Below are 288,358 nucleotides of genomic sequence, written 5' to 3'. Positions count from 1 at the left end.
GGAACAGTAACAAAGCAGTTTAGTGCTTCGAATCAATGTTTTCTCGGTTTTAGCCTGTTTTCTCGTTTTAAGCCTGTTTTGGGACAAAATGGGTATAAGTATTGTCTAACCACCCCAAATTCAACCCGAACTTTTATGATTAGTCAAAATGCATTAGATTGTTACATATTTTGAACCTAGAAAGAGTAACAAAGCTTTTTACTGCTTCGAATAAATGTTTTCTCTTGGTTTTAGCCTGTTTTCTCGGTTTAAGCTTGTTTTGGGATAAAACGGGTTTAAGTGTTGTCTAAACTCTCCAAATTCATCCCGAACTCTAACAATTAGTCAAATGCATTGGATTGTCACACATTCTGACCCTAGGAACAGTAAAAAAGCTGTTTAGTGCTTCGAATCAATGTTTTCTCGGTTTTAGCCTGTTTTCTCGTTTTAAGCCTGTTTTGGGACAAAATGGGGATAAGTGTTGTCTAACCACTCCAAATTCAACCCGAACTCTTATAATTAGTCAAAATGCATTATATTGTTACATATTTTGACCCTAGAAAGAGTAACAAAGCTTTTTACTGCTTCGAATAAATGTTTTCTCTTGGTTTTAGCCTGTTTTCTCGGTTTAAGCTTGTTTTGGGATAAAACGGGTTTAATTGTTGTCTAAACACTCCAAATTCATCCCAAACTTTTACTATTAGTCAAATACATTGGATTGTCACACATTCTGACCCTATGAACAGTAACAAAGCTGTTTAGTGCTTCGAATCAATGTTTTCTCGGTTTTAGCTTGTTTCGGGACAAAATCGGTATATGTGGTGTATAAACACTCCAAATTCATTCCCAACTCTTCCAATAAGTCAAATGCATTGGATTGTCACACATTTTGACCCAAGAAACACAAACAGAGCTGTTTACTGCTTTGAATCAATGTTTTCTCGGTTTTAGCCTGTTTTCTCGTTTGAAGCCTGTTTTGGGACAAAATGGGTATAAGTGTTGTCTAAACACTCCAAATTCTACCCGAACTCTTATAACTAGTCAAATGCATTAGATTGTTACATATTTTGACCCTAGAAAGTGTAACATAGCTTTTTACTGCTTTGAATCAATGTTTTCTCGGTTTGAGCCTGTTTTGGGATGAAACGGGTTTAAGTGTTGTCTAAACTCTCCAAATTCATCCCGAACTCTTATGATTAGTCAAAATGCATTAGATTGTTACATATTTTGAACCTAGAAAGAGTAACAAAGCTTTTTACTGCTTCGAATAAATGTTTTCTCTTGGTTTTAGCCTGTTTTCTCGGTTTAAGCTTGTTTTGGGATAAAACGGGTTTAAGTGTTGTCTAAACTCTCCAAATTCATCCCGAACTCTAACAATTAGTCAAATGCATTGGATTGTCACACATTCTGACCCTAGGAACAGTAAAAAAGCTGTTTAGTGCTTCGAATCAATGTTTTCTCGGTTTTAGCCTGTTTTCTCGTTTTAAGCCTGTTTTGGGACAAAATGGGGATAAGTGTTGTCTAACCACTCCAAATTCAACCCGAACTCTTATAATTAGTCAAAATGCATTATATTGTTACATATTTTGACCCTAGAAAGAGTAACAAAGCTTTTTACTGCTTCGAATAAATGTTTTCTCTTGGTTTTAGCCTGTTTTCTCGGTTTAAGCTTGTTTTGGGATAAAACGGGTTTAATTGTTGTCTAAACACTCCAAATTCATCCCAAACTCTTACTATTAGTCAAATACATTGGATTGTCACACATTCTGACCCTATGAACAGTAACAAAGCTGTTTAGTGCTTCGAATCAATGTTTTCTCGGTTTTAGCTTGTTTCGGGACAAAATCGGTATATGTGGTGTATAAACACTCCAAATTCATTCCCAACTCTTCCAATAAGTCAAATGCATTGGATTGTCACACATTTTGACCCAAGAAACACAAACAGAGCTGTTTACTGCTTTGAATCAATGTTTTCTCGGTTTTAGCCTGTTTTCTCGTTTGAAGCCTGTTTTGGGACAAAATGGGTATAAGTGTTGTCTAAACACTCCAAATTCTACCCGAACTCTTATAACTAGTCAAATGCATTAGATTGTTACATATTTTGACCCTAGAAAGTGTAACATAGCTTTTTACTGCTTTGAATCAATGTTTTCTCGGTTTGAGCCTGTTTTGGGATGAAACGGGTTTAAGTGTTGTCTAAACTCTCCAAATTCATCCCGAACTCTTACAATTAGTCAAATGCATTGGATTGTCACATATTCTGACCCTAGGAACAGTAACAAAGCAGTTTAGTGCTTCGAATCAATGTTTTCTCGGTTTTAGCCTGTTTTCTCGTTTTAAGCCTGTTTTGGGACAAAATGGGTATAAGTATTGTCTAACCACTCCAAATTCAACCCGAACTCTTATGATTAGTCAAAATGCATTAGATTGTTACATATTTTGAACCTAGAAAGAGTAACGAAGCTTTTTACTGCTTCGAATAAATGTTTTCTCTTGGTTTTAGCCTGTTGTCTCGGTTTAAGCTTGTTATGGGATAAAACGGGTTTAAGTGTTGTCTAAACACTCCAAATTCATCCCAAACTCTTACTATTAGGCAAATACATTGGATTGTCACACATTCTGACCCTAGGAACAGTAACAAAGCTGTTTAGTGCTTCGAAACAATGTTTTCTCGGTTTTAGTCTGTTTTCTCGTTTTAAGCCTGTTTTGGGACAAAATGGGTATAAGTGTTGTCTAACCACTCCAAATTCAACCCGAACTCTTATGATTAGTCAAAATGCATTAGATTGTTACATATTTTGACCCTAGAAAGAGTAACAAAGCTTTTTACTGCTTCGAATAAATGTTTTCTCTTGGTTTTAGCCTGTTTTCTCGGTTTAAGCTTGTTTTGGGATAAAACGGGTTTAAGTGTTGTCTAAACACTCCAAATTCAACCCAAACTCTTACTATTAGTCAAATACATTGGATTGTCACACATTCTGACCCTAGGAACAGTAACAAAGCTTTTTAGTGCTTCGAATCAATGTTTTCTCGGTTTTAGCCTGTTTCGGGACAAAATCGGTATATGTGGTGTATAAACACTCCAAATTCATTCCGAACTCTTACAATAAGTCAAATGCATTGGATTGTCACACATTTTGACCCAAGAAACACAAACAAAGCTGTTTACTGCTTCGAATCAATGTTTTCTCGGTTTTAGCCTGTTTTCTCGTTTTAAGCCTGTTTTGGGACAAAATGGGTATAAGTGTTGTCTAAACACTCCAAATTCTACCCGAACTCTTATAACTAGTCAAATGCATTAGATTGTTACATATTTTGACCCTAGAAAGTGTAACATAGCTTTTTACTGCTTTGAATCAATGTTTTCGCGGTTTGAGCCTGTTTTGGGATGAAACGGGTTTAAGTGTTGTCTAAACTCTCCAAATTCATCCCGAACTCTTACAATTAGTCAAATGCATTGGATTGTCACATATTCTGACCCTAGGAACAGTAACAAAGCAGTTTAGTGCTTCGAATCAATGTTTTCTCGGTTTTAGCCTGTTTTCTCGTTTTAAGCCTGTTTTGGGACAAAATGGGTATAAGTATTGTCTAACCACTCCAAATTCAACCCGAACTCTTATGATTAGTCAAAATGCATTAGATTGTTACATATTTTGAACCTAGAAAGAGTAACAAAGCTTTTTACTGCTTCGAATAAATGTTTTCTCTTGGTGTTAGCCTGTTTTCTCGGTTTAAGCTTGTTATGGGATAAAACGGGTTTAAGTGTTGTCTAAACACTCCAAATTCATCCCAAACTCTTACTATTAGGCAAATACATTGGATTGTCACACATTCTGACCCTAGGAACAGTAACAAAGCTGTTTAGTGCTTCGAATCAATGTTTTCTCGGTTTTAGTCTGTTTTCTCGTTTTAAGCCTGTTTTGGGACAAAATGGGTATAAGTGTTGTCTAACCACTCCAAATTCAACCCGAACTCTTATGATTAGTCAAAATGCATTAGATTGTTACATATTTTGACCCTAGAAAGAGTAACAAAGCTTTTTACTGCTTCGAATAAATGTTTTCTCTTGGTTTTAGCCTGTTTTCTCGGTTTAAGCTTGTTTTGGGATAAAACGGGTTTAATTGTTGTCTAAACACTCCAAATTCATCCCAAACTCTTACTATTAGTCAAATACATTGGATTGTCACACATTCTGACCCTAGGAACAGTAACAAAGCTGTTTAGTGCTTCGAATCAATGTTTTCTCGGTTTTAGCTTGTTTCGCGACAAAATCGGTATATGTGGTGTATAAACACTCCAAATTCATTCCGAACTCTTCCAATAAGTCAAATGCATTGGATTGTCACACATTTTGACCCAAGAAACACAAACAGAGCTGTTTACTGCTTCGAATCAATGTTTTCTCGGTTTTAGCCTGTTTTCTCGTTTTAAGCCTGTTTTGGGACAAAATGGGTATAAGTGTTGTCTAAACACTCCAAATTCTACCCGAACTCTTATAACTAGTCAAATGCATTAGATTGTTACATATTTTGACCCTAGAAAGTGTAACATAGCTTTTTACTGCTTTGAATCAATGTTTTCTCGGTTTGAGCCCGTTTTGGGATGAAACGGGTTTAAGTGTTGTCTAAACTCTCCAAATTCATCCCGAACTCTTACAATTAGTCAAATGCATTGGATTGTCACATATTCTGACCCTAGGAACAGTAACAAAGCAGTTTAGTGCTTCGAATCAATGTTTTCTCGGTTTTAGCCTGTTTTCTCGTTTTAAGCCTGTTTTGGGACAAAATGGGTATAAGTATTGTCTAACCACTCCAAATTCAACCCGAACTCTTATGATTAGTCAAAATGCATTAGATTGTTACATATTTTGAACCTAGAAAGAGTAACAAAGCTTTTTACTGCTTCGAATAAATGTTTTCTCTTGGTGTTAGCCTGTTTTCTCGGTTTAAGCTTGTTATGGGATAAAACGGGTTTAAGTGTTGTCTAAACACTCCAAATTCATCCCAAACTCTTACTATTAGGCAAATACATTGGATTGTCACACATTCTGACCCTAGGAACAGTAACAAAGCTGTTTAGTGCTTCGAATCAATGTTTTCTCGGTCTTAGTCTGTTTTCTCGTTTTAAGCCTGTTTTGGGACAAAATGGGGATAAGTGTTGTCTAACCACTCCAAATTCAACCCGAACTCTTATAATTAGTCAAAATGCATTATATTGTTACATATTTTGACCCTAGAAAGAGTAACAAAGCTTTTTACTGCTTCGAATAAATGTTTTCTCTTGGTTTTAGCCTGTTTTCTCGGTTTAAGCCTGTTTTGGGATGAAACGGGTTTAAGTGTTGTCTGTACACTCCAAATTCATCCCAAACTCTTACTATTAGTCAAATACATTGGATTGTCACACATTCTGACCCTTTGAACAGTAACAAAGCTGTTTAGTGCTTCGAATCAATGTTTTCTCGGTTTTAGCTTGTTTCGGGACAAAATCGGTATATGTGGTGTATAAACACTCCAAATTCATTCCGAACTCTTCCAATAAGTCAAATGCATTGGATTGTCACACATTTTGACCCAAGAAACACAAACAGAGCTGTTTACTGCTTTGAATCAATGTTTTCTCGGTTTTAGCCTGTTTTCTCGTTTTAAGCCTGTTTTGGGACAAAATGGGTATAAGTGTTGTCTAAACACTCCAAATTCTACCCGAACTCTTATAACTAGTCAAATGCATTAGATTGTTACATATTTTGACCCTAGAAAGTGTAACATAGCTTTTTACTGCTTTGAATCAATGTTTTCTCGGTTTGAGCCTGTTTTGGGATGAAACGGGTTTAAGTGTTGTCTAAACTCTCCAAATTCATCCCGAACTCTTACAATTAGTCAAATGCATTGGATTGTCACATATTCTGACCCTAGGAACAGTAACAAAGCAGTTTAGTGCTTCGAATCAATGTTTTCTCGGTTTTAGCCTGTTTTCTCGTTTTAAGCCTGTTTTGGGACAAAATGGGTATAAGTATTGTCTAACCACTCCAAATTCAACCCGAACTCTTATGATTAGTCAAAATGCATTAGATTGTTACATATTTTGAACCTAGAAAGAGTAACAAAGCTTTTTACTGCTTCGAATAAATGTTTTCTCTTGGTTTTAGCCTGTTTTCTCGGTTTAAGCTTGTTTTGGGATAAAACGGGTTTAATTGTTGTCTAAACACTCCAAATTCATCCCAAACTCTTACTATTAGTCAAATACATTGGATTGTCACACATTCTGACCCTAGGAACAGTAACAAAGCTGTTTAGTGCTTCGAATCAATGTTTTCTCGGTTTTAGCTTGTTTCGCGACAAAATCGGTATATGTGGTGTATAAACACTCCAAATTCATTCCGAACTCTTCCAATAAGTCAAATTCATTGGATTGTCACACATTTTGACCCAAGAAACACAAACAGAGCTGTTTACTGCTTCGAATCAATGTTTTCTCGGTTTTAGCCTGTTTTCTCGTTTTAAGCCTGTTTTGGGACAAAATGGGTATAAGTGTTGTCTAAACACTCCAAATTCTACCCGAACTCTTATAACTAGTCAAATGCATTAGATTGTTACATATTTTGACCCTAGAAAGTGTAACATAGCTTTTTACTGCTTTGAATCAATGTTTTCTCGGTTTGAGCCCGTTTTGGGATGAAACGGGTTTAAGTGTTGTCTAAACTCTCCAAATTCATCCCGAACTCTTACAATTAGTCAAATGCATTGGATTGTCACATATTCTGACCCTAGGAACAGTAACAAAGCAGTTTAGTGCTTCGAATCAATGTTTTCTCGGTTTTAGCCTGTTTTCTCGTTTTAAGCCTGTTTTGGGACAAAATGGGTATAAGTATTGTCTAACCACTCCAAATTCAACCCGAACTCTTATGATTAGTCAAAATGCATTAGATTGTTACATTTTTTGAACCTAGAAAGAGTAACAAAGCTTTTTACTGCTTCGAATAAATGTTTTCTCTTGGTTTTAGCCTGTTTTCTCGGTTTAAGCTTGTTATGGGATAAAACGGGTTTAAGTGTTGTCTAAACACTCCAAATTCATCCCAAACTCTTACTATTAGGCAAATACATTGGATTGTCACACATTCTGACCCTAGGAACAGTAACAAAGCTGTTTAGTGCTTCGAATCAATGTTTTCTCGGTTTTAGTCTGTTTTCTCGTTTTAAGCCTGTTTTGGGACAAAATGGGTATAAGTGTTGTCTAACCACTCCAAATTCAACCCGAACTCTTATGATTAGTCAAAATGCATTAGATTGTTACATATTTTGACCCTAGAAAGAGTAACAAAGCTTTTTACTGCTTCGAATAAATGTTTTCTCTTGGTTTTAGCCTGTTTTCTCGGTTTAAGCTTGTTTTGGGATAAAACGGGTTTAAGTGTTGTCTAAACACTCCAAATTCATCCCAAACTCTTACTATTAGTCAAATACATTGGATTGTCACACATTCTGACCCTATGAACAGTAACAAAGCTGTTTAGTGCTTCGAATCAATGTTTTCTCGGTTTTAGCTTGTTTCGGGACAAAATCGGTATATGTGGTGTATAAACACTCCAAATTCATTCCGAACTCTTCCAATAAGTCAAATGCATTGGATTGTCACACATTTTGACCCAAGAAACACAAACCGTGCTGTTTACTGCTTTGAATCAATGTTTTCTCGGTTTTAGCCTGTTTTCTCGTTTTAAGCCTGTTTTGGGACAAAATGGGTATAAGTGTTGTCTAAACACTCCAAATTCTACCCGAACTCTTATAACTAGTCAAATGCATTAGATTGTTACATATTTTGACCCTAGAAAGTGTAACATAGCTTTTTACTGCTTTGAATCAATGTTTTCTCGGTTTGAGCCTGTTTTGGGATGAAACGGGTTTAAGTGTTGTCTAAACTCTCCAAATTCATCCCGAACTTTTACAATTAGTCAAATGCATTGGATTGTCACATATTCTGACCCTAGGAACAGTAACAAAGCAGTTTAGTGCTTCGAATCAATGTTTTCTCGGTTTTAGCCTGTTTTCTCGTTTTAAGCCTGTTTTGGGACAAAATGGGTATAAGTATTGTCTAACCACTCCAAATTCAACCCGAACTCTTATGATTAGTCAAAATGCATTAGATTGTTACATATTTTGAACCTAGAAAGAGTAACAAAGCTTTTTACTGCTTCGAATAAATGTTTTCTCTTGGTTTTAGCCTGTTTTCTCGGTTTAAGCTTGTTTTGGGATAAAACGGGTTTAATTGTTGTCTAAACACTCCAAATTCATCCCAAACTCTTACTATTAGTCAAATACATTGGATTGTCACACATTCTGACCCTAGGAACAGTAACAAAGCTGTTTAGTGCTTCGAATCAATGTTTTCTCGGTTTTAGCCTGTTTTCTCGTTTTAAGTCTGTTTTGGGACAAAATGGGGATAAGTGTTGTCTAACCACTCCAAATTCAACCCGAACTCTTATAATTAGTCAAAATGCATTATATTGTTACAGATTTTGACCCTAGAAAGAGTAACAAAGCTTTTTACTGCTTCGAATAAATGTTTTCTCTTGGTTTTACCCTATTTTGTCGGTTTAAGCCTGTTTTGGGATGAAACGGGTTTAAGTGTTGTCTGTACACTCCAAATTCATCCCAAACTCTTACTATTAGTCAAATACATTGGATTGTCACAGATTCTGACCCTAGGAACAGTAACAAAGCTTTTTAGTGCTTCGAATCAATGTTTTCTCGGTTTTAGCCTGTTTCGGGACAAAATCGGTATATGTGGTGTATAAACACTCCAAATTCATTCCGAACTCTTACAATAAGTCAAATGCATTGGATTGTCACACATTTTGACCCAAGAAACACAAACAAAGCTGTTTACTGCTTCGAATCAATGTTTTCTCGGTTTTAGCCTGTTTTCTCGTTTTAAGCCTGTTTTGGGACAAAATGGGTATAAGTGTTGTCTAAACACTCCAAATTCTACCCGAACTCTTATAACTAGTCAAATGCATTAGATTGTTACATATTTTGACCCTAGAAAGTGTAACATAGCTTTTTACTGCTTTGAATCAATGTTTTCTCGGTTTGAGCCTGTTTTGGGATGAAACGGGTTTAAGTGTTGTCTAAACTCTCCAAATTCATCCCGAACTCTTACAATTAGTCAAATGCATTGGATTGTCACATATTCTGACCCTAGGAACAGTAACAAAGCAGTTTAGTGCTTCGAATCAATGTTTTCTCGGTTTTAGCCTGTTTTCTCGTTTTAAGCCTGTTTTGGGACAAAATGGGTATAAGTATTGTCTAACCACTCCAAATTCAACCCGAACTCTTATAATTAGTCAAAATGCATTAGATTGTTACATATTTTGAACCTAGAAAGAGTAACAAAGCTTTTTACTGCTTCGAATAAATGTTTTCTCTTGGTTTTAGCCTGTTTTCTCGGTTTAAGCTTGTTTTGGGATAAAACGGGTTTAATTGTTGTCTAAACACTCCAAATTCATCCCAAATTCTTACTATTAGTCAAATACATTGGATTGTCACACATTCTGACCCTAGGAACAGTAACAAAGCTGTTTAGTGCTTCGAATCAATGTTTTCTCGGTTTTAGCTTGTTTCGGGACAAAATCGGTATATGTGGTGTATAAACACTCCAAATTCATTCCGAACTCTTCCAATAAGTCAAATGCATTGGATTGTCACACATTTTGACCCAAGAAACACAAACAGAGCTGTTTACTGCTTCGAATCAATGTTTTCTCGGTTTTAGCCTGTTTTCTCGTTTTAAGCCTGTTTTGGGACAAAATGGGTATAAGTGTTGTCTAAACACTCCAAATTCTACCCGAACTCTTATAACTAGTCAAATGCATTAGATTGTTACATATTTTGACCCTAGAAAGTGTAACATAGCTTTTTACTGCTTTGAATCAATGTTTTCTCGGTTTGAGCCTGTTTTGGGATGAAACGGGTTTAAGTGTTGTCTAAACTCTCCAAATTCATCCCGAACTCTTACAATTAGTCAAATGCATTGGATTGTCACATATTCTGACCCTAGGAACAGTAACAAAGCAGTTTAGTGCTTCGAATCAATGTTTTCTCGGTTTTAGCCTGTTTTCTCGTTTTAAGCCTGTTTTGGGACAAAATGGGTATAAGTATTGTCTAACCACTCCAAATTCAACCCGAACTCTTATGATTAGTCAAAATGCATTAGATTGTTACATATTTTGAACCTAGAAAGAGTAACGAAGCTTTTTACTGCTTCGAATAAATGTTTTCTCTTGGTTTTAGCCTGTTGTCTCGGTTTAAGCTTGTTATGGGATAAAACGGGTTTAAGTGTTGTCTAAACACTCCAAATTCATCCCAAACTCTTACTATTAGTCAAATACATTGGATTGTCACACATTCTGACCCTAGGAACAGTAACAAAGCTGTTTAGTGCTTCGAATCAATGTTTTCTCGGTTTTAGCCTGTTTTCTCGTTTTAAGTCTGTTTTGGGACAAAATGGGGATAAGTGTTGTCTAACCACTCCAAATTCAACCCGAACTCTTATAATTAGTCAAAATGCATTATATTGTTACATATTTTGACCCTAGAAAGAGTAACAAAGCTTTTTACTGCTTCGAATAAATGTTTTCTCTTGGTTTTACCCTATTTTGTCGGTTTAAGCCTGTTTTGGGATGAAACGGGTTTAAGTGTTGTCTGTACACTCCAAATTCATCCCAAACTCTTACTATTAGTCAAATACATTGGATTGTCACACATTCTGACCCTAGGAACAGTAACAAAGCTTTTTAGTGCTTCGAATCAATGTTTTCTCGGTTTTAGCCTGTTTCGGGACAAAATCGGTATATGTGGTGTATAAACACTCCAAATTCATTCCGAACTCTTACAATAAGTCAAATGCATTGGATTGTCACACATTTTGACCCAAGAAACACAAACAAAGCTGTTTACTGCTTCGAATCAATGTTTTCTCGGTTTTAGCCTGTTTTCTCGTTTTAAGCCTGTTTTGGGACAAAATGGGTATAAGTGTTGTCTAAACACTCCAAATTCTACCCGAACTCTTATAACTAGTCAAATGCATTAGATTGTTACATATTTTGACCCTAGAAAGTGTAACATAGCTTTTTACTGCTTTGAATCAATGTTTTCTCGGTTTGAGCCTGTTTTGGGATGAAACGGGTTTAAGTGTTGTCTAAACTCTCCAAATTCATCCCGAACTCTTACAATTAGTCAAATGCATTGGATTGTCACATATTCTGACCCTAGGAACAGTAACAAAGCAGTTTAGTGCTTCGAATCAATGTTTTCTCGGTTTTAGCCTGTTTTCTCGTTTTAAGCCTGTTTTGGGACAAAATGGGTATAAGTATTGTCTAACCACTCCAAATTCAACCCGAACTCTTATAATTAGTCAAAATGCATTAGATTGTTACATATTTTGAACCTAGAAAGAGTAACAAAGCTTTTTACTGCTTCGAATAAATGTTTTCTCTTGGTTTTAGCCTGTTTTCTCGGTTTAAGCTTGTTTTGGGATAAAACGGGTTTAATTGTTGTCTAAACACTCCAAATTCATCCCAAACTCTTACTATTAGTCAAATACATTGGATTGTCACACATTCTGACCCTAGGAACAGTAACAAAGCTGTTTAGTGCTTCGAATCAATGTTTTCTCGGTTTTAGCTTGTTTCGGGACAAAATCGGTATATGTGGTGTATAAACACTCCAAATTCATTCCGAACTCTTCCAATAAGTCAAATGCATTGGATTGTCACACATTTTGACCCAAGAAACACAAACAGAGCTGTTTACTGCTTCGAATCAATGTTTTCTCGGTTTTAGCCTGTTTTCTCGTTTTAAGCCTGTTTTGGGACAAAATGGGTATAAGTGTTGTCTAAACACTCCAAATTCTACCCGAACTCTTATAACTAGTCAAATGCATTAGATTGTTACATATTTTGACCCTAGAAAGTGTAACATAGCTTTTTACTGCTTTGAATCAATGTTTTCTCGGTTTGAGCCTGTTTTGGGATGAAACGGGTTTAAGTGTTGTCTAAACTCTCCAAATTCATCCCGAACTCTTACAATTAGTCAAATGCATTGGATTGTCACATATTCTGACCCTAGGAACAGTAACAAAGCAGTTTAGTGCTTCGAATCAATGTTTTCTCGGTTTTAGCCTGTTTTCTCGTTTTAAGCCTGTTTTGGGACAAAATGGGTATAAGTATTGTCTAACCACTCCAAATTCAACCCGAACTCTTATGATTAGTCAAAATGCATTAGATTGTTACATATTTTGAACCTAGAAAGAGTAACGAAGCTTTTTACTGCTTCGAATAAATGTTTTCTCTTGGTTTTAGCCTGTTGTCTCGGTTTAAGCTTGTTATGGGATAAAACGGGTTTAAGTGTTGTCTAAACACTCCAAATTCATCCCAAACTCTTACTATTAGTCAAATACATTGGATTGTCACACATTCTGACCCTAGGAACAGTAACAAAGCTGTTTAGTGCTTCGAATCAATGTTTTCTCGGTTTTAGCCTGTTTTCTCGTTTTAAGTCTGTTTTGGGACAAAATGGGGATAAGTGTTGTCTAACCACTCCAAATTCAACCCGAACTCTTATAATTAGTCAAAATGCATTATATTGTTACATATTTTGACCCTAGAAAGAGTAACAAAGCTTTTTACTGCTTCGAATAAATGTTTTCTCTTGGTTTTACCCTATTTTGTCGGTTTAAGCCTGTTTTGGGATGAAACGGGTTTAAGTGTTGTCTGTACACTCCAAATTCATCCCAAACTCTTACTATTAGTCAAATACATTGGATTGTCACACATTCTGACCCTAGGAACAGTAACAAAGCTTTTTAGTGCTTCGAATCAATGTTTTCTCGGTTTTAGCCTGTTTCGGGACAAAATCGGTATATGTGGTGTATAAACACTCCAAATTCATTCCGAACTCTTACAATAAGTCAAATGCATTGGATTGTCACACATTTTGACCCAAGAAACACAAACAAAGCTGTTTACTGCTTCGAATCAATGTTTTCTCGGTTTTAGCCTGTTTTCTCGTTTTAAGCCTGTTTTGGGACAAAATGGGTATAAGTGTTGTCTAAACACTCCAAATTCTACCCGAACTCTTATAACTAGTCAAATGCATTAGATTGTTACATATTTTGACCCTAGAAAGTGTAACATAGCTTTTTACTGCTTTGAATCAATGTTTTCTCGGTTTGAGCCTGTTTTGGGATGAAACGGGTTTAAGTGTTGTCTAAACTCTCCAAATTCATCCCGAACTCTTACAATTAGTCAAATGCATTGGATTGTCACATATTCTGACCCTAGGAACAGTAACAAAGCAGTTTAGTGCTTCGAATCAATGTTTTCTCGGTTTTAGCCTGTTTTCTCGTTTTAAGCCTGTTTTGGGACAAAATGGGTATAAGTATTGTCTAACCACTCCAAATTCAACCCGAACTCTTATAATTAGTCAAAATGCATTAGATTGTTACATATTTTGAACCTAGAAAGAGTAACAAAGCTTTTTACTGCTTCGAATAAATGTTTTCTCTTGGTTTTAGCCTGTTTTCTCGGTTTAAGCTTGTTTTGGGATAAAACGGGTTTAATTGTTGTCTAAACACTCCAAATTCATCCCAAACTCTTACTATTAGTCAAATACATTGGATTGTCACACATTCTGACCCTAGGAACAGTAACAAAGCTGTTTAGTGCTTCGAATCAATGTTTTCTCGGTTTTAGCTTGTTTCGGGACAAAATCGGTATATGTGGTGTATAAACACTCCAAATTCATTCCGAACTCTTCCAATAAGTCAAATGCATTGGATTGTCACACATTTTGACCCAAGAAACACAAACAGAGCTGTTTACTGCTTCGAATCAATGTTTTCTCGGTTTTAGCCTGTTTTCTCGTTTTAAGCCTGTTTTGGGACAAAATGGGTATAAGTGTTGTCTAAACACTCCAAATTCTACCCGAACTCTTATAACTAGTCAAATGCATTAGATTGTTACATATTTTGACCCTAGAAAGTGTAACATAGCTTTTTACTGCTTTGAATCAATGTTTTCTCGGTTTGAGCCTGTTTTGGGATGAAACGGGTTTAAGTGTTGTCTAAACTCTCCAAATTCATCCCGAACTCTTACAATTAGTCAAATGCATTGGATTGTCACATATTCTGACCCTAGGAACAGTAACAAAGCAGTTTAGTGCTTCGAATCAATGTTTTCTCGGTTTTAGCCTGTTTTCTCGTTTTAAGCCTGTTTTGGGACAAAATGGGTATAAGTATTGTCTAACCACTCCAAATTCAACCCGAACTCTTATGATTAGTCAAAATGCATTAGATTGTTACATATTTTGAACCTAGAAAGAGTAACGAAGCTTTTTACTGCTTCGAATAAATGTTTTCTCTTGGTTTTAGCCTGTTGTCTCGGTTTAAGCTTGTTATGGGATAAAACGGGTTTAAGTGTTGTCTAAACACTCCAAATTCATCCCAAACTCTTACTATTAGGCAAATACATTGGATTGTCACACATTCTGACCCTAGGAACAGTAACAAAGCTGTTTAGTGCTTCGAAACAATGTTTTCTCGGTTTTAGTCTGTTTTCTCGTTTTAAGCCTGTTTTGGGACAAAATGGGTATAAGTGTTGTCTAACCACTCCAAATTCAACCCGAACTCTTATGATTAGTCAAAATGCATTAGATTGTTACATATTTTGACCCTAGAAAGAGTAACAAAGCTTTTTACTGCTTCGAATAAATGTTTTCTCTTGGTTTTAGCCTGTTTTCTCGGTTTAAGCTTGTTTTGGGATAAAACGGGTTTAAGTGTTGTCTAAACACTCCAAATTCAACCCAAACTCTTACTATTAGTCAAATACATTGGATTGTCACACATTCTGACCCTAGGAACAGTAACAAAGCTTTTTAGTGCTTCGAATCAATGTTTTCTCGGTTTTAGCCTGTTTCGGGACAAAATCGGTATATGTGGTGTATAAACACTCCAAATTCATTCCGAACTCTTACAATAAGTCAAATGCATTGGATTGTCACACATTTTGACCCAAGAAACACAAACAAAGCTGTTTACTGCTTCGAATCAATGTTTTCTCGGTTTTAGCCTGTTTTCTCGTTTTAAGCCTGTTTTGGGACAAAATGGGTATAAGTGTTGTCTAAACACTCCAAATTCTACCCGAACTCTTATAACTAGTCAAATGCATTAGATTGTTACATATTTTGACCCTAGAAAGTGTAACATAGCTTTTTACTGCTTTGAATCAATGTTTTCGCGGTTTGAGCCTGTTTTGGGATGAAACGGGTTTAAGTGTTGTCTAAACTCTCCAAATTCATTCCGAACTCTTACAATTAGTCAAATGCATTGGATTGTCACATATTCTGACCCTAGGAACAGTAACAAAGCAGTTTAGTGCTTCGAATCAATGTTTTCTCGGTTTTAGCCTGTTTTCTCGTTTTAAGCCTGTTTTGGGACAAAATGGGTATAAGTATTGTCTAACCACTCCAAATTCAACCCGAACTCTTATAATTAGTCAAAATGCATTAGATTGTTACATATTTTGAACCTAGAAAGAGTAACAAAGCTTTTTACTGCTTCGAATAAATGTTTTCTCTTGGTTTTAGCCTGTTTTCTCGGTTTAAGCTTGTTTTGGGATAAAACGGGTTTAATTGTTGTCTAAACACTCCAAATTCATCCCAAACTCTTACTATTAGTCAAATACATTGGATTGTCACACATTCTGACCCTAGGAACAGTAACAAAGCTGTTTAGTGCTTCGAATCAATGTTTTCTCGGTTTTAGCTTGTTTCGGGACAAAATCGGTATATGTGGTGTATAAACACTCCAAATTCATTCCGAACTCTTCCAATAAGTCAAATGCATTGGATTGTCACACATTTTGACCCAAGAAACACAAACAGAGCTGTTTACTGCTTCGAATCAATGTTTTCTCGGTTTTAGCCTGTTTTCTCGTTTTAAGCCTGTTTTGGGACAAAATGGGTATAAGTATTGTCTAACCACTCCAAATTCAACCCGAACTCTTATGATTAGTCAAAATGCATTAGATTGTTACATATTTTGAACCTAGAAAGAGTAACGAAGCTTTTTACTGCTTCGAATAAATGTTTTCTCTTGGTTTTAGCCTGTTGTCTCGGTTTAAGCTTGTTATGGGATAAAACGGGTTTAAGTGTTGTCTAAACACTCCAAATTCATCCCAAACTCTTACTATTAGGCAAATACATTGGATTGTCACACATTCTGACCCTAGGAACAGTAATAAAGCTGTTTAGTGCTTCGAAACAATGTTTTCTCGGTTTTAGTCTGTTTTCTCGTTTTAAGCCTGTTTTGGGACAAAATGGGTATAAGTGTTGTCTAACCACTCCAAATTCAACCCGAACTCTTATGATTAGTCAAAATGCATTAGATTGTTACATATTTTGACCCTAGAAAGAGTAACAAAGCTTTTTACTGCTTCGAATAAATGTTTTCTCTTGGTTTTAGCCTGTTTTCTCGATTTAAGCTTGTTTTGGGATAAAACGGGTTTAAGTGTTGTCTAAACACTCCAAATTCAACCCAAACTCTTACTATTAGTCAAATACATTGGATTGTCACACATTCTGACCCTAGGAACAGTAACAAAGCTTTTTAGTGCTTCGAATCAATGTTTTCTCGGTTTTAGCCTGTTTCGGGACAAAATCGGTATATGTGGTGTATAAACACTCCAAATTCATTCCGAACTCTTACAATAAGTCAAATGCATTGGATTGTCACACATTTTGACCCAAGAAACACAAACAAAGCTGTTTACTGCTTCGAATCAATGTTTTCTCGGTTTTAGCCTGTTTTCTCGTTTTAAGCCTGTTTTGGGACAAAATGGGTATAAGTGTTGTCTAAACACTCCAAATTCTACCCGAACTCTTATAACTAGTCAAATGCATTAGATTGTTACATATTTTGACCCTAGAAAGTGTAACATAGCTTTTTACTGCTTTGAATCAATGTTTTCGCGGTTTGAGCCTGTTTTGGGATGAAACGGGTTTAAGTGTTGTCTAAACTCTCCAAATTCATCCCGAACTCTTACAATTAGTCAAATGCATTGGATTGTCACATATTCTGACCCTAGGAACAGTAACAAAGCAGTTTAGTGCTTCGAATCAATGTTTTCTCGGTTTTAGCCTGTTTTCTCGTTTTAAGCCTGTTTTGGGACAAAATGGGTATAAGTATTGTCTAACCACTCCAAATTCAACCCGAACTCTTATAATTAGTCAAAATGCATTAGATTGTTACATATTTTGAACCTAGAAAGAGTAACAAAGCTTTTTACTGCTTCGAATAAATGTTTTCTCTTGGTTTTAGCCTGTTTTCTCGGTTTAAGCTTGTTTTGGGATAAAACGGGTTTAATTGTTGTCTAAACACTCCAAATTCATCCCAAACTCTTACTATTAGTCAAATACATTGGATTGTCACACATTCTGACCCTAGGAACAGTAACAAAGCTGTTTAGTGCTTCGAATCAATGTTTTCTCGGTTTTAGCTTGTTTCGGGACAAAATCGGTATATGTGGTGTATAAACACTCCAAATTCATTCCGAACTCTTCCAATAAGTCAAATGCATTGGATTGTCACACATTTTGACCCAAGAAACACAAACAAAGCTGTTTACTGCTTCGAATCAATGTTTTCTCGGTTTTAGCCTGTTTTCTCGTTTTAAGCCTGTTTTGGGACAAAATGGGTATAAGTGTTGTCTAAACACTCCAAATTCTACCCGAACTCTTATAACTAGTCAAATGCATTAGATTGTTACATATTTTGACCCTAGAAAGTGTAACATAGCTTTTTACTGCTTTGAATCAATGTTTTCGCGGTTTGAGCCTGTTTTGGGATGAAACGGGTTTAAGTGTTGTCTAAACTCTCCAAATTCATCCCGAACTCTTACAATTAGTCAAATGCATTGGATTGTCACATATTCTGACCCTAGGAACAGTAACAAAGCAGTTTAGTGCTTCGAATCAATGTTTTCTCGGTTTTAGCCTGTTTTCTCGTTTTAAGCCTGTTTTGGGACAAAATGGGTATAAGTATTGTCTAACCACTCCAAATTCAACCCGAACTCTTATAATTAGTCAAAATGCATTAGATTGTTACATATTTTGAACCTAGAAAGAGTAACAAAGCTTTTTACTGCTTCGAATAAATGTTTTCTCTTGGTTTTAGCCTGTTTTCTCGGTTTAAGCTTGTTTTGGGATAAAACGGGTTTAATTGTTGTCTAAACACTCCAAATTCATCCCAAACTCTTACTATTAGTCAAATACATTGGATTGTCACACATTCTGACCCTAGGAACAGTAACAAAGCTGTTTAGTGCTTCGAATCAATGTTTTCTCGGTTTTAGCTTGTTTCGGGACAAAATCGGTATATGTGGTGTATAAACACTCCAAATTCATTCCGAACTCTTCCAATAAGTCAAATGCATTGGATTGTCACACATTTTGACCCAAGAAACACAAACAGAGCTGTTTACTGCTTCGAATCAATGTTTTCTCGGTTTTAGCCTGTTTTCTCGTTTTAAGCCTGTTTTGGGACAAAATGGGTATAAGTATTGTCTAACCACTCCAAATTCAACCCGAACTCTTATGATTAGTCAAAATGCATTAGATTGTTACATATTTTGAACCTAGAAAGAGTAACGAAGCTTTTTACTGCTTCGAATAAATGTTTTCTCTTGGTTTTAGCCTGTTGTCTCGGTTTAAGCTTGTTATGGGATAAAACGGGTTTAAGTGTTGTCTAAACACTCCAAATTCATCCCAAACTCTTACTATTAGGCAAATACATTGGATTGTCACACATTCTGACCCTAGGAACAGTAATAAAGCTGTTTAGTGCTTCGAAACAATGTTTTCTCGGTTTTAGTCTGTTTTCTCGTTTTAAGCCTGTTTTGGGACAAAATGGGTATAAGTGTTGTCTAACCACTCCAAATTCAACCCGAACTCTTATGATTAGTCAAAATGCATTAGATTGTTACATATTTTGACCCTAGAAAGAGTAACAAAGCTTTTTACTGCTTCGAATAAATGTTTTCTCTTGGTTTTAGCCTGTTTTCTCGGTTTAAGCTTGTTTTGGGATAAAACGGGTTTAAGTGTTGTCTAAACACTCCAAATTCAACCCAAACTCTTACTATTAGTCAAATACATTGGATTGTCACACATTCTGACCCTAGGAACAGTAACAAAGCTTTTTAGTGCTTCGAATCAATGTTTTCTCGGTTTTAGCCTGTTTCGGGACAAAATCGGTATATGTGGTGTATAAACACTCCAAATTCATTCCGAACTCTTACAATAAGTCAAATGCATTGGATTGTCACACATTTTGACCCAAGAAACACAAACAAAGCTGTTTACTGCTTCGAATCAATGTTTTCTCGGTTTTAGCCTGTTTTCTCGTTTTAAGCCTGTTTTGGGACAAAATGGGTATAAGTGTTGTCTAAACACTCCAAATTCTACCCGAACTCTTATAACTAGTCAAATGCATTAGATTGTTACATATTTTGACCCTAGAAAGTGTAACATAGCTTTTTACTGCTTTGAATCAATGTTTTCGCGGTTTGAGCCTGTTTTGGGATGAAACGGGTTTAAGTGTTGTCTAAACTCTCCAAATTCATCCCGAACTCTTACAATTAGTCAAATGCATTGGATTGTCACATATTCTGACCCTAGGAACAGTAACAAAGCAGTTTAGTGCTTCGAATCAATGTTTTCTCGGTTTTAGCCTGTTTTCTCGTTTTAAGCCTGTTTTGGGACAAAATGGGTATAAGTATTGTCTAACCACTCCAAATTCAACCCGAACTCTTATAATTAGTCAAAATGCATTAGATTGTTACATATTTTGAACCTAGAAAGAGTAACAAAGCTTTTTACTGCTTCGAATAAATGTTTTCTCTTGGTTTTAGCCTGTTTTCTCGGTTTAAGCTTGTTTTGGGATAAAACGGGTTTAATTGTTGTCTAAACACTCCAAATTCATCCCAAACTCTTACTATTAGTCAAATACATTGGATTGTCACACATTCTGACCCTAGGAACAGTAACAAAGCTGTTTAGTGCTTCGAATCAATGTTTTCTCGGTTTTAGCTTGTTTCGGGACAAAATCGGTATATGTGGTGTATAAACACTCCAAATTCATTCCGAACTCTTCCAATAAGTCAAATGCATTGGATTGTCACACATTTTGACCCAAGAAACACAAACAAAGCTGTTTACTGCTTCGAATCAATGTTTTCTCGGTTTTAGCCTGTTTTCTCGTTTTAAGCCTGTTTTGGGACAAAATGGGTATAAGTGTTGTCTAAACACTCCAAATTCTACCCGAACTCTTATAACTAGTCAAATGCATTAGATTGTTACATATTTTGACCCTAGAAAGTGTAACATAGCTTTTTACTGCTTTGAATCAATGTTTTCGCGGTTTGAGCCTGTTTTGGGATGAAACGGGTTTAAGTGTTGTCTAAACTCTCCAAATTCATCCCGAACTCTTACAATTAGTCAAATGCATTGGATTGTCACATATTCTGACCCTAGGAACAGTAACAAAGCAGTTTAGTGCTTCGAATCAATGTTTTCTCGGTTTTAGCCTGTTTTCTCGTTTTAAGCCTGTTTTGGGACAAAATGGGTATAAGTATTGTCTAACCACTCCAAATTCAACCCGAACTCTTATAATTAGTCAAAATGCATTAGATTGTTACATATTTTGAACCTAGAAAGAGTAACAAAGCTTTTTACTGCTTCGAATAAATGTTTTCTCTTGGTTTTAGCCTGTTTTCTCGGTTTAAGCTTGTTTTGGGATAAAACGGGTTTAATTGTTGTCTAAACACTCCAAATTCATCCCAAACTCTTACTATTAGTCAAATACATTGGATTGTCACACATTCTGACCCTAGGAACAGTAACAAAGCTGTTTAGTGCTTCGAATCAATGTTTTCTCGGTTTTAGCTTGTTTCGGGACAAAATCGGTATATGTGGTGTATAAACACTCCAAATTCATTCCGAACTCTTCCAATAAGTCAAATGCATTGGATTGTCACACATTTTGACCCAAGAAACACAAACAGAGCTGTTTACTGCTTCGAATCAATGTTTTCTCGGTTTTAGCCTGTTTTCTCGTTTTAAGCCTGTTTTGGGACAAAATGGGTATAAGTATTGTCTAACCACTCCAAATTCAACCCGAACTCTTATGATTAGTCAAAATGCATTAGATTGTTACATATTTTGAACCTAGAAAGAGTAACGAAGCTTTTTACTGCTTCGAATAAATGTTTTCTCTTGGTTTTAGCCTGTTGTCTCGGTTTAAGCTTGTTATGGGATAAAACGGGTTTAAGTGTTGTCTAAACACTCCAAATTCATCCCAAACTCTTACTATTAGGCAAATACATTGGATTGTCACACATTCTGACCCTAGGAACAGTAATAAAGCTGTTTAGTGCTTCGAAACAATGTTTTCTCGGTTTTAGTCTGTTTTCTCGTTTTAAGCCTGTTTTGGGACAAAATGGGTATAAGTGTTGTCTAACCACTCCAAATTCAACCCGAACTCTTATGATTAGTCAAAATGCATTAGATTGTTACATATTTTGACCCTAGAAAGAGTAACAAAGCTTTTTACTGCTTCGAATAAATGTTTTCTCTTGGTTTTAGCCTGTTTTCTCGGTTTAAGCTTGTTTTGGGATAAAACGGGTTTAAGTGTTGTCTAAACACTCCAAATTCAACCCAAACTCTTACTATTAGTCAAATACATTGGATTGTCACACATTCTGACCCTAGGAACAGTAACAAAGCTTTTTAGTGCTTCGAATCAATGTTTTCTCGGTTTTGGCCTGTTTCGGGACAAAATCGGTATATGTGGTGTATAAACACTCCAAATTCATTCCGAACTCTTACAATAAGTCAAATGCATTGGATTGTCACACATTTTGACCCAAGAAACACAAACAAAGCTGTTTACTGCTTCGAATCAATGTTTTCTCGGTTTTAGCCTGTTTTCTCGTTTTAAGCCTGTTTTGGGACAAAATGGGTATAAGTGTTGTCTAAACACTCCAAATTCTACCCGAACTCTTATAACTAGTCAAATGCATTAGATTGTTACATATTTTGACCCTAGAAAGTGTAACATAGCTTTTTACTGCTTTGAATCAATGTTTTCGCGGTTTGAGCCTGTTTTGGGATGAAACGGGTTTAAGTGTTGTCTAAACTCTCCAAATTCATCCCGAACTCTTACAATTAGTCAAATGCATTGGATTGTCACATATTCTGACCCTAGGAACAGTAACAAAGCAGTTTAGTGCTTCGAATCAATGTTTTCTCGGTTTTAGCCTGTTTTCTCGTTTTAAGCCTGTTTTGGGACAAAATGGGTATAAGTATTGTCTAACCACTCCAAATTCAACCCGAACTCTTATAATTAGTCAAAATGCATTAGATTGTTACATATTTTGAACCTAGAAAGAGTAACAAAGCTTTTTACTGCTTCGAATAAATGTTTTCTCTTGGTTTTAGCCTGTTTTCTCGGTTTAAGCTTGTTTTGGGATAAAACGGGTTTAATTGTTGTCTAAACACTCCAAATTCATCCCAAACTCTTACTATTAGTCAAATACATTGGATTGTCACACATTCTGACCCTAGGAACAGTAACAAAGCTGTTTAGTGCTTCGAATCAATGTTTTCTCGGTTTTAGCTTGTTTCGGGACAAAATCGGTATATGTGGTGTATAAACACTCCAAATTCATTCCGAACTCTTCCAATAAGTCAAATGCATTGGATTGTCACACATTTTGACCCAAGAAACACAAACAGAGCTGTTTACTGCTTCGAATCAATGTTTTCTCGGTTTTAGCCTGTTTTGGGACAAAATGGGTATAAGTGTTGTCTAAACACTCCAAATTCTACCCGAACTCTTATAACTAGTCAAATGCATTAGATTGTTACATATTTTGACCCTAGAAAGTGTAACATAGCTTTTTACTGCTTTGAATCAATGTTTTCGCGGTTTGAGCCTGTTTTGGGATGAAACGGGTTTAAGTGTTGTCTAAACTCTCCAAATTCATCCCGAACTCTTACAATTAGTCAAATGCATTGGATTGTCACATATTCTGACCCTAGGAACAGTAACAAAGCAGTTTAGTGCTTCGAATCAATGTTTTCTCGGTTTTAGCCTGTTTTCTCGTTTTAAGCCTGTTTTGGGACAAAATGGGTATAAGTATTGTCTAACCACTCCAAATTCAACCCGAACTCTTATGATTAGTCAAAATGCATTAGATTGTTACATATTTTGAACCTAGAAAGAGTAACAAAGCTTTTTACTGCTTCGAATAAATGTTTTCTCTTGGTTTTAGCCTGTTTTCTCGGTTTAAGCTTGTTTTGGGATAAAACGGGTTTAAGTGTTGTCTAAACACTCCAAATTCAACCCAAACTCTTACTATTAGTCAAATACATTGGATTGTCACACATTCTGACCCTAGGAACAGTAACAAAGCTTTTTAGTGCTTCGAATCAATGTTTTCTCGGTTTTGGCCTGTTTCGGGACAAAATCGGTATATGTGGTGTATAAACACTCCAAATTCATTCCGAACTCTTACAATAAGTCAAATGCATTGGATTGTCACACATTTTGACCCAAGAAACACAAACAAAGCTGTTTACTGCTTCGAATCAATGTTTTCTCGGTTTTAGCCTGTTTTCTCGTTTTAAGCCTGTTTTGGGACAAAATGGGTATAAGTGTTGTCTAAACACTCCAAATTCTACCCGAACTCTTATAACTAGTCAAATGCATTAGATTGTTACATATTTTGACCCTAGAAAGTGTAACATAGCTTTTTACTGCTTTGAATCAATGTTTTCGCGGTTTGAGCCTGTTTTGGGATGAAACGGGTTTAAGTGTTGTCTAAACTCTCCAAATTCATCCCGAACTCTTACAATTAGTCAAATGCATTGGATTGTCACATATTCTGACCCTAGGAACAGTAACAAAGCAGTTTAGTGCTTCGAATCAATGTTTTCTCGGTTTTAGCCTGTTTTCTCGTTTTAAGCCTGTTTTGGGACAAAATGGGTATAAGTATTGTCTAACCACTCCAAATTCAACCCGAACTCTTATAATTAGTCAAAATGCATTAGATTGTTACATATTTTGAACCTAGAAAGAGTAACAAAGCTTTTTACTGCTTCGAATAAATGTTTTCTCTTGGTTTTAGCCTGTTTTCTCGGTTTAAGCTTGTTTTGGGATAAAACGGGTTTAATTGTTGTCTAAACACTCCAAATTCATCCCAAACTCTTACTATTAGTCAAATACATTGGATTGTCACACATTCTGACCCTAGGAACAGTAACAAAGCTGTTTAGTGCTTCGAATCAATGTTTTCTCGGTTTTAGCTTGTTTCGGGACAAAATCGGTATATGTGGTGTATAAACACTCCAAATTCATTCCGAACTCTTCCAATAAGTCAAATGCATTGGATTGTCACACATTTTGACCCAAGAAACACAAACAGAGCTGTTTACTGCTTCGAATCAATGTTTTCTCGGTTTTAGCCTGTTTTGGGACAAAATGGGTATAAGTGTTGTCTAAACACTCCAAATTCTACCCGAACTCTTATAACTAGTCAAATGCATTAGATTGTTACATATTTTGACCCTAGAAAGTGTAACATAGCTTTTTACTGCTTTGAATCAATGTTTTCGCGGTTTGAGCCTGTTTTGGGATGAAACGGGTTTAAGTGTTGTCTAAACTCTCCAAATTCATCCCGAACTCTTACAATTAGTCAAATGCATTGGATTGTCACATATTCTGACCCTAGGAACAGTAACAAAGCAGTTTAGTGCTTCGAATCAATGTTTTCTCGGTTTTAGCCTGTTTTCTCGTTTTAAGCCTGTTTTGGGACAAAATGGGTATAAGTATTGTCTAACCACTCCAAATTCAACCCGAACTCTTATGATTAGTCAAAATGCATTAGATTGTTACATATTTTGAACCTAGAAAGAGTAACAAAGCTTTTTACTGCTTCGAATAAATGTTTTCTCTTGGTTTTAGCCTGTTGTCTCGGTTTAAGCTTGTTATGGGATAAAACGGGTTTAAGTGTTGTCTAAACACTCCAAATTCATCCCAAACTCTTACTATTAGGCAAATACATTGGATTGTCACACATTCTGACCCTAGGAACAGTAACAAAGCTGTTTAGTGCTTCGAAACAATGTTTTCTCGGTTTTAGTCTGTTTTCTCGTTTTAAGCCTGTTTTGGGACAAAATGGGTATAAGTGTTGTCTAACCACTCCAAATTCAACCCGAACTCTTATGATTAGTCAAAATGCATTAGATTGTTACATATTTTGACCCTAGAAAGAGTAACAAAGCTTTTTACTGCTTCGAATAAATGTTTTCTCTTGGTTTTAGCCTGTTTTCTCGGTTTAAGCTTGTTTTGGGATAAAACGGGTTTAAGTGTTGTCTAAACACTCCAAATTCAACCCAAACTCTTACTATTAGTCAAATACATTGGATTGTCACACATTCTGACCCTAGGAACAGTAACAAAGCTGTTTAGTGCTTCGAATCAATGTTTTCTCGGTTTTAGCTTGTTTCGGGACAAAATCGGTATATGTGGTGTATAAACACTCCAAATTCATTCCGAACTCTTCCAATAAGTCAAATGCATTGGATTGTCACACATTTTGACCCAAGAAACACAAACAGAGCTGTTTACTGCTTTGAATCAATGTTTTCTCGGTTTTAGCCTGTTTTCTCATTTTAAGCCTGTTTTGCGACAAAATGGGTATAAGTGTTGTCTAAACACTCCAAATTCTACCCGAACTCTTATAACTAGTCAAATGCATTAGATTGTTACATATTTTGACCCTAGAAAGTGTAACATAGCTTTTTACTGCTTTGAATCAATGTTTTCTCGGTTTTAGCCTGTTTTCTCATTTTAAGCCTGTTTTGGGACAAAATGGATATAAGTGTTGTCTAACCACTCCAAATTCAACCCGAACTCTTATGATTAGTCAAAATGCATTAGATTGTTACATATTTTGAACCTAGAAAGAGTAACAAAGCTTTTTACTGCTTCGAATAAATGTTTTCTCTTGGTTTTAGCCTGTTTTCTCGGTTTAAGCTTGTTTTGGGATAAAACGGGTTTAAGTGTTGTCTAAACACTCCAAATTCAACCCAAACTCTTACTATTAGTCAAATACATTGGATTGTCACACATTCTGACCCTATGAACAGTAACAAAGCTGTTTAGTGCTTCGAATCAATGTTTTCTCGGTTTTAGCTTGTTTCGGGACAAAATCGGTATATGTGGTGTATAAACACTCCAAATTCATTCCGAACTCTTCCAATAACTCAAATGCATTGGATTGTCACACATTTTGACCCAAGAAACACAAACAGAGCTGTTTACTGCTTTGAATCAATGTTTTCTCGGTTTTAGCCTGTTTTCTCGTTTTAAGCCTGTTTTGGGACAAAATGGGTATAAGTGTTGTCTAAACACTCCAAATTCTACCCGAACTCTTATAACTAGTCAAATGCATTAGATTGTTACATATTTTGACCCTAGAAAGTGTAACATAGCTTTTTACTGCTTTGAATCAATGTTTTCTCGGTTTTAGCCTGTTTTCTCATTTTAAGCCTGTTTTGGGACAAAATGGATATAAGTATTGTCTAACCACTCCAAATTCAACCCGAACTCTTATAATTAGTCAAAATGCATTAGATTGTTACATATTTTGAACCTAGAAAGAGTAACAAAGCTTTTTACTGCTTCGAATAAATGTTTTCTCTTGGTTTTAGCCTGTTTTCTCGGTTTAAGCTTGTTTTGGGATAAAACGGGTTTAATTGTTGTCTAAACACTCCAAATTCATCCCAAACTCTTACTATTAGTCAAATACATTGGATTGTCACACATTCTGACCCTAGGAACAGTAACAAAGCTGTTTAGTGCTTCGAATCAATGTTTTCTCGGTTTTAGCTTGTTTCGGGACAAAATCGGTATATGTGGTGTATAAACACTCCAAATTCATTCCGAACTCTTCCAATAAGTCAAATGCATTGGATTGTCACACATTTTGACCCAAGAAACACAAACAGAGCTGTTTACTGCTTCGAATCAATGTTTTCTCGGTTTTAGCCTGTTTTCTCGTTTTAAGCCTGTTTTGGGACAAAATGGGTATAAGTGTTGTCTAAACACTCCAAATTCTACCCGAACTCTTATAACTAGTCAAATGCATTAGATTGTTACATATTTTGACCCTAGAAAGTGTAACATAGCTTTTTACTGCTTTGAATCAATGTTTTCTCGGTTTGAGCCTGTTTTGGGATGAAACGGGTTTAAGTGTTGTCTAAACTCTCCAAATTCATCCCGAACTCTTACAATTAGTCAAATGCATTGGATTGTCACATATTCTGACCCTAGGAACAGTAACAAAGCAGTTTAGTGCTTCGAATCAATGTTTTCTCGGTTTTAGCCTGTTTTCTCGTTTTAAGCCTGTTTTGGGACAAAATGGGTATAAGTATTGTCTAACCACTCCAAATTCAACCCGAACTCTTATGATTAGTCAAAATGCATTAGATTGTTACATATTTTGAACCTAGAAAGAGTAACAAAGCTTTTTACTGCTTCGAATAAATGTTTTCTCTTGGTTTTAGCCTGTTTTCTCGGTTTAAGCTTGTTTTGGGATAAAACGGGTTTAAGTGTTGTCTAAACACTCCAAATTCATCCCAAACTCTTACTATTAGGCAAATACATTGGATTGTCACACATTCTGACCCTAGGAACAGTAACAAAGCTGTTTAGTGCTTCGAATCAATGTTTTCTCGGTTTTAGTCTGTTTTCTCGTTTTAAGCCTGTTTTGGGACAAAATGGGTATAAGTGTTGTCTAACCACTCCAAATTCAACCCGAACTCTTATGATTAGTCAAAATGCATTAGATTGTTACATATTTTGACCCTAGAAAGAGTAACAAAGCTTTTTACTGCTTCGAATAAATGTTTTCTCTTGGTTTTAGCCTGTTTTCTCGGTTTAAGCTTGTTTTGGGATAAAACGGGTTTAAGTGTTGTCTAAACACTCCAAATTCATCCCAAACTCTTACTATTAGTCAAATACATTGGATTGTAACACATTCTGACCCTAGGAACAGTAACAAAGGTATTTAGTGCTTCGAATCAATGTTTTCTCAGTTTTAGCTTGTTTCGGGACAAAATCGGTATATGTGGTGTATAAACACTCCAAATTCATTCCGAACTCTTACAATAAGTCAAATGCATTGGATTGTCACACATTTTGACCCAAGAAACACAAACAGAGCTGTTTACTGCTTCAAATCAATGTTTTCTCGGTTTTAGCCTGTTTTCTCGTTTTAGGCCTGTTTTGGGACAAAATGGGTATAAGTGTTGTCTAAACACTCCAAATTCTACCCGAACTCTTATAACTAGTCAAATGCATTAGATTGTTACATATTTTGACCCTAGAAAGTGTAACATAGCTTTTTACTGCTTTGAATCAATGTTTTCTCGGTTTAAGCCTGTTTTGGGATGAAACGGGTTTAAGTGTTGTCTAAACACTCCAAATTCATCCCGAACTCTTACACTTAGTCAAATGCATTGGATTGTCACACATTCTGAACCTAGTAACAGTAACAAAGCTGTTCAGTGCTTCGATTCAATGTTTTCTCGGTTTTAGCCTGTTTTGGGACAAAATCGGTATATGTGGTGTCTAAACTCTCCAAATTCATTCCGAACTCTTACAATAAGTCAAATGCATTGGATTGTCACACATTTTTACCCAAGAAACACAAACATAGCTGTTTACTGCTTCGAATAAAAGTTTTCTCGGTTTTAGCCTGTTTTTTCGTTTTAAGCCTGTTTTAGGACAAAATGGGTATATGTGTTGTCTAACCACTCCAAATTCAACCCGAAATCTTATAATTAGTCAAAATGCATTAGATTGTTACATATTCTGACCCTAGAAAGAGTAACAAAGCTTTTTACTGCTTCGAATAAATGTTTTCTCTTGGTTTTAGCCTGTTTTCTCGGTTTAAGCTTGTTTTGGGATAAAACGGGTTTAAGTGTTGTCTAAACACTCCAAATTCATCCCAAACTCTTACTATTAGTCAAATACATTGGATTGTAACACATTCTGACCCTAGGAACAGTAACAAAGGTGTTTAGTGCTTCGAATCAATGTTTTCTCAGTTTTAGCTTGTTTCGGGACAAAATCGGTATATGTGGTGTATAAACACTCCAAATTCATTCCGAACTCTTACAATAAGTCAAATGCATTGGATTGTCACACATTTTGACCCAAGAAACACAAACAGAGCTGTTTACTGCTTCGAATCAATGTTTTCTCGGTTTTAGCCTGTTTTCTCGTTTTAAGCCTGTTTTGGGACAAAATGGGTATAAGTGTTGTCTAAACACTCCAAATTCTACCCGAACTCTTATAACTAGTCAAATGCATTAGATTGTTACATATTTTGACCCTAGAAAGTGTAACATAGCTTTTTACTGCTTTGAATCAATGTTTTCTCGGTTTAAGCCTGTTTTGGGATGAAACGGGTTTAAGTGTTGTCTAAACACTCCAAATTCATCCCGAACTCTTACACTTAGTCAAATGCATTGGATTGTCACACATTCTGAACCTAGTAACAGTAACAAAGCTGTTCAGTGCTTCGATTCAATGTTTTCTCGGTTTTAGCCTGTTTTGGGACAAAATCGGTATATGTGGTGTCTAAACTCTCCAAATTCTACCCGAACTCTTACAATAAGTCAAATGCATTGGATTGTCACACATTTTTACCCAAGAAACACAAACATAGCTGTTTACTGCTTCGAATAAAAGTTTTCTCGGTTTTAGCCTGTTTTCTCGTTTTAAGCCTGTTTTAGGACAAAATGGGTATATGTGTTGTCTAACCACTCCAAATTCAACCCGAAATCTTATAATTAGTCAAAATGCATTAGATTGTTACATATTCTGACCCTAGAAAGAGTAACAAAGCTTTTTACTGCTTCGAATAAATGTTTTCTCTTGGTTTTAGCCTGTTTTCTCGGTTTAAGCTTGTTTTGGGATAAAACGGGTTTAAGTGTTGTCTAAACACTCCAAATTCATCCCAAACTCTTACTATTAGTCAAATACATTGGATTGTAACACATTCTGACCCTAGAAACAGTAACAAAGGTGTTTAGTGCTTCGAATCAATGTTTTCTCAGTTTTAGCTTGTTTCGGGACAAAATCGGTATATGTGGTGTATAAACACTCCAAATTCATTCCGAACTCTTACAATAAGTCAAATGCATTGGATTGTCACACATTTTGACCCAAGAAACACAAACAGAGCTGTTTACTGCTTCGAATCAATGTTTTCTCGGTTTTAGCCTGTTTTCTCGTTTTAAGCCTGTTTTGGGACAAAATGGGTATAAGTGTTGTCTAAACACTCCAAATTCTACCCGAACTCTTATAACTAGTCAAATGCATTAGATTGTTACATATTTTGACCCTAGAAAGTGTAACATAGCTTTTTACTGCTTTGAATCAATGTTTTCTCGGTTTAAGCCTGTTTTGGGATGAAACGGGTTTAAGTGTTGTCTAAACACTCCAAATTCATCCCGAACTCGTACACTTAGTCAAATGCATTGGATTGTCACACATTCTGAACCTAGTAACAGTAACAAAGCTGTTCAGTGCTTCGATTCAATGTTTTCTCGGTTTTAGCCTGTTTTGGGACAAAATCGGTATATGTGGTGTCTAAACTCTCCAAATTCATTCCGAACTCTTACAATAAGTCAAATGCATTGGATTGTCACACATTTTTACCCAAGAAACACAAACATAGCTGTTTACTGCTTCGAATAAAAGTTTTCTCGGTTTTAGCCTGTTTTCTCGTTTTAAGCCTGTTTTAGGACAAAATGGGTATATGTGTTGTCTAACCACTCCAAATTCAACCCGAAATCTTATAATTAGTCAAAATGCATTAGATTGTTACATATTCTGACCCTAGAAAGAGTAACAAAGCTTTTTACTGCTTCGAATAAATGTTTTCTCTTGGTTTTAGCCTGTTTTCTCGGTTTAAGCTTGTTTTGGGATAAAACGGGTTTAAGTGTTGTCTAAACACTCCAAATTCATCCCAAACTCTTACTATTAGTCAAATACATTGGATTGTAACACATTCTGACCCTAGGAACAGTAACAAAGGTGTTTAGTGCTTCGAATCAATGTTTTCTCAGTTTTAGCTTGTTTCGGGACAAAATCGGTATATGTGGTGTATAAACACTCCAAATTCATTCCGAACTCTTCCAATAAGTCAAATGCATTGGATTGTCACACATTTTGACCCAAGAAACACAAACAGAGCTGTTTACTGCTTCGAATCAATGTTTTCTCGGTTTTAGCCTGTTTTCTCGTTTTAAGCCTGTTTTGGGACAAAATGGGTATAAGTGTTGTCTAAACACTCCAAATTCTACCCGAACTCTTATAACTAGTCAAATGCATTAGATTGTTACATATTTTGACCCTAGAAAGTGTAACATAGCTTTTTACTGCTTTGAATCAATGTTTTTGCGGTTTGAGCCTGTTTTGGGATGAAACGGGTTTAAGTGTTGTCTAAACTCTCCAAATTCATCCCGAACTCTTACAATAAGTCAAATGCATTGGATTGTCACACATTTTTACCCAAGAAACACAAACATAGCTGTTTACTGCTTCGAATAAAAGTTTTCTCGGTTTTAGCCTGTTTTCTCGTTTTAAGCCTGTTTTAGGACAAAATGGGTATATGTGTTGTCTAACCACTCCAAATTCAACCCGAAATCTTATAATTAGTCAAAATGCATTAGATTGTTACATATTCTGACCCTAGAAAGAGTAACAAAGCTTTTTACTGCTTCGAATAAATGTTTTCTCTTGGTTTTAGCCTGTTTTCTCGGTTTAAGCTTGTTTTGGGATAAAACGGGTTTAAGTGTTGTCTAAACACTCCAAATTCATCCCAAACTCTTACTATTAGTCAAATACATTGGATTGTAACACATTCTGACCCTAGGAACAGTAACAAAGGTGTTTAGTGCTTCGAATCAATGTTTTCTCAGTTTTAGCTTGTTTCGGGACAAAATCGGTATATGTGGTGTATAAACACTCCAAATTCATTCCGAACTCTTCCAATAAGTCAAATGCATTGGATTGTCACACATTTTGACCCAAGAAACACAAACAGAGCTGTTTACTGCTTCGAATCAATGTTTTCTCGGTTTTAGCCTGTTTTCTCGTTTTAAGCCTGTTTTGGGACAAAATGGGTATAAGTGTTGTCTAAACACTCCAAATTCTACCCGAACTCTTATAACTAGTCAAATGCATTAGATTGTTACATATTTTGACCCTAGAAAGTGTAACATAGCTTTTTACTGCTTTGAATCAATGTTTTCGCGGTTTGAGCCTGTTTTGGGATGAAACGGGTTTAAGTGTTGTCTAAACTCTCCAAATTCATCCCGAACTCTTACAATTAGTCAAATGCATTGGATTGTCACATATTCTGACCCTAGGAACAGTAACAAAGCAGTTTAGTGCTTCGAATCAATGTTTTCTCGGTTTTAGCCTGTTTTCTCGTTTTAAGCCTGTTTTGGGACAAAATGGGTATAAGTATTGTCTAACCACTCCAAATTCAACCCGAACTCTTATGATTAGTCAAAATGCATTAGATTGTTACATATTTTGAACCTAGAAAGAGTAACAAAGCTTTTTACTGCTTCGAATAAATGTTTTCTCTTGGTTTTAGCCTGTTGTCTCGGTTTAAGCTTGTTATGGGATAAAACGGGTTTAAGTGTTGTCTAAACACTCCAAATTCATCCCAAACTCTTACTATTAGGCAAATACATTGGATTGTCACACATTCTGACCCTAGGAACAGTAACAAAGCTGTTTAGTGCTTCGAAACAATGTTTTCTCGGTTTTAGTCTGTTTTCTCGTTTTAAGCCTGTTTTGGGACAAAATGGGTATAAGTGTTGTCTAACCACTCCAAATTCAACCCGAACTCTTATGATTAGTCAAAATGCATTAGATTGTTACATATTTTGACCCTAGAAAGAGTAACAAAGCTTTTTACTGCTTCGAATAAATGTTTTCTCTTGGTTTTAGCCTGTTTTCTCGGTTTAAGCTTGTTTTGGGATAAAACGGGTTTAAGTGTTGTCTAAACACTCCAAATTCAACCCAAACTCTTACTATTAGTCAAATACATTGGATTGTCACACATTCTGACCCTATGAACAGTAACAAAGCTGTTTAGTGCTTCGAATCAATGTTTTCTCGGTTTTAGCTTGTTTCGGGACAAAATCGGTATATGTGGTGTATAAACACTCCAAATTCATTCCGAACTCTTCCAATAACTCAAATGCATTGGATTGTCACACATTTTGACCCAAGAAACACAAACAGAGCTGTTTACTGCTTTGAATCAATGTTTTCTCGGTTTTAGCCTGTTTTCTCGTTTTAAGCCTGTTTTGGGACAAAATGGGTATAAGTGTTGTCTAAACACTCCAAATTCTACCCGAACTCTTATAACTAGTCAAATGCATTAGATTGTTACATATTTTGACCCTAGAAAGTGTAACATAGCTTTTTACTGCTTTGAATCAATGTTTTCTCGGTTTTAGCCTGTTTTCTCATTTTAAGCCTGTTTTGGGACAAAATGGATATAAGTATTGTCTAACCACTCCAAATTCAACCCGAACTCTTATAATTAGTCAAAATGCATTAGATTGTTACATATTTTGAACCTAGAAAGAGTAACAAAGCTTTTTACTGCTTCGAATAAATGTTTTCTCTTGGTTTTAGCCTGTTTTCTCGGTTTAAGCTTGTTTTGGGATAAAACGGGTTTAAGTGTTGTCTAAACACTCCAAATTCATCCCAAACTCTTACTATTAGTCAAATACATTGGATTGTAACACATTCTGACCCTAGGAACAGTAACAAAGGTGTTTAGTGCTTCGAATAAATGTTTTCTCAGTTTTAGCTTGTTTCGGGACAAAATCGGTATATGTGGTGTATAAACACTCCAAATTCATTCCGAACTCTTACAATAAGTCAAATGCATTGGATTGTCACACATTTTGACCCAAGAAACACAAACAGAGCTGTTTACTGCTTCAAATCAATGTTTTCTCGGTTTTAGCCTGTTTTCTCGTTTTAGGCCTGTTTTGGGACAAAATGGGTATAAGTGTTGTCTAAACACTCCAAATTCTTCCCGAACTCTTATAACTAGTCAAATGCATTAGATTGTTACATATTTTGACCCTAGAAAGTGTAACATAGCTTTTTACTGCTTTGAATCAATGTTTTCTCGGTTTAAGCCTGTTTTGGGATGAAACGGGTTTAAGTGTTGTCTAAACACTCCAAATTCATCCCGAACTCTTACACTTAGTCAAATGCATTGGATTGTCACACATTCTGAACCTAGTAACAGTAACAAAGCTGTTCAGTGCTTCGATTCAATGTTTTCTCGGTTTTAGCCTGTTTTGGGACAAAATCGGTATATGTGGTGTCTAAACTCTCCAAATTCATTCCGAACTCTTACAATAAGTCAAATGCGTTGGATTGTCACACATTTTTACCCAAGAAACACAAACATAGCTGTTTACTGCTTCGAATAAAAGTTTTCTCGGTTTTAGCCTGTTTTCTCGTTTTAAGCCTGTTTTAGGACAAAATGGGTATATGTGTTGTCTAACCACTCCAAATTCAACCCGAAATCTTATAATTAGTCAAAATGCATTAGATTGTTACATATTCTGACCCTAGAAAGAGTAACAAAGCTTTTTACTGCTTCGAATAAATGTTTTCTCTTGGTTTTAGCCTGTTTTCTCGGTTTAAGCTTGTTTTGGGATAAAACGGGTTTAAGTGTTGTCTAAACACTCCAAATTCATCCCAAACTCTTACTATTAGTCAAATACATTGGATTGTAACACATTCTGACCCTAGGAACAGTAACAAAGGTGTTTAGTGCTTCGAATCAATGTTTTCTCAGTTTTAGCTTGTTTCGGGACAAAATCGGTATATGTGGTGTATAAACACTCCAAATTCATTCCGAACTCTTACAATAAGTCAAATGCATTGGATTGTCACACATTTTGACCCAAGAAACACAAACAGAGCTGTTTACTGCTTCGAATCAATGTTTTCTCGGTTTTAGCCTGTTTTCTCGTTTTAAGCCTGTTTTGGGACAAAATGGGTATAAGTGTTGTCTAAACACTCCAAATTCTACCCGAACTCTTATAACTAGTCAAATGCATTAGATTGTTACATATTTTGACCCTAGAAAGTGTAACATAGCTTTTTACTGCTTTGAATCAATGTTTTCTCGGTTTAAGCCTGTTTTGGGATGAAACGGGTTTAAGTGTTGTCTAAACACTCCAAATTCATCCCGAACTCTTACACTTAGTCAAATGCATTGGATTGTCACACATTCTGAACCTAGTAACAGTAACAAAGCTGTTCAGTGCTTCGATTCAATGTTTTCTTGGTTTTAGCCTGTTTTGGGACAAAATCGGTATATGTGGTGTCTAAACTCTCCAAATTCATTCCGAACTCTTACAATAAGTCAAATGCATTGGATTGTCACACATTTTTACCCAAGAAACACAAACATAGCTGTTTACTGCTTCGAATAAAAGTTTTCTCGGTTTTAGCCTGTTTTCTCGTTTTAAGCCTGTTTTAGGACAAAATGGGTATATGTGTTGTCTAACCACTCCAAATTCAACCCGAAATCTTATAATTAGTCAAAATGCATTAGATTGTTACATATTCTGACCCTAGAAAGAGTAACAAAGCTTTTTACTGCTTCGAATAAATGTTTTCTCTTGGTTTTAGCCTGTTTTCTCGGTTTAAGCTTGTTTTGGGATAAAACGGGTTTAAGTGTTGTCTAAACACTCCAAATTCATCCCAAACTCTTACTATTAGTCAAATACATTGGATTGTAACACATTCTGACCCTAGGAACAGTAACAAAGGTGTTTAGTGCTTCGAATCAATGTTTTCTCAGTTTTAGCTTGTTTCGGGACAAAATCGGTATATGTGGTGTATAAACACTCCAAATTCATTCCGAACTCTTCCAATAATTCAAATGCATTGGATTGTCACACATTTTGACCCAAGAAACACAAACAGAGCTGTTTACTGCTTCGAATCAATGTTTTCTCGGTTTTAGCCTGTTTTCTCGTTTTAAGCCTGTTTTGGGACAAAATGGGTATAAGTGTTGTCTAAACACTCCAAATTCTACCCGAACTCTTATAACTAGTCAAATGCATTAGATTGTTACATATTTTGACCCTAGAAAGTGTAACATAGCTTTTTACTGCTTTGAATCAATGTTTTCGCGGTTTGAGCCTGTTTTGGGATGAAACGGGTTTAAGTGTTGTCTAAACTCTCCAAATTCATCCCGAACTCTTACAATAAGTCAAATGCATTGGATTGTCACACATTTTTACCCAAGAAACACAAACATAGCTGTTTACTGCTTCGAATAAAAGTTTTCTCGGTTTTAGCCTGTTTTCTCGTTTTAAGCCTGTTTTAGGACAAAATGGGTATATGTGTTGTCTAACCACTCCAAATTCAACCCGAAATCTTATAATTAGTCAAAATGCATTAGATTGTTACATATTCTGACCCTAGAAAGAGTAACAAAGCTTTTTACTGCTTCGAATAAATGTTTTCTCTTGGTTTTAGCCTGTTTTCTCGGTTTAAGCTTGTTTTGGGATAAAACGGGTTTAAGTGTTGTCTAAACACTCCAAATTCATCCCAAACTCTTACTATTAGTCAAATACATTGGATTGTAACACATTCTGACCCTAGGAACAGTAACAAAGGTGTTTAGTGCTTCGAATCAATGTTTTCTCAGTTTTAGCTTGTTTCGGGACAAAATCGGTATATGTGGTGTATAAACACTCCAAATTCATTCCGAACTCTTCCAATAAGTCAAATGCATTGGATTGTCACACATTTTGACCCAAGAAACACAAACAGAGCTGTTTACTGCTTCGAATCAATGTTTTCTCGGTTTTAGCCTGTTTTCTCGTTTTAAGCCTGTTTTGGGACAAAATGGGTATAAGTGTTGTCTAAACACTCCAAATTCTACCCGAACTCTTATAACTAGTCAAATGCATTAGATTGTTACATATTTTGACCCTAGAAAGTGTAACATAGCTTTTTACTGCTTTGAATCAATGTTTTCGCGGTTTGAGCCTATTTTGGGATGAAACGGATTTAAGTGTTGTCTAAACTCTCCAAATTCATCCCGAACTCTTACAATTAGTCAAATGCATTGGATTGTCACATATTCTGACCCTAGGAACAGTAACAAAGCAGTTTAGTGCTTCGAATCAATGTTTTCTCGGTTTTAGTCTGTTTTCTCGTTTTAAGCCTGTTTTGGGACAAAATGGGTATAAGTGTTGTCTAACCACTCCAAATTCAACCCGAACTCTTATGATTAGTCAAAATGCATTAGATTGTTACATATTTTGACCCTAGAAAGAGTAACAAAGCTTTTTACTGCTTCGAATAAATGTTTTCTCTTGGTTTTAGCCTGTTTTCTCGGTTTAAGCTTGTTTTGGGATAAAACGGGTTTAAGTGTTGTCTAAACACTCCAAATTCAACCCAAACTCTTACTATTAGTCAAATACATTGGATTGTCACACATTCTGACCCTATGAACAGTAACAAAGCTGTTTAGTGCTTCGAATCAATGTTTTCTCGGTTTTAGCTTGTTTCGGGACAAAATCGGTATATGTGGTGTATAAACACTCCAAATTCATTCCGAACTCTTCCAATAAGTCAAATGCATTGGATTGTCACACATTTTGACCCAAGAAACACAAACAGAGCTGTTTACTGCTTTGAATCAATGTTTTCTCGGTTTTAGCCTGTTTTCTCGTTTTAAGCCTGTTTTGGGACAAAATGGGTATAAGTGTTGTCTAAACACTCCAAATTCTACCCGAACTCTTATAACTAGTCAAATGCATTAGATTGTTACATATTTTGACCCTAGAAAGTGTAACATAGCTTTTTACTGCTTTGAATCAATGTTTTCTCGGTTTTAGCCTGTTTTCTCATTTTAAGCCTGTTTTGGGACAAAATGGATATAAGTATTGTCTAACCACTCCAAATTCAACCCGAACTCTTATAATTAGTCAAAATGCATTAGATTGTTACATATTTTGAACCTAGAAAGAGTAACAAAGCTTTTTACTGCTTCGAATAAATGTTTTCTCTTGGTTTTAGCCTGTTTTCTCGGTTTAAGCTTGTTTTGGGATAAAACGGGTTTAATTGTTGTCTAAACACTCCAAATTCATCCCAAACTCTTACTATTAGTCAAATACATTGGATTGTCACACATTCTGACCCTAGGAACAGTAACAAAGCTGTTTAGTGCTTCGAATCAATGTTTTCTCGGTTTTAGCTTGTTTCGGGACAAAATCGGTATATGTGGTGTATAAACACTCCAAATTCATTCCGAACTCTTCCAATAAGTCAAATGCATTGGATTGTCACACATTTTGACCCAAGAAACACAAACAGAGCTGTTTACTGCTTCGAATCAATTTTTTCTCGGTTTTAGCCTGTTTTCTCGTTTTAAGCCTGTTTTGGGACAAAATGGGTATAAGTGTTGTCTAAACACTCTAAATTCTACCCGAACTCTTATAACTAGTCAAATGCATTAGATTGTTACATATTTTGACCCTAGAAAGTGTAACATAGCTTTTTACTGCTTTGAATCAATGTTTTCTCGGTTTGAGCCTGTTTTGGGATGAAACGGGTTTAAGTGTTGTCTAAACTCTCCAAATTCATCCCGAACTCTTACAATTAGTCAAATGCATTGGATTGTCACATATTCTGACCCTAGGAACAGTAACAAAGCAGTTTAGTGCTTCGAATCAATGTTTTCTCGGTTTTAGCCTGTTTTCTCGTTTTAAGCCTGTTTTGGGACAAAATGGGTATAAGTATTGTCTAACCACTCCAAATTCAACCCGAACTCTTATGATTAGTCAAAATGCATTAGATTGTTACATATTTTGAACCTAGAAAGAGTAACAAAGCTTTTTACTGCTTCGAATAAATGTTTTCTCTTGGTTTTAGCCTGTTTTCTCGGTTTAAGCTTGTTTTGGGATAAAACGGGTTTAAGTGTTGTCTAAACACTCCAAATTCATCCCAAACTCTTACTATTAGGCAAATACATTGGATTGTCACACATTCTGACCCTAGGAACAGTAACAAAGCTGTTTAGTGCTTCGAATCAATGTTTTCTCGGTTTTAGTCTGTTTTCTCGTTTTAAGCCTGTTTTGGGACAAAATGGGTATAAGTGTTGTCTAACCACTCCAAATTCAACCCGAACTCTTATGATTAGTAAAAATGCATTAGATTGTTACATATTTTGACCCTGGAAAGAGTAACAAAGCTTTTTACTGCTTCGAATAAATGTTTTCTCTTGGTTTTAGCCTGTTTTCTCGGTTTAAGCTTGTTTTGGGATAAAACGGGTTTAAGTGTTGTCTAAACACTCCAAATTCATCCCAAACTCTTACTATTAGTCAAATACATTGGATTGTAACACATTCTGACCCTAGGAACAGTAACAAAGGTGTTTAGTGCTTCGAATCAATGTTTTCTCAGTTTTAGCTTGTTTCGGGACAAAATCGGTATATGTGGTGTATAAACACTCCAAATTCATTCCGAACTCTTACAATAAGTCAAATGCATTGGATTGTCACACATTTTGACCCAAGAAACACAAACAGAGCTGTTTACTGCTTCAAATCAATGTTTTCTCGGTTTTAGCCTGTTTTCTCGTTTTAGGCCTGTTTTGGGACAAAATGGGTATAAGTGTTGTCTAAACACTCCAAATTCTACCCGAACTCTTATAACTAGTCAAATGCATTAGATTGTTACATATTTTGACCCTAGAAAGTGTAACATAGCTTTTTACTGCTTTGAATCAATGTTTTCTCGGTTTAAGCCTGTTTTGGGATGAAACGGGTTTAAGTGTTGTCTAAACACTCCAAATTCATCCCGAACTCTTACACTTAGTCAAATGCATTGGATTGTCACACATTCTGAACCTAGTAACAGTAACAAAGCTGTTCAGTGCTTCGATTCAATGTTTTCTCGGTTTTAGCCTGTTTTGGGACAAAATCGGTATATGTGGTGTCTAAACTCTCCAAATTCATTCCGAACTCTTACAATAAGTCAAATGCATTGGATTGTCACACATTTTTACCCAAGAAACACAAACATAGCTGTTTACTGCTTCGAATAAAAGTTTTCTCGGTTTTAGCCTGTTTTCTCGTTTTAAGCCTGTTTTAGGACAAAATGGGTATATGTGTTGTCTAACCACTCCAAATTCAACCCGAAATCTTATAATTAGTCAAAATGCATTAGATTGTTACATATTCTGACCCTAGAAAGAGTAACAAAGCTTTTTACTGCTTCGAATAAATGTTTTCTCTTGGTTTTAGCCTGTTTTCTCGGTTTAAGCTTGTTTTGGGATAAAACGGGTTTAAGTGTCGTCTAAACACTCCAAATTCATCCCAAACTCTTACTATTAGTCAAATACATTGGATTGTAACACATTCTGACCCTAGGAACAGTAACAAAGGTGTTTAGTGCTTCGAATCAATGTTTTCTCAGTTTTAGCTTGTTTCGGGACAAAATCGGTATATGTGGTGTATAAACACTCCAAATTCATTCCGAATATTAGAATGTACCAAGGAGGAGAGAGGAGAGGCCGGTAAGGCCGAGCCTTGGAAGAAGAGAAGAAAGGCCGGAAAGGCCATGTAAAGGCCGGTAAGGCCATGTCCGTGTCCGTGAGGGACCATGTACCGTGTCCGGTACCATGTACCGTGTCCGTGAACGGACCCATGTCCGGAGAGCGGCCAGTTAGGCCGTGAACACATTGAAGAGCAGGCCCGTCCGTACAGGCCCGTCCGTACAGGCCCGTCCGTACAGGCCCGTCCGTACAGGCCCGTCCGTACTATTAGTATATATGAAGGAGAAGAGAGAGTGAGGCCGGTGAGGCCGAGCTGCACAAGGAAGAAGAGAGTGGCCGGTAAGGCTGCTAGTACAAGAAGTGCGGCCAGTAAGGCCGTGAGCACAATAAGAGTGGCCAATAAGGCCATGTGGGCCGTGAGAACAATGAGAGTGGTCAGCAAGGCCATAAGAGCAATGTGAGAAGAATTGTGAAGTAAAGGCCTTATAAGAAGAAGAGGCCCAAGAAGAAGTTAAATGTCTCACAAAGGGAAAAGAAGGGAAGGAAGGAAGCATGTGAGACCTTGGTTGGTGAAGAATGAGACAACCAAGGGAAGGAGCTGTCCCTTTCACCATACACCCACTTGTGCACCAACGGCTATATGTCACTCTCACCTCTCATTTATCTCAAACGGCCATATACATTTGTTCTCCTATATTAAGCATTGTAATCTCTCATTTTGTAACACAACACAACATTATTCAATAGAAGAGAAACCGATTTCCTCTCTACTTGTGTTCTTGTTTCATATTAACAATGTAGAGAGTTTAGGACTAGCGGTTAGGGGCTGCCCTTAAGGCAGCCTATTCTCTTCTCAAATCCACCTAAACTCTTCTTATTTACTGCTTTACTTAGCCTAGATTACTGATTCTTAATCCTCCTTCTCCTAAGTACACAAACTCTAAGTGTTGTGATACTAGAAGAGGATAAGTCTCAAACTAGTGCTTCTCCTAGTTAGGATCCGCTTACTCTCTAGTATTTGGGTTCTATCTAGCTTGTTTATGGGGAGTTCATCACAAGTTGATGTTCTCTCCTCCCCCTTGAGAATGAGTTAGTTTGTTGTGGGTAAAGGGGGATTCATTCACCAAGTGTTTGTCTACCCTCTCTTGTGAGCTTTGTCTCATAAATCCCAACATGGTATCAGAGCAGGTTCTGTTCTTGGTGATTTAAACTCATTCTCAAAGTCGTTTTCTTAGGAGTTAGCTTAGTTAAAGTTTTAGACTTTGCTTAGGTGTTAAATCGCTTAGCTTAGTTTCTTTAAAGCTTTAATTTTGCCTTTGTTGATTAAATCGATTCTCTAGCAGCTCATTGTTGAGTAAGCTTGGTCTCTTGTCTTGTTAGAATTTGTAGACCAAGTGTGTGGAAAGAAATCGATTTTACAAGCCCCATCCTTAAGCTTTACCGATTTGGTAATAGCTTTGTTTATTTTGGGATGTGTGGGAAGTGATGAACCATTGAGCAAATTGTGTTGTTCATGGTGAGGATTCACGGTTCTTGTGTGCTTGTATGAGCCACGAAATTCTTAGGATTTAGCTCTCTTAGGATTTAGTTAATTTTCCTCTAAAGGTTTAATTTTGCTTTTGTTAAATTTCCTTTAAAGGCTTAATTACTAAATCGCTACTTCTTCTTCCCAATGTTGAGAAAGCTTTGTTTCTGGCCCTATGGTGTGTCCAGATTCAAGCTTGAAGAAGAGAGAGATCTTAATTTTCGCATCTCATGTCCGCTTGGTCAACTAGACTAAAGCTGTTCAAAGATGCATTCTTTTAACCGTTGGACAATAGGTTGTTCCAAAGGCTTTTGTTGTTTCTTCTTTGCTTGGGACCACGAAAAACATCTTCTATATGTTATCTTCGTGGATCTAAAGCCTTAATCTCTTGAAGAACACTTGTTTAAGTGATTCTACAAGGAGTTTTGTTGTTAAACCTTTGGAGAAACTAATTTTCCATAAGGTCCATTGTGTTTCAGCCATTAAAGCACCAAAAGAGATTGTCTTCTTGGATGTTCTTGGCTGTCAAAGCTTCTTTCAACTCAAGAAAACAGAGTTAAACTCTGTCCATAAGAACTCTTGAGCAGATTCTCTATTCTACTCTCCATTCATCTTATACTACCGCCAATACTCTCCCTTATACTCTCACTTTCTATTCTCCATATATACTCTTATTAATTCTCTAAATTCTCTATTTAATTTCAGTAATATTCTCTATACTCTAATCTCTAACAATCTCTTGTTTAGAATCTGTTCCATTGTTTTTTTTGGTTTCAGTTTCAGCATTGAAGATTGTGTGGAGCTCGCTCACTATCTCAAGGAGAAGAAGTGGCGAGGTTGAAGGCTACAAGATAGCCATGTAAGAGCGCAGCACAATGCCTGGAGTTAGAACCAAGGGCCACCAAGTCTTTGTTAAGCTGGTGGAAGGTGATGAATCAGTCCAAGAGCATGTGTGTTAGTGCCAAGTTGTTGATCGGATGTGCACAATGGTCTTTAGGAAAGGTGATGCACAAGGTTTCAACTGTTGATTGGATGTGCACAAGAACGGTGATGCACAAGGCTTCAACTGAGGTGATGAGGTTTCAGCCCATCATCAAGTAAAGGTTACGGGGGAGATCAAGTGACTTCAGACCGTACCTCACAGATTCTGCTCGGCCACAAGCAAAAGTCTTTACTTAAAGCTCAGCCGAAGCGTCTCAAAGATCGACTCGGACGAAACCCTTCCACTGCGATTCGGCTTCCGCGTTCTTCATTAAAGTTCGAGACCACAGAGTCATCTTGCCAGTGGAAGTGGAATCATACCAATCCGAGCAGCCGTTCGAAAGTTATGTCCGATTCAGTGGGCATGTATCAGTCTGACAGATAAAACTGGCCGGGTTTAAAAACCATGGTTAGAGAAGCGGTCTCAAGGAGGAATTCCAAACCGCATCAGTGATCAACTCTCTCCTTCCTATCCATCAAAACACCATAAAGGCTGTGCTCTAAACTCTTCTCTATTTTAATTCATAAATTCATTACCTTAGCTTCATTACTAGTCTTTAGTCTTTAATATGATTCTTCTTAAATTGTCACACTTTTAGAAATTTTCTTTGATATTCCTCATAGCAAACACTTATTCTTTTCTTCTTTATCACTTGTTTAAGGGTAAAGGAGACTATGAGAGCCTCAAAGGAATTCTAAAGGAACAAGGATGGAGATCATAAGGAATGTGCTAAAGGCAAGGAGGGCTAAGGAAGTGTAGCGGTTCAAAGGCTTAAAGAGAAAAAGAGCTGGTTCTTGACAAACCAAGATCAATGCGACATCAAGGACCGTGGAGACTACACTCTTTTTACTTAACAAAGTTTTCTCCCAAGTGGTTTTCTTTGTTAAGGTTTTTAATGAGGTAGTCCTCACGTGTCCACGCTTGATCTTTGGTCCCCATGGTGTCCCACCGATCAAGCGTGCGGGGGAGTATTAGAATGTACCAAGGAGGAGAGAGGAGAGGCCGGTAAGGCCGAGCCTTGGAAGAAGAGAAGAAAGGCCGGAAAGGCCATGTAAAGGCCGGTAAGGCCATGTCCGTGTCCGTGAGGGACCATGTACCGTGTCCGGTACCATGTACCGTGTCCGTGAACGGACCCATGTCCGGAGAGCGGCCAGTTAGGCCGTGAACACATTGAAGAGCAGGCCCGTCCGTACAGGCCCGTCCGTACAGGCCCGTCCGTACAGGCCCGTCCGTACAGGCCCGTCCGTACTATTAGTATATATGAAGGAGAAGAGAGAGTGAGGCCGGTGAGGCCGAGCTGCACAAGGAAGAAGAGAGTGGCCGGTAAGGCTGCTAGTACAAGAAGTGCGGCCAGTAAGGCCGTGAGCACAATAAGAGTGGCCAATAAGGCCATGTGGGCCGTGAGAACAATGAGAGTGGTCAGCAAGGCCATAAGAGCAATGTGAGAAGAATTGTGAAGTAAAGGCCTTATAAGAAGAAGAGGCCCAAGAAGAAGTTAAATGTCTCACAAAGGGAAAAGAAGGGAAGGAAGGAAGCATGTGAGACCTTGGTTGGTGAAGAATGAGACAACCAAGGGAAGGAGCTGTCCCTTTCACCATACACCCACTTGTGCACCAACGGCTATATGTCACTCTCACCTCTCATTTATCTCAAACGGCCATATACATTTGTTCTCCTATATTAAGCATTGTAATCTCTCATTTTGTAACACAACACAACATTATTCAATAGAAGAGAAACCGATTTCCTCTCTACTTGTGTTCTTGTTTCATATTAACAATGTAGAGAGTTTAGGACTAGCGGTTAGGGGCTGCCCTTAAGGCAGCCTATTCTCTTCTCAAATCCACCTAAACTCTTCTTATTTACTGCTTTACTTAGCCTAGATTACTGATTCTTAATCCTCCTTCTCCTAAGTACACAAACTCTAAGTGTTGTGATACTAGAAGAGGATAAGTCTCAAACTAGTGCTTCTCCTAGTTAGGATCCGCTTACTCTCTAGTATTTGGGTTCTATCTAGCTTGTTTATGGGGAGTTCATCACAAGTTGATGTTCTCTCCTCCCCCTTGAGAATGAGTTAGTTTGTTGTGGGTAAAGGGGGATTCATTCACCAAGTGTTTGTCTACCCTCTCTTGTGAGCTTTGTCTCATAAATCCCAACACCGAACTCTTACAATAAGTCAAATGCATTGGATTGTCACACATTTTGACCCAAGAAACACAAACAGAGCTGTTTACTGCTTCGAATCAATGTTTTCTCGGTTTTAGCCTGTTTTCTCGTTTTAAGCCTGTTTTGGGACAAAATGGGTATAAGTGTTGTCTAAACACTCCAAATTCTACCCGAACTCTTATAACTAGTCAAATGCATTAGATTGTTACATATTTTGACCCTAGAAAGTGTAACATAGCTTTTTACTGCTTTGAATCAATGTTTTCTCGGTTTAAGCCTGTTTTGGGATGAAACGGGTTTAAGTGTTGTCTAAACACTCCAAATTCATCCCGAACTCTTACACTTAGTCAAATGCATTGGATTGTCACACATTCTGAACCTAGTAACAGTAACAAAGCTGTTCAGTGCTTCGATTCAATGTTTTCTCGGTTTTAGCCTGTTTTGGGACAAAATCGGTATATGTGGTGTCTAAACTCTCCAAATTCATTCCGAACTCTTACAATAAGTCAAATGCATTGGATTGTCACACATTTTTACCCAAGAAACACAAACATAGCTGTTTACTGCTTCGAATAAAAGTTTTCTCGGTTTTAGCCTGTTTTCTCGTTTTAAGCCTATTTTAGGACAAAATGGGTATATGTGTTGTCTAACCACTCCAAATTCAACCCGAAATCTTATAATTAGTCAAAATGCATTAGATTGTTACATATTCTGACCCTAGAAAGAGTAACAAATCTTTTTACTGCTTCGAATAAATGTTTTCTCTTGGTTTTAGCATGTTTTCTCGGTTTAAGCTTGTTTTGGGATAAAACGGGTTTAAGTGTACACTCCAAATTCATCCCAACCTCTTACAATTAGTCAAATGCATTGGATTGTCACACATTCTGAACCTAGTAACAGTAACAAAGCTGTTCAGTGCTTCGATTCAATGTTTTCTCGGTTTTAGCCTGTTTCGGGACAAAATCGGTATATGTGGTGTCTAAACTCTCCAAATTCATTCCGAACTCTTACAATAAGTCAAATGCATTGGATTGTCACACATTTTTACCCAAGAAACACAAACAGAGCTGTTTACTGCTTCGAATAAATGTCTTCCCTTGGTTTTAGCCTGTTTTCTCGGTTTAAGCCTGTTTTGGGATGAAACGGGTTTAAGTGTTGTCTAAACTCTCCAAATTCATCCCGAACTCTTACAATTAGTCAAATGCATTGGATTGTCACATATTCTGACCCTAGGAACAGTAACAAAGCAGTTTAGTGCTTCGAATCAATGTTTTCTCGGTTTTAGCTTGTTTTCTCATTTTAAGCCTGTTTTGGGACAAAATGGGTATAAGTATTGTCTAACCACTCCAAATTCAACCCGAACTCTTATAATTAGTCAAAATGCATTAGATTGTTACATATTTTGAACCTAGAAAGAGTAACAAAGCTTTTTACTGCTTCGAATAAATGTTTTCTCTTGGTTTTAGCCTGTTTTCTCGGTTTAAGCTTGTTTTGGGATAAAACGGGTTTAATTGTTGTCTAAACACTCCAAATTCATCCCAAACTCTTACTATTAGTCAAATACATTGGATTGTCACACATTCTGACCCTAGGAACAGTAACAAAGCTGTTTAGTGCTTCGAATCAATGTTTTCTCGGTTTTAGCTTGTTTCGGGACAAAATCGGTATATGTGGTGTATAAACACTACAAATTCATTCCGAACTCTTCCAATAAGTCAAATGCATTGGATTGTCACACATTTTGACCCAAGAAACACAAACAGAGCTGTTTACTGCTTTGAATCAATGTTTTCTCGGTTTTAGCCTGTTTTCTCGTTTTAAGCCTGTTTTGGGACAAAATGGGTATAAGTGTTGTCTAAACACTCCAAATTCTACCCGAACTCTTATAACTAGTCAAATGCATTAGATTGTTACATATTTTGACCCTAGAAAGTGTAACATAGCTTTTTACTGCTTTGAATCAATGTTTTCTCGGTTTGAGCCTGTTTTGGGATGAAACGGGTTTAAGTGTTGTCTAAACTCTCCAAATTCATCCCGAACTCTTACAATTAGTCAAATGCATTGGATTGTCACATATTATGACCCTAGGAACAGTAACAAAGCAGTTTAGTGCTTCGAATCAATGTTTTCTCGGTTTTAGCCTGTTTTCTCGTTTTAAGCCTGTTTTGGGACAAAATGGGTATAAGTATTGTCTAACCACTCCAAATTCAACCCGAACTCTTATGATTAGTCAAAATGCATTAGATTGTTACATATTTTGAACCTAGAAAGAGTAACAAAGCTTTTTACTGCTTCGAATAAATGTTTTCTCTTGGTTTTAGCCTGTTTTCTCGGTTTAAGCTTGTTTTGGGATAAAACGGGTTTAAGTGTTGTCTAAACACTCCAAATTCATCCCAAACTCTTACTATTAGGCAAATACATTGGATTGTCACACATTCTGACCCTAGGAACAGTAACATAGCTGTTTAGTGCTTCGAATCAATGTTTTCTCGGTTTTAGTCTGTTTTCTCGTTTTAAGCCTGTTTTGGGACAAAATGGGTATAAGTGTTGTCTAACCACTCCAAATTCAACCCGAACTCTTATGATTAGTAAAAATGCATTAGATTGTTACATATTTTGACCCTAGAAAGAGTAACAAAGCTTTTTACTGCTTCGAATAAATGTTTTCTCTTGGTTTTAGCCTATTTTCTCGGTTTAAGCTTGTTTTGGGATAAAACGGGTTTAAGTGTTGTCTAAACACTCCAAATTCATCCCAAACTCTTACTATTAGTCAAATACATTGGATTGTAACACATTCTGACCCTAGGAACAGTAACAAAGGTGTTTAGTGCTTCGAATCAATGTTTTCTCAGTTTTAGCTTGTTTCGGGACAAAATCGGTATATGTGGTGTATAAACACTCCAAATTCATTCCGAACTCTTACAATAAGTCAAATGCATTGGATTGTCACACATTTTGACCCAAGAAACACAAACAGAGCTGTTTACTGCTTCAAATCAATGTTTTCTCGGTTTTAGCCTGTTTTCTCGTTTTAGGCCTGTTTTGGGACAAAATGGGTATAAGTGTTGTCTAAACACTCCAAATTCTACCCGAACTCTTATAACTAGTCAAATGCATTAGATTGTTACATATTTTGACCCTAGAAAGTGTAACATAGCTTTTTACTGCTTTGAATCAATGTTTTCTCGGTTTAAGCCTGTTTTGGGATGAAACGGGTTTAAGTGTTGTCTAAACACTCCAAATTCATCCCGAACTCTTACACTTAGTCAAATGCATTGGATTGTCACACATTCTGAACCTAGTAACAGTAACAAAGCTGTTCAGTGCTTCGATTCAATGTTTTCTCGGTTTTAGCCTGTTTTGGGACAAAATCGGTATATGTGGTGTCTACACTCTCCAAATTCATTCCGAACTCTTACAATAAGTCAAATGCATTGGATTGTCACACATTTTTACCCAAGAAACACAAACATAGCTGTTTACTGCTTCGAATAAAAGTTTTCTCGGTTTTAGCCTGTTTTCTCGTTTTAAGCCTGTTTTAGGACAAAATGGGTATATGTGTTGTCTAACCACTCCAAATTCAACCCGAAATCTTATAATTAGTCAAAATGCATTAGATTGTTACATATTCTGACCCTAGAAAGAGTAACAAAGCTTTTTACTGCTTCGAATAAATGTTTTCTCTTGGTTTTAGCCTGTTTTCTCGGTTTAAGCTTGTTTTGGGATAAAACGGGTTTAAGTGTTGTCTAAACACTCCAAATTCATCCCAAACTCTTACTATTAGTCAAATACATTGGATTGTAACACATTCTGACCCTAGGAACAGTAACAAAGGTGTTTAGTGCTTCGAATCAATGTTTTCTCAGTTTTAGCTTGTTTCGGGACAAAATCGGTATATGTGGTGTATAAACACTCCAAATTCATTCCGAACTCTTACAATAAGTCAAATGCATTGGATTGTCACACATTTTGACCCAAGAAACACAAACAGAGCTGTTTACTGCTTCAAATCAATGTTTTCTCGGTTTTAGCCTGTTTTCTCGTTTTAAGCCTGTTTTGGGACAAAATGGGTATAAGTGTTGTCTAAACACTCCAAATTCTACCCGAACTCTTATAACTAGTCAAATGCATTAGATTGTTACATATTTTGACCCTAGAAAGTGTAACATAGCTTTTTACTGCTTTGAATCAATGTTTTCTCGGTTTAAGCCTGTTTTGGGATGAAACGGGTTTAAGTGTTGTCTAAACACTCCAAATTCATCCCGAACTCTTACACTTAGTCAAATGCATTGGATTGTCACACATTCTGAACCTAGTAACAGTAACAAAGCTGTTCAGTGCTTCGATTCAATGTTTTCTCGGTTTTAGCCTGTTTTGGGACAAAATCGGTATATGTGGTGTCTAAACTCTCCAAATTCATTCCGAACTCTTACAATAAGTCAAATGCATTGGATTGTCACACATTTTTACCCAAGAAACACAAACATAGCTGTTTACTGCTTCGAATAAAAGTTTTCTCGGTTTTAGCCTGTTTTCTCGTTTTAAGCCTGTTTTAGGACAAAATGGGTATATGTGTTGTCTAACCACTCCAAATTCAACCCGAAATCTTATAATTAGTCAAAATGCATTAGATTGTTACATATTCTGAACCTAGAAAGAGTAACAAATCTTTTTACTGCTTCGAATAAATGTTTTCTCTTGGTTTTAGCATGTTTTCTCGGTTTAAGCTTGTTTTGGGATAAAACGGGTTTAAGTGTACACTCCAAATTCATCCCAAACTCTTACAATTAGTCAAATGCATTGGATTGTCACACATTCTGAACCTAGTAACAGTAACAAAGCTGTTCAGTGCTTCGATTCAATGTTTTCTCGGTTTTAGCCTGTTTCGGGACAAAATCGGTATATGTGGTGTCTAAACTCTCCAAATTCATTCCGAACTCTTACAATAAGTCAAATGCATTGGATTGTCACACATTTTTACCCAAGAAACACAAACATAGCTGTTTACTGCTTCGAATAAATGTCTTCCCTTTGTTTTAGCCTGTTTTCTCGGTTTAAGCCTGTTTTAGGATAAAACGGGTTTAAGAGTTTGTCTAAACACTCCAAATTCATCCTGAACTCTTACAATTATTCAGATACATTGGATTGTCACAAATTCTGACCCTAGATACAGTAACAAAGCTATTTACTGCTTCGAATCAATGTTTTCTTGGTTTTAGCCTGTTTCGGGACAAAATGGGTATAAGTGGTGTCTAAGCACTCCAAATTCATTCTGAACTCTTACAATAAGTCAAATACGTTGGATTGTCACACATTTTGACCCAAGAAACACAAAAAAAGCAGTTTACTGCTTCAAATTAATTTTTTCTCAGTTTTAACCTGTTTTCTCGTTTTAAGCCTGTTTTAGGACAAAATGGGTATAAGTGTTGTCTAACCACTCCAAATTCAACCTGAACTCTTATGATTAGTCAAAATGCATTAGATTGTTACATATTTTGACCCTAGAAAGAGTAACAAAGCTTTTTACTGCTTCGAATAAATGTTTTCTCTTGGTTTTAGCATGTTTTCTCGGTTTAAGCTTGTTTTGGTATAAAACGGGTTTAAGTGTACACTCCAAATTCATCCCAAACTCTTACTATTAGTCAAATACATTGGATTGTCACACATTCTGACCCTAGGAAAAGTAACAAATCTGTTTAGTGCTTCGAATCAATGTTTTCTTGGTTTTAGCCTGTTTCGGGACAAAATCGGTATATGTGGTGTATAAACACTCCAAATTCATTCCGAACTCTTACAATAAGTCAAATGCATTGGATTGTCACACATTTTGACCCAAGAAACACAAACAAAGCTGTTTACTGCTTCAAATCAATGTTTTCTCTTGGTTTTAGCCTGTTTTCTCGCTTTAAGCCTGTTTTGGGATGAAACGGGTTTAAGTGTTGTCTAAACTCTCCAAATTCATCCCGAACTCTAACAATTAGTCAAATGCATTGTATTGTCACACAATTTGATCCAAGAAACACAAAAAAAGCTGTTTACTGATTTGAATCAATGTTTTCTCGGTTTTAGCCTGTTTTCTCGTTTTAAGCTTGTTTTGGGACAAAATGGGTATAAGTGTTGTCTAAACACTCCAAATTCTACCCGAACTCTTATAACTAGTCAAATGCATTAGATTGTTACATATTTTGACCCTAGAAAGAGTAACATAGCTTTTTACTGCTTTGAATCAATGTTTTCTCGGTTTAAGCCGGTTTTGGGATGAAACGGGTTTAAGTGTTGTCTAAACAATCCAAATTCATCCCGAACTCTTACAATTAGTCAAATGCATTGGATTGTCACACATTCTGACCCTAGGAACAGTAACAAAGCTGTTTAGTGCTTCGAATCAATGTTTTCTCGGTTTTAGCCTGTTTCGGGAAAAAATCGGTATATGTGGTGTCTAAACACTCCAAATTCATTCCGAAGTCTTACAATAAGTCAAATGCATTGGATTGTCACACATTTTGACCCAAGAAACACAAACAAAGCTGTTTACTGCTTCGAATAAATGTTTTCTCTTGGTTTTAGCCTGTTTTCTCGGTTTAAGCCTGTTTTGGGATAAAACGGGTTTAAGTGTTGTCTAAACACTCCAAATTCATCCTGAACTCTTACAATTAGTCAAATACATTGGATTGTCACACATTCTGACCCTAGTAACAGTAACAAAGCTGTTTAGTGCTTCAAATCAATGTTTTCTCGGTTTTAGCCTTTTTCGGGACAAAATGGGTATAAGTGGTGTCTAAACACTCCAAATTCATTCTAAACTCTTAAAATAAGTCAAATACATTGGATTGTCACACATTTTGACCCAAGAAACAAAAATAAAGCAGTTTACTGCTTCAAATTAATGTTTTCTGAGTTTTAGCCAGTTTTCTCGTTTTGAGCCTGTTTTGGAACAAAATGGGTATAAGTGTTGTCTAACCACTCCAAATTCAACCCGAACTCTTATAATTAGTCAAAATGCATTAGATTGTTACATATTTTGACCCTAGAAAGAGTAACAAAGCTTTTTACTGCTTTGAATAAATGTTTTCTCTTGGTTTTAGCCTGTTTTTTCGGTTTAAGCTTGTTTGGGATAAAACGGGTTTAAGTGTTGTCTGTACACTCCAAATTCATCCCAAACTCTTACTATTAGTCAAATACATTGGATTGTCACACATTCTGACCCTATGAACAGTAAAAAAGCTGTTTAGTGCTTCGAATCAATGTTTTCTTGGTTTTAGCCTGTTTCGGGACAAAATCGGTATATGTGGTGTATAAACACTCCAAAATTATTCCGAACTCTTACAATAAGTCAAATGCATTTGATTGTCACACATTTTGACCCAAGAAACACAAACAAAGCTGTTTACTGCTTTGAATCAATGTTTTCTCGGTTTTAGCCTGTTTTCTCGTTTTAAGCCTGTTTTGGAACAAAATGGAGTGTTGTTTAACCACTCCAAATTCAACCCAAACTCTTATAACCAGTCAAATGCATTAGATTGTTACATATTTTGACCCTAGAAAGATTAACATAGCTTTTTATTGCTTTGAATCAATGTTTTCTCGGTTTAAGCCTGTTTTCTCGGTTTAAGCCTATTTTGGGATGAAACGGATTTAAGTGTTGTCTAAACACTCCAAATTCATCCCGAACTCTTACAATTACTCAAATACATTGGATTGTCACACATTCTCACCCTAGGAATAGTAACAAAGCTGTTTAGTGCTTCGAATCAATGTTTTTTCGGTTTTAGCCTGTTTCGGGACAAAATCGGTATATGTGGTGTATAAACACTCCAAATTCATTCCAAACTCTTACAATAAGTCAAATACATTGGATTGTCACACATTTTGACCCAAGAAACACAAACAAAGCTGTTTACTGCTTTAAATTAAGGTTTTCTCAGTTTTCGCCTGTTTTCTCGTTTTAAGCCTGTTTTGGGACAAAATGGGTATAAGTGTTGACTAACCACTCCAAATTCAACCCGAACTCTTATAATTAGTCAAAATGCATTAGATTGTTACATATTTTGACCCTAGAAAGAGTAACAAAGCTTTTTACTGCTTTGAATAAATGTTTTCTCTTGGTTTTAGCCTGTTTTCTCGGTTTAAGCTTGTTTTGGGATAAAACGGGTTTAAGTGTTGTCTAAACACTCCAAATTCATCCTGAACTCTTACAATTAGTCAAATACATTAGATTGTCGCACATTCTGACCCTAGGAACAGTAACAAAGCTGTTTAGTGCTTCGATTCAATGTTTTCTCGGTTTTAGCCTTTTTCGGGACAAAATGGGTATAAGTGGTGTCTAAACACTCCAAATTCATTCTGAACTCTTAAAATAAGTCAAATACATTGGATTGTCACACATTTTGACCCAAGAATCAAAAACAAAGCAGTTTACTGCTTCAAATTATTGTTTTCTCAGTTTTAGCCAGTTTTGTCGTTTTGAGCCGGTTTTGGAACAAAATGGGTATAAGTGTTGTCTAACCACTCCAAATTCAACCCGAACTCTTATAATTAGTCAAAATGCATTAGATTGTTACATATTTTGACCCTAGAAAGAGTAACAAAGCTTTTTACTACTTTGAATAAATGTTTTCTCTTGGTTTTAGCCTGTTTTCTCGGTTTAAGCTTGTTTGGGATAAAACGGGTTTAAGTGTTGTCTGTACACTCCAAATTCATCCTAAACTCTTACTATTAGTCAAATACATTGGATTGTCACACATTCTGACCCTATGAACAGTAAAAAGATGTTTAGTGCTTCGAATCAATGTTTTCTCGGTTTTAGCCTGTTTCGGGACAAAATCGGTATATGTGGTGTATAAACACTCCAAATTCATTCCGAACTCTTACAATAAGTCAAATGCATTGGATTGTCACACATTTTGACCCAAGAAACACAAACAGAGCTGTTTACTGCTTCAAATCAATGTTTTCTCGGTTTTAGCCTGTTTTCTCGTTTTAGGCCTGTTTTGGGACAAAATGGGTATAAGTGTTGTCTAAACACTCCAAATTCTACCCGAACTCTTATAACTAGTCAAATGCATTAGATTGTTACATATTTTGACCCTAGAAAGTGTAACATAGCTTTTTACTGCTTTGAATCAATGTTTTCTCGGTTTAAGCCGGTTTTGGGATGAAACGGGTTTAAGTGTTGTCTAAACAATCCAAATTCATCCCAAACTCTTACAATTAGTCAAATGCATTGGATTGTCACACATTCTGACCCTAGGAACAGTAACAAAGCTGTTTAGTGCTTCGAATCAATGTTTTCTCGGTTTTAGCCTGTTTCGGGAAAAAATCGGTATATGTGGTGTCTAAACACTCCAAATTCATTCCGAAGTCTTACAATAAGTCAAATGCATTGGATTGTCACACATTTTGACCCAAGAAACACAAACAAAGCTGTTTACTGCTTCGAATAAATGTTTTCTCTTGGTTTTAGCCTGTTTTCTCGGTTTAAGCCTGTTTTGGGATAAAACGGGTTTAAGTGTTGTCTAAACACTCCAAATTCATCCTGAACTCTTACAATTAGTCAAATACATTGGATTGTCACACATTCTGACCCTAGGAACAGTAACAAAGCTGTTTAGTGCTTCAAATCAATGTTTTCTCGGTTTTAGCCTTTTTCGGGACAAAATGGGTATAAGTGGTGTCTAAACACTCCAAATTCATTCTAAACTCTTAAAATAAGTCAAATACATTGGATTGTCACACATTTTGACCCAAGAAACAAAAATAAAGCAGTTTACTGCTTCAAATTAATGTTTTCTGAGTTTTAGCCAGTTTTCTCGTTTTGAGCCTGTTTTGGAACAAAATGGGTATAAGTGTTGTCTAACCACTCCAAATTCAACCCGAACTCTTATAATTAGTCAAAATGCATTAGATTGTTACATATTTTGACCCTAGAAAGAGTAACAAAGCTTTTTACTGCTTTGAATAAATGTTTTCTCTTGGTTTTAGCCTGTTTTTTCGGTTTAAGCTTGTTTGGGATAAAACGGGTTTAAGTGTTGTCTGTACACTCCAAATTCATCCCAAACTCTTACTATTAGTCAAATACATTGGATTGTCACACATTCTGACCCTATGAACAGTAAAAAAGCTGTTTAGTGCTTCGAATCAATGTTTTCTTGGTTTTAGCCTGTTTCGGGACAAAATCGGTATATGTGGTGTATAAACACTCCAAAATTATTCCGAACTCTTACAATAAGTCAAATGCATTTGATTGTCACACATTTTGACCCAAGAAACACAAACAAAGCTGTTTACTGCTTTGAATCAATGTTTTCTCGGTTTTAGCCTGTTTTCTCGTTTTAAGCCTGTTTTGGAACAAAATGGAGTGTTGTTTAACCACTCCAAATTCAACCCAAACTCTTATAACCAGTCAAATGCATTAGATTGTTACATATTTTGACCCTAGAAAGATTAACATAGCTTTTTATTGCTTTGAATCAATGTTTTCTCGGTTTAAGCCTGTTTTCTCGGTTTAAGCCTATTTTGGGATGAAACGGATTTAAGTGTTGTCTAAACACTCCAAATTCATCCCGAACTCTTACAATTACTCAAATACATTGGATTGTCACACATTCTCACCCTAGGAATAGTAACAAAGCTGTTTAGTGCTTCGAATCAATGTTTTTTCGGTTTTAGCCTGTTTCGGGACAAAATCGGTATATGTGGTGTATAAACACTCCAAATTCATTCCAAACTCTTACAATAAGTCAAATACATTGGATTGTCACACATTTTGACCCAAGAAACACAAACGAAGCTGTTTACTGCTTTAAATTAAGGTTTTCTCAGTTTTCGCCTGTTTTCTCGTTTTAAGCCTGTTTTGGGACAAAATGGGTATAAGTGTTGACTAACCACTCCAAATTCAACCCGAACTCTTATAATTAGTCAAAATGCATTAGATTGTTACATATTTTGACCCTAGAAAGAGTAACAAAGCTTTTTACTGCTTTGAATAAATGTTTTCTCTTGGTTTTAGCCTGTTTTCTCGGTTTAAGCTTGTTTTGGGATAAAACGGGTTTAAGTGTTGTCTAAACACTCCAAATTCATCCTGAACTCTTACAATTAGTCAAATACATTAGATTGTCGCACATTCTGACCCTAGGAACAGTAACAAAGCTGTTTAGTGCTTCGATTCAATGTTTTCTCGGTTTTAGCCTTTTTCGGGACAAAATGGGTATAAGTGGTGTCTAAACACTCCAAATTCATTCTGAACTCTTAAAATAAGTCAAATACATTGGATTGTCACACATTTTGACCCAAGAATCAAAAACAAAGCAGTTTACTGCTTCAAATTATTGTTTTCTCAGTTTTAGCCAGTTTTGTCGTTTTGAGCCGGTTTTGGAACAAAATGGGTATAAGTGTTGTCTAACCACTCCAAATTCAACCCGAACTCTTATAATTAGTCAAAATGCATTAGATTGTTACATATTTTGACCCTAGAAAGAGTAACAAAGCTTTTTACTACTTTGAATAAATGTTTTCTCTTGGTTTTAGCCTGTTTTCTCGGTTTAAGCTTGTTTGGGATAAAACGGGTTTAAGTGTTGTCTGTACACTCCAAATTCATCCTAAACTCTTACTATTAGTCAAATACATTGGATTGTCACACATTCTGACCCTATGAACAGTAAAAAGATGTTTAGTGCTTCGAATCAATGTTTTCTTGGTTTTAGCCTGTTTCGGGACAAAATCGGTATATGTGGTGTATAAACACTCCAAAATTATTCCGAACTCTTACAATAAGTCAAATGCATTTGATTGTCACACATTTTGACCCAAGAAACACAAACAAAGCTGTTTACTGCTTTGAATCAATGTTTTCTCGGTTTTAGCCTGTTTTCTCGTTTTAAGCCTGTTTTGGAACAAAATGGAGTGTTGTTTAACCACTCCAAATTCAACCCAAACTCTTATAACCAGTCAAATGCATTAGATTGTTACATATTTTGACCCTAGAAAGATTAACATAGCTTTTTATTGCTTTGAATCAATGTTTTCTCGGTTTAAGCCTGTTTTCTCGGTTTAAGCCTATTTTGGGATGAAACGGATTTAAGTGTTGTCTAAACACTCCAAATTCATCCCGAACTCTTACAATTACTCAAATACATTGGATTGTCACACATTCTCACCCTAGGAATAGTAACAAAGCTGTTTAGTGCTTCGAATCAATGTTTTTTCGGTTTTAGCCTGTTTCGGGACAAAATCGGTATATGTGGTGTATAAACACTCCAAATTCATTCCAAACTCTTACAATAAGTCAAATACATTGGATTGTCACACATTTTGACCCAAGAAACACAAACGAAGCTGTTTACTGCTTTAAATTAAGGTTTTCTCAGTTTTCGCCTGTTTTCTCGTTTTAAGCCTGTTTTGGGACAAAATGGGTATAAGTGTTGACTAACCACTCCAAATTCAACCCGAACTCTTATAATTAGTCAAAATGCATTAGATTGTTACATATTTTGACCCTAGAAAGAGTAACAAAGCTTTTTACTGCTTTGAATAAATGTTTTCTCTTGGTTTTAGCCTGTTTTCTCGGTTTAAGCTTGTTTTGGGATAAAACGGGTTTAAGTGTTGTCTAAACACTCCAAATTCATCCTGAACTCTTACAATTAGTCAAATACATTAGATTGTCGCACATTCTGACCCTAGGAACAGTAACAAAGCTGTTTAGTGCTTCGATTCAATGTTTTCTCGGTTTTAGCCTTTTTCGGGACAAAATGGGTATAAGTGGTGTCTAAACACTCCAAATTCATTCTGAACTCTTAAAATAAGTCAAATACATTGGATTGTCACACATTTTGACCCAAGAATCAAAAACAAAGCAGTTTACTGCTTCAAATTATTGTTTTCTCAGTTTTAGCCAGTTTTGTCGTTTTGAGCCGGTTTTGGAACAAAATGGGTATAAGTGTTGTCTAACCACTCCAAATTCAACCCGAACTCTTATAATTAGTCAAAATGCATTAGATTGTTACATATTTTGACCCTAGAAAGAGTAACAAAGCTTTTTACTACTTTGAATAAATGTTTTCTCTTGGTTTTAGCCTGTTTTCTCGGTTTAAGCTTGTTTGGGATAAAACGGGTTTAAGTGTTGTCTGTACACTCCAAATTCATCCTAAACTCTTACTATTAGTCAAATACATTGGATTGTCACACATTCTGACCCTATGAACAGTAAAAAGATGTTTAGTGCTTCGAATCAATGTTTTCTCGGTTTTAGCCTGTTTCGGGACAAAATCGGTATATGTGGTGTATAAACACTCCAAATTTATTCCGAACTCTTACAATAAGTCAAATGCATTGGATTGTCACACATTTTGACCCAAGAAACACAAAAAAAGCAGTTTACTGCTTCAAATTAAAATTTTCTCAGTTTTAACCTGTTTTCTCGTTTTAAGCCTCTTTTAGGACAAAATGGGTATAAGTGTTGTCTAACCACTCCAAATTCAACCCGAACTCTTATGATTAGTCAAAATGCATTAGATTGTTACATATTTTGACCCTAGAAAGAGTAACAAAGCTTTTTACTGCTTCGAATAAATGTTTTCTCTTGGTTTTAGCATGTTTTCTCGGTTTAAGCTTGTTTTGGTATAAAACGGGTTTAAGTGTACACTCCAAATTCATCCCAAACTCTTACTATTAGTCAAATACATTGGATTGTCACACATTCTGACCCTAGGAAAAGTAACAAATCTGTTTAGTGCTTCGAATCAATGTTTTCTTGGTTTTAGCCTGTTTCGGGACAAAATCGGTATATGTGGTGTATAAACACTCCAAATTCATTCCGAACTCTTACAATAAGTCAAATGCATTGGATTGTCACACATTTTGACCCAAGAAACACAAACAAAGCTGTTTACTGCTTCAAATCAATGTTTTCTCTTGGTTTTAGCCTGTTTTCTCGCTTTAAGCCTGTTTTAGGATGAAACGGGTTTAAGTGTTGTCTAAACTCTCCAAATTCATCCCGAACTCTAACAATTAGTCAAATGCATTGTATTGTCACACATTCTGATCCAAGAAACACAAAAAAAGCTGTTTACTGATTTGAATCAATGTTTTCTCGGTTTTAGCCTGTTTTCTCGTTTTAAGCTTGTTTTGGGACAAAATGGGTATAAGTGTTGTCTAAACACTCCAAATTCTACCCGAACTCTTATAACTAGTCAAATGCATTAGATTGTTACATATTTTGACCCTAGAAAGAGTAACATAGCTTTTTACTGCTTTGAATCAATGTTTTCTCGGTTTAAGCCGGTTTTGGGATGAAACGGGTTTAAGTGTTGTCTAAACAATCCAAATTCATCCCGAACTCTTACAATTAGTCAAATGCATTGGATTGTCACACATTCTGACCCTAGGAACAGTAACAAAGCTGTTTAGTGCTTCGAATCAATGTTTTCTCGGTTTTAGCCTGTTTCGGGAAAAAATCGGTATATGTGGTGTCTAAACACTCCAAATTCATTCCGAAGTCTTACAATAAGTCAAATGCTTTGGATTGTCACACATTTTGACCCAAGAAACACAAACAAAGCTGTTTACTGCTTCGAATAAATGTTTTCTCTTGGTTTTAGCCTGTTTTCTCGGTTTAAGCCTGTTTTGGGATAAAACGGGTTTAAGTGTTGTCTAAACACTCCAAATTCATCCTGAACTCTTACAATTAGTCAAATACATTGGATTGTCACACATTCTGACCCTAGGAACAGTAACAAAGCTGTTTAGTGCTTCAAATCAATGTTTTCTCGGTTTTAGCCTTTTTCGGGACAAAATGGGTATAAGTGGTGTCTAAACACTCCAAATTCATTCTAAACTCTTAAAATAAGTCAAATACATTGGATTGTCACACATTTTGACCCAAGAAACAAAAATAAAGCAGTTTACTGCTTCAAATTAATGTTTTCTGAGTTTTAGCCAGTTTTCTCGTTTTGAGCCTGTTTTGGAACAAAATGGGTATAAGTGTTGTCTAACCACTCCAAATTCAACCCGAACTCTTATAATTAGTCAAAATGCATTAGATTGTTACATATTTTGACCCTAGAAAGAGTAACAAAGCTTTTTACTGCTTTGAATAAATGTTTTCTCTTGGTTTTAGCCTGTTTTCTCGGTTTAAGCTTGTTTGGGATAAAACGGGTTTAAGTGTTGTCTGTACACTCCAAATTCATCCCAAACTCTTACTATTAGTCAAATACATTGGATTGTCACACATTCTGACCCTATGAACAGTAAAAAAGCTGTTTAGTGCTTCGAATCAATGTTTTCTTGGTTTTAGCCTGTTTCGGGACAAAATCGGTATATGTGGTGTATAAACACTCCAAAATTATTCCGAACTCTTACAATAAGTCAAATGCATTTGATTGTCACACATTTTGACCCAAGAAACACAAACAAAGCTGTTTACTGCTTTGAATCAATGTTTTCTCGGTTTTAGCCTGTTTTCTCGTTTTAAGCCTGTTTTGGAACAAAATGGAGTGTTGTTTAACCACTCCAAATTCAACCCAAACTCTTATAACCAGTCAAATGCATTAGATTGTTACATATTTTGACCCTAGAAAGATTAACATAGCTTTTTATTGCTTTGAATCAATGTTTTCTCGGTTTAAGCCTGTTTTCTCGGTTTAAGCCTATTTTGGGATGAAACGGATTTAAGTGTTGTCTAAACACTCCAAATTCATCCCGAACTCTTACAATTACTCAAATACATTGGATTGTCACACATTCTCACCCTAGGAATAGTAACAAAGCTGTTTAGTGCTTCGAATCAATGTTTTTTCGATTTTAGCCTGTTTCGGGACAAAATCGGTATATGTGGTGTATAAACACTCCAAATTCATTCCAAACTCTTACAATAAGTCAAATACATTGGATTGTCACACATTTTGACCCAAGAAACACAAACGAAGCTGTTTACTGCTTTAAATTAAGGTTTTCTCAGTTTTCGCCTGTTTTCTCGTTTTAAGCCTGTTTTGGGACAAAATGGGTATAAGTGTTGACTAACCACTCCAAATTCAACCCGAACTCTTATAATTAGTCAAAATGCATTAGATTGTTACATATTTTGACCCTAGAAAGAGTAACAAAGCTTTTTACTGCTTTGAATAAATGTTTTCTCTTGGTTTTAGCCTGTTTTCTCGGTTTAAGCTTGTTTTGGGATAAAACGGGTTTAAGTGTTGTCTAAACACTCCAAATTCATCCTGAACTCTTACAATTAGTCAAATACATTAGATTGTCGCACATTCTGACCCTAGGAACAGTAACAAAGCTGTTTAGTGCTTCGATTCAATGTTTTCTCGGTTTTAGCCTTTTTCGGGACAAAATGGGTATAAGTGGTGTCTAAACACTCCAAATTCATTCTGAACTCTTAAAATAAGTCAAATACATTGGATTGTCACACATTTTGACCCAAGAATCAAAAACAAAGCAGTTTACTGCTTCAAATTATTGTTTTCTCAGTTTTAGCCAGTTTTGTCGTTTTGAGCCGGTTTTGGAACAAAATGGGTATAAGTGTTGTCTAACCACTCCAAATTCAACCCGAACTCTTATAATTAGTCAAAATGCATTAGATTGTTACATATTTTGACCCTAGAAAGAGTAACAAAGCTTTTTACTACTTTGAATAAATGTTTTCTATTGGTTTTAGCCTGTTTTCTCGGTTTAAGCTTGTTTGGGATAAAACGGGTTTAAGTGTTGTCTGTACACTCCAAATTCATCCTAAACTCTTACTATTAGTCAAATACATTGGATTGTCACACATTCTGACCCTATGAACAGTAAAAAGATGTTTAGTGCTTCGAATCAATGTTTTCTCGGTTTTAGCCTGTTTCGGGACAAAATCGGTATATGTGGTGTATAAACACTCCAAATTTATTCCGAACTCTTACAATAAGTCAAATGCATTGGATTGTCACACATTTTGACCCAAGAAACACAAAAAAAGCAGTTTACTGCTTCAAATTAATTTTTTCTCAGTTTTAACCTGTTTTCTCGTTTTAAGCCTCTTTTAGGACAAAATGGGTATAAGTGTTGTCTAACCACTCCAAATTCAACCCGAACTCTTATAATTAGTCAAAATGCATTAGATTGTTACATATTTTGACCCTAGAAAGAGTAACAAAGCTTTTTACTGCTTTGAATAAATGTTTTCTCTTGGTTTTAGCCTGTTTTCTCGGTTTAAGCTTGTTTGGGATAAAACGGGTTTAAGTGTTGTCTGTACACTCCAAATTCATCCCAAACTCTTACTATTAGTCAAATACATTGGATTGTCACACATTCTGACCCTATGAACAGTAAAAAAGCTGTTTAGTGCTTCGAATCAATGTTTTCTTGGTTTTAGCCTGTTTCGGGACAAAATCGGTATATGTGGTGTATAAACACTCCAAAATTATTCCGAACTCTTACAATAAGTCAAATGCATTTGATTGTCACACATTTTGACCCAAGAAACACAAACAAAGCTGTTTACTGCTTTGAATCAATGTTTTCTCGGTTTTAGCCTGTTTTCTCGTTTTAAGCCTGTTTTGGAACAAAATGGAGTGTTGTTTAACCACTCCAAATTCAACCCAAACTCTTATAACCAGTCAAATGCATTAGATTGTTACATATTTTGACCCTAGAAAGATTAACATAGCTTTTTATTGCTTTGAATCAATGTTTTCTCGGTTTAAGCCTGTTTTCTCGGTTTAAGCCTATTTTGGGATGAAACGGATTTAAGTGTTGTCTAAACACTCCAAATTCATCCCGAACTCTTACAATTACTCAAATACATTGGATTGTCACACATTCTCACCCTAGGAATAGTAACAAAGCTGTTTAGTGCTTCGAATCAATGTTTTTTCGATTTTAGCCTGTTTCGGGACAAAATCGGTATATGTGGTGTATAAACACTCCAAATTCATTCCAAACTCTTACAATAAGTCAAATACATTGGATTGTCACACATTTTGACCCAAGAAACACAAACGAAGCTGTTTACTGCTTTAAATTAAGGTTTTCTCAGTTTTCGCCTGTTTTCTCGTTTTAAGCCTGTTTTGGGACAAAATGGGTATAAGTGTTGACTAACCACTCCAAATTCAACCCGAACTCTTATAATTAGTCAAAATGCATTAGATTGTTACATATTTTGACCCTAGAAAGAGTAACAAAGCTTTTTACTGCTTTGAATAAATGTTTTCTCTTGGTTTTAGCCTGTTTTCTCGGTTTAAGCTTGTTTTGGGATAAAACGGGTTTAAGTGTTGTCTAAACACTCCAAATTCATCCTGAACTCTTACAATTAGTCAAATACATTAGATTGTCGCACATTCTGACCCTAGGAACAGTAACAAAGCTGTTTAGTGCTTCGATTCAATGTTTTCTCGGTTTTAGCCTTTTTCGGGACAAAATGGGTATAAGTGGTGTCTAAACACTCCAAATTCATTCTGAACTCTTAAAATAAGTCAAATACATTGGATTGTCACACATTTTGACCCAAGAATCAAAAACAAAGCAGTTTACTGCTTCAAATTATTGTTTTCTCAGTTTTAGCCAGTTTTGTCGTTTTGAGCCGGTTTTGGAACAAAATGGGTATAAGTGTTGTCTAACCACTCCAAATTCAACCCGAACTCTTATAATTAGTCAAAATGCATTAGATTGTTACATATTTTGACCCTAGAAAGAGTAACAAAGCTTTTTACTACTTTGAATAAATGTTTTCTATTGGTTTTAGCCTGTTTTCTCGGTTTAAGCTTGTTTGGGATAAAACGGGTTTAAGTGTTGTCTGTACACTCCAAATTCATCCTAAACTCTTACTATTAGTCAAATACATTGGATTGTCACACATTCTGACCCTATGAACAGTAAAAAGATGTTTAGTGCTTCGAATCAATGTTTTCTCGGTTTTAGCCTGTTTCGGGACAAAATCGGTATATGTGGTGTATAAACACTCCAAATTTATTCCGAACTCTTACAATAAGTCAAATGCATTGGATTGTCACACATTTTGACCCAAGAAACACAAAAAAAGCAGTTTACTGCTTCAAATTAATTTTTTCTCAGTTTTAACCTGTTTTCTCGTTTTAAGCCTCTTTTAGGACAAAATGGGTATAAGTGTTGTCTAACCACTCCAAATTCAACCCGAACTCTTATAATTAGTCAAAATGCATTAGATTGTTACATATTTTGACCCTAGAAAGAGTAACAAAGCTTTTTACTGCTTTGAATAAATGTTTTCTCTTGGTTTTAGCCTGTTTTCTCGGTTTAAGCTTGTTTGGGATAAAACGGGTTTAAGTGTTGTCTGTACACTCCAAATTCATCCCAAACTCTTACTATTAGTCAAATACATTGGATTGTCACACATTCTGACCCTATGAACAGTAAAAAAGCTGTTTAGTGCTTCGAATCAATGTTTTCTTGGTTTTAGCCTGTTTCGGGACAAAATCGGTATATGTGGTGTATAAACACTCCAAAATTATTCCGAACTCTTACAATAAGTCAAATGCATTTGATTGTCACACATTTTGACCCAAGAAACACAAACAAAGCTGTTTACTGCTTTGAATCAATGTTTTCTCGGTTTTAGCCTGTTTTCTCGTTTTAAGCCTGTTTTGGAACAAAATGGAGTGTTGTTTAACCACTCCAAATTCAACCCAAACTCTTATAACCAGTCAAATGCATTAGATTGTTACATATTTTGACCCTAGAAAGATTAACATAGCTTTTTATTGCTTTGAATCAATGTTTTCTCGGTTTAAGCCTGTTTTCTCGGTTTAAGCCTATTTTGGGATGAAACGGATTTAAGTGTTGTCTAAACACTCCAAATTCATCCCGAACTCTTACAATTACTCAAATACATTGGATTGTCACACATTCTCACCCTAGGAATAGTAACAAAGCTGTTTAGTGCTTCGAATCAATGTTTTTTCGATTTTAGCCTGTTTCGGGACAAAATCGGTATATGTGGTGTATAAACACTCCAAATTCATTCCAAACTCTTACAATAAGTCAAATACATTGGATTGTCACACATTTTGACCCAAGAAACACAAACGAAGCTGTTTACTGCTTTAAATTAAGGTTTTCTCAGTTTTCGCCTGTTTTCTCGTTTTAAGCCTGTTTTGGGACAAAATGGGTATAAGTGTTGACTAACCACTCCAAATTCAACCCGAACTCTTATAATTAGTCAAAATGCATTAGATTGTTACATATTTTGACCCTAGAAAGAGTAACAAAGCTTTTTACTGCTTTGAATAAATGTTTTCTCTTGGTTTTAGCCTGTTTTCTCGGTTTAAGCTTGTTTTGGGATAAAACGGGTTTAAGTGTTGTCTAAACACTCCAAATTCATCCTGAACTCTTACAATTAGTCAAATACATTAGATTGTCGCACATTCTGACCCTAGGAACAGTAACAAAGCTGTTTAGTGCTTCGATTCAATGTTTTCTCGGTTTTAGCCTTTTTCGGGACAAAATGGGTATAAGTGGTGTCTAAACACTCCAAATTCATTCTGAACTCTTAAAATAAGTCAAATACATTGGATTGTCACACATTTTGACCCAAGAATCAAAAACAAAGCAGTTTACTGCTTCAAATTATTGTTTTCTCAGTTTTAGCCAGTTTTGTCGTTTTGAGCCGGTTTTGGAACAAAATGGGTATAAGTGTTGTCTAACCACTCCAAATTCAACCCGAACTCTTATAATTAGTCAAAATGCATTAGATTGTTACATATTTTGACCCTAGAAAGAGTAACAAAGCTTTTTACTACTTTGAATAAATGTTTTCTATTGGTTTTAGCCTGTTTTCTCGGTTTAAGCTTGTTTGGGATAAAACGGGTTTAAGTGTTGTCTGTACACTCCAAATTCATCCTAAACTCTTACTATTAGTCAAATACATTGGATTGTCACACATTCTGACCCTATGAACAGTAAAAAGATGTTTAGTGCTTCGAATCAATGTTTTCTCGGTTTTAGCCTGTTTCGGGACAAAATCGGTATATGTGGTGTATAAACACTCCAAATTTATTCCGAACTCTTACAATAAGTCAAATGCATTGGATTGTCACACATTTTGACCCAAGAAACACAAAAAAAAGCAGTTTACTGCTTCAAATTAATTTTTTCTCAGTTTTAACCTGTTTTCTCGTTTTAAGCCTCTTTTAGGACAAAATGGGTATAAGTGTTGTCTAACCACTCCAAATTCAACCCGAACTCTTATGACTAGTCAAAATGCATTAGATTGTTACATATTTTGACCCTAGAAAGAGTAACAAAGCTATATACTGCTACGAATCAATGTTTTCTCGGTTTTAGCCTGTTTCGGGACAAAATCGGTATATGTGGTGTATAAACACTCCAAATTTATTCCGAACTCTTACAATAAGTCAAATGCATTGGATTGTCACACATTTTGACCCAAGAAACACAAACAAAGCTGTTTACTGCTTCGAATCAATGTTTTCTCTGTTTTAGCCTGTTTTCTCCGTTTAAGCCTGTGTTGGAACAAAATGGAGTGTTGTTTAACCACTCCAAATTCAACCCGAACTCTTATAACCATTCAAATGCATTAGATTGTTACATATTTTGACCCTAGAAAGATTAACATAGCTTTTTATTGCTTTGAATCAATGTTTTCTCGGTTTAAGTTTTTTTTGGGATGAAACGGATTTAAGTGTTGTCTAAACACTCCAAATTCATCCCGAACTCTTATAATTACTCAAATACATTGGATTGTCACACATTCTCACCCTAGGAATAGTAACAAAGCTGTTTAGTGCTTCGAATCAATGTTTTCTCGGTTTTAGCCTGTTTCGGGACAAAATCGGTATATGTGGTGTATAAACACTCCAAATTCATTCCGAACTCTTACAATAAGTCAAATACATTGGATTGTCACACATTTTGACCCAAGAAACACAAACTAAGCTGTTTACTGCTTTAAATTAAGGTTTTCTCAGTTTTAGCCTGTTTTCTCGTTTTAAGCCTGTTTTGGGACAAAATGGGTATAAGTGTTGTCTAACCACTCCAAATTCAACTTGAACTCATATAACTAGTCAAATGCATTAGATTGTTACATATTTTGACCCTAGAAAGAGTAAAGAAGCTTTTTACTGCTTCAAATCAATGTTTTCTCTTGGTTTTAGCCTGTTTTCTCGGTTTAAGCTTGTTTTGGGATAAAACGGGTTTAAGTGTTGTCTAAACACTCCAAATTCATACTGAACTCTTACAATTAGTCAAATATATTTGATTGTCACACATTCTGACCCTGGATACAGTAATCAAGCTATTTACTGCTTGGAATCAATGTTTTCTCAGTTTTAGCCTGTTTCGGGTCAAAATGGGTATAAGTGGTGTCTAAACACTCCAAATTCATTCTGAACTCTTACAATAAGTCAAATACATTGGATTGTCACCCATTTTGACCCAAGAAACACAAACAAATCTGTTTACTGCTTCAAATTATTTTTTTCTCGGTTTTAGCCTGTTTTCTCGTTTTAAGCCTGTTTTGGGACAAAATGGGTATAAGTGTTGACTAACCACTCCAAATTCAACCCGAACTCTTATAATTAGTCAAATGCATTAGATTGTTATATATTTTGACCCTAGAAAGAGTAACAAAGCTTTGTACTGCTTCGAATAAATGTTTTCTCTTGGTTTTAGTCTGTTTTCTCGGTTTAAGCTTGTTTTGGGATAAAACGGGTTTAAGTGTTGTCTAAACACTCCAAATTCATCCCAAACTCTTACAATTAGTCAAATACATTGGATTGTCACACATTCTGACCCTAGATACAGTAACAAAGATATTTACTGCTTCGAATCAATGTTTTCTCGGTTTTAACCTGTTTCGGGACAAAATGGGTATAAGTGGTGTCTAAGCACTCCAAATTCATTCTGAACTCTTACAATAAGTCAAATACGTTGGATTGTCACACATTTTGACCCAAGAAACACAAACAAAGCAGTTTACTGCTTCAAATTATTTTTTTCTCAGTTTTAACCTGTTTTCTCGTTTTAAGCCTGTTTTGGGACAAAATGGGTATAAGTGTTGTCGAACAACTCCAAATTCAACCCGAACTCTTATAATTAGTCAAAATGCATTAGATTGTTACATATTTTGACCCTAAAAAGAGTAACAAAGCTTTTTACTGCTTCGAATAAATGTTTTCTCTTGGTTTTAGCATGTTTTCTCGGTTTAAGCTTGTTTTGGGATAAAACGGGTTTAAGTGTTGTCTGTACACTCCAAATTCATCCCAAACTCTTACTATTAGTCAAATACATTGGATTGTCACACATTCTGACCCTAGGAACAGTAACAAATCTGTTTAGTGCTTCAAATCAATGTTTTCTCGGTTTTAGCCTGTTTCGGGACAAAATCGGTATATGTGGTGTATAAACACTCCAAATTGATTCCGAACTCTTACAATAAGTCAAATGCATTGGATTGTCACCCATTTTGACCCAAGAAACACAAACAAAGCTGTTTACTGCTTTAAATTAAGGTTTTCTCAGTTTTAGCCTGTTTTCTCGTTTTAAGCCTGTTTTGGGACAAAATGGGTATAAGTGTTGTCTAACCACTCCAAATTCAACTTGAACTCATATAATTAGTCAAATGCATTAGATTGTTACATATTTTGACCCTAGAAAGAGTAAAGAAGCTTTTTACTGCTTCAAATCAATGTTTTCTCTTGGTTTTAGCCTGTTTTCTCGGTTTAAGCTTGTTTTGGGATAAAACGGGTTTAAGTGTTGTCTAAACACTCCAAATTCATACTGAACTCTTACAATTAGTCAAATATATTGGATTGTCACACATTCTGACCCTGGATACAGTAATCAAGCTATTTACTGCTTGGAATCAATATTTTCTCAGTTTTAGCCTGTTTCGGGTCAAAATGGGTATAAGTGGTGTCTAAACACTCCAAATTCATTCTGAACTCTTACAATAAGTCAAATACATTGGATTGTCACCCATTTTGACCCAAGAAACACAAACAAATCTGTTTACTGCTTCAAATTATTTTTTTCTCGGTTTTAGCCTGTTTTCTCGTTTTAAGCCTGTTTTGGGACAAAATGGGTATAAGTGTTGACTAACCACTCCAAATTCAATCCGAACTCTTATAATTAGTCAAATGCATTAGATTGTTATATATTTTGACCCTAGAAAGAGTAACAAAGCTTTGTACTGCTTCGAATAAATGTTTTCTCTTGGTTTTAGTCTGTTTTCTCGGTTTAAGCTTGTTTTGGGATAAAACGGGTTTAAGTGTTGTCTAAACACTCCAAATTCATCCCAAACTCTTACAATTAGTCAAATACATTGGATTGTCACACATTCTGACCCTAGCAACAGTAACAAAGCTGTTTAGTGCTTCGAATCAATGTTTTCTCGGTTTTAGCCTGTTTCGGGACAAAATCGGTATATGTGGTGTATAAACACTCCAAATTCATTCCGAACTCTTACAATAAGTCAAATACATTGGATTGTCACACATTTTGACCCAATAAACACAAACAAATCTGTTTACGGCTTCAAATTATTTTTTTCTTGGTTCTAGCCTGTTTTCTCGTTTTAAGCCTGTTTTGGGACAAAATGGGTATAAGTGTTGACTAACCACTCCAAATTCATCCCAAACTCTTACAATTAGTCAAATACATTGGATTGTCACACATTCTGACCCTAGGAACATTAACAATGCTGTTTAGTGCTTCGAATCAATGTTTTCTCGGTTTTAGCCTGTTTCGGGACAAAATCGGTATATGTTGTGTATAAACACTCCAAATTCATTCCGAACTCTTACAATAAGTCAAATACATTAGATTGTCACACATTTTGACCCAAGAAACACAAACAAAGCTGTTTACTGGTTCAAATTAAGGTTTTCTCAGTTTTAGCCTGTTTCTCGTTTTAAGCCTGTTTTGGGACAAAATGGGTATATAAGTGTTGTCTAACCACTCCAAATTCAACCTGAACTCATATAATTAGTCAAATGAATTAGATTGTTACATATTTTGACCCTAGAAAGAGTAAAGAAGCTTCTTACTGCTTCGAATCAATGTTTTCTCTTGGTTTTAGCCTGTTTTCTCGGTTTAAGCTTGTTTTGGGATAAAACGGGTTTAAGTGTTGTCTTAACACTCCAAATTCATACTGAACTCTTACAATTAGTCAAATATATTGGATTGTCACACATTCTGACCCTAGATACAGTAATCAAGCTATTTACTATTGATCGAGGACTTGATAATAAGGCCGTCCGTACGAACGTCCGTACAAGCGTCCGTACAGGCCAGATCGTTAGGCCATTAGGCCGTAAGTGAAATAAGAGTGGGATGAGCTGCAATGGCCTTATAAGAAAGAAGCCCATGAGTGAGAAGGACCTAGAAGGAATGAAATATCTCCCATGGATAGAGAATCACGTGTGTCTTTGGGTGGTGAAGCTTGGCGAGTCAAACAAGGGAATGGTATGTCGCTTTCACCATTAAGAATGATCACGACATGCCCAAGCAAGTGGCTAATCTCCTCCCTTTTGTATCTAACAGCTATGTTCTCTTTGTGTCTATATATTAGGCCATGTAACAACATAAAAATAATTCTAATTTAAGCATTCTATCCTTCATTCTCTCTCTTCTTATTCTCTAAATTCTATCTTAGTATTTCCGCAATTCTAACATGGTATCAGAGCTTGGTTTCTGTTCTTTACAAAACCAACTCCATTCTCTACATCTCTAAGTCTTGATTCTCCATTCTTGTTGTTCGCTTTCTATTCTCTCTCATATTACCCACCGGTCAAAAGCTTTACCCGGCGGTCAATAGCATACTACCATGGAGAACACCAAACCGCTTGTTCTTCCTACTGTCCTGAAGGGAGGAAACTACCTCCTGTGGTCAAGAACCACGAAAACCGCGTTGTGTGGCCGCGGACTTTGGAGCCACATCGAAGGAGGAAAAGCTCCAAAGAAAGTCACTCAAGACGATGGAAAAGAAACCATCAAAGAAGATGAAGAAGAGGCCAAGCTTCAAGAAGAGGCTAAGTGGTTTCAAGAAGACCAAACTGTCCTCTCCATACTTCAAAACTCTCTTGAGGCTCCCATATTAGAAGCCTATTCGTATTGTGAGACGGCTACCGAATTATGGGAGACACTTAAGAATGTTTTCGGCAATATCTCCAACCTCACCCGAGTCTTTGAAGTAAAGAAGTCTATCAATGACCTGAGTCAAGAGGATATGGAGTTTAACAAACTCTTTGGGAAGTTTAGGTCACTTTGGGCTGAGTTTGAGATGCTCCGACCCAACACCATGGACCCAGCCATACTCAACGAGCGAAAGGAACAAGACAAAGTCTTTGCCCTACTTCTCACCCTCAACCCTACCTTCAACGATCTCATAAAGCACATCCTAAGGTCAGACAAGCTCCCAAGCCTTGATGATGTGTGTGCACAGATACAAAAAGAACAACGCTCTCTCGGCTTGTTTAGCGGTAAAGGGGAGTTAGTCACGGCCAACAAAGGAGTCTTCAAGCAAGAGGATCGAAAGCCAAAGGGAGGATGTGAGCATTGTAAGAGGAAGAACCATACTAAGGAGAAATGTTGGTTTCTACACCCTCACTTACGTCCAAGTCACCATCACAAAGATCCGAGAGCCAACGTGACTCACACCAAGGACGAACAAGTACAGACCGGCAGTTCCTCGAAGAACGGTGAAGAGGCGGCTTCCGGAGACTATGTGAGGAAATCTGACTTGGAGGCCTTCTTCAAGTCCTTGGCTCTCAAGGAGTCAAGTGGTAAAACATTTTCTACCCTAAAGCTTAATAACTCCCTAGTAGTAGATTCGGGTGCCTCTCACCATATGATTAGTAACTCGAATCTGCTAAATAATATAGAACCGACTAAGGGAAATGTTGTTATTGCTAATGGTGATAAAATACCAATTCAAGGCATAGGAAACTTAAAATTGTTTAACAAAGAGTCTAAAGCGTTTTATATGCCTAAGTTTACTTCAAATCTTTTGTCGGTTAAGAGAGCTACCAATGATCTAAATTGCTATGCTATATTTGGGCCTAATGATGTTTACTTTCAGGATATTGAGACTGGAAAACTGATTGGTGAAGGTGGAACCAAAGATGACTTTTATATTCTTGAAGATAGTTCACCAAGTTCACCAAAATCTGTTTCTTTTAGTTCTTATCTTGGAATTTCTTTGAATGCAATGTGGCATGCTAGGCTAGGTCATCCTCATGCTAGGGCTCTTGAATTAATGATTCCTAATGTTTCTTTTGATCACTCTAGTTGTGAGGCTTGTATACTTGGAAAACATTGTAAAACTGTTTTCTCTAAGTCTACTACATGTTATGAAAAATGCTTTGACTTAGTTCATTCGGATGTTTGGACCTCTCCATGTGTTTCTAGGGATAATAACAAGTATTTTGTGACATTCATAGATGAAAAATCAAAATATACTTGGGTAACCTTACTTCCCTCCAAGGACCGTGTGATTGATGATTTTATAAACTTTCAAAACTATGTGACTAATCAGTTTAATGCTAAGATTAAAGTATTTAGAACAGACAATGGAGGCGAGTATACAAGCAATCGATTCAAAGAACACCTAGCAAAGCATGGCATTATCCATCAAACAAGTTGCCCCTACACTCCTCAACAAAATGGTGTAGCCGAAAGAAAGAACCGACACTTGATGGAAGTTGCGAGATCGATGATGTTCCATACTAATGTTCCAAGGAGATATTGGGGAGATGCAGTACTGACAGCCTGCTATCTAATCAACCGAACACCAACGAATATATTGGACGATAAATCGCCGGTTGAGGTACTAAACCAATTTAAACCATCACTTAATCACCTAAAAGTGTTTGGATGTGTCTGTTTTGTGTTAGTACCAGGTGAGCTAAGGAACAAACTGGAAGCAAAAAGCACCAAGTGTATGTTCCTTGGATACTCCATCACTCAAAAAGGCTACAAGTGTTTTGATCCGGTCAACAATCGCACCTTTGTCTCTTGCGATGTCAAGTTTCTTGAAGACCAAGGCTACTTTGACAAGAAGGATTGGGCCGGCTTGAGAGATTTGGCGACGCCTACGGATCAGTCAGCGGGTCTCAAGTTCCTCCTCGATCATCTTGGAGTCACCCCCACTCAGCCGTCTCAATTGTCCCAGGATTCTACACCTGACTCACGTACCGGCCTGTCATTGCCTCTATCGGAGCCTTTGCCCGAACGGTCCGACATACCGGTTGATGTTGTGGCCCCGGAGCCGGAGGGGGAGAACAGTAAGCTAGATGAACCTGCGGTGGAAGATGCTGCGTCTAGGGAACCAATATCGACTGAGCCAGCTCCAGAACCACAACCGGTCTCCCAGCCGCGTCGGAGCACACGCGTCCAGTCACATCCATCTACTTGTAAGGACAAACGCATCTACTACAACAACCAAGCTATGGCGCATCCCATACAAGCTGTCTGTTCTCTTGCGCACCTACCAGCTGATCATCAAGTGTTTCTTGGGAAACTAGACGCACAACCGATACCAAACACCTATGAGGAAGCGAAAGAAAGCAAAGAATGGCTTGGAGCGGTAGACGATGAAGTTGACGCCATGATACGTAATCACACGTGGGATGAAGCTGACCTACCATCAGGGAAAAAGGCAGTGAGCTCAAAGTGGGTTTTCACAATCAAACATCTCAGCAATGGAGACATCGAGAGATACAAGGCAAGGTTAGTGGCCCGTGGCTTCACACAAACATACGGCCAGGACTACAAAGACACGTTCGCACCGGTGGCGAAGCTTCATACGGTGAGAGTCGTCTTATCCTTAGCTACGAACCTATCTTGGGAGTTATGGCAGATGGATGTCAAAAACGCCTTCCTACAAGGAGAATTAAAGGAAGAGGTTTACATGACACCACCACCGGGTCTTGAAGACATGATCGCTCCCGGGAAGGTATTGAGACTAAGGAAAGCTATATACGGTTTAAAACAATCTCCGCGAGCATGGTATCACAAGTTGAGCACCACACTCATAGGATACGGCTTCAAGAAGTCCCACTCGGACCATTCTCTCTTTAGCCTTCAAAGCAACAAAGGTGTAGTGGTTGTACTCGTCTATGTGGATGATCTTATCATCTCAGGAGACAACCAGGAAGGTATAAAAGACATTAAAGCTCACTTAAACTCTGTTTTTGATATCAAAGATCTTGGTGAGCTTAAGTACTTTCTTGGGATTGAAGTGTGTCGTTCTCCGGAAGGCTTATTTCTTTCACAAAGGAAGTACACCATTGATTTGCTTTGTGAGACAGGAAAGCTAGGAGCCAAACCAGTCGACACTCCACTTCCTGATGGCTACCAAGTCGAACGAAAGGGGGAGAGGAATGATCCTCCATATGAAGATCCCTCTCGCTACCGCCTTCTTGTGGGTAAGTTGATCTATTTAACACTCACTCGACCTGATATCTGCTATGCTGTGAATCAGGTTAGCCAATACATGAAAGCTCCAACAACCTACCATTGGAGTATCTTGGAGAGAATCCTCCACTATCTCAAGAAGAGTCCAGGCCAAGGCATATGGATGGGGAAGAATGACAACACCGAGCTTGTAGGATATTGTGACGCAGATTGGGCGGGTGATAGGACAGACAGGCGGTCTACAACAGGTTACTGCACCTTCATAGGAGGCAACCTAGTGACGTGGAAGACCAAGAAACAAAAGGTGGTATCAATGTCTAGTGCCGAGTCCGAATATAGAGCGATACGGAAGCTGACCACGGAGCTCACATGGCTCAAGGCACTACTGGAAGAACTAGGCATCAAGTCATCAACACCAATTCCTATGCACTGTGACAATGAAGCTGCGATTCACATAGCCACAAACTCGGTGTTCCATGAACGAACTAAACACATCGAGTTGGATTGCCACAAGGTTCGAGAGAAGATCGAAGAAGGCGTTACACTACCATACCATACACCAAGCGTGGACCAACTCGCTGATGTCTTCACCAAATCTGCCAGTCGCAAAGTTTGTGATCACATTCACAACAAACTTGGAATGGTTGACTTGACTCATCCTTGATCAAGTCCCCTACTCGTGACCATCACACTCTTTTTCCCTCAAGGTAGTTTTTTCCCATGAGGTTTTCTACTTTGAGGTTTTTAATGAGGTGATGGCTTACGAGACTCCAAGCTTAACCACTTCACCAGGTTAAGCTTGAGGGGGAGTATTGATGGAGGACTTGATAATAAGGCCGTCCGTACGAACGTCCGTACAAACGTCCGTACAAGTGTCCGTACAGGCCAGATCGTTAGGCCATTCGGCCGTAAGGGAAATAAGAATGGGATGAGCTGCAATGGCCTTATAAGAAAGAAGCCCATGAGGGAGAAGGACCTAGAAGGAATGAAATATCTCCCATGGATAGAGAATCACGTGTGTCTTTGGGTGGTGAAGCTTGGCGAGTCAAACAAGGGAATGGTATGTCGCTTTCACCATTAAGAATGATCACGACATGCCCAAGCAAGTGGCTAATCTCCTCCCTTTTGTATCTAACAGCTATGTTCTCTTTGTGTCTATATATTAGGCCATGTAACAACATAAAAATAATTCTAATTTAAGCATTCTATCCTTCATTCTCTCTCTTCTTATTCTCTAAATTCTATCTTAGTATTTCCGCAATTCTAACATGGTATCAGAGCTTGGTTTCTGTTCTTTACAAAACCAACTCCATTCTCTACATCTCTAAGTCTTGATTCTCCATTCTTGTTGTTCGCTTTCTATTCTCTCTCATATTACCCACCGGTCAAAAGCTTTACCCGGCGGTCAATAGCATACTACCAACGGTCAATAGCTGTTTACTGCTTTAAATTAAGGTTTTCTCAGTTTTAGCCGGTTTTCTCGTTTTAAGCCTGTTTTGGGACAAAATGGGTATATAAGTGTTGTCTAACCACTCCAAATTCAACCTGAACTCATATAATTAGTCAAATGCATTAGATTGTTACATATTTTGACCCTAGAAAGAGTAAAGAATCTTTTTACTGCTTCAAATCAATGTTTTCTCTTGGTTATAGCCTGTTTTCTCGGTTTAAGCTTGTTTTGGGATAAAACGGGTTTAAGTGTTGTCTAAACACTCCAAATTCATACTGAACTCTTACAATTAGTCAAATATATTGGATTGTCACATATTCTGACCCTAGATACAGTAATCAAGCTATTTACTGCTTCGAATCAATGTTTTCTCGGTTTTAGCCTGTTTCGGGACAAAATGGGTATAAGTGGTGTCTAAACACTCCAAATTCATTCTGAACTCTTAAAATAAGTCAAATACATTGGATTGTCACACATTTTGACCCAAGAAACAAAAACAAAGCAGTTTACTGCTTCAAATTATTTTTTTCTCGGTTTTAGCCTGTTTTCTCGTTTTGAGCCTGTTTTGGAACAAAATAGGTATAAGTGTTGTCTAACCACTCCAAATTCAACCCGAACTCTTATAATTAGTCAAAATACATTAGATTGTTACATATTTTGACCCTAGAAAGAGTAACAAAGCTTTTTACTGCTTTGAATAAATGTTTTCACTTGGTTTTAGCCTGTTTTCTCGGTTTAAGCTTGTTTGGGATAAAACGGGTTTAAGTGTTGTCTGTACACCCCAAATTCATCCCAAACTCTTACTATTAGTCAAATACATTGGATTGTCACCCATTCTGACCCTATGAACAGTAACAAATGTGTTTAGTGCTTCGAATCAATGTTTTCTCGGTTTTAGCCTGTTTCGGGACAAAATCAGTATATGTGGTGTATAAACACTCCAAATTTATTCCGAACTCTTACAATAAGTCAAATGCATTGGATTGTCACACATTTTGACCCAAGAAACACAAACAAAGCTGTTTACTGCTTCGAATCAATGTTTTCTCGGTTTTAGCCTGTTTTCTCGTTTTAAGCCTGTTTTGGAACAAAATGGAGTGTTGTTTAACCACTCCAAATTCAACCCGAACTCTTATAACCAGTCAAATGCATTAGATTGTTACATATTTTGACCCTAGAAAGATTAACATAGCTTTTTATTGCTTTGAATCAATGTTTTCTCGGTTTAAGCCTGTTTTCTCGGTTTAAGCCTATTTTGGGATGAAACGGATTTAAGTGTTGTCTAAACACTCCAAATTCATCCCGAACTCTTACAATTAGCCAAATACATTGGATTGTCACACATTCTCACCCTAGGAATAGTAACAAAGCTGTTTAGTGCTTCGAATCAATGTTTTCTCGGTTTTAGCCTGTTTCGGGACAAAATCGGTATATGTGGTGTATAAACACTCCAAATTCATTCCGAACTCTTACAATAAGTAAAATACATTGGATTGTCACACATTTTGACCCAAGAAACACAAACGAAGCTGTTTACTGCTTTAAATTAAGGTTTTCTCAGTTTTAGCCTGTTTTCTCGTTTTAAGCCTGTTTTGGGACAAAATGGGTATATAAGTGTTGTCTAACCACTCCAAATTCAACCTGAACTCATATAATTAGTCAAATGCATTAGATTGTTACATATTTTGACCCTAGAAAGAGTAAAGAAGCTTTTTACTGCTTCAAATCAATGTTTTCTCTTGGTTTTAGCCTGTTTTCTCGGTTTAACCTTGTTTTGGGATAAAACGGGTTTAAGTGTTGTCTAAACACTCCAAATTCATACTGAACTCTTACAATTAGTCAAATAAATTGGATTGTCACACATTCTGACCCTAGATACAGTAATCAAGCTATTTACTGCTTCGAATCAATCTTTTCTCGGTTTTAGCCTGTTTCGGGACAAAATGGGTATAAGTGGTGTCTAAACACTCCAAATTCATTCTGAACTCTTACAATAAGTCAAATACATTGGATTGTCACACATTTTGACCCAAGAAACACAAACAAAGCTGTTTACTGCTTCAAATTATTTTTTTCTCGGTTTTAGCCTGTTTTCTTGTTTTAAGCCTGTTTTGGGACAAAATGGGTATAAGTGTTGACTAACCACTCCAAATTCAACACGAACTCTTATAATTAGTCAAATGCATTAGATTGTTATATATTTTGACCCTAGAAAGAGTAACAAAGCTTTGTACTGCTTCGAGTAAATGTTTTCTCTTGGTTTTAGTCTGTTTTCTCGGTTTAAGCTTGTTTTGGGATAAAACGGGTTTAAGTGTTGTCTAAACACTCCAAATTCATCCCAAACTCTTACAATTAGTCAAATACATTGGATTGTCACACATTCTGACCCTAGCAACAGTAACAAAGCTGTTTAGTGCTTCGAATCAATGTTTTCTTGGTTTTAGCCTGTTTCGGGACAAAATCGGTATATGTGGTGTATAAACACTCCAAATTCATTCCGAACTCTTACAATAAGTCAAATACATTGGATTGTCACACATTTTGACCCAATAAACACAAACAAATCTGTTTACGGCTTCAAATTATTTTTTTCTCGGTTCTAGCCTGTTTTCTCGTTTTAAGCCTGTTTTGGGACAAAATGGGTATAAGTGTTGACTAACCACTCCAAATTCAACCCGAACTCTTATAACCAGTCAAATGCATTAGATTGTTACATATTTTTACCCTAGAAAGAGTAACATAGCTTTTTATTGCTTTGAATCAATGTTTTCTCGGTTTAAGCCTGTTTTCTCGGTTTAAGCCTATTTTGGGATGAAACGGATTTAAGTGTTGTCTAAACACTCCAAATTCATCCCGAACTCTTACAATTAGTCAAATACATTGGATTGTCACACATTCTCACCCTAGGAATAGTAACAAAGCTGTTTAGTGCTTCGAATCAATGTTTTCTCGGTTTTAGCCTGTTTCGGGACAAAATCGGTATATGTGGTGTATAAACACTCCAAATTCATTCCGAACTCTTATAATAAGTCAAATACATTGGATTGTCACACATTTTGACCCAAGAAACACAAACGAAGCTGTTTACTGCTTTAAATTAAGGTTTTCTCAGTTTTAGCCTGTTTTCTCGTTTTAAGCCTGTTTTGGGACAAAATGGGTATATAAGTGTTGTCTAACCACTCCAAATTCAACCTGAACTCATATAATTAGTAAAATGCATTAGATTGTTACATATTTTGACCCTAGAAAGAGTAAAGAAGCTTTTTACTGCTTCAAATCAATGTTTTCTCTTGGTTTTAGCCTGTTTTCTCGGTTTAACCTTGTTTTGGGATAAAACGGGTTTAAGTGTTGTCTAAACACTCCAAATTCATACTGAACTCTTACAATTAGTCAAATAAATTAGATTGTCACACATTCTGACCCTAGATACAGTAATCAAGCTATTTACTGCTTCGAATCAATCTTTTCTCGGTTTTAGCCTGTTTCGGGACAAAATGGGTATAAGTGGTGTCTAAACACTCCAAATTCATTCTGAACTCTTACAATAAGTCAAATACATTGGATTGTCACACATTTTGACCCAAGAAACACAAACAAAGCTGTTTGCTGCTTCAAATTATTTTTTTCTCGGTTTTAGCCTGTTTTCTTGTTTTAAGCCTGTTTTGGGACAAAATGGGTATAAGTGTTGACTAACCACTCCAAATTCAACACGAACTCTTATAATTAGTCAAATGCATTAGATTGTTATATATTTTGACCCTAGAAAGAGTAACAAAGCTTTGTACTGCTTCGAATAAATGTTTTCTCTTGGTTTTAGTCTGTTTTCTCGGTTTAAGCTTGTTTTGGGATAAAACGGGTTTAAGTGTTGTCTAAACACTCCAAATTCATCCCAAACTCTTACAATTAGTCAAATACATTGGATTGTCACACATTCTGACCCTAGCAACAGTAACAAAGCTGTTTAGTGCTTCGAATCAATGTTTTCTCGGTTTTAGCCTGTTTCGGGACAAAATCGGTATATGTGGTGTATAAACACTCCAAATTCATTCCGAACTCTTACAATAAGTCAAATACATTGGATTGTCACACATTTTGACCCAATAAACACAAACAAATCTGTTTACGGCTTCAAATTATTTTTTTCTCGGTTCTAGCCTGTTTTCTCGTTTTAAGCCTGTTTTGGGACAAAATGGGTATAAGTGTTGACTAACCACTCCAAATTCAACCCGAACTGTTATAACCAGTCAAATGCATTAGATTGTTACATATTTTTACCCTAGAAAGAGTAACATAGCTTTTTATTGCTTTGAATCAATGTTTTCTCGGTTTAAGCCTGTTTTCTCGGTTTAAGCCTATTTTGGGATGAAACGGATTTAAGTGTTGTCTAAACACTCCAAATTCATCCCGAACTCTTACAATTAGTCAAATACATTGGATTGTCACACATTCTCACCCTAGGAATAGTAACAAAGCTGTTTAGTGCTTCGAATCAATGTTTTCTCGGTTTTAGCCTGTTTCGGGACAAAATCGGTATATGTGGTGTATAAACACTCCAAATTCATTCCGAACTCTTATAATAAGTCAAATACATTGGATTGTCACACATTTTGACCCAAGAAACACAAACGAAGCTGTTTACTGCTTTAAATTAAGGTTTTCTCAGTTTTAGCCTGTTTTCTCGTTTTAAGCCTGTTTTGGGACAAAATGGGTATATAAGTGTTGTCTAACCACTCCAAATTCAACCTGAACTCATATAATTAGTCAAATGCATTAGATTGTTACATATTTTGACCCTAGAAAGAGTAAAGAATCTTTTTACTGCTTCAAATCAATGTTTTCTCTTGGTTTTAGCCTGTTTTCTCGGTTTAAGCTTGTTTTGGGATAAAACGGGTTTAAGTGTTGTCTAAACACTCCAAATTCATACTGAACTCTTACAATTAGTCAAATATATTGGATTGTCACACATTCTGACCCTAGATACAGTAATCAAGCTATTTACTGCTTCGAATCAATGTTTTCTCGGTTTTAGCCTGTTTCGGGACAAAATGGGTATAAGTGGTGTCTAAACACTCCAAATTCATTCTGAACTCTTAAAATAAGTCAAATACATTGGATTGTCACACATTTTGACCCAAGAAACAAAAACAAAGCAGTTTACTGCTTCAAATTATTTTTTTCTCGGTTTTAGCCTGTTTTCTCGTTTTGAGCCTGTTTTGGAACAAAATAGGTATAAGTGTTGTCTAACCACTCCAAATTCAACCCGAACTCTTATAATTAGTCAAAATACATTAGATTGTTACATATTTTGACCCTAGAAAGAGTAACAAAGCTTTTTACTGCTTTGAATAAATGTTTTCCCTTGGTTTTAGCCTGTTTTCTCGGTTTAAGCTTGTTTGGGATAAAACGGGTTTAAGTGTTGTCTGTACACCCCAAATTCATCCCAAACTCTTACTATTAGTCAAATACATTGGATTGTCACCTATTCTGACCCTATGAACAGTAACAAATCTGTTTAGTGCTTCGAATCAATGTTTTCTCGGTTTTAGCCTGTTTCGGGACAAAATCAGTATATGTGGTGTATAAACACTCCAAATTTATTCCGAACTCTTACAATAAGTCAAATGCATTGGATTGTCACACATTTTGACCCAAGAAACACAAACAAAGCTGTTTACTGCTTCGAATCAATGTTTTCTCGGTTTTAGCCTGTTTTCTCGTTTTAAGCCTGTTTTGGAACAAAATGGAGTGTTGTTTAACCACTCCAAATTCAACCCGAACTCTTATAACCAGTCAAATGCATTAGATTGTTACATATTTTGACCCTAGAAAGATTAACATAGCTTTTTATTGCTTTGAATCAATGTTTTCTCGGTTTAAGCCTGTTTTCTCGGTTTAAGCCTATTTTGGGATGAAACGGATTTAAGTGTTGTCTAAACACTCCAAATTCATCCCGAACTCTTACAATTAGTCAAATACATTGGATTGTCACACATTCTCACCCTAGGAATAGTAACAAAGCTGTTTAGTGCTTCGAATCAATGTTTTCTCGGTTTTAGCCTGTTTCGGGACAAAATCGGTATATGTGGTGTATAAACACTCCAAATTCATTCCGAACTCTTACAATAAGTAAAATACATTGGATTGTCACACATTTTGACCCAAGAAACACAAACGAAGCTGTTTACTGCTTTAAATTAAGGTTTTCTCAGTTTTAGCCTGTTTTCTCGTTTTAAGCCTGTTTTGGGACAAAATGGGTATATAAGTGTTGTCTAACCACTCCAAATTCAACCTGAACTCATATAATTAGTCAAATGCATTAGATTGTTACATATTTTGACCCTAGAAAGAGTAAAGAAGCTTTTTACTGCTTCAAATCAATGTTTTCTCTTGGTTTTAGCCTGTTTTCTCGGTTTAACCTTGTTTTGGGATAAAACGGGTTTAAGTGTTGTCTAAACACTCCAAATTCATACTGAACTCTTACAATTAGTCAAATAAATTGGATTGTCACACATTCTGACCCTAGATACAGTAATCAAGCTATTTACTGCTTCGAATCAATCTTTTCTCGGTTTTAGCCTGTTTCGGGACAAAATGGGTATAAGTGGTGTCTAAACACTCCAAATTCATTCTGAACTCTTACAATAAGTCAAATACATTGGATTGTCACACATTTTGACCCAAGAAACACAAACAAAGCTGTTTACTGCTTCAAATTAATGTTTTCTCGGTTTTAGCCTGTTTTCTCGTTTTAAGCTTGTTTTGGGACAAAATGGGTATAAGTGTTGTTTAACCACTCCAAATTCAAGCCGAACTCTTATAACCAGTAAAATGCATTAGATTGTTACATATTTTGACCCTAGAAAGAGTAGCATAGCTTTTTATTGCTTTGAATCAATGTTTTCTCGGTTTAAGCCTGTTTTCTCGGTTTAAACCTATTTTGGGATGAAACGGATTTAAGTGTTGTCTAAACACTCAAAATTCATCCCGAACTCTTACAATTAGTCAAATACATTGGATTGTCACACATTCTGACCCTAGGAACATTAAAAATGCTGTTTAGTGCTTCGAATCAATGTATTCTCGGTTTTAGCCTGTTTCGGGACAAAAACGGTATATGTGGTGTATAAACACTCCAAATTCATTCCGAACTCTTACAATAAGTCAAATACACTGGATTGTCACACATTTTGACCCAAGAAACACAAGCGAAGCTGTTTACTGCTTTAAATTAAGGTTTTCTCAGTTTTAGCCTGTTTTCTCGTTTTAAGCCTGTTTTGGGACCAAATGGGTATATAATTGTTGTCTAACCACTCCAAATTCAACCTGAACTCTTATAATTAGTCAAATGCGTTAGATTGTTACATATTTTGACCCTAGAAAGAGTAAAGAAGCTTTTTACTGCTTCGAATCAATGTTTTCTCTTGGTTTTAGCCTGTTTTTTCGGTTTAAGCTTGTTTTGGGATGAAACGGATTTAAGTGTTGTCTAAACACTCAAAATTCATCCCGAACTCTTACAATTAGTCAAATACAATGGATTTTCATACATTCTGACCCTAGGAACATTAACAATGCTGTTTAGTGCTTCGAATCAATGTATTCTCGGTTTTAGCCTGTTTCGGGACAAAATCGGTATATGTGGTGTATAAACACTCCAAATTCATTCCGAACTCTTACAATAAGTCAAATACATTGGATTGTCACACATTTTGATCCAAGAAACACAAACAAAGCTGTTTACTGGTTCAAATTAAGGTTTTCTCAGTTTTAGCCTGTTTTCTCGTTTTAAGCCTGTTTTGGGACAAAATGGGTATATAAGTGTTGTCTAACCACTCCAAATTCAACCCGAACTCTTATAATTAGTCAAATGCATTAGATTGTTATATATTTTGACCCAAGAAAGAGTAACAAAGCTTTTTACTGCTTCGAATAAATGTTTTCTCTTGGTTTTAGCCTGTTTTCTTGGTTTAAGCTTGTTTTGGGATAAAACAGGTTTAAGTGTTGTCTAAACACTCCAAATTCATCCCAAACTCTTACAATTAGTCAAATACATTGGATTATCACACATTCTGACCCTAGATACAGTCACAAAGCTCTTTACTGCTTCGAATCAATATTTTCTTGGTTTTAGTCTGTTTCGGGACAAAATGGGTATATGTGGTGTCTAAACACTCCAAATTCATTCTGAACTGTTACAATAAGTCAAATACATTGGATTGTCACACATTTTGACCCAATAAACACAAACAAAGCTGTTTACTGCTTCAAATTAATGTTTTCTCGGTTTTAGCCTGTTTTCTCGTTTTAAGCTTGTTTTGGGACAAAATGGGTATAAGTGTTGTTTAACCACTCCAAATTCAACCCGAACTCTTATAACCAGTCAAATGCATTAGATTGTTACATATTTTGACCCTAGAAAGATTAACATAGCTTTTTATTGCTTTGAATCAATGTTTTCTCGGTTTAAGCCTGTTTTCTCGGTTTAAGCCTATTTTGGGATGAAACGGATTTAAGTGTTGTCTAAACACTCCAAATTCATCCCGAACTCTTACAATTAGTCAAATACATTGGATTGTCACACATTCTCACCCTAGGAATAGTAACAAAGCTGTTTAGTGCTTCGAATCAATGTTTTCTCGGTTTTAGCCTGTTTCGGGACAAAATCGGTATATGTGGTGTATAAACACTCCAAATTCATTCCGAACTCTTACAATAAGTCAAATACATTGGATTGTCACACATTTTGACCGAAGAAACACAAACGAAGCTGTTTACTGCTTTAAATTAAGGTTTTCTCAGTTTTAGCCTGTTTTCTCGTTTTAAGCCTGTTTTGGGACAAAATGGGTATATAAGTGTTGTCTAACCACTCCAAATTCAACCTGAACTCATATAATTAGTCAAATGCATTAGATTGTTACATATTTTGACCCTAGAAAGAGTAAAGAAGCTTTTTACTGCTTCAAATCAATGTTTTCTCTTGGTTTTAGCCTGTTTTCTCGGTTTAAGCTTGTTTTGGGATAAAACGGGTTTAAGTGTTGTCTAAACACTCCAAATTCATACTGAACTCTTACAATTAGTCAAATAAATTGGATTATCACACATTCTGACCCTAGATACAGTAATCAAGCTATTTACTGCTTCGAATCAATCTTTTCTTGGTTTTAGCCTGTTTCGGGACAAAATGGGTATATGTGGTGTCTAAACACTCCAAATTCATTCTGAACTGTTACAATAAGTCAAATACATTGGATTGTCACACATTTTGACCCAAGAAACACAAACAAAGCTGTTTACTGCTTCAAATTAATGTTTTCTCGGTTTTAGCCTGTTTTCTCGTTTTAAGCTTGTTTTGGGACAAAATGGGTATAAGTGTTGTTTAACCACTCCAAATTCAAGCCGAACTCTTATAACCAGTAAAATGCATTAGATTGTTACATATTTTGACCCTAGAAAGAGTAGCATAGCTTTTTATTGCTTTGAATCAATGTTTTCTCGGTTTAAGCCTGTTTTCTCGGTTTAAACCTATTTTGGGATGAAACGGATTTAAGTGTTGTCTAAACACTCAAAATTCATCCCGAACTCTTACAATTAGTCAAATACATTGGATTGTCACACATTCTGACCCTAGGAACATTAAAAATGCTGTTTAGTGCTTCGAATCAATGTATTCTCGGTTTTAGCCTGTTTCGGGACAAAAACGGTATATGTGGTGTATAAACACTCCAAATTCATTCCGAACTCTTACAATAAGTCAAATACACTGGATTGTCACACATTTTGACCCAAGAAACACAAGCGAAGCTGTTTACTGCTTTAAATTAAGGTTTTCTCAGTTTTAGCCTGTTTTCTCGTTTTAAGCCTGTTTTGGGACCAAATGGGTATATAAGTGTTGTCTAACCACTCCAAATTCAACCTGAACTCTTATAATTAGTCAAATGCGTTAGATTGTTACATATTTTGACCCTAGAAAGAGTAAAGAAGCTTTTTACTGCTTCGAATCAATGTTTTCTCTTGGTTTTAGCCTGTTTTTTCGGTTTAAGCTTGTTTTGGGATGAAACGGATTTAAGTGTTGTCTAAACACTCAAAATTCATCCCGAACTCTTACAATTAGTCAAATACAATGGATTTTCATACATTCTGACCCTAGGAACATTAACAATGCTGTTTAGTGCTTCAAATCAATGTATTCTCGGTTTTAGCCTGTTTCGGGACAAAATCGGTATATGTGGTGTATAAACACTCCAAATTCATTCCGAACTCTTACAATAAGTCAAATACATTGGATTGTCACACATTTTGATCCAAGAAACACAAACAAAGCTGTTTACTGGTTCAAATTAAGGTTTTCTCAGTTTTAGCCTGTTTTCTCGTTTTAAGCCTGTTTTGGGACAAAATGGGTATATAAGTGTTGTCTAACCACTCCAAATTCAACCCGAACTCTTATAATTAGTCAAATGCATTAGATTGTTATATATTTTGACCCAAGAAAGAGTAACAAAGCTTTTTACTGCTTCGAATAAATGTTTTCTCTTGGTTTTAGCCTGTTTTCTTCGTTTAAGCTTGTTTTGGGATAAAACAGGTTTAAGTGTTGTCTAAACACTCCAAATTCATCCCAAACTCTTACAATTAGTCAAATACATTGGATTATCACACATTCTGACCCTAGATACAGTCACAAAGCTCTTTACTGCTTCGAATCAATATTTTCTTGGTTTTAGTCTGTTTCGGGACAAAATGGGTATATGTGGTGTCTAAACACTCCAAATTCATTCTGAACTGTTACAATAAGTCAAATACATTGGATTGTCACACATTTTGACCCAATAAACACAAACAAAGCTGTTTACTGCTTCAAATTAATGTTTTCTCGGTTTTAGCCTGTTTTCTCGTTTTAAGCTTGTTTTGGGACAAAATGGGTATAAGTGTTGTTTAACCACTCCAAATTCAAGCCGAACTCTTATAACCAGTAAAATGCATTAGATTGTTACATATTTTGACCCTAGAAAGAGTAGCATAGCTTTTTATTGCTTTGAATCAATGTTTTCTCGGTTTAAGCCTGTTTTCTCGGTTTAAACCTATTTTGGGATGAAACGGATTTCAGTGTTGTCTAAACACTCAAAATTCATCCCGAACTCTTACAATTAGTCAAATACATTGGATTGTCACACATTCTGACCCTAGGAACATTAACAATGCTGTTTAGTGCTTCGAATCAATGTATTCTCGGTTTTAGCCTGTTTCGGGACAAAATCGGTATATGTGGTGTATAAACACTCCAAATTCATTCCGAACTCTTACAATAAGTCAAATACACTGGATTGTCACACATTTTGACCCAAGAAACACAAGCGAAGCTGTTTACTGCTTTAAATTAAGGTTTTCTCAGTTTTAGCCTGTTTTCTCGTTTTAAGCCTGTTTTGGGACAAAATGGGTATATAAGTGTTGTCTAACCACTCCAAATTCAACCTGAACTCTTATAATTAGTCAAATGCGTTAGATTGTTACATATTTTGACCCTAGAAAGAGTAAAGAAGCTTTTTACTGCTTTGAATCAATGTTTTCTCGGTTTAAGCCTGTTTTCTCGGTTTAAACCTATTTTGGGATGAAACGGATTTAAGTGTTGTCTAAACACTCAAAATTCATCCCGAACTCTTACAATTAGTCAAATACATTGGATTGTAACACATTCTGACCCTAGGAACATTAACAATGCTGTTTAGTGCTTCGAATCAATGTATTCTCGGTTTTAGCCTGTTTCGGGACAAAATCGGTATATGTGGTGTATAAACACTCCAAATTCAGTCCGAACTCTTACAATAAGTCAAATACACTGGATTGTCACACATTTGACCCAAGAAACACAAGCGAAGCTTTTTACTGCTTTAAATTAAGGTTTTCTCAGTTTTAGCCTGTTTTCTCGTTTTAAGCCTGTTTTGGGACAAAATGGGTATATAAGTGTTGTCTAACCACTCCAAATTCAACCTGAACTCTTATAATTAGTCAAATGCGTTAGATTGTTACATATTTTGACCCTAGAAAGAGTAAAGAAGCTTTTTACTGCTTCGAATCAATGTTTTCTCTTGGTTTTAGCCTGTTTTTTCGGTTTAAGCTTGTTTTGGGATGAAACGGATTTAAGTGTTGTCTAAACACTCAAAATTCATCCCGAACTCTTACAATTAGTCAAATACAATGGATTTTCATACATTCTGACCCTAGGAACATTAAAAATGCTGTTTAGTGCTTCGAATCAATGTATTCTCGGTTTTAGCCTGTTTCGGGACAAAATCGGTATATGTGGTGTATAAACACTCCAAATTCATTCCGAACTCTTACAATAAGTCAAATACATTGGATTGTCACACATTTTGACCCAAGAAACACAAACAAAGCTGTTTACTGGTTCAAATTAAGGTTTTCTCAGTTTTAGCCTGTTTTCTCGTTTTAAGCCTGTTTTGGGACAAAATGGGTATATAAGTGTTGTCTAACCACTCCAAATTCAACCCGAACTCTTATAATTAGTCAAATGCATTAGATTGTTATATATTTTGACCCAAGAAAGAGTAACAAAGCTTTTTACTGCTTCGAATAAATGTTTTCTCTTGGTTTTAGCCTGTTTTCTTGGTTTAAGCTTGTTTTGGGATAAAACGGGTTTAAGTGTTGTCTAAACACTCCAAATTCATCCCAAACTCTTACAATTAGTCAAATACATTGGATTATCACACATTCTGACCCTAGATACAGTCACAAAGCTCTTTACTGCTTCAAATCAATATTTTCTTGGTTTTAGCCTGTTTCGGGACAAAATGGGTATACGTGGTGTCTAAACACTCCAAATTCATTCTGAACTGTTACAATAAGTCAAATACATTGGATTGTCACACATTTTGACCCAATAAACACAAACAAAGCTGTTTACTGCTTCAAATTAATGTTTTCTCGGTTTTAGCATGTTTTCTCGTTTTAAGCTTGTTTTGGGACAAAATGGGTATAAGTGTTGTTTAACCACTCCAAATTCAAGCCGAACTCTTATAACCAGTAAAATGCATTAGATTGTTACATATTTTGACCCTAGAAAGAGTAGCATAGCTTTTTATTGCTTTGAATCAATGTTTTCTCGGTGTAAGCCTGTTTTCTCGGTTTAAACCTATTTTGGGATGAAACGGATTTAAGTGTTGTCTAAACACTCAAAATTCATCCCGAATTCTTACAATTAGTCAAATACATTGGATTGCAACACATTCTGACCCTAGGAACATTAACAATGCTGTTTAGTGCTTCGAATCAATGTATTCTCGGTTTTAGCATGTTTCGGGACAAAATCGGTATATGTGGTGTATAAACACTCCAAATTCATTCCGAACTCTTACAATAAGTCAAATACACTGGATTGTCACACATTTTGACCCAAGAAACACAAGCGAAGCTGTTTACTGCTTTAAATTAAGGTTTTCTTAGTTTTAGCCTGTTTTCTCGTTTTAAGCCTGTTTTGGGACAAAATGGGTATATAAGTGTTGTCTAACCACTCCAAATTCAACCTGAACTCTTATAATTAGTCAAATGCGTTAGATTGTTACATATTTTGACCCTAGAAAGAGTAAAGAAGCTTTTTACTGCTTCGAATCAATCTTTTCTCTTGGTTTTAGCCTGTTTTTTCGGTTTAAGCTTGTTTTGGGATGAAACGGATTTAAGTGTTGTCTAAACACTCAAAATTCATCCCGAACTCTTACAATTAGTCAAATACAATGGATTTTCATACATTCTGACCCTAGGAACATTAAAAATGCTGTTTAGTGCTTCGAATCAATGTATTCTCGGTTTTAGCCTGTTTCGGGACAAAATCGGTATATGTGGTGTATAAACACTCCAAATTCATTCCGAAGTCTTATAATAAGTCAAATACATTGGATTGTCACACATTTTGACCCAAGAAACACAAACAAAGCTGTTTACTGGTTCAAATTAAGGTTTTCTCAGTTTTAGCCTGTTTTCTCGTTTTAAGCCTGTTTTGGGACAAAATGGGTATATAAGTGTTGTCTAACCACTCCAAATTCAACCCGAACTCTTATAAATAGTCAAATGCATTAGATTGTTATATATTTTGACCCAAGAAAGAGTAACAAAGCTTTTTACTGCTTCGAATAAATGTTTTCTCTTGGTTTTAGCCTGTTTTCTTGGTTTAAGCTTGTTTTGGGATAAAACGGGTTTAAGTGTTGTCTAAACACTCCAAATTCATCCCAAACTCTTACAATTAGTCAAATACATTGGATTATCACACATTCTGACCCTAGATACAGTCACAAAGCTCTTTACTGCTTTGAATCAATATTTTCTTGGTTTTAGCCTGTTTCGGGACAAAATGGGTATACGTGGTGTCTAAACACTCCAAATTCATTCTGAACTGTTACAATAAGTCAAATACATTGGATTGTCACACATTTTGACCCAATAAACACAAACAAAGCTGTTTACTGCTTCAAATTAATGTTTTCTCGGTTTTAGCCTGTTTTCTCGTTTTAAGCTTGTTTTTGGACAAAATGGGTATAAGTGTTGTTTAACCACTCCAAATTCAAGCCGAACTCTTATAACCAGTAAAATGCATTAGATTGTTACATATTTTGACCCTAGAAAGAGTAGCATAGCTTTTTATTGCTTTGAATCAATGTTTTCTCGGTTTAAGCCTATTTTCTCGGTTTAAACCTATTTTGGGATGAAACAGATTTAAGTGTTGTCTAAACACTCAAAATTCATCCCGAACTCTTACAATTAGTCAAATACATTGGATTGTCACACATTCTGACCCTAGGAACATTAACAATGCTGTTTAGTGCTTCGAATCAATATTTTCTCGGTTTTAGCCTGTTTCGGGACAAAATCGGTATATGTGGTGTATAAACACTCCAAATTCATTCCGAACTCTTACAATAAGTCAAATACATTGTATTGTCACACATTTTGACCCAAGAAACACAAACGAAGCTGTTTACTGGTTCAAATTAAGGTTTTCTCAGTTTTAGCCTGTTTTCTTGTTTTAAGCCTGTTTTGGGACAAAATGGGTATATAAGTGTTGTCTAACCACTCCAAATTCAACCCGAACTCTTATAATTAGTCAAATGCATTAGATTGTTATATATTTTGATCCAAGAAAGAGTAACAAAGCTTTTTACTGCTTCGAATAAATGTTTTCTCTTGGTTTTAGCCTGTTTTCTTGGTTTAAGCTTGTTTTGGGATAAAACGGGTTTAAGTGTTGTCTAAACACTCCAAATTCATCCCAAACTCTTACAATTAGTCAAATACATTGGATTATCACACATTCTGACCCTAGATACAGTAACAAAGCTCTTTACTGCTTCAAATCAATCTTTTCTTGGTTTTAGCCTGTTTCGGGACAAAATGGGTATACGTGGTGTCTAAACACTCCAAATTCATTCTGAACTGTTACAATAAGTCAAATACATTGGATTGTCACACATTTTGACCCAATAAACACAAACAAAGCTGTTTACTGCTTCAAATTAATGTTTTCTCGGTTTTAGCCTGTTTTCTCGTTTTAAGCTTGTTTTGGGACAAAATGGGTATAAGTGTTGTTTAACCATTCCAAATTCAAGCCGAACTCTTATAACCAGTAAAATGCATTAGATTGTTACATATTTTGACCCTAGAAAGAGTAGCATAGCTTTTTATTGCTTTGAATCAATGTTTTCTCGGTTTAAGCCTGTTTTCTCGGTTTAAACCTATTTTGGGATAAAACGGGTTTAAGTGTTGTCTAAACACTCCAAATTCATCCTGAACTCTTACAATTAGTCAAATACATTGGATTGTCACACATTCTGACCCTAGATACAGTAACAAAGCTGTTTAGTGCTTCGAATAATTATTTTCTCGGTTTTAGCCTGTTTCGGAACAAAATCGTTATATTTGGTGTATAAACACTCCAAATTCAACCCGAACTCTTATAATTAGTCAAATACATTAGATTGTTATTTATTTTGACCCAAGAAAGAGTAACAAAGCTTTTTACTGCTTCGAATAAATGTTTTCTCTTGGTTTTAGTCTGTTTTCTTGGTTTAAGCTTGTTTTGGGATAAAACGGGTTTAAGTGTTGTCTAAACACTCCAAATTCATCCCAAACTCTTACAATTAGTCAAATACATTGGATTATCACACATTCTGACCCTAGATACAGTAACAAAGCTCTTTACTGCTTCGAATCAATATTTTCTTGGTTTTAGCCTGTTTCGAGACAAAATGGGTATACGTGGTGTCTAAACACTCCAAATTCATTCTGAACTTTTACAATAAGTCAAATACATTGGATTGTTACACATTTTGACCCAATAAACACAAACAAAGCTGTTTACTGCTTCAAATTAATGTTTTCTCGGTTTTAGCCTGTTTTCTCGTTTTAAGCTTGTTTTGGGACAAAATGGGTATAAGTGTTGTTTAACCACTCCAAATTCAAGCCGAACTCTTATAACCAGTAAAATGCATTAGATTGTTACATATTTTGACCCTAGAAAGAGTAGCATAGCTTTTTATTGCTTTGAATCAATGTTTTCTCGGTTTAAGCCTGTTTTCTCGGTTTAAACCTATTTTGGGATGAAACGGATTTAAGTGTTGTCTAAACACTCAAAATTCATCCCGAACTCTTACAATTAGTCAAATACATTGGATTGTAACACATTCTGACCCTAGGAACATTAACAATGCTGTTTAGTGCTTCGAATCAATGTATTCTCGGTTTTAGCATGTTTCGGGACAAAATCGGTATATGTGGTGTATAAACACTCCAAATTCATTCCGAACTCTTACAATAAGTCAAATACACTGGATTGTCACACATTTTGACCCAAGAAACACAAGTGAAGCTGTTTACTGCTTTAAATTAAGGTTTTCTTAGTTTTAGCCTGTTTTCTCGTTTTAAGCCTGTTTTGGGACAAAATGGGTATATAAGTGTTGTCTAACCACTCCAAATTCAACCTGAACTCTTATAATTAGTCAAATGCGTTAGATTGTTACATATTTTGACCCTAGAAAGAGTAAAGAAGCTTTTTACTGCTTCGAATCAATCTTTTCTCTTGGTTTTAGCCTGTTTTTTCGGTTTAAGCTTGTTTTGGGATGAAACGGATTTAAGTGTTGTCTAAACACTCAAAATTCATCCCGAACTCTTACAATTAGTCAAATACAATGGATTTTCATACATTCTGACCCTAGGAACATTAAAAATGCTGTTTAGTGCTTCGAATCAATGTATTCTCGGTTTTAGCCTGTTTCGGGACAAAATCGGTATATGTGGTGTATAAACACTCCAAATTCATTCCGAAGTCTTATAATAAGTCAAATACATTGGATTGTCACACATTTTGACCCAAGAAACACAAACAAAGCTGTTTACTGGTTCAAATTAAGGTTTTCTCAGTTTTAGCCTGTTTTCTCGTTTTAAGCCTGTTTTGGGACAAAATGGGTATATAAGTGTTGTCTAACCACTCCAAATTCAACCCGAACTCTTATAAATAGTCAAATGCATTAGATTGTTATATATTTTGACCCAAGAAAGAGTAACAAAGCTTTTTACTGCTTCGAATAAATGTTTTCTCTTGGTTTTAGCCTGTTTTCTTGGTTTAAGCTTGTTTTGGGATAAAACGGGTTTAAGTGTTGTCTAAACACTCCAAATTCATCCCAAACTCTTACAATTAGTCAAATACATTGGATTATCACACATTCTGACCCTAGATACAGTCACAAAGCTCTTTACTGCTTTGAATCAATATTTTCTTGGTTTTAGCCTGTTTCGGGACAAAATGGGTATACGTGGTGTCTAAACACTCCAAATTCATTCTGAACTGTTACAATAAGTCAAATACATTGGATTGTCACACATTTTGACCCAATAAACACAAACAAAGCTGTTTACTGCTTCAAATTAATGTTTTCTCGGTTTTAGCCTGTTTTCTCGTTTTAAGCTTGTTTTTGGACAAAATGGGTATAAGTGTTGTTTAACCACTCCAAATTCAAGCCGAACTCTTATAACCAGTAAAATGCATTAGATTGTTACATATTTTGACCCTAGAAAGAGTAGCATAGCTTTTTATTGCTTTGAATCAATGTTTTCTCGGTTTAAGCCTATTTTCTCGGTTTAAACCTATTTTGGGATGAAACAGATTTAAGTGTTGTCTAAACACTCAAAATTCATCCCGAACTCTTACAATTAGTCAAATACATTGGATTGTCACACATTCTGACCCTAGGAACATTAACAATGCTGTTTAGTGCTTCGAATCAATATTTTCTCGGTTTTAGCCTGTTTCGGGACAAAATCGGTATATGTGGTGTATAAACACTCCAAATTCATTCCGAACTCTTACAATAAGTCAAATACATTGTATTGTCACACATTTTGACCCAAGAAACACAAACGAAGCTGTTTACTGGTTCAAATTAAGGTTTTCTCAGTTTTAGCCTGTTTTCTTGTTTTAAGCCTGTTTTGGGACAAAATGGGTATATAAGTGTTGTCTAACCACTCCAAATTCAACCCGAACTCTTATAATTAGTCAAATGCATTAGATTGTTATATATTTTGATCCAAGAAAGAGTAACAAAGCTTTTTACTGCTTCGAATAAATGTTTTCTCTTGGTTTTAGCCTGTTTTCTTGGTTTAAGCTTGTTTTGGGATAAAACGGGTTTAAGTGTTGTCTAAACACTCCAAATTCATCCCAAACTCTTACAATTAGTCAAATACATTGGATTATCACACATTCTGACCCTAGATACAGTAACAAAGCTCTTTACTGCTTCAAATCAATCTTTTCTTGGTTTTAGCCTGTTTCGGGACAAAATGGGTATACGTGGTGTCTAAACACTCCAAATTCATTCTGAACTGTTACAATAAGTCAAATACATTGGATTGTCACACATTTTGACCCAATAAACACAAACAAAGCTGTTTACTGCTTCAAATTAATGTTTTCTCGGTTTTAGCCTGTTTTCTCGTTTTAAGCTTGTTTTGGGACAAAATGGGTATAAGTGTTGTTTAACCATTCCAAATTCAAGCCGAACTCTTATAACCAGTAAAATGCATTAGATTGTTACATATTTTGACCCTAGAAAGAGTAGCATAGCTTTTTATTGCTTTGAATCAATGTTTTCTCGGTTTAAGCCTGTTTTCTCGGTTTAAACCTATTTTGGGATAAAACGGGTTTAAGTGTTGTCTAAACACTCCAAATTCATCCTGAACTCTTACAATTAGTCAAATACATTGGATTGTCACACATTCTGACCCTAGATACAGTAACAAAGCTGTTTAGTGCTTCGAATAATTATTTTCTCGGTTTTAGCCTGTTTCGGAACAAAATCGTTATATTTGGTGTATAAACACTCCAAATTCAACCCGAACTCTTATAATTAGTCAAATACATTAGATTGTTATATATTTTGACCCAAGAAAGAGTAACAAAGCTTTTTACTGCTTCGAATAAATGTTTTCTCTTGGTTTTAGTCTGTTTTCTTGGTTTAAGCTTGTTTTGGGATAAAACGGGTTTAAGTGTTGTCTAAACACTCCAAATTCATCCCAAACTCTTACAATTAGTCAAATACATTGGATTATCACACATTCTGACCCTAGATACAGTAACAAAGCTCTTTACTGCTTCGAATCAATATTTTCTTGGTTTTAGCCTGTTTCGAGACAAAATGGGTATACGTGGTGTCTAAACACTCCAAATTCATTCTGAACTTTTACAATAAGTCAAATACATTGGATTGTTACACATTTTGACCCAATAAACACAAACAAAGCTGTTTACTGCTTCAAATTAATGTTTTCTCGGTTTTAGCCTGTTTTCTCGTTTTAAGCTTGTTTTGGGACAAAATGGGTATAAGTGTTGTTTAACCACTCCAAATTCAAGCCGAACTCTTATAACCAGTAAAATGCATTAGATTGTTACATATTTTGACCCTAGAAAGAGTAGCATAGCTTTTTATTGCTTTGAATCAATGTTTTCTCGGTTTAAGCCTGTTTTCTCGGTTTAAACCTATTTTGGGATGAAACGGATTTAAGTGTTGTCTAAACACTCAAAATTCATCCCGAACTCTTACAATTAGTCAAATACATTGGATTGTAACACATTCTGACCCTAGGAACATTAACAATGCTGTTTAGTGCTTCGAATCAATGTATTCTCGGTTTTAGCATGTTTCGGGACAAAATCGGTATATGTGGTGTATAAACACTCCAAATTCATTCCGAACTCTTACAATAAGTCAAATACACTGGATTGTCACACATTTTGACCCAAGAAACACAAGTGAAGCTGTTTACTGCTTTAAATTAAGGTTTTCTTAGTTTTAGCCTGTTTTCTCGTTTTAAGCCTGTTTTGGGACAAAATGGGTATATAAGTGTTGTCTAACCACTCCAAATTCAACCTGAACTCTTATAATTAGTCAAATGCGTTAGATTGTTACATATTTTGACCCTAGAAAGAGTAAAGAAGCTTTTTACTGCTTCGAATCAATCTTTTCTCTTGGTTTTAGCCTGTTTTTTCGGTTTAAGCTTGTTTTGGGATGAAACGGATTTAAGTGTTGTCTAAACACTCAAAATTCATCCCGAACTCTTACAATTAGTCAAATACAATGGATTTTCATACATTCTGACCCTAGGAACATTAAAAATGCTGTTTAGTGCTTCGAATCAATGTATTCTCGGTTTTAGCCTGTTTCGGGACAAAATCGGTATATGTGGTGTATAAACACTCCAAATTCATTCCGAAGTCTTATAATAAGTCAAATACATTGGATTGTCACACATTTTGACCCAAGAAACACAAACAAAGCTGCTTACTGGTTCAAATTAAGGTTTTCTCAGTTTTAGCCTGTTTTCTCGTTTTAAGCCTGTTTTGGGACAAAATGGGTATATAAGTGTTGTCTAACCACTCCAAATTCAACCCGAACTCTTATAAATAGTCAAATGCATTAGATTGTTATATATTTTGACCCAAGAAAGAGTAACAAAGCTTTTTACTGCTTCGAATAAATGTTTTCTCTTGGTTTTAGCCTGTTTTCTTGGTTTAAGCTTGTTTTGGGATAAAACGGGTTTAAGTGTTGTCTAAACACTCCAAATTCATCCCAAACTCTTACAATTAGTCAAATACATTGGATTATCACACATTCTGACCCTAGATACAGTCACAAAGCTCTTTACTGCTTTGAATCAATATTTTCTTGGTTTTAGCCTGTTTCGGGACAAAATGGGTATACGTGGTGTCTAAACACTCCAAATTCATTCTGAACTGTTACAATAAGTCAAATACATTGGATTGTCACACATTTTGACCCAATAAACACAAACAAAGCTGTTTACTGCTTCAAATTAATGTTTTCTCGGTTTTAGCCTGTTTTCTCGTTTTAAGCTTGTTTTTGGACAAAATGGGTATAAGTGTTGTTTAACCACTCCAAATTCAAGCCGAACTCTTATAACCAGTAAAATGCATTAGATTGTTACATATTTTGACCCTAGAAAGAGTAGCATAGCTTTTTATTGCTTTGAATCAATGTTTTCTCGGTTTAAGCCTATTTTCTCGGTTTAAACCTATTTTGGGATGAAACAGATTTAAGTGTTGTCTAAACACTCAAAATTCATCCCGAACTCTTACAATTAGTCAAATACATTGGATTGTCACACATTCTGACCCTAGGAACATTAACAATGCTGTTTAGTGCTTCGAATCAATATTTTCTCGGTTTTAGCCTGTTTCGGGACAAAATCGGTATATGTGGTGTATAAACACTCCAAATTCATTCCGAACTCTTACAATAAGTCAAATACATTGTATTGTCACACATTTTGACCCAAGAAACACAAACGAAGCTGTTTACTGGTTCAAATTAAGGTTTTCTCAGTTTTAGCCTGTTTTCTTGTTTTAAGCCTGTTTTGGGACAAAATGGGTATATAAGTGTTGTCTAACCACTCCAAATTCAACCCGAACTCTTATAATTAGTCAAATGCATTAGATTGTTATATATTTTGATCCAAGAAAGAGTAACAAAGCTTTTTACTGCTTCGAATAAATGTTTTCTCTTGGTTTTAGCCTGTTTTCTTGGTTTAAGCTTGTTTTGGGATAAAACGGGTTTAAGTGTTGTCTAAACACTCCAAATTCATCCCAAACTCTTACAATTAGTCAAATACATTGGATTATCACACATTCTGACCCTAGATACAGTAACAAAGCTCTTTACTGCTTCAAATCAATCTTTTCTTGGTTTTAGCCTGTTTCGGGACAAAATGGGTATACGTGGTGTCTAAACACTCCAAATTCATTCTGAACTGTTACAATAAGTCAAATACATTGGATTGTCACACATTTTGACCCAATAAACACAAACAAAGCTGTTTACTGCTTCAAATTAATGTTTTCTCGGTTTTAGCCTGTTTTCTCGTTTTAAGCTTGTTTTGGGACAAAATGGGTATAAGTGTTGTTTAACCATTCCAAATTCAAGCCGAACTCTTATAACCAGTAAAATGCATTAGATTGTTACATATTTTGACCCTAGAAAGAGTAGCATAGCTTTTTATTGCTTTGAATCAATGTTTTCTCGGTTTAAGCCTGTTTTCTCAGTTTAAACCTATTTTGGGATAAAACGGGTTTAAGTGTTGTCTAAACACTCCAAATTCATCCTGAACTCTTACAATTAGTCAAATACATTGGATTGTCACACATTCTGACCCTAGATACAGTAACAAAGCTGTTTAGTGCTTCGAATAATTATTTTCTCGGTTTTAGCCTGTTTCGGAACAAAATCGTTATATTTGGTGTATAAACACTCCAAATTCAACCCGAACTCTTATAATTAGTCAAATACATTAGATTGTTATATATTTTGACCCAAGAAAGAGTAACAAAGCTTTTTACTGCTTCGAATAAATGTTTTCTCTTGGTTTTAGTCTGTTTTCTTGGTTTAAGCTTGTTTTGGGATAAAACGGGTTTAAGTGTTGTCTAAACACTCCAAATTCATCCCAAACTCTTACAATTAGTCAAATACATTGGATTATCACACATTCTGACCCTAGATACAGTAACAAAGCTCTTTACTGCTTCGAATCAATATTTTCTTGGTTTTAGCCTGTTTCGAGACAAAATGGGTATACGTGGTGTCTAAACACTCCAAATTCATTCTGAACTTTTACAATAAGTCAAATACATTGGATTGTTACACATTTTGACCCAATAAACACAAACAAAGCTGTTTACTGCTTCAAATTAATGTTTTCTCGGTTTTAGCCTGTTTTCTCGTTTTAAGCTTGTTTTGGGACAAAATGGGTATAAGTGTTGTTTAACCACTCCAAATTCAAGCCGAACTCTTATAACCAGTAAAATGCATTAGATTGTTACATATTTTGACCCTAGAAAGAGTAGCATAGCTTTTTATTGCTTTGAATCAATGTTTTCTCGGTTTAAGCCTGTTTTCTCGGTTTAAACCTATTTTGGGATGAAACGGATTTAAGTGTTGTCTAAACACTCAAAATTCATCCCGAACTCTTACAATTAGTCAAATACATTGGATTTTCATACATTCTGACCCTAGGAACATTAACAATGCTGTTTAGTGCTTCGAATCAATGTATTCTCGGTTTTAGCATGTTTTGGGACAAAATCGGTATATGTGGTGTATAAACACTCCAAATTCATTCCGAACTCTTACAATAAGTTAAATACATTGGATTGTCACACATTTTGACCCAAGAAACACAAACAAAGCTGTTTACTGCTTCAAATTAAGGTTTTCTCAGTTTTAGCCTGTTTTCTCATTTTAAGCCTGTGTTGGGACAAAATGGGTATATAAGTGTTGTCTAACCACTCCAAATTCATCTCAAACTCTTACAATTAGTCAAATACATTGGATTGTCACACATTCTGACCCTAGGAACAGTAACAAAGCTGTTTATTGCTTCGAATCAATGTTTTCTCGGCTTTAGCCTGTTTCGGGACAAAATCGGTATATGTGGTGTATAAACACTCCAAATTCATTCCGAACTCTTACAATAAGTCAAATACATTGGATTGTCACACATTTTGACCCAAGAAACACAAACAAAGCTGTTCACTGCTTCAAATTAATGTTTTCTCGGTTTTAGCCTGTTTTCTCGTTTTAAGCCTGTTTTGGGACAAAATGGGTATAAGTGTTGTCTAACCACTCCAAATTCAACCTGAACTCTTATAATTAGTCAAATGCGTTAGATTGTTACATATTTTGACCCTAGAAAGAGTAAAGAAGCTTTTTACTGCTTCGAATAAATGATTTCTCTTGGTTTTAGCCTGTTTTTTCGGTTTAAGCTTGTTTTGGGATAAAACGGGTTTAAGTGTTGTCTAAACACTCCAAATTCATCCTGAACTCTTAAAATTAGTCAAATACATTGGATTGTCACACATTCTGACCCTAGATACAGTAACAAAGCTGTTTAGTGCTTCGAATAATTATTTTCTTGGTTTTAGCCTGTTTCGGGACAAAATCGTTATATTTGGTGTATAAACACTCCAAATTTATTTCAAACTCTTACAATAAGTCAAATACATTGGATTGTCACACATTTTGACCCAAGAAACACAAACAAAGCTGTTCACTGCTTCAAATTAATGTTTTCTCGGTTTTAGCCTATTTTCTCGTTTTGAGTCTGTTTTGGGACAAATGGGTATAAAAGTGTTGTCTAACCACTCCAAATTCAACCCGAACACTTATAAATTAGTCAAATGCATTAGATTGTTACATATTATTACCCTAGAAAGAATAACATAGCTTTTTACTGCTTTGAATCAATGCTTTCTCTTAGTTTTAGCCTGTTTTCTCGGTTTAAGCTTGTTTTGGGATAAAACGGGTTTAAGTGTTGTCTAAACACTCCAAATTCATCCCAAACTCTTACAATTAGTCAAATACATTGGATTGTCACACATTCTGACCCTAGATACAGTAACAAAGCTGTTTATTGCTTCAAATCAATGTTTTCTCGGTTTTAGCCTGTTTCGGGACAAAATCGGTATATGTGGTGTATAAACACTCCAAATTCATTCCGAACTCTTACAATAAGTCAAATACATTGGATTGTCACACATTTTGACCCAAGAAACACAAACAAAGCTGTTCACTGCTTCAAATTAATGTTTTCTCGGTTTTAGCCTGTTTTCTCGTTTTAAGCCTGTTTTGGGACAAAATGGGTATAAGTGTTGGCTAACCACTCCAAATTCAACCTGAACTCTTATAATTAGTCAAATGCGTTAGATTGTTACATATTTTGACCCTAGCAAGAGTAAAGAAGCTTTTTACTGCTTCGAATAAATGATTTCTCCTTGTTTTAGCCTGTTTTTTCGGTTTAAGCTTGTTTTGGGATAAAACGGGTTTAAGTGTTGTCTAAACACTCCAAATTCATCCTGAACTCTAACAATTAGTCAAATACATTGGATTGTCACACATTCTGACCCTAGATACAGTAACAAAGCTGTTTAGTGCTTCGAATAATTATTTTCTTGATTTTAGCCTGTTTCGGGACAAAATCGTTATATTTGGTGTATAAACACTCCAAATTCATTTCGAACTCTTACAATAAGTCAAATACATTGGATTGTCACACATTTTGACCCAAGAAACACAAACAAAGCTGTTTACTGGTTCAAATTAAGGTTTTCTCGGTTTTAGCCTGTTTTCTCGTTTTAAGCCTGTTTTGGGACAAAATAGGTATATAAGTGTTGTCTAACCACTCCAAATTCAACCCGAACTCTTATAATTGGTCAAATACATTAGATTGTTATATATTTTGACCCAAGAAAGAGTAACAAAGCTTTTTACTGCTTCGAATAAATGTTTTCTCTTGGTTTTAGTCTGTTTTCTTGGTTTAAGCTTGTTTTGGGATAAAACGGGTTTAAGTGTTGTCTAAACACTCCAAATTCATCCCAAACTCTTACAATTAGTCAAATACATTGGATTATCACACATTCTGACCCTAGATACAGTAACAAAGCTCTTTACTGCTTCGAATCAATATTTTCTTGGTTTTAGCCTGTTTCGAGACAAAATGGGTATACGTGGTGTCTAAACACTCCAAATTCATTCTGAACTTTTACAATAAGTCAAATACATTGGATTGTCACACATTTTGACCCAATAAACACAAACAAAGCTGTTTACTGCTTCAAATTAATGTTTTCTCGGTTTTAGCCTGTTTTCTCGTTTTAAGCTTGTTTTGGGACAAAATGGGTATAAGTGTTGTTTAACCACTCCAAATTCAAGCCGAACTCTTATAACCAGTAAAATGCATTAGATTGTTACATATTTTGACCCTAGAAAGAGTAGCATAGCTTTTTATTGCTTTGAATCAATGTTTTCTCGGTTTAAGCCTGTTTTCTCGGTTTAAACCTATTTTGGGATGAAACGGATTTAAGTGTTGTCTAAACACTCAAAATTCATCCCGAACTCTTACAATTAGTCAAATACATTGGATTTTCATACATTCTGACCCTAGGAACATTAACAATGCTGTTTAGTGCTTCGAATCAATGTATTCTCGGTTTTAGCATGTTTTGGGACAAAATCGGTATATGTGGTGTATAAACACTCCAAATTCATTCCGAACTCTTACAATAAGTTAAATACATTGGATTGTCACACATTTTGACCCAAGAAACACAAACAAAGCTGTTTACTGCTTCAAATTAAGGTTTTCTCAGTTTTAGCCTGTTTTCTCATTTTAAGCCTGTGTTGGGACAAAATGGGTATATAAGTGTTGTCTAACCACTCCAAATTCATCTCAAACTCTTACAATTAGTCAAATACATTGGATTGTCACACATTCTGACCCTAGGAACAGTAACAAAGCTGTTTATTGCTTCGAATCAATGTTTTCTCGGCTTTAGCCTGTTTCGGGACAAAATCGGTATATGTGGTGTATAAACACTCCAAATTCATTCCGAACTCTTACAATAAGTCAAATACATTGGATTGTCACACATTTTGACCCAAGAAACACAAACAAAGCTGTTCACTGCTTCAAATTAATGTTTTCTCGGTTTTAGCCTGTTTTCTCGTTTTAAGCCTGTTTTGGGACAAAATGGGTATAAGTGTTGTCTAACCACTCCAAATTCAACCTGAACTCTTATAATTAGTCAAATGCGTTAGATTGTTACATATTTTGACCCTAGAAAGAGTAAAGAAGCTTTTTACTGCTTCGAATAAATGATTTCTCTTGGTTTTAGCCTGTTTTTCGGTTTAAGCTTGTTTTGGGATAAAACGGGTTTAAGTGTTGTCTAAACACTCCAAATTCATCCTGAACTCTTAAAATTAGTCAAATACATTGGATTGTCACACATTCTGACCCTAGATACAGTAACAAAGCTGTTTAGTGCTTCGAATAATTATTTTCTTGGTTTTAGCCTGTTTCGGGACAAAATCGTTATATTTGGTGTATAAACACTCCAAATTTATTCCAAACTCTTACAATAAGTCAAATACATTGGATTGTCACACATTTTGACCCAAGAAACACAAACAAAGCTGTTCACTGCTTCAAATTAATGTTTTCTCGGTTTTAGCCTATTTTCTCGTTTTGAGTCTGTTTTGGGACAAATGGGTATAAAAGTGTTGTCTAACCACTCCAAATTCAACCCGAACACTTATAAATTAGTCAAATGCATTAGATTGTTACATATTATTACCCTAGAAAGAATAACATAGCTTTTTACTGCTTTGAATCAATGTTTTCTCTTAGTTTTAGCCTGTTTTCTCGGTTTAAGCTTGTTTTGGGATAAAACGGGTTTAAGTGTTGTCTAAACACTCCAAATTCATCCCAAACTCTTACAATTAGTCAAATACATTGGATTGTCACACATTCTGACCCTAGATACAGTAACAAAGCTGTTTATTGCTTCAAATCAATGTTTTCTCGATTTTAGCCTGTTTCGGGACAAAATCGGTATATGTGGTGTATAAACACTCCAAATTCATTCCGAACTCTTACAATAAGTCAAATACATTGGATTGTCACACATTTTGACCCAAGAAACACAAACAAAGCTGTTCACTGCTTCAAATTAATGTTTTCTCGGTTTTAGCCTGTTTTCTCGTTTTAAGCCTGTTTTGGGACAAAATGGGTATAAGTGTTGGCTAACCACTCCAAATTCAACCTGAACTCTTATAATTAGTCAAATGCGTTAGATTGTTACATATTTTGACCCTAGCAAGAGTAAAGAAGCTTTTTACTGCTTCGAATAAATGATTTCTCCTTGTTTTAGCCTGTTTTTTCGGTTTAAGCTTGTTTTGGGATAAAACGGGTTTAAGTGTTGTCTAAACACTCCAAATTCATCCTGAACTCTAACAATTAGTCAAATACATTGGATTGTCACACATTCTGACCCTAGATACAGTAACAAAGCTGTTTAGTGCTTCGAATAATTATTTTCTTGATTTTAGCCTGTTTCGGGACAAAATCGTTATATTTGGTGTATAAACACTCCAAATTCATTCCGAACTCTTACAATAAGTCAAATACATTGGATTGTCACACATTTTGACCCAAGAAACACAAACAAAGCTGTTTACTGGTTCAAATTAAGGTTTTCTCGGTTTTAGCCTGTTTTCTCGTTTTAAGCCTGTTTTGGGACAAAATAGGTATATAAGTGTTGTCTAACCACTCCAAATTCAACCCGAACTCTTATAATTGGTCAAATACATTAGATTGTTATATATTTTGACCCAAGAAAGAGTAACAAAGCTTTTTACTGCTTCGAATAAATGTTTTCTCTTGGTTTTAGTCTGTTTTCTTGGTTTAAGCTTGTTTTGGGATAAAACGGGTTTAAGTGTTGTCTAAACACTCCAAATTCATCCCAAACTCTTACAATTAGTCAAATACATTGGATTATCACACATTCTGACCCTAGATTCAGTAACAAAGCTCTTTACTGCTTCGAATCAATATTTTCTTGGTTTTAGCCTGTTTCGAGACAAAATGGGTATACGTGGTGTCTAAACACTCCAAATTCATTCTGAACTTTTACAATAAGTCAAATACATTGGATTGTCACACATTTTGACCCAATAAACACAAACAAAGCTGTTTACTGCTTCAAATTAATGTTTTCTCGGTTTTAGCCTGTTTTCTCGTTTTAAGCTTGTTTTGGGACAAAATGGGTATAAGTGTTGTTTAACCATTCCAAATTCAAGCCGAACTCTTATAACCAGTAAAATGCATTAGATTGTTACATATTTTGACCCTAGAAAGAGTAGCATAGCTTTTTATTGCTTTGAATCAATGTTTTCTCGGTTTAAGCCTGTTTTCTCGGTTTAAACCTATTTTGGGATGAAACGGATTTAAGTGTTGTCTAAACACTCAAAATTCATCCCGAACTCTTACAATTAGTCAAATACATTGGATTTTCATACATTCTGACCCTAGGAACATTAACAATGCTGTTTAGTGCTTCGAATCAATGTATTCTCGGTTTTAGCCTGTTTCGGGACAAAATCGGTATATGTGGTGTATAAACACTCCAAATTCATTCCGAACTCTTACAATAAGTCAAATACATTGGATTGTCACACATTTTGACCCAAGAAACACAAACAAAGCTGTTTACTGCTTCAAATTAAGGTTTTCTCAGTTTTAGCCTGTTTTCTCATTTTAAGCCTGTTTTGGGACAAAATGGGTATATAAGTGTTGTCTAACCACTCCAAATTCAACCTGAACTCTTATAATTAGTCAAATGCGTTAGATTGTTACATATTTTAATCCTAGAAAGAGTAAAGAAGCTTTTTACTTCTTTGAATAAATGATTTCTCTTGGTTTTAGCCATTTTTTTCGGTTTAAGCTTGTTTTGGGATAAAACGGGTTTAAGTGTTGTCTAAACACTCCAAATTCATCCTGAACTCTTACAATTAGTCAAATACATTGGATTGTCACACATTCTGACCCCAGATACAGTAACAAAGCTGTTTAGTGCTTCGAATAATTATTTTCTCGGTTTTAGCCTGTTTCGGGACAAAATCGTTATATTTGGTGCATAAACACTCCAAATTCATTCCGAACTCTTACAATAAGTCAAATACATTTGATTGTCACACATTTTGACCAAAGAAACACAAACAAAGCTGTTCACTGCTTCAAATTAATGTTTTCTCGGTTTTAGCCTGTTTTCTCGTTTTGAGCCTGTTTTGGGACAAATGGGTATAAAAGTGTTGTCTAACCACTCCAAATTCAACCCGAACACTTATAAATTAGTCAAATGCATTAGATTGTTACATTTTTTTACCCTAGAAAGAGTAACATAGCTTTTTACTGCTTTGAATCAATGTTTTCTTTTGGTTTTAGCCTGTTTTCTCGGTTTAAGCTTGTTTTAGGATAAAACGGGTTTAAGTGTTGTCTAAACACTCCAAATTCATCCCAAACTCTTACAATTAGTCAAATACATTGGATTGTCACACATTCTGACCCTAGGAACAGTAACAAAGCTGTTTATTGCTTCGAATCAATGTTTTCTCGGTTTTAGCCTGTTTCAGGACAAAATCGGTATATGTGGTGTATAAACACTCCAAATTCATTCCGAACTCTTACAATAAGTCAAATACATTGGATTGTCACACATTTTGACCCAAGAAACACAAACAAAGCTGTTCACTGCTTCAAATTAATGTTTTCTCGGTTTTAGCCTGTTTTCTCGTTTTAAGCCTGTTTTGGGACAAAATGGGTATAAGTGTTGTCTAACCACTCCAAATTCAACCTGAACTCTTATAATTAGTCAAATGCGTTAGATTGTTACGTATTTTGACCCTAGAAAGAGTAAAGAAGCTTTTTACTGCTTCGAATAAATGTTTTCTCTTGGTTTTAGTCTGTTTTCTCGGTTTAAGCTTGTTTTGGGATAAAACGGGTTTAAGTGTTGTCTAAACACTCCAAATTCATCCCAAACTCTTACAATTAGTGAAATACATTGGATTGTCACACATTCTGACCCTAGGAACAGTAAAAAAGCTTTTTAGTACTTCGAATCAATGTTTTCTCGGGTTTAGCCTGTTTCGGGACAAAATCGGTATATGTGGTGTATAAACACTCCAAATTCATTCCGAACTCTTACAATAAGTCAAGTACATTGGATTGTCACACATTTTGACCCAAGAAACACAAACAAAGCTGTTTACTGCTTCAAATTAATGTTTTCTTGGTTTTAGCCTGTTTTCTCGTTTTAAGCTTGTTTTGGGACAAAATGGGTATAAAAGTGTTGTCTAACCACTCCAAATTCAACCCGAAGTCTTATAATTAGTCAAATGCATTAGATTGTTACATATTTTGTCCCTAGAAAGAGTAACATATCTTTTTACTGCTTTGAATCAATGTTTTCTCTTGGTTTTAGCCTGTTTTCTCGGTTTAAGCTTGTTTTGGGATAAAACGGGTTTAAGTGTTGTCTAAACACTCCAAATTCATCCTGAACTCTTACAATTAGTCAAATACATTGGATTGTCACACATTCTGACCCTAGGAACAGTAACAAAGCTGTTTATTGCTTCGAATCAATGTTTTCTCGGTTTTAGCCTGTTTCGGGACAAAATCGGTATATGTGCTGTATAAACACTCAAAATTCATCCCGAACTCTTACAATTAGTCAAATACATTGGATTTTCATACATTCTGACCCTAGGAACATTAACAATGCTGTTTAGTGCTTCGAATCAATGTATTCTCGGTTTTAGCCTGTTTCGGGACAAAATCGGTATATGTGGTGTATAAACACTCCAAATTCATTCCGAACTCTTACAATAAGTCAAATACATTGGATTGTCACACATTTTGACCCAAGAAACACAAACAAAGCTGTTCACTGCTTCAAATTAATGTTTTCTCGGTTTTAGCCTGTTTTCTCGTTTTAAGCCTGTTTTGGGACAAAATGGGTGTAAGTGTTGTCTACCCACTCCAAATTCAACCTGAACTCTTATAATTAGTCAAATGCGTTAGATTGTTACATATTTGGACCCTAGAAAGAGTAAAGAAGCTTTTTACTTCTTCGAATAAATGATTTCTCTTGGTTTTAGCCTGTTTTTTTGGTTTAAGCTTGTTTTGGGATAAAACGGGTTTAAGTGTTGTCTGAACACTCCAAATTCATCCTGAACTCTTACAATTAGTCAAATACATTGGATTGTCACACATTCTGACCCTAGATACAGTAACAAAGCTGTTTAGTGCTTCGAATAATTATTTTCTCGGTTTTAGCCTGTTTCGGGACAAATCGTTATATTTGGTGTATAAACACTCCAAATTCATTCCGAACTCTTACAATAAGTCCAATACATTGGATTGTCACACATTTTGACCCAAGAAACACAAACAAAGCTGTTCACTGCTTCAAATTAATGTTTTCTCGGTTTTAGCCTGTTTTCTCGTTTTAAGCCTGTTTTGGGACAAAATGGGTGTAAGTGTTGTCTACCCACTCCAAATTCAACCTGAACTCTTATAATTAGTCAAATGCGTTAGATTGTTACATATTTGGACCCTAGAAAGAGTAAAGAAGCTTTTTACTTCTTCGAATAAATGATTTCTCTTGGTTTTAGCCTGTTTTTTTGGTTTAAGCTTGTTTTGGGATAAAACGGGTTTAAGTGTTGTCTGAACACTCCAAATTCATCCTGAACTCTTACAATTAGTCAAATACATTGGATTGTCACACATTCTGACCCTAGATACAGTAACAAAGCTGTTTAGTGCTTCGAATAATTATTTTCTCGGTTTTAGCCTGTTTCGGGACAAATCGTTATATTTGGTGTATAAACACTCCAAATTCATTCCGAACTCTTACAATAAGTCCAATACATTGGATTGTCACACATTTTGACCCAAGAAACACAAACAAAGCTGTTCACTGCTTCAAATTAATGTTTTCTCGGTTTTAGCCTGTTTTCTCGTTTTGAGCCTGTTTTGGGACAAATGGGTATAAAAGTGTTGTCTAACCACTCCAAATTCAATCCGAACTCTTATAATTAGTCAAATATATTAGATTGTTATATATTTTGACCCAAGAAAGAGTAACAAAGCTTTTTACTGCTTCGAACAAATGTTTTCTCTTGGTTTTAGCCTGTTTTCTTGGTTTAAGCTTGTTTTGGGATAAAACGGGTTTAAGTGTTGTCTAAACACTCCAAATTCATCCCAAACTCTTACAATTAGTGAAATACATTGGATTGTCACACATTCTGACCCTAGGAACAGTAAAAAAGCTTTTTAGTACTTCGAATCAATGTTTTCTCGGGTTTAGCCTGTTTCGGGACAAAATCGGTATATGTGGTGTATAAACACTCCAAATTCATTCCGAACTCTTACAATAAGTCAAGTACATTGGATTGTCACACATTTTGACCCAAGAAACACAAACAAAGCTGTTTACTGCTTCAAATTAATGTTTTCTTGGTTTTAGCCTGTTTTCTCGTTTTAAGCTTGTTTTGGGACAAAATGGGTATAAAAGTGTTGTCTAACCACTCCAAATTCAACCCGAAGTCTTATAATTAGTCAAATGCATTAGATTGTTACATATTTTGTCCCTAGAAAGAGTAACATATCTTTTTACTGCTTTGAATCAATGTTTTCTCTTGGTTTTAGCCTGTTTTCTCGGTTTAAGCTTGTTTTGGGATAAAACGGGTTTAAGTGTTGTCTAAACACTCCAAATTCATCCTGAACTCTTACAATTAGTCAAATACATTGGATTGTCACACATTCTGACCCTAGGAACAGTAACAAAGCTGTTTATTGCTTCGAATCAATGTTTTCTCGGTTTTAGCCTGTTTCGGGACAAAATCGGTATATGTGCTGTATAAACACTCAAAATTCATCCCGAACTCTTACAATTAGTCAAATACATTGGATTTTCATACATTCTGACCCTAGGAACATTAACAATGCTGTTTAGTGCTTCGAATCAATGTATTCTCGGTTTTAGCCTGTTTCGGGACAAAATCGGTATATGTGGTGTATAAACACTCCAAATTCATTCCGAACTCTTACAATAAGTCAAATACATTGGATTGTCACACATTTTGACCCAAGAAACACAAACAAAGCTGTTCACTGCTTCAAATTAATGTTTTCTCGGTTTTAGCCTGTTTTCTCGTTTTAAGCCTGTTTTGGGACAAAATGGGTGTAAGTGTTGTCTACCCACTCCAAATTCAACCTGAACTCTTATAATTAGTCAAATGCGTTAGATTGTTACATATTTGGACCCTAGAAAGAGTAAAGAAGCTTTTTACTTCTTCGAATAAATGATTTCTCTTGGTTTTAGCCTGTTTTTTTGGTTTAAGCTTGTTTTGGGATAAAACGGGTTTAAGTGTTGTCTGAACACTCCAAATTCATCCTGAACTCTTACAATTAGTCAAATACATTGGATTGTCACACATTCTGACCCTAGATACAGTAACAAAGCTGTTTAGTGCTTCGAATAATTATTTTCTCGGTTTTAGCCTGTTTCGGGACAAATCGTTATATTTGGTGTATAAACACTCCAAATTCATTCCGAACTCTTACAATAAGTCCAATACATTGGATTGTCACACATTTTGACCCAAGAAACACAAACAAAGCTGTTCACTGCTTCAAATTAATGTTTTCTCGGTTTTAGCCTGTTTTCTCGTTTTGAGCCTGTTTTGGGACAAATGGGTATAAAAGTGTTGTCTAACCACTCCAAATTCAATCCGAACTCTTATAATTAGTCAAATATATTAGATTGTTATATATTTTGACCCAAGAAAGAGTAACAAAGCTTTTTACTGCTTCGAACAAATGTTTTCTCTTGGTTTTAGCCTGTTTTCTTGGTTTAAGCTTGTTTTGGGATAAAACGGGTTTAAGTGTTGTCTAAACACTCCAAATTCATCCCAAACTCTTACAATTAGTGAAATACATTGGATTGTCACACATTCTGACCCTAGGAACAGTAAAAAAGCTTTTTAGTACTTCGAATCAATGTTTTCTCGGGTTTAGCCTGTTTCGGGACAAAATCGGTATATGTGGTGTATAAACACTCCAAATTCATTCCGAACTCTTACAATAAGTCAAGTACATTGGATTGTCACACATTTTGACCCAAGAAACACAAACAAAGCTGTTTACTGCTTCAAATTAATGTTTTCTTGGTTTTAGCCTGTTTTCTCGTTTTAAGCTTGTTTTGGGACAAAATGGGTATAAAAGTGTTGTCTAACCACTCCAAATTCAACCCGAAGTCTTATAATTAGTCAAATGCATTAGATTGTTACATATTTTGTCCCTAGAAAGAGTAACATATCTTTTTACTGCTTTGAATCAATGTTTTCTCTTGGTTTTAGCCTGTTTTCTCGGTTTAAGCTTGTTTTGGGATAAAACGGGTTTAAGTGTTGTCTAAACACTCCAAATTCATCCTGAACTCTTACAATTAGTCAAATACATTGGATTGTCACACATTCTGACCCTAGGAACAGTAACAAAGCTGTTTATTGCTTCGAATCAATGTTTTCTCGGTTTTAGCCTGTTTCGGGACAAAATCGGTATATGTGCTGTATAAACACTCAAAATTCATCCCGAACTCTTACAATTAGTCAAATACATTGGATTTTCATACATTCTGACCCTAGGAACATTAACAATGCTGTTTAGTGCTTCGAATCAATGTATTCTCGGTTTTAGCCTGTTTCGGGACAAAATCGGTATATGTGGTGTATAAACACTCCAAATTCATTCCGAACTCTTACAATAAGTCAAATACATTGGATTGTCACACATTTTGACCCAAGAAACACAAACAAAGCTGTTCACTGCTTCAAATTAATGTTTTCTTGGTTTTAGCCTGTTTTCTCGTTTTAAGCCTGTTTTGGGACAAAATGGGTGTAAGTGTTGTCTACCCACTCCAAATTCAACCTGAACTCTTATAATTAGTCAAATGCGTTAGATTGTTACATATTTGGACCCTAGAAAGAGTAAAGAAGCTTTTTAATTCTTCGAATAAATGATTTCTCTTGGTTTTAGCCTGTTTTTTTGGTTTAAGCTTGTTTTGGGATAAAACGGGTTTAAGTGTTGTCTGAACACTCCAAATTCATCCTGAACTCTTACAATTAGTCAAATACATTGGATTGTCACACATTCTGACCCTAGATACAGTAACAAAGCTGTTTAGTGCTTCGAATAATTATTTTCTCGGTTTTAGCCTGTTTCGGGACAAATCGTTATATTTGGTGTATAAACACTCCAAATTCATTCCGAACTCTTACAATAAGTCCAATACATTGGATTGTCACACATTTTGACCCAAGAAACACAAACAAAGCTGTTCACTGCTTCAAATTAATGTTTTCTCGGTTTTAGCCTGTTTTCTCGTTTTGAGCCTGTTTTGGGACAAATGGGTATAAAAGTGTTGTCTAACCACTCCAAATTCAATCCGAACTCTTATAATTAGTCAAATATATTAGATTGTTATATATTTTGACCCAAGAAAGAGTAACAAAGCTTTTTACTGCTTCGAACAAATGTTTTCTCTTGGTTTTAGCCTGTTTTCTTGGTTTAAGCTTGTTTTGGGATAAAATGGGTTTAAGTGTTGTCTAAACACTCCAAATTCATCCCAAACTCTTACAATTAGTCAAATACATTGGATTATCACACATTCTGACCCTAGATACAGTACCAAAGCTCTTTACTGCTTCGAATCAATATTTTCTTGGTTTTAGCCTGTTTCGAGACAAAATGGGTATATGTGGTGTTTAAACACTCCAAATTCATTCTGAACTCTTACAATAAGTCAAATACATTGGATTGTCACACGTTTTGACCCAATAAACACAAACAAAGCTGTTTACTGCTTCAAATTAATGTTTTCTCGGTTTTAGCCTGTTTTCTCGTTTTAAGCCTGTTTTGGGACAAAATGGGTATAAAAGTGTTGTCTAACCACTCCAAATTCAACCTGAACTCTTATAATTAGTCAAATGCATTATATTGTTACATATTTTGACCCTAGAAAGAGTAACATAGCTTTTTACTGCTTTGAATCAATGTTTTCTCTTGGTTTTAGCCTGTTTTCTCGGTTTAAGCTTGTTTTGGGATAAAACGGGTTTAAGTGTTGTCTAAACACTCCAAATTCATCCCAAACTCTTACAATTAGTCAAATACATTGGATTGTCACACATTCTGACCCTAAAAACAGTAACAAAGCTGTTTAGTGCTTCGAATCAATGTTTTCTCGGTTTTAGCCTGTTTCGGGACAAAATGGGTATAAGTGGTGTCTAAACACTCCAAATTCATTCTAAACTCTTACAATAAGTCAAATACATTGGATGTCACACATTTTGACTTAAGAAACACAAACAAAGCTGTTTACTGCTTCAAATTAATGTTTTCTCGGTTTTAGCCTGTTTTCTTGTTTTAAGCCTCTTTCGGGACAAAATGGGTATAAATGGTGTCTAAACACTCCAAATTCATTCTGAACTCTTACAATAAGTCAAATACATTGGATTGTCACACATTTTGACCCAAGAAACACAAACAAAGCTGTTTACTGCTTCAAATTAATGTTTTCTCGGTTTTAGCCTGTTTTCTCGTTTTAAGCCTGTTTTAGGACAAAATGGGTATAAAAGTGTTGTCTAACCACTCCAAATTCAACCCAAACTCTTATAATTAGTCAAATGCATTAGATTGTTACATATTTTGTCCCTAGAAACAGTAACAAAGCTTTTTACTGCTTCGAATAAATGTTTTCTCTTGGTTTTAGCCTGTTTTCTTGGTTTAAGCTTGTTTTGGGATAAAACGGGTTTAAGTGTTGTCTAAACACTCCAAATTCATCCCAAACTCTTACAATTAGTCAAATACATTGGATTATCACACATTCTGACCCTAGATACAGTACCAAAGCTCTTTACTGCTTCGAATCAATATTTTCTTGGTTTTAGCCTGTTTCGAGACAAAATGGGTATACGTGGTGTCTAAACACTCCAAATTCATTCTGAACTGTTACAATAAGTCAAATACATTGGATTGTCACACATTTTGACCCAATAAACACAAACAAAGCTGTTTACTGCTTCAAATTAATGTTTTCTCGGTTTTAGCCTGTTTTCTCGTTTTAAGCCTGTTTTGGGACAAAATGGGTGTAAGTGTTGTCTACCCACTCCAAATTCAACCTGAACTCTTATAATTAGTCAAATGCGTTAGATTGTTACATATTTTGACCCTAGAAAGAGTAAAGAAGCTTTTTACTTCTTCGAATAAATGATTTCTCTTGGTTTTAGCCTGTTTTTTTGGTTTAAGCTTGTTTTGGGATAAAACGGGTTTAAGTGTTGTCTGAACACTCCAAATTCATCCTGAACTCTTACAATTAGTCAAATACATTGGATTGTCACACATTCTGACCCTAGATACAGTAACAAAGCTGTTTAGTGCTTCGAATAATTATTTTCTTGGTTTTAGCCTGTTTCGGGACAAATCGTTATATTTGGTGTATAAACACTCCAAATTCATTCCGAAATCTTACAATAAGTCAAATACATTGGATTGTCACACATTTTGACCCAAGAAACACAAACAAAGCTGTTCACTGCTTCAAATTAATGTTTTCTCGGTTTTAGCCTGTTTTCTCGTTTTGAGCCTGTTTTGGGACAAATGGGTATAAAAGTGTTGTCTAACCACTCCAAATTCAATCCGAACTCTTATAATTAGTCAAATGTATTAGATTGTTATATATTTTGACCCAAGAAAGAGTAACAAAGCTTTTTACTGCTTCGAATAAATGTTTTCTCTTGGTTTTAGCCTGTTTTCTTGGTTTAAGCTTGTTTTGGGATAAAATGGGTTTAAGTGTTGTCTAAACACTCCAAATTCATCCCAAACTCTTACAATTAGTCAAATACATTGGATTATCACACATTCTGACCCTAGATACAGTACCAAAGCTCTTTACTGCTTCGAATCAATATTTTCTTGGTTTTAGCCTGTTTCGAGACAAAATGGGTATACGTGGTGTTTAAACACTCCAAATTCATTCTGAACTCTTACAATAAGTCAAATACATTGGATTGTCACACATTTTCACCCAATAAACACAAAAAAAGCTGTTTACTGCTTCAAATTAATGTTTTCTCGGTTTTAGCCTGTTTTCTCGTTTTAAGCTTGTTTTGGGACAAAATGGGTATAAAAGTGTTGTCTAACCACTCCAAATTCAAACCGAACTCTTATAATTAGTCAAATGCATTAGATTGTTATATATTTTGACCCAAGAAAGAGTAACAAAGCTTTTTACTGCTTCGAATAAATGTTTTCTCTTGGTTTTAGCCTGTTTTCTTGGTTTAAGCTTGTTTTGGGATAAAACGGGTTTAAGTGTTGTCTAAACACTCCAAATTCAACCCAAACTCTTACAATTAGTCAAATACATTGGATTGTCACATATTCTGACCCTAGGAACAGTACCAAAGCTGTTTAGTGCTTCGAATCAATGTTTTCTTGGTTTTAGCCTGTTTCGGGACAAAATCGCTATATGTGGTGTATAAACACTCCAAATTCATTCCGAACTCTTACAATAAGTCAAATACATTGGATTGTCACACATTTTGACCCAAGAAACACAAACAAAGCTGTTTACTGCTTCAAATTAATGTTTTCTCGGTTTTAGCCTGTTTTCTCGTTTTAAGCCTGTTTTGGGACAAAATGGGTATAAAAGTGTTGTCTAACCACTCCAAATTCAACCTGAACTCTTATAATTAGTCAAATGCATTATATTGTTACATATTTTGACCCTAGAAAGAGTACCATAGCTTTTTACTGCTTTGAATCAATGTTTTCTCTTGGTTTTAGCCTGTTTTCTCGGTTTAAGCTTGTTTTGGGATAAAACGGGTTTAAGTGTTGTCTAAACACTCCAAATTCATCCCAAACTCTTACAATTAGTCAAATACATTGGATTGTCACACATTCTGACCCTAGGAACAGTAACAAAGCTGTTTAGTGCTTCGAATCAATGTTTTCTCGGTTTTAGCCTGTTTCGGGACAAAATGGGTATAAGTGGTGTCTAAACACTCCAAATTCATTCTGAACTCTTACAATAAGTCAAATACATTGGATTGTCACACATTTTGACTTAAGAAACACAAACAAAGCTGTTTACTGCTTCAAATTAATGTTTTCTCGGTTTTAGCCTGTTTTCTTGTTTTAAGCCTCTTTCGGGACAAAATGGGTATAAATGGTGTCTAAACACTCCAAATTCATTCTGAACTCTTACAATAAGTCAAATACATTGGATTGTCACACATTTTGACCCAAGAAACACAAACAAAGCTGTTTACTGCTTCAAATTAATGTTTTCTCGGTTTTAGCCTGTTTTCTCGTTTTAAGCCTGTTTTGGGACAAAATGGGTATAAAAGTGTTGTCTAACCACTCCAAATTCAACCCAAACTCTTATAATTAGTCAAATGCATTAGATTGTTACATATTTTGTCCCTAGAAAGAGTAACAAAGCTTTTTACTGCTTCGAATAAATGTTTTCTCTTGGTTTTAGCCTGTTTTCTTGGTTTAAGCTTGTTTTGGGATAAAACGGGTTTAAGTGTTGTCTAAACACTCCAAATTCATCCCAAACTCTTACAATTAGTCAAATACATTGGATTATCACACATTCTGACCCTAGATACAGTACCAAAGCTCTTTACTGCTTCGAATCAATATTTTCTTGGTTTTAGCCTGTTTCGAGACAAAATGGGTATACGTGGTGTCTAAACACTCCAAATTCATTCTGAACTCTTACAATAAGTCAAATACATTGGATTGTCACACATTTTGACCCAAGAAACACAAACAAAGCTGTTCACTGCTTCAAATTAATGTTTTCTCGGTTGTAGCCTGTTTTCTCGTTTTAAGCCTGTTTTGGGACAAAATGGGTGTAAGTGTTGTCTACCCACTCCAAATTCAACCTGAACTCTTATAATTAGTCAAATGCGTTAGATTGTTACATATTTGGACCCTAGAAAGAGTAAAGAAGCTTTTTACTTCTTCGAATAAATGATTTCTCTTGGTTTTAGCCTGTTTTTTTGGTTTAAGCTTGTTTTGGGATAAAACGGGTTTAAGTGTTGTCTGAACACTCCAAATTCATCCTGAACTCTTACAATTAGTCAAATACATTGGATTGTCACACATTCTGACCCTAGATACAGTAACAAAGCTGTTTAGTGCTTCGAATAATTATTTTCTCGGTTTTAGCCTGTTTCGGGACAAATCGTTATATTTGGTGTATAAACACTCCAAATTCATTCCGAACTCTTACAATAAGTCCAATACATTGGATTGTCACACATTTTGACCCAAGAAACACAAACAAAGCTGTTCACTGCTTCAAATTAATGTTTTCTCGGTTTTAGCCTGTTTTCTCGTTTTGAGCCTGTTTTGGGACAAATGGGTATAAAAGTGTTGTCTAACCACTCCAAATTCAATCCGAACTCTTATAATTAGTCAAATATATTAGATTGTTATATATTTTGACCCAAGAAAGAGTAACAAAGCTTTTTACTGCTTCGAACAAATGTTTTCTCTTGGTTTTAGCCTGTTTTCTTGGTTTAAGCTTGTTTTGGGATAAAATGGGTTTAAGTGTTGTCTAAACACTCCAAATTCATCCCAAACTCTTACAATTAGTCAAATACATTGGATTATCACACATTCTGACCCTAGATACAGTACCAAAGCTCTTTACTGCTTCGAATCAATACTTTCTTGGTTTTAGCCTGTTTCGAGACAAAATGGGTATACGTGGTGTTTAAACACTCCAAATTCATTCTGAACTCTTACAATAAGTCAAATACATTGGATTGTCACACATTTTGACCCAATAAACACAAACAAAGCTGTTTACTGCTTCAAATTAATGTTTTCTCGGTTTTAGCCTGTTTTCTCGTTTTAAGCCTGTTTTGGGACAAAATGGGTATAAAAGTGTTGTCTAACCACTCCAAATTCAACCTGAACTCTTATAATTAGTCAAATGCATTATATTGTTACATATTTTGACCCTAGAAAGAGTAACATAGCTTTTTACTGCTTTGAATCAATGTTTTCTCTTGGTTTTAGCCTGTTTTCTCGGTTTAAGCTTGTTTTGGGATAAAACGGGTTTAAGTGTTGTCTGAACACTCCAAATTCATCCTGAACTCTTACAATTAGTCAAATACATTGGATTGTCACACATTCTGACCCTAGATACAGTAACAAAGCTGTTTAGTGCTTCGAATAATTATTTTCTCGGTTTTAGCCTGTTTCGGGACAAATCGTTATATTTGGTGTATAAAAACTCCAAATTCATTCCGAACTCTTACAATAAGTCCAATACATTGGATTGTCACACATTTTGACCCAAGAAACACAAACAAAGCTGTTCACTGCTTCAAATTAATGTTTTCTCGGTTTTAGCCTGTTTTCTCGTTTTGAGCCTGTTTTGGGACAAATGGGTATAAAAGTGTTGTCTAACCACTCCAAATTCAATCTGAACTCTTATAATTAGTCAAATGTATTAGATTGTTATATATTTTGACCCAAGAAAGAGTAACAAAGCTTTTTACTGCTTCGAATAAATGTTTTCTCTTGGTTTTAGCCTGTTTTCTTGGTTTAAGCTTGTTTTGGGATAAAATGGGTTTAAGTGTTGTCTAAACACTCCAAATTCATCCCAAACTCTTACAATTAGTCAAATACATTGGATTATCACACATTCTGACCCTAGATACAGTACCAAAGCTCTTTACTGCTTCGAATCAATATTTTCTTGGTTTTAGCCTGTTTCGAGACAAAATGGGTATACGTGGTGTTTAAACACTCCAAATTCATTCTGAACTCTTACAATAAGTCAAATACATTGGATTGTCACACATTTTCACCCAATAAACACAAAAAAAGCTGTTTACTGCTTCAAATTAATGTTTTCTCGGTTTTAGCCTGTTTTCTCGTTTTAAGCCTGTTTTGGGACAAAATGGGTGTAAGTGTTGTCTACCCACTCCAAATTCAACCTGAACTCTTATAATTAGTCAAATGCGTTAGATTGTTACATATTTTGACCCTAGAAAGAGTAAAGAAGCTTTTTACTTCTTCGAATAAATGATTTCTCTTGGTTTTAGCCTGTTTTTTTGGTTTAAGCTTGTTTTGGGATAAAACGGGTTTAAGTGTTGTCTGAACACTCCAAATTCATCCTGAACTCTTACAATTAGTCAAATACATTGGATTGTCACACATTCTGACCCTAGATACAGTAAGAAAGCTGTTTAGTGCTTCGAATAATTATTTTCTTGGTTTTAGCCTGTTTCGGGACAAATCGTTATATTTGGTGTATAAACACTCCAAATTCATTCCGAAATCTTACAATAAGTCAAATACATTGGATTGTCACACATTTTGACCCAAGAAACACAAACAAAGCTGTTCACTGCTTCAAATTAATGTTTTCTCGGTTTTAGCCTGTTTTCTCGTTTTGAGCCTGTTTTGGGACAAATGGGTATAAAAGTGTTGTCTAACCACTCCAAATTCAATCCGAACTCTTATAATTAGTCAAATGTATTAGATTGTTATATATTTTGACCCAAGAAAGAGTAACAAAGCTTTTTACTGCTTCGAATAAATGTTTTCTCTTGGTTTTAGCCTGTTTTCTTGGTTTAAGCTTGTTTTGGGATAAAATGGGTTTAAGTGTTGTCTAAACACTCCAAATTCATCCCAAACTCTTACAATTAGTCAAATACATTGGATTATCACACATTCTGACCCTAGATACAGTACCAAAGCTCTTTACTGCTTCGAATCAATATTTTCTTGGTTTTAGCCTGTTTCGAGACAAAATGGGTATACGTGGTGTTTAAACACTCCAAATTCATTCTGAACTCTTACAATAAGTCAAATACATTGGATTGTCACACATTTTCACCCAATAAACACAAAAAAAGCTGTTTACTGCTTCAAATTAATGTTTTCTCGGTTTTAGCCTGTTTTCTCGTTTTAAGCTTGTTTTGGGACAAAATGGGTATAAAAGTGTTGTCTAACCACTCCAAATTCAAACCGAACTCTTATAATTAGTCAAATGCATTAGATTGTTATATATTTTGACCCAAGAAAGAGTAACAAAGCTTTTTACTGCTTCGAATAAATGTTTTCTCTTGGTTTTAGCCTGTTTTCTTGGTTTAAGCTTGTTTTGGGATAAAACGGGTTTAAGTGTTGTCTAAACACTCCAAATTCAACCCAAACTCTTACAATTAGTCAAATACATTGGATTGTCACATATTCTGACCCTAGGAACAGTACCAAAGCTGTTTAGTGCTTCGAATCAATGTTTTCTTGGTTTTAGCCTGTTTCGGGACAAAATCGCTATATGTGGTGTATAAACACTCCAAATTCATTCCGAACTCTTACAATAAGTCAAATACATTGGATTGTCACACATTTTGACCCAAGAAACACAAACAAAGCTGTTTACTGCTTCAAATTAATGTTTTCTCGGTTTTAGCCTGTTTTCTCGTTTTAAGCCTGTTTTGGGACAAAATGGGTATAAAAGTGTTGTCTAACCACTCCAAATTCAACCTGAACTCTTATAATTAGTCAAATGCATTATATTGTTACATATTTTGACCCTAGAAAGAGTACCATAGCTTTTTACTGCTTTGAATCAATGTTTTCTCTTGGTTTTAGCCTGTTTTCTCGGTTTAAGCTTGTTTTGGGATAAAACGGGTTTAAGTGTTGTCTAAACACTCCAAATTCATCCCAAACTCTTACAATTAGTCAAATACATTGGATTGTCACACATTCTGACCCTAGGAACAGTAACAAAGCTGTTTAGTGCTTCGAATCAATGTTTTCTCGGTTTTAGCCTGTTTCGGGACAAAATGGGTATAAGTGGTGTCTAAACACTCCAAATTCATTCTGAACTCTTACAATAAGTCAAATACATTGGATTGTCACACATTTTGACTTAAGAAACACAAACAAAGCTGTTTACTGCTTCAAATTAATGTTTTCTCGGTTTTAGCCTGTTTTCTTGTTTTAAGCCTCTTTCGGGACAAAATGGGTATAAATGGTGTCTAAACACTCCAAATTCATTCTGAACTCTTACAATAAGTCAAATACATTGGATTGTCACACATTTTGACCCAAGAAACACAAACAAAGCTGTTTACTGCTTCAAATTAATGTTTTCTCGGTTTTAGCCTGTTTTCTCGTTTTAAGCCTGTTTTGGGACAAAATGGGTATAAAAGTGTTGTCTAACCACTCCAAATTCAACCCAAACTCTTATAATTAGTCAAATGCATTAGATTGTTACATATTTTGTCCCTAGAAAGAGTAACAAAGCTTTTTACTGCTTCGAATAAATGTTTTCTCTTGGTTTTAGCCTGTTTTCTTGGTTTAAGCTTGTTTTGGGATAAAACGGGTTTAAGTGTTGTCTAAACACTCCAAATTCATCCCAAACTCTTACAATTAGTCAAATACATTGGATTATCACACATTCTGACCCTAGATACAGTACCAAAGCTCTTTACTGCTTCGAATCAATATTTTCTTGGTTTTAGCCTGTTTCGAGACAAAATGGGTATACGTGGTGTCTAAACACTCCAAATTCATTCTGAACTCTTACAATAAGTCAAATACATTGGATTGTCACACATTTTGACCCAAGAAACACAAACAAAGCTGTTCACTGCTTCAAATTAATGTTTTCTCGGTTGTAGCCTGTTTTCTCGTTTTAAGCCTGTTTTGGGACAAAATGGGTGTAAGTGTTGTCTACCCACTCCAAATTCAACCTGAACTCTTATAATTAGTCAAATGCGTTAGATTGTTACATATTTGGACCCTAGAAAGAGTAAAGAAGCTTTTTACTTCTTCGAATAAATGATTTCTCTTGGTTTTAGCCTGTTTTTTTGGTTTAAGCTTGTTTTGGGATAAAACGGGTTTAAGTGTTGTCTGAACACTCCAAATTCATCCTGAACTCTTACAATTAGTCAAATACATTGGATTGTCACACATTCTGACCCTAGATACAGTAACAAAGCTGTTTAGTGCTTCGAATAATTATTTTCTCGGTTTTAGCCTGTTTCGGGACAAATCGTTATATTTGGTGTATAAACACTCCAAATTCATTCCGAACTCTTACAATAAGTCCAATACATTGGATTGTCACACATTTTGACCCAAGAAACACAAACAAAGCTGTTCACTGCTTCAAATTAATGTTTTCTCGGTTTTAGCCTGTTTTCTCGTTTTGAGCCTGTTTTGGGACAAATGGGTATAAAAGTGTTGTCTAACCACTCCAAATTCAATCCGAACTCTTATAATTAGTCAAATATATTAGATTGTTATATATTTTGACCCAAGAAAGAGTAACAAAGCTTTTTACTGCTTCGAACAAATGTTTTCTCTTGGTTTTAGCCTGTTTTCTTGGTTTAAGCTTGTTTTGGGATAAAATGGGTTTAAGTGTTGTCTAAACACTCCAAATTCATCCCAAACTCTTACAATTAGTCAAATACATTGGATTATCACACATTCTGACCCTAGATACAGTACCAAAGCTCTTTACTGCTTCGAATCAATACTTTCTTGGTTTTAGCCTGTTTCGAGACAAAATGGGTATACGTGGTGTTTAAACACTCCAAATTCATTCTGAACTCTTACAATAAGTCAAATACATTGGATTGTCACACATTTTGACCCAATAAACACAAAAAAAGCTGTTTACTGCTTCAAATTAATGTTTTCTCGGTTTTAGCCTGTTTTCTCGTTTTAAGCCTGTTTTGGGACAAAATGGGTATAAAAGTGTTGTCTAACCACTCCAAATTCAACCTGAACTCTTATAATTAGTCAAATGCATTATATTGTTACATATTTTGACCCTAGAAAGAGTAACATAGCTTTTTACTGCTTTGAATCAATGTTTTCTCTTGGTTTTAGCCTGTTTTCTCGGTTTAAGCTTGTTTTGGGATAAAACGGGTTTAAGTGTTGTCTAAACACTCCAAATTCATCCCAAACTCTTACAATTAGTCAAATACATTGGATTGTCACACATTCTGACCCTAGATACAGTAACAAAGCTGTTTAGTGCTTCGAATAATTATTTTCTCGGTTTTAGCCTGTTTCGGGACAAATCGTTATATTTGGTGTATAAACACTCCAAATTCATTCCGAACTCTTACAATAAGTCCAATACATTGGATTGTCACACATTTTGACCCAAGAAACACAAACAAAGCTGTTCACTGCTTCAAATTAATGTTTTCTCGGTTTTAGCCTGTTTTCTCGTTTTGAGCCTGTTTTGGGACAAATGGGTATAAAAGTGTTGTCTAACCACTCCAAATTCAATCCGAACTCTTATAATTAGTCAAATATATTAGATTGTTATATATTTTGACCCAAGAAAGAGTAACAAAGCTTTTTACTGCTTCGAACAAATGTTTTCTCTTGGTTTTAGCCTGTTTTCTTGGTTTAAGCTTGTTTTGGGATAAAATGGGTTTAAGTGTTGTCTAAACACTCCAAATTCATCCCAAACTCTTACAATTAGTCAAATACATTGGATTATCACACATTCTGACCCTAGATACAGTACCAAAGCTCTTTACTGCTTCGAATCAATACTTTCTTGGTTTTAGCCTGTTTCGAGACAAAATGGGTATACGTGGTGTTTAAACACTCCAAATTCATTCTGAACTCTTACAATAAGTCAAATACATTGGATTGTCACACATTTTGACCCAATAAACACAAAAAAAGCTGTTTACTGCTTCAAATTAATGTTTTCTCGGTTTTAGCCTGTTTTCTCGTTTTAAGCCTGTTTTGGGACAAAATGGGTATAAAAGTGTTGTCTAACCACTCCAAATTCAACCTGAACTCTTATAATTAGTCAAATGCATTATATTGTTACATATTTTGACCCTAGAAAGAGTAACATAGCTTTTTACTGCTTTGAATCAATGTTTTCTCTTGGTTTTAGCCTGTTTTCTCGGTTTAAGCTTGTTTTGGGATAAAACGGGTTTAAGTGTTGTCTAAACACTCCAAATTCATCCCAAACTCTTACAATTAGTCAAATACATTGGATTGTCACACATTCTGACCCTAGATACAGTACCAAAGCTCTTTACTGCTTCGAATCAATATTTTCTTGGTTTTAGCCTGTTTCGAGACAAAATGGGTATACGTGGTGTCTAAACACTCCAAATTCATTCTGAACTCTTACAATAAGTCAAATACATTGGATTGTCACACATTTTGACCCAAGAAACACAAACAAAGCTGTTCACTGCTTCAAATTAATGTTTTCTCGGTTGTAGCCTGTTTTCTCGTTTTAAGCCTGTTTTGGGACAAAATGGGTGTAAGTGTTGTCTACCCACTCCAAATTCAACCTGAACTCTTATAATTAGTCAAATGCGTTAGATTGTTACATATTTGGACCCTAGAAAGAGTAAAGAAGCTTTTTACTTCTTCGAATAAATGATTTCTCTTGGTTTTAGCCTGTTTTTTTGGTTTAAGCTTGTTTTGGGATAAAACGGGTTTAAGTGTTGTCTGAACACTCCAAATTCATCCTGAACTCTTACAATTAGTCAAATACATTGGATTGTCACACATTCTGACCCTAGATACAGTAACAAAGCTGTTTAGTGCTTCGAATAATTATTTTCTTGGTTTTAGCCTGTTTCGGGACAAATCGTTATATTTGGTGTATAAACACTCCAAATTCATTCCGAAATCTTACAATAAGTCAAATACATTGGATTGTCACACATTTTGACCCAAGAAACACAAACAAAGCTGTTCACTGCTTCAAATTAATGTTTTCTCGGTTTTAGCCTGTTTTCTCGTTTTGAGCCTGTTTTGGGACAAATGGGTATAAAAGTGTTGTCTAACCACTCCAAATTCAATCCGAACTCTTATAATTAGTCAAATGTATTAGATTGTTATATATTTTGACCCAAGAAAGAGTAACAAAGCTTTTTACTGCTTCGAATAAATGTTTTCTCTTGGTTTTAGCCTGTTTTCTTGGTTTAAGCTTGTTTTGGGATAAAATGGGTTTAAGTGTTGTCTAAACACTCCAAATTCATCCCAAACTCTTACAATTAGTCAAATACATTGGATTATCACACATTCTGACCCTAGATACAGTACCAAAGCTCTTTACTGCTTCGAATCAATATTTTCTTGGTTTTAGCCTGTTTCGAGACAAAATGGGTATACGTGGTGTTTAAACACTCCAAATTCATTCTGAACTCTTACAATAAGTCAAATACATTGGATTGTCACACATTTTCACCCAATAAACACAAAAAAAGCTGTTTACTGCTTCAAATTAATGTTTTCTCGGTTTTAGCCTGTTTTCTCGTTTTAAGCTTGTTTTGGGACAAAATGGGTATAAAAGTGTTGTCTAACCACTCCAAATTCAAACCGAACTCTTATAATTAGTCAAATGCATTAGATTGTTATATATTTTGACCCAAGAAAGAGTAACAAAGCTTTTTACTGCTTCGAATAAATGTTTTCTCTTGGTTTTAGCCTGTTTTCTTGGTTTAAGCTTGTTTTGGGATAAAACGGGTTTAAGTGTTGTCTAAACACTCCAAATTCAACCCAAACTCTTACAATTAGTCAAATACATTGGATTGTCACATATTCTGACCCTAGGAACAGTACCAAAGCTGTTTAGTGCTTCGAATCAATGTTTTCTTGGTTTTAGCCTGTTTCGGGACAAAATCGCTATATGTGGTGTATAAACACTCCAAATTCATTCCGAACTCTTACAATAAGTCAAATACATTGGATTGTCACACATTTTGACCCAAGAAACACAAACAAAGCTGTTTACTGCTTCAAATTAATGTTTTCTCGGTTTTAGCCTGTTTTCTCGTTTTAAGCCTGTTTTGGGACAAAATGGGTATAAAAGTGTTGTCTAACCACTCCAAATTCAACCTGAACTCTTATAATTAGTCAAATGCATTATATTGTTACATATTTTGACCCTAGAAAGAGTACCATAGCTTTTTACTGCTTTGAATCAATGTTTTCTCTTGGTTTTAGCCTGTTTTCTCGGTTTAAGCTTGTTTTGGGATAAAACGGGTTTAAGTGTTGTCTAAACACTCCAAATTCATCCCAAACTCTTACAATTAGTCAAATACATTGGATTGTCACACATTCTGACCCTAGGAACAGTAACAAAGCTGTTTAGTGCTTCGAATCAATGTTTTCTCGGTTTTAGCCTGTTTCGGGACAAAATGGGTATAAGTGGTGTCTAAACACTCCAAATTCATTCTGAACTCTTACAATAAGTCAAATACATTGGATTGTCACACATTTTGACTTAAGAAACACAAACAAAGCTGTTTACTGCTTCAAATTAATGTTTTCTCGGTTTTAGCCTGTTTTCTTGTTTTAAGCCTCTTTCGGGACAAAATGGGTATAAATGGTGTCTAAACACTCCAAATTCATTCTGAACTCTTACAATAAGTCAAATACATTGGATTGTCACACATTTTGACCCAAGAAACACAAACAAAGCTGTTTACTGCTTCAAATTAATGTTTTCTCGGTTTTAGCCTGTTTTCTCGTTTTAAGCCTGTTTTGGGACAAAATGGGTATAAAAGTGTTGTCTAACCACTCCAAATTCAACCCAAACTCTTATAATTAGTCAAATGCATTAGATTGTTACATATTTTGTCCCTAGAAAGAGTAACATAGCTTTTTACTGCTTTGAATCAATGTTTTCTCTTGGTTTTAGCCTGTTTTCTCGGTTTAAGCTTGTTTTGGGATAAAACGGGTTTAAGTGTTGTCTAAACACTCCAAATTCATCCCAAACTCTTACAATTAGTCAAATACATTGGATTATCACACATTCTGACCCTAGATACAGTACCAAAGCTCTTTACTGCTTCGAATCAATATTTTCTTGGTTTTAGCCTGTTTCGAGACAAAATGGGTATACGTGGTGTCTAAACACTCCAAATTCATTCTGAACTCTTACAATAAGTCAAATACATTGGATTGTCACACATTTTGACCCAAGAAACACAAACAAAGCTGTTCACTGCTTCAAATTAATGTTTTCTCGGTTGTAGCCTGTTTTCTCGTTTTAAGCCTGTTTTGGGACAAAATGGGTGTAAGTGTTGTCTACCCACTCCAAATTCAACCTGAACTCTTATAATTAGTCAAATGCGTTAGATTGTTACATATTTGGACCCTAGAAAGAGTAAAGAAGCTTTTTACTTCTTCGAATAAATGATTTCTCTTGGTTTTAGCCTGTTTTTTTGGTTTAAGCTTGTTTTGGGATAAAACGGGTTTAAGTGTTGTCTGAACACTCCAAATTCATCCTGAACTCTTACAATTAGTCAAATACATTGGATTGTCACACATTCTGACCCTAGATACAGTAACAAAGCTGTTTAGTGCTTCGAATAATTATTTTCTCGGTTTTAGCCTGTTTCGGGACAAATCGTTATATTTGGTGTATAAACACTCCAAATTCATTCCGAACTCTTACAATAAGTCCAATACATTGGATTGTCACACATTTTGACCCAAGAAACACAAACAAAGCTGTTCACTGCTTCAAATTAATGTTTTCTCGGTTTTAGCCTGTTTTCTCGTTTTGAGCCTGTTTTGGGACAAATGGGTATAAAAGTGTTGTCTAACCACTCCAAATTCAATCCGAACTCTTATAATTAGTCAAATATATTAGATTGTTATATATTTTGACCCAAGAAAGAGTAACAAAGCTTTTTACTGCTTCGAACAAATGTTTTCTCTTGGTTTTAGCCTGTTTTCTTGGTTTAAGCTTGTTTTGGGATAAAATGGGTTTAAGTGTTGTCTAAACACTCCAAATTCATCCCAAACTCTTACAATTAGTCAAATACATTGGATTATCACACATTCTGACCCTAGATACAGTACCAAAGCTCTTTACTGCTTCGAATCAATACTTTCTTGGTTTTAGCCTGTTTCGAGACAAAATGGGTATACGTGGTGTTTAAACACTCCAAATTCATTCTGAACTCTTACAATAAGTCAAATACATTGGATTGTCACACATTTTGACCCAATAAACACAAAAAAAGCTGTTTACTGCTTCAAATTAATGTTTTCTCGGTTTTAGCCTGTTTTCTCGTTTTAAGCCTGTTTTGGGACAAAATGGGTATAAAAGTGTTGTCTAACCACTCCAAATTCAACCTGAACTCTTATAATTAGTCAAATGCATTATATTGTTACATATTTTGACCCTAGAAAGAGTAACATAGCTTTTTACTGCTTTGAATCAATGTTTTCTCTTGGTTTTAGCCTGTTTTCTCGGTTTAAGCTTGTTTTGGGATAAAACGGGTTTAAGTGTTGTCTAAACACTCCAAATTCATCCCAAACTCTTACAATTAGTCAAATACATTGGATTGTCACACATTCTGACCCTAAGAACAGTAACAAAGCTGTTTAGTGCTTCGAATCAATGTTTTCTCGGTTTTAGCCTGTTTCGGGACAAAATGGGTATAACTGGTGTCTAAACACTCCAAATTCATTCTAAACTCTTACAATAAGTCAAATACATTGGATGTCACACATTTTGACTTAAGAAACACAAACAAAGCTGTTTACTGCTTCAAATTAATGTTTTCTCGGTTTTAGCCTGTTTTCTTGTTTTAAGCCTCTTTCGGGACAAAATGGGTATAAATGGTGTCTAAACACTCCAAATTCATTCTGAACTCTTACAATAAGTCAAATACATTGGATTGTCACACATTTTGACCCAAGAAACACAAACAAAGCTGTTTACTGCTTCAAATTAATGTTTTCTCGGTTTTAGCCTGTTTTCTCGTTTTAAGCCTGTTTTAGGACAAAATGGGTATAAAAGTGTTGTCTAACCACTCCAAATTCAACCCAAACTCTTATAATTAGTCAAATGCATTAGATTGTTACATATTTTGTCCCTAGAAACAGTAACAAAGCTTTTTACTGCTTCGAATAAATGTTTTCTCTTGGTTTTAGCCTGTTTTCTTGGTTTAAGCTTGTTTTGGGATAAAACGGGTTTAAGTGTTGTCTAAACACTCCAAATTCATCCCAAACTCTTACAATTAGTCAAATACATTGGATTATCACACATTCTGACCCTAGATACAGTACCAAAGCTCTTTACTGCTTCGAATCAATATTTTCTTGGTTTTAGCCTGTTTCGAGACAAAATGGGTATACGTGGTGTCTAAACACTCCAAATTCATTCTGAACTGTTACAATAAGTCAAATACATTGGATTGTCACACATTTTGACCCAATAAACACAAACAAAGCTGTTTACTGCTTCAAATTAATGTTTTCTCGGTTTTAGCCTGTTTTCTCGTTTTAAGCCTGTTTTGGGACAAAATGGGTGTAAGTGTTGTCTACCCACTCCAAATTCAACCTGAACTCTTATAATTAGTCAAATGCGTTAGATTGTTACATATTTTGACCCTAGAAAGAGTAAAGAAGCTTTTTACTTCTTCGAATAAATGATTTCTCTTGGTTTGAGCCTGTTTTTTTGGTTTAAGCTTGTTTTGGGATAAAACGGGTTTAAGTGTTGTCTGAACACTCCAAATTCATCCTGAACTCTTACAATTAGTCAAATACATTGGATTGTCACACATTCTGACCCTAGATACAGTAACAAAGCTGTTTAGTGCTTCGAATAATTATTTTCTCGGTTTTAGCCTGTTTCGGGACAAATCGTTATATTTGGTGTATAAAAACTCCAAATTCATTCCGAACTCTTACAATAAGTCAAATACATTGGATTGTCACACATTTTGACCCAAGAAACACAAACAAAGCTGTTCACTGCTTCAAATTAATGTTTTCTCGGTTTTAGCCTGTTTTCTCGTTTTGAGCCTGTTTTGGGACAAATGGGTATAAAAGTGTTGTCTAACCACTCCAAATTCAATCTGAACTCTTATAATTAGTCAAATGTATTAGATTGTTATATATTTTGACCCAAGAAAGAGTAACAAAGCTTTTTACTGCTTCGAATAAATGTTTTCTCTTGGTTTTAGCCTGTTTTCTTGGTTTAAGCTTGTTTTGGGATAAAATGGGTTTAAGTGTTGTCTAAACACTCCAAATTCATCCCAAACTCTTACAATTAGTCAAATACATTGGATTATCACACATTCTGACCCTAGATACAGTACCAAAGCTCTTTACTGCTTCGAATCAATATTTTCTTGGTTTTAGCCTGTTTCGAGACAAAATGGGTATACGTGGTGTTTAAACACTCCAAATTCATTCTGAACTCTTACAATAAGTCAAATACATTGGATTGTCACACATTTTCACCCAATAAACACAAAAAAAGCTGTTTACTGCTTCAAATTAATGTTTTCTCGGTTTTAGCCTGTTTTCTCGTTTTAAGCCTGTTTTGGGACAAAATGGGTGTAAGTGTTGTCTACCCACTCCAAATTCAACCTGAACTCTTATAATTAGTCAAATGCGTTAGATTGTTACATATTTTGACCCTAGAAAGAGTAAAGAAGCTTTTTACTTCTTCGAATAAATGATTTCTCTTGGTTTTAGCCTGTTTTTTTGGTTTAAGCTTGTTTTGGGATAAAACGGGTTTAAGTGTTGTCTGAACACTCCAAATTCATCCTGAACTCTTACAATTAGTCAAATACATTGGATTGTCACACATTCTGACCCTAGATACAGTAACAAAGCTGTTTAGTGCTTCGAATAATTATTTTCTTGGTTTTAGCCTGTTTCGGGACAAATCGTTATATTTGGTGTATAAACACTCCAAATTCATTCCGAAATCTTACAATAAGTCAAATACATTGGATTGTCACACATTTTGACCCAAGAAACACAAACAAAGCTGTTCACTGCTTCAAATTAATGTTTTCTCGGTTTTAGCCTGTTTTCTCGTTTTGAGCCTGTTTTGGGACAAATGGGTATAAAAGTGTTGTCTAACCACTCCAAATTCAATCCGAACTCTTATAATTAGTCAAATGTATTAGATTGTTATATATTTTGACCCAAGAAAGAGTAACAAAGCTTTTTACTGCTTCGAATAAATGTTTTCTCTTGGTTTTAGCCTGTTTTCTTGGTTTAAGCTTGTTTTGGGATAAAATGGGTTTAAGTGTTGTCTAAACACTCCAAATTCATCCCAAACTCTTACAATTAGTCAAATACATTGGATTATCACACATTCTGACCCTAGATACAGTACCAAAGCTCTTTACTGCTTCGAATCAATATTTTCTTGGTTTTAGCCTGTTTCGAGACAAAATGGGTATACGTGGTGTTTAAACACTCCAAATTCATTCTGAACTCTTACAATAAGTCAAATACATTGGATTGTCACACATTTTCACCCAATAAACACAAAAAAAGCTGTTTACTGCTTCAAATTAATGTTTTCTCGGTTTTAGCCTGTTTTCTCGTTTTAAGCTTGTTTTGGGACAAAATGGGTATAAAAGTGTTGTCTAACCACTCCAAATTCAAACCGAACTCTTATAATTAGTCAAATGCATTAGATTGTTATATATTTTGACCCAAGAAAGAGTAACAAAGCTTTTTACTGCTTCGAATAAATGTTTTCTCTTGGTTTTAGCCTGTTTTCTTGGTTTAAGCTTGTTTTGGGATAAAACGGGTTTAAGTGTTGTCTAAACACTCCAAATTCAACCCAAACTCTTACAATTAGTCAAATACATTGGATTGTCACATATTCTGACCCTAGGAACAGTACCAAAGCTGTTTAGTGCTTCGAATCAATGTTTTCTTGGTTTTAGCCTGTTTCGGGACAAAATCGCTATATGTGGTGTATAAACACTCCAAATTCATTCCGAACTCTTACAATAAGTCAAATACATTGGATTGTCACACATTTTGACCCAAGAAACACAAACAAAGCTGTTTACTGCTTCAAATTAATGTTTTCTCGGTTTTAGCCTGTTTTCTCGTTTTAAGCCTGTTTTGGGACAAAATGGGTATAAAAGTGTTGTCTAACCACTCCAAATTCAACCTGAACTCTTATAATTAGTCAAATGCATTATATTGTTACATATTTTGACCCTAGAAAGAGTACCATAGCTTTTTACTGCTTTGAATCAATGTTTTCTCTTGGTTTTAGCCTGTTTTCTCGGTTTAAGCTTGTTTTGGGATAAAACGGGTTTAAGTGTTGTCTAAACACTCCAAATTCATCCCAAACTCTTACAATTAGTCAAATACATTGGATTGTCACACATTGTGACCCTAGGAACAGTAACAAAGCTGTTTAGTGCTTCGAATCAATGTTTTCTCGGTTTTAGCCTGTTTCGGGACAAAATGGGTATAAGTGGTGTCTAAACACTCCAAATTCATTCTGAACTCTTACAATAAGTCAAATACATTGGATTGTCACACATTTTGACTTAAGAAACACAAACAAAGCTGTTTACTGCTTCAAATTAATGTTTTCTCGGTTTTAGCCTGTTTTCTTGTTTTAAGCCTCTTTCGGGACAAAATGGGTATAAATGGTGTCTAAACACTCCAAATTCATTCTGAACTCTTACAATAAGTCAAATACATTGGATTGTCACACATTTTGACCCAAGAAACACAAACAAAGCTGTTTACTGCTTCAAATTAATGTTTTCTCGGTTTTAGCCTGTTTTCTCGTTTTAAGCCTGTTTTGGGACAAAATGGGTATAAAAGTGTTGTCTAACCACTCCAAATTCAACCCAAACTCTTATAATTAGTCAAATGCATTAGATTGTTACATATTTTGTCCCTAGAAAGAGTAACAAAGCTTTTTACTGCTTCGAATAAATGTTTTCTCTTGGTTTTAGCCTGTTTTCTTGGTTTAAGCTTGTTTTGGGATAAAACGGGTTTAAGTGTTGTCTAAACACTCCAAATTCATCCCAAACTCTTACAATTAGTCAAATACATTGGATTATCACACATTCTGACCCTAGATACAGTACCAAAGCTCTTTACTGCTTCGAATCAATATTTTCTTGGTTTTAGCCTGTTTCGAGACAAAATGGGTATACGTGGTGTCTAAACACTCCAAATTCATTCTGAACTCTTACAATAAGTCAAATACATTGGATTGTCACACATTTTGACCCAAGAAACACAAACAAAGCTGTTCACTGCTTCAAATTAATGTTTTCTCGGTTGTAGCCTGTTTTCTCGTTTTAAGCCTGTTTTGGGACAAAATGGGTGTAAGTGTTGTCTACCCACTCCAAATTCAACCTGAACTCTTATAATTAGTCAAATGCGTTAGATTGTTACATATTTGGACCCTAGAAAGAGTAAAGAAGCTTTTTACTTCTTCGAATAAATGATTTCTCTTGGTTTTAGCCTGTTTTTTTGGTTTAAGCTTGTTTTGGGATAAAACGGGTTTAAGTGTTGTCTGAACACTCCAAATTCATCCTGAACTCTTACAATTAGTCAAATACATTGGATTGTCACACATTCTGACCCTAGATACAGTAACAAAGCTGTTTAGTGCTTCGAATAATTATTTTCTCGGTTTTAGCCTGTTTCGGGACAAATCGTTATATTTGGTGTATAAACACTCCAAATTCATTCCGAACTCTTACAATAAGTCCAATACATTGGATTGTCACACATTTTGACCCAAGAAACACAAACAAAGCTGTTCACTGCTTCAAATTAATGTTTTCTCGGTTTTAGCCTGTTTTCTCGTTTTGAGCCTGTTTTGGGACAAATGGGTATAAAAGTGTTGTCTAACCACTCCAAATTCAATCCGAACTCTTATAATTAGTCAAATATATTAGATTGTTATATATTTTGACCCAAGAAAGAGTAACAAAGCTTTTTACTGCTTCGAACAAATGTTTTCTCTTGGTTTTAGCCTGTTTTCTTGGTTTAAGCTTGTTTTGGGATAAAATGGGTTTAAGTGTTGTCTAAACACTCCAAATTCATCCCAAACTCTTACAATTAGTCAAATACATTGGATTATCACACATTCTGACCCTAGATACAGTACCAAAGCTCTTTACTGCTTCGAATTAATACTTTCTTGGTTTTAGCCTGTTTCGAGACAAAATGGGTATACGTGGTGTTTAAACACTCCAAATTCATTCTGAACTCTTACAATAAGTCAAATACATTGGATTGTCACACATTTTGACCCAATAAACACAAACAAAGCTGTTTACTGCTTCAAATTAATGTTTTCTCGGTTTTAGCCTGTTTTCTCGTTTTAAGCCTGTTTTGGGACAAAATGGGTATAAAAGTGTTGTCTAACCACTCCAAATTCAACCTGAACTCTTATAATTAGTCAAATGCATTATATTGTTACATATTTTGACCCTAGAAAGAGTAACATAGCTTTTTACTGCTTTGAATCAATGTTTTCTCTTGGTTTTAGCCTGTTTTCTCGGTTTAAGCTTGTTTTGGGATAAAACGGGTTTAAGTGTTGTCTAAACACTCCAAATTCATCCCAAACTCTTACAATTAGTCAAATACATTGGATTGTCACACATTCTGACCCTAAGAACAGTAACAAAGCTGTTTAGTGCTTCGAATCAATGTTTTCTCGGTTTTAGCCTGTTTCGGGACAAAATGGGTATAACTGGTGTCTAAACACTCCAAATTCATTCTAAACTCTTACAATAAGTCAAATACATTGGATGTCACACATTTTGACTTAAGAAACACAAACAAAGCTGTTTACTGCTTCAAATTAATGTTTTCTCGGTTTTAGCCTGTTTTCTTGTTTTAAGCCTCTTTCGGGACAAAATGGGTATAAATGGTGTCTAAACACTCCAAATTCATTCTGAACTCTTACAATAAGTCAAATACACTGGATTGTCACACATTTTGACCCAAGAAACACAAACAAAGCTGTTTACTGCTTCAAATTAATGTTTTCTCGGTTTTAGCCTGTTTTCTCGTTTTAAGCCTGTTTTAGGACAAAATGGGTATAAAAGTGTTGTCTAACCACTCCAAATTCAACCCAAACTCTTATAATTAGTCAAATGCATTAGATTGTTACATATTTTGTCCCTAGAAACAGTAACAAAGCTTTTTACTGCTTCGAATAAATGTTTTCTCTTGGTTTTAGCCTGTTTTCTTGGTTTAAGCTTGTTTTGGGATAAAACGGGTTTAAGTGTTGTCTAAACACTCCAAATTCATCCCAAACTCTTACAATTAGTCAAATACATTGGATTATCACACATTCTGACCCTAGATACAGTACCAAAGCTCTTTACTGCTTCGAATCAATATTTTCTTGGTTTTAGCCTGTTTCGAGACAAAATGGGTATACGTGGTGTCTAAACACTCCAAATTCATTCTGAACTGTTACAATAAGTCAAATACATTGGATTGTCACACATTTTGACCCAATAAACACAAACAAAGCTGTTTACTGCTTCAAATTAATGTTTTCTCGGTTTTAGCCTGTTTTCTCGTTTTAAGCCTGTTTTGGGACAAAATGGGTGTAAGTGTTGTCTACCCACTCCAAATTCAACCTGAACTCTTATAATTAGTCAAATGCGTTAGATTGTTACATATTTTGACCCTAGAAAGAGTAAAGAAGCTTTTTACTTCTTCGAATAAATGATTTCTCTTGGTTTTAGCCTGTTTTTTTGGTTTAAGCTTGTTTTGGGATAAAACGGGTTTAAGTGTTGTCTGAACACTCCAAATTCATCCTGAACTCTTACAATTAGTCAAATACATTGGATTGTCACACATTCTGACCCTAGATACAGTAACAAAGCTGTTTAGTGCTTCGAATAATTATTTTCTCGGTTTTAGCCTGTTTCGGGACAAATCGTTATATTTGGTGTATAAAAACTCCAAATTCATTCCGAACTCTTACAATAAGTCAAATACATTGGATTGTCACACATTTTGACCCAAGAAACACAAACAAAGCTGTTCACTGCTTCAAATTAATGTTTTCTCGGTTTTAGCCTGTTTTCTCGTTTTGAGCCTGTTTTGGGACAAATGGGTATAAAAGTGTTGTCTAACCACTCCAAATTCAATCTGAACTCTTATAATTAGTCAAATGTATTAGATTGTTATATATTTTGACCCAAGAAAGTGTAAGTTTGAGAGTAGAGTAATCAAGAGATTATGGAAGAGAGTGAAATCGTGTAAAGAGTGAGGAGAGTGAACGATTGAGAGAGAGAGTGTTGGAGAAAGAGAATAAACTCTTTTCTTACTTCTATTAGTATGATACTTACAAACTATTTAAAGACATATACAATAGGATATTCTCTTAGGATCCTATGCACACTAATATGAGGAGAAAGCGACATCTCCTTATTCTAACATGTGATCTCCTCTTCTCTCTTACAACTTGCTCCAACGGCTACAAAGGAAGGATCGAGATGAATGGCGACCGTTGGAGGATCTCTTTGGTGGATTGGGCTCATGAAGGCTTCTATTTGAGGATGGCCCGTTGGTTGGTCGTACGGACGTCCGTACGGTCGTACGGACAAGTGTGTGTGCCGGTTCATACTCCCCCTCAAGCTTGACTTGGGGAACTAGTCAAGCTTGACAACATAGGCACCCACCTCATTAAAAAAACCTTAGTATAGAAAAACCTCTTGGGAAAACTATACTTAAGGGAAAAAGAGTGTAGGCGCCAAAACAAAGCAAGTCATGGCCGAGTGAGGTTTAGGAGGCCAAGCTTAGGATGGATGTATTCACACACTTGGGGGCTCGCAGCTTTAGTCAGGACGTCTGCAAGTTGTTCTTTGCTTTCGGTATGGCAAGGTAAGACAACTCCAAGCTTGATTTGTTCTCGGACCTTATGGCAATCCACTTCAATGTGCTTGGTCCGCTCATGGAACACTGAATTGGTTGCTATATGAATGGCTGCTTCGTTATCACAGTGCATGGTGATCGGCTTTGTTGATTCTATTCCAAGATCCTTGAGTAACATCTTCAGCCACATTAGCTCCGTCGTTAGCTTCCTCATAGCTCTATACTCGGATTCGGCACTTGAGAGTGAGACGACCTTTTGCTTCTTGCTCTTCCATGTGACCAGGTTCCCTCCAAGGAACGTGCAATAGCCTGTGGTTGAGCGTCGGTCCCCACGATCTCCGGCATAGTCAGCGTCGCAGTAGCCTACCAACTCAGTGCTCTTGTTGCGTCCCATCCATATGCCTTGGCCGGGTGAGCCCTTGATGTACTTGAGGATCCGTGTCAGCATGTTCCAATGGTGCACGGTGGGGTTCTTCATATGCTGGCTTACCTGGTTCACGGCAAAGCAAATGTCAGGCCGTGTGATAGTTAAATAAATGAGCTTACCGACTAGCCGCCGGTAGAGGCTAACGTCTTCGAATGGAGCGGTGTCAAGCTCCCCCTGTCCTCCATCCTTGTAATTCTCTTCTAGGGGCGTTGTTACTGCCTTAGCTCCTAGTTTTCCTGTTTCACTCAATAAGTCTAGTGCATACTTTCTTTGAGACAACAATAACCCTTCATTTGATCTATAAACTTCTATCCCAAGAAAGTATTTCAACTCTCCAAGATCTTTAATATCAAAAACTGATTTCAAGAATGTTTTAGAGTCTTGAATACCTACCGAGTCACTTCCAGTGATGATGATATCATCAACATACACTAGAATGACTACTATACCTTTGGCGCTTGGTAAGGTGAACAAGGTGTGGTCAGCTTCGGATTTGCGAAAGCCTTTGTCAAGGAGTGTGGTGCTAAGCTTGTGATACCAAGCCCTTGGTGACTGCTTCAAGCCATAGATAGCTTTGTTGAGTTTCAAGACCTTTCCCGGACCAATAGTATCCTCCAAACCCGGTGGTGGTCGCATATACACTTCATCCTCCAGTTCTCCTTGCAAGAAGGCGTTCTTCACGTCCATTTGCCAAAGTTCCCAGTCGAGGTTGGTGGCGAGAGAGAGTACAACTCGAACCGTGTGAAGCTTAGCCACCGGAGCAAACGTATCAAGATAGTCCTCCCCATACGTTTGCGTGAACCCTCGTGCGACTAGGCGGGCTTTGTGGCGTTCAATCTCCCCATTGCTCTTATATTTGATTGTGAAGATATACCGAGAGGTGACAGCCTTCTTGCCCTTGGGTAAGTCAGCCTCGTCCCATGTATGATTTTGCACCATGGCCGTATTCTCGGCATCCACTGCATCTCTCCATACTTTGTGCTGCTTAGCCTCATCATAGGTCTTGGGGATCCAATCCTCATCAATATGGCCAAGAAACACTTGATGCTCTATCGGAAAATGAGCCAAGGTGCACACGGCCTGAATCGGATGAGCAACGGCCATGCTGTTGTAGTACACACGGGTGTTCTTCCAATGACTAGGAGGATACCTAATACGTTGGCTGCGCCGAAGAGGAACTATAGCCCCAGCTTCGGAGTTGGCTCGTCCTGGAGTAATGATCTCCTCAAGCTGTTCAGCCGTCTCCTCGGTTGTTTCGGCCGTGTTGTCCGCGAGTGACTCGGGTGCTTCCTCATGCTGCTCAGTATGGTCATCGGCATGTGTAGCAGGCTCAGGCTCAGTAAATGGCTCAGGTTGCTCTGGTGATGCTGGTCTGGCTGACTCGGTAGTGATCCGATCGTTTTCAAGACCTAGTCGCTCAAGGATTACTCGGAGGTTGCGAGTCCGATCAGATGGTGAATCAGAGAGGTTACGGAGCTCATCCCAATTCTTCTCATCGTAAAAACCTTGTGTCTCCATGAACTTGACATCACGAGATACTAGAACCCTCCTTGTTGTAGGTTCATAGCACTTATACCCCTTTTGTGTGGTAGAGTAGCCAAGAAACATAGCCTTTGTACTCTTTGCATCAAGCTTGTCTCTTAGCTCACCTGGTCGCAACACATAGCACACACAACCAAACACTCGTAAGTGATCAAATGTAGGTTTGTCATTCGTTAATACCTCAAATGGAGACACATCCTTTAGGATCTTTGTTGGTGTGCGGTTAATAAGATAACAGGCGGCTAGCACCGCATCTCCCCAAAACCTCTTTGGAACCCTTGTGTGAAACATCATAGACCTTGCTACTTCCATGAGATGCCTATTCTTTCTCTCAGCCACTCCATTTTGTTGTGGTGTGTAAGGACAGCTAGTTTGATGAAGAATTCCATGTTTGGCTAGATATTGCTTAAAGGCATGGCTTGTGTACTCTCCACCATTATCTGATCTCAAAATTTTAATCTTGGCATGAAAGTGGTTAGTGACATAATTTTGAAAATTAGTAAAGGCCTCAAGGACTCTATCCTTAGAGGGAAGTAAAGTTATCCAAGTATATTTTGATTTTTCATCAATAAAAGTCACAAAATACTTTTGATTATCTCTAGATAAGCAAGGAGATGTCCAAACATCAGAATGAATTAAATCAAAACATTTTTCATAAATAGTAATAGATTTAGGAAAAACAGCCTTGCAATGTTTACCAAGAATACAAGCCTCACACTCATCATTTTGAAAAGAAACATTAGGAAATATTAAAGATAAAGCTCTTGTGTGAGGGTGTCCTAGCCTAGCATGTAAAATAGAATCACTAGGTTTCATAATAACCGAATTAAAACAAGATGCATTAGAAGATAAGTTCAAGTCCTCAAGCACATAGAGGTCATCCTTGGATCCTCCTTGACCAAGAACCTTACTTGTCTCAATATCCTGAAAATGAACATTGTTAGGACCAAATATAGCATAACAATTTAAATCAGTAGTGGCTCTCTTAACTGATAGCAAGTTAGAAGTAAAGTTTGGCATATAAAATGCCTTAGTCTCCTTATCAAATAGTTTCAAGTTTCCAATGCCTTTAACTGGTACTTTCTCACCATTTGCTATTATCACATTACCATTAGCAGGTTTAATATCACTAATTAGCCTAGAATCACTAATCATGTGATGGGATGCACCAGAATCAACTATGAGGGGTTTAATTTTGTTTGAGGCAAGAAACGCCTTACCGGTGGCCTCTTTGATGGCTTTGATGAGCGCATCAAGGTCGGACCGCCTTACCAGCTCGGACGATGCTGCAGCAAGAGCAGTTCCACTGGTCACTTGTTGAGGTTGCTCAGAGATTGATGACTCCCCCATGGCTACTGCTTGATGAGCTCTCGGTGGTCCTCCGCGGTTTGGTCGTCCACCTCGGATGGTACCTGGCGGTGGTGCTAGATGAGGGTGTAGAATCCAGCAGCGGCTCTTGAAGTGACCAAGCTTCTTACAATGCTCACAAAATGGCGGGTTGTTCTTGTCCTCCGACTTGTAGTAGCCCTTGTTTGCTGATGCCGTCTCAGCTTTGTTAGCGGTCACAAGTTCTCCCTTGCCGCCAAACAATCCCATGGAGCCATGCTCCTTTTGAATTTGGTTACAGACATCATCAAGGCTAGGGAGCTTGTCCGACCGTAGAATATGCTTGATAAGGTCATTGTAGGAGGGGTTCAAGGTCAAGAGAAGGCCGAACACCTTATCTTGTTCACGCCTCTCATTCAGAATGGCCGGATCTATAGTCGCCGGCCGGAGCATCTCTAGTTCAGCCCAAAGGGACCTAAACTTCCCAAAGTGCTTGGTGAACTCCATGTCTTCTTGGTTGAGGTTGTTGATGGCCCTCTTAATCTCAAAAATTCGGTTTACATTTGTAACATTCCCAAAAACATTCTTGAGAGTGTCCCACAAGTCTTTTGCTGTCTCGCAATAAGAGTAAGCTTCAAGTATAGGTGCATCTAGGGAGTTTTGAATGATAGCTAGGACTCCCTGATCTTCTTGAAACCACTTGTTCTTCTCATCGACAAGATCCTTGCCGTCTTTGGTGGTCTCGCCACTAGGAGCTTCGCTCGTCTCAACATGGGACCAAAGTCCTCGGCCGCATAGGGCTGTCTTTGTGGTTCTAGCCCACAGTAAGTAATTCTCTCCCTTGAGAGTAACTGGAACAATGAGAGTTTTGGTAGTTTCCATGGAAAAAGATGAAGAGACCGTTGGTTAAAGCTATTGTCCAACGGTTAAAGAAAGAAGATTCAAGAACAAGAAATTTCAAGAACAAGAAGGAGAATGCGGAAGGGAGTGATGGAGATTTGAGGCAAGAACAGAATCAAATCTGCTCTGATACCATGTAAGTTTGAGAGTAGAGTAATCAAGAGATTATGGAAGAGAGTGAAATCGTGTAAAGAGTGAGGAGAGTGAACGATTGAGAGAGAGAGTGTTGGAGAAAGAGAATAAACTCTTTTCTTACTTCTATTAGTATGATACTTACAAACTATTTAAAGACATATACAATAGGATATTCTCTTAGGATCCTATGCACACTAATATGAGGAGAAAGCGACATCTCCTTATTCTAACATGTGATCTCCTCTTCTCTCTTACAACTTGCTCCAACGGCTACAAAGGAAGGATCGAGATGAATGGCGACCGTTGGAGGATCTCTTTGGTGGATTGGGCTCATGAAGGCTTCTATTTGAGGATGGCCCGTTGGTTGGTCGTACGGACGTCCGTACGGTCGTACGGACAAGTGTGTGTGCCGGTTCATAGAAAGAGTAACAAAGCTTTTTACTGCTTCGAATAAATGTTTTCTCTTGGTTTTAGCCTGTTTTCTTGGTTTAAGCTTGTTTTGGGATAAAATGGGTTTAAGTGTTGTCTAAACACTCCAAATTCATCCCAAACTCTTACAATTAGTCAAATACATTGGATTATCACACATTCTGACCCTAGATACAGTACCAAAGCTCTTTACTGCTTCGAATCAATATTTTCTTGGTTTTAGCCTGTTTCGAGACAAAATGGGTATACGTGGTGTTTAAACACTCCAAATTCATTCTGAACTCTTACAATAAGTCAAATACATTGGATTGTCACACATTTTCACCCAATAAACACAAAAAAAGCTGTTTACTGCTTCAAATTAATGTTTTCTCGGTTTTAGCCTGTTTTCTCGTTTTAAGCTTGTTTTGGGACAAAATGGGTATAAAAGTGTTGTCTAACCACTCCAAATTCAAACCGAACTCTTATAATTAGTCAAATGCATTAGATTGTTATATATTTTGACCCAAGAAAGAGTAACAAAGCTTTTTACTGCTTCGAATAAATGTTTTCTCTTGGTTTTAGCCTGTTTTCTTGGTTTAAGCTTGTTTTGGGATAAAACGGGTTTAAGTGTTGTCTAAACACTCCAAATTCAACCCAAACTCTTAAAATTAGTCAAATACATTGGATTGTCACATATTCTGACCCTAGGAACAGTACCAAAGCTGTTTAGTGCTTCGAATCAATGTTTTTTTGGTTTTAGCCTGTTTCGGGACAAAATCGCTATATGTGGTGTATAAACACTCCAAATTCATTCCGAACTCTTACAATAAGTCAAATACATTGGATTGTCACACATTTTGACCCAAGAAACACAAACAAAGCTGTTTACTGCTTCAAATTAATGTTTTCTCGGTTTTAGCCTGTTTTCTCGTTTTAAGCCTGTTTTGGGACAAAATGGGTATAAAAGTGTTGTCTAACCACTCCAAATTCAACCTGAACTCTTATAATTAGTCAAATGCATTATATTGTTACATATTTTGACCCTAGAAAGAGTAACATAGCTTTTTACTGCTTTGAATCAATGTTTTCTCTTGGTTTTAGCCTGTTTTCTCGGTTTAAGCTTGTTTTGGGATAAAACGGGTTTAAGTGTTGTCTAAACACTCCAAATTCATCCCAAACTCTTACAATTAGTCAAATACATTGGATTGTCACACATTCTGACCCTAGGAACAGTAACAAAGCTGTTTAGTGCTTCGAATCAATGTTTTCTCGGTTTTAGCCTGTTTCGGGACAAAATGGGTATAAGTGGTGTCTAAACACTCCAAATTCATTCTGAACTCTTACAATAAGTCAAATACATTGGATTGTCACACATTTTGACTTAAGAAACACAAACAAAGCTGTTTACTGCTTCAAATTAATGTTTTCTCGGTTTTAGCCTGTTTTCTCGTTTTAAGCCTGTTTTGGGACAAAATGGGTATAAAAGTGTTGTCTAACCACTCCAAATTCAACCTGAACTCTTATAATTAGTCAAATGCATTATATTGTTACATATTTTGACACTAGAAAGAGTAACATAGCTTTTTACTGCTTTGAATCAATGTTTTCTCTTGGTTTTAGCCTGTTTTCTCGGTTTAAGCTTGTTTTGGGATAAAACGGGTTTAAGTGTTGTCTAAACACTCCAAATTCATCCCAAACTCTTACAATTAGTCAAATACATTGGATTGTCACACATTCTGACCCTAAGAACAGTAACAAAGCTGTTTAGTGCTTCGAATCAATGTTTTCTCGGTTTTAGCCTGTTTCGGGACAAAATGGGTATAAGTGGTGTCTAAACACTCCAAATTCATTCTAAACTCTTACAATAAGTCAAATACATTGGATGTCACACATTTTGACTTAAGAAACACAAACAAAGCTGTTTACTGCTTCAAATTAATGTTTTCTCGGTTTTAGCCTGTTTTCTTGTTTTAAGCCTCTTTCGGGACAAAATGGGTATAAATGGTGTCTAAACACTCCAAATTCATTCTGAACTCTTACAATAAGTCAAATACATTGAATTGTCACACATTTTCACCCAAGAAATACAAACAAAGCTGTTTACTGCTTCAAATTAATGTTTTCTCGGTTTTAGCCTGTTTTCTCGTTTTAAGCCTGTTTTAGGACAAAATGGGTATAAAAGTGTTGTCTAACCACTCCAAATTCAACCCAAACTCTTATAATTAGTCAAATGCATTAGATTGTTACATATTTTGTCCCTAGAAACAGTAACAAAGCTTTTTACTGCTTCGAATAAATGTTTTCTCTTGGTTTTAGCCTGTTTTCTTGGTTTAAGCTTGTTTTGGGATAAAACGGGTTTAAGTGTTGTCTAAACACTCCAAATTCATCCCAAACTCTTACAATTAGTCAAATACATTGGATTATCACACATTCTGACCCTAGATACAGTACCAAAGCTCTTTACTGCTTCGAATCAATATTTTCTTGGTTTTAGCCTGTTTCGAGACAAAATGGGTATACGTGGTGTCTAAACACTCCAAATTCATTCTGAACTGTTACAATAAGTCAAATACATTGGATTGTCACACATTTTGACCCAATAAACACAAACAAAGCTGTTTACTGCTTCAAATTAATGTTTTCTCGGTTTTAGCCTGTTTTCTCGTTTTAAGCCTGTTTTGGGACAAAATGGGTGTAAGTGTTGTCTACCCACTCCAAATTCAACCTGAACTCTTATAATTAGTCAAATGCGTTAGATTGTTACATATTTTGACCCTAGAAAGAGTAAAGAAGCTTTTTACTTCTTCGAATAAATGATTTCTCTTGGTTTTAGCCTGTTTTTTTGGTTTAAGCTTGTTTTGGGATAAAACGGGTTTAAGTGTTGTCTGAACACTCCAAATTCATCCTGAACTCTTACAATTAGTCAAATACATTGGATTGTCACACATTCTGACCCTAGATACAGTAACAAAGCTGTTTAGTGCTTCGAATAATTATTTTCTCGGTTTTAGCCTGTTTCGGGACAAATCGTTATATTTGGTGTATAAACACTCCAAATTCATTCCGAACTCTTACAATAAGTCAAATACATTGGATTGTCACACATTTTGACCCAAGAAACACAAACAAAGCTGTTCACTGCTTCAAATTAATGTTTTCTCGGTTTTAGCCTGTTTTCTCGTTTTGAGCCTGTTTTGGGACAAATGGGTATAAAAGTGTTGTCTAACCACTCCAAATTCAATCCGAACTCTTATAATTAGTCAAATGTATTAGATTGTTATATATTTTGACCCAAGAAAGAGTAACAAAGCTTTTTACTGCTTCGAATAAATGTTTTCTCTTGGTTTTAGCCTGTTTTCTTGGTTTAAGCTTGTTTTGGGATAAAATGGGTTTAAGTGTTGTCTAAACACTCCAAATTCATCCCAAACTCTTACAATTAGTCAAATACATTGGATTATCACACATTCTGACCCTAGATACAGTACCAAAGCTCTTTACTGCTTCGAATCAATATTTTCTTGGTTTTAGCCTGTTTCGAGACAAAATGGGTATACGTGGTGTTTAAACACTCCAAATTCATTCTGAACTCTTACAATAAGTCAAATACATTGGATTGTCACACATTTTCACCCAATAAACACAAAAAAGCTGTTTACTGCTTCAAATTAATGTTTTCTCGGTTTTAGCCTGTTTTCTCGTTTTAAGCTTGTTTTGGGACAAAATGGGTATAAAAGTGTTGTCTAACCACTCCAAATTCAAACCGAACTCTTATAATTAGTCAAATGCATTAGATTGTTATATATTTTGACCCAAGAAAGAGTAACAAAGCTTTTTACTGCTTCGAATAAATGTTTTCTCTTGGTTTTAGCCTGTTTTCTTGGTTTAAGCTTGTTTTGGGATAAAACGGGTTTAAGTGTTGTCTAAACACTCCAAATTCAACCCAAACTCTTACAATTAGTCAAATACATTGGATTGTCACATATTCTGACCCTAGGAACAGTACCAAAGCTGTTTAGTGCTTCGAATCAATGTTTTCTTGGTTTTAGCCTATTTCGGGACAAAATCGCTATATGTGGTGTATAAACACTCCAAATTCATTCCGAACTCTTACAATAAGTCAAATACATTGGATTGTCACATATTTTGACCCAAGAAACACAAACAAAGCTGTTTACTGCTTCAAATTAATGTTTTCTCGGTTTTAGCCTGTTTTCTCGTTTTAAGCCTGTTTTGGGACAAAATGGGTATAAAAGTGTTGTCTAACCACTCCAAATTCAACCTGAACTCTTATAATTAGTCAAATGCATAATATTGTTACATATTTTGACCCTAGAAAGAGTAACATAGCTTTTTACTGCTTTGAATCAATGTTTTCTCTTGGTTTTAGCCTGTTTTCTCGGTTTAAGCTTGTTTTGGGATAAAACGGGTTTAAGTGTTGTCTAAACACTCCAAATTCATCCCAAACTCTTACAATTAGTCAAATACATTGGATTGTCACACATTCTGACCCTAGGAACAGTAACAAAGCTGTTTAGTGCTTCGAATCAATGTTTTCTTGGTTTTAGCCTGTTTCGGGACAAAATGGGTATAAGTGGTGTCTAAACACTCCAAATTCATTCTGAACTCTTACAATAAGTCAAATACATTGGATTGTCACACATTTTGACTTAAGAAACACAAACAAAGCTGTTTACTGCTTCAAATTAATGTTTTCTCGGTTTTAGCCTGTTTTCTTGTTTTAAGCCTCTTTCGGGACAAAATGGGTATAAATGGTGTCTAAACACTCCAAATTCATTCTGAACTCTTACAATAAGTCAAATACATTGGATTGTCACACATTTTGACCCAAGAAACACAAACAAAGCTGTTTACTGCTTCAAATTAATGTTTTCTTGGTTTTAGCCTGTTTTCTCGTTTTAAGCCTGTTTTGGGACAAAATGGGTATAAAAGTGTTGTCTAACCACTCCAAATTCAACCCAAACTCTTATAATTAGTCAAATGCATTAGATTGTTACATATTTTGTCCCTAGAAAGAGTAACAAAGCTTTTTACTGCTTCGAATAAATGTTTTCTCTTGGTTTTAGCCTGTTTTCTTGGTTTAAGCTTGTTTTGGGATAAAACGGGTTTAAGTGTTGTCTAAACACTCCAAATTCATCCCAAACTCTTACAATTAGTCAAATACATTGGATTATCACATATTCTGACCCTAGATACAGTACCAAAGCTCTTTACTGCTTCGAATCAATATTTTCTTGGTTTTAGCCTGTTTCGAGACAAAATGGGTATACGTGGTGTCTAAACACTCCAAATTCATTCTGAACTCTTACAATAAGTCAAATACATTGGATTGTCACACATTTTGACCCAATAAACACAAACAAAGCTCTTTACTGCTTCAAATTAATGTTTTCTCGGTTTTAGCCTGTTTTCTCGTTTTAAGCTGGTTTTGGGACAAAATGGGTATAAAAGTGTTGTCTAACCAGTCCAAATTCAACCCGAACTCTTATAATTAGTCAAATGCATTAGATTGTTATATATTTTGACCCAAGAAAGAGTAACAATGCTTTTTACTGCTTCGAATAAATGTTTTCTCTTGGTTTTAGCCTGTTTTCTTGGTTTAAGCTTGTTTTGGGATAAAACGGGTTTAAGTGTTGTCTAAACACTCCAAATTCATTCTGAACTCTTACAATAAGTCAAATACATTGGATTGTCACACATTTTGACTTAAGAAACACAAACAAAGCTGTTTACTGCTTCAAATTAATGTTTTCTCGGTTTTAGCCTGTTTTCTTGTTTTAAGCCTCTTTCGGGACAAAATGGGTATAAATGGTGTCTAAACACTCCAAATTCATTCTGAACTCTTACAATAAGTCAAATACATTGGATTGTCACACATTTTGACCCAAGAAACACAAACAAAGCTGTTTACTGCTTCAAATTAATGTTTTCTCGGTTTTAGCCTGTTTTCTCGTTTTAAGCCTGTTTTGGGACAAAATGGGTATAAAAGTGTTGTCTAACCACTCCAAATTCAACCCAAACTCTTATAATTAGTCAAATGCATTAGATTGTTACATATTTTGTCCCTAGAAAGAGTAACAAAGCTTTTTACTGCTTCGAATAAATGTTTTCTCTTGGTTTTAGCCTGTTTTCTTGGTTTAAGCTTGTTTTGGGATAAAACGGGTTTAAGTGTTGTCTAAACACTCCAAATTCATCCCAAACTCTTACAATTAGTCAAATACATTGGATTATCACATATTCTGACCCTAGATACAGTACCAAAGCTCTTTACTGCTTCGAATCAATATTTTCTTGGTTTTAGCCTGTTTCGAGACAAAATGGGTATACGTGGTGTCTAAACACTCCAAATTCATTCTGAACTCTTACAATAAGTCAAATACATTGGATTGTCACACATTTTGACCCAATAAACACAAACAAAGCTCTTTACTGCTTCAAATTAATGTTTTCTCGGTTTTAGCCTGTTTTCTCGTTTTAAGCTGGTTTTGGGACAAAATGGGTATAAAAGTGTTGTCTAACCAGTCCAAATTCAACCCGAACTCTTATAATTAGTCAAATGCATTAGATTGTTATATATTTTGACCCAAGAAAGAGTAACAATGCTTTTTACTGCTTCGAATAAATGTTTTCTCTTGGTTTTAGCCTGTTTTCTTGGTTTAAGCTTGTTTTGGGATAAAACGGGTTTAAGTGTTGTCTAAACACTCCAAATTCATCCCAAACTCTTACAATTAGTCAAATACATTGGATTGTCACATATTCTGATCCTAGGAACAGTAACAAAGCTATTTACTGCTTCGAATCAATGTTTTCTCGGTTTTAGCCTGTTTCGGGACAAAATCGCTATATGTGGTGTATAAACACTCCAAATTCATTCCGAACTCTTACAATAAGTCAAATACATTGGATTGTCACACATTTTGACCCCAGAAACACAAACAAAGCTGTTTACTGCTTGAAATTAATGTTTTCTCGGTTTTAGCCTGTTTTCTTGTTTTAAGCCTGTTTTGGGACAAAATGGGTATAAGTGTTGTCTAACCACTCCAAATTCAACCTGAACTCTTATAATTAGTCAAATGCATTAGATTGTTACATATTTTGACCCTAGAAAGAGTAAAGAAGCTTTTTACTGCTTCGAATAAATGTTTTCTCTTGGTTTTATGAGACAAAGCTCACAAGAGAGAGTAAACAATCACTTAGCGATTGATTCCCCCTTTACCCACACAAAAGAGAACTCATTTCTAAGGTGAACAAGGTATCAAGTTGTGATGGAATTCACTAGATACACTAGAGATTAACTATTAGAATGTAAGGAAGAGAAGAGAGAAGAGGCCGGTAAGGCCGAACCATAGAAGAAGAAGAGAAGTGGCCGGTGAGGCTGCCAACACAAGAAGAACGGCCGGTAAGGCCGTGTGCACCAAGAAGAGTGGCCGTGAGGCCATGAATGGCATGAGAACGGCCGGTTAGGCCGTGAATACAATGAGTAAGGCCATGTGGGCTGAATGAAGAATAAGAGAAGGCCATAAGTGCAATGAGAAGGGCAAAGGCCTTATAAGAAGAAGAAGCCCAAGAGGAAGTCTCACAAAGGAAAGAAGGAAGGAATGAGGCCGAGTGTGAGTGATGAGAAGAAGGAAGACTCGGCCCACCATGTGATCAAGAAGCTGCCAAAGGAAGAAGATGCCAAAGGAAGAAGGAAGGAAGTCGCTTTCAAGGAGGAAGAACCTAACGGTCACAAGAAAAGAATCACATGTGCAAGGAAGGGAAGGATGTCACTATCACCTTCACCAAATCGAGAGAATGTCCCTATCAACACTCTCTTCCTCTCTCTAACGGTCATAAGCATTGTATTCCCTATATTAAGTTGTAATTCACTTCAATATAACACATCATAACACAATATTATCTAATAGAAGAGAATCCGATTTCCCCTCTCTACTTGTGTTCTTGTTCATATTCACAATGTAGATTGTTTAGGTGATTAGCGGTTAGGGGCTGCCCTTATGGCAGCCTAATTCTCTTCTCAAACCCACCTAAACTCTTCTTATTTACTGCTTTACTTAGCCTAGATTACTGATTCTTAATCCTCCTTCTCCTAAGTACACAAACTCTAAGTGTTGTGATACTAGAAGAGGATAAGTCTCAAACTAGTGCTTCTCCTAGTTAGGATCCGCTTACTCTCTAGTATTTGGGTTCTATCTAGCTTGTTTATGGGGAGTTCATCACAAGTTGATGTTCTCTCCTCCCCCTTGAGAATGAGTTAGTTTGTTGTGGGTAAAGGGGGATTCATTCACCAAGTGTTTGTCTACCCTCTCTTGTGAGCTTTGTCTCATAAATCCCAACATGGTATCAGAGCAGGTTCTGTTCTTGGTGATTTAAACTCATTCTCAAAGTCGTTTTCTTAGGAGTTAGCTTAGTTAAAGTTTTAGACTTTGCTTAGGTGTTAAATCGCTTAGCTTAGTTTCTTTAAAGCTTTAACTTTGCTTTTGTTGATTAAATCGATTCTCTAGCAGCTCATTGTTGAGTAAGCTTGGTCTCTTGTCTTGTTAGAATTTGTAGACCAAGTGTGTGGAAAGAAATCGATTTTACAAGCCCCATCCTTAAGCTTTACCGATTTGGTAATAGCTTTGTTTATTTTGGGATGTGTGGGAAGTGATGAACCATTGAGCAAATTGTGTTGTTCATGGTGAGGATTCACGGTTCTTGTGTGCTTGTATGAGCCACGAAATTCTTAGGATTTAGCTCTCTTAGGATTTAGTTAATTTTCCTCTAAAGGTTTAATTTTGCTTTTGTTAAATTTCCTTTAAAAGTTTAATTACTAAATCACTTCTTCTTCATCTCAAGGTTGAGAAAGCTTTGTTTCTGGTCATATGGTGTGTCCAGGTTCGAGTTTGAGGAAAAGAGAGACTTTATTTTAGCATGTAGAGCCCGCTTGGTCAAATAGATTCAAGTTGGTCCAAGATGCATTCTTTTAACCGTTGGACAATAGGCTGTTCCAAAGGCTTTTGTTGTTTCTTCTTTGCTTGGGACCACGAAAAACATCTTCTATATGTTATCTTCGTGGATCTAAAGCCTTAATCTCTTGAAGAACACTTGTTTAAGTGATTCTACAAGGAGTTTTGTTGTTAAACCTTTGGAGAAACTAATTTTCCATAAGGTCCATTGTGTTTCAGCCATTAAAGCACCAAAAGAGATTGTCTTCTTGGATGTTCTTGGCTGTCAAAGCTTCTTTAAACTCAAGAAAACAGAGTATAACTCTGTCCATAAGAACTCTTGAGCAAATTCTCTATTCTACTCTCCACTCACCTTATACTACCGCCAATACTCTCCCTTATACTCTCACTTTCTATTCTCCATATATACTCTTATTAATTCTCTAAATTCTCTATTTAATTTCAGTAATATTCTCTATACTCTAATCTCTAACAATCTCTTGTTTAGAATCTGTTCCATTGATTTTTGGTTTCAGTTTCAGCATTGAAGATTGTGTGGAGCTCGCTCACTATCTCAAGGAGAAGAAGTGGCGAGGTTGAAGGCTACAAGATAGCCATGTAAGAGCGCAGCACAATGCCTGGAGTTAGAACCAAGGGCCACCAAGTCTTTGTTAAGCTGGTGGAAGGTGATGAATCAGTCCAAGAGCATGTGTGTTAGTGCCAAGTTGTTGATCGGATGTGCACAATGGTCTTTAGGAAAGGTGATGCACAAGGTTTCAACTGTTGATTGGATGTGCACAAGAACGGTGATGCACAAGGCTTCAACTGAGGTGATGAGGTTTCAGCCCATCATCAAGTAAAGGTTTCGGGGGAGATCAAGTGACTTCAGACCGTACCTCACAGATTCTGCTCGGCCACAAGCAAAAGTCTTTACTTAAAGCTCAGCCGAAGCGTCTCAAAGATCGACTCGGACGAAACCCTTCCACTGCGATTCAGCTTCCGCGTTCTTCACAAAAGTTCTAGACCATGGAGTCATCTTGCCAGTGGAAGTGGAATCATACCAATCCGAGCAGCCGTTCGAAAGTTATGCCCGATTCAGTGGGCATATGTCAGTCTGACGAATAAAGCTAGCCGGGTTTAAAACCATGGTTAGAGAAGCGGTCTCAAGGAGGAATTCCAAACCGCATCAGTGATCAACTCTCTCCTTCCTATCCATCAAAACACCATAAAGGCTGTGCTCTAAACCCTTCTCTATTTTAATTCATAAATTCATTATCTTAGCTCTATTACTAGTCTTTACTCTTTAATATGTTCTTTTAAAGTTTTCTTTAGAATTTTCTTTGATATTCCTCATAGCAAACACTTATTCTTTTCTTCTTTATCACTTGTTTCAAGGGTGAAGGAGACTATGAGAGCCTCAAAAGAAAATTCGAGAAGTGCAAGCTTGGAGAGATCATATGAAGTGAGTTCAAGGCAAGAAGGGCTAAGGAGTGTAGCGGTTCAAATAATGAAGAGAAGAGAGCTGGTTCCTTTTAAACCAAGGTCAGGGGACATCATGGATAGTGGAGGCTATACTCTTTTTCCCTTTAACAAAGTTTTATCCCAAGAGGTTTTCTTTGTTGAGGTTTTTAATGAGGTAGACTACACTACTCCACCCTTGATCTTTGGTCCCCATGGTGTCCCACCGATCAAGCGTGCGGGGGAGTATTAGAATGTAAGGAAGAGAAGAGAGAAGAGGCCGGTAAGGCCGAACCATAGAAGAAGAAGAGAAGTGGCCGGTGAGGCTGCCAACACAAGAAGAACGGCCGGTAAGGCCGTGTGCACCAAGAAGAGTGGCCGTGAGGCCATGAATGGCATGAGAACGGCCGGTTAGGCCGTGAATACAATGAGTAAGGCCATGTGGGCTGAATGAAGAATAAGAGAAGGCCATAAGTGCAATGAGAAGGGCAAAGGCCTTATAAGAAGAAGAAGCCCAAGAGGAAGTCTCACAAAGGAAAGAAGGAAGGAATGAGGCCGAGTGTGAGTGATGAGAAGAAGGAAGACTCGGCCCACCATGTGATCAAGAAGCTGCCAAAGGAAGAAGATGCCAAAGGAAGAAGGAAGGAAGTCGCTTTCAAGGAGGAAGAACCTAACGGTCACAAGAAAAGAATCACATGTGCAAGGAAGGGAAGGATGTCACTATCACCTTCACCAAATCGAGAGAATGTCCCTATCAACACTCTCTTCCTCTCTCTAACGGTCATAAGCATTGTATTCCCTATATTAAGTTGTAATTCACTTCAATATAACACATCATAACACAATATTATCTAATAGAAGAGAATCCGATTTCCCCTCTCTACTTGTGTTCTTGTTCATATTCACAATGTAGATTGTTTAGGTGATTAGCGGTTAGGGGCTGCCCTTATGGCAGCCTAATTCTCTTCTCAAACCCACCTAAACTCTTCTTATTTACTGCTTTACTTAGCCTAGATTACTGATTCTTAATCCTCCTTCTCCTAAGTACACAAACTCTAAGTGTTGTGATACTAGAAGAGGATAAGTCTCAAACTAGTGCTTCTCCTAGTTAGGATCCGCTTACTCTCTAGTATTTGGGTTCTATCTAGCTTGTTTATGGGGAGTTCATCACAAGTTGATGTTCTCTCCTCCCCCTTGAGAATGAGTTAGTTTGTTGTGGGTAAAGGGGGATTCATTCACCAAGTGTTTGTCTACCCTCTCTTGTGAGCTTTGTCTCATAAATCCCAACATTAACTACTAAATAAAGAAGAGTTTAGAGTGTATTTAACAAGTATTAGGCTGCCCTTAAAGACAGCTTCTAACACATCACTCTCTAACTAATGTACATTATGATTATTAGTTAAGCATATGTAGAGAGAAGAGAGTAATAAATTAGATAGAGGAAATACTTGTATTCAATATGTGTGTGTGTTACAAAGTAGTCACAAAGCCTTTATATATAGGCAAGGAAGGAGATTTGAATTGTAAACATAAGACAAAGAGTGAAAGTGACATGAGGAGAGAGGGGCAGCTTCATGAGCGCCCAAAGGAGTGTAGGGGACCACTCCCAACGTCTCTTTGCCCACATGAGCGCCCAAAGGAGTGTAGGGGACCACTACCAACGTCTCTTTGCCCACATGAGCGCCCAAGGAGTGTAGGGGACCACTCCCAACGTCCATTTGCTCCCACTTGCCTTCCTTTGACTTATTCAACATCTTTCCCTCTCATTCTTTTATGGCCTTGGATGGGCTTTCTAGATTCTTCTATCTTCTTCTCCCTTAGCTTTAGTAAGAGTAGAATCATCTTGGGCCTTCATTGGACACCAATTCGGCCCTTTGTGATACTTGAAGTCTAGATGGAGCCTTGATATCATTCTACTCCTTTGTTACTTCTTCCATCAAGTCTAATAATAAGTGTTGTCTAACCACTCCAAATTAACCCTGAACTCTTATAATTAGTCAAATGCATTAGATTGTTACATATTTTGACCCTAGAAAGAGTAAAGAAGCTTTTTACTGCTTCGAATAAATGTTTTCTCTTGGTTTTAGGCTGTTTTCTCGGTTTAACCTTGTTTTGGGATAAAACGGGTTTAAGTGTTGTCTAAACACTCTAAATTCATCCTGAACTCTTACAATTAGTCAAATACATTGGATTGTCACACATTCTGACCCTAGATACAGTAACAAAGCTGTTTAGTGCTTCGAATCAATGTTTACTCGGTTTTAGCCTGTTTCGGGACAAAATCGGTATATGTGGTGTAGAAACACTCCAAATTCATTCCAAACTCTTACAATAAGTCAAATACATTGGATTGTCACAAATTTTGACCCAAGAAACACAAACAAAGCTTTTTACTGCTTCAAATTAATGTTTTCTTGGTTTTAGCCTGTTTTCTCGTTTTAAGCCTGATTTGGGATAAAATGGGTATAAGTGTTGTCTAACCACTCCAAATTCAACCTGAACTCTTATAATTAGTCAAATGCATTAGATTGTTACATATTTTGACACTAGAAAGAGTAACAAAGCTTTTTAATGCTTCGAATAAATGTTTTCTCTTGGTTTTAGCCTGTTTTCTCGGTTTAAGCTGTTTTTGGGATAAAACGGGTTTAAGTGTTGTCTAAACACTCCAATTTCATCCTGAACTCTTACAATTAGTCAAATACATTGGATTGTCACACATTATGACCCTAGATACAGTAACAAAGCTATTTACTGCTTCGAATCAATGTTTTCTCGGTTTTAGCCTGTTTCGGGACAAAATGGGTATAAGTGGTGTCTAAACACTCCAAATTCATTCCGAACTCTTACAATAAGTCAAATACATTGGATTGTCACACATTTTGACCCAAGAAACACAAACAAAGCTGTTTACTGCTTCAAATTAATGTTTTCTCGGTTTTAGCCTGTTTTCTCGTTTTAAGCCTGTTTTGGGACAAAATGGGTATAAGTGTTGTCTAACCACTCCAAATTCAACCTGAACTCTTATAATTAGTCAAATGCATTAGATTGTTACATATTTTGACCCTAGAAATAGTAAAGATGCTTTTTACTGCTTCGAATAAATGTTTTCTCTTAGTTTTAGCCTGTTTTCTCGGTTTAAGCTTGTTTTGGGACAAAATGGGTATAAGTGTTGTCTAACCACTCCAAATTCAACCTGAACTCTTATATTTAGTCAAATGCATTAGATTGTTACATATTTTGACCCTAGAAACAGTAAAGAAGCTTTTTACTGCTTCGAATAAATGTTTTCTCTTGGTTTTAGCCTGTTTTCTCGGTTTAACCTTGTTTTGGGATAAAACGGGTTTAAGTGTTATCTAAACACTCCAAATTCATCCCAAACTCTTACAATTAGTCAAATACATTGGATTGTCACACATTCTGACCCTAGGAACACAAACAAAGCTGTTTAGTACTTCGAATCAATGTTTTCTCGGTTTTAGCCTGTTTCGGGACAAAATCGGTATATGTGGTGTATAAACACTCCAAATTCATTCCGAACTCTTACAATAGGTCAAATACATTGGATTGTCACACATTTTGACCCAAGAAACACAAACAAAGCTGTTTACTGCTTCAAATTAATGTTTTCTCGGTTTTAGCCTGTTTTCTCGTTTTAAGCCTGTTTTGGGACAAAATGGGTATAAGTGTTGTCTAACCACTCCAAATTAACCCTGAACTCTTATAATTAGTCAAATGCATTAGATTGTTACATATTTTGACCCTAGAAAGAGTAAAGAAGCTTTTTACTGCTTCGAATAAATGTTTTCTCTTGGTTTTAGGCTGTTTTCTCGGTTTAACCTTGTTTTGGGATAAAACGGGTTTAAGTGTTGTCTAAACACTCTAAATTCATCCTGAACTCTTACAATTAGTCAAATACATTGGATTGTCACACATTCTGACCCTAGATACAGTAACAAAGCTGTTTAGTGCTTCGAATCAATGTTTACTCGGTTTTAGCCTGTTTCGGGACAAAATCGGTATATGTGGTGTAGAAACACTCCAAATTCATTCCAAACTCTTACAATAAGTCAAATACATTGGATTGTCACAAATTTTGACCCAAGAAACACAAACAAAGCTTTTTACTGCTTCAAATTAATGTTTTCTTGGTTTTAGCCTGTTTTCTCGTTTTAAGCCTGATTTGGGATAAAATGGGTATAAGTGTTGTCTAACCACTCCAAATTCAACCTGAACTCTTATAATTAGTCAAATGCATTAGATTGTTACATATTTTGACACTAGAAAGAGTAACAAAGCTTTTTAATGCTTCGAATAAATGTTTTCTCTTGGTTTTAGCCTGTTTTCTCGGTTTAAGCTGTTTTTGGGATAAAACGGGTTTAAGTGTTGTCTAAACACTCCAATTTCATCCTGAACTCTTACAATTAGTCAAATACATTGGATTGTCACACATTATGACCCTAGATACAGTAACAAAGCTATTTACTGCTTCGAATCAATGTTTTCTCGGTTTTAGCCTGTTTCGGGACAAAATGGGTATAAGTGGTGTCTAAACACTCCAAATTCATTCCGAACTCTTACAATAAGTCAAATACATTGGATTGTCACACATTTTGACCCAAGAAACACAAACAAAGCTGTTTACTGCTTCAAATTAATGTTTTCTCGGTTTTAGCCTGTTTTCTCGTTTTAAGCCTGTTTTGGGACAAAATGGGTATAAGTGTTGTCTAACCACTCCAAATTCAACCTGAACTCTTATAATTAGTCAAATGCATTAGATTGTTACATATTTTGACCCTAGAAATAGTAAAGATGCTTTTTACTGCTTCGAATAAATGTTTTCTCTTGGTTTTAGCCTGTTTTCTCGGTTTAAGCTTGTTTTGGGACAAAATGGGTATAAGTGTTGTCTAACCACTCCAAATTCAACCTGAACTCTTATATTTAGTCAAATGCATTAGATTGTTACATATTTTGACCCTAGAAACAGTAAAGAAGCTTTTTACTGCTTCGAATAAATGTTTTCTCTTGGTTTTAGCCTGTTTTCTCGGTTTAACCTTGTTTTGGGATAAAACGGGTTTAAGTGTTATCTAAACACTCCAAATTCATCCCAAACTCTTACAATTAGTCAAATACATTGGATTGTCACACATTCTGACCCTAGGAACACAAACAAAGCTGTTTAGTACTTCGAATCAATGTTTTCTCGGTTTTAGCCTGTTTCGGGACAAAATCGGTATATGTGGTGTATAAACACTCCAAATTCATTCCGAACTCTTACAATAGGTCAAATACATTGGATTGTCACACATTTTGACCCAAGAAACACAAACAAAGCTGTTTACTGCTTCAAATTAATGTTTTCTCGGTTTTAGCCTGTTTTCTCGTTTTAAGCCTGTTTTGGGACAAAATGGGTATAAGTGTTGTCTAACCACTCCAAATTAACCCTGAACTCTTATAATTAGTCAAATGCATTAGATTGTTACATATTTTGACCCTAGAAAGAGTAAAGAAGCTTTTTACTGCTTCGAATAAATGTTTTCTCTTGGTTTTAGCCTGTTTTCTCGGTTTAACCTTGTTTTGGGATAAAACGGGTTTAAGTGTTGTCTAAACACTCTAAATTCATCCTGAACTCTTACAATTAGTCAAATACATTGGATTGTCACACATTCTGACCTTAGATACAGTAACAAAGCTGTTTAGTGCTTCGAATCAATGTTTACTCGGTTTTAGCCTGTTTCGGGACAAAATCGGTATATGTGGTGTAGAAACACTCCAAATTCATTCCAAACTCTTACAATAAGTCAAATACATTGGATTGTCACAAATTTTGACCCAAGAAACACAAACAAAGCTTTTTACTGCTTCAAATTAATGTTTTCTTGGTTTTAGCCTGTTTTCTCGTTTTAAGCCTGATTTGGGATAAAATGGGTATAAGTGTTGTCTAACCACTCCAAATTCAACCTGAACTCTTATAATTAGTCAAATGCATTAGATTGTTACATATTTTGACACTAGAAAGAGTAACAAAGCTTTTTAATGCTTCGAATAAATGTTTTCTCTTGGTTTTAGCCTGTTTTCTCGGTGTAAGCTGTTTTTGGGATAAAACGGGTTTAAGTGTTGTCTAAACACTCCAAATTCATCCTGAACTCTTACAATTAGTCAAATACATTGGATTGTCACACATTCTGACCCTAGATACAGTAACAAAGCTATTTACTGCTTTGAATCAATGTTTTCTCGGTTTTAGCCTGTTTCGGGACAAAATTGGTATAAGTGGTGTCTAAACACTCCAAATTCATTCTGAACTCTTACAATAAGTCAAATACATTGGATTGTCACACATTTTGACCCAAGAAACACAAACAAAGCTGTTTACTGCTTCAAATTAATGTTTTCTCGGTTTTAGCATGTTTTCTCGTTTTAAGCCTGTTTTGGGACAAAATGGGTATAAGTGTTGTCTAACCACTCCAAATTCAACCTGAACTCTTATAATTAGTCAAATGCATTAGATTGTTACATATTTTGACCCTAGAAAGAGTAAAGAAGCTTTTTACTGCTTCGAATCAATGTTTTCTCTTGGTTTTAGCCTGTTTTCTCGGTTTAAGCTGTTTTTGGGATAAAACGGGTATAAGTGTTGTCTAAACACTCCAAATTCATCCTGAACTCTTACAATTAGTCAAATACATTGGATTGTCACACATTCTGACCCTAGATACAGTAACAAAGCTATTTACTGCTTTGAATCAATGTTTTCTCGGTTTTAGCCTGTTTCGGGACAAAATTGGTATAAGTGGTGTCTAAACACTCCAAATTCATTCTGAACTCTTAGAATAAGTCAAATACATTGGATTGTCACACATTTTGACCCAAGAAACACAAACAAAGCTGTTTACTGCTTCAAATTAATGTTTTCTCGGTTTTAGCCTGTTTTCTCGTTTTAAGCCTGTTTTGGGACAAAATGGGTATAAGTGTTGTCTAACCACTCCAAATTCAACATGAACTCTTATAATTAGTCAAATGCATTAGATTGTTACATATTTTGACCCTAGAAAGAGTAAAGAAGCTTTTTACTGCTTTGAATCAATGTTTTTTCTTGGTTTTAGCCTGTTTTCTCGGTTTAACCTTGTTTTGGGATAAAACGGGTTTAAGTGTTGTCTAAACACTCCAAATTCATCCTGAACTCTTACAATTAGTCAAATACATTGGATTGTCACACATTCTGACCCTAGATACAGTAACAAAGCTGTTTAGTGCTTCGAATCAATGTTTTCTCGGTTTTAGCCTGTTTCGGGACAAAATCGGTATAAGTGGTGTCTAAACACTCCAAATTCATTCCGAACTCTTACAATAGGTCAAATACATTGGATTGTCACACATTTTGACCCAAGAAACACAAACAAAGCTGTTTACTGCTTCAAATTAAGGTTTTCTCGGTTTTAGCCTGTTTTCTCGTTTTAAGCCTGTTTTGGGACAAAATGGGTATAAGTGTTGTCTAACCACTCCAAATTCAACCTGAACTCTTATAATTAGTCAAATGCATTAGATTGTTACATATTTTGCCCCTAGAAAGAGTAAAGAAGCTTTTTACTGCTTCGAATAAATGTGTTCTCTTGGTTTTAGCCTGTTTTCTCGGTTTAAGCTTGTTTTGGGATAAAACGGGTTTAAGTGTTGTCTAAACACTCCAAATTCATCCTGAACTCTTACAATTAGTCAAATACATTGGATTGTCACACATTCTGACCCTAGATACAGTAACAAAGCTGTTTAGTGCTTCGAATCAATGTTTTCTCGGTTTTAGCCTGTTTCGGGACAAAATCGGTATATGTGGTGTATAAAAAATCCAAATTCATTCCGAACTCTTACAATAAGTCAAATACATTGGATTGTCAGACATTTTGACCCAAGAAACACAAACAAAGCTGTTTACTGCTTCAAATTAAGGTTTTCTCAGTTTTAGCCTGTTTTCTCGTTTTAAGCCTGTTTTGGGACAAAATGGGTATAAGTGTTGTCTAACCACTCCAAATTCAACCTGAACTCTTATAATTAGTCAAATGCATTAGATTGTTACATATTTTGCCCCTAGAAAGAGTAAAGATGCTTTTTACTGCTTCGAATAAATGTGTTCTCTTGGTTTTAGCCTGTTTTCTCGGTTTAAGCTTGTTTTGGGACAAAATGGGTATAAGTGTTGTCTAACCACTCCAAATTCAACCTGAACTCTTATATTTAGTCAAATGCATTAGATTGTTACATATTTTGACCCTAGAAATAGTAAAGAAGCTTTTTACTGCTTCGAATAAATGTTTTCTCTTGGTTTTAGCCTGTTTTCTCGGTTTAAGCTTGTTTTGGGATAAAACGGGTTTAAGTGTTATCTAAACACTCCAAATTCATCCCAAACTCTTACAATTAGTCAAATACATTGGATTGTCACACATTCTGACCCTAGGAACACAAACAAAGCTGTTTAGTACTTCGAATCAATGTTTTCTCGGGTTTAGCCTGTTTCGGGACAAAATCGGTATATGTGGTGTATAAACACTCCAAATTCATTCCGAACTCTTACAATAGGTCAAATACATTGGATTGTCACACATTTTGACCCAAGAAACACAAACAAAGCTGTTTACTGCTTCAAATTAAGGTTTTCTCAGTTTTAGCCTGTTTTCTCATTTTAAGCCTGTTTTGGGACAAAATGGGTATAAGTGTTGTCTAACCACTCCAAATTAACCCTGAACTCTTATAATTAGTCAAATGCATTAGATTGCTACATATTTTGACCCTAGAAAGAGTAAAGAAGCTTTTTACTGCTTCGAATAAATGTTTTCTCTTGGTTTTAGCCTGTTTTCTCGGTTTAACCTTGTTTTGGGATAAAACGGGTTTAAGTGTTGTCTAAACACTCTAAATTCATCCTGAACTCTTACAATTAGTCAAATACATTGGATTGTCACACATTCTGACCCTAGATACAGTAACAAAGCTGTTTAGTGCTTCGAATCAATGTTTACTCGGTTTTAGCCTGTTTCGGGACAAAATCGGTATATGTGGTATAGAAACACTCCAAATTCATTCCAAACTCTTACAATAAGTCAAATACATTGGATTGTCACAAATTTTGACCCAAGAAACACAAACAAAGCTTTTTACTGCTTCAAATTAATGTTTTCTTGGTTTTAGCCTGTTTTCTCGTTTTAAGCCTGATTTGGGATAAAATGGGTATAAGTGTTGTCTAACCACTCCAAATTCAACCTGAACTCTTATAATTAGTCAAATGCATTAGATTGTTACATATTTTGACACTAGAAAGAGTAACAAAGCTTTTTAATGCTTCGAATAAATGTTTTCTCTTGGTTTTAGCCTGTTTTCTCGGTTTAAGCTGTTTTTGGGATAAAACGGGTTTAAGTGTTGTCTAAACACTCCAAATTCATCCTGAACTCTTACAATTAGTCAAATACATTGGATTGTCACACATTCTGACCCTAGATACAGTAACAAAGCTATTTACTGCTTTGAATCAATGTTTTCTCGGTTTTAGCCTGTTTCGGGACAAAATTGGTATAAGTGGTGTCTAAACACTCCAAATTCATTCTGAACTCTTACAATAAGTCAAATACATTGGATTGTCACACATTTTGACCCAAGAAACACAAACAAAGCTGTTTACTGCTTCAAATTAATGTTTTCTCGGTTTTAGCCTGTTTTCTCGTTTTAAGCCTGTTTTGGGACAAAATGGGTATAAGTGTTGTCTAACCACTCCAAATTCAACCTGAACTCTTATAATTAGTCAAATGCATTAGATTGTTACATATTTTGACCCTAGAAAGAGTAAAGAAGCTTTTTACTGCTTTGAATCAATGTTTTCTCTTGGTTTTAGCCTGTTTTCTCGGTTTAACCTTGTTTTGGGATAAAACGGGTTTAAGTGTTGTCTAAACACTCCAAATTCATCCTGAACTCTTACAATTAGTCAAATACATTGGATTGTCACACATTCTGACCCTAGATACAGTAACAAAGCTATTTACTGCTTTGAATCAATGTTTTCTCGGTTTTAGCCTGTTTCGGGACAAAATTGGTATAAGTGGTGTCTAAACACTCCAAATTCATTCTGAACTCTTACAATAAGTCAAATACATTGGATTGTCACACATTTTGACCCAAGAAACACAAACAAAGCTGTTTACTGCTTCAAATTAATGTTTTCTCGGTTTTAGCCTGTTTTCTCGTTTTAAGCCTGTTTTGGGACAAAATGGGTATAAGTGTTGTCTAACCACTCCAAATTCAACCTGAACTCTTATAATTAGTCAAATGCATTAGATTGTTACATATTTTGACCCTAGAAAGAGTAAAGAAGCTTTTTACTGCTTTGAATCAATGTTTTATCTTGGTTTTAGCCTGTTTTCTCGGTTTAACCTTGTTTTGGGATAAAACGGGTTTAAGTGTTGTCTAAACACTCCAAATTCATCCTGAACTCTTACAATTAGTCAAATACATTGGATTGTCACACATTCTGACCCTAGATACAGTAACAAAGCTGTTTAGTGCTTCGAATCAATGTTTTCTCGGTTTTAGCCTGTTTCGGGACAAAATCGGTATATGTGGTGTATAAAAAATCCAAATTCATTCCGAACTCTTACAATAAGTCAAATACATTGGATTGTCAGACATTTTGACCCAAGAAACACAAATAAAGCTGTTTACTGCTTCAAATTAAGGTTTTCTCAGTTTTAGCCTGTTTTCTCGTTTTAAGCCTGTTTTGGGACAAAATGGGTATAAGTGTTGTCTAACCACTCCAAATTCAACCTGAACTCTTATAATTAGTCAAATGCATTAGATTGTTACATATTTTGCCCCTAGAAAGAGTAAAGATGCTTTTTACTGCTTCGAATAAATGTGTTCTCTTGGTTTTAGCCTGTTTTCTCGGTTTAAGCTTGTTTTGGGACAAAATGGGTATAAGTGTTGTCTAACCACTCCAAATTCAACCTGAACTCTTATATTTAGTCAAATGCATTAGATTGTTACATATTTTGACCCTAGAAATAGTAAAGAAGCTTTTTACTGCTTCGAATAAATGTTTTCTCTTGGTTTTAGCCTGTTTTCTCGGTTTAAGCTTGTTTTGGGATAAAACGGGTTTAAGTGTTATCTAAACACTCCAAATTCATCCCAAACTCTTACAATTAGTCAAATACATTGGATTGTCACACATTCTGACCCTAGGAACACAAACAAAGCTGTTTAGTACTTCGAATCAATGTTTTCTCGGGTTTAGCCTGTTTCGGGACAAAATCGGTATATGTGGTGTATAAACACTCCAAATTCATTCCGAACTCTTACAATAGGTCAAATACATTGGATTGTCACACATTTTGACCCAAGAAACACAAACAAAGCTGTTTACTGCTTCAAATTAAGGTTTTCTCAGTTTTAGCCTGTTTTCTCATTTTAAGCCTGTTTTGGGAAAAATGGGTATAAGTGTTGTCTAACCACTCCAAATTAACCCTGAACTCTTATAATTAGTCAAATGCATTAGATTGCTACATATTTTGACCCTAGAAAGAGTAAAGAAGCTTTTTACTGCTTCGAATAAATGTTTTCTCTTGGTTTTAGGCTGTTTTCTCGGTTTAACCTTGTTTTGGGATAAAACGGGTTTAAGTGTTGTCTAAACACTCTAAATTCATCCTGAACTCTTACAATTAGTCAAATACATTGGATTGTCACACATTCTGACCCTAGATACAGTAACAAAGCTGTTTAGTGCTTCGAATCAATGTTTACTCGGTTTTAGCCTGTTTCGGGACAAAATCGGTATATGTGGTGTAGAAACACTCCAAATTCATTCCAAACTCTTACAATAAGTCAAATACATTGGATTGTCACAAATTTTGACCCAAGAAACACAAACAAAGCTTTTTACTGCTTCAAATTAATGTTTTCTTGGTTTTAGCCTGTTTTCTCGTTTTAAGCCTGATTTGGGATAAAATGGGTATAAGTGTTGTCTAACCACTCCAAATTCAACCTGAACTCTTATAATTAGTCAAATGTATTAGATTGTTACATATTTTGACACTAGAAAGAGTAACAAAGCTTTTTAATGCTTCGAATAAATGTTTTCTCTTGGTTTTAGCCTGTTTTCTCGGTTTAAGCTGTTTTTGGGATAAAACGGGTTTAAGTGTTGTCTAAACACTCCAAATTCATCCTGAACTCTTACAATTAGTCAAATACATTGGATTGTCACACATTCTGACCCTAGATACAGTAACAAAGCTATTTACTGCTTTGAATCAATGTTTTCTCGGTTTTAGCCTGTTTCGGGACAAAATTGGTATAAGTGGTGTCTAAACACTCCAAATTCATTCTGAACTCTTACAATAAGTCAAATACATTGGATTGTCACACATTTTGACCCAAGAAACACAAACAAAGCTGTTTACTGCTTCAAATTAATGTTTTCTCGGTTTTAGCCTGTTTTCTCGTTTTAAGCCTGTTTTGGGACAAAATGGGTATAAGTGTTGTCTAACCACTCCAAATTCAACCTGAACTCTTATAATTAGTCAAATGCATTAGATTGTTACATATTTTGACCCTAGAAAGAGTAAAGAAGCTTTTTACTGCTTTGAATCAAAGTTTTCTCTTGGTTTTAGCCTGTTTTCTCGGTTTAACCTTGTTTTGGGATAAAACGGGTTTAAGTGTTGTCTAAACACTCCAAATTCATCCTGAACTCTTACAATTAGTCAAATACATTGGATTGTCACACATTCTGACCCTAGATACAGTAACAAAGCTATTTACTGCTTTGAATCAATGTTTTCTCGGTTTTAGCCTGTTTCGGGACAAAATTGGTATAAGTGGTGTCTAAACACTCCAAATTCATTCTGAACTCTTACAATAAGTCAAATACATTGGATTGTCACACATTTTGACCCAAGAAACACAAACAAAGCTGTTTACTGCTTCAAATTAATGTTTTCTCGGTTTTAGCCTGTTTTCTCGTTTTAAGCCTGTTTTGGGACAAAATGGGTATAAGTGTTGTCTAACCACTCCAAATTCAACCTGAACTCTTATAATTAGTCAAATGCATTAGATTGTTACATATTTTGACCCTAGAAAGAGTAAAGAAGCTTTTTACTGCTTTGAATCAATGTTTTCTCTTGGTTTTAGCCTGTTTTCTCGGTTTAACCTTGTTTTGGGATAAAACGGGTTTAAGTGTTGTCTAACCACTCCAAATTCATCCTGAACTCTTACAATTAGTCAAATACATTGGATTGTCACACATTCTGACCCTAGATACAGTAACAAAGCTATTTACTGCTTTGAATCAATGTTTTCTCGGTTTTAGCCTGTTTCGGGACAAAATTGGTATAAGTGGTGTCTAAACACTCCAAATTCATTCTGAACTCTTACAATAAGTCAAATACATTGGATTGTCACACATTTTGACCCAAGAAACACAAACAAAGCTGTTTACTGCTTCAAATTAATGTTTTCTCGGTTTTAGCCTGTTTTCTCGTTTTAAGCCTGTTTTGGGACAAAATGGGTATAAGTGTTGTCTAACCACTCCAAATTCAACCTGAACTCTTATAATTAGTCAAATGCATTAGATTGTTACATATTTTGCCCCTAGAAAGAGTAAAGATGCTTTTTACTGCTTCGAATAAATGTGTTCTCTTGGTTTTAGCCTGTTTTCTCGGTTTAAGCTTGTTTTGGGACAAAATGGGTATAAGTGTTGTCTAACCACTCCAAATTCAACCTGAACTCTTATATTTAGTCAAATGCATTAGATTGTTACATATTTTGACCCTAGAAATAGTAAAGAAGCTTTTTACTGCTTCAAATAAATGTTTTCTCTTGGTTTTAGCCTGTTTCGGGACAAAATTGGTATAAGTGGTGTCTAAACACTCCAAATTCATTCTGAACTCTTACAATAAGTCAAATACATTGGATTGTCACACATTTTGACCCAAGAAACACAAACAAAGCTGTTTACTGCTTCAAATTAATGTTTTCTCGGTTTTAGCCTGTTTTCTCGTTTTAAGCCTGTTTTGGGACAAAATGGGTATAAGTGTTGTCTAACCACTCCAAATTCAATGTTTACTCGGTTTTAGCCTGTTTCGGGACAAAATCGGTATATGTGGTATAGAAACACTCCAAATTCATTCCAAACTCTTACAATAAGTCAAATACATTGGATTGTCACAAATTTTGACCCAAGAAACACAAACAAAGCTTTTTACTGCTTCAAATTAATGTTTTCTTGGTTTTAGCCTGTTTTCTCGTTTTAAGCCTGATTTGGGATAAAATGGGTATAAGTGTTGTCTAACCACTCCAAATTCAACCTGAACTCTTATAATTAGTCAAATGCATTAGATTGTTACATATTTTGACACTAGAAAGAGTAACAAAGCTTTTTAATGCTTCGAATAAATGTTTTCTCTTGGTTTTAGCCTGTTTTCTCGGTTTAAGCTGTTTTTGGGATAAAACGGGTTTAAGTGTTGTCTAAACACTCCAAATTCATCCTGAACTCTTACAATAAGTCAAATACATTGGATTGTCACACATTTTGACCCAAGAAACACAAACAAAGCTGTTTACTGCTTCAAATTAATGTTTTCTCGGTTTTAGCCTTTTTTCTCGTTTTAAGCCTGTTTTGGGACAAAATGGGTATAAGTGTTGTCTAACCACTCCAAATTCAATGTTTACTCGGTTTTAGCCTGTTTCGGGACAAAATCGGTATATGTGGTATAGAAACACTCCAAATTCATTCCAAACTCTTACAATAAGTCAAATACATTGGATTGTCACAAATTTTGACCCAAGAAACACAAACAAAGCTTTTTACTGCTTCAAATTAATGTTTTCTTGGTTTTAGCCTGTTTTCTCGTTTTAAGCCTGATTTGGGATAAAATGGGTATAAGTGTTGTCTAACCACTCCAAATTCAACCTGAACTCTTATAATTAGTCAAATGCATTAGATTGTTACATATTTTGACACTAGAAAGAGTAACAAAGCTTTTTAATGCTTCGAATAAATGTTTTCTCTTGGTTTTAGCCTGTTTTCTGTTGGTTTAAATTGAGTATGCGGAAGCAAATTAGAGAGAATGTGAGATAAAATGAGAGCTTGAATTAGAATAGCTTTTACAATGTCGGCCAAAGGCCTTAAATAGAATGAAAACTAGGTTACCAATTCCACCAACTCGACAACTTGTAGATAGAGACATGAAGAGAGAGAAGGGAGCGATCCCAAGATAGAAAGCGACGTGACCTTGTCTCCCTAAGGGAAGCTATCTCGTGACTCTTATCCTCCAACGGTCACATTCTTCTTCGAGATCCTTCTAATGGGCTTGGTATTGTTTCCAACCCCAAGCCTTCTCATTTCTCTCAATAGGCCTCAACCTTAAGGGTGGCCATCAGGACGATCGTACGGACGTCCGTACGGACAACCTCCAAGTCTTAAGTAACATGGTCAATACTCCCCCTCAAGCTTAGCCAAGTGAAACGGCTAAGCTTGGAACCCGCACAAGACCACCTCGTTAAAAACCTTAATATGGAAAACCACATGGGACAAAACCATATCAAGGAAAAGAGTGTGCTCTCCACGGGTTAGAGGAGTCTTCTCATGGATGTGTAGGATCGACTAGTCCAAGTTTGCTAGAGATATACTCGCAAATCTGTGGACTAGTGGCTTTTGTGAAAATATCGGCCAGTTGGTCCTTGCTCGGCGTGTGACACGGTAAGACAACCCCTTCTTCAATCTTCTCTCGCACTGTGTGGCAGTCTACTTCGATATGCTTGGTCCTCTCATGGAAAACAGAGTTGGTTGCTATATGTATTGCAGCCTTGTTGTCACAGTGCATAGTGATGGGTTCATCTATCTCCACTCCAAGGTCCTTGAGAAGACCTTTGAGCCAAGTTAGCTCGTTTGTGAGCTTCTTCATGGCCCTATATTCTGACTCGGCACTTGATTGAGACACCACCTTCTGTTTCTTCGACTTCCAAGTGACTAGGTTCCCACCAACAAACGTACAGTATCCTGTTGTAGACCTTCTATCGGTTGTGTCGCCCGCATAATCCGCGTCGCAATAGCCAACAAGCTCGGTATTGTTGTTCTTTCCCATCCAAATGCCGCGGCCAGGGCTTCCCTTTAGATAGCATAGGATCCTCTCAACAGTGTTCCAATCAAAGTTTGTTGGTGCTTTCATGTGCTGGCTTACTTGGTTCACAGCATAGCACAGATCCGGCCGTGTGATGGTGAGGTAAATCAGCTTCCCAACCAGCCGCCTATATCTGCCCACGTCCTCATATGGCTCAGCCAACTTGTTCGGTAACGTCTTCATCTCCCCCTTTCGCTTGACCTGGTAGCCTTCTTCTAGTGGCGTAGAGACCGGTTTAGCCCCCAGCTTACCAGTTTCCTTGAGCAAGTCCAGCGTGTACTTCCGTTGGGAGAGAAAGAGTCCTTCCGGCGATCGGGAGATTTCAATCCCAAGAAAATATTTCAGTTCGCCGAGGTCCTTGATGTCAAAGGCTGAGTGAAGGAGAGTCTTGGTAGTGGAAATACCTTCCTTGTCATCGCCAGTGATGATTATATCATCGACATAGACGAGCACCACGACGCGACCGCCGGCAGTCCGTAGAGTGAACAATGTGTGGTCGGCTTCCGAGCGTCGAAAACCATTGGTGCGAAGTGTCGAGCTGAGTTTGTGGTACCACGCCCGAGGGGATTGTTTGAGGCCGTAGATGGCCTTGCGAAGGCGGAGAACTTTGCCCGGAGCCACAAGATGTGCGAAGCCCGGAGGTGGGTGCATATACACTTCTTCTTCAAGCTCCCCCTGAAGGAAGGCATTCTTGACGTCCATCTGCCAAAGGTCCCACGAGAGGTTTGTAGCCAAGGAGAGAACGACACGAACGGTGTGCAGCTTGGCGACCGGGGCAAACGTGTCCGTATAGTCGGTACCGTATGTTTGTGTGAAACCGCGAGCCACAAGGCGAGCCTTATAGCGCTCCACGTCGCCATTGCTCAGGTACTTAATTGTGAAGACCCATTTTGAGCTGACCACCTTCTTTCCCTTGGGAAGATCCGCTTCGTCCCAAGTGTGGTTCCGGATCATAGCATCGGTCTCAGCATCAACCGCCGCTAGCCACTCTTTGTGCTCTTTGGCTTCATCATAGGTTTGAGGAACGAATTGAGCATCAATCTTGGTGAGGAAGGCAGCGTGTTCCTGAGGAACCAGGTCAAGTGAACACACCGCTTGGATAGGATGGGCCACGGCCTGATTGTTGTAGTAGACCCGCTTATCTTTCCATGTCGAAGGATGAAACTTTAGACGTTGACTTCGCCGGGGAAGAGCAACCATAGATTCCCGTGGGAGAGCATCGGTTGAGGTCACGAGATGATCATTGTCCTCATGAGTAGGCTCGGCACATGGTTCAGCCGGAGGAGGAACAAGCGGCACGGAGGCATTTTCTTGAACTTCTTCTTCTACGGGTGAGATAGCGGGTACATCCGGTTCATGTGAGGTCGGAGTAGGCTGAGCATGGCTCGACGGGCTTGATGGAGTGGTGATGCCGAGGTGATCGAGGAGGAACCGTAGGTTGGCCGAACGATCAGAGTTGGACCGAGAGAGATCCTTGAGACTGTCCCAATCCTTTGTCGCATAGTATCCTTGGTGTTCAAGGAACCGCACTTCTCGAGAGATATGTAGGCGGCCAGCAGCTGGATCATAGCACTTATAGCCCTTCTGACTTGTCGAGTAGCCAATGAACATACATTTGGTGCTTTTGGCGTCGAGCTTAGTCCTTTGTTCCCCTGGAACCAAAACAAAGCATACACACCCGAAAACGCGTAAGTGATCCAAAGATGGTTTAAATTGATTGAGTACCTCATATGGAGATTTGTCTTGTAGAACTTTGGTAGGAGTCCTATTAATCAAGTAGCAAGCCGTCATGACAGCATCTCCCCAGAATCGTTTGGTGACATTGGTTTGGAACATCATCGACCTCGCCACTTCCATAAGGTGCCGGTTCTTCCTCTCGGCCACGCCATTCTGTTGGGGCGTATATGGACAACTCGTTTGTTGTAGAATGCCGTGTTTGGACAAATGATCTTTGAGTCTATGACTGATGTACTCTCCCCCATTATCTGATCTTAGTACCTTTATTTTTGCATTGAAATGATTAGTAACATAATTCTGAAAATTAACAAATGCATCATAAACCCTATCTTTAGATGGTAACAATGTGAGCCAAGTATATTTTGATTTTTCATCAATAAAAGTCACAAAATACTTGTTATTGTCTCTAGATAGGCATGGTGAGGTCCAAACATCAGAATGTACTAAGTCAAAACAATGTTCATAAATGGTAGTAGATTTAGGGAAAACCGATTTGCAATGTTTGCCAAGAATACAAGGTTCACAACTTGAACTATCAAAAGAAAATTTAGGCAACATTAATTGAAAAGCTCTAGAGTGAGGGTGGCCTAGTCTAGCATGCCACACTTCACTTGAAATACTACTAAGGTCCGATTTAAAAGAAAACATATTAGGTGAACTTGATGAGTTTTTCTCTAGGACATAGAGATCTCCCTTAGCATCTCCACCTCCAAGAATCTTGCCAGTCTCAATATCCTGAAAATGCACACTGTTAGGACCAAATATGGTATAACAATTCAAATCGGTTGTAGCTCTCTTAACCGATAATAGGTTAGAAGTAAAAGTAGGCATAAAGAAGGCCTTTGAGTTCTTATCAAACAACTTTAAATCTCCTACACCTTTAACTGGTATCCTATCCCCATTTGCAATAATCACATTTCCCACAGTCGGCTTTATGTTGTGTATAAGGCTCGGGTTACTTATCATGTGATGAGAAGCACCCGAGTCTACAACAAGCGTTTTACTAGGTTGTGAAGCGAAGAAAGTGATACCAGATTCCTTTAGGGCTGCGATGGACTTGATGAGGGCCTCCAGGTCTGATTTCCTCACAAGATCTCCAAGAGAAGCCGCCATGGCCGTAGCCGCCGCGTTGCCTTGGTTTGCTGCACCGAAACCTTGGCCGCTTGGTCCTTCTTGCGAGATATGCGCCTTGAACTTAGCCGGTTTGAGATGAGGGTGAAGGATCCAGCACTTGTCCTTCATGTGTCCCTTCTTCTTGCAATGGTCGCACACCATTGTTTTCCGGTCATCTTGCTTGTAGACTCCTTTGTTCGCGGTAGCCAAGTCGTCCTTTCCACAAAAGAGACCAAGTGAACCTTGTTCCTTTTGCACTTGAGAACACACGTCTTCAAGAGTAGGTAGCTTGTCTCCACGGAGGATGTGCTTAATCAGGTCATTGAACGCCGGATTGAGAGTGAGCAGGAGACCAAACACCTTGTCTTGCTCCTTTCGTTCATTGAGGATGGCCGGATCGATAGTACTTGGCCGGAGCATCTCCAACTCGGCCCACAATGACCGGAACTTCCCAAAATGCTTGGTAAACTCCAAGTCTTCTTGATGGAGACCGTTGATAGCCTTCTTGACCTCAAATACCCGAGTCAAGTTGGTCACGTTCCCATACACATTCGCTAGCGTCTCCCATAGTTCTTTGGCCGTCTCGCAGTACGAGTAGGCTTCAAGAATCGGTGCGTCTAGCGAGTTTTGGAGAATGGCAAGCACGGTCTGATCTTCTTGGAACCACTTGACTTCCTTCTCGAGATCAGCCTCCTTGTCTTCTTCCGTTCCTTCTTTACCGTCCTCCTTAGTGGCTTTCTTGGGGAGTTGGTCCGTTTCTACATGGATCCAAAGTCCTCGGCCACTGAGAGCGGTCTTTGTGGTTCTTTTCCACAACAGGTAGTTTGCTCCTTTGAGCACCACCGGGGTAACAATAGGCTTGTTGTTGTCCATTGTTAGGTAGAGTAGCGAGAAAGAATGAAGCGCGAATGAGTGAGTAGAATGAAGAATAGAGTAAAGGAGTAGTATACGAGTAGAGAATGCAAAGTAGAATCAAATAAGAACAAGAAAAAGAAGAGGAGAAAGTTTATAGAACCATGGATCAATAAACTTGCTCTGATACCATGTTGGTTTAAATTGAGTATGCGGAAGCAAATTAGAGAGAATGTGAGATAAAATGAGAGCTTGAATTAGAATAGCTTTTACAATGTCGGCCAAAGGCCTTAAATAGAATGAAAACTAGGTTACCAATTCCACCAACTCGACAACTTGTAGATAGAGACATGAAGAGAGAGAAGGGAGCGATCCCAAGATAGAAAGCGACGTGACCTTGTCTCCCTAAGGGAAGCTATCTCGTGACTCTTATCCTCCAACGGTCACATTCTTCTTCGAGATCCTTCTAATGGGCTTGGTATTGTTTCCAACCCCAAGCCTTCTCATTTCTCTCAATAGGCCTCAACCTTAAGGGTGGCCATCAGGACGATCGTACGGACGTCCGTACGGACAACCTCCAAGTCTTAAGTAACATGGTCAATATTTTCTCGGTTTAAGCTGTTTTTGGGATAAAACGGGTTTAAGTGTTGTCTAAACACTCCAAATTCATCCTGAACTCTTACAATTAGTCAAATACATTGGATTGTCACACATTCTGACCCTAGATACAGTAACAAAGCTATTTACTGCTTTGAATCAATGTTTTCTCGGTTTTAGCCTGTTTCGGGACAAAATTGGTATAAGTGGTGTCTAAACACTCCAAATTCATTCTGAACTCTTACAATAAGTCAAATACATTGGATTGTCACACATTTTGACCCAAGAAACACAAACAAAGCTGTTTACTGCTTCAAATTAATGTTTTCTCGGTTTTAGCCTGTTTTCTCGTTTTAAGCCTGTTTTGGGACAAAATGGGTATAAGTGTTGTCTAACCACTCCAAATTCAACCTGAACTCTTATAATTAGTCAAATGCATTAGATTGTTACATATTTTGACCCTAGAAAGAGTAAAGAAGCTTTTTACTGCTTTGAATCAATGTTTTCTCTTGGTTTTAGCCTGTTTTCTCGGTTTAACCTTGTTTTGGGATAAAACGGGTTTAAGTGTTGTCTAAACACTCCAAATTCATCCTGAACTCTTACAATTAGTCAAATACATTGGATTGTCACACATTCTGACCCTAGATACAGTAACAAAGCTATTTACTGCTTTGAATCAATGTTTTCTCGGTTTTAGCCTGTTTCGGGACAAAATTGGTATAAGTGGTGTCTAAACACTCCAAATTCATTCTGAACTCTTACAATAAGTCAAATACATTGGATTGTCACACATTTTGACCCAAGAAACACAAACAAAGCTGTTTACTGCTTCAAATTAATGTTTTCTCGGTTTTAGCCTGTTTTCTCGTTTTAAGCCTGTTTTGGGACAAAATGGGTATAAGTGTTGTCTAACCACTCCAAATTCAACCTGAACTCTTATAATTAGTCAAATGCATTAGATTGTTACATATTTTGACCCTAGAAATAGTAAAGAAGCTTTTTACTGCTTCGAATAAATGTTTTCTCTTGGTTTTAGCCTGTTTTCTCGGTTTAAGCTTGTTTTGGGATAAAACGGGTTTAAGTGTTATCTAAACACTCCAAATTCATCCCAAACTCTTACAATTAGTCAAATACATTGGATTGTCACACATTCTGACCCTAGATACAGTAACAAAGCTGTTTAGTGCTTCGAATCAATGTTTTCTCGGTTTTAGCCTGTTTCGGGACAAAATCGGTATATGTGGTGTATAAAAAATCCAAATTCATTCCGAACTCTTACAATAAGTCAAATACATTGGATTGTCAGACATTTTGACCCAAGAAACACAAATAAAGCTGTTTACTGCTTCAAATTAAGGTTTTCTCAGTTTTAGCCTGTTTTCTCGTTTTAAGCCTGTTTTGGGACAAAATGGGTATAAGTGTTGTCTAACCACTCCAAATTCAACCTGAACTCTTATAATTAGTCAAATGCATTAGATTGTTACATATTTTGCCCCTAGAAAGAGTAAAGATGCTTTTTACTGCTTCGAATAAATGTGTTCTCTTGGTTTTAGCCTGTTTTCTCGGTTTAAGCTTGTTTTGGGACAAAATGGGTATAAGTGTTGTCTAACCACTCCAAATTCAACCTGAACTCTTATATTTAGTCAAATGCATTAGATTGTTACATATTTTGACCCTAGAAATAGTAAAGAAGCTTTTTACTGCTTCGAATAAATGTTTTCTCTTGGTTTTAGCCTGTTTTCTCGGTTTAAGCTTGTTTTGGGATAAAACGGGTTTAAGTGTTATCTAAACACTCCAAATTCATCCCAAACTCTTACAATTAGTCAAATACATTGGATTGTCACACATTCTGACCCTAGGAACACAAACAAAGCTGTTTAGTACTTCGAATCAATGTTTTCTCGGGTTTAGCCTGTTTCGGGACAAAATCGGTATATGTGGTGTATAAACACTCCAAATTCATTCCGAACTCTTACAATAGGTCAAATACATTGGATTGTCACACATTTTGACCCAAGAAACACAAACAAAGCTGTTTACTGCTTCAAATTAAGGTTTTCTCAGTTTTAGCCTGTTTTCTCATTTTAAGCCTGTTTTGGGACAAAATGGGTATAAGTGTTGTCTAACCACTCCAAATTAACCCTGAACTCTTATAATTAGTCAAATGCATTAGATTGCTACATATTTTGACCCTAGAAAGAGTAAAGAAGCTTTTTACTGCTTCGAATAAATGTTTTCTCTTGGTTTTAGGCTGTTTTCTCGGTTTAACCTTGTTTTGGGATAAAACGGGTTTAAGTGTTGTCTAAACACTCTAAATTCATCCTGAACTCTTACAATTAGTCAAATACATTGGATTGTCACACATTCTGACCCTAGATACAGTAACAAAGCTGTTTAGTGCTTCGAATCAATGTTTACTCGGTTTTAGCCTGTTTCGGGACAAAATCGGTATATGTGGTGTAGAAACACTCCAAATTCATTCCAAACTCTTACAATAAGTCAAATTCATTGGATTGTCACAAATTTTGACCCAAGAAACACAAACAAAGCTTTTTACTGCTTCAAATTAATGTTTTCTTGGTTTTAGCCTGTTTTCTCGTTTTAAGCCTGATTTGGGATAAAATGGGTATAAGTGTTGTCTAACCACTCCAAATTCAACCTGAACTCTTATAATTAGTCAAATGTATTAGATTGTTACATATTTTGACACTAGAAAGAGTAACAAAGCTTTTTAATGCTTCGAATAAATGTTTTCTCTTGGTTTTAGCCTGTTTTCTCGGTTTAAGCTGTTTTTGGGATAAAACGGGTTTAAGTGTTGTCTAAACACTCCAAATTCATCCTGAACTCTTACAATTAGTCAAATACATTGGATTGTCACACATTCTGACCCTAGATACAGTAACAAAGCTATTTACTGCTTTGAATCAATGTTTTCTCGGTTTTAGCCTGTTTCGGGACAAAATTGGTATAAGTGGTGTCTAAACACTCCAAATTCATTCTGAACTCTTACAATAAGTCAAATACATTGGATTGTCACACATTTTGACCCAAGAAACACAAACAAAGCTGTTTACTGCTTCAAATTAATGTTTTCTCGGTTTTAGCCTGTTTTCTCGTTTTAAGCCTGTTTTGGGACAAAATGGGTATAAGTGTTGTCTAACCACTCCAAATTCAACCTGAACTCTTATAATTAGTCAAATGCATTAGATTGTTACATATTTTGACCCTAGAAAGAGTAAAGAAGCTTTTTACTGCTTTGAATCAAAGTTTTCTCTTGGTTTTAGCCTGTTTTCTCGGTTTAACCTTGTTTTGGGATAAAACGGGTTTAAGTGTTGTCTAAACACTCCAAATTCATCCTGAACTCTTACAATTAGTCAAATACATTGGATTGTCACACATTCTGACCCTAGATACAGTAACAAAGCTATTTACTGCTTTGAATCAATGTTTTCTCGGTTTTAGCCTGTTTCGGGACAAAATTGGTATAAGTGGTGTCTAAACACTCCAAATTCATTCTGAACTCTTACAATAAGTCAAATACATTGGATTGTCACACATTTTGACCCAAGAAACACAAACAAAGCTGTTTACTGCTTCAAATTAATGTTTTCTCGGTTTTAGCCTGTTTTCTCGTTTTAAGCCTGTTTTGGGACAAAATGGGTATAAGTGTTGTCTAACCACTCCAAATTCAACCTGAACTCTTATAATTAGTCAAATGCATTAGATTGTTACATATTTTGACCCTAGAAAGAGTAAAGAAGCTTTTTACTGCTTTGAATCAATGTTTTCTCTTGGTTTTAGCCTGTTTTCTCGGTTTAACCTTGTTTTGGGATAAAACGGGTTTAAGTGTTGTCTAACCACTCCAAATTCATCCTGAACTCTTACAATTAGTCAAATACATTGGATTGTCACACATTCTGACCCTAGATACAGTAACAAAGCTATTTACTGCTTTGAATCAATGTTTTCTCGGTTTTAGCCTGTTTCGGGACAAAATTGGTATAAGTGGTGTCTAAACACTCCAAATTCATTCTGAACTCTTACAATAAGTCAAATACATTGGATTGTCACACATTTTGACCCAAGAAACACAAACAAAGCTGTTTACTGCTTCAAATTAATGTTTTCTCGGTTTTAGCCTGTTTTCTCGTTTTAAGCCTGTTTTGGGACAAAATGGGTATAAGTGTTGTCTAACCACTCCAAATTCAACCTGAACTCTTATAATTAGTCAAATGCATTAGATTGTTACATATTTTGCCCCTAGAAAGAGTAAAGATGCTTTTTACTGCTTCGAATAAATGTGTTCTCTTGGTTTTAGCCTGTTTTCTCGGTTTAAGCTTGTTTTGGGACAAAATGGGTATAAGTGTTGTCTAACCACTCCAAATTCAACCTGAACTCTTATATTTAGTCAAATGCATTAGATTGTTACATATTTTGACCCTAGAAATAGTAAAGAAGCTTTTTACTGCTTCAAATAAATGTTTTCTCTTGGTTTTAGCCTGTTTCGGGACAAAATTGGTATAAGTGGTGTCTAAACACTCCAAATTCATTCTGAACTCTTACAATAAGTCAAATACATTGGATTGTCACACATTTTGACCCAAGAAACACAAACAAAGCTGTTTACTGCTTCAAATTAATGTTTTCTCGGTTTTAGCCTGTTTTCTCGTTTTAAGCCTGTTTTGGGACAAAATGGGTATAAGTGTTGTCTAACCACTCCAAATTCAATGTTTACTCGGTTTTAGCCTGTTTCGGGACAAAATCGGTATATGTGGTATAGAAACACTCCAAATTCATTCCAAACTCTTACAATAAGTCAAATACATTGGATTGTCACAAATTTTGACCCAAGAAACACAAACAAAGCTTTTTACTGCTTCAAATTAATGTTTTCTTGGTTTTAGCCTGTTTTCTCGTTTTAAGCCTGATTTGGGATAAAATGGGTATAAGTGTTGTCTAACCACTCCAAATTCAACCTGAACTCTTATAATTAGTCAAATGCATTAGATTGTTACATATTTTGACACTAGAAAGAGTAACAAAGCTTTTTAATGCTTCGAATAAATGTTTTCTCTTGGTTTTAGCCTGTTTTCTCGGTTTAAGCTGTTTTTGGGATAAAACGGGTTTAAGTGTTGTCTAAACACTCCAAATTCATCCTGAACTCTTACAATTAGTCAAATACATTGGATTGTCACACATTCTGACCCTAGATACAGTAACAAAGCTATTTACTGCTTTGAATCAATGTTTTCTCGGTTTTAGCCTGTTTCGGGACAAAATTGGTATAAGTGGTGTCTAAACACTCCAAATTCATTCTGAACTCTTACAATAAGTCAAATACATTGGATTGTCACACATTTTGACCCAAGAAACACAAACAAAGCTGTTTACTGCTTCAAATTAATGTTTTCTCGGTTTTAGCCTGTTTTCTCGTTTTAAGCCTGTTTTGGGACAAAATGGGTATAAGTGTTGTCTAACCACTCCAAATTCAACCTGAACTCTTATAATTAGTCAAATGCATTAGATTGTTACATATTTTGACCCTAGAAAGAGTAAAGAAGCTTTTTACTGCTTTGAATCAATGTTTTCTCTTGGTTTTAGCCTGTTTTCTCGGTTTAACCTTGTTTTGGGATAAAACGGGTTTAAGTGTTGTCTAAACACTCCAAATTCATCCTGAACTCTTACAATTAGTCAAATACATTGGATTGTCACACATTCTGACCCTAGATACAGTAACAAAGCTATTTACTGCTTTGAATCAATGTTTTCTCGGTTTTAGCCTGTTTCGGGACAAAATTGGTATAAGTGGTGTCTAAACACTCCAAATTCATTCTGAACTCTTACAATAAGTCAAATACATTGGATTGTCACACATTTTGACCCAAGAAACACAAACAAAGCTGTTTACTGCTTCAAATTAATGTTTTCTCGGTTTTAGCCTGTTTTCTCGTTTTAAGCCTGTTTTGGGACAAAATGGGTATAAGTGTTGTCTAACCACTCCAAATTCAACCTGAACTCTTATAATTAGTCAAATGCATTAGATTGTTACATATTTTGACCTTAGAAAGAGTAAAGAAGCTTTTTACTGCTTTGAATCAATGTTTTATCTTGGTTTTAGCCTGTTTTCTCGGTTTAACCTTGTTTTGGGATAAAACGGGTTTAAGTGTTGTCTAAACACTCCAAATTCATCCTGAACTCTTACAATTAGTCAAATACATTGGATTGTCACACATTCTGACCCTAGATACAGTAACAAAGCTGTTTAGTGCTTCGAATCAATGTTTTCTCGGTTTTAGCCTGTTTCGGGACAAAATCGGTATATGTGGTGTATAAAAAATCCAAATTCATTCCGAACTCTTACAATAAGTCAAATACATTGGATTGTCAGACATTTTGACCCAAGAAACACAAATAAAGCTGTTTACTGCTTCAAATTAAGGTTTTCTCAGTTTTAGCCTGTTTTCTCGTTTTAAGCCTGTTTTGGGACAAAATGGGTATAAGTGTTGTCTAACCACTCCAAATTCAACCTGAACTCTTATAATTAGTCAAATGCATTAGATTGTTACATATTTTGCCCCTAGAAAGAGTAAAGATGCTTTTTACTGCTTCGAATAAATGTGTTCTCTTGGTTTTAGCCTGTTTTCTCGGTTTAAGCTTGTTTTGGGACAAAATGGGTATAAGTGTTGTCTAACCACTCCAAATTCAACCTGAACTCTTATATTTAGTCAAATGCATTAGATTGTTACATATTTTGACCCTAGAAATAGTAAAGAAGCTTTTTACTGCTTCGAATAAATGTTTTCTCTTGGTTTTAGCCTGTTTTCTCGGTTTAAGCTTGTTTTGGGATAAAACGGGTTTAAGTGTTATCTAAACACTCCAAATTCATCCCAAACTCTTACAATTAGTCAAATACATTGGATTGTCACACATTCTGACCCTAGGAACACAAACAAAGCTGTTTAGTACTTCGAATCAATGTTTTCTCGGGTTTAGCCTGTTTCGGGACAAAATCGGTATATGTGGTGTATAAACACTCCAAATTCATTCCGAACTCTTACAATAGGTCAAATACATTGGATTGTCACACATTTTGACCCAAGAAACACAAACAAAGCTGTTTACTGCTTCAAATTAAGGTTTTCTCAGTTTTAGCCTGTTTTCTCATTTTAAGCCTGTTTTGGGACAAAATGGGTATAAGTGTTGTCTAACCACTCCAAATTAACCCTGAACTCTTATAATTAGTCAAATGCATTAGATTGCTACATATTTTGACCCTAGAAAGAGTAAAGAAGCTTTTTACTGCTTCGAATAAATGTTTTCTCTTGGTTTTAGGCTGTTTTCTCGGTTTAACCTTGTTTTGGGATAAAACGGGTTTAAGTGTTGTCTAAACACTCTAAATTCATCCTGAACTCTTACAATTAGTCAAATACATTGGATTGTCACACATTCTGACCCTAGATACAGTAACAAAGCTGTTTAGTGCTTCGAATCAATGTTTACTCGGTTTTAGCCTGTTTCGGGACAAAATCGGTATATGTGGTGTAGAAACACTCCAAATTCATTCCAAACTCTTACAATAAGTCAAATACATTGGATTGTCACAAATTTTGACCCAAGAAACACAAACAAAGCTTTTTACTGCTTCAAATTAATGTTTTCTTGGTTTTAGCCTGTTTTCTCGTTTTAAGCCTGATTTGGGATAAAATGGGTATAAGTGTTGTCTAACCACTCCAAATTCAACCTGAACTCTTATAATTAGTCAAATGTATTAGATTGTTACATATTTTGACACTAGAAAGAGTAACAAAGCTTTTTAATGCTTCGAATAAATGTTTTCTCTTGGTTTTAGCCTGTTTTCTCGGTTTAACCTTGTTTTGGGATAAAACGGGTTTAAGTGTTGTCTAAACACTCCAAATTCATCCTGAACTCTTACAATTAGTCAAATACATTGGATTGTCACACATTCTGACCCTAGATACAGTAACAAAGCTATTTACTGCTTTGAATCAATGTTTTCTCGGTTTTAGCCTGTTTCGGGACAAAATTGGTATAAGTGGTGTCTAAACACTCCAAATTCATTCTGAACTCTTACAATAAGTCAAATACATTGGATTGTCACACATTTTGACCCAAGAAACACAAACAAAGCTGTTTACTGCTTCAAATTAATGTTTTCTCGGTTTTAGCCTGTTTTCTCGTTTTAAGCCTGTTTTGGGACAAAATGGGTATAAGTGTTGTCTAACCACTCCAAATTCAACCTGAACTCTTATAATTAGTCAAATGCATTAGATTGTTACATATTTTGACCCTAGAAAGAGTAAAGAAGCTTTTTACTGCTTTGAATCAATGTTTTCTCTTGGTTTTAGCCTGTTTTCTCGGTTTAACCTTGTTTTGGGATAAAACGGGTTTAAGTGTTGTCTAACCACTCCAAATTCATCCTGAACTCTTACAATTAGTCAAATACATTGGATTGTCACACATTCTGACCCTAGATACAGTAACAAAGCTATTTACTGCTTTGAATCAATGTTTTCTCGGTTTTAGCCTGTTTCGGGACAAAATTGGTATAAGTGGTGTCTAAACACTCCAAATTCATTCTGAACTCTTACAATAAGTCAAATACATTGGATTGTCACACATTTTGACCCAAGAAACACAAACAAAGCTGTTTACTGCTTCAAATTAATGTTTTCTCGGTTTTAGCCTGTTTTCTCGTTTTAAGCCTGTTTTGGGACAAAATGGGTATAAGTGTTGTCTAACCACTCCAAATTCAACCTGAACTCTTATAATTAGTCAAATGCATTAGATTGTTACATATTTTGCCCCTAGAAAGAGTAAAGATGCTTTTTACTGCTTCGAATAAATGTGTTCTCTTGGTTTTAGCCTGTTTTCTCGGTTTAAGCTTGTTTTGGGACAAAATGGGTATAAGTGTTGTCTAACCACTCCAAATTCAACCTGAACTCTTATATTTAGTCAAATGCATTAGATTGTTACATATTTTGACCCTAGAAATAGTAAAGAAGCTTTTTACTGCTTCGAATACATTGTTTTCTCTTGGTTTTAGCCTGTTTCGGGACAAAATTGGTATAAGTGGTGTCTAAACACTCCAAATTCATTCTGAACTCTTACAATAAGTCAAATACATTGGATTGTCACACATTTTGACCCAAGAAACACAAACAAAGCTGTTTACTGCTTCAAATTAATGTTTTCTCGGTTTTAGCCTGTTTTCTCGTTTTAAGCCTGTTTTGGGACAAAATGGGTATAAGTGTTGTCTAACCACTCCAAATTCAACCTGAACTCTTATAATTAGTCAAATGCATTAGATTGTTACATATTTTGCCCCTAGAAAGAGTAAAGATGCTTTTTACTGCTTCGAATAAATGTGTTCTCTTGGTTTTAGCCTGTTTTCTCGGTTTAAGCTTGTTTTGGGACAAAATGGGTATAAGTGTTGTCTAACCACTCCAAATTCAACCTGAACTCTTATATTTAGTCAAATGCATTAGATTGTTACATATTTTGACCCTAGAAATAGTAAAGAAGCTTTTTACTGCTTCAAATAAATGTTTTCTCTTGGTTTTAGCCTGTTTTCTCGGTTTAAGCTTGTTTTGGGATAAAACGGGTTTAAGTGTTATCTAAACACTCCTAATTCATCCCAAACTCTTACAATTAGTCAAATACATTGGATTGTCACACATTCTGACCCTAGGAACACAAACAAAGCTGTTTAGTACTTCGAATCAATGTTTTCTCGGGTTTAGCCTGTTTCGGGACAAAATCGGTATATGTGGTGTATAAACACTCCAAATTCATTCCGAACTCTTACAATAGGTCAAATACATTGGATTGTCACACATTTTGACCCAAGAAACACAAACAAAGCTGTTTACTGCTTCAAATTAAGGTTTTCTCAGTTTTAGCCTGTTTTCTCATTTTAAGCCTGTTTTGGGACAAAATGGGTATAAGTGTTGTCTAACCACTCCAAATTAACCCTGAACTCTTATAATTAGTCAAATGCATTAGATTGTTACATATTTTGACCCTAGAAAGAGTAAAGAAGCTTTTTACTGCTTCGAATAAATGTTTTCTCTTGGTTTTAGGCTGTTTTCTCGGTTTAACCTTGTTTTGGGATAAAACGGGTTTAAGTGTTGTCTAAACACTCTAAATTCATCCTGAACTCTTACAATTAGTCAAATACATTGGATTGTCACACATTCTGACCCTAGATACAGTAACAAAGCTGTTTAGTGCTTCGAATCAATGTTTACTCGGTTTTAGCCTGTTTCGGGACAAAATCGGTATATGTGGTGTAGAAACACTCCAAATTCATTCCAAACTCTTACAATAAGTCAAATACATTGGATTGTCACACATTTTGACCCAAGAAACACAAACAAAGCTGTTTACTGCTTCAAATTAATGTTTTCTCGGTTTTAGCCTGTTTTCTCGTTTTAAGCCTGTTTTGGGACAAAATGGGTATAAGTGTTGTCTAACCACTCCAAATTCAACCTGAACTCTTATAATTAGTCAAATGCATTAGATTGTTACATATTTTGACCCTAGAAAGAGTAAAGAAGCTTTTTACTGCTTTGAATCAATGTTTTCTCTTGGTTTTAGCCTGTTTTCTCGGTTTAACCTTGTTTTGGGATAAAACGGGTTTAAGTGTTGTCTAAACACTCCAAATTCATCCTGAACTCTTACAATTAGTCAAATACATTGGATTGTCACACATTCTGACCCTAGATACAGTAACAAAGCTATTTACTGCTTTGAATCAATGTTTTCTCGGTTTTAGCCTGTTTCGGGACAAAATTGGTATAAGTGGTGTCTAAACACTCCAAATTCATTCTGAACTCTTACAATAAGTCAAATACATTGGATTGTCACACATTTTGACCCAAGAAACACAAACAAAGCTGTTTACTGCTTCAAATTAATGTTTTCTCGGTTTTAGCCTGTTTTCTCGTTTTAAGCCTGTTTTGGGACAAAATGGGTATAAGTGTTGTCTAACCACTCCAAATTCAACCTGAACTCTTATAATTAGTCAAATGCATTAGATTGTTACATATTTTGACCCTAGAAAGAGTAAAGAAGCTTTTTACTGCTTTGAATCAATGTTTTCTCTTGGTTTTAGCCTGTTTTCTCGGTTTAACCTTGTTTTGGGATAAAACGGGTTTACGTGTTGTCTAACCACTCCAAATTCATCCTGAACTCTTACAATTAGTCAAATACATTGGATTGTCACACATTCTGACCCTAGATACAGTAACAAAGCTATTTACTGCTTTGAATCAATGTTTTCTCGGTTTTAGCCTGTTTCGGGACAAAATTGGTATAAGTGGTGTCTAAACACTCCAAATTCATTCTGAACTCTTACAATAAGTCAAATACATTGGATTGTCACACATTTTGACCCAAGAAACACAAACAAAGCTGTTTACTGCTTCAAATTAATGTTTTCTCGGTTTTAGCCTGTTTTCTCGTTTTAAGCCTGTTTTGGGACAAAATGGGTATAAGTGTTGTCTAACCACTCCAAATTCAACCTGAACTCTTATAATTAGTCAAATGCATTAGATTGTTACATATTTTGACCCTAGAAAGAGTAAAGAAGCTTTTTACTGCTTTGAATCAATGTTTTCTCTTGGTTTTAGCCTGTTTTCTCGGTTTAACCTTGTTTTGGGATAAAACGGGTTTAAGTGTTGTCTAAACACTCCAAATTCATCCTGAACTCTTACAATTAGTCAAATACATTGGATTGTCACACATTCTGACCCTAGATACAGTAACAAAGCTGTTTAGTGCTTCGAATCAATGTTTTCTCGGTTTTAGCCTGTTTCGGGACAAAATCGGTATAAGTGGTGTCTAAACACTCCAAATTCATTCCGAACTCTTACAATAAGTCAAATACATTGGATAGTCACACATTTTGACCCAAGAAACACAAACAAAGCTGTTTACTGCTTCAAATTAAGGTTTTCTCAGTTTTAGCCTGTTTTCTCGTTTTAAGCCTGTTTTGGGACAAAATGGGTATAAGTGTTGTCTAACCACTCCAAATTCAACCTGAACTCTTATAATTAGTCAAATGCATTAGATTGTTACATATTTTGACCCTAGAAAGAGTAAAGAAGCTTTTTACTGCTTTGAATCAATGTTTTCTCTTGGTTTTAGCCTGTTTTCTCGGTTTAACCTTGTTTTGGGATAAAACGGGTTTAAGTGTTGTCTAAACACTCCAAATTCATCCTGAACTCTTACAATTAGTCAAATACATTGGATTGTCACACATTCTGACCCTAGATACAGTAACAAAGCTGTTTAGTGCTTCGAATCAATGTTTTCTCGGTTTTAGCCTGTTTCGGGACAAAATCGGTATAAGTGGTGTCTAAACACTCCAAATTCATTCCGAACTCTTACAATAGGTCAAATACATTGGATAGTCACACATTTTGACCCAAGAAACACAAACAAAGCTGTTTACTGCTTCAAATTAAGGTTTTCTCAGTTTTAGCCTGTTTTCTCGTTTTAAGCCTGTTTTGGGACAAAATGGGTATAAGTGTTGTCTAACCACTCCAAATTCAACCTGAACTCTTATAATTAGTCAAATGCATTAGATTGTTACATATTTTGCCCCTAGAAAGAGTAAAGATGCTTTTTCCTGCTTCGAATAAATGTGTTCTCTTGGTTTTAGCCTGTTTTCTCGGTTTAAGCTTGTTTTGGGACAAAATGGGTATAAGTGTTGTCTAACCACTCCAAATTCAACCTGAACTCTTATATTTAGTCAAATGCATTAGATTGTTACATATTTTGACCCTAGAAATAGTAAAGAAGCTTTTTACTGCTTCGAATAAATGTTTTCTCTTGGTTTTAGCCTGTTTTCTCGGTTTAAGCTTGTTTTGGGATAAAACGGGTTTAAGTGTTATCTAAACACTCCAAATTCATCCCAAACTCTTACAATTAGTCAAATACATTGAATTGTCACACATTCTGACCCTAGGAACACAAACAAAGCTGTTTAGTACTTCGAATCAATGTTTTCTCGGGTTTAGCCTGTTTCGGGACAAAATCGGTATATGTGGTGTATAAACACTCCAAATTCATTCCGAACTCTTACAATAGGTCAAATACATTGGATTGTCACACATTTTGACCCAAGAAACACAAACAAAGCTGTTTACTGCTTCAAATTAAGGTTTTCTCAGTTTTAGCCTGTTTTCTCATTTTAAGCCTGTTTTGGGACAAAATGGGTATAAGTGTTGTCTAACCACTCCAAATTAACCCTGAACTCTTATAATTAGTCATATGCATTAGATTGTTACATATTTTGACCCTAGAAAGAGTAAAGAAGCTTTTTACTGCTTCGAATAAATGTTTTCTCTTGGGTATAGCCTGTTTTCTCGGTTTAACCTTGTTTTGGGATAAAACGGGTTTAAGTGTTGTCTAAACACTCTAAATTCATCCTGAACTCTTACAATTAGTCAAATACATTGGATTGTCACACATTCTGACCCTAGATACAGTAACAAAGCTGTTTAGTGCTTCGAATCAATGTTTACTCGGTTTTAGCCTATTTCGGGACAAAATCGGTATATGTGGTGTAGAAACACTCCAAATTCATTCCAAACTCTTACAATAAGTCAAATACATTGGATTGTCACAAATTTTGACCCAAGAAACACAAACAAAGCTTTTTACTGCTTCAAATTAATGTTTTCTTGGTTTTAGCCTGTTTTCTCGTTTTAAGCCTGATTTGGGATAAAATGGGTATAAGTGTTGTCTAACCACTCCAAATTCAACCTGAACTCTTATAATTAGTCAAATGCATTAGATTGTTACATATTTTGACACTAGAAAGAGTAACAAAGCTTTTTAATGTTTCGAATAAATGTTTTCTCTTGGTTTTAGCCTGTTTTCTCGGTTTAAGCTGTTTTTGGGATAAAACGGGTTTAAGTGTTGTCTAAACACTCCAAATTCATCCTGAACTCTTACAATTAGTCAAATACATTGGATTGTCACACATTCTGACCCTAGATACAGTAACAAAGCTATTTACTGCTTTGAATCAATGTTTTCTCGGTTTTAGCCTGTTTCGGGACAAAATTGGTATAAGTGGTGTCTAAACACTCCAAATTCATTCTGAACTCTTACAATAAGTCAAATACATTGGATTGTCACACATTTTGACCCAAGAAACACAAACAAAGCTGTTTACTGCTTCAAATTAATGTTTTCTCGGTTTTAGCCTGTTTTCTCGTTTTAAGCCTGTTTTGGGACAAAATGGGTATAAGTGTTGTCTAACCACTCCAAATTCAACCTGAACTCTTATAATTAGTCAAATGCATTAGATTGTTACATATTTTGACCCTAGAAAGAGTAAAGAAGCTTTTTACTGCTTTGAATCAATGTTTTCTCTTGGTTTTAGCCTGTTTTCTCGGTTTAACCTTGTTTTGGGATAAAACGGGTTTAAGTGTTGTCTAAACACTCCAAATTCATCCTGAACTCTTACAATTAGTCAAATACATTGGATTGTCACACATTCTGACCCTAGATACAGTAAAAAAGCTATTTACTGCTTTGAATCAATGTTTTCTCGGTTTTAGCCTGTTTCGGGACAAAATTGGTATAAGTGGTGTCTAAACACTCCAAATTCATTCTGAACTCTTACAATAAGTCAAATACATTGGATTGTCACACATTTTGACCCAAGAAACACAAACAAAGCTGTTTACTGCTTCAAATTAATGTTTTCTCGGTTTTAGCCTGTTTTCTCGTTTTAAGCCTGTTTTGGGACAAAATGGGTATAAGTGTTGTCTAACCACTCCAAATTCAACCTGAACTCTTATAATTAGTCAAATGCATTAGATTGTTACATATTTTGACCCTAGAAAGAGTAAAGAAGCTTTTTACTGCTTTGAATCAATGTTTTCTCTTGGTTTTAGCCTGTTTTCTCGGTTTAACCTTGTTTTGGGATAAAACGGGTTTAAGTGTTGTCTAAACACTCCAAATTCATCCTGAACTCTTACAATTAGTCAAATACATTGGATTGTCACACATTCTGACCCTAGATACAGTAACAAAGCTATTTACTGCTTTGAATCAATGTTTTCTCGGTTTTAGCCTGTTTCGGGACAAAATTGGTATAAGTGGTGTCTAAACACTCCAAATTCATTCTGAACTCTTACAATAAGTCAAATACATTGGATTGTCACACATTTTGACCCAAGAAACACAAACAAAGCTGTTTACTGCTTCAAATTAATGTTTTCTCGGTTTTAGCCTGTTTTCTCGTTTTAAGCCTGTTTTGGGACAAAATGGGTATAAGTGTTGTCTAACCACTCCAAATTCAACCTGAACTCTTATAATTAGTCAAATGCATTAGATTGTTACATATTTTGACCCTAGAAAGAGTAAAGAAGCTTTTTACTGCTTTGAATCAATGTTTTCTCTTGGTTTTAGCCTGTTTTCTCGGTTTAACCTTGTTTTGGGATAAAACGGGTTTAAGTGTTGTCTAAACACTCCAAATTCATCCTGAACTCTTACAATTAGTCAAATACATTGGATTGTCACACATTCTGACCCTAGATACAGTAACAAAGCTATTTACTGCTTTGAATCAATGTTTTCTCGGTTTTAGCCTGTTTCGGGACAAAATTGGTATAAGTGGTGTCTAAACACTCCAAATTCATTCTGAACTCTTACAATAAGTCAAATACATTGGATTGTCACACATGTTGACCCAAGAAACACAAACAAAGCTGTTTACTGCTTCAAATTAATGTTTTCTCGGTTTTAGCCTGTTTTCTCGTTTTAAGCCTGTTTTGGGACAAAATGGGTATAAGTGTTGTCTAACCACTCCAAATTCAACCTGAACTCTTATAATTAGTCAAATGCATTAGATTGTTACATATTTTGACCCTAGAAAGAGTAAAGAAGCTTTTTACTGCTTTGAATCAATGTTTTCTCTTGGTTTTAGCCTGTTTTCTCGGTTTAACCTTGTTTTGGGATAAAACGGGTTTAAGTGTTGTCTAAACACTCCAAATTCATCCTGAACTCTTACAATTAGTCAAATACATTGGATTGTCACACATTCTGACCCTAGATACAGTAACAAAGCTATTTACTGCTTTGAATCAATGTTTTCTCGGTTTTAGCCTGTTTCGGGACAAAATTGGTATAAGTGGTGTCTAAACACTCCAAATTCATTCTGAACTCTTACAATAAGTCAAATACATTGGATTGTCACACATTTTGACCCAAGAAACACAAACAAAGCTGTTTACTGCTTCAAATTAATGTTTTCTCGGTTTTAGCCTGTTTTCTCGTTTTAAGCCTGTTTTGGGACAAAATGGGTATAAGTGTTGTCTAACCACTCCAAATTCAACCTGAACTCTTATAATTAGTCAAATGCATTAGATTGTTACATATTTTGACCCTAGAAAGAGTAAAGAAGCTTTTTACTGCTTTGAATCAAAGTTTTCTCTTGGTTTTAGCCTGTTTTCTCGGTTTAACCTTGTTTTGGGATAAAACGGGTTTAAGTGTTGTCTAACCACTCCAAATTCATCCTGAACTCTTACAATTAGTCAAATACATTGGACTGTCACACATTCTGACCCTAGATACAGTAACAAAGCTATTTACTGCTTTGAATCAATGTTTTCTCGGTTTTAGCCTGTTTCGGGACAAAATTGGTATAAGTGGTGTCTAAACACTCCAAATTCATTCTGAACTCTTACAATAAGTCAAATACATTGGATTGTCACACATTTTGACCCAAGAAACACAAACAAAGCTGTTTACTGCTTCAAATTAATGTTTTCTCGGTTTTAGCCTGTTTTCTCGTTTTAAGCCTGTTTTGGGACAAAATGGGTATAAGTGTTGTCTAACCACTCCAAATTCAACCTGAACTCTTATAATTAGTCAAATGCATTAGATTGTTACATATTTTGACCCTAGAAAGAGTAAAGAAGCTTTTTACTGCTTTGAATCAATGTTTTCTCTTGGTTTTAGCCTGTTTTCTCGGTTTAACCTTGTTTTGGGATAAAACGGGTTTAAGTGTTGTCTAAACACTCCAAATTCATCCTGAACTCTTACAATTAGTCAAATACATTGGATTGTCACACATTCTGACCCTAGATACAGTAACAAAGCTATTTACTGCTTTGAATCAATGTTTTCTCGGTTTTAGCCTGTTTCGGGACAAAATTGGTATAAGTGGTGTCTAAACACTCCAAATTCATTCTGAACTCTTACAATAAGTCAAATACATTGGATTGTCACACATTTTGACCCAAGAAACACAAACAAAGCTGTTTACTGCTTCAAATTAATGTTTTCTCGGTTTTAGCCTGTTTTCTCGTTTTAAGCCTGTTTTGGGACAAAATGGGTATAAGTGTTGTCTAACCACTCCAAATTCAACCTGAACTCTTATAATTAGTCAAATGCATTAGATTGTTACATATTTTGACCCTAGAAAGAGTAAAGAAGCTTTTTACTGCTTTGAATCAATGTTTTCTCTTGGTTTTAGCCTGTTTTCTCGGTTTAACCTTGTTTTGGGATAAAACGGGTTTAAGTGTTGTCTAAACACTCCAAATTCATCCTGAACTCTTACAATTAGTCAAATACATTGGATTGTCACACATTCTGACCCTAGATACAGTAACAAAGCTATTTACTGCTTTGAATCAATGTTTTCTCGGTTTTAGCCTGTTTCGGGACAAAATTGGTATAAGTGGTGTCTAAACACTCCAAATTCATTCTGAACTCTTACAATAAGTCAAATACATTGGATTGTCACACATTTTGACCCAAGAAACACAAACAAAGCTGTTTACTGCTTCAAATTAATGTTTTCTCGGTTTTAGCCAGTTTTCTCGTTTTAAGCCTGTTTTGGGACAAAATGGGTATAAGTGTTGTCTAACCACTCCAAATTCAACCTGAACTCTTATAATTAGTCAAATGCATTAGATTGTTACATATTTTGACCCTAGAAAGAGTAAAGAAGCTTTTTACTGCTTTGAATCAATGTTTTCTCTTGGTTTTAGCCTGTTTTCTCGGTTTAACCTTGTTTTGGGATAAAACGGGTTTAAGTGTTGTCTAAACACTCCAAATTCATCCTGAACTCTTACAATTAGTCAAATACATTGGATTGTCACACATTCTGACCCTAGATACAGTAACAAAGCTATTTACTGCTTTGAATCAATGTTTTCTCGGTTTTAGCCTGTTTCGGGACAAAATTGGTATAAGTGGTGTCTAAACACTCCAAATTCATTCTGAACTCTTACAATAAGTCAAATACATTGGATTGTCACACATTTCGACCCAAGAAACACAAACAAAGCTGTTTACTGCTTCAAATTAATGTTTTCTCGGTTTTAGCCTGTTTTCTCGTTTTAAGCCTGTTTTGGGACAAAATGGGTATAAGTGTTGTCTAACCACTCCAAATTCAACCTGAACTTTTATAATTAGTCAAATGCATTAGATTGTTACATATTTTGACCCTAGAAAGAGTAAAGAAGCTTTTTACTGCTTTGAATCAATGTTTTCTCTTGGTTTTAGTCTGTTTTCTCGGTTTAACCTTGTTTTGGGATAAAACGGGTTTAAGTGTTGTCTAAACACTCCAAATTCATCCTGAACTCTTACAATTAGTCAAATACATTGGATTGTCACACATTCTGACCCTAGATACAGTAACAAAGCTATTTACTGCTTTGAATCAATGTTTTCTCGGTTTTAGCCTGTTTCGGGACAAAATTGGTATAAGTGGTGTCTAAACACTCCAAATTCATTCTGAACTCTTACAATAAGTCAAATACATTGGATTGTCACACATGTTGACCCAAGAAACACAAACAAAGCTGTTTACTGCTTCAAATTAATGTTTTCTCGGTTTTAGCCTGTTTTCTCGTTTTAAGCCTGTTTTGGGACAAAATGGGTATAAGTGTTGTCTAACCACTCCAAATTCAACCTGAACTCTTATAATTAGTCAAATGCATTAGATTGTTACATATTTTGACCCTAGAAAGAGTAAAGAAGCTTTTTACTGCTTTGAATCAATGTTTTCTCTTGGTTTTAGCCTGTTTTCTCGGTTTAACCTTGTTTTGGGATAAAACGGGTTTAAGTGTTGTCTAAACACTCCAAATTCATCCTGAACTCTTACAATTAGTCAAATACATTGGATTGTCACACATTCTGACCCTAGATACAGTAACAAAGCTATTTACTGCTTTGAATCAATGTTTTCTCGGTTTTAGCCTGTTTCGGGACAAAATCGGTATAAGTGGTGTCTAAACACTCCAAATTCATTCCGAACTCTTACAATAGGTCAAATACATTGGATTGTCACACATTTTGACCCAAGAAACACAAACAAAGCTGTTTACTGCTTCAAATTAAGGTTTTCTCAGTTTTAGCCTGTTTTCTCGTTTTAAGCCTGTTTTGGGACAAAATGGGTATAAGTGTTGTCTAACCACTCCAAATTCAACCTGAACTCTTATAATTAGTCAAATGCATTAGATTGTTACATATTTTGCCCCTAGAAAGAGTAAAGATGCTTTTTACTGCTTCGAATAAATGTGTTCTCTTGGTTTTAGCCTGTTTTCTCGGTTTAAGCTTGTTTTGGGACAAAATGGGTATAAGTGTTGTCTAACCACTCCAAATTCAACCTGAACTCTTATATTTAGTCAAATGCATTAGATTGTTACATATTTTGACCCTAGAAATAGTAAAGAAGCTTTTTACTGCTTCGAATAAATGTTTTCTCTTGGTTTTAGCCTGTTTTCTCGGTTTAAGCTTGTTTTGGGATAAAACGGGTTTAAGTGTTATCTAAACACTCCAAATTCATCCCAAACTCTTACAATTAGTCAAATACATTGGATTGTCACACATTCTGACCCTAGGAACACAAACAAAGCTGTTTAGTACTTCGAATCAATGTTTTCTCGGGTTTAGCCTGTTCCGGGACAAAATCGGTATATGTGGTGTATAAACACTCCAAATTCATTCCGAACTCTTACAATAGGTCAAATACATTGGATTGTCACACATTTTGACCCAAGAAACACAAACAAAGCTGTTTACTGCTTCAAATTAAGGTTTTCTCAGTTTTAGCCTGTTTTCTCATTTTAAGCCTGTTTTGGGACAAAATGGGTATAAGTGTTGTCTAACCACTCCAAATTAACCCTGAACTCTTATAATTAGTCAAATGCATTAGATTGTTACATATTTTGACCCTAGAAAGAGTAAAGAAGCTTTTTACTGCTTCGAATAAATGTTTTCTCTTGGTTTTAGCCTGTTTTCTCGGTTTAACCTTGTTTTGGGATAAAACGGGTTTAAGTGTTGTCTAAACACTCTAAATTCATCCTGAACTCTTACAATTAGTCAAATACATTGGATTGTCATACATTCTGACCCTAGATACAGTAACAAAGCTGTTTAGTGCTTTGAATCAATGTTTACTCGGTTTTAGCCTGTTTCGGGACAAAATCGGTATATGTGGTGTAGAAACACTCCAAATTCATTCCAAACTCTTACAATAAGTCAAATACATTGGATTGTCACAAATTTTGACCCAAGAAACACAAACAAAGCTTTTTACTGCTTCAAATTAATGTTTTCTTGGTTTTAGCCTGTTTTCTCGTTTTAAGCCTGATTTGGGATAAAATGGGTATAAGTGTTGTCTAACCACTCCAAATTCAACCTGAACTCTTATAATTAGTCAAATGCATTTGATTGTTACATATTTTGACACTAGAAAGAGTAACAAAGCTTTTTAATGCTTCGAATAAATGTTTTCTCTTGGTTTTAGCCTGTTTTCTCGGTTTAAGCTGTTTTTGGGATAAAACGGGTTTAAGTGTTGTCTAAACACTCCAAATTCATCCTGAACTCTTACAATTAGTCAAATACATTGGATTGTCACACATTCTGACCCTAGATACAGTAACAAAGCTATTTACTGCTTTGAATCAATGTTTTCTCGGTTTTAGCCTGTTTCGGGACAAAATTGGTATAAGTGGTGTCTAAACACTCCAAATTCATTCTGAACTCTTACAATAAGTCAAATACATTGGATTGTCACACATTTTGACCCAAGAAACACAAACAAAGCTGTTTACTGCTTCAAATTAATGTTTTCTCGGTTTTAGCCTGTTTTCTCGTTTTAAGCCTGTTTTGGGACAAAATGGGTATAAGTGTTGTCTAACCACTCCAAATTCAACCTGAACTCTTATAATTAGTCAAATGCATTAGATTGTTACATATTTTGACCCTAGAAAGAGTAAAGAAGCTTTTTACTGCTTCGAATAAATGTTTTCTCTTGGTTTTAGCCTGTTTTCTCGGTTTAACCTTGTTTTGGGATAAAACGGGTTTAAGTGTTGTCTAAACACTCTAAATTCATCCTGAACTCTTACAATTAGTCAAATACATTGGATTGTCACACATTCTGACCCTAGATACAGTAACAAAGCTATTTAGTGCTTTGAATCAATGTTTACTCGGTTTTAGCCTGTTTCGGGACAAAATCGGTATATGTGGTGTAGAAACACTCCAAATTCATTCCAAACTCTTACAATAAGTCAAATACATTGGATTGTCACAAATTTTGACCCAAGAAACACAAACAAAGCTTTTTACTGCTTCAAATTAATGTTTTCTTGGTTTTAGCCTGTTTTCTCGTTTTAAGCCTGATTTGGGATAAAATGGGTATAAGTGTTGTCTAACCACTCCAAATTCAACCTGAACTCTTATAATTAGTCAAATGCATTAGATTGTTACATATTTTGACACTAGAAAGAGTAACAAAGCTTTTTAATGCTTCGAATAAATGTTTTCTCTTGGTTTTAGCCTGTTTTCTCGGTTTAAGCTGTTTTTGGGATAAAACGGGTTTAAGTGTTGTCTAAACACTCCAAATTCATCCTGAACTCTTACAATTAGTCAAATACATTGGATTGTCACACATTCTGACCCTAGATACAGTAACAAAGCTATTTACTGCTTTGAATCAATGTTTTCTCGGTTTTAGCCTGTTTCGGGACAAAATTGGTATAAGTGGTGTCTAAACACTCCAAATTCATTCTGAACTCTTACAATAAGTCAAATACATTGGATTGTCACACATTTTGACCCAAGAAACACAAACAAAGCTGTTTACTGCTTCAAATTAATGTTTTCTCGGTTTTAGCCTGTTTTCTCGTTTTAAGCCTGTTTTGGGACAAAATGGGTATAAGTGTTGTCTAACCACTCCAAATTCAACCTGAACTCTTATAATTAGTCAAATGCATTAGATTGTTACATATTTTGACCCTAGAAAGAGTAAAGAAGCTTTTTACTGCTTCGAATAAATGTTTTCTCTTGGTTTTAGCCTGTTTTCTCGGTTTAACCTTGTTTTGGGATAAAACGGGTTTAAGTGTTGTCTAAACACTCTAAATTCATCCTGAACTCTTACAATTAGTCAAATACATTGGATTGTCACACATTCTGACCCTAGATACAGTAACAAAGCTATTTAGTGCTTTGAATCAATGTTTACTCGGTTTTAGCCTGTTTCGGGACAAAATCGGTATATGTGGTGTAGAAACACTCCAAATTCATTCCAAACTCTTACAATAAGTCAAATACATTGGATTGTCACAAATTTTGACCCAAGAAACACAAACAAAGCTTTTTACTGCTTCAAATTAATGTTTTCTTGGTTTTAGCCTGTTTTCTCGTTTTAAGCCTGATTTGGGATAAAATGGGTATAAGTGTTGTCTAACCACTCCAAATTCAACCTGAACTCTTATAATTAGTCAAATGCATTTGATTGTTACATATTTTGACACTAGAAAGAGTAACAAAGCTTTTTAATGCTTCGAATAAATGTTTTCTCTTGGTTTTAGCCTGTTTTCTCGGTTTAAGCTGTTTTTGGGATAAAACGGGTTTAAGTGTTGTCTAAACACTCCAAATTCATCCTGAACTCTTACAATTAGTCAAATACATTGGATTGTCACACATTCTGACCCTAGATACAGTAACAAAGCTATTTACTGCTTTGAATCAATGTTTTCTCGGTTTTAGCCTGTTTCGGGACAAAATTGGTATAAGTGGTGTCTAAACACTCCAAATTCATTCTGAACTCTTACAATAAGTCAAATACATTGGATTGTCACACATTTTGACCCAAGAAACACAAACAAAGCTGTTTACTGCTTCAAATTAATGTTTTCTCGGTTTTAGCCTGTTTTCTCGTTTTAAGCCTGTTTTGGGACAAAATGGGTATAAGTGTTGTCTAACCACTCCAAATTCAACCTGAACTCTTATAATTAGTCAAATGCATTAGATTGTTACATATTTTGACCCTAGAAAGAGTAAAGAAGCTTTTTACTGCTTCGAATAAATGTTTTCTCTTGGTTTTAGCCTGTTTTCTCGGTTTAACCTTGTTTTGGGATAAAACGGGTTTAAGTGTTGTCTAAACACTCTAAATTCATCCTGAACTCTTACAATTAGTCAAATACATTGGATTGTCACACATTCTGACCCTAGATACAGTAACAAAGCTATTTAGTGCTTTGAATCAATGTTTACTCGGTTTTAGCCTGTTTCGGGACAAAATCGGTATATGTGGTGTAGAAACACTCCAAATTCATTCCAAACTCTTACAATAAGTCAAATACATTGGATTGTCACAAATTTTGACCCAAGAAACACAAACAAAGCTTTTTACTGCTTCAAATTAATGTTTTCTTGGTTTTAGCCTGTTTTCTCGTTTTAAGCCTGATTTGGGATAAAATGGGTATAAGTGTTGTCTAACCACTCCAAATTCAACCTGAACTCTTATAATTAGTCAAATGCATTAGATTGTTACATATTTTGACACTAGAAAGAGTAACAAAGCTTTTTAATGCTTCGAATAAATGTTTTCTCTTGGTTTTAGCCTGTTTTCTCGGTTTAAGCTGTTTTTGGGATAAAACGGGTTTAAGTGTTGTCTAAACACTCCAAATTCATCCTGAACTCTTACAATTAGTCAAATACATTGGATTGTCACACATTCTGACCCTAGATACAGTAACAAAGCTATTTACTGCTTTGAATCAATGTTTTCTCGGTTTTAGCCTGTTTCGGGACAAAATTGGTATAAGTGGTGTCTAAACACTCCAAATTCATTCTGAACTCTTACAATAAGTCAAATACATTGGATTGTCACACATTTTGACCCAAGAAACACAAACAAAGCTGTTTACTGCTTCAAATTAATGTTTTCTCGGTTTTAGCCTGTTTTCTCGTTTTAAGCCTGTTTTGGGACAAAATGGGTATAAGTGTTGTCTAACCACTCCAAATTCAACCTGAACTCTTATAATTAGTCAAATGCATTAGATTGTTACATATTTTGACCCTAGAAAGAGTAAAGAAGCTTTTTACTGCTTCGAATAAATGTTTTCTCTTGGTTTTAGCCTGTTTTCTCGGTTTAACCTTGTTTTGGGATAAAACGGGTTTAAGTGTTGTCTAAACACTCTAAATTCATCCTGAACTCTTACAATTAGTCAAATACATTGGATTGTCACACATTCTGACCCTAGATACAGTAACAAAGCTATTTAGTGCTTTGAATCAATGTTTACTCGGTTTTAGCCTGTTTCGGGACAAAATCGGTATATGTGGTGTAGAAACACTCCAAATTCATTCCAAACTCTTACAATAAGTCAAATACATTGGATTGTCACAAATTTTGACCCAAGAAACACAAACAAAGCTTTTTACTGCTTCAAATTAATGTTTTCTTGGTTTTAGCCTGTTTTCTCGTTTTAAGCCTGATTTGGGATAAAATGGGTATAAGTGTTGTCTAACCACTCCAAATTCAACCTGAACTCTTATAATTAGTCAAATGCATTTGATTGTTACATATTTTGACACTAGAAAGAGTAACAAAGCTTTTTAATGCTTCGAATAAATGTTTTCTCTTGGTTTTAGCCTGTTTTCTCGGTTTAAGCTGTTTTTGGGATAAAACGGGTTTAAGTGTTGTCTAAACACTCCAAATTCATCCTGAACTCTTACAATTAGTCAAATACATTGGATTGTCACACATTCTGACCCTAGATACAGTAACAAAGCTATTTACTGCTTTGAATCAATGTTTTCTCGGTTTTAGCCTGTTTCGGGACAAAATTGGTATAAGTGGTGTCTAAACACTCCAAATTCATTCTGAACTCTTACAATAAGTCAAATACATTGGATTGTCACACATTTTGACCCAAGAAACACAAACAAAGCTGTTTACTGCTTCAAATTAATGTTTTCTCGGTTTTAGCCTGTTTTCTCGTTTTAAGCCTGTTTTGGGACAAAATGGGTATAAGTGTTGTCTAACCACTCCAAATTCAACCTGAACTCTTATAATTAGTCAAATGCATTAGATTGTTACATATTTTGACCCTAGAAAGAGTAAAGAAGCTTTTTACTGCTTCGAATAAATGTTTTCTCTTGGTTTTAGCCTGTTTTCTCGGTTTAACCTTGTTTTGGGATAAAACGGGTTTAAGTGTTGTCTAAACACTCTAAATTCATCCTGAACTCTTACAATTAGTCAAATACATTGGATTGTCATACATTCTGACCCTAGATACAGTAACAAAGCTGTTTAGTGCTTTGAATCAATGTTTACTCGGTTTTAGCCTGTTTCGGGACAAAATCGGTATATGTGGTGTAGAAACACTCCAAATTCATTCCAAACTCTTACAATAAGTCAAATACATTGGATTGTCACAAATTTTGACCCAAGAAACACAAACAAAGCTTTTTACTGCTTCAAATTAATGTTTTCTTGGTTTTAGCCTGTTTTCTCGTTTTAAGCCTGATTTGGGATAAAATGGGTATAAGTGTTGTCTAACCACTCCAAATTCAACCTGAACTCTTATAATTAGTCAAATGCATTAGATTGTTACATATTTTGACACTAGAAAGAGTAACAAAGCTTTTTAATGCTTCGAATAAATGTTTTCTCTTAGTTTTAGCCTGTTTTCTCGGTTTAAGCTGTTTTTGGGATAAAACGGGTTTAAGTGTTGTCTAAACACTCCAAATTCATCCTGAACTCTTACAATTAGTCAAATACATTGGATTGTCACACATTCTGACCCTAGATACAGTAACAAAGCTATTTACTGCTTTGAATCAATGTTTTCTCGGTTTTAGCCTGTTTCGGGACAAAATTGGTATAAGTGGTGTCTAAACACTCCAAATTCATTCTGAACTCTTACAATAAGTCAAATACATTGGATTGTCACACATTTTGACCCAAGAAACACAAACAAAGCTGTTTACTGCTTCAAATTAATGTTTTCTCGGTTTTAGCCTGTTTTCTCGTTTTAAGCCTGTTTTGGGACAAAATGGGTATAAGTGTTGTCTAACCACTCCAAATTCAACCTGAACTCTTATAATTAGTCAAATGCATTAGATTGTTACATATTTTGACCCTAGAAAGAGTAAAGAAGCTTTTTACTGCTTCGAATAAATGTTTTCTCTTGGTTTTAGCCTGTTTTCTCGGTTTAACCTTGTTTTGGGATAAAACGGGTTTAAGTGTTGTCTAAACACTCTAAATTCATCCTGAACTCTTACAATTAGTCAAATACATTGGATTGTCACACATTCTGACCCTAGATACAGTAACAAAGCTATTTAGTGCTTTGAATCAATGTTTACTCGGTTTTAGCCTGTTTCGGGACAAAATCGGTATATGTGGTGTAGAAACACTCCAAATTCATTCCAAACTCTTACAATAAGTCAAATACATTGGATTGTCACAAATTTTGACCCAAGAAACACAAACAAAGCTTTTTACTGCTTCAAATTAATGTTTTCTTGGTTTTAGCCTGTTTTCTCGTTTTAAGCCTGATTTGGGATAAAATGGGTATAAGTGTTGTCTAACCACTCCAAATTCAACCTGAACTCTTATAATTAGTCAAATGCATTAGATTGTTACATATTTTGACACTAGAAAGAGTAACAAAGCTTTTTAATGCTTCGAATAAATGTTTTCTCTTAGTTTTAGCCTGTTTTCTCGGTTTAAGCTGTTTTTGGGATAAAACGGGTTTAAGTGTTGTCTAAACACTCCAAATTCATCCTGAACTCTTACAATTAGTCAAATACATTGGATTGTCACACATTCTGACCCTAGATACAGTAACAAAGCTATTTACTGCTTTGAATCAATGTTTTCTCGGTTTTAGCCTGTTTCGGGACAAAATTGGTATAAGTGGTGTCTAAACACTCCAAATTCATTCTGAACTCTTACAATAAGTCAAATACATTGGATTGTCACACATTTTGACCCAAGAAACACAAACAAAGCTGTTTACTGCTTCAAATTAATGTTTTCTCGGTTTTAGCCTGTTTTCTCGTTTTAAGCCTGTTTTGGGACAAAATGGGTATAAGTGTTGTCTAACCACTCCAAATTCAACCTGAACTCTTATAATTAGTCAAATGCATTAGATTGTTACATATTTTGACCCTAGAAAGAGTAAAGAAGCTTTTTACTGCTTCGAATAAATGTTTTCTCTTGGTTTTAGCCTGTTTTCTCGGTTTAACCTTGTTTTGGGATAAAACGGGTTTAAGTGTTGTCTAAACACTCCAAATTCATCCTGAACTCTTACAATTAGTCAAATACATTGGATTGTCACACATTCTGACCCTAGATACAGTAACAAAGCTATTTACTGCTTTGAATCAATGTTTTCTCGGTTTTAGCCTGTTTCGGGACAAAATTGGTATAAGTGGTGTCTAAACACTCCAAATTCATTCTGAACTCTTACAATAAGTCAAATACATTGGATTGTCACACATTTTGACCCAAGAAACACAAACAAAGCTGTTTACTGCTTCAAATTAATGTTTTCTCGGTTTTAGCCTGTTTTCTCGTTTTAAGCCTGTTTTGGGACAAAATGGGTATAAGTGTTGTCTAACCACTCCAAATTCAACCTGAACTCTTATAATTAGTCAAATGCATTAGATTGTTACATATTTTGACCCTAGAAAGAGTAAAGAAGCTTTTTACTGCTTCGAATAAATGTTTTCTCTTGGTTTTAGCCTGTTTTCTCGGTTTAACCTTGTTTTGGGATAAAACGGGTTTAAGTGTTGTCTAAACACTCTAAATTCATCCTGAACTCTTACAATTAGTCAAATACATTGGATTGTCACACATTCTGACCCTAGATACAGTAACAAAGCTATTTAGTGCTTTGAATCAATGTTTACTCGGTTTTAGCCTGTTTCGGGACAAAATCGGTATATGTGGTGTAGAAACACTCCAAATTCATTCCAAACTCTTACAATAAGTCAAATACATTGGATTGTCACAAATTTTGACCCAAGAAACACAAACAAAGCTTTTTACTGCTTCAAATTAATGTTTTCTTGGTTTTAGCCTGTTTTCTCGTTTTAAGCCTGATTTGGGATAAAATGGGTATAAGTGTTGTCTAACCACTCCAAATTCAACCTGAACTCTTATAATTAGTCAAATGCATTAGATTGTTACATATTTTGACACTAGAAAGAGTAACAAAGCTTTTTAATGCTTCGAATAAATGTTTTCTCTTGGTTTTAGCCTGTTTTCTCGGTTTAAGCTGTTTTTGGGATAAAACGGGTTTAAGTGTTGTCTAAACACTCCAAATTCATCCTGAACTCTTACAATTAGTCAAATACATTGGATTGTCACACATTCTGACCCTAGATACAGTAACAAAGCTATTTACTGCTTTGAATCAATGTTTTCTCGGTTTTAGCCTGTTTCGGGACAAAATTGGTATAAGTGGTATCTAAACACTCCAAATTCATTCTGAACTCTTACAATAAGTCAAATACATTGGATTGTCACACATTTTGACCCAAGAAACACAAACAAAGTTGTTTACTGCTTCAAATTAATGTTTTCTCGGTTTTAGCCTGTTTTCTCGTTTTAAGCCTGTTTTGGGACAAAATGGGTATAAGTGTTGTCTAACCACTCCAAATTCAACCTGAACTCTTATAATTAGTCAAATGCATTAGATTATTACATATTTTGACCCTAGAAAGAGTAAAGAAGCTTTTTACTGCTTTGAATCAATGTTTTCTCTTGGTTTTAGCCTGTTTTCTCGGTTTAACCTTGTTTTGGGATAAAACGGGTTTAAGTGTTGTCTAAACACTCCAAATTCATCCTGAACTCTTACAATTAGTCAAATACATTGGATTGTCACACATTCTGACCCTAGATACAGTAACAAAGCTATTTACTGCTTTGAATCAATGTTTTCTCGGTTTTAGCCTGTTTCGGGACAAAATTGGTATAAGTGGTGTCTAAACACTCCAAATTCATTCTGAACTCTTACAATAAGTCAAATACATTGGATTGTCACACATTTTGACCCAAGAAACACAAACAAAGCTGTTTACTGCTTCAAATTAATGTTTTCTCGGTTTTAGCCTGTTTTCTCGTTTTAAGCCTGTTTTGGGACAAAATGGGTATAAGTGTTGTCTAACCACTCCAAATTCAACCTGAACTCTTATAATTAGTCAAATGCATTAGATTGTTACATATTTTGACCCTAGAAAGAGTAAAGAAGCTTTTTACTGCTTTGAATCAATGTTTTCTCTTGGTTTTAGCCTGTTTTCTCGGTTTAACCTTGTTTTGGGATAAAACGGGTTTAAGTGTTGTCTAAACACTCCAAATTCATCCTGAACTCTTACAATTAGTCAAATACATTGGATTGTCACACATTCTGACCCTAGATACAGTAACAAAGCTATTTACTGCTTTGAATCAATGTTTTCTCGGTTTTAGCCTGTTTCGGGACAAAATTGGTATAAGTGGTGTCTAAACACTCCAAATTCATTCTGAACTCTTACAATAAGTCAAATACATTGGATTGTCACACATTTTGACCCAAGAAACACAAACAAAGCTGTTTACTGCTTCAAATTAATGTTTTCTCGGTTTTAGCCTGTTTTCTCGTTTTAAGCCTGTTTTGGGACAAAATGGGTATAAGTGTTGTCTAACCACTCCAAATTCAACCTGAACTCTTATAATTATTGATCAAAAGAATAAGCCTAAGGCAGCCATGGCCGTCCGTACGAGTGTTGAATATGGGCTGTCCGTACAAGTGTGGTGAAATGGCCGAATCTTCTAGTGATAAGGAATGGAGAGGAGGCCTGAAGCCCACTAGAAGGATCGAGAAGCACATTATAACCGTTAGAGAGAAGGGAAGGAAATAGTCACATGTTTGGTAAGGATGGGCTGTCGCTTTCACCTTGGGATGTAGTGTGTCTCTCTCCTAATGTCCCTATCCCACTTGTGTGTCTCGGTCAAGGGTGTAGCCCTAGTTTGTGTTTCCTTAAATAGGCTCATAGCCACCTTGTATTATTGCTTCTCATGGAATAAGAAAACCTAATCTTTTCTCCTTCCTCATTCTCTTTGTCTACCGAAACCTATATCCATTCTCTTGATTCTCTTCTTTATTCTACAAAGTCTTACATGGTATCAGAGCAAGTTGTTCGATTCTCTACAGTCTAATCTCATTCTTCTACTTGTTTCTATTCTCTAGTCTCCTTTCCTTCTTTTCTTCTCACTCGCATTCTTTTGTTTATTCTCCGGGTAAAAGCTTTATCCATCGGTCCATAGAAATCCGACCATGGAAAACGCCAAGCCCATCGTTTCACCGATTGTCCTAAAGGGGACAAACTACTTGCTGTGGACAAGAACCACAAGAACCGCCCTTGGAGGTCGTGGCCTTTGGAGTCATGTCGAGTCCGACTATGTCCCAAAGCAAAACCCCAAAGAAGAAGATGCTTCCGAGGCGGAAGCGGAGGAAGAGAGCGAGAGGAAGGCCAAATGGTTCCAAGAAGACCAAGTTGTCCTATCTGTTCTCCAAAACTCTCTGGACACGCCTATCCTTGAGGCCTACTCATACTGCGAGACGGCCAAGGAACTGTGGGAAACACTTAAAGGCGTGTATGGTAATGTCTCTAACATGACTAGAGTCTTTGAGGTCAAGAAGGCCATAAACGACCTTAACCAAGATGATGTGGAGTTCACTAAGCATCTTGGTAAGTTCCGTGCACTATGGTCCGAGCTTGACATGTTGCGGCCAAGTACACTTGAGGCGAGTGTGCTAAACGAAAGGAAGGAGCAAGACAAGATCTTTGGACTCCTCCTTACCTTGAACCCATCCTTCAATGACCTCTTGAAGCACATCCTAAGGGCAGAGAAGCTTCCCTCCTTTGAAGATATTTGCTCCCAAATTCAGAAAGAACAAGGATCTCTTGATTTGTTTAGCGGTAAGGGGGAGCTTGCTACGGCCAACAAAGGAGTGTACAAGCAAGAGGAGAGGAAGGTGTGGGTATGCGACCACTGCAAGAAGCGGGGCCACCTGAAAGACAAATGCTGGGTTCTCCATCCTCATCTCAAGCCGGCCAAGTTCAAAGCCAACTTCTCAAAGGAAGCGGTTAGCGACAAGGGAGCCGGATCATCAAAGCAGGGAGATGAGGTGGCCATGACCGCAGCCTATGGAGATGTGGTGAGGAAGTCAGACCTTGAGGCTCTCATCCGCTCCATTGCCTCACTCAAGGAGTCTGGTATCTCTTTCTTTACCTCTAAGCCTAGTAAATCGCTTGTTATTGACTCGGGGGCTTCACATCATATGATTAGCAACCCTAGGTTAATTGACAACATAAAACCGGCTTTAGGGAATGTTGTTATTGCTAATGGAGATCAAATACCAGTAAAAGGGATAGGGGACTTGAAACTTTTTGATAAAACCTCAAAAGCTTTCTTTATGCCTACATTTACCTCCAATCTTCTATCGGTTAAGAGGGCCACAAATGATTTGAATTGTTATGCAATTTTTGGTCCTAACAGTGTTCATTTTCAGGATATTGAGACTGGAAAGGTTCTTGGAGAAGGGCAAGGGAGTGGAGATCTCTATGTCCTAGAGAAAACCGATCCAAATTTATCTTCTATTAAGTCTTGTTTTGTTGTTGATTCGAATATGGTGTGGCATGCTAGGCTAGGCCACCCTCATTCGCGTGCTTTAGGACTAATGTTTCCTAATATTTCTTTTGATAATTCTACTTGTGAACCTTGTATTCTTGGAAAACATTGCAAGTCTATCTTTCCTAAGTCAACTACTATTTATGAAAATTGTTTTGATTTAGTTCACTCAGATGTTTGGACTTCACCATGCCTATCTAGAGATAATAACAAGTATTTTGTGACTTTTATTGATGAAAAATCAAAATATACTTGGATTACCTTATTGCCTTCTAAAGATAGAGTGTTTGATGCCTTTGTCAACTTTCAAAACTATGTGACTAATCATTTTAATGCAAAACTTAAGGTACTTAGGTCTGATAATGGTGGAGAATACACAAGTTGCAAGTTCAAAGAACATCTCTCCAAGCATGGCATTCTCCATCAAACTAGTTGTCCCTACACGCCACAACAAAATGGTGTGGCCGAGAGAAAGAACCGGCATCTCATGGAAGTGGCGCGGGCAATCATGTTCCACTCTAGTGTTCCCAAACGATATTGGGGTGATGCTGTGATGACTGCATGCTATCTCATCAACCGGACACCAACCCGAGTTCTTCATGACTTATCTCCATTTGAAGTACTAAACAAATTTAAACCATCCCTTGATCACTTACGCGTTTTTGGTTGTGTTTGTTTTGTGTTAGTACCAGGAGAACAAAGGAGTAAGCTGGATGCCAAGAGTACAAAGTGCATGTTCATTGGCTACTCTACCACACAAAAGGGGTACAAATGTTATGATCCGGCCACAAGTCGTCTATATGTCTCCCGAGATGTCCGGTTCCTAGAGAATGTGGGCTACTATGACAAGAAGGACTGGAACAACCTTAAAGACCTCTCTCACTCACCTAATGACCGAGCTTCAAGTCTAAGGTTCCTTCTTGATCACCTTGGCAACCCGTCTCCACCAACGGGTGTCGTGCAGCCTATGCTACGCCAAACTCCTACCGACGGTGGGTCTGACCAAGGAGATACGAATAACAATGTTTCAGCCCAAGATAGTGTGTCCCTTGAGTCTGGCCTACCCATAGCCGGTGTTCCTGTTCCTGGCCCTACACCGGACACACATGCTCCGGCAGCGGCTCCTACCGAGGAAAACACGGAGACGGTTCTTACGGACGGTACGTCAACGGAGTTGCCTAGGACGGATCCACCTCCTGCACCAGTCCTGCGTCGGAGCACCAGACCTCGATCTGACCCCTCCACTTGGAAGAACAAGCGTGTATATTACAACAGTCAAGCCGTCGCTCATCCCATCCAGTCCGTTTGTTCCCTTGAGCTGTTACCTGCTGATCACCAAGCTTTCTTTGGCCAAGTTGACGCCAATTGGATCCCGCAGACATATGATGAAGCCAAGGAGCATCAGGTTTGGTTAGATGCGGTCAAGGATGAAACCGGCGCCATGATCCGGAATCATACGTGGGACGAATCGGATCTTCCTCAAGGCAAGCGGGCAGTTAGCTCCAAATGGGTGTTCACCATAAAGTATTTGAGCAATGGTGACATTGAACGGCATAAAGCCCGGTTAGTGGCCCGTGGCTTCACCCAAACCTATGGTGCGGACTACACGGACACCTTTGCACCCGTGGCCAAGCTCCATACGGTTCGGGTTGTGCTGTCTCTTGCTGTCAACCTATCATGGGACTTATGGCAGATGGATGTGAAGAACGCCTTTCTTCAAGGTGAACTTGATGAAGAAGTGTACATGACGCCTCCTCCCGGCCTTGAAGACATGGTTACACCCGGAAAAGTCTTGAGGCTACGTAAGGCCATCTATGGCCTTAAGCAGTCCCCACGAGCTTGGTACCACAAACTAAGCTCTACTCTCAAGACTTATGGTTTTAAGCGATCGGAGGCTGATCATACTCTCTTCACACGTCGCACCTCTATTGGTTGGGTGGTGGTGCTCATATACGTCGACGACATCATCGTGACTGGTGATGATAAGGCGGCCATTCAGGACACCAAGGACTCCCTCAAGTCGGCATTTGACATCAAGGACCTTGGGGAACTCAAATACTTTCTTGGTATTGAAATTTGTCGCTCACCGGAAGGACTCTTCCTCTCACAACGCAAGTACACTCTTGACTTGTTAGAGGAGACTGGCAAGCTTGGTGTGTCTCCGGTCGCTACGCCACTTGATGACGACTACCAGCTCAAGCGAAAGGGGGAGAGCTTACGGGAAAAAGAAGGCCGACCTAAGGAACCAATGGACGAGCCATTCTTAGACGTCACACGCTACCGCCGGCTTGTAGGTAAGCTAATATACCTTACTATCACACGACCTGACATATGTTATGCTGTGAATCAGGTTAGCCAACATATGAAGGCACCAAGCAAGTACCAATGGAGTCAAGTCGAGAGGATCCTAAGCTATCTCAAGGGCAGTCCGGGTCAAGGTATTTGGATGGGCAAGAATGACAACACCGAGATTGTTGGCTACTGTGATGCGGATTACAATGGCGACACGCTGGATAGAAGATCCACTACTGGGTACTGCACGTTCGTTGGAGGCAACATGGTTACATGGAGGTCTAAGAAACAAAAGGTGGTTTCATGCTCTAGCGCCGAGGCCGAGTATAGAGCTATGAGGAAGCTCACTAACGAGATGACATGGCTGAAGGGTCTACTCAAGGACTTAGGCATCGAAACAAAGCAGCCCATGACCATGCATTGCGACAATGAAGCGGCCATCCACATTGCCACAAACTCGGTCTTTCATGAGAGGACCAAGCACATAGAAAGCGATTGCCACAAGGTGAGAGAGAAGATTGAAGAAGGAGTGGTGTTACCATGCCACACAAGGAGTCAAGATCAGCTAGCTGACATCTTCACCAAGTCTGCAAGCTCCAAGGTTTGTGATCACATCTATAGCAAACTTGGACTTGTAGACATTACGCGGCCATGATCAAGCTTCTCTAATCCGTGGACAGCACACTCTTTTTCCCTTGACTTGGTTTTGTCCCATGAGGTTTTCTAAGTCAAGGTTTTTAATGAGGTGCTGCTTCACGGGTTCCAAGCTTAGCCATTTCATTAGGCTAAGCTTGAGGGGGAGTATTGATCAAAAGAATAAGCCTAAGGCAGCCATGGCCGTCCGTACGAGTGTTGAATATGGGCTGTCCGTACAAGTGTGGTGAAATGGCCGAATCTTCTAGTGATAAGGAATGGAGAGGAGGCCTGAAGCCCACTAGAAGGATCGAGAAGCACATTATAACCGTTAGAGAGAAGGGAAGGAAATAGTCACATGTTTGGTAAGGATGGGCTGTCGCTTTCACCTTGGGATGTAGTGTGTCTCTCTCCTAATGTCCCTATCCCACTTGTGTGTCTCGGTCAAGGGTGTAGCCCTAGTTTGTGTTTCCTTAAATAGGCTCATAGCCACCTTGTATTATTGCTTCTCATGGAATAAGAAAACCTAATCTTTTCTCCTTCCTCATTCTCTTTGTCTACCGAAACCTATATCCATTCTCTTGATTCTCTTCTTTATTCTACAAAGTCTTACAATAATTAGTCAAATGCATTAGATTGTTACATATTTTGACCCTAGAAAGAGTAAAGAAGCTTTTTACTGCTTTGAATCAATGTTTTCTCTTGGTTTTAGCCTGTTTTCTCGGTTTAACCTTGTTTTGGGATAAAACGGGTTTAAGTGTTGTCTAAACACTCCAAATTCATCCTGAACTCTTACAATTAGTCAAATACATTGGATTGTCACACATTCTGACCCTAGATACAGTAACAAAGCTATTTACTGCTTTGAATCAATGTTTTCTCGGTTTTAGCCTGTTTCGGGACAAAATTGGTATAAGTGGTGTCTAAACACTCCAAATTCATTCTGAACTCTTACAATAAGTCAAATACATTGGATTGTCACACATTTTGACCCAAGAAACACAAACAAAGCTGTTTACTGCTTCAAATTAATGTTTTCTCAGTTTTAGCCTGTTTTCTCGTTTTAAGCCTGTTTTGGGACAAAATGGGTATAAGTGTTGTCTAACCACTCCAAATTCAACCTGAACTCTTATAATTAGTCAAATGCATTAGATTGTTACATATTTTGACCCTAGAAAGAGTAAAGAAGCTTTTTACTGCTTTGAATCAATGTTTTCTCTTGGTTTTAGCCTGTTTTCTCGGTTTAACCTTGTTTTGGGATAAAACGGGTTTAAGTGTTGTCTAAACACTCCAAATTCATCCTGAACTCTTACAATTAGTCAAATACATTGGATTGTCACACATTCTGACCCTAGATACAGTAACAAAGCTATTTACTGCTTTGAATCAATGTTTTCTCGGTTTTAGCCTGTTTCGGGACAAAATTGGTATAAGTGGTGTCTAAACACTCCAAATTCATTCTGAACTCTTACAATAAGTCAAATACATTGGATTGTCACACATTTCGACCCAAGAAACACAAACAAAGCTGTTTACTGCTTCAAATTAATGTTTTCTCGGTTTTAGCCTGTTTTCTCGTTTTAAGCCTGTTTTGGGACAAAATGGGTATAAGTGTTGTCTAACCACTCCAAATTCAACCTGAACTCTTATAATTAGTCAAATGCATTAGATTGTTACATATTTTGACCCTAGAAAGAGTAAAGAAGCTTTTTACTGCTTTGAATCAATGTTTTCTCTTGGTTTTAGCCTGTTTTCTCGGTTTAACCTTGTTTTGGGATAAAACGGGTTTAAGTGTTGTCTAAACACTCCAAATTCATCCTGAACTCTTACAATTAGTCAAATACATTGGATTGTCACACATTCTGACCCTAGATACAGTAACAAAGCTATTTACTGCTTTGAATCAATGTTTTCTCGGTTTTAGCCTGTTTCGGGACAAAATTGGTATAAGTGGTGTCTAAACACTCCAAATTCATTCTGAACTCTTACAATAAGTCAAATACATTGGATTGTCACACATTTTGACCCAAGAAACACAAACAAAGCTGTTTACTGCTTCAAATTAATGTTTTCTCGGTTTTAGCCTGTTTTCTCGTTTTAAGCCTGTTTTGGGACAAAATGGGTATAAGTGTTGTCTAACCACTCCAAATTCAACCTGAACTCTTATAATTAGTCAAATGCATTAGATTGTTACATATTTTGACCCTAGAAAGAGTAAAGAAGCTTTTTACTGCTTTGAATCAATGTTTTCTCTTGGTTTTAGCCTGTTTTCTCGGTTTAACCTTGTTTTGGGATAAAACGGGTTTAAGTGTTGTCTAAACACTCCAAATTCATCCTGAACTCTTACAATTAGTCAAATACATTGGATTGTCACACATTCTGACCCTAGATACAGTAACAAAGCTATTTACTGCTTTGAATCAATGTTTTCTCGGTTTTAGCCTGTTTCGGGACAAAATTGGTATAAGTGGTGTCTAAACACTCCAAATTCATTCTGAACTCTTACAATAAGTCAAATACATTGGATTGTCACACATTTCGACCCAAGAAACACAAACAAAGCTGTTTACTGCTTCAAATTAATGTTTTCTCGGTTTTAGCCTGTTTTCTCGTTTTAAGCCTGTTTTGGGACAAAATGGGTATAAGTGTTGTCTAACCACTCCAAATTCAACCTGAACTTTTATAATTAGTCAAATGCATTAGATTGTTACATATTTTGACCCTAGAAAGAGTAAAGAAGCTTTTTACTGCTTTGAATCAATGTTTTCTCTTGGTTTTAGTCTGTTTTCTCGGTTTAACCTTGTTTTGGGATAAAACGGGTTTAAGTGTTGTCTAAACACTCCAAATTCATCCTGAACTCTTACAATTAGTCAAATACATTGGATTGTCACACATTCTGACCCTAGATACAGTAACAAAGCTATTTACTGCTTTGAATCAATGTTTTCTCGGTTTTAGCCTGTTTCGGGACAAAATTGGTATAAGTGGTGTCTAAACACTCCAAATTCATTCTGAACTCTTACAATAAGTCAAATACATTGGATTGTCACACATGTTGACCCAAGAAACACAAACAAAGCTGTTTACTGCTTCAAATTAATGTTTTCTCGGTTTTAGCCTGTTTTCTCGTTTTAAGCCTGTTTTGGGACAAAATGGGTATAAGTGTTGTCTAACCACTCCAAATTCAACCTGAACTCTTATAATTAGTCAAATGCATTAGATTGTTACATATTTTGACCCTAGAAAGAGTAAAGAAGCTTTTTACTGCTTTGAATCAATGTTTTCTCTTGGTTTTAGCCTGTTTTCTCGGTTTAACCTTGTTTTGGGATAAAACGGGTTTAAGTGTTGTCTAAACACTCCAAATTCATCCTGAACTCTTACAATTAGTCAAATACATTGGATTGTCACACATTCTGACCCTAGATACAGTAACAAAGCTATTTACTGCTTTGAATCAATGTTTTCTCGGTTTTAGCCTGTTTCGGGACAAAATTGGTATAAGTGGTGTCTAAACACTCCAAATTCATTCTGAACTCTTACAATAAGTCAAATACATAGGATTGTCACACATTTTGACCCAAGAAACACAAACAAAGCTGTTTACTGCTTCAAATTAATGTTTTCTCGGTTTTAGCCTGTTTTCTCGTTTTAAGCCTGTTTTGGGACAAAATGGGTATAAGTGTTGTCTAACCACTCCAAATTCAACCTGAACTCTTATAATTAGTCAAATGCATTAGATTGTTACATATTTTGACCCTAGAAAGAGTAAAGAAGCTTTTTACTGCTTTGAATCAATGTTTTCTCTTGGTTTTAGCCTGTTTTCTCGGTTTAACCTTGTTTTGGGATAAAACGGGTTTAAGTGTTGTCTAAACACTCCAAATTCATCCTGAACTCTTACAATTAGTCAAATACATTGGATTGTCACACTTTCTGACCCTAGATACAGTAACAAAGCTGTTTAGTGCTTCGAATCAATGTTTTCTCGGTTTTAGCCTGTTTCGGGACAAAATCGGTATAAGTGGTGTCTAAACACTCCAAATTCATTCCGAACTCTTACAATAGGTCAAATACATTGGATTGTCACACATTTTGACCCAAGAAACACAAACAAAGCTGTTTACTGCTTCAAATTAAGGTTTTCTCAGTTTTAGCCTGTTTTCTCGTTTTAAGCCTGTTTTGGGACAAAATGGGTATAAGTGTTGTCTAACCACTCCAAATTCAACCTGAACTCTTATATTTAGTCAAATGCATTAGATTGTTACATATTTTGACCCTAGAAATAGTAAAGAAGCTTTTTACTGCTTCGAATAAATGTTTTCTCTTGGTTTTAGCCTGTTTTCTCGGTTTAAGCTTGTTTTGGGATAAAACGGGTTTAAGTGTTATCTAAACACTCCAAATTCATCCCAAACTCTTACAATTAGTCAAATACATTGGATTGTCACACATTCTGACCCTAGGAACACAAACAAAGCTGTTTAGTACTTCGAATCAATGTTTTCTCGGGTTTAGCCTGTTCCGGGACAAAATCGGTATATGTGGTGTATAAACACTCCAAATTCATTCCGAACTCTTACAATAGGTCAAATACATTGGATTGTCACACATTTTGACCCAAGAAACACAAACAAAGCTGTTTACTGCTTCAAATTAAGGTTTTCTCAGTTTTAGCCTGTTTTCTCATTTTAAGCCTGTTTTGGGACAAAATGGGTATAAGTGTTGTCTAACCACTCCAAATTAACCCTGAACTCTTATAATTAGTCAAATGCATTAGATTGTTACATATTTTGACCCTAGAAAGAGTAAAGAAGCTTTTTACTGCTTCGAATAAATGTTTTCTCTTGGTTTTAGCCTGTTTTCTCGGTTTAACCTTGTTTTGGGATAAAACGGGTTTAAGTGTTGTCTAAACACTCTAAATTCATCCTGAACTCTTACAATTAGTCAAATACATTGGATTGTCATACATTCTGACCCTAGATACAGTAACAAAGCTGTTTAGTGCTTTGAATCAATGTTTACTCGGTTTTAGCCTGTTTCGGGACAAAATCGGTATATGTGGTGTAGAAACACTCCAAATTCATTCCAAACTCTTACAATAAGTCAAATACATTGGATTGTCACAAATTTTGACCCAAGAAACACAAACAAAGCTTTTTACTGCTTCAAATTAATGTTTTCTTGGTTTTAGCCTGTTTTCTCGTTTTAAGCCTGATTTGGGATAAAATGGGTATAAGTGTTGTCTAACCACTCCAAATTCAACCTGAACTCTTATAATTAGTCAAATGCATTTGATTGTTACATATTTTGACACTAGAAAGAGTAACAAAGCTTTTTAATGCTTCGAATAAATGTTTTCTCTTGGTTTTAGCCTGTTTTCTCGGTTTAAGCTGTTTTTGGGATAAAACGGGTTTAAGTGTTGTCTAAACACTCCAAATTCATCCTGAACTCTTACAATTAGTCAAATACATTGGATTGTCACACATTCTGACCCTAGATACAGTAACAAAGCTATTTACTGCTTTGAATCAATGTTTTCTCGGTTTTAGCCTGTTTCGGGACAAAATTGGTATAAGTGGTGTCTAAACACTCCAAATTCATTCTGAACTCTTACAATAAGTCAAATACATTGGATTGTCACACATGTTGACCCAAGAAACACAAACAAAGCTGTTTACTGCTTCAAATTAATGTTTTCTCGGTTTTAGCCTGTTTTCTCGTTTTAAGCCTGTTTTGGGACAAAATGGGTATAAGTGTTGTCTAACCACTCCAAATTCAACCTGAACTCTTATAATTAGTCAAATGCATTAGATTGTTACATATTTTGACCCTAGAAAGAGTAAAGAAGCTTTTTACTGCTTTGAATCAATGTTTTCTCTTGGTTTTAGCCTGTTTTCTCGGTTTAACCTTGTTTTGGGATAAAACGGGTTTAAGTGTTGTCTAAACACTCCAAATTCATCCTGAACTCTTACAATTAGTCAAATACATTGGATTGTCACACATTCTGACCCTAGATACAGTAACAAAGCTATTTACTGCTTTGAATCAATGTTTTCTCGGTTTTAGCCTGTTTCGGGACAAAATTGGTATAAGTGGTGTCTAAACACTCCAAATTCATTCTGAACTCTTACAATAAGTCAAATACATAGGATTGTCACACATTTTGACCCAAGAAACACAAACAAAGCTGTTTACTGCTTCAAATTAATGTTTTCTCGGTTTTAGCCTGTTTTCTCGTTTTAAGCCTGTTTTGGGACAAAATGGGTATAAGTGTTGTCTAACCACTCCAAATTCAACCTGAACTCTTATAATTAGTCAAATGCATTAGATTGTTACATATTTTGACCCTAGAAAGAGTAAAGAAGCTTTTTACTGCTTTGAATCAATGTTTTCTCTTGGTTTTAGCCTGTTTTCTCGGTTTAACCTTGTTTTGGGATAAAACGGGTTTAAGTGTTGTCTAAACACTCCAAATTCATCCTGAACTCTTACAATTAGTCAAATACATTGGATTGTCACACTTTCTGACCCTAGATACAGTAACAAAGCTGTTTAGTGCTTCGAATCAATGTTTTCTCGGTTTTAGCCTGTTTCGGGACAAAATCGGTATAAGTGGTGTCTAAACACTCCAAATTCATTCCGAACTCTTACAATAGGTCAAATACATTGGATTGTCACACATTTTGACCCAAGAAACACAAACAAAGCTGTTTACTGCTTCAAATTAAGGTTTTCTCAGTTTTAGCCTGTTTTCTCGTTTTAAGCCTGTTTTGGGACAAAATGGGTATAAGTGTTGTCTAACCACTCCAAATTCAACCTGAACTCTTATATTTAGTCAAATGCATTAGATTGTTACATATTTTGACCCTAGAAATAGTAAAGAAGCTTTTTACTGCTTCGAATAAATGTTTTCTCTTGGTTTTAGCCTGTTTTCTCGGTTTAAGCTTGTTTTGGGATAAAACGGGTTTAAGTGTTATCTAAACACTCCAAATTCATCCCAAACTCTTACAATTAGTCAAATACATTGGATTGTCACACATTCTGACCCTAGGAACACAAACAAAGCTGTTTAGTACTTCGAATCAATGTTTTCTCGGGTTTAGCCTGTTCCGGGACAAAATCGGTATATGTGGTGTATAAACACTCCAAATTCATTCCGAACTCTTACAATAGGTCAAATACATTGGATTGTCACACATTTTGACCCAAGAAACACAAACAAAGCTGTTTACTGCTTCAAATTAAGGTTTTCTCAGTTTTAGCCTGTTTTCTCATTTTAAGCCTGTTTTGGGACAAAATGGGTATAAGTGTTGTCTAACCACTCCAAATTAACCCTGAACTCTTATAATTAGTCAAATGCATTAGATTGTTACATATTTTGACCCTAGAAAGAGTAAAGAAGCTTTTTACTGCTTCGAATAAATGTTTTCTCTTGGTTTTAGCCTGTTTTCTCGGTTTAACCTTGTTTTGGGATAAAACGGGTTTAAGTGTTGTCTAAACACTCTAAATTCATCCTGAACTCTTACAATTAGTCAAATACATTGGATTTTCATACATTCTGACCCTAGATACAGTAACAAAGCTGTTTAGTGCTTTGAATCAATGTTTACTCGGTTTTAGCCTGTTTCGGGACAAAATCGGTATATGTGGTGTAGAAACACTCCAAATTCATTCCAAACTCTTACAATAAGTCAAATACATTGGATTGTCACAAATTTTGACCCAAGAAACACAAACAAAGCTTTTTACTGCTTCAAATTAATGTTTTCTTGGTTTTAGCCTGTTTTCTCGTTTTAAGCCTGATTTGGGATAAAATGGGTATAAGTGTTGTCTAACCACTCCAAATTCAACCTGAACTCTTATAATTAGTCAAATGCATTTGATTGTTACATATTTTGACACTAGAAAGAGTAACAAAGCTTTTTAATGCTTCGAATAAATGTTTTCTCTTGGTTTTAGCCTGTTTTCTCGGTTTAAGCTGTTTTTGGGATAAAACGGGTTTAAGTGTTGTCTAAACACTCCAAATTCATCCTGAACTCTTACAATTAGTCAAATACATTGGATTGTCACACATTCTGACCCTAGATACAGTAACAAAGCTATTTACTGCTTTGAATCAATGTTTTCTCGGTTTTAGCCTGTTTCGGGACAAAATTGGTATAAGTGGTGTCTAAACACTCCAAATTCATTCTGAACTCTTACAATAAGTCAAATACATTGGATTGTCACACATGTTGACCCAAGAAACACAAACAAAGCTGTTTACTGCTTCAAATTAATGTTTTCTCGGTTTTAGCCTGTTTTCTCGTTTTAAGCCTGTTTTGGGACAAAATGGGTATAAGTGTTGTCTAACCACTCCAAATTCAACCTGAACTCTTATAATTAGTCAAATGCATTAGATTGTTACATATTTTGACCCTAGAAAGAGTAAAGAAGCTTTTTACTGCTTCGAATAAATGTTTTCTCTTGGTTTTAGCCTGTTTTCTCGGTTTAACCTTGTTTTGGGATAAAACGGGTTTAAGTGTTGTCTAAACACTCTAAATTCATCCTGAACTCTTACAATTAGTCAAATACATTGGATTGTCACACATTCTGACCCTAGATACAGTAACAAAGCTATTTAGTGCTTTGAATCAATGTTTACTCGGTTTTAGCCTGTTTCGGGACAAAATCGGTATATGTGGTGTAGAAACACTCCAAATTCATTCCAAACTCTTACAATAAGTCAAATACATTGGATTGTCACAAATTTTGACCCAAGAAACACAAACAAAGCTTTTTACTGCTTCAAATTAATGTTTTCTTGGTTTTAGCCTGTTTTCTCGTTTTAAGCCTGATTTGGGATAAAATGGGTATAAGTGTTGTCTAACCACTCCAAATTCAACCTGAACTCTTATAATTAGTCAAATGCATTAGATTGTTACATATTTTGACACTAGAAAGAGTAACAAAGCTTTTTAATGCTTCGAATAAATGTTTTCTTTTGGTTTTAGCCTGTTTTCTCGGTTTAAGCTGTTTTTGGGATAAAACGGGTTTAAGTGTTGTCTAAACACTCCAAATTCATCCTGAACTCTTACAATTAGTCAAATACATTGGATTGTCACACATTCTGACCCTAGATACAGTAACAAAGCTATTTACTGCTTTGAATCAATGTTTTCTCGGTTTTAGCCTGTTTCGGGACAAAATTGGTATAAGTGGTATCTAAACACTCCAAATTCATTCTGAACTCTTACAATAAGTCAAATACATTGGATTGTCACACATTTTGACCCAAGAAACACAAACAAAGTTGTTTACTGCTTCAAATTAATGTTTTCTCGGTTTTAGCCTGTTTTCTCGTTTTAAGCCTGTTTTGGGACAAAATGGGTATAAGTGTTGTCTAACCACTCCAAATTCAACCTGAACTCTTATAATTAGTCAAATGCATTAGATTGTTACATATTTTGACCCTAGAAAGAGTAAAGAAGCTTTTTACTGCTTTGAATCAATGTTTTCTCTTGGTTTTAGCCTGTTTTCTCGGTTTAACCTTGTTTTGGGATAAAACGGGTTTAAGTGTTGTCTAAACACTCCAAATTCATCCTGAACTCTTACAATTAGTCAAATACATTGGATTGTCACACATTCTGACCCTAGATACAGTAACAAAGCTATTTACTGCTTTGAATCAATGTTTTCTCGGTTTTAGCCTGTTTCGGGACAAAATTGGTATAAGTGGTGTCTAAACACTCCAAATTCATTCTGAACTCTTACAATAAGTCAAATACATTGGATTGTCACACATTTTGACCCAAGAAACACAAACAAAGCTGTTTACTGCTTCAAATTAATGTTTTCTCGGTTTTAGCCTGTTTTCTCGTTTTAAGCCTGTTTTGGGACAAAATGGGTATAATGTTGGTTTAAATTGAGTATGCGGAAGCAAATTAGAGAGAATGTGAGATAAAATGAGAGCTTGAATTAGAATAGCTTTTACAATGTCGGCCAAAGGCCTTAAATAGAATGAAAACTAGGTTACCAATTCCACCAACTCGACAACTTGTAGATAGAGACATGAAGAGAGAGAAGGGAGCGATCCCAAGATAGAAAGCGACGTGACCTTGTCTCCCTAAGGGAAGCTATCTCGTGACTCTTATCCTCCAACGGTCACATTCTTCTTCGAGATCCTTCTAATGGGCTTGGTATTGTTTCCAACCCCAAGCCTTCTCATTTCTCTCAATAGGCCTCAACCTTAAGGGTGGCCATCAGGACGATCGTACGGACGTCCGTACGGACAACCTCCAAGTCTTAAGTAACATGGTCAATACTCCCCCTCAAGCTTAGCCAAGTGAAACGGCTAAGCTTGGAACCCGCACAAGACCACCTCGTTAAAAACCTTAATATGGAAAACCACATGGGACAAAACCATATCAAGGAAAAGAGTGTGCTCTCCACGGGTTAGAGGAGTCTTCTCATGGATGTGTAGGATCGACTAGTCCAAGTTTGCTAGAGATATACTCGCAAATCTGTGGACTAGTGGCTTTTGTGAAAATATCGGCCAGTTGGTCCTTGCTCGGCGTGTGACACGGTAAGACAACCCCTTCTTCAATCTTCTCTCGCACTGTGTGGCAGTCTACTTCGATATGCTTGGTCCTCTCATGGAAAACAGAGTTGGTTGCTATATGTATTGCAGCCTTGTTGTCACAGTGCATAGTGATGGGTTCATCTATCTCCACTCCAAGGTCCTTGAGAAGACCTTTGAGCCAAGTTAGCTCGTTTGTGAGCTTCTTCATGGCCCTATATTCTGACTCGGCACTTGATTGAGACACCACCTTCTGTTTCTTCGACTTCCAAGTGACTAGGTTCCCACCAACAAACGTACAGTATCCTGTTGTAGACCTTCTATCGGTTGTGTCGCCCGCATAATCCGCGTCGCAATAGCCAACAAGCTCGGTATTGTTGTTCTTTCCCATCCAAATGCCGCGGCCAGGGCTTCCCTTTAGATAGCATAGGATCCTCTCAACAGTGTTCCAATCAAAGTTTGTTGGTGCTTTCATGTGCTGGCTTACTTGGTTCACAGCATAGCACAGATCCGGCCGTGTGATGGTGAGGTAAATCAGCTTCCCAACCAGCCGCCTATATCTGCCCACGTCCTCATATGGCTCAGCCAACTTGTTCGGTAACGTCTTCATCTCCCCCTTTCGCTTGACCTGGTAGCCTTCTTCTAGTGGCGTAGAGACCGGTTTAGCCCCCAGCTTACCAGTTTCCTTGAGCAAGTCCAGCGTGTACTTCCGTTGGGAGAGAAAGAGTCCTTCCGGCGATCGGGAGATTTCAATCACAAGAAAATATTTCAGTTCGCCGAGGTCCTTGATGTCAAAGGCTGAGTGAAGGAGAGTCTTGGTAGTGGAAATACCTTCCTTGTCATCGCCAGTGATGATTATATCATCGACATAGACGAGCACCACGACGCGACCGCCGGCAGTCCGTAGAGTGAACAATGTGTGGTCGGCTGCCGAGCGTCGAAAACCATTGGTGCGAAGTGTCGAGCTGAGTTTGTGGTACCACGCCCGAGGGGATTGTTTGAGGCCGTAGATGGCCTTGCGAAGGCGGAGAACTTTGCCCGGAGCCACAAGATGTGCGAAGCCCGGAGGTGGGTGCATATACACTTCTTCTTCAAGCTCCCCCTGAAGGAAGGCATTCTTGACGTCCATCTGCCAAAGGTCCCACGAGAGGTTTGTAGCCAAGGAGAGAACGACACGAACGGTGTGCAGCTTGGCGACCGGGGCAAACGTGTCCGTATAGTCGGTACCGTATGTTTGTGTGAAACCGCGAGCCACAAGGCGAGCCTTATAGCGCTCCACGTCGCCATTGCTCAGGTACTTAATTGTGAAGACCCATTTTGAGCTGACCACCTTCTTTCCCTTGGGAAGATCCGCTTCGTCCCAAGTGTGGTTCCGGATCATAGCATCGGTCTCAGCATCAACCGCCGCTAGCCACTCTTTGTGCTCTTTGGCTTCATCATAGGTTTGAGGAACGAATTGAGCATCAATCTTGGTGAGGAAGGCAGCGTGTTCCTGAGGAACCAGGTCAAGTGAACACACCGCTTGGATAGGATGGGCCACGGCCTGATTGTTGTAGTAGACCCGCTTATCTTTCCATGTCGAAGGATGAAACTTTAGACGTTGACTTCGCCGGGGAAGAGCAACCATAGATTCCCGTGGGAGAGCATCGGTTGAGGTCACGAGATGATCATTGTCCTCATGAGTAGGCTCGGCACATGGTTCAGCCGGAGGAGGAACAAGCGGCACGGAGGCATTTTCTTGAACTTCTTCTTCTACGGGTGAGATAGCGGGTACATCCGGTTCATGTGAGGTCGGAGTAGGCTGAGCATGGCTCGACGGGCTTGATGGAGTGGTGATGCCGAGGTGATCGAGGAGGAACCGTAGGTTGGCCGAACGATCAGAGTTGGACCGAGAGAGATCCTTGAGACTGTCCCAATCCTTTGTCGCATAGTATCCTTGGTGTTCAAGGAACCGCACTTCTCGAGAGATATGTAGGCGGCCAGCAGCTGGATCATAGCACTTATAGCCCTTCTGACTTGTCGAGTAGCCAATGAACATACATTTGGTGCTTTTGGCGTCGAGCTTAGTCCTTTGTTCCCCTGGAACCAAAACAAAGCATACACACCCGAAAACGCGTAAGTGATCCAAAGATGGTTTAAATTGATTGAGTACCTCATATGGAGATTTGTCTTGTAGAACTTTGGTAGGAGTCCTATTAATCAAGTAGCAAGCCGTCATGACAGCATCTCCCCAGAATCGTTTGGTGACATTGGTTTGGAACATCATCGACCTCGCCACTTCCATAAGGTGCCGGTTCTTCCTCTCGGCCACGCCATTCTGTTGGGGCGTATATGGACAACTCGTTTGTTGTAGAATGCCGTGTTTGGACAAATGATCTTTGAGTCTATGACTGATGTACTCTCCCCCATTATCTGATCTTAGTACCTTTATTTTTGCATTGAAATGATTAGTAACATAATTCTGAAAATTAACAAATGCATCATAAACCCTATCTTTAGATGGTAACAATGTGAGCCAAGTATATTTTGATTTTTCATCAATAAAAGTCACAAAATACTTGTTATTGTCTCTAGATAGGCATGGTGAGGTCCAAACATCAGAATGTACTAAGTCAAAACAATGTTCATAAATGGTAGTAGATTTAGGGAAAACCGATTTGCAATGTTTGCCAAGAATACAAGGTTCACAACTTGAACTATCAAAAGAAAATTTAGGCAACATTAATTGAAAAGCTCTAGAGTGAGGGTGGCCTAGTCTAGCATGCCACACTTCACTTGAAATACTACTAAGGTCCGATTTAAAAGAAAACATATTAGGTGAACTTGATGAGTTTTTCTCTAGGACATAGAGATCTCCCTTAGCATCTCCACCTCCAAGAATCTTGCCAGTCTCAATATCCTGAAAATGCACACTGTTAGGACCAAATATGGTATAACAATTCAAATCGGTTGTAGCTCTCTTAACCGATAATAGGTTAGAAGTAAAAGTAGGCATAAAGAAGGCCTTTGAGTTCTTATCAAACAACTTTAAATCTCCTACACCTTTAACTGGTATCCTATCCCCATTTGCAATAATCACATTTCCCACAGTCGGCTTTATGTTGTGTATAAGGCTCGGGTTACTTATCATGTGATGAGAAGCACCCGAGTCTACAACAAGCGTTTTACTAGGTTGTGAAGCGAAGAAAGTGATACCAGATTCCTTTAGGGCTGCGATGGACTTGATGAGGGCCTCCAGGTCTGATTTCCTCACAAGATCTCCAAGAGAAGCCGCCATGGCCGTAGCCGCCGCGTTGCCTTGGTTTGCTGCACCGAAACCTTGGCCGCTTGGTCCTTCTTGCGAGATATGCGCCTTGAACTTAGCCGGTTTGAGATGAGGGTGAAGGATCCAGCACTTGTCCTTCATGTGTCCCTTCTTCTTGCAATGGTCGCACACCATTGTTTTCCGGTCATCTTGCTTGTAGACTCCTTTGTTCGCGGTAGCCAAGTCGTCCTTTCCACAAAAGAGACCAAGTGAACCTTGTTCCTTTTGCACTTGAGAACACACGTCTTCAAGAGTAGGTAGCTTGTCTCCACGGAGGATGTGCTTAATCAGGTCATTGAACGCCGGATTGAGAGTGAGCAGGAGACCAAACACCTTGTCTTGCTCCTTTCGTTCATTGAGGATGGCCGGATCGATAGTACTTGGCCGGAGCATCTCCAACTCGGCCCACAATGACCAGAACTTCCCAAAATGCTTGGTAAACTCCAAGTCTTCTTGATGGAGACCGTTGATAGCCTTCTTGACCTCAAATACCCGAGTCAAGTTGGTCACGTTCCCATACACATTCGCTAGCGTCTCCCATAGTTCTTTGGCCGTCTCGCAGTACGAGTAGGCTTCAAGAATCGGTGCGTCTAGCGAGTTTTGGAGAATGGCAAGCACGGTCTGATCTTCTTGGAACCACTTGACTTCCTTCTCGAGATCAGCCTCCTTGTCTTCTTCCGTTCCTTCTTTACCGTCCTCCTTAGTGGCTTTCTTGGGGAGTTGGTCCGTTTCTACATGGATCCAAAGTCCTCGGCCACTGAGAGCGGTCTTTGTGGTTCTTTTCCACAACAGGTAGTTTGCTCCTTTGAGCACCACCGGGGTAACAATAGGCTTGTTGTTGTCCATTGTTAGGTAGAGTAGCGAGAAAAACGATAGAGTAGCGGATAGAATGAAGCGCGAATGAGTGAGTAGAATGAAGAATAGAGTAAAGGAGTAGTATACGAGTAGAGAATGCAAAGTAGAATCAAATAAGAACAAGAAAAAGAAGAGGAGAAAGTTTATAGAACCATGGATCAATAAACTTGCTCTGATACCATGTTGGTTTAAATTGAGTATGCGGAAGCAAATTAGAGAGAATGTGAGATAAAATGAGAGCTTGAATTAGAATAGCTTTTACAATGTCGGCCAAAGGCCTTAAATAGAATGAAAACTAGGTTACCAATTCCACCAACTCGACAACTTGTAGATAGAGACATGAAGAGAGAGAAGGGAGCGATCCCAAGATAGAAAGCGACGTGACCTTGTCTCCCTAAGGGAAGCTATCTCGTGACTCTTATCCTCCAACGGTCACATTCTTCTTCGAGATCCTTCTAATGGGCTTGGTATTGTTTCCAACCCCAAGCCTTCTCATTTCTCTCAATAGGCCTCAACCTTAAGGGTGGCCATCAGGACGATCGTACGGACGTCCGTACGGACAACCTCCAAGTCTTAAGTAACATGGTCAATATATAAGTGTTGTCTAACCACTCCAAATTCAACCTGAACTCTTATAATTAGTCAAATGCATTAGATTGTTACATATTTTGACCCTAGAAAGAGTAAAGAAGCTTTTTACTGCTTTGAATCAATGTTTTCTCTTGGTTTTAGCCTGTTTTCTCGGTTTAACCTTGTTTTGGGATAAAACGGGTTTAAGTGTTGTCTAAACACTCCAAATTCATCCTGAACTCTTACAATTAGTCAAATACATTGGATTGTCACACATTCTGACCCTAGATACAGTAACAAAGCTATTTACTGCTTTGAATCAATGTTTTCTCGGTTTTAGCCTGTTTCGGGACAAAATTGGTATAAGTGGTGTCTAAACACTCCAAATTCATTCTGAACTCTTACAATAAGTCAAATACATTGGATTGTCACACATTTTGACCCAAGAAACACAAACAAAGCTGTTTACTGCTTCAAATTAATGTTTTCTCGGTTTTAGCCTGTTTTCTCGTTTTAAGCCTGTTTTGGGACAAAATGGGTATAAGTGTTGTCTAACCACTCCAAATTCAACCTGAACTCTTATAATTAGTCAAATGCATTAGATTGTTACATATTTTGACCCTAGAAAGAGTAAAGAAGCTTTTTACTGCTTTGAATCAATGTTTTCTCTTGGTTTTAGCCTGTTTTCTCGGTTTAACCTTGTTTTGGGATAAAACGGGTTTAAGTGTTGTCTAAACACTCCAAATTCATCCTGAACTCTTACAATTAGTCAAATACATTGGATTGTCACACATTCTGACCCTAGATACAGTAACAAAGCTATTTACTGCTTTGAATCAATGTTTTCTCGGTTTTAGCCTGTTTCGGGACAAAATTGGTATAAGTGGTGTCTAAACACTCCAAATTCATTCTGAACTCTTACAATAAGTCAAATACATTGGATTGTCACACATTTTGACCCAAGAAACACAAACAAAGCTGTTTACTGCTTCAAATTAATGTTTTCTCGGTTTTAGCCTGTTTTCTCGTTTTAAGCCTGTTTTGGGACAAAATGGGTATAAGTGTTGTCTAACCACTCCAAATTCAACCTGAACTCTTATAATTAGTCAAATGCATTAGATTGTTACATATTTTGACCCTAGAAAGAGTAAAGAAGATTTTTACTGCTTTGAATCAATGTTTTCTCTTGGTTTTAGCCTGTTTTCTCGGTTTAACCTTGTTTTGGGATAAAACGGGTTTAAGTGTTGTCTAAACACTCCAAATTCATCCTGAACTCTTACAATTAGTCAAATACATTGGATTGTCACACATTCTGACCCTAGATACAGTAACAAAGCTATTTACTGCTTTGAATCAATGTTTTCTCGGTTTTAGCCTGTTTCGGGACAAAATTGGTATAAGTGGTGTCTAAACACTCCAAATTCATTCTGAACTCTTACAATAAGTCAAATACATTGGATTGTCACACATTTTGACCCAAGAAACACAAACAAAGCTGTTTACTGCTTCAAATTAATGTTTTCTCGGTTTTAGCCTGTTTTCTCGTTTTAAGCCTGTTTTGGGACAAAATGGGTATAAGTGTTGTCTAACCACTCCAAATTCAACCTGAACTCTTATAATTAGTCAAATGCATTAGATTGTTACATATTTTGACCCTAGAAAGAGTAAAGAAGCTTTTTACTGCTTTGAATCAATGTTTTCTCTTGGTTTTAGCCTGTTTTCTCGGTTTAACCTTGTTTTGGGATAAAACGGGTTTAAGTGTTGTCTAAACACTCCAAATTCATCCTGAACTCTTACAATTAGTCAAATACATTGGATTGTCACACATTCTGACCCTAGATACAGTAACAAAGCTATTTACTGCTTTGAATCAATGTTTTCTCGGTTTTAGCCTGTTTCGGGACAAAATTGGTATAAGTGGTGTCTAAACACTCCAAATTCATTCTGAACTCTTACAATAAGTCAAATACATTGGATTGTCACACATTTTGACCCAAGAAACACAAACAAAGCTGTTTACTGCTTCAAATTAATGTTTTCTCGGTTTTAGCCTGTTTTCTCGTTTTAAGCCTGTTTTGGGACAAAATGGGTATAAGTGTTGTCTAACCACTCCAAATTCAACCTGAACTCTTATAATTAGTCCAATGCATTAGATTGTTACATATTTTGACCCTAGAAAGAGTAAAGAAGCTTTTTACTGCTTTGAATCAATGTTTTCTCTTGGTTTTAGCCTGTTTTCTCGGTTTAACCTTGTTTTGGGATAAAACGGGTTTAAGTGTTGTCTAAACACTCCAAATTCATCCTGAACTCTTACAATTAGTCAAATACATTGGATTGTCACACATTCTGACCCTAGATACAGTAACAAAGCTATTTACTGCTTTGAATCAATGTTTTCTCGGTTTTAGCCTGTTTCGGGACAAAATTGGTATAAGTGGTATCTAAACACTCCAAATTCATTCTGAACTCTTACAATAAGTCAAATACATTGGATTGTCACACATTTTGACCCAAGAAACACAAACAAAGTTGTTTACTGCTTCAAATTAATGTTTTCTCGGTTTTAGCCTGTTTTCTCGTTTTAAGCCTGTTTTGGGACAAAATGGGTATAAGTGTTGTCTAACCACTCCAAATTCAACCTGAACTCTTATAATTAGTCAAATGCATTAGATTATTACATATTTTGACCCTAGAAAGAGTAAAGAAGCTTTTTACTGCTTTGAATCAATGTTTTCTCTTGGTTTTAGCCTGTTTTCTCGGTTTAACCTTGTTTTGGGATAAAACGGGTTTAAGTGTTGTCTAAACACTCCAAATTCATCCTGAACTCTTACAATTAGTCAAATACATTGGATTGTCACACATTCTGACCCTAGATACAGTAACAAAGCTATTTACTGCTTTGAATCAATGTTTTCTCGGTTTTAGCCTGTTTCGGGACAAAATTGGTATAAGTGGTGTCTAAACACTCCAAATTCATTCTGAACTCTTACAATAAGTCAAATACATTGGATTGTCACACATTTTGACCCAAGAAACACAAACAAAGCTGTTTACTGCTTCAAATTAATGTTTTCTCGGTTTTAGCCTGTTTTCTCGTTTTAAGCCTGTTTTGGGACAAAATGGGTATAAGTGTTGTCTAACCACTCCAAATTCAACCTGAACTCTTATAATTAGTCAAATGCATTAGATTGTTACATATTTTGACCCTAGAAAGAGTAAAGAAGCTTTTTACTGCTTTGAATCAATGTTTTCTCTTGGTTTTAGCCTGTTTTCTCGGTTTAACCTTGTTTTGGGATAAAACGGGTTTAAGTGTTGTCTAAACACTCCAAATTCATCCTGAACTCTTACAATTAGTCAAATACATTGGATGGTCACACATTCTGACCCTAGATACAGTAACAAAGCTATTTACTGCTTTGAATCAATGTTTTCTCGGTTTTAGCCTGTTTCGGGACAAAATTGGTATAAGTGGTGTCTAAACACTCCAAATTCATTCTGAACTCTTACAATAAGTCAAATACATTGGATTGTCACACATTTTGACCCAAGAAACACAAACAAAGCTGTTTACTGCTTCAAATTAATGTTTTCTCGGTTTTAGCCTGTTTTCTCGTTTTAAGCCTGTTTTGGGACAAAATGGGTATAAGTGTTGTCTAACCACTCCAAATTCAACCTGAACTCTTATAATTAGTCAAATGCATTAGATTGTTACATATTTTGACCCTAGAAAGAGTAAAGAAGCTTTTTACTGCTTTGAATCAATGTTTTCTCTTGGTTTTAGCCTGTTTTCTCGGTTTAACCTTGTTTTGGGATAAAACGGGTTTAAGTGTTGTCTAAACACTCCAAATTCATCCTGAACTCTTACAATTAGTCAAATACATTGGATTGTCACACATTCTGACCCTAGATACAGTAACAAAGCTATTTACTGCTTTGAATCAATGTTTTCTCGGTTTTAGCCTGTTTCGGGACAAAATTGGTATAAGTGGTGTCTAAACACTCCAAATTCATTCTGAACTCTTACAATAAGTCAAATACATTGGATTGTCACACATTTTGACCCAAGAAACACAAACAAAGCTGTTTACTGCTTCAAATTAATGTTTTCTCGGTTTTAGCCTGTTTTCTCGTTTTAAGCCTGTTTTGGGACAAAATGGGTATAAGTGTTGTCTAACCACTCCAAATTCAACCTGAACTCTTATAATTAGTCAAATGCATTAGATTGTTACATATTTTGACCCTAGAAAGAGTAAAGAAGCTTTTTACTGCTTTGAATCAATGTTTTCTCTTGGTTTTAGCCTGTTTTCTCGGTTTAACCTTGTTTTGGGATAAAACGGGTTTAAGTGTTGTCTAAACACTCCAAATTCATCCTGAACTCTTACAATTAGTCAAATACATTGGATTGTCACACATTCTGACCCTAGATACAGTAACAAAGCTATTTACTGCTTTGAATCAATGTTTTCTCGGTTTTAGCCTGTTTCGGGACAAAATTGGTATAAGTGGTGTCTAAACACTCCAAATTCATTCTGAACTCTTACAATAAGTCAAATACATTGGATTGTCACACATTTTGACCCAAGAAACACAAACAAAGCTGTTTACTGCTTCAAATTAATGTTTTCTCGGTTTTAGCCTGTTTTCTCGTTTTAAGCCTGTTTTGGGACAAAATGGGTATAAGTGTTGTCTAACCACTCCAAATTCAACCTGAACTCTTATAATTAGTCAAATGCATTAGATTGTTACATATTTTGACCCTAGAAAGAGTAAAGAAGCTTTTTACTGCTTTGAATCAATGTTTTCTCTTGGTTTTAGCCTGTTTTCTCGGTTTAACCTTGTTTTGGGATAAAACGGGTTTAAGTGTTGTCTAAACACTCCAAATTCATCCTGAACTCTTACAATTAGTCAAATACATTGGATGGTCACACATTCTGACCCTAGATACAGTAACAAAGCTATTTACTGCTTTGAATCAATGTTTTCTCGGTTTTAGCCTGTTTCGGGACAAAATTGGTATAAGTGGTGTCTAAACACTCCAAATTCATTCTGAACTCTTACAATAAGTCAAATACATTGGATTGTCACACATTTTGACCCAAGAAACACAAACAAAGCTGTTTACTGCTTCAAATTAATGTTTTCTCGGTTTTAGCCTGTTTTCTCGTTTTAAGCCTGTTTTGGGACAAAATGGGTATAAGTGTTGTCTAACCACTCCAAATTCAACCTGAACTCTTATAATTAGTCAAATGCATTAGATTGTTACATATTTTGACCCTAGAAAGAGTAAAGAAGCTTTTTACTGCTTTGAATCAATGTTTTCTCTTGGTTTTAGCCTGTTTTCTCGGTTTAACCTTGTTTTGGGATAAAACGGGTTTAAGTGTTGTCTAAACACTCCAAATTCATCCTGAACTCTTACAATTAGTCAAATACATTGGATTGTCACACATTCTGACCCTAGATACAGTAACAAAGCTATTTACTGCTTTGAATCAATGTTTTCTCGGTTTTAGCCTGTTTCGGGACAAAATTGGTATAAGTGGTGTCTAAACACTCCAAATTCATTCTGAACTCTTACAATAAGTCAAATACATTGGATTGTCACACATTTTGACCCAAGAAACACAAACAAAGCTGTTTACTGCTTCAAATTAATGTTTTCTCGGTTTTAGCCTGTTTTCTCGTTTTAAGCCTGTTTTGGGACAAAATGGGTATAAGTGTTGTCTAACCACTCCAAATTCAACCTGAACTCTTATAATTAGTCAAATGCATTAGATTGTTACATATTTTGACCCTAGAAAGAGTAAAGAAGCTTTTTACTGCTTTGAATCAATGTTTTCTCTTGGTTTTAGCCTGTTTTCTCGGTTTAACCTTGTTTTGGGATAAAACGGGTTTAAGTGTTGTCTAAACACTCCAAATTCATCCTGAACTCTTACAATTAGTCAAATACATTGGATGGTCACACATTCTGACCCTAGATACAGTAACAAAGCTATTTACTGCTTTGAATCAATGTTTTCTCGGTTTTAGCCTGTTTCGGGACAAAATTGGTATAAGTGGTGTCTAAACACTCCAAATTCATTCTGAACTCTTACAATAAGTCAAATACATTGGATTGTCACACATTTTGACCCAAGAAACACAAACAAAGCTGTTTACTGCTTCAAATTAATGTTTTCTCGGTTTTAGCCTGTTTTCTCGTTTTAAGCCTGTTTTGGGACAAAATGGGTATAAGTGTTGTCTAACCACTCCAAATTCAACCTGAACTCTTATAATTAGTCAAATGCATTAGATTGTTACATATTTTGACCCTAGAAAGAGTAAAGAAGCTTTTTACTGCTTTGAATCAATGTTTTCTCTTGGTTTTAGCCTGTTTTCTCGGTTTAACCTTGTTTTGGGATAAAACGGGTTTAAGTGTTGTCTAAACACTCCAAATTCATCCTGAACTCTTACAATTAGTCAAATACATTGGATTGTCACACATTCTGACCCTAGATACAGTAACAAAGCTATTTACTGCTTTGAATCAATGTTTTCTCGGTTTTAGCCTGTTTCGGGACAAAATTGGTATAAGTGGTGTCTAAACACTCCAAATTCATTCTGAACTCTTACAATAAGTCAAATACATTGGATTGTCACACATTTTGACCCAAGAAACACAAACAAAGCTGTTTACTGCTTCAAATTAATGTTTTCTCGGTTTTAGCCTGTTTTCTCGTTTTAAGCCTGTTTTGGGACAAAATGGGTATAAGTGTTGTCTAACCACTCCAAATTCAACCTGAACTCTTATAATTAGTCAAATGCATTAGATTGTTACATATTTTGACCCTAGAAAGAGTAAAGAAGCTTTTTACTGCTTTGAATCAATGTTTTCTCTTGGTTTTAGCCTGTTTTCTCGGTTTAACCTTGTTTTGGGATAAAACGGGTTTAAGTGTTGTCTAAACACTCCAAATTCATCCTGAACTCTTACAATTAGTCAAATACATTGGATTGTCACACATTCTGACCCTAGATACAGTAACAAAGCTATTTACTGCTTTGAATCAATGTTTTCTCGGTTTTAGCCTGTTTCGGGACAAAATTGGTATAAGTGGTGTCTAAACACTCCAAATTCATTCTGAACTCTTACAATAAGTCAAATACATTGGATTGTCACACATTTTGACCCAAGAAACACAAACAAAGCTGTTTACTGCTTCAAATTAATGTTTTCTCGGTTTTAGCCTGTTTTCTCGTTTTAAGCCTGTTTTGGGACAAAATGGGTATAAGTGTTGTCTAACCACTCCAAATTCAACCTGAACTCTTATAATTAGTCAAATGCATTAGATTGTTACATATTTTGACCCTAGAAAGAGTAAAGAAGCTTTTTACTGCTTTGAATCAATGTTTTCTCTTGGTTTTAGCCTGTTTTCTCGGTTTAACCTTGTTTTGGGATAAAACGGGTTTAAGTGTTGTCTAAACACTCCAAATTCATCCTGAACTCTTACAATTAGTCAAATACATTGGATTGTCACACATTCTGACCCTAGATACAGTAACAAAGCTATTTACTGCTTTGAATCAATGTTTTCTCGGTTTTAGCCTGTTTCGGGACAAAATTGGTATAAGTGGTGTCTAAACACTCCAAATTCATTCTGAACTCTTACAATAAGTCAAATACATTGGATTGTCACACATTTTGACCCAAGAAACACAAACAAAGCTGTTTACTGCTTCAAATTAATGTTTTCTCGGTTTTAGCCTGTTTTCTCGTTTTAAGCCTGTTTTGGGACAAAATGGGTATAAGTGTTGTCTAACCACTCCAAATTCAACCTGAACTCTTATAATTAGTCAAATGCATTAGATTGTTACATATTTTGACCCTAGAAAGAGTAAAGAAGCTTTTTACTGCTTTGAATCAATGTTTTCTCTTGGTTTTAGCCTGTTTTCTCGGTTTAACCTTGTTTTGGGATAAAACGGGTTTAAGTGTTGTCTAAACACTCCAAATTCATCCTGAACTCTTACAATTAGTCAAATACATTGGATTGTCACACATTCTGACCCTAGATACAGTAACAAAGCTATTTACTGCTTTGAATCAATGTTTTCTCGGTTTTAGCCTGTTTCGGGACAAAATTGGTATAAGTGGTGTCTAAACACTCCAAATTCATTCTGAACTCTTACAATAAGTCAAATACATTGGATTGTCACACATTTTGACCCAAGAAACACAAACAAAGCTGTTTACTGCTTCAAATTAATGTTTTCTCGGTTTTAGCCTGTTTTCTCGTTTTAAGCCTGTTTTGGGACAAAATGGGTATAAGTGTTGTCTAACCACTCCAAATTCAACCTGAACTCTTATAATTAGTCCAATGCATTAGATTGTTACATATTTTGACCCTAGAAAGAGTAAAGAAGCTTTTTACTGCTTTGAATCAATGTTTTCTCTTGGTTTTAGCCTGTTTTCTCGGTTTAACCTTGTTTTGGGATAAAACGGGTTTAAGTGTTGTCTAAACACTCCAAATTCATCCTGAACTCTTACAATTAGTCAAATACATTGGATTGTCACACATTCTGACCCTAGATACAGTAACAAAGCTATTTACTGCTTTGAATCAATGTTTTCTCGGTTTTAGCCTGTTTCGGGACAAAATTGGTATAAGTGGTGTCTAAACACTCCAAATTCATTCTGAACTCTTACAATAAGTCAAATACATTGGATTGTCACACATTTTGACCCAAGAAACACAAACAAAGCTGTTTACTGCTTCAAATTAATGTTTTCTCGGTTTTAGCCTGTTTTCTCGTTTTAAGCCTGTTTTGGGACAAAATGGGTATAAGTGTTGTCTAACCACTCCAAATTCAACCTGAACTCTTATAATTAGTCAAATGCATTAGATTGTTACATATTTTGACCCTAGAAAGAGTAAAGAAGCTTTTTACTGCTTTGAATCAATGTTTTCTCTTGGTTTTAGCCTGTTTTCTCGGTTTAACCTTGTTTTGGGATAAAACGGGTTTAAGTGTTGTCTAAACACTCCAAATTCATCCTGAACTCTTACAATTAGTCAAATACATTGGATTGTCACACATTCTGACCCTAGATACAGTAACAAAGCTATTTACTGCTTTGAATCAATGTTTTCTCGGTTTTAGCCTGTTTCGGGACAAAATTGGTATAAGTGGTGTCTAAACACTCCAAATTCATTCTGAACTCTTACAATAAGTCAAATACATTGGATTGTCACACATTTTGACCCAAGAAACACAAACAAAGCTGTTTACTGCTTCAAATTAATGTTTTCTCGGTTTTAGCCTGTTTTCTCGTTTTAAGCCTGTTTTGGGACAAAATGGGTATAAGTGTTGTCTAACCACTCCAAATTCAACCTGAACTCTTATAATTAGTCAAATGCATTAGATTGTTACATATTTTGACCCTAGAAAGAGTAAAGAAGCTTTTTACTGCTTTGAATCAATGTTTTCTCTTGGTTTTAGCCTGTTTTCTCGGTTTAACCTTGTTTTGGGATAAAACGGGTTTAAGTGTTGTCTAAACACTCCAAATTCATCCTGAACTCTTACAATTAGTCAAATACATTGGATTGTCACACATTCTGACCCTAGATACAGTAACAAAGCTATTTACTGCTTTGAATCAATGTTTTCTCGGTTTTAGCCTATTTCGGGACAAAATTGGTATAAGTGGTGTCTAAACACTCCAAATTCATTCCGAACTCTTACAATAGGTCAAATACATTGGATTGTCACACATTTTGACCCAAGAAACACAAACAAAGCTGTTTACTGCTTCAAATTAATGTTTTCTCGGTTTTAGCCTGTTTTCTCGTTTTAAGCCTGTTTTGGGACAAAATGGGTATAAGTGTTGTCTAACCACTCCAAATTCAACCTGAACTCTTATATTTAGTCAAATGCATTAGATTGTTACATATTTTGACCCTAGAAATAGTAAAGAAGCTTTTTACTGCTTCGAATAAATGTTTTCTCTTGGTTTTAGCCTGTTTTCTCGGTTTAAGCTTGTTTTGGGATAAAACGGGTTTAAGTGTTATCTAAACACTCCAAATTCATCCCAAACTCTTACAATTAGTCAAATACATTGGATTGTCACACATTCTGACCCTAGGAACACAAACAAAGCTGTTTAGTACTTCGAATCAATGTTTTCTCGGGTTTAGCCTGTTTCGGGACAAAATCGGTATATGTGGTGTCTAAACACTCCAAATTCATTCTGAACTCTTACAATAAGTCAAATACATTGGATTGTCACACATTTTGACCCAAGAAATACACACAAAGCTGTTTACTGCTTCAAATTAAGGTTTTCTCAGTTTTAGCCTGTTTTCTCGTTTTAAGCCTGTTTTGGGACAAAATGGGTATAAGTGTTGTCTAACCACTCCAAATTCAACCTGAACTCTTATAATTAGTCAAATGCATTAGATTGTTACATATTTTGCCCCTAGAAAGAGTAAAGATGCTTTTTACTGCTTCGAATAAATGTGTTCTCTTGGTTTTAGCCTGTTTTCTCGGTTTAAGCTTGTTTTGGGACAAAATGGGTATAAGTGTTGTCTAACCACTCCAAATTCAACCTGAACTCTTATATTTAGTCAAATGCATTAGATTGTTACATATTTTGACCCTAGAAATAGTAAAGAAGCTTTTTACTGCTTCGAATAAATGTTTTCTCTTGGTTTTAGCCTGTTTTCTCGGTTTAAGCTTGTTTTGGGATAAAACGGGTTTAAGTGTTATCTAAACACTCCAAATTCATCCCAAACTCTTACAATTAGTCAAATACATTGGATTGTCACACATTCTGACCCTAGGAACACAAACAAAGCTGTTTAGTACTTCGAATCAATGTTTTCTCGGGTTTAGCCTGTTTCGGGACAAAATCGGTATATGTGGTGTCTAAACACTCCAAATTCATTCTGAACTCTTACAATAAGTCAAATACATTGGATTGTCACACATTTTGACCCAAGAAACACAAACAAAGCTGTTTACTGCTTCAAATTAAGCCTGTTTTGGGACAAAATGGGTATAAGTGTTGTCTAACCACTCCAAATTCAACCTGAACTCTTATAATTAGTCAAATGCATTAGATTGTTACATATTTTGACCCTAGAAAGAGTAAAGAAGCTTTTTACTGCTTTGAATCAATGTTTTCTCTTGGTTTTAGCCTGTTTTCTCGGTTTAACCTTGTTTTGGGATAAAACGGGTTTAAGTGTTGTCTAAACACTCCAAATTCATCCTGAACTCTTACAATTAGTCAAATACATTGGATTGTCACACATTCTGACCCTAGATACAGTAACAAAGCTATTTACTGCTTCGAATCAATGTTTTCTCGGTTTTAGCCTGTTTCGGGACAAAATTGGTATAAGTGGTGTCTAAACACTCCAAATTCATTCTGAACTCTTACAATAAGTCAAATACATTGGATTGTCACACATTTTGACCCAAGAAACACAAACAAAGCTGTTTACTGCTTCAAATTAATGTTTTCTCGGTTTTAGCCTGTTTTCTCGTTTTAAGCCTGTTTTGGGACAAAATGGGTATAAGTGTTGTCTAACCACTCCAAATTCAACCTGAACTCTTATAATTAGTCAAATGCATTAGATTGTTACATATTTTGACCCTAGAAAGAGTAAAGAAGCTTTTTACTGCTTTGAATCAATGTTTTCTCTTGGTTTTAGCCTGTTTTCTCGGTTTAACCTTGTTTTGGGATAAAACGGGTTTAAGTGTTGTCTAAACACTCCAAATTCATCCTGAACTCTTACAGTTAGTCAAATACATTGGATTGTCACACATTCTGACCCTAGATACAGTAACAAAGCTATTTACTGCTTTGAATCAATGTTTTCTCGGTTTTAGCCTGTTTCGGGACAAAATTGGTATAAGTGGTGTCTAAACACTCCAAATTCATTCTGAACTCTTACAATAAGTCAAATACATTGGATTGTCACACATTTTGACCCAAGAAACACAAACAAAGCTGTTTACTGCTTCAAATTAATGTTTTCTCGGTTTTAGCCTGTTTTCTCGTTTTAAGCCTGTTTTGGGACAAAATGGGTATAAGTGTTGTCTAACCACTCCAAATTCAACCTGAACTCTTATAATTAGTCAAATGCATTAGATTGTTACATATTTTGACCCTAGAAAGAGTAAAAAAGCTTTTTACTGCTTTGAATCAATGTTTTCTCTTGGTTTTAGCCTGTTTTCTCGGTTTAACCTTGTTTTGGGATAAAACGGGTTTAAGTGTTGTCTAAACACTCCAAATTCATCCTGAACTCTTACAATTAGTCAAATACATTGGATTGTCACACATTCTGACCCTAGATACAGTAACAAAGCTGTTTAGTGCTTCGAATCAATGTTTTCTCGGTTTTAGCCTGTTTCGGGACAAAATCGGTATAAGTGGTGTCTAAACACTCCAAATTCATTCCGAACTCTTACAATAGGTCAAATACATTGGATTGTCACACATTTTGACCCAAGAAACACAAACAAAGCTGTTTACTGCTTCAAATTAAGGTTTTCTCAGTTTTAGCCTGTTTTCTCGTTTTAAGCCTGTTTTGGGACAAAATGGGTATAAGTGTTGTCTAACCACTCCAAATTCAACCTGAACTCTTATAATTAGTCAAATGCATTAGATTGTTACATATTTTGACCCTAGAAAGAGTAAAGAAGCTTTTTACTGCTTTGAATCAATGTTTTCTCTTGGTTTTAGCCTGTTTTCTCGGTTTAACCTTGTTTTGGGATAAAACGGGTTTAAGTGTTGTCTAAACACTCCAAATTCATCCTGAACTCTTACAATTAGTCAAATACATTGGATTGTCACACATTCTGACCCTAGATACAGTAACAAAGCTATTTACTGCTTCGAATCAATGTTTTCTCGGTTTTAGCCTGTTTCGGGACAAAATTGGTATAAGTGGTGTCTAAACACTCCAAATTCATTCTGAACTCTTACAATAAGTCAAATACATTGGATTGTCACACATTTTGACCCAAGAAACACAAACAAAGCTGTTTACTGCTTCAAATTAATGTTTTCTCGGTTTTAGCCTGTTTTCTCGTTTTAAGCCTGTTTTGGGACAAAATGGGTATAAGTGTTGTCTAACCACTCCAAATTCAACCTGAACTCTTATAATTAGTCAAATGCATTAGATTGTTACATATTTTGACCCTAGAAAGAGTAAAGAAGCTTTTTACTGCTTTGAATCAATGTTTTCTCTTGGTTTTAGCCTGTTTTCTCGGTTTAACCTTGTTTTGGGATAAAACGGGTTTAAGTGTTGTCTAAACACTCCAAATTCATCCTGAACTCTTACAATTAGTCAAATACATTGGATTGTCACACATTCTGACCCTAGATACAGTAACAAAGCTATTTACTGCTTTGAATCAATGTTTTCTCGGTTTTAGCCTGTTTCGGGACAAAATTGGTATAAGTGGTGTCTAAACACTCCAAATTCATTCTGAACTCTTACAATAAGTCAAATACATTGGATTGTCACACATTTTGACCCAAGAAACACAAACAAAGCTGTTTACTGCTTCAAATTAATGTTTTCTCGGTTTTAGCCTGTTTTCTCGTTTTAAGCCTGTTTTGGGACAAAATGGGTATAAGTGTTGTCTAACCACTCCAAATTCAACCTGAACTCTTATAATTAGTCAAATGCATTAGATTGTTACATATTTTGACCCTAGAAAGAGTAAAGAAGCTTTTTACTGCTTTGAATCAATGTTTTCTCTTGGTTTTAGCCTGTTTTCTCGGTTTAACCTTGTTTTGGGATAAAACGGGTTTAAGTGTTGTCTAAACACTCCAAATTCATCCTGAACTCTTACAATTAGTCAAATACATTGGATTGTCACACATTCTGACCCTAGATACAGTAACAAAGCTGTTTAGTGCTTCGAATCAATGTTTTCTCGGTTTTAGCCTGTTTCGGGACAAAATCGGTATAAGTGGTGTCTAAACACTCCAAATTCATTCCGAACTCTTACAATAGGTCAAATACATTGGATTGTCACACATTTTGACCCAAGAAACACAAACAAAGCTGTTTACTGCTTCAAATTAAGGTTTTCTCAGTTTTAGCCTGTTTTCTCGTTTTAAGCCTGTTTTGGGACAAAATGGGTATAAGTGTTGTCTAACCACTCCAAATTCAACCTGAACTCTTATAATTAGTCAAATGCATTAGATTGTTACATATTTTGACCCTAGAAAGAGTAAAGAAGCTTTTTACTGCTTTGAATCAATGTTTTCTCTTGGTTTTAGCCTGTTTTCTCGGTTTAACCTTGTTTTGGGATAAAACGGGTTTAAGTGTTGTCTAAACACTCCAAATTCATCCTGAACTCTTACAATTAGTCAAATACATTGGATTGTCACACATTCTGACCCTAGATACAGTAACAAAGCTATTTACTGCTTCGAATCAATGTTTTCTCGGTTTTAGCTTGTTTCGGGACAAAATTGGTATAAGTGGTGTCTAAACACTCCAAATTCATTCTGAACTCTTACAATAAGTCAAATACATTGGATTGTCACACATTTTGACCCAAGAAACACAAACAAAGCTGTTTACTGCTTCAAATTAATGTTTTCTCGGTTTTAGCCTGTTTTCTCGTTTTAAGCCTGTTTTGGGACAAAATGGGTATAAGTGTTGTCTAACCACTCCAAATTCAACCTGAACTCTTATAATTAGTCAAATGCATTAGATTGTTACATATTTTGACCCTAGAAATAGTAAAGAAGCTTTTTACTGCTTCGAATAAATGTTTTCTCTTGGTTTTAGCCTGTTTTCTCGGTTTAAGCTTGTTTTGGGATAAAACGGGTTTAAGTGTTATCTAAACACTCCAAATTCATCCCAAACTCTTACAATTAGTCAAATACATTGGATTGTCACACATTCTGACCCTAGATACAGTAACAAAGCTGTTTAGTGCTTCGAATCAATGTTTTCTCGGTTTTAGCCTGTTTCGGGACAAAATCGGTATAAGTGGTGTCTAAACACTCCAAATTCATTCCGAACTCTTACAATAGGTCAAATACATTGGATTGTCACACATTTTGACCCAAGAAACACAAACAAAGCTGTTTACTGCTTCAAATTAAGGTTTTCTCAGTTTTAGCCTGTTTTCTCGTTTTAAGCCTGTTTTGGGACAAAATGGGTATAAGTGTTGTCTAACCACTCCAAATTCAACCTGAACTCTTATAATTAGTCAAATGCATTAGATTGTTACATATTTTGACCCTAGAAAGAGTAAAGAAGCTTTTTACTGCTTTGAATCAATGTTTTCTCTTGGTTTTAGCCTGTTTTCTCGGTTTAACCTTGTTTTGGGATAAAACGGGTTTAAGTGTTGTCTAAACACTCCAAATTCATCCTGAACTCTTACAATTAGTCAAATACATTGGATTGTCACACATTCTGACCCTAGATACAGTAACAAAGCTATTTACTGCTTCGAATCAATGTTTTCTCGGTTTTAGCCTGTTTCGGGACAAAATTGGTATAAGTGGTGTCTAAACACTCCAAATTCATTCTGAACTCTTACAATAAGTCAAATACATTGGATTGTCACACATTTTGACCCAAGAAACACAAACAAAGCTGTTTACTGCTTCAAATTAATGTTTTCTCGGTTTTAGCCTGTTTTCTCGTTTTAAGCCTGTTTTGGGACAAAATGGGTATAAGTGTTGTCTAACCACTCCAAATTCAACCTGAACTCTTATAATTAGTCAAATGCATTAGATTGTTACATATTTTGACCCTAGAAATAGTAAAGAAGCTTTTTACTGCTTCGAATAAATGTTTTCTCTTGGTTTTAGCCTGTTTTCTCGGTTTAAGCTTGTTTTGGGATAAAACGGGTTTAAGTGTTATCTAAACACTCCAAATTCATCCCAAACTCTTACAATTAGTCAAATACATTGGATTGTCACACATTCTGACCCTAGGAACACAAACAAAGCTGTTTAGTACTTCGAATCAATGTTTTCTCGGGTTTAGCCTGTTTCGGGACAAAATCGGTATATGTGGTGTATAAACACTCCAAATTCATTCCGAACTCTTACAATAGGTCAAATACATTGGATTGTCACACATTTTGACCCAAGAAACACAAACAAAGCTGTTTACTGCTTCAAATTAAGGTTTTCTCAGTTTTAGCCTGTTTTCTCGTTTTAAGCCTGTTTTGGGACAAAATGGGTATAAGTGTTGTCTAACCACTCCAAATTCAACCTGAACTCTTATAATTAGTCAAATGCATTAGATTGTTACATATTTTGACCCTAGAAAGAGTAAAGAAGCTTTTTACTGCTTTGAATCAATGTTTTCTCTTGGTTTTAGCCTGTTTTCTCGGTTTAACCTTGTTTTGGGATAAAACGGGTTTAAGTGTTGTCTAAACACTCCAAATTCATCCTGAACTCTTACAATTAGTCAAATACATTGGATTGTCACACATTCTGACCCTAGATACAGTAACAAAGCTGTTTAGTGCTTCGAATCAATGTTTTCTCGGTTTTAGCCTGTTTCGGGACAAAATCGGTATAAGTGGTGTCTAAACACTCCAAATTCATTCCGAACTCTTACAATAGGTCAAATACATTGGATTGTCACACATTTTGACCCAAGAAACACAAACAAAGCTGTTTACTGCTTCAAATTAAGGTTTTCTCAGTTTTAGCCTGTTTTCTCGTTTTAAGCCTGTTTTGGGACAAAATGGGTATAAGTGTTGTCTAACCACTCCAAATTCAACCTGAACTCTTATAATTAGTCAAATGCATTAGATTGTTACATATTTTGACCCTAGAAAGAGTAAAGAAGCTTTTTACTGCTTTGAATCAATGTTTTCTCTTGGTTTTAGCCTGTTTTCTCGGTTTAACCTTGTTTTGGGATAAAACGGGTTTAAGTGTTGTCTAAACACTCCAAATTCATCCTGAACTCTTACAATTAGTCAAATACATTGGATTGTCACACATTCTGACCCTAGATACAGTAACAAAGCTATTTACTGCTTCGAATCAATGTTTTCTCGGTTTTAGCCTGTTTCGGGACAAAATTGGTATAAGTGGTGTCTAAACACTCCAAATTCATTCTGAACTCTGACAATAAGTCAAATACATTGGATTGTCACACATTTTGACCCAAGAAACACAAACAAAGCTGTTTACTGCTTCAAATTAATGTTTTCTCGGTTTTAGCCTGTTTTCTCGTTTTAAGCCTGTTTTGGGACAAAATGGGTATAAGTGTTGTCTAACCACTCCAAATTCAACCTGAACTCTTATAATTAGTCAAATGCATTAGATTGTTACATATTTTGACCCTAGAAATAGTAAAGAAGCTTTTTACTGCTTCGAATAAATGTTTTCTCTTGGTTTTAGCCTGTTTTCTCGGTTTAAGCTTGTTTTGGGATAAAACGGGTTTAAGTGTTATCTAAACACTCCAAATTCATCCCAAACTCTTACAATTAGTCAAATACATTGGATTGTCACACATTCTGACCCTAGGAACACAAACAAAGCTGTTTAGTACTTCGAATCAATGTTTTCTCGGGTTTAGCCTGTTTCGGGACAAAATCGGTATATGTGGTGTATAAACACTCCAAATTCATTCCGAACTCTTACAATAGGTCAAATACATTGGATTGTCACACATTTTGACCCAAGAAACACAAACAAAGCTGTTTACTGCTTCAAATTAAGGTTTTCTCAGTTTTAGCCTGTTTTCTCGTTTTAAGCCTGTTTTGGTACAAAATGGGTATAAGTGTTGTCTAACCACTCCAAATTCAACCTGAACTCTTATAATTAGTCAAATGCATTAGATTGTTACATATTTTGACCCTAGAAAGAGTAAAGAAGCTTTTTACTGCTTCGAATAAATGTTTTCTCTTGGTTTTAGCCTGTTTTCTCGGTTTAACCTTGTTTTGGGATAAAACGGGTTTAAGTGTTGTCTAAACACTCCAAATTCATCCTGAACTCTTACAATTAGTCAAATACATTGGATTGTCACACATTCTGACCCTAGATACAGTAACAAAGCTATTTACTGCTTCGAATCAATGTTTTCTCGGTTTTAGCCTGTTTCGGGACAAAATTGGTATAAGTGGTGTCTAAACACTCCAAATTCATTCTGAACTCTTACAATAAGTCAAATACATTGGATTGTCACACATTTTGACCCAAGAAACACAAACAAAGCTGTTTACTGCTTCAAATTAATGTTTTCTCGGTTTTAGCCTGTTTTCTCGTTTTAAGCCTGTTTTGGGACAAAATGGGTATAAGTGTTGTCTAACCACTCCAAATTCAACCTGAACTCTTAAAATTAGTCAAATGCATTAGATTATTACATATTTTGACCCTAGAAATAGTAAAGAAGCTTTTTACTGCTTCGAATAAATGTTTTCTCTTGGTTTTAGCCTGTTTTCTCGGTTTAAGCTTGTTTTGGGATAAAACGGGTTTAAGTGTTATCTAAACACTCCAAATTCATCCTGAACTCTTACAATTAGTCAAATACATTGGATTGTCACACATTCTGACCCTAGATACAGTAACAAAGCTATTTACTGCTTTGAATCAATGTTTTCTCGGTTTTAGCCTGTTTCGGGACAAAATCGGTATAAGTGGTGTCTAAACACTCCAAATTCATTCCGAACTCTTACAATAGGTCAAATACATTGGATTGTCACACATTTTGACCCAAGAAACACAAACAAAGCTGTTTACTGCTTCAAATTAAGGTTTTCTCAGTTTTAGCCTGTTTTCTCATTTTAAGCCTGTTTTGGGACAAAATGGGTATAAGTGTTGTCTAACCACTCCAAATTCAACCTGAACTCTTATAATTAGTCAAATGCATTAGATTGTTACATATTTTGACCCTAGAAAGAGTAAAGAAGCTTTTTACTGCTTTGAATCAATGTTTTCTCTTGGTTTTAGCCTGTTTTCTCGGTTTAACCTTGTTTTGGGATAAAACGGGTTTAAGTGTTGTCTAAACACTCCAAATTCATCCTGAACTCTTACAATTAGTCAAATACATTGGATTGTCACACATTCTGACCCTAGATACAGTAACAAAGCTGTTTAGTGCTTCGAATCAATGTTTTCTTGGTTTTAGCCTGTTTCGGGACAAAATCGGTATAAGTGGTGTCTAAACACTCCAAATTCATTCCGAACTCTTACAATAGGTCAAATACATTGGATTGTCACACATTTTGACCCAAGAAACACAAACAAAGCTGTTTACTGCTTCAAATTAATGTTTTCTCGGTTTTAGCCTGTTTTCTCGTTTTAAGCCTGTTTTGGGACAAAATGGGTATAAGTGTTGTCTAACCACTCCAAATTCAACCTGAACTCTTATAATTAGTCAAATGCATTAGATTGTTACATATTTTGCCCCTAGAAAGAGTAAAGATGCTTTTTACTGCTTCGAATAAATGTGTTCTCTTGGTTTTAGCCTGTTTTCTCGGTTTAAGCCCTTTTTGGGACAAAATGGGTATAAGTGTTGTCTAACCACTCCAAATTCAACCTGAACTCTTATATTTAGTCAAATGCATTAGATTGTTACATATTTTGACCCTAGAAATAGTAAAGAAGCTTTTTACTGCTTCGAATAAATGTTTTCTCTTGGTTTTAGCCTGTTTTCTCGGTTTAAGCTTGTTTTGGGATAAAACGGGTTTAAGTGTTATCTAAACACTCCAAATTCATCCCAAACTCTTACAATTAGTCAAATACATTGGATTGTCACACATTCTGACCCTAGGAACACAAACAAAGCTGTTTAGTACTTCGAATCAATGTTTTCTCGGGTTTAGCCTGTTTCGGGACAAAATCGGTATATGTGGTGTATAAACACTCCAAATTCATTCCGAACTCTTACAATAGGTCAAATACATTGGATTGTCACACATTTTGACCCAAGAAACACAAACAAAGCTGTTTACTGCTTCAAATTAAGGTTTTCTCAGTTTTAGCCTGTTTTCTCATTTTAAGCCTGTTTTGGGACAAAATGGGTATAAGTGTTGTCTAACCACTCCAAATTAACCCTGAACTCTTATAATTAGTCAAATGCATTAGATTGTTACATATTTTGACCCTAGAAAGAGTAAAGAAGCTTTTTACTGCTTCGAATAAATATTTTCTCTTGGTTTTAGCCTGTTTTCTCGGTTTAACCTTGTTTTGGGATAAAACGGGTTTAAGTGTTGTCTAAACACTCTAAATTCATCCTGAACTCTTACAATTAGTCAAATACATTGGATTGTCACACATTCTGACCCTAGATACAGTAACAAAGCTGTTTAGTGCTTCGAATCAATGTTTACTCGGTTTTAGCCTGTTTCGGGACAAAATCGGTATATGTGGTGTAGAAACACTCCAAATTCATTCCAAACTCTTACAATAAGTCAAATACATTGGATTGTCACAAATTTTGACCCAAGAAACACAAACAAAGCTTTTTACTGCTTCAAATTAATGTTTTCTTGGTTTTAGCCTGTTTTCTCGTTTTAAGCCTGATTTGGGATAAAATAGGTATAAGTGTTGTCTAACCACTCCAAATTCAACCTGAACTCTTATAATTAGTCAAATGCATTAGATTGTTACATATTTTGACACTAGAAAGAGTAACAAAGCTTTTTAATGCTTCGAATAAATGTTTTCTCTTGGTTTTAGCCTGTTTTCTCGGTTTAAGCTGTTTTTGGGATAAAACGGGTTTAAGTGTTGTCTAAACACTCCAAATTCATCCTGAACTCTTACAATTAGTCAAATACATTGGATTGTCACACATTCTGACCCTAGATACAGTAACAAAGCTATTTAGTGCTTCGAATCAATGTTTTCTCGGTTTTAGCCTGTTTCGGGACAAAATCGGTATAAGTGGTGTCTAAACACTCCAAATTCATTCCGAACTCTTACAATAGGTCAAATACAATGGATTGTCACACATTTTGACCCAAGAAACACAAACAAAGCTGTTTACTGCTTCAAATTAAGGTTTTCTCAGTTTTAGCCTGTTTTCTCGTTTTAAGCCTGTTTTGGGACAAAATGGGTATAAGTGTTGTCTAACCACTCCAAATTCAACCTGAACTCTTATAATTAGTCAAATGCATTAGATTGTTACATATTTTGACCCTAGAAAGAGTAAAGATGCTTTTTACTGCTTCGAATAAATGTGTTCTCTTGGTTTTAGCCTGTTTTCTCGGTTTAAGCTTGTTTTGGGACAAAATGGGTATAAGTGTTGTCTAACCACTCCAAATTCAACCTGAACTCTTATATTTAGTCAAATGCATTAGATTGTTACATATTTTGACCCTAGAAATAGTAAAGAAGCTTTTTACTGCTTCGAATAAATGTTTTCTCTTGGTTTTAGCCTGTTTTCTCGGTTTAAACTTGTTTTGGGATAAAACGGGTTTAAGTGTTATCTAAACACTCCAAATTCATCCCAAACTCTTACAATTAGTCAAATACATTGGATTGTCACACATTCTGACCCTAGGAACACAAACAAAGCTGTTTAGTACTTCGAATCAATGTTTTCTCGGGTTTAGCCTGTTTCGGGACAAAATCGGTATATGTGGTGTATAAACACTCCAAATTCATTCCGAACTCTTACAATAGGTCAAATACATTGGATTGTCACACATTTTGACCCAAGAAACACAAACAAAGCTGTTTACTGCTTCAAATTAAGGTTTTCTCAGTTTTAGCCTGTTTTCTCATTTTAAGCCTGTTTTGGGACAAAATGGGTATAAGTGTTGTCTAACCACTCCAAATTAACCCTGAACTCTTATAATTAGTCAAATGCATTAGATTGTTACATATTTTGACCCTAGAAAGAGTAAAGAAGCTTTTTACTGCTTCGAATAAATGTTTTCTCTTGGTTTTAGCCTGTTTTCTCGGTTTAACCTTGTTTTGGGATAAAACGGGTTTAAGTGTTGTCTAAACACTCCAAATTCATCCTGAACTCTTACAATTAGTCAAATACATTGGATTGTCACACATTCTGACCCTAGATACAGTAACAAAGCTATTTACTGCTTTGAATCAATGTTTTCTCGGTTTTAGCCTGTTTCGGGACAAAATTGGTATAAGTGGTGTCTAAACACTCCAAATTCATCCCAAACTCTTACAATTAGTCAAATACATTGGATTGTCACACATTCTTATATTTAGTCAAATACAGTGGTGTCTAAACACTCTTATATTTAGTCAAATGCATTAGATTGTTACATATTTTGACCCTAGAAATAGTAAAGAAGCTTTTTACTGCTTCGAATAAATGTTTTCTCTTGGTTTTAGCCTGTTTTCTCGGTTTAAACTTGTTTTGGGATAAAACGGGTTTAAGTGTTATCTAAACACTCCAAATTCATCCCAAACTCTTACAATTAGTCAAATACATTGGATTGTCACACATTCTGACCCTAGGAACACAAACAAAGCTGTTTAGTACTTTGAATCAATGTTTAGACGGTTTTAGCCTGTTTCGGGACAAAATTGGTATAAGTGGTGTCTAAACACTCCAAATTCATTCTGAACTCTGACAATAAGTCAAATACATTGGATTGTCACACATTTTGACCCAAGAAACACAAACAAAGCTGTTTACTGCTTCAAATTAATGTTTTCTCGGTTTTAGCCTGTTTTCTCGTTTTAAGCCTGTTTTGGGACAAAATGGGTATAAGTGTTGTCTAACCACTCCAAATTCAACCTGAACTCTTATAATTAGTCAAATGCATTAGATTGTTACATATTTTGACCCTAGAAAGAGTAAAGAAGCTTTTTACTGCTTTGAATCAATGTTTTCTCTTGGTTTTAGCCTGTTTTCTCAGTTTAACCTTGTTTTGGGATAAAACGGGTTTAAGTGTTGTCTAAACACTCCAAATTCATCCTGAACTCTTACAATTAGTCAAATACATTGGATTGTCACACATTCTGACCCTAGATACAGTAACAAAGCTATTTACTGCTTTGAATCAATGTTTTCTCGGTTTTAGCCTGTTTCGGGACAAAATTGGTATAAGTGGTGTCTAAACACTCCAAATTCATTCTGAACTCTTACAATAAGTCAACTACATTGGATTGTCACACATTTTGACCCAAGAAACACAAACAAAGCTGTTTACTGCTTCAAATTAATGTTTTCTCGGTTTTAGCCTGTTTTCTCGTTTTAAGCCTGTTTTGGGACAAAATGGGTATAAGTGTTGTCTAACCACTCCAAATTCAACCTGAACTCTTATAATTAGTCAAATGCATTAGATTGTTACATATTTTGACCCTAGAAAGAGTAAAGAAGCTTTTTACTGCTTTGAATCAATGTTTTCTCTTGGTTTTAGCCTGTTTTCTCGGTTTAACCTTGTTTTGGGATAAAACGGGTTTAAGTGTTGTCTAAACACTCCAAATTCATCCTGAACTCTTACAATTAGTCAAATACATTGGATTGTCACACATTCTGACCCTAGATACAGTAACAAAGCTGTTTAGTGCTTCGAATCAATGTTTTCCCGGTTTTAGCCTGTTTCGGGACAAAATCGGTATAAGTGGTGTCTAAACACTCCAAATTCATTCCGAACTCTTACAATAGGTCAAATACATTGGATTGTCACACATTTTGACCCAAGAAACACAAACAAAGCTGTTTACTGCTTCAAATTAAGGTTTTCTCAGTTTTAGCCTGTTTTCTCGTTTTAAGCCTGTTTTGGGACAAAATGGGTATAAGTGTTGTCTAACCACTCCAAATTCAACCTGAACTCTTATAATTAGTCAAATGCATTAGATTGTTACATATTTTGCCCCTAGAAAGAGTAAAGATGCTTTTTACTGCTTCGAATAAATGTGTTCTCTTGGTTTTAGCCTGTTTTCTCGGTTTAAGCTTGTTTTGGGACAAAATGGGTATAAGTGTTGTCTAACCACTCCAAATTCAACCTGAACTCTTATATTTAGTCAAATGCATTAGATTGTTACATATTTTGACCCTAGAAATAGTAAAGAAGCTTTTTACTGCTTCGAATAAATGTTTTCTCTTGGTTTTAGCCTGTTTTCTCGGTTTAAGCTTGTTTTGGGATAAAACGGGTTTAAGTGTTATCTAAACACTCCAAATTCATCCCAAACTCTTACAATTAGTCAAATACATTGGATTGTCACACATTCTGACCCTAGGAACACAAACAAAGCTGTTTAGTACTTCGAATCAATGTTTTCTCGGGTTTAGCCTGTTTCGGGACAAAATCGGTATATGTGGTGTATAAACACTCCAAATTCATTCCGAACTCTTACAATAGGTCAAATACATTGGATTGTCACACATTTTGACCCAAGAAACACAAACAAAGCTGTTTAATGCTTCAAATTAAGGTTTTCTCAGTTTTAGCCTGTTTTCTCATTTTAAGCCTGTTTTGGGACAAAATGGGTATAAGTGTTGTCTAACCACTCCAAATTAACCCTGAACTCTTATAATTAGTCAAATGCATTAGATTGTTACATATTTTGACCCTAGAAAGAGTAAAGAAGCTTTTTACTGCTTTGAATCAATGTTTTCTCTTGGTTTTAGCCTGTTTTCTCGGTTTAACCTTGTTTTGGGATAAAACGGGTTTAAGTGTTGTCTAAACACTCCAAATTCATCATGAACTCTTACAATTAGTCAAATACATTGGATTGTCACACATTCTGACCCTAGATACAGTAACAAAGCTGTTTAGTGCTTCGAATCAATGTTTTCTCGGTTTTAGCCTGTTTCGGGACAAAATCGGTATAAGTGGTGTCTAAACACTCCAAATTCATTCCGAACTCTTACAATAGGTCAAATACATTGGATTGTCACACATTTTAACCCAAGAAACACAAACAAAGCTGTTTACTGCTTCAAATTAAGGTTTTCTCAGTTTTAGCCTGTTTTCTCGTTTTAAGCCTGTTTTGGGACAAAATGGGTATAAGTGTTGTCTAACCACTCCAAATTCAACCTGAACTCTTATAATTAGTCAAATGCATTAGATTGTTACATATTTTGCCCCTAGAAAGAGTAAAGATGCTTTTTACTGCTTCGAATAAATGTGTTCTCTTGGTTTTAGCCTGTTTTCTCGGTTTAAGCTTGTTTTGGGACAAAATGGGTATAAGTGTTGTCTAACCACTCCAAATTCAACCTGAACTCTTATATTTAGTCAAATGCATTAGATTGTTACATATTTTGTGTTGGGATTTATGAGACAAAGCTCACAAGAGAGGGTAGACAAACACTTGGTGAATGAATCCCCCTTTACCCACAACAAACTAACTCATTCTCAAGGGGGAGGAGAGAACATCAACTTGTGATGAACTCCCCATAAACAAGCTAGATAGAACCCAAATACTAGAGAGTAAGCGGATCCTAACTAGGAGAAGCACTAGTTTGAGACTTATCCTCTTCTAGTATCACAACACTTAGAGTTTGTGTACTTAGGAGAAGGAGGATTAAGAATCAGTAATCTAGGCTAAGTAAAGCAGTAAATAAGAAGAGTTTAGGTGGATTTGAGAAGAGAATAGGCTGCCTTAAGGGCAGCCCCTAACCGCTAATCCTAAACTCTCTACATTGTTAATATGAAACAAGAACACAAGTATAGAGAGGAAATCGGTTTCTCTTCTATTGAATAATGTGTTGTGATATATTACAAAATGAGAGATTACAATGCTTAATATAGGAGAACAAATGTATATGGCCGTTTGAGATAAATGAGAGGTGAGAGTGACATATAGCCGTTGGTGCACAAGTGGGTGTATGGTGAAAGGGACAGCTCCTTCCCTTGGTTGTCTCATTCTTCACCAACCAAGGTCTCACATGCTTCCTTCCTTCCCTTCTTTTCCCTTTGTGAGACATTTAACTTCTTCTTGGGCCTCTTCTTCTTATAAGGCCTTTACTTCACAATTCTTCTCACATTGCTCTTATGGCCTTGCTGACCACTCTCATTGTTCTCACGGCCCATATGGCCTTACTGGCCACTCTTATTGTGCTCACGGCCTTACTGGCCGCTCCCACACCACTCATGGCCTTACCGGCCACACTTCTTGTACTAGCAGCCTTACCGGCTACTCTCTTCTTCCTTGTGCAGCTCGGCCTCACCGGCCTCCCTCTCTCTTCTCCTTCTTATATACTAATACTCCCCCGCACGTTTGATCTGCAGGGCACCATGGGGACCAAAGATCAAGCGTGGACACGTGAGGACTACCTCATTAAAAACCTTAACAAAGAAAACCACTTGGGAGAAAACTTTGTTAAGTAAAAAGAGTGTAGTCTCCACGGTCCTTGATGTCGCATTGATCTTGGTTTGTCAAGAACCAGCTCTCTTTCTCTTTAAGCCTTTGAACCGCTACACTTCCTTAGCCCTCCTTGCCTTTAGCACATTCCTTATGATCTCCATCCTTGTTCCTTTAGAATTCCTTTGAGGCTCTCATAGTCTCCTTTACCCTTAAACAAGTGATAAAGAAGAAAAGAATAAGTGTTTGCTATGAGGAATATCAAAGAAAATTTCTAAAAGTGTGACAATTTAAGAAGAATCATATTAAAGACTAAAGACTAGTAATGAAGCTAAGGTAATGAATTTATGAATTAAAATAGAGAAGAGTTTAGAGCACAGCCTTTATGGTGTTTTGATGGATAGGAGGAGAGAGTTGATCACTGATGCGGTTTGGAATTCCTCCTTGAGACCGCTTCTCTAACCATGGTTTTTAAACCCGGCCAGTTTTATCTGTCAGACTGATACATGCCCACTGAATCGGACATAACTTTCGAACGGCTGCTCGGATTGGTATGATTCCACTTCCACTGGCAAGATGACTCTGTGGTCTCGAACTTTAATGAAGAACGCGGAAGCCGAATCGCAGTGGAAGGGTTTCGTCCGAGTCGATCTTTGAGACGCTTCGGCTGAGCTTTAAGTAAAGACTTTTGCTTGTGGCCGAGCAGAATCTGTGAGGTACGGTCTGAAGTCACTTGATCTCCCCCGTAACCTTTACTTGATGATGGGCTGAAACCTCATCACCTCAGTTGAAGCCTTGTGCATCACCGTTCTTGTGCACATCCAATCAACAGTTGAAACCTTGTGCATCACCTTTCCTAAAGACCATTGTGCACATCCGATCAACAACTTGGCACTAACACACATGCTCTTGGACTGATTCATCACCTTCCACCAGCTTAACAAAGACTTGGTGGCCCTTGGTTCTAACTCCAGGCATTGTGCTGCGCTCTCCTCATGGCTATCTTGTAGCCTTCAACCTCGCCACTTCTTCTTCTTGAGATAGTAGGCGAGCTCCACACAATCTTCAAGGCTGAAGCTGAAACCAAATTCAATGGAACAGATTCTAAACAAGAGATTGTTAGAGATTAGAGAATAGAGAATATAGAATATTACTGAAAATAAAATAGAATTTAGAGAATAAGTAACCAGAGAATTAGTAACCAAGAGTATAGAGTATAGTAGAGTATATGGGCGGAAGTATAAGGTGAGTGGAGAGTAGAATAGAGAATTTGCTCAAGAGTTCTTATGGACAGAGTTATACTCTGTTTTCTTGAGTTTGCAGAAGCTTTGACAGCCAAGAGCATCCAACATTCAACAAGACTTTGGTGCTTTAATGGCTGAAACACATGGACCGTTTGGAAAATTAATTTCTCCAACGGTTTGGACCTAACTCATGGTAGAATCACTTAAACAAAGTGTTCTCCAAGATCTTAAGGCTTTAGATCCACGAAAATAACATATAGAAGATGTTTTTCGTGGTCCCAAGCAAAGAAGAAACAACAAAAGCCTTTGGAACAACCTATTGTCCAACGGTTAAAAGAATGCATCTTTGAACAGCTTTAGTCTAGTTGACCAAGCGGACATGAGATGCGAAAATTAAGATCTCTCTCTTCTTCAAGCTTGAATCTGGACACACCATAGGGCCAGAAACAAAGCTTTCTCAACATTGAGAAGAAGAAGTAGCGATTTAGTAATTAAGCCTTTAAAGGAAATTTAACAAAAGCAAAATTAAACCTTTAGAGGAAAATTAACTAAATCCTAAGAGAGCTAAATCCTAAGAATTTCGTGGCTCATACAAGCACACAAGAACCGTGAATCCTCACCATGAACAACACAATTTGCTCAATGGTTCATCACTTCCCACACATCCCAAAATAAACAAAGCTATTACCAAATCGGTAAAGCTTAAGGATGGGGCTTGTAAAATCGATTTCTTTCCACACACTTGGTCTACAAATTCTAACAAGACAAGAGACCAAGCTTACTCAACAATGAGCTGCTAGAGAATCGATTTAATCAACAAAAGCAAAATTAAAGCTTTAAAGAAACTAAGCTAAGCGATTTAACACCTAAGCAAAGTCTAAAACTTTAACTAAGCTAACTCCTAAGAAAACGACTTTGAGAATGAGTTTAAATCACCAAGAACAGAACCTGCTCTGATACCATGTTGGGATTTATGAGACAAAGCTCACAAGAGAGGGTAGACAAACACTTGGTGAATGAATCCCCCTTTACCCACAACAAACTAACTCATTCTCAAGGGGGAGGAGAGAACATCAACTTGTGATGAACTCCCCATAAACAAGCTAGATAGAACCCAAATACTAGAGAGTAAGCGGATCCTAACTAGGAGAAGCACTAGTTTGAGACTTATCCTCTTCTAGTATCACAACACTTAGAGTTTGTGTACTTAGGAGAAGGAGGATTAAGAATCAGTAATCTAGGCTAAGTAAAGCAGTAAATAAGAAGAGTTTAGGTGGATTTGAGAAGAGAATAGGCTGCCTTAAGGGCAGCCCCTAACCGATAATCCTAAACTCTCTACATTGTTAATATGAAACAAGAACACAAGTATAGAGAGGAAATCGGTTTCTCTTCTATTGAATAATGTGTTGTGATATATTACAAAATGAGAGATTACAATGCTTAATATAGGAGAACAAATGTATATGGCCGTTTGAGATAAATGAGAGGTGAGAGTGACATATAGCCGTTGGTGCACAAGTGGGTGTATGGTGAAAGGGACAGCTCCTTCCCTTGGTTGTCTCATTCTTCACCAACCAAGGTCTCACATGCTTCCTTCCTTCCCTTCTTTTCCCTTTGTGAGACATTTAACTTCTTCTTGGGCCTCTTCTTCTTATAAGGCCTTTACTTCACAATTCTTCTCACATTGCTCTTATGGCCTTGCTGACCACTCTCATTGTTCTCACGGCCCATATGGCCTTACTGGCCACTCTTATTGTGCTCACGGCCTTACTGGCCGCTCCCACACCACTCATGGCCTTACCGGCCACACTTCTTGTACTAGCAGCCTTACCGGCTACTCTCTTCTTCCTTGTGCAGCTCGGCCTCACCGGCCTCCCTCTCTCTTCTCCTTCTTATATACTAATATTTTGACCCTAGAAATAGTAAAGAAGCTTTTTACTGCTTCGAATAAATGTTTTCTCTTGGTTTTAGCCTGTTTTCTCGGTTTAAGCTTGTTTTGGGATAAAACGGGTTTAAGTGTTATCTAAACACTCCAAATTCATCCCAAACTCTTACAATTAGTCAAATACATTGGATTGTCACACATTCTGACCCTAGGAACACAAACAAAGCTGTTTAGTACTTCGAATCAATGTTTTCTCGGGTTTAGCCTGTTTCGGGACAAAATCGGTATATGTGGTGTATAAACACTCCAAATTCATTCCGAACTCTTACAATAGGTCAAATACATTGGATTGTCACACATTTTGACCCAAGAAACACAAACAAAGCTGTTTACTGCTTCAAATTAAGGTTTTCTCAGTTTTAGCCTGTTTTCTCGTTTTAAGCCTATTTTGGGACAAAATGGGTATAAGTGTTGTCTAACCACTCCAAATTAACCCTGAACTCTTATAATTAGTCAAATGCATTAGATTGTTACATATTTTGACCCTAGAAAGAGTAAAGAAGCTTTTTACTGCTTCGAATAAATGTTTTCTCTTGGTTTTAGCCTGTTTTCTCGGTTTAACCTTGTTTTGGGATAAAACGGGTTTAAGTGTTGTCTAAACACTCTAAATTCATCCTGAACTCTTACAATTAGTCAAATACATTGGATTGTCACACATTCTGACCCTAGTTACAGTAACAAAGCTGTTTAGTGCTTCGAATCAATGTTTACTCGGTTTTAGCCTGTTTCGGGACAAAATCGGTATATGTGGTGTAGAAACACTCCAAATTCATTCCAAACTATTACAATAAGTCAAATACATTGGATTGTCACAAATTTTGACCCAAGAAACACAAACAAAGCTTTTTACTGCTTCAAATTAATGTTTTCTTGGTTTTAGCCTGTTTTCTCGTTTTAAGCCTGATTTGGGATAAAATGGGTATAAGTGTTGTCTAACCACTCCAAATTCAACCTGAACTCTTATAATTAGTCAAATGCATTAGATTGTTACATATTTTGACACTAGAAAGAGTAACAAAGCTTTTTAATGCTTCGAATAAATGTTTTCTCTTGGTTTTAGCCTGTTTTCTCGGTTTAAGCTGTTTTTGGGATAAAACGGGTTTAAGTGTTGTCTAAACACTCCAAATTCATCCTGAACTCTTACAATTAGTCAAATACATTGGATTGTCACACATTCTGACCCTAGATACAGTAACAAAGCTATTTACTGCTTTGAATCAATGTTTTCTCGGTTTTAGCCTGTTTCGGGACAAAATTGGTATAAGTGGTGTCTAAACACTCCAAATTCATTCTGAACTCTTACAATAAGTCAAATACATTGGATTGTCACACATTTTGACCCAAGAAACACAAACAAAGCTGTTTACTGCTTCAAATTAATGTTTTCTTGGTTTTAGCCTGTTTTCTCGTTTTAAGCCTGTTTTGGGACAAAATGGGTATAAGTGTTGTCTAACCACTCCAAATTAACCCTGAACTCTTATAATTAGTCAAATGCATTAGATTGTTACATATTTTGACACTAGAAAGAGTAACAAAGCTTTTTAATGCTTCGAATAAATGTTTTCTCTTGGTTTTAGCCTGTTTTCTCGGTTTAAGCTGTTTTTGGGATAAAACGGGTTTAAGTGTTGTCTAAACACTCCAAATTCATCCTGAACTCTTACAATTAGTCAAATACATTGGATTGTCACACATTCTGACCCTAGATACAGTAACAAAGCTATTTACTGCTTTGAATCAATGTTTTCTCGGTTTTAGCCTGTTTCGGGACAAAATTGGTATAAGTGGTGTCTAAACACTCCAAATTCATTCTGAACTCTTACAATAAGTCAAATACATTGGATTGTCACACATTTTGACCCAAGAAACACAAACAAAGCTGTTTACTGCTTCAAATTAATGTTTTCTCGGTTTTAGCCTGTTTTCTCGTTTTAAGCCTGTTTTGGGACAAAATGGGTATAAGTGTTGTCTAACCACTCCAAATTAACCCTGAACTCTTATAATTAGTCAAATGCATTAGATTGTTACATATTTTGACACTAGAAAGAGTAACAAAGCTTTTTAATGCTTCGAATAAATGTTTTCTCTTGGTTTTAGCCTGTTTTCTCGGTTTAAGCTGTTTTTGGGATAAAACGGGTTTAAGTGTTGTCTAAACACTCCAAATTCATCCTGAACTCTTACAATTAGTCAAATACATTGGATTGTCACACATTCTGACCCTAGATACAGTAACAAAGCTATTTACTGCTTTGAATCAATGTTTTCTCGGTTTTAGCCTGTTTCGGGACAAAATCGGTATATGTGGTGTAGAAACACTCCAAATTCATTCCAAACTATTACAATAAGTCAAATACATTGGATTGTCACAAATTTTGACCCAAGAAACACAAACAAAGCTTTTTACTGCTTCAAATTAATGTTTTCTTGGTTTTAGCCTGTTTTCTCGTTTTAAGCCTGATTTGGGATAAAATGGGTATAAGTGTTGTCTAACCACTCCAAATTCAACCTGAACTCTTATAATTAGTCAAATGCATTAGATTGTTACATATTTTGACACTAGAAAGAGTAACAAAGCTTTTTAATGCTTCGAATAAATGTTTTCTCTTGGTTTTAGCCTGTTTTCTCGGTTTAACCTGTTTTTGGGATAAAACGGGTTTAAGTGTTGTCTAAACACTCCAAATTCATCCTGAACTCTTACAATTAGTCAAATACATTGGATTGTCACACATTCTGACCCTAGATACAGTAACAAAGCTATTTACTGCTTTGAATCAATGTTTTCTCGGTTTTAGCCTGTTTCGGGACAAAATCGGTATATGTGGTGTAGAAACACTCCAAATTCATTCCAAACTATTACAATAAGTCAAATACATTGGATTGTCACAAATTTTGACCCAAGAAACACAAACAAAGCTTTTTACTGCTTCAAATTAATGTTTTCTTGGTTTTAGCCTGTTTTCTCGTTTTAAGCCTGATTTGGGATAAAATGGGTATAAGTGTTGTCTAACCACTCCAAATTCAACCTGAACTCTTATAATTAGTCAAATGCATTAGATTGTTACATATTTTGACACTAGAAAGAGTAACAAAGCTTTTTAATGCTTCGAATAAATGTTTTCTCTTGGTTTTAGCCTGTTTTCTCGGTTTAACCTTGTTTTGGGATAAAACGGGTTTAAGTGTTGTCTAAACACTCCAAATTCATCCTGAACTCTTACAATTAGTCAAATACATTGGATTGTCACACATTCTGACCCTAGATACAGTAACAAAGCTATTTACTGCTTTGAATCAATGTTTTCTCGGTTTTAGCCTGTTTCGGGACAAAATTGGTATAAGTGGTGTCTAAACACTCCAAATTCATTCTGAACTCTTACAATAAGTCAAATACATTGGATTGTCACACATTTTGACCCAAGAAACACAAACAAAGCTGTTTACTGCTTCAAATTAATGTTTTCTCGGTTTTAGCCTGTTTTCTCGTTTTAAGCCTGTTTTGGGACAAAATGGGTATAAGTGTTGTCTAACCACTCCAAATTCAACCTGAACTCTTATAATTAGTCAAATGCATTAGATTGTTACATATTTTGACCCTAGAAAGAGTAAAGAAGCTGTTTACTGCTTCGAATAAATGTTTTCTCTTGGTTTTAGCCTGTTTTCTCGGTTTAAGCTTGTTTTGGGATAAAACGGGTTTAAGTGTTGTCTAAACACTCCAAGTTCATCCTGAACTCTTACAATTAGTCAAATACATTGGATTGTCACACATTCTGACCCTAGATACAGTAACAAAGCTATTTACTGCTTTGAATCAATGTTTTCTCGGTTTTAGCCTGTTTCGGGACAAAATTGGTATAAGTGGTGTCTAAACACTCCAAATTCATTCTGAACTCTTACAATAAGTCAAATACATTGGATTGTCACACATTTTGACCCAAGAAACACAAACAAAGCTGTTTACTGCTTCAAATTAATGTTTTCTCGGTTTTAGCCTGTTTTCTCGTTTTAAGCCTGTTTTGGGACAAAATGGGTATAAGTGTTGTCTAACCACTCCAAATTCAACCTGAACTCTTATAATTAGTCAAATGCATTAGATTGTTACATATTTTGACCCTAGAAAGAGTAAAGAAGCTGTTTACTGCTTCAAATAAATGTTTTCTCTTGGTTTTAGCCTGTTTTCTCGGTTTAAGCTTGTTTTGGGATAAAACGGGTTTAAGTGTTGTCTAAACACTCCAAGTTCATCCTGAACTCTTACAATTAGTCAAATACATTGGATTGTCACACATTCTGACCCTAGATACAGTAACAAAGCTATTTACTGCTTCGAATCAATGTTTTCTTGGTTTTAGCCTGTTTCGGGACAAAATGGGTATAAGTGGTGTCTAAACACTCCAAATTCATTCTGAACTCTTACAATAAGTCAAATACATTGGATTTTCACACATTTTGACTTAAGAAACACAAAAAATCTGTTTACTGCTTCAAATTAATTTTTCTCGGTTTTAGCCTGTTTTCTCGTTTTAAGCCTGTTTTGGGACAAAATGGGTATAAGTGTTGTCTAACCACTCCAAATTCAACCTGAACTCTTATAATTAATCAAATGCATTAGATTGTTACATATTTTGACACTAGAAAGAGTAACAAAGCTTTTTAATGCTTCGAATAAATGTTTTCTCTTGGTTTTAGCCTGTTTTCTCGGTTTAAGCTGTTTTTGGGATAAAACGGGTTTAAGTGTTGTCTAAACACTCCAAATTCATCCTGAACTCTTACAATTAGTCAAATACATTGGATTGTCACACATTCTGACCCTAGATACAGTAACAAAGCTATTTACTGCTTTGAATCAATGTTTTCTCGGTTTTAGCCTGTTTCGGGACAAAATCGGTATATGTGGTGTAGAAACACTCCAAATTCATTCCAAACTATTACAATAAGTCAAATACATTGGATTGTCACAAATTTTGACCCAAGAAACACAAACAAAGCTTTTTACTGCTTCAAATTAATGTTTTCTTGGTTTTAGCCTGTTTTCTCGTTTTAAGCCTGATTTGGGATAAAATGGGTATAAGTGTTGTCTAACCACTCCAAATTCAACCTGAACTCTTATAATTAGTCAAATGCATTAGATTGTTACATATTTTGACACTAGAAAGAGTAACAAAGCTTTTTAATGCTTCGAATAAATGTTTTCTCTTGGTTTTAGCCTGTTTTCTCGGTTTAACCTGTTTTTGGGATAAAACGGGTTTAAGTGTTGTCTAAACACTCCAAATTCATCCTGAACTCTTACAATTAGTCAAATACATTGGATTGTCACACATTCTGACCCTAGATACAGTAACAAAGGTATTTACTGCTTTGAATCAACGTTTTCTCGGTTTTAGCCTGTTTCGGGACAAAATTGGTATAAGTGGTGTCTAAACACTCCAAATTCATTCTGAACTCTTACAATAAGTCAAATACATTGGATTGTCACACATTTTGACCCAAGAAACACAAACAAAGCTGTTTACTGCTTCAAATTAATGTTTTCTCGGTTTTAGCCTGTTTTCTCGTTTTAAGCCTGTTTTGGGACAAAATGGGTATAAGTGTTGTCTAACCACTCCAAATTCAACCTGAACTCTTATAATTAGTCAAATGCATTAGATTGTTACATATTTTGACCCTAGAAAGAGTAAAGAAGCTGTTTACTGCTTCGAATAAATGTTTTCTCTTGGTTTTAGCCTGTTTTCTCGGTTTAAGCTTGTTTTGGGATAAAACGGGTTTAAGTGTTGTCTAAACACTCCAAGTTCATCCTGAACTCTTACAATTAGTCAAATACATTGGATTGTCACACATTCTGACCCTAGATACAGTAACAAAGCTATTTACTGCTTCGAATCAATGTTTTCTTGGTTTTAGCCTGTTTCGGGACAAAATGGGTATAAGTGGTGTCTAAACACTCCAAATTCATTCTGAACTCTTACAATAAGTCAAATACATTGGATTTTCACACATTTTGACTTAAGAAACACAAAAAATCTGTTTACTGCTTCAAATTAATTTTTCTCGGTTTTAGCCTGTTTTCTCGTTTTAAGCCTGTTTTGGGACAAAATGGGTATAAGTGTTGTCTAACCACTCCAAATTCAACCTGAACTCTTATAATTAGTCAAATGCATTAGATTGTTACATATTTTGACACTAGAAAGAGTAACAAAGCTTTTTAATGCTTCGAATAAATGTTTTCTCTTGGTTTTAGCCTGTTTTCTCGGTTTAAGCTGTTTTTGGGATAAAACGGGTTTAAGTGTTGTCTAAACACTCCAAATTCATCCTGAACTCTTACAATTAGTCAAATACATTGGATTGTCACACATTCTGACCCTAGATACAGTAACAAAGCTATTTACTGCTTTGAATCAATGTTTTCTCGGTTTTAGCCTGTTTCGGGACAAAATCGGTATATGTGGTGTAGAAACACTCCAAATTCATTCCAAACTATTACAATAAGTCAAATACATTGGATTGTCACAAATTTTGACCCAAGAAACACAAACAAAGCTTTTTACTGCTTCAAATTAATGTTTTCTCTTGGTTTTAGCCTGTTTTCTCGGTTTAAGCTTGTTTTGGGATAAAACGGGTTTAAGTGTTGTCTAAACACTCCAAGTTCATCCTGAACTCTTATATGTTGGTTTTATGAGACAAAGCTCACAAGAGAGAGTAAACAATCACTTAGCGATTGATTCCCCCTTTACCCACACAAAAGAGAACTCATTTCTAAGGTGAACAAGCCATCAACTTGTGATGGAATTCACTAGATACACTAGAGATTAACTACTAAATAAAGAAGAGTTTAGAGTGTATTTAACAAGTATTAGGCTGCCCTTAAGGACAGCCTCTAACACATCACTCTCTAACTAATCTACATTATGATTATTAGTTAAGCATATGTGGAGAGAAGAGAGTAATAAATTAGATAGAGGAAATACTTGTATTCAATATGTGTATGTTACAAAGTACTTACAAAGCCTTTATATATAGGCAAGGAAGGAGATTTGAATTGTAAACATAAGACAAAGAGTGAAAGTGACATGAGGAGAGAGGGGGAACTTCATGAGCGCCCAAGGAGTGTAGGGGACCACTCCCAACGTCTCTTTGCCCACATGAGCGCCCAAGGAGTGTTAGGGGACCACTCCCAACATCCCTTTGCTCCCACTTGCTCCCACTTGCCTTCCTTTGACTTATTCAACATCTTTCTCTCTCATTCTTTCATGGGCTTGGATGGGCTTTCTAGATTCTTCTATCTTCTTCTCCCTTAGCTTTAGTAAGAGTAGAATCATCTTGGGCCTTCATTGGACACCAATTCGGCCCTTTATGATACTTGAAGCCTAGATGGAGCCTTGATATCATTCTACTCCTTTGTTACTTCTTCCATCAAGTCTAATACTCCCCCTCAAGCTTAAGTGTAGAGATATTGGAGGTTAAGCTTGGACATTCACGAGCCTAGTTGAGTGTTAAAGTTCCTTAAACATTCTCCTTAGGTTCTCCTTAAAGTAGCTTGAAGCACATCCTTGTCTTCTTGACATACTCCTTAGGTTCTTATTCTCTTTTTCCTCTCTAATACTCCCCCTCAAGCTTGGGCGGTGGGAACCAAAGACCAAGCTTGCAACACACAAAGAACTACCTCATTAAAAACCTTAACAAAGAAAACCACTTGGGATAAAACTTTGCCAAGGGAAAAAGAGTATAGCCTTCATAGTTAAATGATGTAGCTATGGCCATGGTTTGAATGTGGGATAGCTTTGTCTTCTTGCTTGGAATTCTTCCCATTGCTTCTCTTCTTGTCATCTAGCTTCCAAGTGGCCTTCTTTTCTTTAACACATTCAGCAAAATATGTAAAGAAATATCTTAAGTATGTTTATCATAAAAATAACATTAAGCATGCACTAGGTTTTACTAGGTCTAAATTCAGTTTAACACATGACTAAAAACTCAAATTTCAAACATGCAAATTCAATTTCAAATCATCCTAAATCCGGTTTCATATTCAGTTTATAAACTCATAATTCAACAAGATAAATTTCAGATTTTAATCATGAATTTAATTTCTAGAGTCAAACTTTAAACATGACAAATTAAATATTAATAATCTGATTTAATACAAGAAAATTCTCTAAAACCACAACCTAAAAAAATGTTTTCTAAATTCAGATTCTAAGCATGACAAAGTCACTTCAATGCATGACTAATCTGATTAAAATGTAGTTAATGAATTAAATATATTGAAAGAGTTAAGGGTTTAGAGATAGCCTTTGATCTTCTTGTTGAAATTTGTTGGTTGAGACAATCTTTGCACCACCACATGAGTTTCTGCCCCATGGGTCTCCTCTTAATGTTTGATGACTTCTTAATCCCAATCCAACACTCCTTTGAAGCATAATTGCCTCAAACTGCTTCTATCGTTCCATAAGGGTAGTTTACACCTTTCTCCCCCTCAAGATTGGCTTCAATGGTTAATGAGAACCAATCTTGTAGGTTTGTGTAAACCCTACTTCAGCTCAAACAATGGACCAATCATTCCAGTAAGCACTTCAATGTATCTTCTTTTCCAGCTTTGTTCTTTTCCATTCAATGACCACTCGACCCTCAACTTCTCTCAATGGCCGAGTGCTTCTTCAGTCGGGCCAGACTGATATATCTCCACTCAAACGAGCATAACTCGTGAACGGTTGCTCCGATTGGGATGATCGCACCTCCAGTGGACAGACAACTCAATTGTCTACAAGTTTTGTGAAGAACTCGGAAGCTGAATAACCGTGCAAGACCTCCGTATGTGTCGATCTTTGAGACGCTTCGGCAGAGATTTTCTTGTTGCCGAGAGTAGAGTAACTAGAATGAGAGTTGGCTCCTTCCTCTTAAGTGTTTCCATTCCCTTATTTAGTCCTTCATGACTTGATTTCTCCTCTTTATGGATCTCTTTGCTTTATCTTGTGTTTCTCATGAGAATGTCCACACATGCCTCCTCTCCTTTAAACCTTCATCATGAGATTTAAAGAAAAGTTTTAAAGTATATGTAGTGGGGTTTAAGAAAACATTAAATAAAACTTGTGAAACCAATTGAGAGAATTAAGAGAAATAAGGTAATGGTTTTTATTTCTCCTTAAATACTATATTTATGTTAAGAAAATATTTAAAACGAATTTAAAATTATTTTAAAATTATTTTAAAAACAAAATAAAATATTTTTTTAGATAAATATAGAATTAAATAAATTCAAATTTGCAATTCAAATTGAACAAAACTTGAAATAAGATGAATTTAAATAATTTAAAAGGTAGAGTTTAGAAGGTAGCCTTTTTAAATTAGAGATATGGTTTGAATCATCTTTGGGACCACTCTCTTGACTTGGTCATGGCTTGGGCCATGCCTTTGAGTCTTGAAACCTTGTGCCTAGAAGATCTTAACTAGTGCACATTCAATCAGCTCTTAACAACTTTTACACTACCACACATGCTTTTGGAGCTGATTCATCACCTTCCACCAGCTTGATGGCCATTGGTTCTAACTTCCAAGCATTGTGATGTGCCAACAACCTCACCATCTTTAAAGAATGAACCTGTTTGAGATTAAGACAGATTCTAATCAAGATATGGTGAGAGATTAGAGAATAGAGTAAATTACTCAAAATAAAAAGAGAATTTAGAGAATAAGTAACCAAGAATAAGTAACCAGAGAATATAGCGTATTAAAGCAAGAGGGTTAGGAGTATAGAGAGTAGAGAATAGAGGGTTTGCTTAAGAGTTCAAATGGACAGAGTTCTGCTCTGTTTTCTTGAGTTTTGCGGAAGCTTTAACAACCAAGAGTATCCAATAGTCATTGAGAATTTGGTGCTTTAATGGTTGAAACTTATGGACCATTTGGACAATTAGTTTATCCAACGGTAAAGACATAAAACATATGTCTTGAGCAACTTAACCCACGAAATAACACATGAACAAGTGATTTTCGATGGTTTTAACTGAACAAGACTCACAAAATATCATATTGAAGATGATTTTCGTGGTCAACTGCAAATTAAAAATAAATGAACCTATGGAACAACCATTTGTCCATTGGTTACAAAGATGCATCTTTAGAACAAGCTTTAATCTATTTGACTAAGCTAAATGGTGATGCAAAAACTAGATCTTTCCCTTCCTCAAGCTTGGATTTGGGCATACCAACAAGACCAAGAACACAAGCTTGCAACAACAAGATGTGAAAGAAAAGATCTTTAAGACAATAACGAAAAATAGTAAACATTAGAAATGAGTTCTTAAGGAACCAAGAGAGCAACTAGGCTCTGATACCATGTTGGTTTTATGAGACAAAGCTCACAAGAGAGAGTAAACAATCACTTAGCGATTGATTCCCCCTTTACCCACACAAAAGAGAACTCATTTCTAAGGTGAACAAGCCATCAACTTGTGATGGAATTCACTAGATACACTAGAGATTAACTACTAAATAAAGAAGAGTTTAGAGTGTATTTAACAAGTATTAGGCTGCCCTTAAGGACAGCCTCTAACACATCACTCTCTAACTAATCTACATTATGATTATTAGTTAAGCATATGTGGAGAGAAGAGAGTAATAAATTAGATAGAGGAAATACTTGTATTCAATATGTGTATGTTACAAAGTACTTACAAAGCCTTTATATATAGGCAAGGAAGGAGATTTGAATTGTAAACATAAGACAAAGAGTGAAAGTGACATGAGGAGAGAGGGGGAACTTCATGAGCGCCCAAGGAGTGTAGGGGACCACTCCCAACGTCTCTTTGCCCACATGAGCGCCCAAGGAGTGTTAGGGGACCACTCCCAACATCCCTTTGCTCCCACTTGCTCCCACTTGCCTTCCTTTGACTTATTCAACATCTTTCTCTCTCATTCTTTCATGGGCTTGGATGGGCTTTCTAGATTCTTCTATCTTCTTCTCCCTTAGCTTTAGTAAGAGTAGAATCATCTTGGGCCTTCATTGGACACCAATTCGGCCCTTTATGATACTTGAAGCCTAGATGGAGCCTTGATATCATTCTACTCCTTTGTTACTTCTTCCATCAAGTCTAATATTATATTTAGTCAAATGCATTAGATTGTTACATATTTTGACCCTAGAAATAGTAAAGAAGCTTTTTACTGCTTCGAATAAATGTTTTGTCTATGTTTTAGCCTGTTTTCTCGGTTTAAGCTTGTTTTGGGATAAAACGGGTTTAAGTGTTGTCTAAACACTCCAAATTCATCCTGAACTCTTACAATTAGTCAAATACATTGGATTGTCACACATTCTGACCCTAGATACAGTAACAAAGCTATTTACTGCTTTGAATCAATGTTTTCTCGGTTTTAGCCTGTTTCGGGACAAAATGGGTATAAGTGGTGTCTAAACACTCCAAATTCATTCTGAACTCTTAAAATAAGTCAAATACATTGGATTGTCACACATTTTGACTTAAGAAACACAAACAAAGCTGTTTGCTGCTTCAAATTAATTTTCTCGGTTTTAGCCTGTTTTCTCGTTTTAAGCCTGTTTTGGGACAAAATGGATATAAGTGTTGTCTAACCACTCCAAATTCAACCTGAACTCTTATAATTAGTCAAATGCATTAGATTGTTACATATTTTGAACCTAGAAAGAGTAAAGAAGCTGTTTACTGCTTCGAATAAATGTTTTCTCTTGGTTTTAGCCTGTTTTCTCGGTTTAAGCTTGTTTTGGGATAAAACGGGTTTAAGTGTTGTCTAAAAACTCCAAGTTCATCCTGAACTCTTACAATTAGTCAAATACATTGGATTGTCACACATTCTGACCCTAGATACAGTAACAAAGCTATTTACTGCTTCGAATCAATGTTTTCTTGGTTTTAGCCTGTTTCGGGACAAAATGGGTATAAGTGGTGTCTAAACACTCCAAATTCATTCTGAACTCTCACAATAAGTCAAATACATTGGATTTTCACACATTTTGACTTAAGAAACACAAAAAATCTGTTTACTGCTTCAAATTAATTTTTCTCGGTTTTAGCCTGTTTTCTCGTTTTAAGCCTGTTTTGGGACAAAATGGGTATAAGTGTTGTCTAACCACTCCAAATTCAACCTGAACTCTTATAATTAGTCAAATGCATTAGATTGTTACATATTTTGACACTAGAAAGAGTAACAAAGCTTTTTAATGCTTCGAATAAATGTTTTCTCTTGGTTTTAGCCTGTTTTCTCGGTTTAAGCTGTTTTTGGGATAAAACGGGTTTAAGTGTTGTCTAAACACTCCAAATTCATCCTGAACTCTTACAATTAGTCAAATACATTGGATTGTCACACATTCTGACCCTAGATACAGTAACAAAGCTATTTACTGCTTTGAATCAATGTTTTTTCGGTTTTAGCCTGTTTTTTGGATTAAGCATGTTTTGGGAAGAAACTGGTTTAAGTGTTGTCTAAACACTCCAAGTTCATCCTGAACTCTTACAATTAGTCAAATACATTGGATTGTCACACATTCTGACCCTAGATACAGTAACAAAGCTATTTACTGCTTCGAATCAATGTTTTCTTGGTTTTAGCATGTTTCGGGACAAAATGGGTATAAGTGGTGTCTAAACACTCCAAATTCATTCTGAAATCTTAAAATAAGTCAAATACATTGGATATTCACACATTTTGACTTAAGAAACACAAACAAAGCTGTTTGCTGCTTCAAATTAATTTTCTCGGTTTTAGCCTGTTTTCTCGTTTTAAGCCTGTTTTGGGACAAAATGGGTATAAGTGTTGTCTAACCACTCCAAATTCAACCTGAACTCTTATAATTAGTCAAATGCATTAGATTGTTACATATTTTGACCCTAGAAAGAGTAAAGAAGCTGTTTACTGCTTCGAATAAATGTTTTCTCTTGGTTTTAGCCTGTTTTCTCGGTTTAAGCTTGTTTTGGGATAAAACGGGTTTAAGTGTTGTCTAAACACTCCAAGTTCATCCTGAACTCTTATATTTAGTCAAATGCATTAGATTGTTACATATTTTGACCCTAGAAATAGTAAAGAAGCTTTTTACTGCTTCGAATAAATGTTTTGTCTATGTTTTAGCCTGTTTTCTCGGTTTAAGCTTGTTTTGGGATAAAACGGGTTTAAGTGTTATCTAATCACTCCAAATTCATCCCAAACTCTTACAATTAGTCAAATACATTGGATTGTCACACATTCTGACCCTAGGAACACAAACAAAGCTGTTTAGTACTTCGAATCAATGTTTTCTCGGGTTTAGCCTGTTTCGGGACAAAATCGGTATATGTGGTGTATAAACACTCCAAATTCATTCCGAACTCTTACAATGTAAGTTTGAGAGTAGAGTAATCAAGAGATTATGGAAGAGAGTGAAATCGTGTAAAGAGTGAGGAGAGTGAACGATTGAGAGAGAGAGTGTTGGAGAAAGAGAATAAACTCTTTTCTTACTTCTATTAGTATGATACTTACAAACTATTTAAAGACATATACAATAGGATATTCTCTTAGGATCCTATGCACACTAATATGAGGAGAAAGCGACATCTCCTTATTCTAACATGTGATCTCCTCTTCTCTCTTACAACTTGCTCCAACGGCTACAAAGGAAGGATCGAGATGAATGGCGACCGTTGGAGGATCTCTTTGGTGGATTGGGCTCATGAAGGCTTCTATTTGAGGATGGCCCGTTGGTTGGTCGTACGGACGTCCGTACGGTCGTACGGACAAGTGTGTGTGCCGGTTCATACTCCCCCTCAAGCTTGACTTGGGGAACTAGTCAAGCTTGACAACATAGGCACCCACCTCATTAAAAAAACCTTAGTATAGAAAAACCTCTTGGGAAAACTATACTTAAGGGAAAAAGAGTGTAGGCGCCAAAACAAAGCAAGTCATGGCCGAGTGAGGTTTAGGAGGCCAAGCTTAGGATGGATGTATTCACACACTTGGGGGCTCGCAGCTTTAGTCAGGACGTCTGCAAGTTGTTCTTTGCTTTCGGTATGGCAAGGTAAGACAACTCCAAGCTTGATTTGTTCTCGGACCTTATGGCAATCCACTTCAATGTGCTTGGTCCGCTCATGGAACACTGAATTGGTTGCTATATGAATGGCTGCTTCGTTATCACAGTGCATGGTGATCGGCTTTGTTGATTCTATTCCAAGATCCTTGAGTAACATCTTCAGCCACATTAGCTCCGTCGTTAGCTTCCTCATAGCTCTATACTCGGATTCGGCACTTGAGAGTGAGACGACCTTTTGCTTCTTGCTCTTCCATGTGACCAGGTTCCCTCCAAGGAACGTGCAATAGCCTGTGGTTGAGCGTCGGTCCCCACGATCTCCGGCATAGTCAGCGTCGCAGTAGCCTACCAACTCAGTGCTCTTGTTGCGTCCCATCCATATGCCTTGGCCGGGTGAGCCCTTGATGTACTTGAGGATCCGTGTCAGCATGTTCCAATGGTGCACGGTGGGGTTCTTCATATGCTGGCTTACCTGGTTCACGGCAAAGCAAATGTCAGGCCGTGTGATAGTTAAATAAATGAGCTTACCGACTAGCCGCCGGTAGAGGCTAACGTCTTCGAATGGAGCGGTGTCAAGCTCCCCCTGTCCTCCATCCTTGTAATTCTCTTCTAGGGGCGTTGTTACTGCCTTAGCTCCTAGTTTTCCTGTTTCACTCAATAAGTCTAGTGCATACTTTCTTTGAGACAACAATAACCCTTCATTTGATCTATAAACTTCTATCCCAAGAAAGTATTTCAACTCTCCAAGATCTTTAATATCAAAAACTGATTTCAAGAATGTTTTAGAGTCTTGAATACCTACCGAGTCACTTCCAGTGATGATGATATCATCAACATACACTAGAATGACTACTATACCTTTGGCGCTTGGTAAGGTGAACAAGGTGTGGTCAGCTTCGGATTTGCGAAAGCCTTTGTCAAGGAGTGTGGTGCTAAGCTTGTGATACCAAGCCCTTGGTGACTGCTTCAAGCCATAGATAGCTTTGTTGAGTTTCAAGACCTTTCCCGGACCAATAGTATCCTCCAAACCCGGTGGTGGTCGCATATACACTTCATCCTCCAGTTCTCCTTGCAAGAAGGCGTTCTTCACGTCCATTTGCCAAAGTTCCCAGTCGAGGTTGGTGGCGAGAGAGAGTACAACTCGAACCGTGTGAAGCTTAGCCACCGGAGCAAACGTATCAAGATAGTCCTCCCCATACGTTTGCGTGAACCCTCGTGCGACTAGGCGGGCTTTGTGGCGTTCAATCTCCCCATTGCTCTTATATTTGATTGTGAAGATATACCGAGAGGTGACAGCCTTCTTGCCCTTGGGTAAGTCAGCCTCGTCCCATGTATGATTTTGCACCATGGCCGTATTCTCGGCATCCACTGCATCTCTCCATACTTTGTGCTGCTTAGCCTCATCATAGGTCTTGGGGATCCAATCCTCATCAATATGGCCAAGAAACACTTGATGCTCTATCGGAAAATGAGCCAAGGTGCACACGGCCTGAATCGGATGAGCAACGGCCATGCTGTTGTAGTACACACGGGTGTTCTTCCAATGACTAGGAGGATACCTAATACGTTGGCTGCGCCGAAGAGGAACTATAGCCCCAGCTTCGGAGTTGGCTCGTCCTGGAGTAATGATCTCCTCAAGCTGTTCAGCCGTCTCCTCGGTTGTTTCGGCCGTGTTGTCCGCGAGTGACTCGGGTGCTTCCTCATGCTGCTCAGTATGGTCATCGGCATGTGTAGCAGGCTCAGGCTCAGTAAATGGCTCAGGTTGCTCTGGTGATGCTGGTCTGGCTGACTCGGTAGTGATCCGATCGTTTTCAAGACCTAGTCGCTCAAGGATTACTCGGAGGTTGCGAGTCCGATCAGATGGTGAATCAGAGAGGTTACGGAGCTCATCCCAATTCTTCTCATCGTAAAAACCTTGTGTCTCCATGAACTTGACATCACGAGATACTAGAACCCTCCTTGTTGTAGGTTCATAGCACTTATACCCCTTTTGTGTGGTAGAGTAGCCAAGAAACATAGCCTTTGTACTCTTTGCATCAAGCTTGTCTCTTAGCTCACCTGGTCGCAACACATAGCACACACAACCAAACACTCGTAAGTGATCAAATGTAGGTTTGTCATTCGTTAATACCTCAAATGGAGACACATCCTTTAGGATCTTTGTTGGTGTGCGGTTAATAAGATAACAGGCGGCTAGCACCGCATCTCCCCAAAACCTCTTTGGAACCCTTGTGTGAAACATCATAGACCTTGCTACTTCCATGAGATGCCTATTCTTTCTCTCAGCCACTCCATTTTGTTGTGGTGTGTAAGGACAGCTAGTTTGATGAAGAATTCCATGTTTGGCTAGATATTGCTTAAAGGCATGGCTTGTGTACTCTCCACCATTATCTGATCTCAAAATTTTAATCTTGGCATGAAAGTGGTTAGTGACATAATTTTGAAAATTAGTAAAGGCCTCAAGGACTCTATCCTTAGAGGGAAGTAAAGTTATCCAAGTATATTTTGATTTTTCATCAATAAAAGTCACAAAATACTTTTGATTATCTCTAGATAAGCAAGGAGATGTCCAAACATCAGAATGAATTAAATCAAAACATTTTTCATAAATAGTAATAGATTTAGGAAAAACAGCCTTGCAATGTTTACCAAGAATACAAGCCTCACACTCATCATTTTGAAAAGAAACATTAGGAAATATTAAAGATAAAGCTCTTGTGTGAGGGTGTCCTAGCCTAGCATGTAAAATAGAATCACTAGGTTTCATAATAACCGAATTAAAACAAGATGCATTAGAAGATAAGTTCAAGTCCTCAAGCACATAGAGGTCATCCTTGGATCCTCCTTGACCAAGAACCTTACTTGTCTCAATATCCTGAAAATGAACATTGTTAGGACCAAATATAGCATAACAATTTAAATCAGTAGTGGCTCTCTTAACTGATAGCAAGTTAGAAGTAAAGTTTGGCATATAAAATGCCTTAGTCTCCTTATCAAATAGTTTCAAGTTTCCAATGCCTTTAACTGGTACTTTCTCACCATTTGCTATTATCACATTACCATTAGCAGGTTTAATATCACTAATTAGCCTAGAATCACTAATCATGTGATGGGATGCACCAGAATCAACTATGAGGGGTTTAATTTTGTTTGAGGCAAGAAACGCCTTACCGGTGGCCTCTTTGATGGCTTTGATGAGCGCATCAAGGTCGGACCGCCTTACCAGCTCGGACGATGCTGCAGCAAGAGCAGTTCCACTGGTCACTTGTTGAGGTTGCTCAGAGATTGATGACTCCCCCATGGCTACTGCTTGATGAGCTCTCGGTGGTCCTCCGCGGTTTGGTCGTCCACCTCGGATGGTACCTGGCGGTGGTGCTAGATGAGGGTGTAGAATCCAGCAGCGGCTCTTGAAGTGACCAAGCTTCTTACAATGCTCACAAAATGGCGGGTTGTTCTTGTCCTCCGACTTGTAGTAGCCCTTGTTTGCTGATGCCGTCTCAGCTTTGTTAGCGGTCACAAGTTCTCCCTTGCCGCCAAACAATCCCATGGAGCCATGCTCCTTTTGAATTTGGTTACAGACATCATCAAGGCTAGGGAGCTTGTCCGACCGTAGAATATGCTTGATAAGGTCATTGTAGGAGGGGTTCAAGGTCAAGAGAAGGCCGAACACCTTATCTTGTTCACGCCTCTCATTCAGAATGGCCGGATCTATAGTCGCCGGCCGGAGCATCTCTAGTTCAGCCCAAAGGGACCTAAACTTCCCAAAGTGCTTGGTGAACTCCATGTCTTCTTGGTTGAGGTTGTTGATGGCCCTCTTAATCTCAAAAATTCGGTTTACATTTGTAACATTCCCAAAAACATTCTTGAGAGTGTCCCACAAGTCTTTTGCTGTCTCGCAATAAGAGTAAGCTTCAAGTATAGGTGCATCTAGGGAGTTTTGAATGATAGCTAGGACTCCCTGATCTTCTTGAAACCACTTGTTCTTCTCATCGACAAGATCCTTGCCGTCTTTGGTGGTCTCGCCACTAGGAGCTTCGCTCGTCTCAACATGGGACCAAAGTCCTCGGCCGCATAGGGCTGTCTTTGTGGTTCTAGCCCACAGTAAGTAATTCTCTCCCTTGAGAGTAACTGGAACAATGAGAGTTTTGGTAGTTTCCATGGAAAAAGATGAAGAGACCGTTGGTTAAAGCTATTGTCCAACGGTTAAAGAAAGAAGATTCAAGAACAAGAAATTTCAAGAACAAGAAGGAGAATGCGGAAGGGAGTGATGGAGATTTGAGGCAAGAACAGAATCAAATCTGCTCTGATACCATGTAAGTTTGAGAGTAGAGTAATCAAGAGATTATGGAAGAGAGTGAAATCGTGTAAAGAGTGAGGAGAGTGAACGATTGAGAGAGAGAGTGTTGGAGAAAGAGAATAAACTCTTTTCTTACTTCTATTAGTATGATACTTACAAACTATTTAAAGACATATACAATAGGATATTCTCTTAGGATCCTATGCACACTAATATGAGGAGAAAGCGACATCTCCTTATTCTAACATGTGATCTCCTCTTCTCTCTTACAACTTGCTCCAACGGCTACAAAGGAAGGATCGAGATGAATGGCGACCGTTGGAGGATCTCTTTGGTGGATTGGGCTCATGAAGGCTTCTATTTGAGGATGGCCCGTTGGTTGGTCGTACGGACGTCCGTACGGTCGTACGGACAAGTGTGTGTGCCGGTTCATATACAATAGGTCAAATACATTGGATTGTCACACATTTTGACCCAAGAAACACAAACAAAGCTGTTTACTGCTTCAAATTAAGGTTTTCTCAGTTTTAGCCTGTTTTCTCATTTTAAGCCTGTTTTGGGACAAAATGGGTATAAGTGTTGTCTAACCACTCCAAATTAACCCTGAACTCTTATAATTAGTCAAATGCATTAGATTGTTACATATTTTGACCCTAGAAAGAGTAAAGAACTTTTTACTGCTTTGAATCAATGTTTTCTCTTGGTTTTAGCCTGTTTTCTCGGTTTAACCTTGTTTTGGGATAAAACGGGTTTAAGTGTTGTCTAAACACTCCAAATTCATCCTGAACTCTTACAATTAGTCAAATACATTGGATTGTCACACATTCTGACCCTAGATACAGTAACAAAGCTGTTTAGTGCTTCGAATCAATGTTTTCTCGGTTTTAGCCTGTTTCGGGACAAAATCGGTATAAGTGGTGTCTAAACACTCCAAATTCATTCCGAACTCTTACAATAGGTCAAATACATTGGATTGTCACACATTTTAACCCAAGAAACACAAACAAAGCTGTTTACTGCTTCAAATTAAGGTTTTCTCAGTTTTAGCCTGTTTTCTCGTTTTAAGCCTGTTTTGGGACAAAATGGGTATAAGTGTTGTCTAACCACTCCAAATTCAACCTGAACTCTTATAATTAGTCAAATGCATTAGATTGTTACATATTTTGCCCCTAGAAAGAGTAAAGATGCTTTTTACTGCTTCGAATAAATGTGTTCTCTTGGTTTTAGCCTGTTTTCTCGGTTTAAGCTTGTTTTGGGACAAAATGGGTATAAGTGTTGTCTAACCACTCCAAATTCAACCTGAACTCTTATATTTAGTCAAATGCATTAGATTGTTACATATTTTGACCCTAGAAATAGTAAAGAAGCTTTTTACTGCTTCGAATAAATGTTTTCTCTTGGTTTTAGCCTGTTTTCTCGGTTTAAGCTTGTTTTGGGATAAAACGGGTTTAAGTGTTATCTAAACACTCCAAATTCATCCCAAACTCTTACAATTAGTCAAATACATTGGATTGTCACACATTCTGACCCTAGGAACACAAACAAAGCTGTTTAGTACTTCGAATCAATGTTTTCTCGGGTTTAGCCTGTTTCGGGACAAAATCGGTATATGTGGTGTATAAACACTCCAAATTCATTCCGAACTCTTACAATAGGTCAAATACATTGGATTGTCACACATTTTGACCCAAGAAACACAAACAAAGCTGTTTACTGCTTCAAATTAAGGTTTTCTCAGTTTTAGCCTGTTTTCTCGTTTTAAGCCTATTTTGGGACAAAATGGGTATAAGTGTTGTCTAACCACTCGAAATTAACCCTGAACTCTTATAATTAGTCAAATGCATTAGATTGTTACATATTTTGACCCTAGAAAGAGTAAAGAAGCTTTTTACTGCTTCGAATAAATGTTTTCTCTTGGTTTTAGCCTGTTTTCTCGGTTTAACCTTGTTTTGGGATAAAACGGGTTTAAGTGTTGTCTAAACACTCTAAATTCATCCTGAACTCTTACAATTAGTCAAATACAATGGATTGTCACACATTCTGACCCTAGATACAGTAACAAAGCTGTTTAGTGCTTCGAATCAATGTTTACTCGGTTTTAGCCTGTTTCGGGACAAAATCGGTATAAGTGGTGTCTAAACACTCCAAATTCATTCCGAACTCTTACAATAGGTCAAATACATTGGATTGTCACACATTTTGACCCAAGAAACACAAACAAAGCTGTTTACTGCTTCAAATTAAGGTTTTCTCAGTTTTAGCCTGTTTTCTCGTTTTAAGCCTGTTTTGGGACAAAATGGGTATAAGTGTTGTCTAACCACTCCAAATTCAACCTGAACTCTTATAATTAGTCAAATGCATTAGATTGTTACATATTTTGCCCCTAGAAAGAGTAAAGAAGCTTTTTACTGCTTCGAATAAATGTGTTCTCTTGGTTTTAGCCTGTTTTCTCGGTTTAAGCTTGTTTTGGGACAAAACGGGTTTAAGTGTTGTCTAAACACACCAAATTCATCCTGAACTCTTATATTTAGTCAAATGCATTGGATTGTCACACATTCTGACCCTAGATACAGTAACAAAGCTATTTACTGCTTTGAATCAATGTTTTCTCGGTTTTAGCCTGTTTCGGGACAAAATGGGTATAAGTGGTGTCTAAACACTCCAAATTCATTCTGAACTCTTAAAATAAGTCAAATACATTGGATTGTCACACATTTTGACTTAAGAAACACAAACAAAGCTGTTTGCTGCTTCAAATTAATTTTCTCGGTTTTAGCCTGTTTTCTCGTTTTAAGCCTGTTTTGGGACAAAATGGATATAAGTGTTGTCTAACCACTCCAAATTCAACCTGAACTCTTATAATTAGTCAAATGCATTAGATTGTTACATATTTTGACCCTAGAAAGAGTAAAGAAGCTGTTTACTGCTTCGAATAAATGTTTTCTCTTGGTTTTAGCCTGTTTTCTCGGTTTAAGCTTGTTTTGGGATAAAACGGGTTTAAGTGTTGTCTAAACACTCCAAGTTCATCCTGAACTCTTACAATTAGTCAAATACATTGGATTGTCACACATTCTGACCCTAGATACAGTAACAAAGCTATTTACTGCTTCGAATCAATGTTTTCTCGGTTTTAGCCTGTTTCGGGACAAAATGGGTATAAGTGGTGTCTAAACACTCCAAATTCATTCTGAACTCTTAAAATAAGTCAAATACATTGGATTGTCACACATTTTGACTTAAGAAACACAAACAAAGCTGTTTGCTGCTTCAAATTAATTTTCTCGGTTTTAGCCTGTTTTCTCGTTTTAAGCCTGTTTTGGGACAAAATGGATATAAGTGTTGTCTAACCACTCCAAATTCAACCTGAACTCTTATAATTAGTCAAATGCATTAGATTGTTACATATTTTGAACCTAGAAAGAGTAAAGAAGCTGTTTACTGCTTCGAATAAATGTTTTCTCTTGGTTTTAGCCTGTTTTCTCGGTTTAAGCTTGTTTTGGGATAAAACGGGTTTAAGTGTTGTCTAAAAACTCCAAGTTCATCCTGAACTCTTACAATTAGTCAAATACATTGGATTGTCACACATTCTGACCCTAGATACAGTAACAAAGCTATTTACTGCTTCGAATCAATGTTTTCTTGGTTTTAGCCTGTTTCGGGACAAAATGGGTATAAGTGGTGTCTAAACACTCCAAATTCATTCTGAACTCTCACAATAAGTCAAATACATTGGATTTTCACACATTTTGACTTAAGAAACACAAAAAATCTGTTTACTGCTTCAAATTAATTTTTCTCGGTTTTAGCCTGTTTTCTCGTTTTAAGCCTGTTTTGGGACAAAATGGGTATAAGTGTTGTCTAACCACTCCAAATTCAACCTGAACTCTTATAATTAGTCAAATGCATTAGATTGTTACATATTTTGACACTAGAAAGAGTAACAAAGCTTTTTAATGCTTCGAATAAATGTTTTCTCTTGGTTTTAGCCTGTTTTCTCGGTTTAAGCTGTTTTTGGGATAAAACGGGTTTAAGTGTTGTCTAAACACTCCAAATTCATCCTGAACTCTTACAATTAGTCAAATACATTGGATTGTCACACATTCTGACCCTAGATACAGTAACAAAGCTATTTACTGCTTTGAATCAATGTTTTTTCGGTTTTAGCCTGTTTTTTGGATTAAGCATGTTTTGGGAAGAAACTGGTTTAAGTGTTGTCTAAACACTCCAAGTTCATCCTGAACTCTTACAATTAGTCAAATACATTGGATTGTCACACATTCTGACCCTAGATACAGTAACAAAGCTATTTACTGCTTCGAATCAATGTTTTCTTGGTTTTAGCATGTTTCGGGACAAAATGGGTATAAGTGGTGTCTAAACACTCCAAATTCATTCTGAAATCTTAAAATAAGTCAAATACATTGGATATTCACACATTTTGACTTAAGAAACACAAACAAAGCTGTTTGCTGCTTCAAATTAATTTTCTCGGTTTTAGCCTGTTTTCTCGTTTTAAGCCTGTTTTGGGACAAAATGGGTATAAGTGTTGTCTAACCACTCCAAATTCAACCTGAACTCTTATAATTAGTCAAATGCATTAGATTGTTACATATTTTGACCCTAGAAAGAGTAAAGAAGCTGTTTACTGCTTCGAATAAATGTTTTCTCTTGGTTTTAGCCTGTTTTCTCGGTTTAAGCTTGTTTTGGGATAAAACGGGTTTAAGTGTTGTTTAAACACTCCAAGTTCATCCTGAACTCTTATATTTAGTCAAATGCATTAGATTGTTACATATTTTGACCCTAGAAATAGTAAAGAAGCTTTTTACTGCTTCGAATAAATGTTTTCTCTATGTTTTAGCCTGTTTTCTCGGTTTAAGCTTGTTTTGGGATAAAACGGGTTTAAGTGTTATCTAAACACTCCAAATTCATCCCAAACTCTTACAATTAGTCAAATACATTGGATTGTCACACATTCTGACCCTAGGAACACAAACAAAGCTGTTTAGTACTTCGAATCAATGTTTTCTCGGGTTTAGCCTGTTTCGGGACAAAATCGGTATATGTGGTGTATAAACACTCCAAATTCATTCCGAACTCTTACAATAGGTCAAATACATTGGATTGTCACACATTTTGACCCAAGAAACACAAACAAAGCTGTTTACTGCTTCAAATTAATGTTTTCTCGGTTTTAGCCTGTTTTCTCGTTTTAAGCCTGTTTTGGGACAAAATGGGTATAAGTGTTGTCTAACCACTCCAAATTCAACCTGAACTCTTATATTTAGTCAAATGCATTAGATTGTTACATATTTTGACCCTAGAAAGAGTAAAGAAGCTTTTTACTGCTTCGAATAAATGTTTTCTCTTGGTTTTAGCCTGTTTTCTCGGTTTAACCTTGTTTTGGGATAAAACGGGTTTAAGTGTTGTCTAAACACTCCAAATTCATCCTGAACTCTTACAATTAGTCAAATACATTGGATTGTCACACATTCTGACCCTAGATACAGTAACAAAGCTGTTTAGTGCTTCGAATCAATGTTTTCTCGGTTTTAGCCTGTTTCGGGACAAAATCGGTATAAGTGGTGTCTAAACACTCCAAATTCATTCCGAACTCTTACAATAGGTCAAATACATTGGATTGTCACACATTTTGACCCAAGAAACACAAACAAAGCTGTTTACTGCTTCAAATTAAGGTTTTCTCAGTTTTAGCCTGTTATCTCGTTTTAAGCCTGTTTTGGGACAAAATGGGTATAAGTGTTGTCTAACCACTCCAAATTCAACCTGAACTCTTATAATTAGTCAAATGCATTAGATTGTTACATATTTTGACACTAGAAAGAGTAACAAAGCTTTTTAATGCTTCGAATAAATGTTTTCTCTTGGTTTTAGCCTGTTTTCTCGGTTTAAGCTGTTTTTGGGATAAAACGGGTTTAAGTGTTGTCTAAACACTCCAAATTCATCCTGAACTCTTACAATTATTCAAATACATTGGATTGTCACACATTATGACCCTAGATACAGTAACAAAGCTATTTACTGCTTCGAATCAATGTTTTCACGGTTTTAGCCTGTTTCGGGACAAAATGGGTATAAGTGGTGTCTAAACACTCCAAATTCATTCCGAACTCTTACAATTAGTCAAATACATTGGATTGTCACACATTCTGACCCTAGGAACACAAACAAAGCTGTTTAGTACTTCGAATCAATGTTTTCTCGGGTTTAGCCTGTTTCGGGACAAAATCGGTATATGTGGTGTATAAACACTCCAAATTCATTCCGAACTCTTACAATAGGTCAAATACATTGGATTGTCACACATTTTGACCCAAGAAACACAAACAAAGCTGTTTACTGCTTCAAATTAAGGTTTTCTCAGTTTTAGCCTGTTTTCTCGTTTTAAGCCTGTTTTGGGACAAAATGCGTATAAGTGTTGTCTAACCACTCCAAATTAACCCTGAACTCTTATAATTAGTCAAATGCATTAGATTGTTACATATTTTGACCCTAGAAAGAGTAAAGAAGCTTTTTACTGCTTCGAATAAATGTTTTCTCTTGGTTTTAGCCTGTTTTCTCGGTTTAACCTTGTTTTGGGATAAAACGGGTTTAAGTGTTGTCTAAACACTCTAAATTCATCCTGAACTCTTACAATTAGTCAAATACATTGGATTGTCACACATTCTGAACCTAGTTACAGTAACAAAGCTGTTTAGTGCTTCGAATCAATGTTTACTCGGTTTTAGCCTGTTTCGGGACAAAATCGGTATATGTGGTGTAGAAACACTCCAAATTCATTCCAAACTATTACAATAAGTCAAATACATTGGATTGTCACAAATTTTGACCCAAGAAACACAAACAAAGCTTTTTACTGCTTCAAATTAATGTTTTCTTGGTTTTAGCCTGTTTTCTCGTTTTAAGCCTGATTTGGGATAAAATGGGTATAAGTGTTGTCTAACCACTCCAAATTCAACCTGAACTCTTATAATTAGTCAAATGCATTAGATTGTTACATATTTTGACACTAGAAAGAGTAACAAAGCTTTTTAATGCTTCGAATAAATGTTTTCTCTTGGTTTTAGCCTGTTTTCTCGGTTTAAGCTGTTTTTGGGATAAAACGGGTTTAAGTGTTGTCTAAACACTCCAAATTCATCCTGAACTCTTACAATTAGTCAAATACATTGGATTGTCACACATTCTGACCCTAGATACAGTAACAAAGCTATTTACTGCTTTGAATCAATGTTTTTTCGGTTTTAGCCTGTTTTTTGGATTAAGCATGTTTTGGGAAGAAACTGGTTTAAGTGTTGTCTAAACACTCCAAGTTCATCCTGAACTCTTACAATTAGTCAAATACATTGGATTGTCACACATTCTGACCCTAGATACAGTAACAAAGCTATTTACTGCTTCGAATCAATGTTTTCTTGGTTTTAGCATGTTTCGGGACAAAATGGGTATAAGTGGTGTCTAAACACTCCAAATTCATTCTGAAATCTTAAAATAAGTCAAATACATTGGATATTCACACATTTTGACTTAAGAAACACAAACAAAGCTGTTTGCTGCTTCAAATTAATTTTCTCGGTTTTAGCCTGTTTTCTCGTTTTAAGCCTGTTTTGGGACAAAATGGGTATAAGTGTTGTCTAACCACTCCAAATTCAACCTGAACTCTTATAATTAGTCAAATGCATTAGATTGTTACATATTTTGACCCTAGAAAGAGTAAAGAAGCTGTTTACTGCTTCGAATAAATGTTTTCTCTTGGTTTTAGCCTGTTTTCTCGGTTTAAGCTTGTTTTGGGATAAAACGGGTTTAAGTGTTGTCTAAACACTCCAAGTTCATCCTGAACTCTTATATTTAGTCAAATGCATTAGATTGTTACATATTTTGACCCTAGAAATAGTAAAGAAGCTTTTTACTGCTTCGAATAAATGTTTTCTCTATGTTTTAGCCTGTTTTCTCGGTTTAAGCTTGTTTTGGGATAAAACGGGTTTAAGTGTTATCTAAACACTCCAAATTCATCCCAAACTCTTACAATTAGTCAAATACATTGGATTGTCACACATTCTGACCCTAGGAACACAAACAAAGCTGTTTAGTACTTCGAATCAATGTTTTCTCGGGTTTAGCCTGTTTCGGGACAAAATCGGTATATGTGGTGTATAAACACTCCAAATTCATTCCGAACTCTTACAATAGGTCAAATACATTGGATTGTCACACATTTTGACCCAAGAAACACAAACAAAGCTGTTTACTGCTTCAAATTAAGGTTTTCTCAGTTTTAGCCTGTTTTCTCATTTTAAGCATGTTTTGGGACAAAATGGGTATAAGTGTTGTCTAACCACTCCAAATTAACCCTGAACTCTTATAATTAGTCAAATGCATTAGATTGTTACATATTTTGACCCTAGAAAGAGTAAAGAAGCTTTTTACTGCTTTGAATCAATGTTTTCTCTTGGTTTTAGCCTGTTTTCTCGGTTTAACCTTGTTTTGGGATAAAACGGGTTTAAGTGTTGTCTAAACACTCCAAATTCATCCTGAACTCTTACAATTAGTCAAATACATTGGATTGTCACACATTCTGACCCTAGATACAGTAACAAAGCTGTTTAGTGCTTCGAATCAATGTTTTCACGGTTTTAGCCTGTTTCGGGACAAAATCGGTATAAGTGGTGTCTAAACACTCCAAATTCATTCCGAACTCTTACAATAGGTCAAATACATTGGATTGTCACACATTTTAACCCAAGAAACACAAACAAAGCTGTTTACTGCTTCAAATTAAGGTTTTCTCAGTTTTAGCCTGTTTTCTCGTTTTAAGCCTGTTTTGGGACAAAATGGGTATAAGTGTTGTCTAACCACTCCAAATTCAACCTGAACTCTTATAATTAGTCAAATGCATTAGATTGTTACATATTTTGCCCCTAGAAAGAGTAAAGATGCTTTTTACTGCTTCGAATAAATGTGTTCTCTTGGTTTTAGCCTGTTTTCTCGGTTTAAGCTTGTTTTGGGACAAAATGGGTATAAGTGTTGTCTAACCACTCCAAATTCAACCTGAACTCTTATATTTAGTCAAATGCATTAGATTGTTACATATTTTGACCCTAGAAATAGTAAAGAAGCTTTTTACTGCTTCGAATAAATGTTTTCTCTTGGTTTTAGCCTGTTTTCTTGGTTTAAGCTTGTTTTGGGATAAAACGGGTTTAAGTGTTATCTAAACACTCCAAATTCATCCCAAACTCTTACAATTAGTCAAATACATTGGATTGTCACACATTCTGACCCTAGGAACACAAACAAAGCTGTTTAGTACTTCGAATCAATGTTTTCTCGGGTTTAGCCTGTTTCGGGACAAAATCGGTATATGTGGTGTATAAACACTCCAAATTCATTCCGAACTCTTACAATAGGTCAAATACATTGGATTGTCACACATTTTGACCCAAGAAACACAAACAAAGCTGTTTACTGCTTCAAATTAAGGTTTTCTCAGTTTTAGCCTGTTTTCTCATTTTAAGCCTGTTTTGGGACAAAATGGGTATAAGTGTTGTCTAACCACTCCAAATTAACCCTGAACTCTTATAATTAGTCAAATGCATTAGATTGTTACATATTTTGACCCTAGAAAGAGTAAAGAAGCTTTTTACTGCTTCGAATAAATGTTTTCTCTTGGTTTTAGCCTGTTTTCTCGGTTTAACCTTGTTTTGGGATAAAACGGGTTTAAGTGTTATCTAAACACTCCAAATTCATCCCAAACTCTTACAATTAGTCAAATACATTGGATTGTCACACATTCTGACCCTAGGAACACAAACAAAGCTGTTTAGTACTTCGAATCAATGTTTTCTCGGGTTTAGCCTGTTTCGGGACAAAATCGGTATATGTGGTGTATAAACACTCCAAATTCATTCCGAACTCTTACAATAGGTCAAATACATTGGATTGTCACACATTTTGACCCAAGAAACACAAACAAAGCTGTTTACTGCTTCAAATTAAGGTTTTCTCAGTTTTAGCCTGTTTTCTCATTTTAAGCCTGTTTTGGGACAAAATGGGTATAAGTGTTGTCTAACCACTCCAAATTAACCCTGAACTCTTATAATTAGTCAAATGCATTAGATTGTTACATATTTTGACCCTAGAAAGAGTAAAGAAGCTTTTTACTGCTTCGAATAAATGTTTTCTCTTGGTTTTAGCCTGTTTTCTCGGTTTAACCTTGTTTTGGGATAAAACGGGTTTAAGTGTTGTCTAAACACTCTAAATTCATCCTGAACTCTTACAATTAGTCAAATACAATGGATTGTCACACATTCTGACCCTAGATACAGTAACAAAGCTGTTTAGTGCTTCGAATCAATGTTTACTCGGTTTTAGCCTGTTTCAGGACAAAATCGGTATATGTGGTGTAGAAACACTCCAAATTCATTCCAAACTATTACAATAAGTCAAATACATTGGATTGTCACAAATTTTGACCCAAGAAACACAAACAAAGCTTTTTACTGCTTCAAATTAATGTTTTCTTGGTTTTAGCCTGTTTTCTCGTTTTAAGCCTGATTTGGGATAAAATGGGTATAAGTGTTGTCTAACCACTCCAAATTCAACCTGAACTCTTATAATTAGTCAAATGCATTAGATTGTTACATATTTTGACACTAGAAAGAGTAACAAAGCTTTTTAATGCTTCGAATAAATGTTTTCTCTTGGTTTTAGCCTGTTTTCTCGGTTTAAGCTGTTTTTGGGATAAAACGGGTTTAAGTGTTGTCTAAACACTCCAAATTCATCCTGAACTCTTACAATTAGTCAAATACATTGGATTGTCACACATTCTGACCCTAGATACAGTAACAAAGCTATTTACTGCTTTGAATCAATGTTTTTTTCGGTTTTAGCCTGTTTTTTGGATTAAGCATGTTTTGGGAAGAAACTGGTTTAAGTGTTGTCTAAACACTCCAAGTTCATCCTGAACTCTTACAATTAGTCAAATACATTGGATTGTCACACATTCTGACCCTAGATACAGTAACAAAGCTATTTACTGCTTCGAATCAATGTTTTCTTGGTTTTAGCATGTTTCGGGACAAAATGGGTATAAGTGGTGTCTAAACACTCCAAATTCATTCTGAAATCTTAAAATAAGTCAAATACATTGGATATTCACACATTTTGACTTAAGAAACACAAACAAAGCTGTTTGCTGCTTCAAATTAATTTTCTCGGTTTTAACCTGTTTTCTCGTTTTAAGCCTGTTTTGGGACAAAATGGGTATAAGTGTTGTCTAACCACTCCAAATTCAACCTGAACTCTTATAATTAGTCAAATGCATTAGATTGTTACATATTTTGACCCTAGAAAGAGTAAAGAAGCTGTTTACTGCTTCGAATAAATGTTTTCTCTTGGTTTTAGCCTGTTTTCTCGGTTTAAGCTTGTTTTGGGATAAAACGGGTTTAAGTGTTGTCTAAACACTCCAAGTTCATCCTGAACTCTTATATTTAGTCAAATGCATTAGATTGTTACATATTTTGACCCTAGAAATAGTAAAGAAGCTTTTTACTGCTTCGAATAAATGTTTTCTCTATGTTTTAGCCTGTTTTCTCGGTTTAAGCTTGTTTTGGGATAAAACGGGTTTAAGTGTTATCTAAACACTCCAAATTCATCCCAAACTCTTACAATTAGTCAAATACATTGGATTGTCACACATTCTGACCCTAGGAACACAAACAAAGCTGTTTAGTACTTCGAATCAATGTTTTCTCGGGTTTAGCCTGTTTCGGGACAAAATCGGTATATGTGGTGTATAAACACTCCAAATTCATTCCGAACTCTTACAATAGGTCAAATACATTGGATTGTCACACATTTTGACCCAAGAAACACAAACAAAGCTGTTTACTGCTTCAAATTAAGGTTTTCTCAGTTTTAGCCTGTTTTCTCATTTTAAGCCTGTTTTGGGACAAAATGGGTATAAGTGTTGTCTAACCACTCCAAATTAACCCTGAACTCTTATAATTAGTCAAATGCATTAGATTGTTACATATTTTGACCCTAGAAAGAGTAAAGAAGCTTTTTACTGCTTCGAATAAATGTTTTCTCTTGGTTTTAGCCTGTTTTCTCGGTTTAACCTTGTTTTGGGATAAAACGGGTTTAAGTGTTGTCTAAACACTCCAAATTCATCCTGAACTCTTACAATTAGTCAAATACATTGGATTGTCACACATTCTGACCCTAGATACAGTAACAAAGCTGTTTAGTGCTTCGAATCAATGTTTACTCGGTTTTAGCCTGTTTCGGGACAAAATCGGTATATGTGGTGTAGAAACACTCCAAATTCATTCCAAACTCTTACAATAAGTCAAATACATTGGATTGTCACAAATTTTGACCCAAGAAACACAAACAAAGCTTTTTACTGCTTCAAATTAAGGTTTTCTCAGTTTTAGCCTGTTTTCTCGTTTTAAGCCTGTTTTGGGACAAAATGGGTATAAGTGTTGTCTAACCACTCCAAATTAACCCTGAACTCTTATAATTAGTCAAATGCATTAGATTGTTACATATTTTGACCCTAGAAAGAGTAAAGAAGCTTTTTACTGCTTTGAATCAATGTTTTCTCTTGGTTTTAGCCTGTTTTCTCGGTTTAACCTTGTTTTGGGATAAAACGGGTTTAAGTGTTGTCTAAACACTCCAAATTCATCCTGAACTCTTACAATTAGTCAAATACATTGGATTGTCACACATTCTGACCCTAGATACAGTAACAAAGCTGTTTAGTGCTTCGAATCAATGTTTTCTCGGTTTTAGCCTGTTTCGGGACAAAATCGGTATAAGTGGTGTCTAAACACTCCAAATTCATTCCGAACTCTTACAATAGGTCAAATACATTGGATTGTCACACATTTTAACCCAAGAAACACAAACAAAGCTGTTTACTGCTTCAAATTAAGGTTTTCTCAGTTTTAGCCTGTTTTCTCGTTTTAAGCCTGTTTTGGGACAAAATGGGTATAAGTGTTGTCTAACCACTCCAAATTCAACCTGAACTCTTATAATTAGTCAAATGCATTAGATTGTTACATATTTTGCCCCTAGAAAGAGTAAAGATGCTTTTTACTGCTTCGAATAAATGTGTTCTCTTGCTTTTAGCCTGTTTTCTCGGTTTAAGCTTGTTTTGGGACAAAATGGGTATAAGTGTTGTCTAACCACTCCAAATTCAACCTGAACTCTTATATTTAGTCAAATGCATTGGATTGTCACACATTCTGACCCTAGATACAGTAACAAAGCTATTTACTGCTTTGAATCAATGTTTTCTCGGTTTTAGCCTGTTTCGGGACAAAATGGGTATAAGTGGTGTCTAAACACTCCAAATTCATTCTGAACTCTTAAAATAAGTCAAATACATTGGATTGTCACACATTTTGACTTAAGAAACACAAACAAAGCTGTTTGCTGCTTCAAATTAATTTTCTCGGTTTTAGCCTGTTTTCTCGTTTTAAGCCTGTTTTGGGACAAAATGGATATAAGTGTTGTCTAACCACTCCAAATTCAACCTGAACTCTTATAATTAGTCAAATGCATTAGATTGTTACATATTTTGACCCTAGAAAGAGTAAAGAAGCTGTTTACTGCTTCGAATAAATGTTTTCTCTTGGTTTTAGCCTGTTTTCTCGGTTTAAGCTTGTTTTGGGATAAAACGGGTTTAAGTGTTGTCTAAACACTCCAAGTTCATCCTGAACTCTTACAATTAGTCAAATACATTGGATTGTCACACATTCTGACCCTAGATACAGTAACAAAGCTATTTACTGCTTCGAATCAATGTTTTCTTGGTTTTAGCCTGTTTCGGGACAAAATGGGTATAAGTGGTGTCTAAACACTCCAAATTCATTCTGAACTCTTACAATAAGTCAAATACATTGGATTTTCACACATTTTGACTTAAGAAACACAAAAAATCTGTTTACTGCTTCAAATTAATTTTTGTCGGTTTTAGCCTGTTTTCTCGTTTTAAGCCTGTTTTGGGACAAAATGGGTATAAGTGTTGTCTAACCACTCCAAATTCAACCTGAACTCTTATAATTAGTCAAATGCATTAGATTGTTACATATTTTGCCCCTAGAAAGAGTAAAGAAGCTGTTTACTGCTTCGAATAAATGTTTTCTCTTGGTTTTAGCCTGTTTTCTCGGTTTAAGCTTGTTTTGGGATAAAACGGGTTTAAGTGTTGTCTAAACACTCCAAGTTCATCCTGAACTCTTATATTTAGTCAAATGCATTAGATTGTTACATATTTTGACCCTAGAAATAGTAAAGAAGCTTTTTACTGCTTCGAATAAATGTTTTCTCTATGTTTTAGCCTGTTTTCTCGGTTTAAGCTTGTTTTGGGATAAAACGGGTTTAAGTGTTATCTAAACACTCCAAATTCATCCCAAACTCTTACAATTAGTCAAATACATTGGATTGTCACACATTCTGACCCTAGGAACACAAACAAAGCTGTTTAGTACTTCGAATCAATGTTTTCTCGGGTTTAGCCTGTTTCGGGACAAAATCGGTATATGTGGTGTATAAACACTCCAAATTCATTCCGAACTCTTACAATAGGTCAAATACATTGGATTGTCACACATTTTGACCCAAGAAACACAAACAAAGCTGTTTACTGCTTCAAATTAAGGTTTTCTCAGTTTTAGCCTGTTTTCTCATTTTAAGCCTGTTTTGGGACAAAATGGGTATAAGTGTTGTCTAACCACTCCAAATTAACCCTGAACTCTTATAATTAGTCAAATGCATTAGATTGTTACATATTTTGACCCTAGAAAGAGTAAAGAAGCTTTTTACTGCTTTGAATCAATGTTTTCTCTTGGTTTTAGCCTGTTTTCTCGGTTTAACCTTGTTTTGGGATAAAACGGGTTTAAGTGTTGTCTAAACACTCCAAATTCATCCTGAACTCTTACAATTAGTCAAATACATTGGATTGTCACACATTCTGACCCTAGATACAGTAACAAAGCTGTTTAGTGCTTCGAATCAATGTTTTCTCGGTTTTAGCCTGTTTCGGGACAAAATCGGTATAAGTGGTGTCTAAACACTCCAAATTCATTCCGAACTCTTACAATAGGTCAAATACATTGGATTGTCACACATTTTAACCCAAGAAACACAAACAAAGCTGTTTACTGCTTCAAATTAAGGTTTTCTCAGTTTTAGCCTGTTTTCTCGTTTTAAGCCTGTTTTGGGACAAAATGGGTATAAGTGTTGTCTAACCACTCCAAATTCAACCTGAACTCTTATAATTAGTCAAATGCATTAGATTGTTACATATTTTGCCCCTAGAAAGAGTAAAGATGCTTTTTACTGCTTCGAATAAATGTGTTCTCTTGGTTTTAGCCTGTTTTCTCGGTTTAAGCTTGTTTTGGGACAAAATGGGTATAAGTGTTGTCTAACCACTCCAAATTCAACCTGAACTCTTATATTTAGTCAAATGCATTGGATTGTCACACATTCTGACCCTAGATACAGTAACAAAGCTATTTACTGCTTTGAATCAATGTTTTCTCGGTTTTAGCCTGTTTCGGGACAAAATGGGTATAAGTGGTGTCTAAACACTCCAAATTCATTCTGAACTCTTAAAATAAGTCAAATACATTGGATTGTCACACATTTTGACTTAAGAAACACAAACAAAGCTGTTTGCTGCTTCAAATTAATTTTCTCGGTTTTAGCCTGTTTTCTCGTTTTAAGCCTGTTTTGGGACAAAATGGATATAAGTGTTGTCTAACCACTCCAAATTCAACCTGAACTCTTATAATTAGTCAAATGCATTAGATTGTTACATATTTTGACCCTAGAAAGAGTAAAGAAGCTGTTTACTGCTTCGAATAAATGTTTTCTCTTGGTTTTAGCCTGTTTTCTCGGTTTAAGCTTGTTTTGGGATAAAACGGGTTTAAGTGTTGTCTAAACACTCCAAGTTCATCCTGAACTCTTACAATTAGTCAAATACATTGGATTGTCACACATTCTGACCCTAGATACAGTAACAAAGCTATTTACTGCTTCGAATCAATGTTTTCTTGGTTTTAGCCTGTTTCGGGACAAAATGGGTATAAGTGGTGTCTAAACACTCCAAATTCATTCTGAACTCTTACAATAAGTCAAATACATTGGATTTTCACACATTTTGACTTAAGAAACACAAAAAATCTGTTTACTGCTTCAAATTAATTTTTCTCGGTTTTAGCCTGTTTTCTCGTTTTAAGCCTGTTTTGGGACAAAATGGGTATAAGTGTTGTCTAACCACTCCAAATTCAACCTGAACTCTTATAATTAGTCAAATGCATTAGATTGTTACATATTTTGCCCCTAGAAAGAGTAAAGATGCTTTTTACTGCTTCGAATAAATGTGTTCTCTTGGTTTTAGCCTGTTTTCTCGGTTTAAGCTTGTTTTGGGACAAAATGGGTATAAGTGTTGTCTAACCACTCCAAATTCAACCTGAACTCTTATATTTAGTCAAATGCATTAGATTGTTACATATTTTGACCCTAGAAATAGTAAAGAAGCTTTTTACTGCTTCGAATAAATGTTTTCTCTTGGTTTTAGCCTGTTTTCTCGGTTTAAGCTTGTTTTGGGATAAAACGGGTTTAAGTGTTATCTAAACACTCCAAATTCATCCCAAACTCTTACAATTAGTCAAATACATTGGATTGTCACACATTCTGACCCTAGGAACACAAACAAAGCTGTTTAGTACTTCGAATCAATGTTTTCTCGGGTTTAGCCTGTTTCGGGACAAAATCGGTATATGTGGTGTATAAACACTCCATATTCATTCCGAACTCTTACAATAGGTCAAATACATTGGATTGTCACACATTTTGACCCAAGAAACACAAACAAAGCTGTTTACTGCTTCAAATTAAGGTTTTCTCAGTTTTAGCCTGTTTTCTCATTTTAAGCCTGTTTTGGGACAAAATGGGTATAAGTGTTGTCTAACCACTCCAAATTAACCCTGAACTCTTATAATTAGTCAAATGCATTAGATTGTTACATATTTTGACCCTAGAAAGAGTAAAGAAGCTTTTTACTGCTTCGAATAAATGTTTTCTCTTGGTTTTAGCCTGTTTTCTCGGTTTAACCTTGTTTTGGGATAAAACGGGTTTAAGTGTTGTCTAAACACTCTAAATTCATCCTGAACTCTTACAATTAGTCAAATACATTGGATTGTCACACATTCTGACCCTAGATACAGTAACAAAGCTGTTTAGTGCTTCGAATCAATGTTTACTCGGTTTTAGCCTGTTTCGGGACAAAATCGGTATATGTGGTGTAGAAACACTCCAAATTCATTCCAAACTCTTACAATAAGTCAAATACATTGGATTGTCACAAATTTTGACCCAAGAAACACAAACAAAGCTTTTTACTGCTTCAAATTAATGTTTTCTTGGTTTTAGCCTGTTTTCTCGTTTTAAGCCTGATTTGGGATAAAATGGGTATAAGTGTTGTCTAACCACTCCAAATTCAACCTGAACTCTTATAATTAGTCAAATGCATTAGATTGTTACATATTTTGACACTAGAAAGAGTAACAAAGCTTTTTAATGCTTCGAATAAATGTTTTCTCTTGGTTTTAGCCTGTTTTCTCGGTTTAAGCTGTTTTTGGGATAAAACGGGTTTAAGTGTTGTCTAAACACTCCAAATTCATCCTGAACTCTTACAATTAGTCAAATACATTGGATTGTCACACATTCTGACCCTAGATACAGTAACAAAGCTATTTACTGCTTTGAATCAATGTTTTCTCGGTTTTAGCCGGTTTCGGGACAAAATGGGTATAAGTGGTGTCTAAACACTCCAAATTCATTCTGAACTCTTACAATAAGTCAAATACATTGGATTGTCACACATTTTGACCCAAGAAACACAAACAAAGCTGTTTACTGCTTCAAATTAATGTTTTCTCGGTTTTAGCCTGTTTTCTCGTTTTAAGCCTGTTTTGGGACAAAATGGGTATAAGTGTTGTCTAACCACT

Source organism: Camelina sativa, chromosome 11 (assembly GCF_030686135.1).
Source record: "Camelina sativa cultivar CO46 ecotype springtype chromosome 11, ASM3068613v1".
In the NCBI taxonomy this organism is placed as follows: Eukaryota; Viridiplantae; Streptophyta; class Magnoliopsida; order Brassicales; family Brassicaceae; genus Camelina; species Camelina sativa.
This window is presented reverse-complemented; position numbering follows the sequence as displayed.